Source organism: Spea bombifrons, chromosome 2 (genome assembly GCF_027358695.1).
Source record: "Spea bombifrons isolate aSpeBom1 chromosome 2, aSpeBom1.2.pri, whole genome shotgun sequence".
Taxonomy (NCBI): domain Eukaryota; kingdom Metazoa; phylum Chordata; class Amphibia; order Anura; family Pelobatidae; genus Spea; species Spea bombifrons.
Window position 1 is genome coordinate 11,637,486 of NC_071088.1, and position 288,358 is coordinate 11,925,843.

The 288,358-nt window shown below is 37.1% G+C and overlaps 1 protein-coding gene and 2 long non-coding RNA genes across 5 annotated transcripts in view; 1 reads left to right on the forward strand and 2 right to left on the reverse strand.

Moving 5' to 3' along the window:
- LOC128474484 (uncharacterized) overlaps positions 1–63,135 on the forward strand; it is a 175,870-nt gene extending 112,735 nt beyond the window's left edge. Inside the window, exon 3 of the long non-coding RNA XR_008346351.1 lies at positions 63,024–63,135. This is a non-coding gene — a long non-coding RNA (uncharacterized LOC128474484). The remainder of the gene's footprint in view (positions 1–63,023) is intronic.
- A 25,263-nt stretch (positions 63,136–88,398) lies between these two features.
- NCAM2 (neural cell adhesion molecule 2) lies at positions 88,399–209,156 on the reverse strand. 3 transcript variants are annotated; one of them, XM_053456844.1, is made up of 18 exons: positions 208,806–209,156; positions 148,778–148,852; positions 146,143–146,349; positions 144,355–144,498; positions 143,440–143,577; positions 142,391–142,508; positions 141,755–141,915; positions 131,396–131,541; positions 127,264–127,414; positions 123,977–124,164; positions 120,650–120,746; positions 118,233–118,406; positions 115,150–115,269; positions 109,685–109,806; positions 108,676–108,856; positions 103,067–103,271; positions 93,988–94,104; positions 88,399–89,361 (listed from the first exon to the last, which is right to left on the reverse strand). In XM_053456844.1, exons 1-18 carry the CDS (start codon positions 208,855–208,857, stop codon positions 89,250–89,252), a joined length of 2,508 nt encoding a protein of 835 aa, XP_053312819.1. In that variant the 5' UTR covers positions 208,858–209,156; the 3' UTR covers positions 88,399–89,249. The 3 variants fall into 3 exon arrangements, with proteins under 3 accessions (XP_053312819.1, XP_053312820.1, XP_053312821.1); XM_053456845.1 differs by lacking the exon at positions 93,988–94,104 and having other exon boundaries at positions 208,806–209,155; XM_053456846.1 differs by lacking the exons at positions 88,399–89,361; positions 93,988–94,104 and adding an exon at positions 101,079–101,177 and having other exon boundaries at positions 208,806–209,155.
- On the reverse strand, positions 109,925–110,722 carry LOC128474499 (uncharacterized). Its single transcript, XR_008346353.1, has 2 exons — positions 110,668–110,722; positions 109,925–110,582 (listed from the first exon to the last, which is right to left on the reverse strand). It is a non-coding gene; the product is annotated as an uncharacterized LOC128474499 (long non-coding RNA).
- Positions 209,157–288,358: the final 79,202 nt, after the last annotated feature.

Here is a 288,358-nt window from a genome sequence, read left to right on the forward strand (position 1 = left end):
ACATAGACATTTCAGTAGTAGCACATAATTATTTTAACACACAGTTAAAAAGTCTCAGGACACTTATAAATTATGATAAAATATGCATGCACAGTACGTGCATCATTATTCATCGTATGTATTGGTTCTCTGTATGGTAATAGCCATGCAAAAAAAATATAGAATTATATGTGTAACAAAAAGACAGGAGATTTTAGATATGCCACTTTTTAATATTCTGTCTCCGGTGTTTTCTAGGTTAAGCTAATTTGATACATACTGATGGATAGATGTTTAATAGTTGAACCGCCATATTAACTGCCCCATTGACCATGTTAGCACAGTTTCACACGTAAAGGTGGGATTATTTTGTGCCTCAGGAACCCTGCTGGCAATTAAACTCTAGAATTCTAGAAACATGGTAGTATCGTCTTTGTTTTAGGACATGCTAGTCCCATTTGTCCCATGTATGAGATTGACATTTACCTGACTCAGAAGTGTGTTTTATAGTATGTTTGCCTGTCCATGACAGGTACCGTTGACATAGTGGAGGGTCCCATGCTACAACACCAGGAGGCTATTTACCAGTGGAAGGGTGGTCCCTCATCATGAAACCACAAGTAAAATCACAGTACACCATTATGATATTGTTGCATCTTCCATCCATGGTTGTCAATTCACCAAACCTCCTATTGAGCAATCCGGCAGGGCCGGATTGACTTAGGGGCTGATGGAGCTGCAGCTCCAGGCCCCTACCTTAAAATAGGCCCAGTCAGGACCGGACTGACTGGGCCTATGCGGCCTCTACGCACCTGCCCCTTAAGCCCTCCGCAACTGCGACCGGGTCCGCCACTCTAAGGTTAATGTTTAAATTAAAAGATCTGTTTTTTGTTTTTTTTTTACTTTATTTAACATCCTCCATGTTAAATAAAGTTTTTGTTAACTTTATTTAACATGGAGGATGCTAAATAAAGTTAAAAAACAAAACCTGATGTTTTAATTTAAGCCCTGTGCCCTGGTGGGGGCTTCCCGGCCCCTTAGAGTGGCGGACCCGGTCGCAGTTGCAGCGGGCTTAAGGGGCCCTGCGTCAATGCGGCTGTAGAGGCCGCATAGGCCCAGTCAGTCTGGTCCTGACTGGGCCTATTTTAAGGTAGGGGCCTGGAGCTGCAGCTCCATCAGCCCCTAAATCAATCCGGCCCTGCCGCGGGCCCGGTCACAGTTGCTGCTTGCTCCGGCAACAAGGTAAGTAGGATGAGGGAGAGGGGTGCAGTGAGAAGGGGCAGAGGGGGGTTAGATAGTGAGAAATGGGGAGAGGGGATAGATAGTTAGAGGAGGTACATATTGAGAAGTGGGGAAGCGAGGTACATAGTGAAAAGGGGGAACATAGTGAGAAGGGGCAGATAAGATGGTGAGAGGGGGTAGTGTGAATGCGTATGACAATTAATGAATTCATGTGTGGATGAATTGCTTGAATGATTTGTGAGACTGCATTAATGAATGTGTTAATGATTTGTGTGAATGAGTGAGTAAATGCAAATATGGTACATGAAGGGTGGGCTTTAACAATAAATAAATAAAAATGGGCTGCTCAGGCTTAAATGCCCGGGCCTATTTTTTGTCCTAGTCCGGGCCTGCTATTGAAGACAGATTTTTAGAAAGCGAGCCCTGGAGACAGAATAGCAAAAAGGGCATTGTAGTATTCATGATGTAAGATTTTTCAGACTGGGCTTTAGACCTTTTTCTTCCAGTCCAGTGGAAGTGTCAACAAGAGGAACAGATTAGTGAACTGGAGATTCACAATTAGAAGGCTAGAAATAACTAGTGCTACCTGCCTACCGACCCCTTACCTTCCTGGTAGAGAAAGACCCACATGGATATACAATGTGGTGATAATCTGTAGGAAGGATAATCTTAAAAAGGATATAAAACAACCTGGCACAAAAGGATTGCATAATGAAAGCAGATTGACAAGTGTTTAGAAGATGCATTTCATCCTCTGTTGAATTCAACTCAACCGAGGTTGCAATTCAGTGGTGAGTATGATGGTGGCCAATGTATTACATGTATTTATTTATTTATTGGACGTATTTTTTAACATTGTGTCAGGCTTTTTTGAAATTCTTTTATTTTTTGGATAGCCTCTTTCTTTGGGCCTAAAATTAGGATTGATGGCTTTACTGATCATTTTTAGGATGGGCCTTTAAAATTTATTTTACCCCAAAAGTTTGCACCCACTGAATTCCAAGGGTTACTGTCAAACCTGGTGGACCCGTAGGGCGCTTAAATGAACCTCATCAGGAGAAAGAGCAAGGGAAGAGGTCTGTGCCCCCTAAAGGTGCTTTCAAAAATGTTTAACCAAGTACTCCACCTAATATGTTATTTTAACTCTACCTTCATTCCACCAGGAATGGGATCGGGTGTGAGGAGAAGGCACGGCTTGGGGTCTATGATTCCTATAGTTTGATTTTAACTTTTTAAACCCCTATCCATTCACAGTGCGGGGAAAGGGGCAGGGCCGGACTGGCCCACCGGGATACCGGGAAATTTCCCGGTGGGCCGGCAGGTCCGTGGGCTGGGACCAGGGGCGGGCTGGGACCTGAGCAGCCGCTGGGTACTGATGCGGCCGGCCGGCGCTACTATAATACTTTTTTCTTAATTTAATATGGCAAGCTGGTCCGGCTTGCCATATTAAATTTTAAAAATGTATTACAGTATCGCCGGCCGGCCGCATCGGCACCCAGCAGCCGTGTGCGATGGCCGCTTGGTGATGGGAGCAGCGTGAGGGGTGAAAGCTCCGCCCCCTCGCACTGACCTTTCACCCCTCACGCTGCTCCCATCACTATGCAGCCATCAGATTGCTGGGAATGTAATCTGAACGGCCGATGCGTGCTGATGCCGCCGGCCGCCTCTGCTTTAATACTTTTTTTTTTACTTTATATGGCGAGGCGAGCCGATCCTGCTTACCATATAAATAAAAAAAAGTGTTAAAGTAGCTCCGGCCGGCGGCATCAGCACGCACCGGCCGTTTAGATTACATTCCCAGCAGTCTGATGGCTGCATAATGATGGGAGCAGCGTGAGGGGTGGAAGCTCCGCCCCTCGCACTTAGACTGCTGCAGCACCGGATGTCAGGTCAGTGACATCCTGTCAGGAGAGAGAGAGAAGAGAACAGTGTGACGGAAGTCAAGAGAAGTAGAAGGTGAGTAAAGTAATGTATTTTTTTGTACAAAATGTATAATATTTTTTTGAATGAAATCGGCATGTGTGTGTATGTAAGTGTGTCCCCCTATATGCCACTCTGCCTCCAGAAATGCCTTTTACCCCCCTATATGCCACTCTGTCCCATGACATGCCTTTTAACCCCCTATATGCCAGAGTGGCATATATGGGTATAAGGCATTTCTGGATGCAGAGTGACATATAGGGGATTAAAAGGCATATAATGGGACAGAGTGGCATATAGGGGAACATAAGGCTTTTTTGGAGGCAGAGTGCCCCATGATATGCCTTTTAACCCCCTTTATGCCACTCTGCCTCCAGAAATGCCTTATACCCATATATGCCACTCTGTCCCATGATATGCCTTCTAACCCCCTATATGCCACTCTGCCATATAGGGGGTTAAAAGGCATATCATGGGACAGAGTGGCATATAGGGGTATAAGGCATTTCTGGATGCAGAGTGACATATAGGAGGTCAAAAGGCATATCTGGAGGTATAGTGGCAAAAAGGGGGTTAAAGGCATATCACGGGGCAGAGGGGCATATAGGAGGGTTGAGGCATATCAGGGAGGCAGAGTGGCATATGGGGGTTAAAAGGCATATCATGGGACAGAGTGGCATATAGGGGGGCATAAGGCTTTTCTGGAGGCAGAGTGCCCCATGATATGCCTTTTAACCCCCTTTATGCCACTCTGCCTCCAGAAATGCCTTTTACCCCCCTATATGCCACTCTGTCCCATGATATGCCTTTTAACCCCCTATATGGCAGAGTGGCATATAGGAGGTTAGAAGGCATATCATGAGACAGAGTGGCATATAGGGGTATAAGGCATTTCTGGATGCAGAGTGACATAGAGGAGGTCAAAAGGCATATCTGGAGGTATAGTGGCAAAAGGGGGTTAAAAGGCATATCACGGGGCAGAGTGGCATATAGGAGGGTATAAAGCATATCGGGGAGGCAGAGTGGCATATAGGAGGGCATAAGGCTTTTCTGGAGGCAGAGTGCCCCATGATATGCCTTTTAACCCCCTTTATGCCACTCTGCCTCCAGGAATGCCTTATACCCCCTATATGCCGCTCTGTCCCATGATATGCCTTTTGACCCCTATATGGCAGAGTGGCATACAGGGGGTTAAAAGGCATATCATGGGACAGAGTGGCATATAGGGGGTATAAGGTATTTCTGGAGGCAGAGTGGCATATAGGGGGTTAGAAGGCATATCAGGGGGGCAGAGTGGCAAGCCTGGGGGCAGAGGTGCATAACTCGGGGGTAGGTTGGCAAATAAAAGGAAAAAAAAAAACATGTCTCAATCATAGCTTATATTAAATATGAAAAAAATAGTCTACATGAATTAATAAAGAAACAAAAGTTTCTTACCAGAATATCGTGAAGAATAATGTGATCAGTGTTTTGTTCCACTGAACTTTTTCATCTAAAATGTTCGCAGTAGTAAATGTTTTGATCCCATTATGTGTAATGTATTTAATTTATTAGGGCCTTTTAACACTTTTGCTTTCTGGCATTTTAATACAAATAATGAGATAAAAAGAATGGCGAATAGTGTGACTCGAGGGTGTATAAGGGGTGCGTGTGGTTAAAGAGCGCGACCGTGAGATAAACTATATGGGGCTGGTCTCCAAATTTTTCCAGGGCTGCTTTTCAGTCCCAGTCTGGCCCTGGAAAGGGGTGAGCAATCAAATTTCATTTTTAAAGTATTTCGTAATATTCTTTTTTTGCAAATATCAGGCTGAGACATCCTTTCTGTTAGTTACAGGCACAGACTGGCCATCTGTCACACCAGGCAGATACCTAATGAGCAGGGTACCCCTGACCTGCTGACTTGCCACTCTGATCTCATTAGGAGGTGATTAAGTTAAGGGTAAACGCAACTTTATCCGACTCGACTTCAGTTGAACGCCCTTGCATGCTAACACTTGCACAACAACCTGTGTGTTCTGAAATATGCAAGTTACTCTATTGCGGTAATATGGTCAAGTTCTTTCCCAGTCTCCTATATGGGACAGAAAGGTGAGAGCTTAATGGTTCCAGCTGTAGGAACTTTGCCAGTTACGACTGTAGAGCCTTGCTGTTCTAATATTGTTATTGTGCTTTTTTTAAGAAAACAAATTATTTAGATTATATGTGAAATCTAGTGCGATTTAGGAGTTGTCAGGTATTAAAATAATAACACATTACATCCTTTTCAAAAGTGCACTGTCAATAGATTTTAAAAGCTGCGTACTTTTCTTGCCAAATCCTATTTCTTATGAAAATCATTTCTAAAAATACTAGATGCACACAACTTATATTTCAACAGGACTTTTTCAAAATATATATAGAATTTTCACAAAATATAATTAAACTCAGTAGATTCTTGTTATATTGATACATTTAATCAAATGTAATTACATTTATTTTAGTTTTCTTTCTTTTATTTGCGCAACAATGCCCCCAAATTATAAAAAAAATATATATATAAAGATATACTACATAAAAACTGCAAAGCATATTAGGAAATTGTAAATGTATGAAAAGATAGTAGGTATAATTAAAAATAAAATATAAATTTTTGCTACTTACAATAATTCATATTTAAATTATCCTATGAAAGACTTACAATGACCTCGGCAAGCAAATGTGACAACATTAACCCCTAGATGGCATCATATCAGACTGACAGACACTCTAGGGAAATTAACAGGAGATATTGATTCACTTCATATCATGGGCCTTATCATGCCTTCCTGCAATACCCCATATCATATAGAAGGTGGTTAGTGTCTGATGGTGTGAAGGGTCTCAGAGATGGTCAGCGATATAAAATTCGCCTTCATCTATTGCACAACAGGTAGAAATCCAAGCATGACTTTTAGCGACACAACCCACAAACGTATCATGACTGTCTACATAGGGGATGTCTCATAAAATGTGTTGAGAGTTTTTGGAGCTATACTAAATGAAAATCTGCAGATTTATTCTGTTTATTCTGGCTCAATTATCTTAAAAGAGAATAAGCACTTGCTTAGGGTCTCCGTTTCTCTAAGTTATCCTTCTGATGATGAAGGCAGAAGACCTATGCAAGCATCATACACCGCAGTGCATTTTCTTTAAAATAAATTTATAATAGAAAGATATTGCATTCCTAAACGTATTCATGGTTATCACTTATATTAGATAGATAGCCCCCCAATAATTATTTTAAGACCCATAGAAAGCTAGCATCAGAACGATTTATGTACGCTGGTTTATTCAAACCTAATTGCAAGAATAACAGACACACAAAGTGGTTATAGTGCTGACATATTTTAGTTTAATTTAAAATGTCAAATATGTGCAGTTTCTGTCTTTGCAAATTTAAGATTATCCTATCAAAGTCTGACAATTCGTAATGCTGCTTAAATTGCAGGTATAAGTATTGTTTTACTAAATAGTCAGGTAAAACATAGTATTGTGTTTCATTATTCGGATCCACCATGGCGGCAGAAAGCCAACAGAAGCTCCTTTTTTGAAATTTAAATGCATAAGCTCTTGGCTATTTAAATATATGATTATTAGGATACAAGCCTGTAACTATTGTTACACAAGATTTTACAGGTTATAACTAAGTTTATAGCTAAATTAACCTATGGGCTTACAGTGTCCAAATAGCAGGGGATGGAAAAGTCCAAAATGATAATAAAACTATTATAAAACTTATCAAAAAATCCTGTGTCTCTTCCCCTTCTTCATCCATGCAGTATGGAACAGTTTGGGGAAGACCCTTTTCTATTCCAGCATGACTGTGCCCCAGCGCACAAAGCAAGGTCAATAATGGTTGGATGAGTTTGGGAGAAGATAACTGGCCCTCACAGAGCCCTGACCTGAACCCCATTGAACACATTTGGGATAAACTGAAATGGAGATTAAGAGCCAAGCCATTTCGCCCAACATCAGCGCCTGATCTCACAAATGCTCTACTGGATGAATGGGCAAAATTCCCACAGAAACTCCCCAAAATCTTGTGGAAAGCCTTCCCAGAAGAGTGGAAGCTGTTATAACTGCAAAGGGGAGACCAACTACATATTAATGCCTATGTATTCAGAATGCAATGTCATAGAAGCCCCTGTTGGTGTAATGGTCAGGTGTCCCAATACTTTTGTCCATATAGTGTACAAATGTGAATAGACCCAATAATTTTTACCCCAATTCTCTATAAGTTTCTTTAAATTAAGAAAAAAAATCCTTGCATTTGTCCAGGAAAAAAATAGTTTCTTCTCACTTTTGCCCAACGCTTATCAAATGGATTCACTGTCACTTTTTTAATGTACCTGAACATGGGAAAAGATGTGATTTGAATGACAGTGCCACGGCACTAAATATAAAAGAGGTTCATTGAATCAATACCTTTTGAACTTTAAACCTTTTTTAAAACAGTCTCAGCACACGATATGTCAGGAAAACGTTATTCTTAAATGTATGAGTTATATTCAAAAGCCTAAAGTTAAAAAAAACAGACTGTGGATTCTACATATCTAGAATCCTAAAATCCCTAAGGGAATAAAATATTAAAACGCAGAGTCTGCATTTAAGCTAAACTAAAATTGATCGCATGCAACAATGCAGAATCTAGAAATGATGTAGGCAACGCAACATGGTTATATATATTTTGATGTAGTTAAAATAGGTTTGTGATGTATTCATTAAAGGGAGAGTCGACAGGAGAGCTTGCAGTTGTAGTTTCAGCTCTATGACATCACTTAACATTATGAAGCTCCAGAGAGCTGCACCTGCAAAAAAGGGGCTTCACTGGCTGTATGTTACGCACAAGTAAGATTTCTTCAAGGTCTTCTCAAACATTGAATTATACATTATACAGGGTCAGCTTAGCTCTTCATCTGAAAATTAGCAATGTTGGCTCTTCATAATAAATGGGAAGTTGAAACTAACACTCTCCTACAAAATCTCTTGACAAGTCTGTCTTTAGTGAATAAACCTCTTTACATGTCACATACATTTCTTTAAAGACCCTTTTTCGGCTGCAATCTGAGCTCTTAAAAGGGTATGTTAAAATATATTACACAATTCTTTGGGCAATTTCCTTTAAAACCATTGTGGCACTATGACGGAACCCTCCATCACTGGGGCCACTGGAGAGGCCTGAGAGCCAACCTCCTCCCTACCGACTATGGAGCCTGGCTTTGTAAAGACTTCTGTGTTTACCCCCAGAAATATATAATCTCATCACTTTCTGAGGGGATTATTAGCCAGGATATGCAACCAGGGAGTGACCACCATTGTTTCAATTTAATGTCAGACTCCCCTCCCCAAGTTGCACTAATATGTTGTATAAGTCAGTGCCCCCCCCCACCCAGTTCCACCATTACAGACATTTACCCCGGCCAATCCATCCCTGGAACTGATTTGCGCCAGTAATAGATAGTGGAGGTGGAGACCCCATTGTACTGTTAATCCCTTTACTGGCCCTATTGTCTCTGGGAGGCAGATTAAGGGGGTGGTTGGGTACCCATTGTATCCCAATATCTTGATCTATGTTAATGTGCGCTTTGCTGGCTATATCCAGCTATGTGTTTGAAAAATAAAGCAGTCTTCATCTTGTTTATACCCTACACTGAGTCTCGGGTAGTGACTGGGAAGCCGGGGAAAGCATGTGTTGTCCCAGGCTAAGTCAGCGGAGGTAGTCAGTCGGACTATCCAGCTCCATGACAGGCACCATCTATGTTTGTATCAAAAATTTGATAAAACAACTTTTTTCATTACAACTGAACTTTCTGGGTATTTATCTTATATTTAATCTTCATCCAACTGGACAAGAGATTGGGGCAGAGGGGAGACACAGGATAAACACTATGGCTACCACAAAGGTAAGTTAATGTCTTTTAATCCCTGTTGATAATAGAGCAGGCAAAGAGGTATACTTTTCAGCTGAAATAATACCTCCATCTCTATTGCACATTGTTAAAATAAGGTCAATAAGTGCTACAGAGGGAAGCTGGAGGAAACGGTTAAATCTGAGTGGGAAAAAATGGGGACTGGGAGAATCAATAGGGAGCTGGAGTGTCTGGGAGGAGGTGATGGGCAAAGGAGGGACAAGGAGGACAACAGAGGACACTTGTCTTTATGGGATTGAAATACTGAGCGAGGCAGTGACCAGTCAGAGTGCAGCATGTGCGCTGTGATGGACTTTAATCCCAGCAGAACTGACAATTCGCATGTCCTTATCAATAGCGTGCAAAATTTAAAGTTGCAGGCACTCACATGCACTTGCAAACAACTCATAAATTAGGGAGTGTGCATGTTTTTTGCAAATGTTAGCATGAGATGGTATGTTTTGAGCGTAGTTTTGTCTGGTCAGCAAAGTTATTCCTTAACTCACTAACCACTCAACTTTTACAATTTTCCTGCATGTAGTAAACTGCACTCTAATGGAATAAACTGCACTGATTAACAAAGTTAACACTAGGAAAATCTATTTTTACACTGTATAGTTATTTCTACTGTACGATTCTTAATTATAATGGAAAAATACACTTTGTTGGAGTCTTGCGTTGCAGAGTCTAATCGTCTATGTTGTAACAGAGCATCAAATAGCATTTAGAGAGTGACAATGAAATAGAATCTTAGCCAATGTGATTGGCAGAGCTGTCATTAAAAACAGATTGCTAATGGCTTTCTAATACAGGTGGAATGTTCCAGTCACACTGAAACAAACATGTGATTGATGGGAACAATTGCACCTTTCACAGATATTCCGTAGTTTTAAAGAGTGTAGAGAAAAAAAGGTTTTTCTATTCACTCAAAGATTTATGTTATTTTCAGTACATTTTACTTTATTGCATCTTACATGCTGAAAAATGTGTACTTTCTGTCATTTTGTAACTTTATTATCTGGTGTTTTCTGATGAAGGTCCTTAATTTTTTTCCTCAATCCTTGACCCTTTTAAAAAAAAAATGCCTTAATTTATATTACATTTAAAGGGCAATTATAAGTTTAATACTAGCGCTGTTACCATGTGAAATAAGTAACTTTTTGATTAGGGAAAAACATTAAAAAACAGCAAATATGCTTGCAAAATTATTAAGGTGCTTTAAAAAAAAGACTTCATACCATACTCACATAAACCCCTTCCTACACTTTTTTTTTTTAATTCTAATTCTAATATTTGCATCAGAATTTGTTTAGAAATAGTCAATGTTTTAATGTTCTTTTGCAAGTTATAGGGCAATACATACAAGAAAAGTATTTCTAATGTACAAGGGGCGTAAAATGTCCATTTACATTCTTCACTATTTTTTCTCATTTTTGTACAGGAAGGGTTTTCTAAATATATATTTCTATAGGGATGGGCACAAGGTTCTTGGAAACATATTTATTTTTAAAATATCTTTACTCGTTACTTTTTTGAGATTTTGTGTACATTTTCTTGGTTACCCTTAATATGTCATGGTGACATCACTAGAGACTTTATTATTTTAAATTTTTTAATTTTTAGATTTTATATTTACAGGGCTGCAATGCGTGTCATGATTCCACCCTGTTAGTCTGGACTATGCATAACCATTTCGCGGTCATGTCCGTTTTCAACCTCTAGTGGCCGCTCTTACCACTCTTGCCACTCTGAATCACTCAGAGTGATTATCATGTCCAGCTGCAGTGTATCACCTGATCAAGCCAAGCTTTATAAACATGCCCAGCCCTTCAGTCTGGGCCTTGAAGTTGAAGTTGGAGGACTACCTGTTTGGTACCTGCCTTGTTCCATTACCTGCCTTGTTCCATTACCTGCCTTGTTCCATTACCTGCCTTGTTCCATTACCTGCCTTGTTCCAGTACCTGCCTTGTTCCAGTACCTGCCGTGTTCTAGTACCTGCCGTGTTCCTGAGTTGCGGCCTGCGCCCCACTAAGTGGACTCCCAAGAGGAGTGCCCTGCATCGCGACTCCCAGGATGACTGCCCACTAGCGGACTACCCTGGTTGAGTGCCCTGCAAGTGGGCAACCTTCCGTGTGCCCTGCAAGTGGGCTTCCTGCCGTGTGCCCTACAAGTGGGCAACCTGCCGTGTTCCTGAGTTGCGGCCAGCGCCCCACTAGTGGACTCCCAAGAGGAGTGCCCTGCATCGCGACTCCCAGGATGTCTGCCACTAGCGGACTACCCTGGTTGAGTGCCCTGCAAGTGGGCAACCTGCCGTGTGCCCTGCAAGTGGGCAACCTGCCGTGTGCCCTGGAAGAGGGCTTCTAGTCGTATGCCCCGCAAGAGGGCTTCTAGCCGTGCCGTGTGCCCCGCAAGAGGGCTTCTAGTCGTGCCGTGTGCCCTGCAATTGGGCTTCCTGCCGTATGCCCTGCAATTGGGCTTCCTGCCGTGTGCCCTGCAATTGGGCTTCCTGCCGTGTGCCCTGCAATTGGGCTTCCTGCCGTGTGCCCTGCAATTGGGCTTCCTGCCGTGTGCCCTGCAATAGGGCTTCCAGCCAAGAGACATTCCTTGCTTAAGTTCTGCTTCCCTTATGAGGTTTGCCCCATCCGTGTGTTCTGTTTGTCTCAGTCTGTAGTCCAAAGGTATGTCTCTGTGTTATGTGTTATGATTACATGTCTGGTTTGTTCCGTATCTCTGTCATGCAGGGAGTAGCGTTAGGACCCACCGTCATTGGAGTACTTTGGCGTAGTGGTGGGCTAAGCATACTATGGCCATAAGATGTGACGGAATCTCCAATAATTATCAATAGTCCTAGGCTAGTTTCTGTATAGTGTGTCCTGTCTTGTTCATGTATGTTGTATCCCCTGCACCTGGGCTCCTTATCTATCTGTGTCCTCGGTTCGTGACAATGCGATTGATTGAGTTGTCGTTAAGAGGTTAATTAATGAATGAAAGATGCCAGGATAACACTGTCCACTGCTCGTTTAACTCTTTTACTGTTCACACTAATTATATTTGGTGGATAAACCTACACTGGTACCAGGGCCATCTTTTTTATGAAAGCCCTGCCTTATAGGAAACTCACCCTAACACGAACTAAGCAAACACTATGACGAAATGTTAAAATTTGATGCATGGAATTTGATGGCAGATATCTCTGGATCTCTGATTACCCTCTCCTGGCTATCTAGGGGGAGAGGACGTCACTGAAAGTAGTGCCATATTGCCCTGAATTCAAGTTAGGGTAAAATGGTGGTGCTTCCGGTAACTTTCTCTCCACCAATTGGAGGACTGAGAGAGAGGGGTCATCACCAAGAGTTATTTTGCCCTAACTTGTGCTTAGGGCAATATGGCAGCACTTTCGGTGACGTCCTCTCCTCCTATATAGCCAGGTGAGGGTCATCAGAGATCCCCCAGGTTCTAGACACATTTTCTGGAACCTCTTAGTGTTCACATTGAGACCACTTAATGAGAGTTACCAAAGTTTTTTTTTTTTTCTGTATTGAAGTATAACTGAGTCAGTGATGCTGGCTCTTGCTAATAGGGGGGCTAATAACACAAAGCTACCATAAGAAAATGTCCAAACTGGTAGAAAATTATTAAGACATACCAATATGTCCTAAGGTATATTTGGGTCACTTTTCTTAAGACAATAGCACATTATATCCTCCTTCCGTGTTACAATCACAATTCCATTTGTCGATACATGTCGATACCTGTAAAGATACTTGCACAGACAGAATTCTCATGCTCCTGACTTAATTTGCTGATCAAGTCAGCACAGGAGTAGTACTACACATTTAGACAGGGACAGTGAGATAATCTTAAAATGGTGTATAACTGTACCTTTCAACTAAAACAAACAAACCTTTACATTTTACACAAACACGTTGCCCACTGAACGAAACTTCAATATTTAGAAGAAAGGAACATGCCAATGAAAAAGGAAGAACTGTTCCTTTATGAAATAAGTTTCAAGAATGTTAATATGCCTCCATATTTCATGACAAAATACTTTAATTTCCTTTTAACATTTTGCCTGTAGGTTTAATTTAATTATCATCCAAAATACTTTGATCTAATATGTTTATGTGATATTACTTCTATAAGCTTTAAATATGTATGTTCTTGTGAATAATTCCTGCATTTATCTGATCTCACCTGTACATGGCCACAAACTTTTTTTCTTTCTTCAATACAATTTGGAGCGAAAATGTGAAAAGCGTGCTTATCTCAGACAATAAAGATCTGAAGAGAATAAGAACTGACAGATTCATTGAATTGCTGTTCTCTTGATCTAATCAACATTTTGAAAGTGATAATGTTCTTTTCTGCGGACAGAACAAGCTGGCCGTGTTTATTACAATGATTATATAAAATAACAAAGATTTGTGTTGCCAAGGAGCTACATTTTTTAAATGTCAGTGGGTAATTACTTTCTTGTCTAAGGTTATGATCCGTGCCCAGGAAGTAAAGTAACAATCAGGATCCCAGAAGAATTAATAACTATAAGCTTGTTTTATTTTATTTTTTACTTTCCGAGACATTTATCCATTACACTTTGTTGTGAATAATGTGCTAAAGAAATTCTTGCCTGTATTAAAATCACAATTCAACTCTACAGAAAAGACGTCTCTCCCTCTGGATACAAGAAAGCCTACCATATCGATTTGGCTTTACGTTACTTTGTATTCTTATGACATGTTCGGAGCTAAATTGCTTAAAACTTCATTGGGCCATATTTCTTGTAGCTGTGGAAGAAAAAAAAAACTGCTTAGTGCAAAGTACAGTTTTTAAAAAATATTAATGTATAGCACTGGAGGTGCATTGCAGAATAAAACAGTGAAGATTTATGCTATAAACTCAAAGGTAAAATTCAACAAGGTACCCAATAGCCAACTTAAATCATGTCAGATAATGTTTCTAACAAGCCATATTGAACTTAGAGCCAAGCGAAATACCCTCTCCCTTAACAGTGTTACCCTAAACATATTTAAAGCCTGAATTAAGCTTGAAAGAGGCAACTCATCTAAGTAGCATTTTGGTATATTGATGTGTCTTGTTAATGATTTATTGTTTTTTGCTTGGAATAGTTTATCCTATGTTCGTAAGAATGGATTTTATCAAACACGGTTGCTTCACAACAAAGTTGAAGAATAGTTCAAAAGTATATTGCGCTATGAATTATTGTTCAAAGCTGCGTATAGCGATTATTCAAGAAGTATGGTGACCGCAAAAAATGAATTTATGATATATTCCAAATATCTATATTAAAGTCTATTTGCAGTTAGTTGTTACTCATAATAATTTTACTGTGTGCTACTCAGCCATCATAGTTGCAAATATGTCTTTTATCAAATGTTTTTTTTTTTTATTTTAACAAATTCCATATACAATACATTAGGTTGAATGTCATAGGCAAACTGAGATGAAATAAACAAAAAACAGAGCATGCTAAGAAAAATAGACTTTATTTTTGGCCTGTTACACTGCTCCTGGCATCAAAGACATTAACACGAAGCGAATGCATGATAAGCACATTCTTTCACATAATGCTAATATTTTAACATGTCCAATGTAGGGCATATGGCACTTGGAAAGATTGCGCATACTGTGCATACGCACTGCAAACATTTGCTTACCCAGCATTTTACAGTTTATACCACGCAGCTACTCCAGATTCTAGGAAAACAAAAGGAAAAAAAAAACGACTTTGATTAAAAACAGCTTTGATTGAATCTTTATTGATCCTTCACATGCTTTGTTTCCCAAAGAGCTTATATTACAAAAAATATATCTTCAAATACTTATAGTTTTAAAGTGTTTAAAAATACAGTTAAACAAAATACATCAATAAGATTCCATCAAAACCAACTTTTATTTGGTATTAATTATTTTGCGCATAATTTTAGAGGACCTCCTGGTATTTTGCAAACCTCTTTAAATAATAAATTATGTCTTAACCTTTTTTCAATACACAACCACAGCATCATTTTTTGCAAATGTACCTAGTAACCTTAACATAGCTTGAAAATAATCATTTAATTACTTGGTTGGGTATATCTGGAGTGTTTTGGAGCATGTAATAATTGAATTGAAATGTTTGTTAACAAGTCAGGTCAGTTTTATATCTTTTTCCCCAGTTTATTATTCATAACTTTAAGTCTCTTTTAGATAAATAAGCACTGCAGTCGCATCTCAAATGACTTGCTAACACTCGAAAAACGACTTGCAGAGTCACTAATCTGCGAGTGTATGCAGGAGTGTTGCAGGGCATGTGAGTTTCAGCCCTCCAGTGTTAGAAAGCTGTATCGCATCCTTAAAGGTTATAATTAATGTATATATAATTGTACATATAAAATCAAAACATGTTAATATTTTAAAATATATACCGAAATTATACAGAGGGTTTTTAACTACATGTCTAATGAATGTTCTAAATACTATCTATACTTGGATTTCTGCTCTTGCTAATGTCATAAAATGGCATCAGTTATTGTGATTACCGTAATTCTGATGTCTGGTATGGCAGATTATATTGTAACTTGACTGTTTTTTTTTTTCTTTTTTAAATTTGCATAATTACATAATTCGGAATTCCTGAAATGTAGCAAATCGGCCCTGTCTAGCTGTGATTGCCAAATAACGTTTTGCTTGCAATTCTGTTCACTTTATCTAAACGATATTTTTGTTTGCTTGCTATATCTGCACAGATATAGCCTGATTTATTTTTTCGTAGTATCTCCTCCGGCTCTTAATCGACGCTAAAGTTTTAGAGTCTTTTCATGCTGTCTATAATCCTCTTTTGGTTCTACAGAAGCAAACAGAATCACTGTAGTGCTGAGGACATGACTGGAAAATTAAGTAAAGTCATGTAGCAAAAAACAGCAATAGCTCCAAAATATATTTAGTAATTTCAACTACAAAGCACAACTCCAAAAGTACTACTCGCTTTCCATCGCTTTAATAAATACTATGCCCAATGACAAGGTTACACGACTCAAATCTTCGAGGAATGCAAACAGGCCACCAATTCTATTTCATTGCCTGAAAGATAGCCTAGTCTAAAGATGCTTCTGCTCAAGCTAGGATATCCAGAAACTTGTTTGCAGGCCCTCGTGGATCTTCTGATGAGCTGGACCTTCCCTTCTGATGAGCAGGACTGAGCCAGGCTTTATCCCACAGTAGCATACTATGTTTTACAGTTATATTTCTAGATACTTAGAATTTTAAAGGCCAGTTCCGCAGTCCTCGATGGTCCTATGGCATTTTGTCAAACAATAGTTTCTAAAGATTTATACCTTTTATTGGGCCAACATAGGGACCTCAGAGTTATGTTCCTTCCATCTGAAAAGGTCTTCAAAAGGCCTAAAAAAAAGTAACCTTTTTCCTTACTCTCAACATTTCAAGAGTCCTAATTGTCGAAAGCCAATCTCCCCCTAGCAGAGTCTCAGAATTTCACTGTACAAGGTAGCCATGGAGGAGATTAGCAAGGGTCAGTATGACCCCAGTCAAAATAGGGCTACAAAGCTCTGCCAAAAAAGGGTTACATAAATTATGCATGTCCATTGGAAATTTTTGTGGCACTTTGTATATAGATAATATGCTAAAAGTGACCAATAAATACAGTGCTTAATGAGAAAATGATTTAGTTTGTTTTTGTCTCATTTGTTTTTGGACGACAAATCTGGACGACAAATTTGTTTCCAGCCCATTAGTTTCTGCCAAAAAATTGGGGGCATTTTTCTTTGGGAATTAAACGAGTTGCCCGGTGCCCGCATTCACTCTCATTCTCGTTCAGTTTCTCTCTCATGCTCTCTAAATGTTTCCCTAACTTCTCTCCCAGCCACTTCTGCTGACCACTTTCACTTCCGCATTTTCTTCATCATCTTCTCTCTTTCATTGTCTAGCTTCGTCCACATTTCCACAGACATCACCCAGCAGGAATGTAAGCAAAAATGGAGGTGCTCTCACTTGCCGTAACATCCTCTCCTTGATCTTTTAATGTGAGAGAGTGAGAATGTGAGAAAGTGTGAGGGAATGTGGACCCACCAATTTTAGATGAAAATTTTGGACAAAACTTATTGATTTCATTTTTTCCCCCATCATGTGATGATGGGTGGCCTCTAAATTAGCTTCCAAGCCAGTAAACCCCAATCAATTATCATTTAAAAATCCTTTTTTTTTTAGTGCAAACGAACTAAGAAATGCTCAGTCCAGTACATTGCATGATTAGTAAAACATCTGCAGTACAGTGTAAAGTAATGGGATGAAAGATACTTGATAGCTTTTTGAAATGTCCTTTTATCTCAGTCCACTATTTAATGGAAAATAAAAGCCTCAAGTTCTTTGATGTTGTTAGGATATTAGGACCTCTGAACATCTTGATTGTAGAAAAAAATCATCTTGATCAAATAAGAAAAGATATAAGAATGTTCTCTAACAATATGCATCTTTCTACTTTGTTTTGATATATAGATGCCAATAAACAGTGCTAGTCAAATGCACACAGAAATGCCATTAAATCGGTAGCAAGTTAGATAAAGAAGCTTCATTCATTGTTTACTTTTTTTAAAGGATAGCACAAACTCAGTGAAGTTTAGGCCAAGCTTGAGAGTGAGTTGATATTGTGTATCATAATGGATGTTGATTTACTAAACACCAACTGGTGTGACTGGACTTGAGTCAGATGTACTCCCGGGCATCAATCAGCATACCTGTTAATGTACAATTTACTTGCCATTTGATGCTACTGACCATGACAAAGATTGAAACTCTCATCACTCCAAGAAATTAGCCTGAGGCGGCATATTAATCCAAGTGCCCCAGACAAATACACTGTAACTAACACACACAATACAATGACATACAGACGCATTCACTCACCGTAACATAAATGCTTATTAATATACAACCACATATTCAATGAGAGGGTCAGCCAGAAATGCGTCTGGGTGGGTGCATTAAAATGTAAGAAAAATATCCCTTTCTGTATCCCAGAATGTCCCTGATGGCATTTAGAGCTTTAGTCCATTGTGTATATAAATAATATAATGAATTTATAAATATATAATTAATGTATATAAATACATAAAAAAATAATTCATTTTCTGAACAACTTGTATAATCACTAATATGAAAGTTATTTAGGAGTACAATTTTTTTTTATCTAAGTCCTTGTCCAAAACTTTAAAAATTAGTAAACTCCTTCATTAAACATTTTTGATGCAAGTATTAAAAACAAAAAATGGGTCCTCTAGTCTCCCCATAAACTTATAGGGACCAATGATCATCCATCCCAGTTCTCATCCTCCACCTGCCCTCAAATGTTGCATTTGATTTATATACATTTGGCATTAATGCATTGGTAAATTGTGAGGTTTTAGTTTTACTTTAGGACGGCAGATATGATACACGACTCATTTTATCGTTTTTAGACTGTTTTTTTTCTTAAAAAAAAGTATTGTTTTCAATTGTATTTTGGAATACAAATATATTAAAAAAAGAGGACAGAAGGACCATTTCTTAGTCACTTAAGCACTGGGACTATTATGACAAGTTTTATTAGTTTTGGAAACACTTACCATCGCTATTTATGAAAACCTGCTGTTATCTCATTTCTTTTATTTTCCTAAGTAGGAAGATGAGTGAAATGGTTTTATTTATGCTACTATCATCCCTAATGACCAGCTGGTGCATTCTTTAAAATTACAATCTCTAATCATCATGGTCAATAAATTATTATTTGCATTGTATCATAGTGCATAAAATTCTGAAAATTATCCTTGTCTTGTGAGTATCTATTTAAGTCAAGATGAAAAACACATTGTGGTTCTTCAGACAGAAACACTGTTAAAACACGCAGAGAGAGTATAGTATTGTAATACTTAAAAATGAAATGAAAAAGGCCATAATTATTAATAGTAAGAAAAATATTGATATCAAGTTCCTGAATGACTGTGTTTGCTGATATAATGTACTTTGTTTTCTAGCGAATTGTGGCTTATGCCAATAGCAACAGAGTAACAGAAATAAATGGAAGGGCTTAGAATATTACAAATGCTTTGCTGTTTATTAGAACAGTTATACATGGATTGCATCAGAGCCTCCATCAGGGGGTACAACCAATATCCGTGTATAAGGCCCAGGCAAGTAGGGAGAGGGGGCACAGCCTCTTTTATCTGTCTTAGGTCCCCTCATTGCCTATTGTGGTCTGCTATCTGGGACTGGGTGCCCCGTGCATCGGGAAAAAGAATTGAGCCAGCTAGCAAAACCAGCAGGGTGTCAGGGTGTGTGGATGGATCAAGAGAGGCCCAGTGTTCTGAAGAATTCAATCAGGTAAGTTGGCAAACTGGGGATATGGTTGGCAATGGAAAGCTTTTCTTTTGGGACATGGTTGGCAATGGGAAGTTGTTAGGGGACAAGATTGGCAATAAGAAACTGGGGACAAAGATGTGCTTTGTAAGCTGTTTAGTGACAAACATGGCACTGGAAAGCTGTGGATAAACATGGCACTGTTAAACTGCTCACAAATATGACACTGTTAGACTGTTGGCAAACATGGCATTGTTTAGCTGTTTGGGAACCAAGATAGTACTGTTATGCTATTTGGGGACCAAGATGGCACTGGAGGCCAAAATAGCACTGTTCAACTGTTTGGCAACCAAGATGGCACTGTTTGGGGACAATATGGTACTGTTTAGCTGTGTGGTGTAAAGACTGCTCTGTTTGGGTGTAAAGATGTCACTGATTAGCTGTTTGGGGACAAACATGCCACTGGGAAACTATTTGGGGACAAAGATTGCCTGCCTTTGGGATCAAATTGTAATTTTAGTAATCCTGCTAAATTACCTGTCTTTTTTTGTGGGACAGTCCCAGTGCACTCATAAGCCACCAGTTTCCAGCGCGTAATTTAGTGGATTTTAGTAATGACAGCATAATCGTGCCAATAAAATGAAATATTAAATGAAAAGGTATATTGTTTAATGCTAAAATATACATTTAATACTTATTCTCAAACATTTTGGAGAAGCCAACATTTCCTCTATTCCTTCTGTTTTGTTTGGTCCACCGAAGCTCCTGCTCATTGAGAAAACAATAAAAGAAAATAGAGATGTCTAACATGTATAGAAGTAAGACCTTTTTATGTAGCCAGTAACTGCATAAATACTGAAAAAGCAGATACGTTTTAGCCTGTACCAGGCATAACTTTGATGCAATGCACTTGTCAAAGTAAGTCTCCCTGAACAGCAGTTAGGAAATGTGGTCACCCTATTCGGGGCCCAAATGGCTTATTTCAGGGGACTAGGGCCCAGTGATCTCTCTTTGAGACCTAATAGCCCCTTTCAGGACTATGAGGTCTAGTGGATCCTTTGTAAGGTTTAAGGCCGTGTAACCCATTATAAGCATGGGGCTGGGATAGGGTATGAAGGCACTGTTAAGTTTTTACTGGGCCCCAGAATTTCTCATAGCACCCCTGTATATGCCATACCTTCCCTATAGAATTGCATTCATTTCAAGCAGGAACCTTGGTGTACAAATGAGGATCACACCATAAGAATTATGAGCTTAGGCTTCAGAAAATACCACATGTGGTTTGTTAATACTTTTAGTCCATTGTTATGCAAATTAGATTTCACGTGATATCAGGAATACACAATGATGAAAACAATTCCCTGGGTAGGCTACATGGAGTTCACCCTCTTCTGTGGGAGTGGCTTACAATGAGGCGGAAGTGGAAGGGAGATAAGGAAGAACCCAGGGTGCTGGAGAAGCAGGAGGCTCTTGTTGAAACCCAGAGATCTCTTTATTCTGAAATCCAGATATTTCTCCCATGTTTATTCTTAAGTCCCTCAAATGCTTAAATTCCTATTCCTATCCAAAAAAAACCCCACTTATTGTTTCTATAAATGTCTTCCTTAACTTTGACTTAAAAATCACCTTTTCTTTTAGTTCATCCGTAAACAAAAGTTTTTCCCCTTTGTGAATTGTTCGAAAATCTAAACCCCAGAGCTTGACAAAAATTTAAAAAATGCTCATCACTCTATTCCTTATTAGGAAATCATGAACTTTACATGCATTATTTAGTTGCGGGCCAATACACTCATGGAATTAGATGCATAGTTACATAGGTCTCCAAGAGGTCCCTTTAGATCCTCCAGCAACCACATATCCAGCAGTAGATACTATTGGCTGCTGCTGATCTGCCTGGGTCTCAGGGCAGCCGGCAGCAGTGCTCCTGCCGCAATTGCATACTATTACATCCTTAACTGCTGATTTTACGTGAATGTACTGTTATGTCCTACATCCTTAAACCTTTAAAACAGATGGACACTCTGACTAATGAAAGTATATGGAGGAATAGACTTAACTAGCATTTCCATAAAGAATCAGCACAGTGTGGCGTTTCATCAAGGAAAGTCAATTACACACCACTGACAACAATGGCAGCCTCCAGGTCTACAGATAAAGAATAAAGAAAGTTTATTGGAACAAAGTTAGATAAAACCAGGTTTTGTCACTGCTATTATGCATTGCTGTATATAGTACAAATACTTTATTTTATGCTCAGTTAGAATTTGTTTCAGTGGGACTCCTCCTTTCATTATCTGTTTACAAGAGGGCAACAATACGTAAGGTATTATAGGTCTTGTTAGAAGTGATAAAAAAATAACAAAAAGTCCCATATATATTGGATTATAGTAACAAAATTAATGGCACGTATATCGTTAAGGTGAGGAAAACAAATTACCTTTCCGAATGAATATATTCTCATCGTTATGTTATTTGGGTAATAAGGCCATTAAAATGATCAGAATGTTTAAAACAACTTTTCAAATGTACCTGTGCATTTTAAAATCACTGAATCTACCTCAAGTTGGCAAGTAAATCATAGCAAATACAATTGCTTTTAAATTCATTTTGCATTTGTTCAGTTTACTATATATGTGTTCGAACAGCACAAATATAGATCAGGTAGTGTATCTTAGGGTATACTTGAAAAAATGATCAAATAGCGATTAGGTATACAAAAAGAGTGGTCTTATCACTGTTGAAAGCAATGTTTACACTTTAATACACAATAATGCTGACATTACCAGAAACACTGAAAACGCTTTAAAAGGATCAATCCAGAATCTGCTGATTTCTGGTGACCCCTTGTTGGCTAATTATACTAATTTTTGTAAAAAAATTCAAATGTGCTAATTTGCAAACAAAAACCAAAATAAAGTTATCAGAAAAATCAGAAATACTAACATATATAGATAGGTCTATTCACTATTAAACTAAATTGTCAGTCAAGTTAAGGGTTAAGTCAACTGGCCAGTCGACTCACTAATCTGTGAGATGTTTGCAAGGGCATGTGAGTGCCTGTGACTTTAGATTTTGCAAGTTACAGATAAGGGCATGTGAGTGCCTGATTTTGCAAGTTACAGATAAGGGCATGTGAGTTCAATGTGAACTTACTTTTCGTTGTCTGTATCCCACAAAATAACCCCCTGCTAGGGTAAAAAAAATTGAAATGGGTGAACCATGACGCCTATTAACCAATGGGGGGTTATGGTTGCCCCTAGTCTTCTCTATCCCTGTAAGGATTCGAGTGATGGGTAAGTAAATAATTCTTGGGGGTCCGGTCAAAATCTAAAAAAACACTATGGAAGGCACATCTGTGCCTCCCATCACTGCCCATCCTGTTCCCAGTTGGATGAGAGGGTTAAAATGTAGGTAATCATGTAGCTCCTGGAAATAACATCATATCACGGCACCCTGCAATGAAATATACAGAAAAAGCAAACAAATTAAATCTAATAACCATAAAAGGTATACACATTCAGATTCCCAGGTTGCTGCTAGAATAATAATGACAAAACAAAGCAATAATTAAGTGCATACCCAGCACATACCATTACAAAAACACCTATCTATATTATAATAAAATATATATAAGTATTGGGGATTCCGTCACACTATATGGCCATATATTGCTTAGTGTGCCACTTATAATTAAGGGAATTAGGTTCAGGTGTAATTGACTATCTCAGTTAGTATATGGCTTACATAGTAAGCATTAGCTATTCCTCCTATTTTGTCCTACTTTGTTATAGAATGTTAATATTTTTTAAGGAATGCTTATATATTTTTCAGGAGAGTACACGGTAAATCAATTAAAAATCAGATTTATTACAAATTCAAGTCATTACAATTTTCTGTTAAAGAGGAAATTTTACCACAATATATTGTGTTTGACATTTCCTCTATACTAAATGAGTTCTGAGATGTGTGTTTGCTGCCTTGGAGCAATTCTGTAGTTTTCAAATGCTTAGTGCAGAGTAAAAGAGCTATATCAGGTATTTTATTTGTATAAGGACAGAAAGAAGATTGCATTACACCATACAGAAAAGCAAATTTTGGACAACTCTGAAATCGTGTTTTGAACATGTAATGAAAGACCAGCAAAAAAGAAAGGTAAAAAATATACCTATTTAACTAGTGCTTAGTGATTTTTTTTTTAATGAATGTATATTTTATTTTTGTGTAGTGACACTTTAGATATTAAAAGACTGATTGAAATGTAAATAGCCTGGCACATACTATGCAAAGTATACTATATTTATATATGTATATTTTATCACTATTTTTATTAGGCTTCAGTGCCTCATTTTTCCCTGGCAAACATGACATGACATGAAATTGTAAATATTTATTTAATATAATATCTAATAAGTGTTGTAAGGTCACCTCACATGATCGCCACAAACAGTTTTTGCCCTTACCTAGTTAGGACATTTATATAATAGTCAAATAGGCAAATATATTGTAAATTCTGTCACATTACATGGCCATATATTGCTTAGTCTGCCAACACATCAAAATGGCAGACACATTTTGGTGAGTCCTATGTAATTTTAGGTTGCTATATTGCATGCCAAGGAGCTGAATCTGAGCTGAGACTAACCAAACCTGCCACATACAGTATATGCCTCATTAATGGTGTTCAGAGAATGGTTAAACATGCTTGAGAGTCTTAGTGGGTTAAAATTCAGTGCAGTCCCATTGACTCAACTCTTTGATAAACACATAGCCATGTCAAATCATGCCATATTAGCCAGCCAATTAGATGGGCTAAGCAATATATGGCCATATAATGTGATGGAATCAAATAATATAAAGCTAAGATTAAGCTACTCTAATAATTCAAAGTTAAGACACATGTTATATAAGTAATTATAAAGGATAAATATAGAGATGTGTCATTGTATTCTTATCAGGAGTCTGCTGGGCTGCCTAAAAAGAAACTGTATCCAAGTATCAATTATCCCTAGTATAGCTGTCTACCTGTCTTTAATCATATGGTCGTGGGAATATACAGTACCAAGAAGTTTAAAATGTGCACAGTATCAAGCACATGGGAGTCAGCTGTGAGTGACATAATTGTAGCTTGTGCCTCAAGAGTGGGACTGCTACATTTCAGTATAACAACCTAGAAAAAGAGGTATGCCGTGGCTTGTTCTGGTTTTAGATGAAAGAAAGAAAGAAAGAGAAATGTAAAAGATTCAGACGAAAATAGACATACAGTGTGTTAATTCTGGATAATTAATTTTAAATAATGACACAAGATTCTTATTCTTATTCTTTCTGTTTTATACACGCCACCGAGCATAGCGCAGATAAGGCTGATGCTTATCGTGTGTGCTTTATTTCACTTTCTGTAGTGTGTACAGTGGAGGTTGATTTCTTCCCCATTCATCATAAGCTTACTATATGCCAAATATAATTTTATATAATATGTGTATAACTCATATTTTAGAAACAAAGACAGAGCAGTCCAAAACTTGAGATATTGATTTTCTTCAAGGGAAAAATTGTACATTCCCATACCTCCCAACTGTCCCATTTTCCATAGGATGGTCCAGATTTTCGGACACTGTCCGACAGTCACGTCGAGCTGCCCCACTGAGTCACTGTTATGGCCATTTGGGGTCTTGAGCCTGTTAAGGAGATCATCTGATCTCCTCTGACTGGATGAAGGAGCTAAACCAATAGAAATGTACGCCGTTGCAGCACAGACTTCCATCACAGCTCCCAAGTGGCCATCTATAAAGCTGAGTGCTGTAAGGTCGACCTTCAGGTAAGACAGGCAGGCAGTCCCAACCTCAGCCCTTCCTCCAGTGCCACTGCCCCTTTGTCCCCTTCCCTTCTTGTGATTAACCATACCTCCAAAAAATGTGATGATAAAAGAAAAGAGCGAGTTGGGGACAATATATAGCCGAGATTAAAACTAATGAATTGTCCAAAACTAAGTTTCAAAGTGAATAATACAGGAGCATAGCTGTGGTCTGTAAACTCAATAGCAGAACCAACAACAATGTCCAGGAGACTAGCCTAGAGTCAGAACCAGAAGATCAGGTGTAGATCAGGTAGAAGCAGATATAGCTTAGGTAGTAGCAGGGCCAGGGGTCAGGAGTGTATACACGCTACTACTGAGTATGAGATAGCTGACAAGCTCTTGAGCAGCATGGGGCAATTAAATAGTCTGCTAATCAGCTTGCTGATGACACAACTGGTTCCAGGTTTGGGTCTGAACTAGGCTAAATTTAAATATACAGACTAAAGCCTGGAAGGTGACTTTGAGGCATAGCACCTGGCATGGAGCTCCAATAACCTGGATTGCAAATACTGGGTATATTTTATGTCTGGGGCAATGCATTACTACGTACAATTTAGGTGCATTTTTATTCACAACAAAACACTGTCTATATGAGTTTTACAGATACTTTGTATATTAATGTAATACAAGGTTAATCATTGGTTATTTGTTATTTAAATGTATTTAAAAATGTTATTTAAATGTATTTAAAAATCCATGGCGAATTACTCTTAACAAATCCTACCAGTAAAAATAACATTGGTGATGTTAAATGTGATAAAAATTAATTACATCTTTATTTATGTATTTTCTCACATAGCAATTTGTTTCTGATTACACTTCCTTTATTACGGATGCATTTCTTTTTTATTTCATGAAATACAGCGCTGCTATACATCAAATATGTTTATAATGGGATTATTGGTATTCATCATCAAATCAACCCAGATTTCTAGGTTATCTACTAAAGAACAATTGCCGGAATTGGCTATATAGTCATAATACGATGCATAGGATATTTTTCTAAAAATTGAATATGTTAATTTAAAGAAATGATATGACCATCACTCAGTGCACCATAGGGAACATTCATGGTAATAGATATCATTATTAAAACTGTTGATTAAATGCTACCTAGGAGACTGTGTTGAAAAAAGAATGCATTTTCTTTTTTGAGAAGGTGCGCAGACTAATGGATGATGAAATTCTCTGCACAGCGCTAAGTGCTTTTTGGCATATAGTTGGCATTTTGTCCTAACAATTTCGTACAATGAAGCTGAAGATGAAAAAAAATAAAATGTACCATACGTATAAGTGAATACAATTTGTCAATCTTCTAACACAAACATTATTCACACTAGACAAACTGCACAAAGAGCCCTAACCGTTAAATGATTTCACTAATGCACAGGAAAAGGTTTACTGACAACAATATTCTTGTACATATATTTAAGGTCACAAATCTGCAGGTGAGTATGAAATATGTTGTTATCATCATTATTTTGTAAACTCAATGATATTTGGGGCTCAATGTATTCTAAACACAATTTAAATATGTGTGGGTCAATAACCAGTTGATCCATACATTTCTTGTCCTATACTAGTAATATAGAAATGTTTTTTCTATTAGGGATGAATAAACTGCCACTAGAATTGTGCGTTACTTTGAACTTTACAGCAAAGATAACAGTGCTTTTATGTAAAATGTACCATTAACATGATAGTTTAAAACATACTCATTACATGTGAGAAGGAAATGTTGTACGCTTCTCCAAAAGTCTAGTGGAACAGGAAAAGGAAATCCAGAGAAGGGGTACAGCAAGTATGAAATCCTGAATACAGAAGTGAGAATAGAGAATAGGTAAACATGCTGGTCATCAGAGGAACAAAGAGGGCGGTTAGGGTTGTACTTGGGTAAGAGGGTAGAGATATAGGGGGATGCAGAGTTGTTAAGGGCTGTGTAGTTCAGGGCCAGAAGTTTGAATTTGATTCTGGAGGGTATGGGTAGCCAATGGAGTGATTGGCACAGTTGTGTAGCCGATGAGGAAAGGTGAGAAAGGGAGATTAATCTAGTTGCAGTGTTAAGTATGGATTGGAGCGGTGAAAGGCAGGGGAACGAAGACCAGCTAGTAAGGAGATGCAATAATCCGGACAGGATATCTCCAGGGACTGGAATAATATTGTGGTTGTTTCTTGAGTGAGAAATGGCCAAATCTGGGAGATGTTTTTCGGAAAATAAAATATGTTCTCATTTAACTTATGTGTAGTCCCAGCCACGTGGTTTCCAAAGCAAACTATATATCTTCCACCCTAACAAAAGCTTTTCTCTGTTGGAGTTTATTCTACGTGGACACCATCACTCATAGAAACATAGAATTTGACAGCAGGTAAAGACCACTTACTCTGCCCATTCTTTCTGACATAGAGACTCGGACCTTAATCAGACCCTAGTATTATCTTGGATTCAAGCTAGTTTTATGCCTGTCCCATGCACTCATACCTTACTATCAGTGGGCAATTTCTTTGTAACAATAATCAATGTGTCCCTGCTTGACACTCGAGATGACCACCCAGGTAAGTATTTGTCTACCTTCACCTCTTTGTTCTTTATCTAGAGACATTTTCTTTCCACTCAACATACGTTTTATACTACACATCTTCCAGTCTCCTCTCAAGTTTGCTTTTTTACCCCAGTTTGAAATAAAACCTCTTAATGAGCAAAATATTTTATTGGACAGTTTATCCTGCTACAGACTTTTTATCATCTGCAATGCTGCTTCTTTGAAATAGAATTCCAGACGCTGGCACGCGTAACTGCCCATTTGATATGACATTACTTGCCAGCACTCATCCCAGATTTTCTGCACTTAAATATTTAATGAAGAAACTACAATATGCATTCACCTGAATATTACATTTTAGGTTTACACATATTCTGTAGATATTTCCTGTTCAATGTTATAATCCTTAACATTTGGAGTATATTGCCTGTACATTTGCTTTCATGTCTCTACGAAACAATATTTAGACAGCTTTGTAGCCGTAGCTTTGTAGCCGTCTTACTGCAAACACAGATAGAGCTTTGACATTTGCCATTGGCCATGTTGGAATGTTACCACTTTGTCTCACAATGTGATAGATGAGGCAAGCAGAATTACTTACTTTTACAGACCATCTGTGATATGTTTTAATAGGTTGCCATATAATGCAATAAAATCATGTCCCGTGGCGTGAGGCCATAGAATCACAACATTTATGACATTTGTACAAAGAATGTTTTCATACAAATAAAAGAAACCCATTGGGTAAGGAAAATAAAGACAATACAAAACTGAGAATCTGGATTCAAATGGTTTGCTGCTTAGTACTTTCTGTTTCATTTTTTTTTAAGAAAGGAAAATAAAATTAAACAACAGGTATATATTTTTTGAGGTTGGCTTATATATAAATATTGCGTAATTATACTTTTAATCATCTGGCAGAGACATTCCACCATACATCTTGTTGCATTGCTGATCTACACCTGATGGCAATGTGTTGCGGTTGAAAAATATTCCTCTCACCAAAAAATTATACATTAGGCCCTGTCCCTCACTGCCTCTTGTCACACCCCTCAACACAGGTGTCCTTTTTGGACACCTGAACTGTTAAGGGACATGATAATGCATAGTCAACAAAGGGAGCTGAAATGCTAAACTTTTTCTGTTACTTCCTTACTGTAGGGGTGATAATTTTTTTTTATGGGAAATTCATTCCTGTACCATGTGTCGGTCTGCCATTGCCTGCCTAGGCACAGTGCCTTACTGCTGTTGCTCTTCTATTTCTTTTGATAATCTGAGGTGATCAATCATGTTTTAGTAAATATTGGGGGAAATTCAGTCATTCACCTTGTGGCTGGTTGTGTCTGTCTGTCAGAGCTTGCCCAGGCCCAGTGCCCTACTGCTGTTGTTCATTTATCTCCTCCCTTAGTCTGGGGAATCAATTATTTTAATTTGTTCTGATATTGGGGAAAATTCAGTCCTGTACCAAGTGTCTGTATATGTCTGTCAGTGCCTGCCCACGCTCAGTGCCCAATTGCTGACACTGCTGCATCTGGTCCTCTATCTTTTTCCTTACTCTGCGGGAATGTGTCTGTCTGGCCGTGCCCTGCCTCTGCTGTTTCTGCAGATCAATCTCCTTCCTTACTCTGAGGAATCAATTCTTTATTTTTTTCCAATTTTGAAGGAAATTCAGTCCTGTAACCGTGTCTGTCTGGATGTGTCTGTCTGCCAATGCCTGACCAGTGCCCTATTTCTGCTGCTGTTGCTGCTTTGTCATCTCCCTTACTCTGAGGACCCCATCAAAATGGTCCAATATTTAGTGAAATCCAGCCCCGTAGTATGTTGTTGGATGTGTATATCTCGTGGTGTAGTGCTGCTGTTGCTGGTTTTCCTGCAATTAAAACTCGAGTCTAGATCTTTTCCTTAACCTTGAGATGCTGCTACTCTAAGTGAAAGGTGAGTCCAGAAATTGTCAGAGACCCTCCCAGGCAGTCTCACACACACAAGGACTCAGGCAGTCTCTCACACAGATAGACTCAGGCAATCTCACACACACAAAGAGACTGAGGCAGTCTCACACACACACAGAGACTCAGGCAGTCTCACACACACACAGGCTCAGGCAGTCTCACACACAGAGAGACTCAGGCAGTCTCACACACACACAGGCTCAGGCAGTCTCACACACAGAGAGACTCAGGCAGTCTCACACACACACAGAGACTCAGGCAGTCTCACACACACACAGAGACTCAGGCAGTCTCACACACACAGAGTGACTGAGGCAGTCTCTCACACACACAGAGACTCAGGCAGTCTCACACACACAGGCTCAGGCAGTCTCACACACAGACAGACTCAGGCAGTCTCACACACACACACACACAGAGACTCAGGCAGTCTCACACACACACAGAGACTCAGGCAGTCTCACACACACACAGACTTAGGCAGTCTATCACAGACAGAGAAACTCAGGTAGTCTAACACACAGAGACTCAGGCAGTCACACACTCACACAGATACTCAGTCACACAGATGCAGGCAGTCACACACACACACAGAGACTCAGGCAGTCTCACACACACAGAGACTCAAGCAGTCACACACACACAGAAATTATGTTATAAATAAGCAAAATTTATTGTAAAAAAGGCACTTTGTCTAGTGTATATATATATATATATATATATATATATATATATATATATATGTGAAAAGCAGTTAATCAAAGTGTTCAATATAAGTCTGGATAAAGTATGTACTGGTGCTTTTCAGATTATTGATTGAGATTTTTTTTTATTTGACAAATGCTATTAATAAAAAATAATAAAGAGCCAGCCACTAAACATTTTTTTTTAAAATCTACTTTGTGGAAACAAGGTGAAAACCGCATGTACATCAAAAAACAATTTGACTCAAATTGGTATATGCCGTTAACACCTTTTTCCACAAAGGTTTGAAATTACGCTAAACCCCGATTATAGGCCGCACCCCCACTTTAAAGACTTAAAGTGTGGGGGAAGTGTGGCCTATAATAGGGTAATTAAGAAACGGTTCAGCAAACTTTACATTTTTAAAGAAAGGTTCACGCAAACCGGCAAGAACCAGCTGAATCCCACCACTGCATTGCCCCTTAAGGAAGCATGCAAAACATTCTCACACCTTTTTACAATAGCTTTAAAAAATATATTCCAATCCACTTTTCATTGCCTTCTGCTGTCTTGAATTGTTCCAGATAAGATAAAAAGCCAGCTACGTCCATTCTTAAATATCTTTTCATTGATAACTCCCCTGTCAATAAAATTGTAAATTCAAGGAAGCAGCAGCCATTATATGTTTAAAAAAAAAACATACTTTACACATCATAGCTACTATCAAACAATATTTTGGTGAGTTTCTCTTGAATCGATGAATATTGGTACATTTATACAATTCTGTTTATCTGCACAGTCTCATTTTATAATGGAATTTGACATCTAGGTAAACCATGATATGATATGTAATAGAAATAAAAAAAAATACAAAAAATACAAAAAGCCATACTGGTCACAGAAAGAGTAAGCACTCCAACTACTGAATTATCCTCGTTACTGAGATATTCTATCTGTTTGTGTTTGTTTTAACAATAGGGGGTAAGTAAAACAACTCTAAGATGTTTAAAACACTTATTAAGAAAAAAAGCAGAGTGACTAATTAAAATAATTAACATGTTAAGTCTAAATGAAGATTTAAATTACACTCTTGTTTTTAGACTCATCAGTGATTATTATAGTTCTGCTAATGAGATTTTGCACATGAAGAAATTAGCCCAGAAAGCTAATACTAAGGCGTAATTAATTACTAGTTTTACATTTTTATAATAGGGGAGAGGGGTGTTGTTTGTTTTATTATTAAAGTTCCAGCTAGAGTTACCATTAGTGGATGTTTTAAACACCCTAAAATTAGTCAGTAGTGTGCTAAAAAGGATAAGTTAAGTATACTCTTGTTATGTCATTGGTTGTCTACATATATGAAATGGAACAACATGACTTTTTAAGTATAATATAAAGCACATTATTTAAAGCGCTACCGTTTTCTGATACCCTTTTCCAAACCATTTGGTGAGATAAAAAAAAAGTCAAACCTGAAGAATTCCCACTTATGCTAATCTTGCATGAATAACATAGAATGTGTAACTTGCATTTAGGAATTTGTGGATGTCACAAGTGTAGAAATATTTCTAATTTATTTCATTCAAGATAGAACACCTTAACATGCTGCTGGAATATTTGAGTTATATATGCAATATGGTACAAACATCTGAGTTCACCATCACCAACTCTTTCTTTTGAAGAGTTGAAATAACTTTTGTGATCATGTCATGTTAGTGAAGCAAGTTGTCTTCCTGAGAGCTGAAAAAGTGCTGTAAAACAATACAGAGATTTCACAGTGAAATACCAGAAAAATGTCCAGTTTACTGATGAATCAAAATTGAAATTCAGTTCATGTGAGGACATAAGAGGCAAGCCACACCACAGTGTGCAAAACTGTGTAGGATTGTGTAGGAATATGTAATATTGTGTCGGAAATTTTCTGATACTTTGCCAGTTCTAGAGTTTGTGACTTCCACAAGATCATCCTAACTTTGACCAACAAGAATAATCATTCTATTCTGTAGATGCATGTAGACGCACCGGTGCGGGGAACTCTAATCTCTGACAGCCGGGGAAGGTCTGCGCGATGGACGCAGACAACCCCCGCTGCTAGCCACACCTCCTTCCGGCTGCAGCGTAAGTTGTCTACGCGAATCGCGTAGACATCTACATGCTGCCCCGGCTACACACCGGGGACTCAGAAGCACCGGTAAGTGGGGCGGGGGGGGGGGAGAGACAGGAGGATCCAGGTCCCCTGCAGCTGAGGGGGATCTGGATCTTTGTCGTCTCGTAGTCAGACCTATTTGAGGTCTGAGTATAAGACGACCTCGATTATAAGACGAGGGGTATTTTTCAGAGCATTTGCTCTTAAAAAACCCTCGTCTTATAATCGAGCAAATACGATACATATACACACACCCCTGCTCTCTTTCTCTCCCTCTCATAGCTCTTCCTTTCTAATAGTTCTTCATATCTCCCTCGCATAGCTCTTCCTTTCCTCCCTTACAGCTCTCTTTCCCTCTTTCACAGTTCTCTATCTCTCTCTCTCTCCCACAGCTCTCACGTTTCTGTCTTCACAGCTCACTCTCTCCCCTACCCTGCATTGAGCCTCTCGGTGCAAGCTGCCACACTTCTAAAAAATATTAAGGGTACATTCTCGTGTGCACATAACCAAAATACCTAATTTTCATATTACTGCTTGAAGCAGCCAATATGTGGCAGTCAACCATTTCACTTTCGGCACATGTGCAGTGGCAAAAGCTGTGAAATATGTTTATTGTGTATTTACATTTTTTGTATATTTTTTTTTTTGTATAAGCTGACTTACAATTTAAACTGACAATATAAGCTGATATTTTACAATTTCACATATCCCATATTCATTGGCTTATCTCAGGAGAACAAAATGCTGATGAATCAATTGGGCAATATGCATATTTTTTCATAGTATAGTAATTTATGTCTATACTGAGTAATTTCACACGGGAGAGATAGAAAGTTATATGGAGAATAATATTAAGCTTCATATTAATTTTGTATTTCATTATCGGAAGCTATGGTAGAGAATTCCCTCTTCCTCTATGAATAATATGTAAGCATCCTTATGGAAGGGAAAAGCATGAATTCATTTTGAAATAATTTATATATTCATTTTCTCTGAAAATATTCTTTGCAATCACCATATCATTCCCTTTGTAGAAAGATGTTTTTTTATATTCTTTCGTATTTTATTAAAATGGGTGAAGTGGGTGTCAAAAGCCATGCCACTTAGAACTGGCAGATTAATGAATACAAACATAAGACCTAACACATGTGATTAGTAATGTTTTATTTAGAACAAATACATTGGCAAAAATATAATACAAATAAGTAATCTCGTGTTCCAAAAGGAATAAGGTTAGAAAAAAATTAAACAGGCTCATTCTTTAACGATAAAATCCTACCATTAGTTTGGTATCAGAGATCGTACTATCACATGGGCAGAGTAGGTGTCTTCTGAAGACAATGACCATGAGGTTCTCTCCTATGTTAGCCATCAACTGCATACAAGAAGTAAGTGCAGAAGACATGGCTCAGCTGGGACAATAAAACCTTATGGCCAACCTTACTTTTGTATTGGCATAAAAACCCACGACAGAAACACCCAAACATGCTCTACATACTTACTAGATGCTCTGTAGTGTGGTCTTTATTTGGAAGGGTAACAATAATAACAGTAAGAGAAAGGCTGACATTACGTGGTCATGTGGTAGTATTGTCACAGCTCACACAGATAGTGTGAGCCACATTGAAGACAGGGCTCCATGCGAGGTAAAAGGGAGATAGAAGGAAAGCTGTGAGACAGGGTGGGAAATGTGCAAGCTGCACCGAAGATGGAAGATGGAAGATGGAAAGGTGTATGTATATGTTAGTGTATGGTGTTAACGTTAGTGAATGTGTTACCGTATAGTATTAGCATCATTGTGTTACTGCATGATGTTAGCATGAGTGTGTGCTTGTGATACTGTATGTTGTTAGAGTGTGTGTTATATATGATGGTAGTGTGTGTGTTAATATATAGTGTTAGTGTGTGCTAGAATATGATTGTGTGTTTGTTAATGTATGGTTATAGCATGAATAAATGTGTTCTCTACAACATGGAAAATAGACAAACTAGACTGGCCAAATTCTATGTTTCTATAGTGCTAGTGTATGGGTGAGGGAGTGTTAGCGCGAGTGTGTGTGTCAGTGTGTGTTTACTGTCCCAGATGTGAGCCTATTGTTAGTAAAAGAGAGTGGGAGAGAAAGATAAAGAGAGAGTGTGTGTGTATGTATGTTAGTGTGTGGATGTTGGTATATGGTGTAAGAGTGAGTTTGTGCGTTAGAACGTGTTTAGGGGTAAGAAATGCTGTTCCTAGGCACCACTGACCTTAGGCCCCTGGTTAGGAAAGCGTGATACTGTTTTGTATAGGAAATAATACTTTTGTATTGGGAGCAACAATCTGATCTTAACATTCGCAAATAAAATGTAATGAACTTTGTGGGTAAATGAGTTAAATATTGTTCCTTAGAATAATTTAATATTCCTCACTGCCTAAAAGATTGATCTAAAGTCAACTTAATAAGAGCATGAAACAATTTTCAGTTTTAATTAGCGAATATGTCAATTTTTTGCATACTTCTAACTGATGTGTCACAACAAAATATGTAATGACAGGTGCATCATTAGTGCCACTTTTAATTACCATTAATACTCCAATATTATAAATAATTGGATGCGGATAACAAATTCACTAGTTAAGAATCTAAGATCCTACAAATCTGTTTACATGTACAGTATCTTGATTGTGTGAATTAAATCATTGCAAGGGTGGACACACTTGCAAGAGTATATTATAGATAAATAGGTGAATATGTTGAAAAAAATATGAGTTTTCACACATATTGCACATATTTATGTTATTTAAAATAACTGCACTATTTTGGCTAAAATAATAAAATCAATATTTTATATCACATATTGTGCTTGTTATATAAATAATCTACAAAGTAAAACTTTATTTTATTTGTCATAAAACAGTATGTATTTAAATATTAACCCCTTAAGGACAATGGGCGGTCCCTGAACCCATTGAAAACAATGCATTTTGAGCCCGTACATGTATGGGCTTTGTCATTAAGGGGTTAAAATGCCCACACAGATGGAATATGTTTCAACAGAAAAAAAAGGCTATAAGTTTTTCTGTTTTTCTCCCATGTCAAGCAGTCGCGAATACCGTAGTTACATAATGCAATTGAGTTAATGGTCAGTCTGAAGACTAATTGATAGAGCAACTTGCCTTGTTGAAAGTCAATCGAGCGGAACCGTACTTTCACCCTACTTAAAATGTTGTATTCTCATCAAAATCTGGCTTTTTAAAAAAATCCCACTTCCCATTAAAACAATAACCTCTGCACATATTGTTACAGAATATATATCAGCATAAAAGCAATCAGTCGGTGAGAGCATTCACCTCTTTAACCCCACATGTTTATTTACAGTGAAAGGGACCTGTTGTACACAATACAAAAAAGGTTTGAGATGAACCCACCAAGGGTGGAAAGCCCCTTAATAGCCTGTCTTATGGTACACCCTCACTCAGGAGCATCTTCATTTTATTCTGTGTGTTGTAGGTTCTGCTCAGTGCATTCATCTGTCAGAGGTGAATGATGACCTTACTGTTATTAGATTTCATGTACTGGGGAATGAGTATTGAATGAGTAATGAACATGAAATGGCACTCGTATAAGACAGTTTACAGTTGTGCTCCAAAGTTTGCATACCCGGGCAGAAATGATGAAATGTTGGCATTGATTTTTTTTTTAAATATGACAAAGAAAACTGTTATGCAAAGAAACTGTCTTTTATTTGAGGCTAGTGATCAAATGAAGCCATTTATTATCACATAGTTGTTTGGCTCCTTTTTAAATCATAATGATAACAGATATCACCTGATCAAAAGTTTACATGCCCTTGAATGTTTAGCCTTGTTACAGAGACATGAGGTGACACACAGGTTAAAGGTTAATTTCCCACACCTGTGGCTTTTTAAATTGCAATTAGTGTCTGGCTATAAATAGTCGATGAGTTTGTCAGCTCTCATGTGGATGCACTGAGCAGGCCAGATACTGAGCCATGGCGAGCAGAAAAGAACTGTCAAAAGACCTGCGTAACAAGGTAATTAAACTTTATAAAGATGGAAAAGGATATAAAAAGATATCCAAAGCCTTGAAAATGCCAGTCAGTACTGTTCAATCACTTAAGAAATGGGAAAATTCGGGTATCTCTTGATACCAAGCCAAGGGTCAGGTAGACCAAGAAAGATTTCAGCCACAACTGCCAGAAGAATTGTTCTGGACACAAAGAAAAACCCACAGGTAACCTCCATGTTTTATGATTGTGTTTCATGGTTGTGTCATTCAGTTATAAGCGAAAATGAATCCCATGAGAAATAAAAGCTGAGGAACGCAGGACGTTTACAGGGTTAGAGCCTCAGTCCGCCGTGAAGTGTTTTGCTCAATTTAACAATATTAAAATAACTTTACTGACTTACCATGTTGTGTATGCCATCATTTTGGTCATTTAAGTGCATTTTTCATTTTTTTATGATTTATATTGATACAGCAGATACTTTAAGTATCAAAAACGTACTGAGCTCATATATATATATATATATATATATATATATATATATATATATATATACCGTATTGGCTCGAATATAGGCCGCACTTTTTCCCCCCACTTTAAGTCTTTAAAGTGGGGGTGCGGCCTATATTCGGGGTCTAGTGCCCGACCCCCGGGACATGCAGTCCCGGGCGCCGGGCAGGCAGCGGGGTTAGGATACAGATCCCCCGCAGCGGTGCAGGTGACCTGTATCCTACTGTCTGATACGCTCAGACAGCCTCCCCTGCCAGCACTTCCCACAGGGGGGGTCCCGGCACGGGAGGTTGTCTAAGCCCCCACCCACCCCACGGACTTACCGGAGCAGACTCCCCGGGTGTCTTGCGGGGCCGGCGGGAGACATCTACGCAATACGCGTATACAACTTCCGGTGCCGGCACATCCAGTGTGTAGATGTCCCCTGCCGGCCCCGCAAGACACCCGGGAGTCTGCTCCGGTAAGTCGGGGGGGGGGCAGAGGAGGACAGTGGTAGCATATCTCGGGGAGGGAGGACAGTAGTAGCATATCTCGAGGAGGGAGGACAGTGGTAGCATATCTCGGGGAGGGAGGACCGTGGCAGCATATCTCGGGGGGGGGGACAGAGTGGCAGCATGTTTTTTTGGTGCTTTTTTAAAGAAAAAAAACTTTTTCTTTAAAAAAGCACCAAACTTTTAGGGTGCGGCCTATATACGGGGGCGGCCTATATCCGAGCCAATACGGTATATATATATGGCTTATGCGAGTATCATTTCATATTCATTACTTTGTTACTCCAAAATTGTTCCATGATCCACATTTTGACAATGAAATGAGTAATAACATATTGGGGATGTCCTGTCCTACAATCCCAAACATAACTAGCCTCAGATAAACCTGCAGTTTTAGTTAGATATTCTATTTTTTTTAATGCTATCTTGTTTCTTATCTTGATTTGCAAAACAAAATAATCTTTCCGTACACAGAAAATGTACAATGGACGGGCATTATTTATTCAGCGAGAACAGGTAACAATCCCACATCCTTGAAACAAAGCAAGTAAACGTATTTAGTTGTACATACCTGACGGATCTCCCATCGAAGCGCTGACCCCAATACAGAAATAAAAAATACAATGTTTTCTCTAAATGTGAACAAACTAATGAGCTACACTTCAGGTGCTCAGATTCTTCTATTTAATATAAAGCTTGGTCAAGATAACAAAACTATTCAAACTTTATATTATAAGTTTACGTTTTAGCAATTTAATCTTAATTATACTGAGGATTTTTTTCCACAGGGATAAAAAAATTACCGAAGAATCAGCTGACGTGTTGGATCACCTACTGATATAATAGAATGTAATGTATTCCATGTCAATATAAGATTACCAGATGACATTTTGTTAAAAAAAAATACACTGTAATTGGAAATAATTTACTTTCCCTTGTGGAGTTATGTGTCGTTATCCATTTTATTAAAGTATAATGTCTCATTGACTCGAAATAATGATAAATTACCTAATGTCCTACCTCCCTGTGATCATTGAATCTACCTGACTTGTTAGATTCAATCTTTATAGAAACTACATGTAATTTTATAAAATTTCTCTTTTATTGATTTTTCGAGAGCAATGCATGCTTTTATTGATTGTTCAACTGAAAAATGTGGCACGCTTTGATAAAACTTGTTATAGCTTTTATTCTATTATACAGCACATTGAAAATACATATGTTGAATGGTTGAAGGTGTTTAATAGGTCGCATGCTTTAAATGTTTGTTGAAACCGCAGTTTTAGGTTTTTTTATTGTTTTTTTTATTTTTATAGAAAAATGACAGTATAGTTGCACTAATGGCTTTTGAAAATATACATTAAAACAGTGAAAGACATTATTATGTTTTCTGGAAACAGAGAAGAAAAAATGATAGAAACAACATTCTGATAGTAAGTGGCGGTAGTGTTAGATGGTCATGTACCATGCACCCTATGCTAACCAGTAATTGTATAGCCTGCTGTCATCTGAGACATATTGTATATGGGTTGTAGAAGATTTTTTTCAGTAATTTTATATTTTTAATATTAAAGGTTTCATTCCATTCATTTGTGGTCATACATTTTTTTACAGACTGTACTCTTTAGGTGTGAAGCATGGTAGGTAGGATTAATTTTGATCTTATTCTTTTTTTCATTGTGCTAATTCCTACTCCAATTTCTAATCAATTGCCAATTTGACCACACTCAATCATCTTTTTCAAGAAACAGTGTTGGATTAGTTAAATTATATATATATATATATATATATATATATATATATATATATATATATATATATATATATATATATATATATATATGTATAGTTTTGGTTAACCATTGTAGTGCTTGCGATATCTATACTTATACTATCAATACTAGATCAGATCACTCTAAAACTACACTTTTAATAAGATCTTTAAAAATCTCAACCAAAACACCAACGTATAATAAAGAGGTGCAAAGATAAGGAAAATAAAAATGTCAAGGTTTCTGAGGACCTCAAGTTTCTTCTGCTGGGAGTCTGTTTCACAAATCCACCAGAGAGTGAGAGACGTTTTGTGAGTTGCAGTTAAGGGCATGTGAGTTTCAACTTGCATGAAATTTAATACAACTTCCAAAGACTTACTAGCAACGTTATAAATATCCAAGTTGCTTTGCGAGTTGGAACATCTGAATACATGCAAAGAAACTCTGATCATGTCAGTTGATTGGACCATTAACTTGACTTTTTGTGAATTAACATAATGAAAGTCATATTCTAAAAAAATGCCAGTGTTGATGAAGGTAATGTGTTGAAAAATTTCAGGAAAATAGGTTACTTGTTCTTTTTAAAGTATATTAAAAACTGTTGTACAGAAAAATGTTAACACAACATATGGACCATATGGTTTATATGCTCTACTGATTTTTTGTTTCCAGTAGAGCCAATTTAATAACACTTTGCGATCGCAGTCCTACCCAGTTCCTTAGTCAGTGAACCTAAAACATTACCCTAATGCTATTAAATGCTAATCACAGCAGTTTCATATATACTGACTTTGTGTTAGGAAAATTGCCATTAATTCTGATTATGTTTAAATATTTTTATACTTTTTAATAAAATAATCAAATCGTTTTTAAGTCATTGAATTTAATATATTCAAATAATGAAATTATTTTATATAACTAGCCTCCAGAAAATGCAAGTTTAATGGATAGTTGTAATTAATAAAATAAAAGTTACTTTATGTCTGTGTATTAAAACTTATGGGAATTATTTCTACTTTCTTGCAGATTTTACACTCATCTCTGCAAAGCTTTTGGTAATCCAGCTATCAATATAATGATAGATTGAAAATTTACCGTAGTTATAATTTCTGAAAGTCTTATTTAGATGATAATGAAATCATTATGTTTTTGGTGCAAACCTCCCAACTCTCTAGTTTTTGGCACTTTGGCAGACAGTGAGGACTGTGGCCGGTAATATGAGAGGATCTTAAAGCGGAACACTGACATAAGATGTAATGTCTAGAAATGATCGCAAGTCAGCTGCAAAAAAATGTAAGTGGCCCCAACTCCAGCTATACCTATGCCGTCTACCCAAAGTGTGCCACATTGGGCACATAAAACATTGGAGGGATTCATAGTTGTCTGGACTACATAGCAAATAAAGGTGTCACAGTCTACCATTTGCCACTTACAAATCGCCATACCTCCTTGTGCAGCTGGCTACATCTATGGCAACCCAACTGCAACAATTACAACATTGATCAGAAGACAGAGGAATCCAAGAGAAGTATGAAATTCCGAATGCATTCCCATGAACACATTTACAGAAGCCATCACCTATAAGGTCTTCTTCACAATCAAAACTGCAATTTGGCGCATATGCATTCACTGTATATCCCGCCATAAAAAAATAAACAAGTTGCCCTTATTTCAAATGTGAAGGCCATAGCACGTTATGATGCATCATAACAATGCACCGTGACAACCCGTTTGAAATTTCCCTTAATTTCTCAAAACCTTTATATAGCAAAATAAACATTTATATAGTAAAATAAACATTCCAGTCCATTTGCAATCTCTGTAAACAATAGAAACGTTATACATCTTGCCTTACTAATAGTAACCCTTTAATATTGACATAGGCAAAATATTTTTGAGAGAGGAGTCTTTTACCAACAGCGGTATTCCTTACCTTAAATGATTTAAAAAAGGATTTTGAAGGTACAAAATCTACGCTCTGCATAGGCCCCTTCTTTAATGCCCTGTTCTCATAAAGGGATTTGTGTCCATTCCTATTATGCCCTCCTTTAGGTTCTTTTGCTGTTCCTGCCCCAACCATTAGCAGAATATACCTCCACTAATCATCTCGGCCCATTCATGCAGCCCCCTTTTCTTATTAAGGTTATCACCAAAAGGTTCATAAAATGCATATAACATATTTGTTTTATTTTCTTGCCCTCTATAAACTCATATTTTTTTTAAGAAGTTTTGACTTAGACCATCTAATTTCTGTAAACTTTTCTTTTACAAGTATCAAAATGATTGTTCATGCATTATAATAATAAATAGTACTAAGCTCTCTAAATATACCTGTCAGTGTACTGACATTGATGAGTATTTTAAGAGTTTATCTACCCGTTATAAACAGTTCTTGAGTGACTGTAATAACTACAGCTTCAAGATCTGTTCAAATATACATTAGGAGAAATAATAAAACAGATTTAGCACTTTTGATGTGTGTTATTGATGAAAGAAAACTTGAGATAAACATTTCACCCGTTCTACTCATAAATATTCAAGTATCTAAAAATCTTTTTTAAAAAAGTTATAATTGTATAATAAAATATGCAGAAGTTACTATTGAAAGTTCTTCAGAAATTATTAATATCTAGTCCCAATGGGCTTCTCAAATATAAACTTTTGGGGCCCTATCTGATAATGCCACAATATACACTGAACATTTCAGGAGTCCAGATTAGGACTCCTGTGTTGGGTAGTGTGACAAAAGGTGTGGAGGGGTAGGACTAGTTCTGGAAATAGGTGAGTAGGGCCATGGCCATCTTACCCAGTTGGCTACCTAGTGACACTAGCATCACAAGGTGCAACAGCTTGGATCTCTATTGCTTTTTCATCTCAGGTCAGTTAGGGTAAACCAGAGGATTTCCCCAACAAGCCCATGCTGCATACCGCCCAAAAAGGTAAGAAAATGGGGCAGCTATCTGGGACAGCAGGCAGTGACTAAAACTCTTGTGGAAACTGGAACTGTTGGGATGTATGTCGCAGGCCGAAAAACATCCCCCATATTTCTCCACCTCTCATTATGGGATTCAGTAGAGGAAAGGTGAAGGGCTAACTTCTCTGGATGCTCGAGGGATACCTATACTGATCAATTCAAGTGAGTCAGAAACAGTAAGTGGCTTCATCCAGGTGGGATGTGCCATAGTTAAATGCCGGTTCCCCTGTCTGAAGGTGAAAACACTAAAGGCCCAGAAAAGTGTTGCCATATTAAGAACATTCTCCGGCAAAAGTGGAGAATTCCCACATATTTAGAAATATACAGATATACTGTCTTTCCTTCAGGATTCTCTTGGTACATTGTATCTCTCCTTTAGCATTAGCTATAATATACAAGACTTTTTTTTTCCTTTTAACATAAAACTTTTTTGAATGTGTGTCTTTGTAGGTTTGGTTGAATTTTCAGTGACAGTGAGACAGACGGCCTAGGTTCTCTTTGTTCTAGACTATGCCAACACAAAAAAGATGTTTCTGTATCAGTTCCAGAATAATGGTCCAAAAGAAGTTTGTGACGTGGATTCCGGTGGACAGTCCCGCTGATGTTGGTGGGCGGTCCCGCTGATGTCAGGAGCATTCCCACTGACATCACTGGACATACCCACATTTAAAGGGGAAATGAGTGGGAACGTGGTATGTCAAGACCCCGCTCCCACAACCTGGAGAGTTCCCAGGTATGCTCATAAGTCTCAGATGCAATCATTACATATAAGACTAGTGAGGTCCTAAATGCTCATGTGACTCTATAGTTCTAGGAATGTCGGTCCATCAAAAGGTATCATCAAAAATCCTAGCTAAATATCTAAGAAATATATATATATATATATATCTATATATATATATATATATATATATATATATATATATATATATATATATAGATATATATATATATCAGATATCTAAGTATCTCTATATGTATTTATTCAAAATGATGTCAATAAGTGTTACAAAATGAAAAAAGCCCTTATATTTTCTTTGGCAACATTCTAGCCTATGTAGCATTATGTGTATTTGATCCTATTTTGTACATGGTTTCTTGAGAACAAAATGATTTTATACAATGTAGGGAAAAAAATCTCTTTTATAAGCACATAATTTAATAAATTGATGCTAATACAATATCCCTTCATGTGTGTCAGATATTATGTGAAAACTATATCAAATTATGAGGTTTGTACTTTTTAACATTGGTTGATAAACGATATTATTACTGTAGACAAAAGTGTTCTCAATTCATCATAAACTTAATTACAAAAATGTACACTGCATTTACATACCCTTTATTCATAGTGAAGGTCATTTAGCTGCCAGTTATTTCTATAAAAGCACTCTCTGTTGTTTAACTGTCAATTAACGTGAAAATGTCAATTACTCGATCCAGAACATGCACCAGACTAATTTGGCGTAGACGGAGAAGTTACGTGCGATGTTGTAAGGACACTTTAGAAAACATTAATTTTTCATCAACATCTGCCCTCTACCTCTTTATTTGTTAATTTCTCAATTGGTTTCCAATTGAAATTGGTTTAGAAATGTAGTAACCGGTGTCTTGTTAGATTGACACTGAAAAACAACTTGTGTTGGGGGAAGTGTCTGTACCAGGGATCAAGGATATCAACTGATCAAGCTGTAGACTCATGACATAGGCACTAAGAATACGGCTACTGATAACATACCAATAAGCACACAAAGACATTATTCTTTTGGAATGTGAAAAGGCCACAGCACTTTATTAACCCCTTAAGGACAATGGGCGTTCCCAAAACCCATTGAAAACAATGCATTTTGAGCCCGTACCTGTACGGGCTTTATCATTAAGGGGTTAATGTAGACAGACTGTGACACACAAATAACAAAGATAAAACTGGGACTGGCACACACTATACTCTGGCAGGGTGCCATTTGAATGTTTATATACGAAAAGAACAGTACCCCTTAAACATAAACAACTTAATACACATGCCGACAATTACCCCCAAGCCGTAAAGTCTCCAATAGCGAGGGGATCGGCTAACTCCAATTCCCCAGGGGCCCAGCCCATTAGGGAATGTTTAAACAAAATCACACATCCAAAACTGCCGCCTTTTGTCCTGCGTCCCCCCTCCAGTTTTCTGTTACTTTCTTTGTTCTTCGTGCTGACTGCTTCCGCTTGGCTGGAAACCCTTACAGGAAGAACTGAACACCACCTGATAAAATACAAAACACAGAAAAACACCGAAAACACAGAACAGACACCAACATGGGGAGGGAGGGAGGGAGACTTTCCTTCTAAAATTCAATACATTGTGATGCTGTGACGCTGTGTGTACTGTTTATATAATATCCCCTAAACACCTCAGATGCCAACACACCAATCAGTGAGGATGGGCTGCCCAGCAACAATACTAGTGTCCTCTAGCTGACCCCTCTGCCCTCTCATTCGCCTTTCTCAGGCCATGTCATGCCCTTTTCTGCCTAGCTGTCTCCAGGGCTCCCTTGATTGCCTTTTATCTTTCAGTGTAAAACTCTGCTTGATCACTTACCTGTAGCGGGCATCACTATCTAAATAAATTGTGAACATGGTGGCGCCAACTACGCCACTGAGGTTTCTAATATGTCAAGGTCCAACAACATTCAACGAAAAAAAGTTAAGCGGCATAGTTAAAGTGTCTAAAACATTATATTAAAAAACACATGTGAGATATTTGTAGTGGCCAAATATTTCCATGAGAAAACGTAGGTGAGATATGAGTTATAGTTATGGTAAGCAAAAGCTTTCATGAAAAAAAGGTACGTGGTGTTTGTAGTATCCATGGAAAAACAATGTAGTTATTTACCTATACCTTTCTAAATTTAAAGGTTATTGCAATAAACCAATGCGGATCATTAAATAGGAAAATTATAATTTTTTTTGGAGGGGGGTGCTGGGAATAGTTTCAGGTAAGGGCTGATTTCTCTTTCATATTAAACATGAATCATTCCGTTTTCAAATACAGTATTCTGCTAGATTTCTTGTCATGTCTTATAAGCTAAAATTCCAAGTGCAGGTATCATTAGTACTCTCTTGGTGATCATGATGATGTTTCAAAATGTTAGGCAGTACCCAGGGGAACAGATTCAGTCAACGTTTCACACATACATTATGTACGGAAAGTGTACATTTGGTAAAAGTGACATTTAATGTTTTCCAGAGATAAAGTCGATTTGCTTTTTTATTTTCCCCTGCAACAGAAATGAGATAATTCTTTAGAGTAAACTCCTATTTTTGCTTAGCCTAGTGTCATTACCATGTAAATTGTAAATAGCATCTGTCTAAATTGCAGACTTTTATAAAATGTAAAATATTTTGGCACAGATGCTAACAAAAGAAAAAAAAAAAAAAAAAAAAGAAGAAGAAAAGGGGATAAATTAGTTTTTGGATAAATGTTCTTTTAAATGGAGGTTATATTACTTATTTAGTATGTGTGTGTTCATGTGTTAATACAATCCTGGTGTCAGGGCCACATAAGTCGTGCCACCCTTCAACAAGTATGGCTGGCGGCTTGGCACGTTGCCAGCAATCCGGCAGAGGAAGGGTGCACAGTCGCCATTCTTGCTTTTCTGTTCTGAGCAAGGTAATTAGGGCTTTATTGGGTCCTGCCCTTTCCTCCTTGCTCAGTGCCAGTGAGTGTCCCTCCGTGTCCTTTGCCTAAACTTATTGATTTTGACCTTTTTTGCCTGATCCACTGTTGTGAACCTAGCCGCCTGGAATTACCATTTTTGGAATTACCTTTTCTAGTGCCTTCCAGGCCCTCTCACCCATTGGGCTCCTTCACCTGACCACATAACTCCAGGACCTCCCAAGCCAAGTTGCTCAGAGCGGTTGTCTGTGATTTTGTTAAATTTGCGAATCATAGGAATGTGAATACACCAGTCTAGTTATCCTTGAGGAAACCCTCTGTGTAATTGCTTCATTCTATTTTTTTTGTAATAATTTAATATTCATCTCTACGATTTTTGATTATGCTATTGATATACAGTATCTGTGTATGATAGTTATTTTACCATACGGTAAATATAAATTATAAATCTGCAGTGCTTTTTGATTTCCTGAGAGCCATATTTAATGAACGTGACAATATAATTTACAAGTGTAGAAACCAACTAAAAGGATACATAGAAAATTCATACATTGCCAACATCGACTTGGAATAAGAGTTTAACAAAAAACTCATTTTACAACTTAAATCAATAAATGGACCTTAATACACCAAAAACTGTCCCAGTATCACGTCCTCTCTCCTCTCCTTCTCAGTTGGTGTACTCCAAAGCTCAGTTCTAGGACACGTTCTGTTCTCCCTTTGCACTCCCTCACCTGGCAAACTAATCTCCTCCTTTGTCTTTCACCTGTTTGCTGATGGCACTTACATTGGATCGGGGGAGATCCAGCAGGACAGAAATTTCTCTGACAGTGTCGTGGTTAAAGTCAATTAGCTTTTTCTAAATGACCCATTTTACTGCCAATGATTGTCTGTAGGAGAGGTGTCCTCATATTTTTGTACATATAGTGTATGCATATCCTGTGTAGCAACACTCATCAGTACAAATCAAAAAAAAAATTTATGTAGTACAGAGAGAATGCTTATTGGTTTCTCCAGCCTCCCAAATGCAATTCAGGATCTCTCTGGGGAAGAGAAAATGCTGCCAAAAATTGACAGCTTCTTTGCCAAAAGAAAAAGTAAAATAAAAAATAATTTGCTGGAAATATGAATACATAATAATAATATATTAATAATACTACACATTTCTGCATTTAGATAGGGATCCCTGCATAGAGCAGTAATACAGTTGCTTATTACTATGAAAAAAAAATAACCAGCATACTGTAATAAATGTTCTATTAAATACAGGAATCAGTAATTGTAAGATCTCAGGTGTGCTCCATGCATGTATTTTCCACCCTATTAACCAAACTGGCCAATGATCTTGAAGTAACTTTGCAGGAGGATATAGCCTTGAATTAAGTCCATAGAACTGAATATGGCCCATTGAGGATGCAATGCATATGTCACCCTTTTACTTACAGAACAATTTTTGCAAGTGCTTAGGTAAGATGACTTTAGTGAATTTGTGAGTTTGCTGCGGCAATCTTGCAAGTTTTGCCAACTCGTAAACACTCTCAATTTGTGAATAGACCTGTGAAGCAGAGGGAAGTGTAGGAAGTGTAGTGTGCCAGCCTTCCATGGGGAAAATGTGCCGCAACCTCCAGTTTAACGTCGCACAACCCTTTAGCTCACAGGCTAGATGAATCACATACAAGTGTTTGTGGACCTACACAGTCACATCTGAACATTTACTAATACATATGCAAATATTAACTATTGTATACATTTACTGAGACTCCATTAGGATCCAATTCCACAATCATAGCAACTTCTCAAATATTTTTATGATGCTTGTATTGTTTTCACTTCCACTAACAAGAAGAATATACCGTACTTGCATACATTTACTGCCTATTTTCCTTTAGATTTACTCTTTTCAAGCTACCTTTTCTTCTGAAAAATTTCTACTGAAATTGAACATTGCCGTAAAGAGAAAAAAAGAAAGACAAATCTTAAAAGCATGCAACAGCTTCTAAAATGTTTGGTTGACCGATTATTGAATCAGCACTTCCAAGCTGGAATTTCAATGTAATGTTAAAAACAAATGAACTGTAACACAACAGTCTGAGCAAGGGAAATGGAGTCAAAGTGCTAAAGTGAAATATCAATTTAAAGGTCAGTTGGGTCAATTCAATAAAATGGTTTCTGGACAGTTGAGTTAACGGTTAACTGATTGACCAAACTAGACTAATCTTGAAGGTCCTTGCACAGGGTAACTCTGTATGACCCAGCAGTAATATTGTGACAGCTTAAACAATGCGCACACAAGTATGAAGATAGGCTCCATGCAAGGTTAGTGTGTGTGTGTGTGTGAGATAGAGTAAGTATGTGGGTTACAGTACGTTTGTGTGAGTTAGCTACAGGGAAAGGAGAGGAGCCAGGGTCAGGATGCTTTTCTTGCCAGACAGAACAAAAGGTGCTGCTGCTGTTAACGTACCGCCTGGGTCCCATAGACCCACCATGACCCATGTATGGGCCAGCTCTGTTAAGACCTCTCTGGTATGACTGGACCTGCCTCTTTTGCCCCATGTTTAAACACAGCCCTGTTTATGTTGTATTTCATCACACATACCCCAAAGAACAAACCTTGTAAGAGGATCATAATTTCTTAAACTAAGGAACCTATCCATTGTTTCCAAGATTCCACCGAAAACTGGGAGAATTTATGGTTTTTACTAAGGACATAACTGTGTTCTAACTTAACTACTGTGTAAATATGTACTTTAGCCTTGCTTTTCGTTCCAAAGTAATAATAAAAAAAAATGGTCTATTTTTTGTTTCTTTGTACAAACGCCAACAGGGTCATTCCCTAGTTTGATTGTGACAGATGCCTACAGCAATTCTGCTATTTCAGTCTGGGAACTGCAATCAGATCCGTCCCATTTCAGCAAGGATAATCTTAGCCGTAATTTATTATTTGTGATTAAAAGGAGTACACGAGCCTGAGACTCAGCTAAAAGATACAAAGTTAGACAACTCGCAAGCATTTAAATATATTTAATGGTCTAATAGTTGCAGTATGAGTTTGAGTGATCAGAATTTAGTACATGTACGAGTCATATTTTGTGATTAATTTTAAGTTGAATGTATATCTACACCTCCTGGTTGGATTGTAAAAAACAATATGCAATAGAAAAGAACAAAAACAGATTTTTTTCTATTTAACATATAGTTAAATAAACCTCTTTTTTTAAGAAGATGGAATGTAATTTGTGACATTTAGAAATATGTGTTTCTATTTTTGCATCATAACCATGGGATTTATTCACTAAATGGAGAGCTGGTTGGACAGTTCGCTGGAGAGCTCCCTGACTTCACTATACATTATAAATATCCCATTCCCAATAAGCTTCTCATGCAGGAAGAGCTTGAATGGCCCTCTAGATTTTTTACTTTACTAAAGGAGTGGTAGATAAATGGAAAGGCCCAGCAGAAGTGGTAGAGGGTAATACAATGAGGGAATTAAAACATGCATGGAATGGGCGTATGACTATCCAGAATCTAAGACAAGGGCGGATAAACTCGCAGACTAGATGGGCTGTTTAAACATATAATATATATTATAATCAGTGAGACTCCATCAAACATCTTGTCACAAGACATAAACGCCATGATGCATGTATCCTGCAAAATTCTGGTTTTAAACATATTTTTTATTACGTTTCCGCAGATATGTGCAATTTTCCACCATTTCTAGAATATGGGTGAAGGTTGTCAATCACTTCTTTTACATACCTTAACCCGACACCTTCTGTGCCATGACGTTTTGTACTATTTTTATAGTAAGCAGATAATACAATAGATCACCCATTTGCAACTGGTTGAGTGCTATGTAAAAATAATTCAATGAATAATTCAATCGGATTCATTCAACGAATTGCATTGTACTTGACACTTTCATTAGAAACAAAAGAAATAGCTCCATATCTGCAAAAATTAGATATCAATTACCATCTGAATATATTAAACGACAAAATATACAAAGCTGTTAAAACAGGCATTAAGGCTACTTAATTGTTGCCTACATTTTATTGGATTGACATAAAATAACATCCAATAACCCATGGGTCTTTGAAGCAGCCCATATATAATACAATTTATAGTAGAATCAAAGGTTAATTCATCAGTAGAGCTAAGCTTTCAATCTTTAATGGCTATCACCGCATATTACTATTTAACATTTCTCCATTGATTTATTCTTGAACGTTCAAAGTTCGTTCTACAAGCAGATGTGTGATTGATGCGATAAAGCCAGCATTTTTCTCTTCTTACCTAATTTTCATTTTAATTTTATATTACAGTTGGTCTCATTATACTATTACAGCTTGCCCTTGCGACTTGTGATGCGGCTCGGGCTGGGAGCCCATTGAGGACCTTTCATTTAAAATAACAAATTATCTTAGTGGGTGTTCTTAACCGGACATTATGTGGCGGGGCTCCCTGCATTGTTACGATCCCCATCAGGTGAAGGAGGGTGTTTCCACTTTCATTGAAAGTCAATAGGCAGAGCACCAAAGCTGAAGGTCAACTCATTTCCATGATGGTGGCAATCTGAAAAGGAAATGATGTAGCCAGTACTACCCTCGGCTGGTAACAGGAAAGAAGCATTTCATTTGGTTTTGGTCAAGCAGGTCGTCTGTATATAAAACTAGAAGTAATGACAATGTTTACAGTAGTACTAGAGCACAGCAAATAGACCAGAAGATCTGATAGTTGGATTCATTTTTAATCAAGGTTGCTGTTCTCCATGTGGTGGCAGGAATCATCTCTGGACAGTATATAGAGCCTGAGCCTGGCTCCTCATCTGGTTGCAGCTTGCTGTCCAGGGGTTAAATGGGAGGAGGTTTAATTGCACCTCCCCCAACACATTAATAAGGTTTTGGTGGCAGTATAAACTGCTTTGTGTGTCCACTATGTAGGAGGTGAGAGTAGGTTCTCACCCTATTGAGAGTGCGCCTTGACGTGGCGGGTGAGCTTAATTACGCTTTGGCCAATTCATATAACCAAAACCTCTCATTTATATTATGTTTATATATTTGTTGCCAACTTTATTAGGGTAAGAAGCGCAGACAGTATTTTGTTTTTTGCATACATTGTACAGCCAACACACTGTATTTGCAGCATGCTTAGGCTAGGTTTCCACTTGGGTTTTTGTCCGGCCTATTTCTCGTAGGACACACAGATACTGGGTCCATCCTCTGCATTGTAACTGTGGAAAAAACGCCATAAAAAACGCCAAGGCAATAAACCCACATGGCTTTTTCATGGCGTTTTTTCTCTCCCATAGACTTCTATTGGAGAAAAAAAGCCAAGATTTCTTGCAAAAAACGCCAGAGTGTCAACATGCTGCAGTTTTGAAAAACTGCCACAGAGCCCAAAAAAGCAGAAAAACGCCAAAGAGGACTAAAAAAACGCCAAACAGAAAAACGCCAGGTGGAAATGGCATTTTGCGATTTCCTATTGAATTACAGCTAACATCTGGCTGCATGCGTTTTTCACAAAAAAACGCCAGGTGGCGCTATTGGCGTTTTTATAGGCGTTTTTAGCTAAAAAAACCCAAGTGGAAACCTAGCCTTACACCTGTTTGGTAGGCCTCATATTATACATTTGTATTATTTGAGCCTGAGACTAGCTTAGCGCACCGACATTTTTTCTTTTCCCTAGTATATAGAAGTGTCAGCCAGCATACAGGATAATACGTCTACCCCTCTTCAACCAATTCTGTTACTGTAAAAGATTCATTTCAATTTGAAAACTGTGAAAATGCTAATGTTTGTTTTCTTTTCACTCATCAGTTGGCAACATTTACTTACGTGTAACATCTCTGATAAAAGAATATTGTTTGTTAACAAAAGGAAGCAAAACACGTAACAAAAAAACCTTCTCTTGATGCTTAAATCCCTTGATACTCAGAGAGGGCAAACATGTGGGAAAATAGATCATCACTTGACTTTTTCCTGGATCCATCCAGCAGTGATCTGTGAACCCATCTGCCCTCATATTTGACCCAAGGAAAGGGGCCATCCAGAAATTACAAGCATTTTTAAAAACGACTGATAAAAAAAAAAAACTATAGCAATGGCAGCGGATTGCTAAAAATGGTTTTTAGTTGTGCTGAAGGTTGTATTCCCATGTGTATCAGTTGCTCCCAGTTGGGCCCTATGTTCCTGTTTTGTCTTTTGGGTATCTCATTTGGCTCTCTGATTACTTTATTATTATTATTATTATTATTATCTTTTATTTATATAGCGCCAACAGTTTACTCAGCGCTTAATACAATACATATATTCAAGGGGTCTGACAAGACAAGAATTGACAGACTAAGACAAACCGATACATTTGGTGGAGAGAGCCCTGCTCGCAAGCTTACAATCTAGAGGGAAAATGGGGTGATAAACATAAGGCATAGAGAAAGGATTACTTCATATTTTATTATGATCTGGCCATAGCCCAGCCTTAGGGCATTATAAGAATTATATGGTGCATTGGCACTGCCGACATCGTTGATCATCACGGTTGATTCTGTAGTAGCACAAAGGTCTCAGCATACCAAACTTCCTGATTACAGCCACATTCCTCTGCCTCCTTGCTTCTATCTATGAACTTGTTTATAGCTTTGATGGCAGATGGTGCTAAAGTGAAAGGTTAAGGCAGCATTTTCATGATGTTTGATTTCTGCATGTTCTTTGCTTGTTTCTTGCTTCATTTAAGAAATACGTACTTCCATAAATAATTACAAATAAATAGCAAACATTATTCATGATTTTAAATATTTCTTAAAATAATTTGACATGTTAAGAAAAAAATGTTTCCTAATAGGTGTTGGAATTATGTCAGCCACCTGGTTTATGCAATTACCTAGTATTACTGTTTCTCTTATTTAATGACAAAGTGTCAAAATATAGAGAATGCTGGCAATGGTTTAGATTTGTCTCAGCAAAGTTTTTAAACAGAAATGCTGATGACTTGCCGTAAAATGTAGCAATTAAATAGTAAGTAAAAATACAGAATTGCAAACAAAGCTACTGTTTACAAAATGGAATACAGCTTCCCACATCCTACTTAAAATATCACATCAGATGTCGAATATATTTAGACCTAAAGTTACAAAACTGAACTTTTCAAATGGCAAAAAGAAGCTGAGAACTTAGGGGTGCACATAAATATATATATATATATATATATATATATATATATATATATATATATATATATATATATATATATATATATGCTATATATTATATTTATACATTTATGCTATTCTTCATCTAATTCTGCAATTTCTAGATCCCCATCTCAAGTTAACTTGGGGGCACCATGAACCGCGTGTTATATGACCTCGGGGTAGTTAAGACAGGTCTCTATGTGAGGGAGAGAGTGATATAGTGTGTATATACAGTATTTAAGTGTATGGTGTTACCATGCATGTGTGGGTAGATGTCGGTGTATGATGTTAGCATGATTGTGTCAGAGTCTGGGATTAGATTATGTGTGTATGTTACTAAATGGTGTTAGCATGAGTTTGTGTTTGGTGTCAGTGTGTGTTAGTGTTACTGTGAGTATCTGTGTCAGCATATGATGTTGGAGTGACAGGGGTCAGCATACCATTAGTGGTACTAAGGAGAGGAGGGAGATTGTGTATGTATTAGTAAGAGTATGGTGTTAAAGTAAGTGAGTATTAGAGTGAGTTTGCATATAGTATGTGAGTGTGTTTTAGTAACTGGGAAATACTGCACCCAGGTACCACTTAATGCCTCCGACAACCAAATAGCAAGTCAATTTGGATTACCCCTTTTTCTGTCTGTAATTAATTGCACATGCAGGTGGTAATCAGTGGTATTTTGTCTGGAAGTCTGTAGGCCTGATCTAGGGCAGTGGCTGAACCACCCACATAACCTAGCTCCACAGCTGGTGTCGTTTATGCCAAGTGTCATCATATGATGTTATATCCAGGCTCTCAGCTTTCTAATTACTTGTGGTGTCAGGTAAGGTTACTACGAAGGCTGAGGAGGCTAGACACACAACTCTATAGTGTAACTGGGCCAGTTACAATTCCTGATCCCATTGATCGGCCAGTGGGGCAATCTGTCCTCCCTTTTGGGGCAGAGAAGCTGTTACACTCGTGGACCTGCCACCATAGGCCTAGTCGGCCTAGGCAGTAATATGCCACTGGTGGTAATATATCCTTAAAAACTGTACAAAAAGTGTGAAAGGCAACCAAAAGTAATATCCGTCCTTCACCAATATCAAACAGCTATAAAAGCTTATTGAAAAGGCAGTTTTGGAAGAAACTGAGGTGGTGTTGATGTCATCACACAAGAACAAAAAGTGCAGAACAATTTAATATAATTGTATGAAATTGTAGTAATTGTAGTACCAAATGCATCTTGAGGGAAGAGCCTTGTAGCCAAAGTGATCCGGAACACATATCCAGGTACATTTTTGTATTGCTTGATCATTGAACAAATCCCTGTGTGTTTTATCATGTATTCTTATAATAACAAAAAACCATTTTGGAAGCCAAAATTAAGGTTCATTTTGACTGGGATGAAATCTAGTCCTTGGTTCTATAACAAAATATACATTTAAAAATCATTGAAATTAACTTTCAATTTTGCTGTGTATGCTAAAGAAAACTTTGAAAACTGGCTTGTTATCTTCCTGGCTTTTTTTGAAAAAAAAAAAAAATGAAATTTTCTAAGTAAAGGTGACCCCCATAGTTGCACATTTGGAAAAAAACAATGTATCTATTATGTTGATAATATGTTTCTGCCCTGCGATTGTCATTAGAGCATCGCATATGAAAAGAAATGTCAACCAGAGGAATAATTTAATTCTGTACTAAATGTTAGTAGTAACTACGATGACATTCATAAAGTTCATAATATGGAAAGTACATTGTCTAGATATGATTAATACAGTGAAAGATCAATAGGGTACTAACAAATGCTACCATCTGAGAGCTCAGTTATTTGCATAATTATATTAATAATCAGCCCCTGTGGCTGAGCCTGCATGTGATCTACAATTATAATACCTTATACTTGAGAGTTCATTTAATTTTTCTTAAGGAAGTCTTGTTTCGGGAGAGTAATGTATTGCAAGAAATGTTGAGAAAAATGTGTATTGCTTCAGGCCACATATATAATAGAAAGAATAGAACAAGTTGCACGGATAGATAAAATACATATCCCGGTTCAGCATTGTCATATTGGCAAACTAGGCGACTGCCTAGTAAGTCGAGTTGTTAGAGGGTCCTACCATAAGCCTACAAGTGGCAAGTGGCTTACTCAAAGTGCTACCGTAAGTCTATAAGTCCCAAAACTGGCTGTCTATATATCACATAAAAGAGACAGCTTTTACAATTTATGTGTTTTCACTTAAATCAAACAATAGGGACAATTTCACAAGCAATTTAGCAATTTCACCGAAAAAATTCTTCTAGCTGAAAAAAATTATTTTGCTGAGCACTGCTACAACTTTGGAGGCTAAAGCAAGAAAATTAGGTACTTTTGTAGGTTAGGACAATTGTAAAAAAAAAAAAAAAAAAAAAAAAAAAAAGTGGTGTTTTTTTTTAAAGAATGGGGCTAAAATGAAGTAATGTTATTATATTATATTTTTTTACTTAAAAATAAGTAGGGTGTGAAATATGTGGTGGGGGGAAGGAGACAAACTTACTTTGCTTGCGGTTTTGCACCACTTCTAAAACATTTATAATAAATATAACATATTACACTGCAGTTGAATGTTTTTGTTTTTTTTGAACACGTAAATCTGTAAAATCATTTAGTTTGTTTTTTTGTGATAGAAATTCATCAAACGTCTGAATTAATTTGTAATAAATGCCCAAAGCTTAATCAGCCGTGCATGCATCTATAAAGAAAAAAGGTTTAACTAGTCAAACTGCAAATAAAAAAAAAAGAAAGGTTGCATTCATTATAAAAATTATTCTAAATTGAGGCACTAAAGATAACAATAAAGATAAAAACTGAAACATATCATTTTTGAACATTACCTGGTCGCAATACAAAATGGGGCAGAAGAGTATACTTTTCCAAAAAATTTAGCTGGAGGTACTCTGCCAACTACGAACCATGTTATTTTTGAAGAGAAAGGTACAATAATTCTATTTAATTGTTAATATATATGAATATATACCTTTCATTTTTTTTGAATAGCCAATTCACTGGTTTTATTTCTTTAATAAATTACTAAAATCCTTATTACCATTCTCATTTTGTTTTATATCAATTTGTAAAACAAATGTCCTAATGTGTAAATAGAATTGCTGTCAATACTAACAGTGTACACATCAACAACGGATGAAGCTATTACAGTCACAATGATAAATACATTTCTCAATTGCATTTGAGTTTTAATTACACTGGATCGCAATAAAGGAAAATATGACACGTTGAAGGGTACGTAAACATATCCTAATATTCATTTTGGTGACAGACTAAAAAATAAATAGTAAAGTCGACACAAAAATAATTTCTGCACTTACTGCATAATATATGTGGTGTGTATTATTTTCTGCATAAATAAAATTTGGCTTGTACTTTGTTTCTCTTTGTACAGCTAATTTCTACCATCTGTTCTGGAACAGCTGTCAACACTTCCGTCCAATTTTTAATCAACTGATTTCTACAGCAGTTTGCGTACTGTAAGTGCAGTTTAAAATTTGTTTGAATAACACTTTTTTCCTACTTTCACTAAAAAATTTTATCACAGTATACGAATATATATGCTAACGAATCCACATCCTTTTAAAAAAAAAAAAAGCGGAAAATACATTCCATTATCCCAATTATTAGATATTTCTGCAAAAATAAAATCAGGATGGGACATGCATCATGTAAGGAGAACAGTTGGACAAATTTAAACATACAGTATTAAAATTAGCCTTCTTTGAATCCTTTGTTGGCAAAATGTCTGTATATAATGCATTTCCTTGTAAATCTTTGATTAGGCCCTAAGTCACATCTATAGTCATAAACTATAGGACAAATACTGTGTATAACTGAAGGCCAGACCAATGATACAATATTTTCACAATTAAGGAGCTTTTGGCCCTCATGCAATTGTACAGTAAGGGCCCCTTCTCTGGATTTCCTCCCTTTAGCAAGCACTTTTCTCCCGTTTTCTATGTTTTCTGCCTAATGCTGTCTTTTTTCCTTCTGTTCGATTCTTACCTCCCACTTTGACAATTTCTTCTATTCATCGATTGGATAGTTGAGGGAGAGGACGTCACCAGAAGCTCCACCATTTTGGTGGAAGTTCGTCGGGAGGTTATGTCCACCAATTGTGGATGAAGAAAGAAGAGAGAAGAAAGAAGAGAGTAAAGAGAAGATAGTAGAAAGAACACGCAGATGCAGAACATTAAGATGCAGAACAAGAAGCTGCAAATCATAGAAGCAGAGCTCTGAGGCAAGGAAGAGGAGCTGCAAGACACAAAAGCCGAAGTGGTCAGCCGAGAAGATAGGGAGACATTTAGAGAGCATAAATGAAAGTGTGAGAAAATGAGTGAGAATGGTTGCCTGAATGTTTTTGGCCCGTGTGTGTGTGTGTGTGTGTATGTATATATATATATATATATATATATATATATATATTTTTTTACTATCCATTAGTCTCAGGTGACCTTGTTGTAAGAAAGTTTAGATATGAAGCACAATAACATCACAGAGAAACTGCAGTGGCAGCAATGCTTTTGACTCTAATAACCAAAGAGTTACAAATCCAGATGGCATCTACTTATCCTGTAACATTTTTTCAAATCCAATAAATCATTTGGGAAGGGAGGACTCTGGTAGTAAGCATTCATTCATTCATTGCCATCTGAGAGCAATAGATTATTGCAGGGACTTTGGAGGTGTGAATGATTGCAAGTTTGAATGATTTGTATGCTTAATTGTCATCAGAATCCTCTTAGGTCCTCTCAGTACACCACCTGCTGAAAAATGTGTATATTGTGTAATTATAACAGAATATATTCCCTTTTTACCAACTCTTCACTATGCTACACATCCGAATAGGGAACACAATAAACTGTTTAGCAATGCAGTATATGCTTAAGTAGCACTGTAAGAACATCCACAAAGGTTATCGCTACACTGACCCAACACTGTAAGGTATATTCATTAGAGGGACACCAGCCATCATGCGCAAATTACTAAGGGCTGCTTTTAAACTTAATTGGACCCTGGGCAAGTATTTGCATAAACTCCCACCCTCCTCACTCCCTATTATGCAATCACACCCTCCACTCCAACACCAAAAAATCCCCCCCAAAAAGTACTTGTCATATTGACTCAGCAGAATTGCAGGAGACTGTAAGAGAGGAGAAGCACTATACTATGCAGGGAAGGGAAGAAGCACAATAATATGCTGGCCGGATAGCAAATGAATGGTGCGGGTTCAGCGAGTAACCTGAAACGGATGTGTGAGTCATAATAAGGGCTGGATTTAGGTGTTCAGTTGCACTCTGCGGGCAACCTCCATGATGCCTTCTCCCCCTTTGTCCTCATGTAGTTCATGCATAGAAAGGCAGTCTTCCTGTGTATTTCATTGGGGAATTTATGTACTAGTTGTTATTGATAATCAATACATTCAAGGGTTTCATTCTCTAATAATCTAGGAATGATCATAAATATTTTGATCAGTGACGCTAACTATATGGGAGAGAGCCCTTGATTGTGGAAATTACTCTGACATTAATGAATCTAGTCTATACATGAATATGATTTAGGGAAATGTATCTCCGAATCTTGAAACACACGTTGTATGCTCTTGAATCCCATAAAGAAATAAATGTATTTGAAATGCAATTACTCATCTTTAAAAGTTAGAGTAGAAATTAATCATTCCATTCATTACTGTCTCCCGCTACACTTTATTCAGTTGATCAACATGGAAACGTGAATAAAGCATCTGGAAGCATGCTGTACAGGGTGTGATGGGAGGAATTAGGATTGCCTCAGACGATCCCTTAAGGTTTATCCAATATCATTGATCTAGGGACTTTTACATTTTGTGGCCAGAGTCGGAAATACTTTTAAAGCCAGTTAAATATGTCGGGTTTTTGTTGTAATCATTCAGAACTAGTGTTGCGCTTATAACTCGACTCTTACATCGGGTTAAAAACAGCTCTCAGTTATAATATGGGATAGGGCACTGTCAGACGCAGCCCACTCCATTACACTAACCTTCATGAGGAAGTAAAAAAGAGCAAAGCAAAATGTATCAATGTCCAATCAATTTCAGTTGTAATAAAAAGTTTGCATACCCTTGGAGAATTCGTAATATATGTACCATTTTTTTATTTCATAAGGAATTCATATTCAACTGTATGTTATAACAGAATGGTACAATAATAAAACATGGCAACAAAGAAAAGAATGAAATGACCCCTGTTCAAAAGTCTGCATAGCCTTAGTTCTTAATACTATATATTGCCCCCTTTAGCATCATTGACACTGTGCAGTAATTTGTAATACCGTATTTGCTCGAATATAGGCCGCACTCCCCCCCACTTTCCAAATGTTCAAATGGCCAAATATTCATAAGTATGTAAACTTTTGATCAGGGCCATTTGGGTGATATCTGTTATCGTTATGATTTAAAAAGGAGCCAAACAATAATCCATTAGCTGTGAATAAAATACTGTTTTTTTGCATGATCAGTCATTTTTTTCAAAATCAAGGTCAACATTTCACAATTTCTGCCAAACTTTTGAGCATAGCTGTAAATATGAATTGCAACAAATTCATAAATAAGTCTTTCAAATATACCATGTGTAAGGTAAAAAAAATAAATTGTAAGGTTTGATACTCATCGTCAACAAGGGTACCAGGAGTTAAACTACATTTTCAGGCTCACTATTCCCACTCTACCACAGTCTGTATGTAGATCCCAGCCAGCTGGGGGAAACAGCTACATCCTAGATCACTCATTCCAGTTTTGTGGGCTCATTTATTCCCCCTCTAGTTCACATTCTCTCACACGCTCATTCACTCTCTCACACTCTCTGAATGTCTCCCTTTTCCTTACCTAACCTTCCACTGACCACCTCCCCTTTGTGTCTTTCAGCTCTGCTTCTTCTCTCACATGTGCTTCATCTTCTTGCTTTTGTCTTTTTTTCTTTCTTCATCTGTATCTCCGTGGACATGATCTCCCTATGAGCTTCCACAAAAGTAACGAAGCTTCGGATGACATCCCCTACCCCGATGATCCACCATTTTGCCCGAAGATAACATTCCATGAACTTCTGCAAAAATGCCAGAGCTTCCGGTGACATCCTCTCCCTGATTCAAGTTCGCCGTGTCATGTCAGCAGAGATGCGGATAAAGAAAGAAGACTGAAGAATAGAAGAAACAGAAGAACAAAAGAACAAGAAGATGAAGAGGATGCTAGAGAAGAAGCAGAGCTGAGAGACACGGAAGTGGAAGGTAGGAAGGCATTCAGAGTTGAAAGAGAATAAAAGTTTGAGAGCGTGTGTGAATGTAGGTGCCGGGATTTTTTACCCAGAACAAATTCACAGCAAACGGAATTCATTAATGTGTTTGAATCATTTTTGGTCCATTTGAACATGTCTAGTTTCTATAAATGTAACTTTGTACAGACACTTACTTATCTGTTATTGCAGATGAAGCTTGGGCCACCATGGGAAACTAATTGGCTACAAGCTACATGAAAATATATGCCCATGTACTTGCTTACTAATACAGAAGAGAACCTCGGAATGGTGCTCTTCCATGAGATCACTGCCCTAATAAGATGGCATAGGAATTCTAAAATATAGTACATGGCCTTTTTGTGTCCATAGCTTGCAATAAACAATTCAATTTTGAAGGATAAGGAGATTAAGATGTAGAATGGAAAAAATACATAGGTGAAATTTCTAAGCATGAACTAAGAATGTAAACACAACTTATATTAAAATACATCAAAAGATAAAATAGAAACCATTTGATTGTGGGAGGTTTAAAAAATCTAAGGCTTATTTGTGGTGAATTTGATAATGATGTCTAAGGTTAAGTGTTTTGCACAATATGAATCATTACTATATGGCTCAATGAGAATAAAGATACAGGGGGCAAATTAGAGATTAGAAATTAAACAACATGAGTATGACTATGAATTAGACCCAATTTGTCAATAAATTATATCTCCCATATGCATGTATTAACATAACAAGCAAAATTATATAATCCCATAAGTATACTTCTGTGAAAAAGTATGACAAATGTGGTCTCTCTTCCATATAAACCGATTAACATAATAAGCAGAATGAAAAAGATATATCTATAATGATTATACATTTTGGATATACCGTATTTGCTCGATTATAAGACGACCCCCAAATCTGAATATTAATTTAGGAAAAAAAAGAAAAAGCCTGAATATAAGACGACCCTATAGGAAAAAAGTTTTACCAGTAAATGTTAATTCATCTAAACAATTTTTTTTAATAAAAGCTATGATTGAGAAAAATATTTTGGTTTTATTTCCTTCTATTTTCCTTCTATTTTCCAACCTGCCCCCCAGTTATGCACATCTGCCCCAGAAATGCCTTATAGCCCCTATATGCCACTGTGCCCCATGATATGCCTTTTTTAGAGGGTTAAAAAGGCATTTCTGGAGGCAGAGTGGCATTAAGGTGGTTAAAAGGCATTTCACACAGCACTCTGCCTCCAGAAATGCCTTATGCCCCCATTTAAGACTCCCCCGCCCCCCAAACTTACCGGTGCTTCTGACTTCCCTGTCATGTAGACGGGGCAGCGTGTAGATCCCACGCACTTACGCTGCAGCCGGAAGGAGGCGTGGCTAGCAGCGGGGGTTGTCTGCGTCCATGTGCGGGGAACTCTGATCTCTGACAGCCGGGGAACGTCTGCGCGATGGACGCAGACAACCCCCGCTGCTAGCCACACCTCCTTCCTGCTGCAGCGGAAGTTGTCTACGCGAATCGCGTAGACATCTACACGCTGCCCCAGCTACACACCGGGGACTCAGAAGTACCGGTAAGTGGGGCGGGCGGGGGGAGACAGGAGGATCCAGGTCCCCTGCAGCTGCGGGGGATCTGGATCTTAGTCCTCTCATAGTCAGACCTATTTGAGGTCTGATTATAAGACGACCCAGATTATAAAACGAGGGGTATTTTTCAGAGCATTTGCTCTGAAAAAAACCTCGTCTTATAATCGAGCAAATACGGTAATTAACCCTTTAGATACAATTTAAATACCTGCATGAAAATTGTTAATGTCTAACATAGAGGGGCATTGCTCCAAAAGATCTGGGGCTAGAGCCCACAGCAGATTTGATAGCAATTTTTGAGTGGGCGCTGCACATATATACACATATACACACACAAATATTTGCAAAACGTTTCTAAATTAACAAAATTCTGATTTCTTTATTGCCAGCAACCTCTGTGAAATATGCAACATAGTCTATCTGCTTTAGACATCCCTTTTCAATTCTATAATTGCCCAGATTGCATCCACTGGATTTACCCCACACCCAGATTGCACCCACATTGGTGTCCTCTCAGAGTCTCAGGTCTCATCTTGATCCTCCCCTTTCTCATTATTAGACTTGTGCGAACATGAAAACGAATACGAAGAGTGCGTTTTCGTGTTCGTTCCAAAGACACGCCGAAGAGAAGACAGCGGTGGTAAAACATAGGCGAAGACGAAGACACACACCACGAAGATCTTCGTGATCGTCTTCGTCTTCGCCTACTAATCTCCCTGGTCCCTTCCCCATCTAACTTACCTTATCTTCGCGACATCGCAGCAGCTCACGGAAGCGGAAATCCGCAGGTTCGCCGTCACAGGTTACAGGGCAGTGCGAATGAGCCTATTGGTCGCCTACACGGACCTCCTCTGGCATCAACCAATTGGTTGATGCCAGAGGAAGACCCTGCAGGTGACCAATAGGCTCACTCGCATGGCCTTTGTAACCCCTGAGAGTGAACCTATGGATCCATAGGTTAAAGGGCCGTGCAAGCGACCAATAGGCTCACTCGCACGGCCCCTTAACCCCTTAAGGTGCAACAAGTGCACCAGGAGCCTAAAAGTCTCTACGAGCGACCAACAGAGTCGCTCGTACAGACTTTAGAAAGTTAACCCCTAATGAAGCAACTTGTCCGGCAGATCCCACTGGTCTCCCTGTTCTATCAGTTAAATGTCCGTAAAAGCGACTTTATTGGTCGTTCGTATGGACATTTAACTGATAGAACAGGGAGACCAATGGCATCTGCCGGACAAGTTACAGCACCAGGAGCCTAAAAGTCTGTACGAGCGACCAACAGAGTCGCTCGTACAGACTTTTAAAACCCTAATGCAGCAACTTACCCGGCAGATCCCACTGGTCTCCCTGTTCTATCAGTTAAATGTCCGTACAAGCGACTTTATTGGTCGTTCGTACGGACATTTAACTGATAGAACAGGGAGACCAGTGGGATCTGCAGGACAAGTTACAGCACCAGGAGCCTAAAAGTCTGTACGAGCGACTTTAGCTCCCTTTTTCCCTTCATCTCTCCATTTTCCCTATTTCTCCCATTTCTCTTTATCTCTCCCTTTTTTTCTTTAGTCACCCTTCTCATTATATTTCCTTTTCTTTCTTTGTCTCTCCCTTCTATCTCTTCCCTTTATGGTTATTTTTTATTTTTTTATCTTTCTTTTTTATGTTTACCATCCCACCTTTGTCTTTTTCTCTCATCCTCTTTCTCTCTCTACCCTTTCTCTTTATCTCTCTTTTCTCCTCTTCCTCTTTATCACTCCTCCACTTTCTCCACTGCACCTTTTTTCCCCTATCTCTATCCTGTAAAGAGCCTGTCGGGAAGTCTTGTGATTTTAGCAATGGTGCTTTAGAGCAGTGTTTCCTGAACATAAATTATACGAGTTTTAGCTTTCTTGGCCTAGATATCATTATATAACTGCATCAGGAGATATTCTGAAGAAAATAAAAAAAATCTCCACATCAAGCCAAAATCCTAAATGAAGGAAACATTAGAATCTAAATGTAACATAGCTTTTCAACTACTCTCTTCTATGAATTCTTATGGCCCTGTGTAATATGGACTCTTATATTACATTGTATCAGAGCTAGCTCTCCTTCTAGTTGACTTCAGGCTCAGCTGCAATCTATTATGCCCTTCGGGTAGAAACTGATTTCATGTGGGGATCCAGTCAGGTCAACAAAGAGGATGTTAAAACAAAATATCTACAAATGTGGTGAAAATTAGATAAAAAAGGCAATTTATTCACCTATAAAAACTATATACAACCAGTGGAAATGGGAAAACCCCTCAAAAATGTATTTAGGTATTTGTCCTAATTTTGGAACAGCTCCTGTGGCCAGCACTGTGTGTGCACTACATGTCCTTCCCCTTTCACCTGTTTTTCTCTATGCAGCGGGGCACCTTTCCCCCCCTCCTCCTTGGTCCTTGTCAGCATGATCTAAGCATCTGCAGAGAGATCAGAGGAGATGAGAAAATGGCTGGAGAAGGTAAACGAGCAAGTGTTGGGGTTGGTTGTTTTTGGGCAACAAATTTTATTTCTGAATTAAAAAAAAATGCTTTCCAAATTTCGACCAAACCGTAAGGGCAGGAGGAATTCATTCTCTGAAAACAAATGAGCCAAAAAGGAAACAAAACGTTTGTCCGAAATGATTTTGTGCCTTATGGACAAGCCTAGAAATTATGTAACTTTGTCGACAAGCACATGATCTCTGCATCAACATTCTCTGGTGAGTCTGAGTCTATTGGCTGAAACACTGCTGTGCCATTTTTAAGAAAATGACCTAGGTTGAGCTGAGCTCCCAGACATGCTACCAGTCCTAGTGTCATCCAACCCCCCCCCACCCAGATTGTATTTATTTTAACTTTTAACTTTCCTCACCACAATGGACAGGGGTGATGGGGAGTGGGGCAAAAATTCCCCCAAGGGGCAATTTTTATATATTAACCCCCTATCCCACTGAAAACAGGATTGGGAAGGCATGTTTAGGGTCTATGCCTCTTTTAATGTTTTTAAATTATAACCCCTGCATTCCAATTAGCAGTAAATGGGTGAGAGTGGAGTATAAATGGCATATACCCCCCACCATGTTTTTTTAATTATCCCCCACAACACACAGAAGAGGGGAGGCAATTGTCACCCCCCCTTTACAGAGCACATTTTGGTAGTTAGTCTCCTCAGCTCTAATCCTTTGACTCATATACCTCTATATTCCCACAAAATTGATTTTCTCTATAAAGTTTACAGCAGTGTAGAAAATCAAGAACTGTTAACAACTTTCATACACCTTTAATATGTTTCATCTACACATTATGTAAGTACTAACGTATGTTGAATGGTGACTCTTTATATACCTTATTTTTTCTAATGAATAGCTTAACCAGGTACAATTTATGACAATGTGTACAGTTCAAAACAAACTGTGATCCCCTCTGCAGTTCACAACTAATGGTGCTTCAGTCCAACCAAATAAACATGAATACAGCTGACAAACTATATGTTTTTGGCATAATGGATGAATAAAACAGATTACTGTTGGGACTGTTATTTTTACATGATAAAGTCATTTTAATGGAAAAAATGATATACTGCAAATTAACACAGAGACATCTGTGCTGACACAAGCAGCTGCTGTGAGTTTCTTTAATCAAAAAACACTTGACAATGAAGCAGACTGTCAGCTAAATACCAATTCCAATAAGTAAACACTAGTCTTAAATTCCTTTAACTTAGATTGTGTTTAATAACATCTGCAACTGAATCTGCCACTAAATAAAATGAGTTATAATGGCAAATTGAAAAGGCGAATAATAGTGTAAATCCATGCTGTGTCTATAAACCACATCCTTGTTCAGGGCCAGACTGGGGACAGAAACCAGGCCTGAAAGTAACTAAACACCAGCCTCATATTTCATAGTGCCATTATTGTGCATACATCACATGTGTGAGGACTCTGTCCAAATTTTGTTCAGAATAGGGACTTTTTTTTTAAGTATATATATATGAAGAGAAACACAGTTCTTAATATCACTGAGGCCCATGAAATCATGTAATGGCGCCTGCCTATATACACACATACACCAATCAGCCATAACATTATGACCACTGACAGGTGAAGTGAATAACACTGCTAATCTTGTTATCATGGCACCTGTCAGTGGGTGGGATATATTAGGCAGCAAGTGAACATTTTCATCCTCAAAGTTGATGTTGTAAGGATCTGAGCGACTATGACAAGGGTCAAATTGTGATGGCGAGACGACTGGGTCAGAGCATCTCTAAAACTGCAGCTCTTGTGGGGCGTTCCCGGTCTGCAGTGGTCAGTACCTATCAAAAGTGGTCCAAGGAAGGAATAGCATTGAACCGGCGACAGGGTCAAGGGCGGCCATCCACAAAGGGTGTATCCAAAAAGTGCAATCTGCATAATTGCTAGTGCTAAATCCCAAAGAAGTGCAAACGTGCTAATATATCACCTTCCTGTTAGTACAATCTTGTTTTTTTTTATCATATTTGGGTGAGATACTAAGCAATCTTGTCCCTTTTCTCTATCACTACATCTAGATCCAAAGATATTGAGAAGAGTTTGAATATCACAGATCAATTGTGAGTGCAATACTTACCACTGACTAATAAATCACACTCGTTATTACTGGCGACACTATTGTTATTTTCTTTTTCTTCCCCGAATTAATTGAAGTGTTTTGTTGATATCAGCATCTGGAGAATGCTGTTCTAGGGTTGCAGCTGTGAAATAGGGGAAGTATTTTATTTTTATATATATTTGTTGGTAGAGGACAATTCAGTGCAAAATATATTGACTGTCTAATATTTCCACTATAACTGAAAACAAGAAAATGAATTCCTGCTCATCCACATAGTCGACAGTTGTAACCAACATAATTGAAGCTTTTATCACTGAAACACACTTAACATGGGGAGTGAAAGGACATTACCATTGTTCTAATTTTCTGATCCAGATGAACAATTTAGATGTCATTCAATAAGAAAAAGCCAACAGAGGTTAAACAATGTAGCAAATTCACAAGACCATTATGACTTACAGAACTTTATATGTATTATGATTACAGATTTACATCGATAATTTTGCTTTTATTCAAAATTTATTTTGAGTAAGATCAATGCCCACAATATGCAACCTGTTGTTATGTGAAGTGCTCTCTATGGTCTTTATGATCTCTGACAGCAAGGCGCCTCAATATGCATTATATTAATAAAACTTTGACATTCAAAGAAGTTGGATATACTTTTACTTATAAATATGTGTTAGCCAGAAAAGAAAATATCTGCTGAAAAAATGAGAGATACTGTTTCGATGAGAAAAAAATTCTCTGGACATAACATATAACCCCCCCCCCCCTAAAATTCTAAAAATGGTTCTTCTATCATCTAGCAACTACATTAATGATACTTATGGTTCTGGTAGGAGCTTAGAATTTCAAGTACGCTAATGATACAGCCATTACAATTATCTTTGAGGAAAATGCATTTGAACACTCACATTTTAAGGTGTTCCTTTATTGATACTTTTAATGAGCAAACCATGAAGTCTAGAAAGAGTCTTTGGTTGGTTTGGTGTATTGTAAAGTTGCCCACTGTAATTGTGCACAGATTGTCCCCTATCACCGTTAAAACAAATCTCCACTTCTCACTACTCATACTATTGGACCTTTCTGCAGTCTTTGACACACCATCCTCTCCTTCTGCAAACCATTCTAGCTCATGGCATCCATGACACAGCTCTTCTGTTGCTCAAATTCTACTTTCTGACTGTACATTTAGTGTCTCCTTTGCTAGAACTTGTTCCTCTCCCCTACCTCTATCTGTTGGTGTTCCCAAGGCCTCAGTTCTTGGGCCTCTACACTTCTCCATTTACACCTGGACAACTCCTATATTTCTATGGCTTCCAATATCTATTCATGAACGACATCCTAATCTACATCTCCCCTCCCTGCCTTTCATCCTCTCTTCTTACTCTCCTCACAGACTGTCTTTCTGGAATTGCATCATTGATGACATCGCACTACCTTAAGTTTAACATCTCAAAGACTGAGCTTATGGTTATCCCACCAACCCCTCTGTTCAGCATTTCAGATATCTCTATTGCTATTGACAACTCCATCATCCAAACAACTGACTAAGTTCACTGCCTTGGTGTCACACTTAATCTTGCTCTTTCCTTCATCCCTTACATCCAAATCCTGCCGCCATCGCCTGAAAAACATCTCCTGAATTTGTCCATTCCTTACACAAGAAACAACCAAAATATTAATTCACTCTCTTATGATATTTCTTCTGGAATATTGTTACTCCCTACTAACTGGTCTACCCCTTTTCCCCAGTTTTTACCATTCCAATCCATCCTCAACACTGCAGCTAGACTAATCTCTGTCAATGTTTCTCATTGGCTCCACATACCCTCAAATTCAAACTTCTTATCCTGATGTACTGAGCCATTAACAACTCTGCACCCCCCCCACATCTATACCCGCTTTTCAAAATACACTCCTAACAACACTCTTCATTCCTCTTAAGAACTGCGTCTCACTTCTACCATCATTACCTGTTCTCATTCTTGTATTCAGGAATTCACATGTGCTGTATTCTCTGGAATTCCCTACTCCATTCCATCAGATTTTCTCCCTTGTACGCAGATTTCAAAAGCTCTCTGAAAACCCACATTTTTTCGAAAAAAACCTTTCTTCCTAACACAGCATCGTAATCAAGCCATCTAAACGAGAATATTCCAAGTGCCTAGTATATGGTGTTGACATTCCTTGTGACCAACATCAGCAACTATATCATAAAGCAATCTTGAGAGGTTTAAAATCGTACAACTTATTTTTTATTTTATTAGGATACATATTTTTATTGCAGTCATAGATTGTTTGGAATTCATAAATCCTTTAATGTATAGCCTGTAACATTTTCAAAAGCCTGGGGTCCTTTTTCACTTTCATTACATTTCTCTTATCCAATATTGTTCCGGATTCTCAGGAGACAGCTGTATTACTGTATATTTGAGTCCTCTCTATGTTTCAGAGACTATGCAGAGGCATTCTTTAGAATTCCTTTGTTATTAGTAATCTTAAATATATGTTATGTCCAAATAATAGTAGATACATTTCCTGTGATATATAACAATTTTCATTTTATTTACTGTACTACTTTTTTTTTTGGAGATTTCTAAAAAAATGAAATGTGGCTATTATTACAAGCTGTGAAATTAAAACCTTTTTTCTTTTTTTCCAAATTGCTCAGAATAGTGCAGTGATAGGATTCTGGTAATTTTTTATAGGTCTATATTTTTTAGAATATAAATAGAACACCCCTTAATGACATATTTATAAAACAAAGTATTTAGACATGCATTTTTAAAAACTTTGTTATTGTATAATCCAATTACTGTACAATTCAAACTACAGTCATTTTTTCCCTGTTTTAATCTCAATGATATGGTATACACTACATGCAAATCCTTTAAAGTAAATGTATGTAGTATGGTGCAAAAAATTGTGTGACAAATTTCTGTAAAGTAAGAGAACTTTCAAAAATAGACTTGAAAATATATTAAATTTATCTTTTAACAAAATGCACAGTGAGTGAACAAAAGACACAAGGCATTTATACTGCATTTGCAGACAGGGGTTTGTCCAAGTTCTTTTGAAGAAGCACAAAGAAACAGGCAATGTTGAGAAGCGTAGATACACTAGTCGGCCATGTAAACAGTACAGAGAATGAAAGACACATCATGCTTACCTCCCTTCGCAATGGGAAGATGTCCACCAATGCCACTCTGGTACACCCATTTACTGGTTAGAAGTGGTCATCATGTGAGTAAAATGAGATGATTTTAACTACCATTAGTCATGAATGATGTTTTGCTGCTTTTTGGGGGCACAGTTGGCTTTAATTAAAAAGGTTAGTTGTCTTCATTTGTATAATTTAATCTGTCACTTTTTTTTAACATAGGTTGCTGTGGTACCAAACAGCTGGGGCCAGTCTTAATTTTCCAAACAGGGACAGCCTCTGGCCCATTTTGGGAAGGCCCACTCATGGTGGCAGAACTTAGTGGGGTATTAGAGTGGCAGCTCATAAAGTGTGGAGTCTGCTTTTATGGTAGGATCAAGGTTTCTGCCAGATGAGTTAGTCTGTGTGTTAGAGTGAGTTTTAGTGTCTGAGTTTTAGAATGAGGGTGTGTTAGTGTTAGCTACATTGGAGGGGCCAAGGGGCCACTTGGCTTTAGATGGCTCACAAACTAGAAGGTATCAGCTTTTCGTGGAGTGCAGCCGTGTTACCCTAGGAAAGCTGGTGTTGGCTGGACTTTGCGGCTCTGTGCTCAGAAGCGTAATATCCTGAATTAACACAGACTGGGAACATGAGCACACAAATATACATTGTAGCATCAGAATTTCATGTAAAGTATGCCAACATCATTATCATATGTCTCATCAAGACAGGATGACAGCTAACCTACTACAACTCAACCTAGGTAAAACTGAACTGATGGTACTAGAATCATACCTCACCCATCAAATATTACTTCCCAACAAGCAGAACTCCAACCCACCATAGGTAACCCCTCATGTCCCCATCTCAATAGGTCAAAAACCTAGGAGCTATGTTGGACAACAAGTTTTCACTAAAACCTCAAATCAAGCTAACTACAAAAACTGCTCCGAAATCACAACATATGGTACTCAGAATAGAAGATCTATTATAGTGGCTTGAAAACTTGTCATGTTTTTAATTACACCAGGCACTACGTAAAAGTGTACCATTATATTTACAGATGTTCACCCTGTGCCCTTGACCCAGAGACCTCTACACTTCCTCAACTGCTCCTGCAACAATCAAGATATACTGGAAGGAAAAACGAGAAGGCGATTCCCCTTTTGTACTAGGTGCAAAAGGAACACCCTCAGTTTACAAAACTGTAGTTGTAGACTATGAGCCCTTGTCCTAAAATTCCTGCTATTTTAAAATATACTTTACTTTTGTACTTTGTATCTATCTCTCAAATGCACTATATAAAGAGCTAGGCCACTTATTTTAAGGGTTCCAAAGAGCTGATTTATTTATTGTCATTTGTAAAGATAACTAAACAGTTAACAACGACGTCGGGAGCTTGAATGTTCACTTTCAGAGTTGTACAAAGCAGTATTCCCTCTGTAGCAGGGGTTTATGCTTTACCATCCTTCTTCCGTGTCTAGATCAGTACACTGTGTACAAGAAATGGGAAATAACCTACAGATACTAGATAAAACCATTAACTGTTATGACTCATCTAATCCACATCTATGTTTTGGCAAGAATTGTATCTGTCAAGAATAGACACTTCTCATAGATAAATGTTTTACATTCCTTTAGTACAAAATGCCGCTAAAGAAGACCATACTATTCCCTTGTGATACTCAAGACAAGTAAAAGTCTCATCATTCAAAAATCAAACTCTACAGTGTTCCTCTTCCTTTTCTCTGTCTACCTTTATATGTGTTAAAATGATACATATCTTCCTACAAAGTCATTTTACCTGCAGTCATAGTGAAAATATGACAATGGCTAAGATATTTTAACACTTCCATAATGACTCGGTTTTTCAAGAAAATGCATTTCTGTCTGGAAATGTACTATTATTTTCATCATGTAAATTAAACATTTTCAGTAATTATTATAAATTATATCATTGTACTCTGGATATGATCCTGATGATATTCAACAGGAACTCGATACAGTCCCTAGCCCCAGCTATGAAAAGTGTTTTACAAAACAAATGAATTCAGATTATTTTTATCTGTTTTTCTCCTCGTCTTTTCAGACCTTCAATCTGCCATTTACATTATATCTCACTTTGACAAGCTGTGACAAGAATGTGTTGAATGAACTGACAAGAATTGAGTATAAAATAGAAATACATTTCTCATTCTAATACATGTTCTGTAGAGGAAAAGATTTTTCACTTTAGCTAGCGAAGTTCATAAACCAACAACAAAACATTGTATCACTTCTTTTGTAATTCTCATAAAATAACACACAAAAAAAATAGATACGAATTTTAATCCCAAAAGGTAAGATAGTCTCAATTCTAAAAAGATAGAAAGCTTTACATATAATGATAGAACAATGGCTCGAAATGGCTTTGAAGGACAATATTGTTTCAATATTATTACAGAATTAATCTAGCACCCACAGGGAGTATTTTATCTCTGAGTATAAAAATGAGGCATTGCAGAGACATTACTATTAGCATAAAATCAATTGCAGGACCATGATTTAGTGTTCCAGTACAAATCCTAAAGTTGGAAATTGAAAATATTGTTTAATATGTTGGATGCTTTGATAGATAAAGACAATAAAGCCGTTTAAACTAACAATATATAAAACTAAACCAATAAAAAAGGTAATATTGTATTTAGAGGGCACTGTAAACCAATGGTTTCATATAAATATATATATATATATATATATATATATATAAACAAAATGTCTTGCTTGTTGCCCACATTCACTCTTATTCACTCTGTCATACTCTCACTCTCATTCATGCTTTCTCTCACGCACTCTAAATGTTTCGCATTTGCTTCTCTGCCGACCACTTCCGCTTCTGCCGACCATTTCTGCATCTTCATTTTATTCATCTTCTATCTTTCATCTTCTCTTTTCGTCCGCATATCTAAGGAAAATTTACCATATTTTATACATATATATATATATATACCCCAAGCCTCAACTATTAAGCCAGTATCATAACCTCATGCTGACGAGTCCCATGAAGGACGAAACAGCTGTCCATGGGCGGTGATCTGGCTATTGTACCTCTTCCCGAGTTTTGTCTAAAGGCTGTCCTGTACAACGGGCGATTACTTTCAAGGGATCCATGTATAAAGTGGATATAGAGGCAAAGGTGATAATTGTTAACCTTATTTGCATGCGCCTACCCAGAATCCCTTGTGGTTGTGGAAGCACCATGAGATTTCTGAGGGAAAAACAAGCCTTCTGGCTTGTCTGGTGTCTGTAGATGAGTGCTTAATAATACTTCTACTACCATATATATATATATATATATATATATATATATATATATATATATATATATATATATATATATATATATATATATATTTTAAAATAATAATTATTGATAGTTTTAATGCCCTCCTTATATACTTCCTTGCAGGGTTCTTGGTCAAGTGAACAGTATTACAGTTTTGAAAAATTAATAAATCAATGGCAAGATTTAAAAAAAAATGCTTAATTGGGGTCTCAAAAATGCTACATAAAATGTTATGTTTCCGAAAAGTTACTTTGACACATTTTGTGCATCCATTTCCCCACCAATCTCCTCCTAATTGGGTGGTATACACAGATTGTTTTACAGGGCCCTTTTTCTGGAACCTTGAGCAGCACTAGGTTAAAATTACCCCTATAAAAGCCATTATTTCACCAATCTCTGCTAAAGTTTGTAACTTTATTTTTGTGTGTTTTTTACACATGTATTGCTATATCCCTTTGGATTTGTTGCGCAGCATATGTGTAACTGCACAAACCCCCCTCAATTTCTTTTCAGCAATATTCCACGAGTGCAGCGATACCCCACATCCATATGTTTGGTATGTTTTTTTAAAAACTTTAAAACCCATGGTAATGGTCTGTTTTTGGCCTCAAGTCCTCAGCAAACCTGCATCAAAAACTTAAGTCTTAAATCTTAAGACACTCCCTTGCAAGAATCCAAAAGCTTTCCTGAAACATCCCAATCCCGAGTGCATTCCTTTGTCTTGATCTCCTTGCCCCTTTTCCTAACCTAAAAACTATCTTTTCTTGTTCATCAATCTCTCCCTTCTTGTAGCTTTCCTGAAACATCCCAAGGCCTCTGCAAGCCACCATCTGAAACCGAGAACTGTTGTCCTGAAATGTAATTGTCAAAACCTCTTCATGGTGCAAAGCTGAGAATCACCTTCTTTTTTAGACGTGTGTCTACCAGCTGCTTTGAGACAACTTTAATGGTTTTAATGTATGATCCCATAAGGCAAATTTAAATAAAGGGACACTAGTATAGTAATTATATGACACCCCTTGTTCAGCAAAGGATTTATAACGTCCCTTAGAATTTTTCTGGTCTTTCCTATAAGCTCTGTGCAACCAGGTGGGTCAAGGTTACTGTCCTTGCCCTCATATACCCAGAAGGCTTGGATATACCCTTAGGCATATTTACACAGCTTGTAAACCTAACTCCAAATCCGGGGCATTTAGATGGAATATACTGTTTGAATCTCAAGCTCTCTATATATTTCATTAGGGATTTCTCTATACAAATATTTTGTTGGGGGTATAAACCACTGCAGACTTGGCACTTGGTATTATCATTGAAGGTAATTGGGGTAATACACAGCTCCGTTGTTCAGCATACTCAGAAGATTAATTTTCGCTCAGCTCACCCACATCAATCTCTGAGGCCATGTCGGTGACACCTGAATCACATGCCAAAACTACAAAACCCTTCCACTTCTACCTAAATTAATTACTATGTACATTACTAGCTAACCTTTTCAAATATTTTTTGTAATTTTGATATATTAGATACCCAACAAAATTTCCACTATATAAACCAACCCAATTTAAGAATTGTCCCTAAGAATTTTATTGGTTGTTGCTGGTCTGTCTGAGCCTTCATGCCTTGGGGACATATGAATGCATCCATTGGTGGGACATAATAAATAGAGAGATATAAGAAGTGTTATATTTGGCTGCCACCTCTTCAGCCGCCATGTTCACTGTGGTGCTCCAAGATATGACGTAATGGAGGTTGTGCCAGCTTGGTAGTGTTATTGTGTCTAACGGTGTACTTTTGTCTCAACTGTTATTCATTATCTGTGATCATCTCTCAATTCCTTTCTCCTTGCTCCTCATGATAGATTACAAAGATCTATAAACATCAATGTACATACCAAGAAAGCATCCTATATCCTTAAGGGATATCATAAAACATAAAACAAATTAAATTGCAAATAAAATGTAAAACTGTGCAAATGTAACTGTATTACTTACTCTGAGTTCTTATTCATTCCGTTAAAATACAATGTTCTTTCTTTTCAGGGCAAATGCCTTAGCGTATTTAATATTTTGCTATGCCAAACATGCATGGAAGGTAGTTATGGGATCAGGTTGCCATGGTAATAAAGTGCCAGTAAAAAAGAGTGTCAAACAATGTGTCAACAGAATGACTATTCTTATTTGGAGACGTGTCATTTGAAATCATTACCATTGTAAAGCATTATAAGTTTGCAGAATGACATAGACATTAGTTTGAATAGCTAGCTTATCCAAGCCAAATAAGAATGTACTACACCGCAAAGGTCAAATTATAAAGCTCTGATTCACAAAGTACAGTTATCACAGCTATTCTTCTTAAAACATATTGTTATATTATTAGTTGTGTTTTTATTGGGAAAACCCGCCAACATTTTATTTAAAATCATATAAAAACTTTCCCCTTGCTTTGGAGAGGACCAAACGGAAAAAAGAATCATGTTTGATATTTATCTATTTAAAGATAATGTGTTTTTCTTATTTAAATCATTAAAATGACAGCAGGCTGGGGTGTCGTAGGGAGAACTTAAGACTTTATTTAAAATCATGTATATAAAAACCTAGCATTTATTGATAGACATTAAATGTCTGTTATAATACCCAGTAATGTATAAGATAAGCTACATATTGTATATGCAATCCATCTCCTCATGTGGTTCCAAACACCAGGAAAAGAATCAAACCTTAAATCGGTCCTCCCTCCTCTGTAATCTATTAATTGGCGAACCTTATTCTCTAACCTAGTGTCCTAACATTTATCCACAGAGAATAGAGAGGACCCGAGGCAGCATACCCTGTCTAACCTGCTACTATTGCTGGACTGCCTCTTTATAATAAGAAAAAAATAAATAATGAACCCCGTTTACCACTTCTATATAGTGTTGGCTATCATATCATGATGGGATGATCAAAAAAGTGGGAAATTATTGTATTTATGGGTTGTTGCTGGGTATAAAATAAGAAAAAGTTGGGTTTTTTTCTTATTTGTTGCTGTTTTTCAAGATATTATTCACACTATATGAACAACTATTAAGAATAAAAAGTAATATAGAGAGAAAGCCATAACTGCCCAATATATAATTTGTGTGGGTACACTAAACATGGAAAAAAAGAACCATGGTTGAACAGTAATATGTTAAAAATGACAAAAATATATGCAACAAAAGAGATTATAATTTATATATATATATGTTTATATTATTATATACCCCTACTCGACCGTTGAGAATGGACTGCATAGTTGGTTAGCGAAAAGTAGATAACCAGCTTTTTTGTGGGTACTGTGTTTTATTTAGCTGTCCTTATGGATCTGAAATCCATTTGTGAATTGTTACTGACTGGAACAATGACACTTTGTTCTGTTACGAAGAGTGTTGATTGAATTAAAGCTCTGAGGCCAGTCAGTTGATTATATGGTTGTGTGAAGGTTACGTTGCATGTTAATTTAATTATCCACTGTTCTTTTGTTTATTGCCGCGTGTAAACAAGTTGAATGTAGGAAGTGTCAGTTGGTAGAAATATGAATAAAAGCAAAACAGTCCTGTAAAAAAATTATCCCTTCCAGATTTCTTCTATTTTTGCATATTTGTAGGGTTATTTGGAAAGGGTTACAAAGCCATTTCTAAGGCTCTGGGACTCAAGTGAACCACAGTTATATAAAAATGAAGAAAAATTGGAACAATAGAAAATCTTCCGCTGAGCGCCTACCAAAATTCCTCCAAGAGCCTATAGTCGACTTATCCCAGATGTCCCAAAAGAACTCAGACTAACATGTAGGAACTGCAGGTCCTACTGGCCATAGTTAAGGTTAGTGTTCATGATTGCGCAATAAGAAAGAGGCAAAAATGGCATCCATGGGAGAGTTGAAGAAGGGTCCCAAAAGGGCCTGGATGACCTTCTGGGAACTATTTGACTTTGACCATTGTTTCTGGCATGTCAGCACTGACATTGCTTGCAGCAATGTCCAAATGGAAGTTCGAGCACTGTGAAACTTAATTTATTAGCCTGGAGCAAACAATGGTGGCTCCTATTAATAAGGGAAACCTCAGGCTGTCAAGTGATGGCCTGGTCTCCCATGTACCAGTGCAAAAACCATAGAACCTTTACATCCTTGATAATGTAGACCATGTTTTATAGACCGTAATAATAAGTTCTATGGTTGCAAAGGGGTTAAAATATTTTCACAAACATTAATAACATAAGTAAATAGATAATGACAGTAGAAAAGAACCAAATTGCTCATTTAGCCTGTCTTTTTGAATAAGTTTTTTTATTCATTCTTTAGGATAGTTTTATGCATTTCACAAGCATTATTAAATCTCTTTTATTGTGTACACATAGATAAACATATTCACAAACGATTATTATTATGCACTATGTTTAATTATTGGACATGTGCAAATGGACCAAAATTTGAATGAATATTTCGATTAGTTTTTGGCCCATTTGTTTTCGTATTCCGTTTCTCGCTTGTTCATTTCGGGGGAATTTTAGATTTGGAAGTGAAATTAATTGTCCTGCGCTTAGAGTTACTCTCATGCTCTCACTCATCTCTCACACTCTCATTTTCGTTCACTCTCTCAGGCTCCCTGGATGTCTCCCTACCTTCCCTGCCGACCACTTCCGTATCTCGCAGCTCCCCTTCCATGTCTCACATCTTCTTGTTCTCCTTTCTCCTCTCTTCTATCCTATCTTTTTCTCTCTTCTTTTTTTCTCTGCATCTCCACGGACATAAACTCCCGACAAACTTCCACCAAAATGTTGGAGTTTCCAGTGATGTCCGATCCTCTATTAGGGGGAGAGGACATCACCAGAAGCTCCACCATTTTAGCATAAATTCCGACATTGTTATTTTAGGGCAAAATGGTGTTTTGGGTTTAAGAGAGTGGGATTGAAAGAGCACTGGATCCTGGATTAAACTTCTAAACATTTTCTTTTCGTCCATTTCATGGGGGGTCTGGCCTCATTTCTGTGATTCATACAATTTGATGAAATGAAATTGATTTCATTACATTAGCAATTCACATAAATCAGAATGCAGAAGTCTAATAATTGTATCATGTTTTGGTGATACAGTGGAATTTACAAATTGTCCTTTGCTTTTTGAAAAAGAGATAAAGATATCTGGGCTAACGACACAGTAAAATCATTTTTTTTAAAATCAAATGTATTATTTTATTAAAATTTTGACCTATAGGAAAAATGTTCTATATTTTTCTATATATTTATGTTTGTGTTACAATTTTTGAGGCAGGTAGAAAATAATGTGACATACTATATGGGTTCCCTTTCTACTGTTGAAGAGGTTTGTAGCCACGAACTGAAAAGATACTGGCTTCACACATATGCTCCCCACAAACACAAAAGTCGCCCCCCCCCATAATATCTGATGTATTTCTTCTTAATACCTTATTTTCCATTTGTGTGAAGATGACAAAATATATATATATATATTTCCATAGTTTAAATTCAGAGTAGTTAGGATTCCTTTAAGACATCTATGTTGACATAGCTTTATTTCATCTTTCCGGATAAGAACATGACCAAATATTCAAACGTTTTAGGTGATGCATAATCCAGTGCCAATTAACCTGATGTACTCTACATGTTTTACTAATTGTAGCACACATATTAATATTGTCTCCACTTTCCCACTTTTTCGCTGCCTTTATGCAGTGATTTCAATACATCCACAATAGATGTCAGCTGACATACTGTATTAGTATCTAATTTATAAACTACCCAAAGCTGTCAAAATCCTCAACACTGCCTCCTATTATATATTGGGCCGACCTCCAACAACAAATACATTAATTACCAAATGTCTTCATTTAATATTTTATATGTTTCCATTTCCTCCTCATTCCCCATTACAAGAAATCCTCAAAAAAAAAAGAATCCCATACCTAATATAAAAAAAGGGCCTGGAGACATTCCCCACCCAAAGGAAAGAGAAATACAAGAAAGAACAAACAATCATTACAACATTTTATGTGTTGGCATTTGAACTGAAGCGTCATATAACAAAGGCACTTTTTTAATAACGTGCAATAGCCACTTCTGCTCATGTTTCTAACCTGCTGTCTAATATATTAGTTTCTAACCAATGAGACAGGGGCAGCATTCGATTTTGACTTAGAATGATGGCAAGGATGGGTGGCCTATGTTTGTACAGTATGTATGAATGCATGGTTAAAATCTTTAGTTATTTTATGTTCCAAGGAGGAAACATGGCACTCCTAGGCAAGGGTGTCCCCACTGATTGTTGTACTTGCATTAGAACAACTTGGCTACTTATATGGTTCTCTAAAAAAGAAATGCAACATGCTATAGACTAATTACGTTTCTTTTTTCCCTTTTCACTATCTAGAGTATGAATATCAACAAGCCTTTCTTAGATATGTTTTTATTAATACAAAACAATATTAGCAGCCAACTCCTGTTTACAGCTGCAAAATAAGGATTTAGGCACGCCAAACCTTTCTATCAATAAGCAGCCATGTTGGTACAAAACTGTGTCAGTTCATACTCAACCAAACCAAACTGGTAGAAAATTGTTCTCTTGAGCATGTCACAGTTTAGCTACTTATATGGTTCTCTAAAAAGGAAATGCAACATGCTGTGGACTCAGTAGCGTACCTAGCGGGGGGCGGGGGGGGCGGTCCGCACCGGGTGCCGCTCATCATGGGGGTGCCAACTTGCCGGCACCCGGCACCCCTCCAGAGACGGACAGTAATGTCCGCCGCTGGAGGAGCAGGCTCGCAAGGGAGCGGTATCGGAGGTCTCCCTTGAGTGATTTTAAGCCGGTTCAAGGATCTCCCTTGAACCCGGCTTAACATCACTCAAGGGAGCCAGAGGTCTGTTAAAGACCTCCGATATCGCTCCCTTGTGATCCGCGCGGCAACAGCTGTTGTGCGCCGGGGTTTGTTGTCAGATCCCGGCGCACAACACTGAAGCCGCGCCCACCGCTGTCCGTGCCCTCTGACCCGGAAGAAGACAGAAGAACTGAAGAAGAAGAGGAGCGAAGAGCAGGAAAAGGAGCTGTAAGGAGAAAAGGGGAAAGGTAGGAAAGCATACAGTGAGAATGGATTGGTATTTGTGTGGATTGGTGTATGTGTGTGGATTGGTGTATGTGTGTGGATTGGTATGTGTGTGGATTGGTGTATGTGTGTGGATTGGTATGTGTGTGGATTGGTGTATGTGTGTGGATTGGTGTATGTGTGTGGATTGGTATATGTGTGGATTGGTGTATGTGTGTGGATTGGTATGTGTGTGCATTGGTGTATGTGTGTGGATTGGTATGTGTGTGGATTGGTATGTGTGTGTGGATTGGTGTATGTGTGTGGATTGGTGTATGTGTGTGGATTGGTGTATGTGTGTGGATTGGTGTGTGTGTGGATTGGTGTATGTGTGTGGATTGGTATGTATGTGTGGATTGGTATGTGTGTGTGGATGTGTATGTGTGTGGATTGGTATGTGTGTGGATTGGTGTATGTGTGTGGATTGGTGTATGTGTGTGGATTGGTGTATGTGTGTGGATTGGTATGTGTGTGGATTGGTATGTGTGTGTGGATTGGTGTGTGTGTGTGGATTGGTGTGTGTGTGTGGATTGGTGTATGTGTGTGGATTGGTGTATGTGTGTGGATTGGTATGTGTGTGGATTGGTATGTGTGTGGATTGGTATGTGTGTGGATTGGTATGTATGTGGATTGGTGTATGTGTGTGGATTGGTGTATGTGTGTGGATTGGTGTATGTGTGTGGATTGGTATGTGTGTGGATTAGTATATGTGTGTGGATTAGTATATGTGTGGATTGGTATGTGTGTGTGGATTGGTATGCGTGTGGATTGGTATGTGTGGATTGGTAAGTGTGTGAGAGTGATGGGTGTTATGCTGTACCATTTCCAATGTATTTTTCATTATATAATTATGCTCTAAAGTACATCATAACTCCCATCACTCTATACTGTTCCATACAGTGGCAGAGCTGGGAGACAGAGGCCTTGCACCCCCACCGCAGGACTCCTGAAAGGTAAGTGAACTTCAAAGAGGGAGAGGGTAGATAGTTAGGAGGGGTAGATAGGGAGTGACAAGGGGTAGATAGGGCAGAAGGGAGCGAGAAGGGGTAGATAGGGCAATCATACTCCTATAATGCCAAGTCTGCGAGTGCCTCCTGGAATCTGGGTATGCCTGGGCATGATAGGAATGTGATTGCTGTTAACAATTATATATATATATATATATATATATATTGTTATTTAATTGTTTTGTCCTATTTTGGTGTGTTACTTACTTTAAATAAAAGTGTTTTTATGGTGTGTGTGGGGGGGTCATATTCAGTTTCGGCCAGGTAGTTTTAAAGTGTGTGTGTGGGGGGGGTGCCACATACAGGATCCGCCCCGGGTGCCAAATACTCTAGGTACGCCCCTGTGTGGACTAATCAAGTTTCTTTGACTATCTGGAGCAAGAGAAGGCTACCTTTAATCCTTCATGCTTGTGTGGATTAATGGCATTTTCTGCACCATTTATTAAATGGAATCACATGATTAGGAGATGTCATCCAGCAGAGTTCTATAATTTCATTTCCAGATACTGGGAAACTTGGGACACCAGTAATGTCACTCACTGAAAATGATTCATGTGAATATGTTGCTAAGATGGCGGACAATTGCACAACTAACCATATAAAGATTTGAAAATTGTGGCACTTGTGTGTCAAACCAATGATCCAAATGAGAAGCAGGGCAAAAGCATCTACTGTGAGGCCAGCAGTGTTTGTCCCTGCCTTATTTTGTCCTTGCTCCTTTTTTATTATTTTATTTATCTCATGTGCCTCATGTGTTACCCTGTTTGTACGGTGACTGGTGGAGCTAATAGGAGTAACTTGGAGAAAAGAGAATATGTCTACAGTCACAAAAATGAGGTAATCTGTTATTAAAGTATGACAATCAATACTATTTACGGCATTGAGATGTAATATTGCCTACCCAAGAAAAGACATATCCTTAAATTGATATGCTTAATCCAATATAACATTGTATGTATCCTTTAGTATATAAATCATACTTTGTATTGTTTGAGTCTTAAAGATCTGTCCTTACAGATTATTCGTTGGTAAAAACAATCCACATAGAAACACAGTAGGCTGTTGCCTCACTGAAGAGTAAGCTGTTCATCACATTGTTATGACCCTTTAATGCTGGATACTATATTTATAGTGTGAAAAACTGTTATATTGTTCAAAATTTACATGGACAATATCATTCAGGTTTTATTTAACTGCATAATTATAGACTTGGATATTTCAGGTACTTTACATACTGAAACTCCCATAATTCCCTTGTGTTGAGATTGTGATTTAACCTCATCATTCATTTTATTGGAATGCGTAATCCCTACACTTGATAACATTTCTGGCAAAATAAAGACTTAGCTGCAAAAGTATAAAAGACAAGTGTTCCATTTTTATGGAACGGTGATGAAAACCAAAAGCACTTTTGGTAGGATATTTACACCCTATGGGTATAACACACCCCAACTCTCTCTGTATTGTAAGCCCATTTGAGTAGAGCCCTACCCAACTGTTGTCTAAGTGTATCATCTTATTATGTTGGATACTACTCGTTATGACTTGTCTACCCATTGATAAAGACCTCATCGTGAGGTCAAAACGTTGTTGTCCTTCTCCTTCAATAAATCTGCCTGATGGAACCCTTGAGTGCCTGGAGCCTTTTTCTATTTTGATTTACTGGGGAGCTGGCCCTTCTTGGCACAGCTAAGCACCTGAGTTCCTGTGGGGAGTGTGTGCAGATTCCTGATTCTGGTGACTTGTCTACCCATTGGACATTGCTTCGGAATATATTATGGAGCAATACAGAACAATGATTAATCATAGGAATAATAATAATAATAATAATAACAAACATGTTTCTTAGTCATTGTGTGCGATACAGAAATTCTTTACAGGAACGGAATGAGATTAGAGTAAATTTGACAAACCCTGTCATTTAATGGAACCAGGCCTACTTATACTATTAACTTGCCCATATTTTCCTGAGGTTTTTAAAAATCCTTTCAATAAAAAAATGAAAAATCAGGGTCCAAGGTGCTACAACACAATCTCAGTTCCTTGTTGATTGTGAAAAAAATCTACAGTAATGGAATATATTTTATTATTTATAGATTCTACTCTAGAAAATTAATCAATACCACAGTTTGGGACATTCTTTCACTATATTCCTAATACGTAAAACAGGAAAAAGGCGATAGTATATTTACAATGTATCAGGCATTCAACTATGGCAAAAGGTGTGGAATGCTTACCGTATGAGAACATGTGTTGATTGCAGTGTTTCTCATTATGTACAGTTTCATATTTGTATAATTACACACTTCTCAAGAAAAATGTGTCATAATCACCTCGGGTAAATACTTGTGATAGTGGAATACGTGTTAAAGTACCACAGGTTATCTTAGCGGTTTCCCGGTATTCTTAAAACGTTAAACAAAGCAGAGGATCAGTGAGCATTAACGTTTGCAACAATTCACAAAATAAATAGTACTTCACAACGAGATGACAACAGGGTTATATTTTGTTCCATATATATATATATAATTTACAAAATAAAGCATGATAATGAAATTATCTACATAACAACAGATGTTTGAAAGAAAAATTTTCCTGTGAGGAAACATTATATATATTTGCTTTTTTTTTTTTTTTTTTTGCATCTAGAAGTGAACAAATTAAGATTGTCATTGCTTTGCGATGTCAGGTTTAAGAAGCTACGAATAGGCATTTTGTGACAATATTTTGAATTCGAAAACTCGCACGTGTAATGAATAAAGTAATCCACTTCAACACACTTTAAAATAACATTTGGAATCACATTTTGACAAGATAAGTGATAGTAATACATTTCTGTGTAAATATCATATAAAAATGTAAGAATATTTTTTCTTCGGTTTTGACATATCTTACAAGTTTATTATAAACCGTTTCCTTTCTGGAAACATCAAAAATATACATGAACCATTTTTAACATTTTTTTTTTTTTCCCTTTCCATAAAATACTTTCTCGGCATGCCACTAATGCATATCGCACAATGTTAAACTGTATAGGCCAGATTTAAAATATACTAATTACCGTTGCTACATATTCATCTTATCACAAAAAATGGCAACATATTCATTTGTGAAACAGCACTTGAACTTTTTTTTTTGGCTGATCTAGTCTATATTTCAATGTACAAAGCGTGTTTTAACATATAATGCATACTTCCATGTACTATGAATCCACAAAACTGGCTGGTTACATTGCATCCCATATAAGTGTCCTTGACTTTATCATTACTGTAATTTTGGAATAAAAGAAAGATTTAATTTACTGGAGAGAAGGGAGTACTCAAAAATCGAAGGCAACGACCATTGCAAATACAGTAAAGGAATGAAAGACCATTCATATCATATCAATATCATATACATCATTGTGTTCCATTTTACCTATTTTTATTGTTAAATATGGTTGGGTAATGATACATAACAAAAAAAGACATTGTTCTGGAAAACACACCATAGAAAAGCATATACCTGGAAAACAAAAGTGATAATTATTGTAATTATACGTTTTTTTGCAATACTTTTCTTTGCATGTAATACATACCTGTATATCACTATATGCATGTCCATAAGCCTTTACAGGTAGAGATGATCATGCTTTGAGTGAAAGGGTCTTATTACATGCACAAAGTCTCCAAAACGGATTATAACGTGGGTTACAATCAGCGGTTATGTTCTCTTTCCAAGCATTTGGAATATTTTATCATGGGCGAGTTTAAATACTATAATCTAGTATCTAGCCTCATACAAATAGTAAGTGTTTTGTTTTTACTCACCAAATGTAAAGGAACGTACCGTATTTGCTCGATTATAAGACGACCCTGATTATAAGACGACCCCCCAAAATCTGAATATTAATTTATGAAAAAAAGAAAAAGCCTGAATATAAGACGACCCTATAGGAAAAAAGTTTTACCAGTAAATGTTAATTCATGTAAACTATGGAATTTTTTTTAATAAAAGCTATGATTGAGAAAAATATTTTGTTTTTATTTCCTTTTTTTCCAACCCGCCCCCCCCCCAGTTATGCACATCTGCCCCAGGCTTACCACTCTGCCCCAGAAATATCTTATACCTTCTATATGCCACTGTGCCCCATGATATGCCTTTTAACCCTCTAAATGCCACTGTGCCCCATGATATGCCTTTTCACCTTCTATATGCCACTGTGCCCCATGATATGCCTTTTGACCCCCTATGTGCCGCTCTCTCAGAGTTCCCCGCACCGGGACGGCAGCCGCAGACCTTCCCCCGGCTGTCAGAGATCAGAGTTCCCCGCAGCTGGGGAAGGTCTGCGCAACAACCCCCGCTGCTAACCGCACCTCCTTCCAGCTGCAGTGGAAGTTGTCTACGCGAATTGCGTAGACGTCCACCCTCTGCCCGGACAACACACCGGGGAGTCAGAAGCACCGGTGGTGGTGGGGCATAAGACAGGAGGATCCAGGTCCCCCGCAGCGCTGCGGAGGATCTGGATCTTAGTCTCATAGTCAGACCTATTTGAGGTCTGATTATAAGACAACCCCGATTAGAAGACGAGGGGTATTTTTCAGAGCATTTGCTCTGGAAAAAACCTCGTCTTATAATCGGGCAAATACGGTATATACAAGCTACCATTTAGCATTCAAGCAAGGAATGCACTCTAAAACAGCTCCTTTTGAAAAGTGGTTGAATGTTGAAAATGGACTCTTTTCCATAATTTACAAAATATTAAATAGAATTCCCTTTTCCTAAATTTCCATGTAATGTAAAGGCATCAAAATGTTTTTATAGCCATTATTAATAGTAACAATGGATTTGTAAAAAGGGCAAGTATGCATAAACATACTGGATCCAAGTCAATCATTTGTCTAGTTGGTAGACTACTACAAGAAAAAAGAACAAGCACTTGATTGTTACAAGGTAGTCAATGAGTCAACTCCAAGAGCACATATCAAATAATGTTTTGAACACATAACTTTGTAACTCCTCAAAACATTGGGTCCGTGAATTAAAAATTCACAGCTTGTCAAATCAAATCAAATGCTGCATATTAATTTCATTCCAAAATGGCAACACATTGAGTTGTGAAACAGCACTAGAGGGATTTTATCATTTTGCAGATCTAAGGTTATAATTTAAATATGTTGAAAGATGAAAGTAATTGAACAAGTGAAATTATTAAATATATATACGTTATAGCTATCCACATATGTATGCAAAACACTAATATACAAAGATATGTAATTATTAATAACAATAGTAAGGATAATAACTATTTACGCATTACTAGCTACAGAAAAAGACCTCTGAATAAGTAACACGGAGGGAATTAAGGCAACATAAAATAGATTGCTTAATTAAATATCCACATTTGAAGATGGTGCCAACATCAGAAGAATTATTATTAAAACTATGTATTACTTTGTTTTTTACTTTCCCTATAATTGATTACTGGGAAACTTGTCAGCAGCTTGCTACAATGTATCCATGCAAAATGAGGGCTTTCACCAATTATTTCACTTGTCAGGGCTCCATTCCTAAATTCCATCAACCTTCATTTATGAAACCATACTGCGTAAAAAATATAATAGAAAAGTATCAGGAACAAAAAAAGAATGCAATTCAATTAAGCAATTTAATGTATACTGCTTATATTTCCCATTTTGTTAATTATTCAAAGGACCTTTCTTTATGTTATCGATGTATTAATAGTTAATATATTTAGCTTTAATAGTCATTGTTGTCATAGTTATTATTATTGTTATTATTAGTAAAACAAACTACTCTATTCTGTGTTGCATAGCAATCCTTTCTCATATTAAATTTCATCTGGCATTGAAAAGGCTCATGCCGCTGTGTTAAATGTCCTCTCCACATATGTTGAGTGTTAGATTTGCCTTTTTACAGAGTGATAATTGCATTTAGATCTGTCTACATATTAGTAGACATGGAATGTGATCAAATATAATGTCTATTTACCATGAGCTCATTTTCTACGGACCCCATAGCTTAAGTGCATGTGTTTCCATTAGCTATCATTATAGCATTTTTAGAGGTCACTCTCTAGCATCCGCCCTTGATGATTTGATTTTAGGCAGATCATTGAATTATTGAGTCATTAAGTTAAACCATGCATTTTCACCAATTTATAAAAAAAAAAAAACTTAGACGAGACATAAAACTAAGCCCATTATATGACCATAACAACACATTTACGGTTGTTTAAATGGTTAATTTATTTAATTTAGAAATCCCTATGATATTTGATCTTTGGATAAGTGTTTCATTTTTTGGTATTGCAAGGACATAATTTAAAAAAAACAAAAACAATTTCGTCAGTTGTTGTTAAGAACTTTAAATATCTGTATACCCTGTGTTGGTCAATAATTCATTTGGAGCATTACCAGTGGAAATCCTGATTAATAATTTTTATTACGACTTCATAAGATGTCTTCCAAGTTATAGTTTGGTGGTTATTTTTGCACAGATGTTTAAGCAACACCACTGACAAATAAAACAAATATTTTATAAAATCATAACTACTATAATAAATCTATAATGAATTTACATCTTGGGTATACCTATTAACATTATTTTTGAAAAGGAACAAAAAAATAACATTGATAGAAGACAAAATTGATAAATACTTGTTGGAAAGTAACTTTTCTATTTTTTGCTAAACATGGGGGACATAGACGCCTTTAAAAGTAATAAAAAATGAATAATCCCAATTAATGTATTTTTGACTGTACATGTGTTTAAGCAAGGATATCCTTAAATAAACAACCTAAAGATGATACAAAAGATACCACTAAAAAATACACAAAATTCCACTATTGGAAGAAAAAAACGAGAAAAACGTTCTCAATGTTCTAGCACTGAGCTTAGAACGTCTTAGAATTGTTTCTTAACAATTTGCTGAGTTCAGATGACCCACTCTGTGCCTTTAGTTAAAGTCACCTATGCTACTGAAGAGCTACCTGTACTTATACATTAAAAGTTAATTGTTGGGAGTACTAATAATAATTAATAATAATTTTGTATAAACGTCACAACAATTATTATTTTCCTGTTAATCCTTTATCTGTTCACAATTATTATTTTTCTTTATACAAATGCTAAGAAGTTGCATAACGAATAATCTACATAAATTGGTTTATTTCCTAAACAAATTACAATTAATTAACATGGAATGCATTTGCCTAAACATTTTTAGAAATATATACCATAGAAAAAAAATAGTGTATTAGTAGACAGAGATCTTGGCTTGTCTTGGAAGTCTATATAATGTTAAAATCAATCGTGAACAAATATCCATAATTTTAGCTGGAAAGTCCGGTAAATTCACATATTTATAGTGGAGATCCTGTACTGTATGGTAAATTCATCTAAAATCAAATTCCGAGGAAAGGATATGAAAATAATTTTGATAAGTAAAATAATTTCAGTTTTCTATGATGTCTAATAAAACAAATCCATACATTGTATAGCCCATCATGGTCAGTTTCAATTTTTATAGGTATAGATTATATTTCTGTTTTTTTTTTTTTTTTTTTTTTATTTACAACACATGAAATATTTTTTCATGAAATTATCGGTAAAAAGAAAAACCACGAATAATAATTAAGAGTGACCGAACAAGCAATACATGTGAAATAGTATGCATTATATATTACAGCATCATTGCCAAACACTGGACGCATTTTTTTTGTAACGAGGAAAAAGAAGATCTTTTATAAATAGAACACTTTATTTTATAATAAATTAAAGAATTTTTGCAGTCATTTCCCAACTTTATACATTTATATTGTTATCAGTCAGACAAACTAAATTTATCAACAAAACCAAAGAGTACAGTAGATGTGAGTAGTTCAGATATGGACACTTGTACCGACAATTGAAGCTAATATTAGCTAATAATTGTCTGCAGCAGAGCATTTATATAGGGGGTCACGTCGTAGGTTTCCCTTAAAGGTTGAGACTTTTTCCATGCTATGCTTTGCTGTCGCTTTCTTTCGTCTGAATGATGTCATTTGATATTTTGATTTCAATTGTTTCCGCGCTCAGAGCTTCTTTGCCGTTTTCTTCTTTCAAAAGCAGCTTCCTAAAAATGAACAGAAAAGAGAAAATCCATCATCATTTTATCAATGTACAATGAATAGCACACATGAATTGTTGAACTAGATTGCTACTATCTAGTAAGAGAAGAATTAGCTTGTCCCGGTTCATACCCTCCCATTCTTGATGAGCTAAGCAAAGCCCAACATTGGGTTCACCAGTCCGTTTCAGTTCACCCAGCTAAAGCACACTAATCCATTACAGAGATTTCATATGTTTTCAGAAATTGTGAATGAAACTTGTATGCTACAAGAGAAATTAATTTAATTTCAACATAACATTCAATGGGTAAGCAGTCCAGACAAATGAATGCTATCTCGTGTAGATATAGAAACCTGGCATTGGATTTGCATGCTGTCCTCATTCTCTTCAAACGATATGTATGCCTCGTCATGCAAGACGATGAATTATTTGTCTATCTCAGTCTATACAAGCATTACAGAGACACTGGTTTATATACAAGCGCACAGAAACATGTTGTAGGATCTGTTTCAAGTTGTAAAACCATAATTACTACTTCAACTGGTCCATTACGGTAGCAGACACTTCAGTTCTAGTACACTCTACTACAAAATGATTTGGATTCTACTGTCATTAGCAGATGCATAAATTCTATTGCATTGTAACGTCAGCAAATCCTACGGAAATACAGAAATAAGTTTATTCCGGCATCTCCATGGCTACTTGCTGCTATCTTATAAAATGTGTTTCAGTTACTTATAACTACATTGTCAGTAATTCAGATATACTTATTGTGGCACAAACAACAGTCATTCAAGATTCATCATAAAGGGAACCAAATGAAATAATAATAAAGGAGAAAATATGTGAATGTTATCAGATATAGTGTGATGTTTATATTACATTATCTGTGATGATGCCATCACAATGCCCTATGGGGTACAACAGAATTAATTGCCGTTACCATTACAATTTCCTTTGTGCTCTTTAATTGAAATTGAATCTAATTCTGCATTTGAAATCTTTTTATTACATTTTGGGGGGGTTTCTTTCTCCAAGATGAATTTTGCCATTAGGAACCTGTCTCGTTTTCCTACTACAAATAAGCATAGTTATTGTGCAAAATGCAAATTGTAGTATAAAATGGTTTTAATCTTGTTGACCGCAAAACATTCCTTAAACATTTTAATATTCTTCTTCGCATATGACGTTTGATTGCTATACCATTCCTGCTGTAAAAGAATTAATCTGGAAGGTCAAGTTTTTCCTAAAATTGTATCTTTTATTTCTCAAATTTAATCAGATTCAATAGATCAAGTTAGATACACTAAAATCTATTCTTTGCCAGACTAATTCTCTTAGTTTGCTCTTCATCTGCTGCCCTACTGTGTCCCTCCACTGGCTCCCCATAACCTCAAAAACCAAATTCTAACTGTTCACCCTTACTTAGATTTATTAACTACATTAAGTCCCCCCGTATCTCTGCTCCTATCTCACAATACTCTACCATCCACCTTCTAATATAGGATATATTAATGATGAGGCAAATAGGAAAGGGACATTTACAGAATTATTTTATTTATGTCATCAGAATATCAACAAAGGGGTCATCTACTGAAAGAATCACATCCGATGCTCCACAACCCACATCTAGGCAGTGAATTATTCAACACATAGTTCATAAGGTTAAAAAGACCTAAGTCCATCAAGTTCAACCCTTCTACCTAACCTTTCTATTCTTGATCCATATTCATCATTATCTACCTATAAGTGACTCTAAAGATATAGACACTTTCATCAAAAGGATATCGCAGAAAAATAAAAATAGAAAAATAATACTGTCAATACTATTTACTATAAGATGGTGGAATATTGTAAGGGGTGCAGTTTAAAATATAATTGTTTGGAATTTAAATGAAAGTAATAAAACTGCTTGCAGGAAAATATCCTCTATTTACAATATGCATTCAAGTATTTAATACCCTAAAGTTGTAAAACAGCTGACACAGCTTTGTAAATTAAAGATATTATGCAATTTAAATTACAAAATATTTTATAGTGCACATCATTTCATATGATATGAGGTCTTTTTATTCATTTGATTAAGGGAATCATTAAAAGCTAAAAATGAACATTAGGGGAATAAATCTGAATGAATATTTTTTTGCCTTTATAAATTGTAAATATAAATATATGCTACTTGTAAGTGTGTTTTATTTCAGGATACTTTCAATTCTGGAGCTTTTAAAAATAGAAATTATTTAACAGAAATTGTTTTTCTCTGTATATTATTAATGTGTTTAAAAATCAGACAAAGAATTTTTTTTATACTTATTTAAACAGAATTTTTTTTTATATATAATGGTTTACATTTATAATAATTTATTTTTAATAAATCACTTAAAATAATATAAATAGTCTGTCTAGGCACTATATTTTTCTCTATCCATGTTACTGCTATGTCATGTATGTTATTTGTAAACATTTATAACGGCAGACAGATGGACCTAAAACACATACATTTTCCCTGGTGGCGAAATTAAACAAAGTTTTTCTGCAGGTTGCATAAAGCATCTTTAGTATAAAAAAAACAGGCTGCATGTAAATAATATTAGTATGAAAAATTAGTAAAGATGATACCTTCAGTGTTTTATTTTATTTTGAAGACCGACCACCAGTATATATCAGCCATAACATTATGATCACCTGCCTAATATTGTGTAGGTCCCCCTTTTGCCACCAAAACAGCCCTGACCCGTCGACACATTGACTCCAGTAGACCTCTGAAGGTGCGCTGTGGTATCTGCACCAAGATGTTAGCAGCAGATCCTTTAAGTCCTGTAAGTTGTGAGGTGCGGCCCCCATGGATGCATCCTGCTGCCATGTGTTCTCCAGGTAAACGACGCACCCGGCCATTCACATGATGTAAAAGAAAACAGGATTCATCAGACCAGCCAACTTCTTTCATTGCTCTGTGGTCCAGTTCTTATGCTCACTTGCCCATTGTAGGATCTTTCGCAGTGGACAGGGGTCAGCATGGGCTCCCTGACTGGTCTGCGGCTACGCAGCCCCATACACAACAAATTGCAATGCACTAAATGTTCTGACACCTTTCTATCAGAATCAGCATTGTCATTTGAACAATTTGAGTTACAGTAGCTCATCTGATGCATTTGACTACACAGTCCAGCATTCACCCGCACATCAATGAGCCTTGACCACCCTGTCGCCGGTTCACAACTTTTCCTTCCTTGGATTTTTTATTTTTGAGCTGTAGATTTGGAGATGCTCTGACCCAGTCATCTAGACATCACAATTTGGCCCTTGTCAAAGTCGCTCAGATCCTTACACTTTCCCATTTTTCCTGCTTCAACTTTGAGGACAAAATGTTCACTTGCTGCCTAATATACCCCACCCAATGTATCTTGTTTCCCATTTTACAGCACAAGGCCAGATTAAGGAGCTTTGGGCCCAGGAGCAATTACACAGAACCCCTTCTCTGGGTTTCCTGGCTTTAGCAGGCTCTTTTATCCCCTTTTTCCACCTCTTGCGTTTTTTCTCTCTGTTCTTTTCTTTCCTCTCTCTTTGGTAATTTCTTATGCCCTATCTATTTTTTGTACTTCACCTGCGGATGTTTTCTTCCTCACCTTTTCTATCTTCTTTCCGCTTTTTGTATGTATATTATATATATACATAAACATACAGTATGTACATATACACATACAGTACATACTTACATACACACACATACACATACATACACAGGTACAGTACTTAACACATCCTCCACTTCCCTCCTGTATGTTTATTGTAGCCTGTAGCTAACTGAGTTGCAATCCGAGTCCTGTGACATCATGGATTGCCGCATTACATGACAGATGAGTACCTCTCACTTTGAGCAGAGTGCCGGGGGCCCTTAAATAATTGACTATATTAATTGAGGCTTGGAAATATTTCATAATGTGGCAAACCATACCCTTTAATATTTCAGGTATCCTAATTGTTAGATAGAGTGGCTAGAGGTGGGAAGGGGATGGGTCATAAATTGGAGGGGGCATCGGATACGCCTCAAGTGATTTTACAGGTCCCTGGGCCGGTCAGCCATGATTCCCCTGCCTGAAAAAACAGGATTATGGGGCAAATACGTGAGACAGTGCCTGAAAATTGAGACCTTACTGGGAAAAAACATACAAAAATGTATGAAAAACTAGCATATCTAACCAATTTCAACTCAGCCAGTTCGTACGACTGACTGAACAGAAACTTTAGAACAGGAGAATGATATCTTCATGGGAAGAATTATTTGTGCAGAATCAGGAAGTTAAGATGGCTGCTTCCATGTCTCATACAAAATGTGGGTTTATAATGGACAGCTCCTGTGTGTTAGTAACGCATTAAAACAAATGGCCAATCATAGATAGTATATGCAGAATATTATTTTTTTTATTACTTGTGTTACAAAAGGGCCCTTAATAAAACTTTTTAAACCCCCTAAAATTGACCCACTTCATCTTCACCATGAAGAATTTCAAAAGCTGGCCTAAAGTTTGACTCTAATAAAACACTATAAGGTTCATCTACAAGTCAACTATCCCCTCTTTTGTGTGACATAGAACTTTTAAAGAAAGCCACAAAACAAAAGTATACATACTCTGGTTCTGTAAGTGGAGTTGTTTCATTGGGCTCATTTACAGGACTTCCATCATGATTAGTAATTCTTTCATCCTCTGTTCTCATTTCTACTATTGGTTCTTTTGATCCATCTTTCCTACAAGATATTAAACATGCCTGAAATTATGTTATTATTTTTATTTTTTTATTTTTTTTTCTCTGTATATACACTTTGGGCATAAAATGCCATATTCTTAATTCTATAGCTACCATAGAGTCCAGAGGAACATTATCCTCAAAGTAATGACATTATAACAATTCAACTAATCCTCATAGATACATATAGTAAGTCTTCCTTTAAGCCCTTTAGCGTTGAAGACATAACCTTCAATTCACATAGGAACTACGCCATCTATAAATTATAAGATGGCTTCTCAACTGCTCGGTGGTCTCTATAAGAGACAAGCACCATAGAATATATACATTCATTATCAATATAGGGAAAAGCACCGACGTAGCATCCTGGTTTTCTATGTTTATGAAATATGCCTTAGAAGCAAGCAGCACTTGATACCCTGATTACATAGAAACATAGAATTTGTGGGCAGATAAGAACAATTTGGACCATCTAGTCTGCCCCCTTTTTCCTGATATAGAGATTCGGACATTAATCAGTCTTTGGTTTTGTCTTAGATTTATGCTCATCCCATGCACTGTATTATCCGCTATCATTTCTACTGGGAGGCTGTTACATTTATTTACCATTCTCTCTGTAAAGTAAAACTTCTTTACATCACATCTAAACCTCTGACCCTAATAACTTGTACTGTGCTTTATTAACGGCTATGTGAACAATGTTGGGCTTTTTCTATTAAATGCATCAATGCATATTTATTCTCAGCCTGTCTTATTATTGAAAAAAATATAGAAAGTGGAGGAGGGGATCCCTGGTCCTGTACATATTAATAAGAGGTCAAGGCTATTGGGAACCTTCTGTCCTATGAATTTTCTATTATCCCACTACTATTATCATTCCATTCCAAACCCTATGAGATGGCAAAGGAGAATGTTTTATGATGGCAAATAATGCATAAACAATTCAAGTAAAGGGATCATAATAATTTCTTATTGGAAAATCCATGTTATTGCCACAATTCATCATTATTCTTTGAGCGGCTATACAATTAATTTGTTTTCTACTGTGGTAAAGCTCCATGAGTCCCATTCTGAAATCATACCTCACTATGCTAGAATACAGTATTGTTTAAAGTTTAATATTACACTAACACGTTAAAAAAATATTGGGAAAATAAGTTAAAAAGGCTCAAGGCTTACCTACATTTCATCAAATTATGCAGTTTATTAAATCATGAGTATAAGAGGTGGAAGACATGGAGAAACAACGTGGGCATGAGATGTTGAGAAGTACCTGAAGATAATGTTCTTAGTAAAGACTTTGCCTATTTCCGCATAAGAGGCACTTTATAAGAATAAGTAGTTGCAGTCTAAAAGAAAATAATGACTCAGGGACCATCACTGTCGTAGAAGCAATGAGTTCCCCCGTATGAACCTTGCATACCAATATCCTAAGGAGGTGTCCCACAACAATATTATAAGTGTGCTTATTCAGGATCTCCAGTTCTCTAAGCTATAATTTTTTTACATTGCTTACATTTGCTTACTTTTTACTGTGGATCATATTAGCTTCAAAACATTCCAAGCTTTATCACAATATGGCCTCATAAATGTAACTTCTTTGAGGGAACAACAGTCGCTTTAAGGCATTCATGATTCATGAGATGCCAAAATAAGCTCAAATATTTTTAATAGCATTTTCTTTCGGATAACTCCAACAACGTGTTAAATGTTTTTCTTTTCTGAATTTCTGTAGAGAATAAATGTGCTGTATCTATGAATATTCAATTGATGTGATACTTAATGTAATGTATTAACTGTACCCTGCTGGTTATTTTTTTTTTGATATGTGCATAACGTTCAAATGAACAAGAATCTGCACAAAAATTTACATTGTACTTTGAAATAAAATATATAAAAAATTAACTTAAATGGTTCTGTGTCACTTTTTTCCAAACCTTACATATTACTATTCCATAAACAAAATAAAAATGTGAAGATGTGTACGGGTTAAAATAAAACCCAGGAGATGATTGCTCTATTGGCCCATCAGGCTCTGCGTTGCCCCACTTACTTAATGGGCAGGATGTGGAGATCCCATGTAACCAGATCGAGGGTAGCCGCCCAGCCTAAATATACCTCTGGATGTCATGATTATCTGTTAAAGCTAAAACATTATTTGTTTTATAATATGACATCATTATACATATGGGACAAAACCAGCCAGCCCATATGACCTATATATTAGTAGGTCTGCACAAAGAACTGGAGGTCATGCTTTCATACTTGAAGAAACAGGAGAAAAGTATAGTTAAAATGATACTTGAAGAAAGGAATTTTCACTTAAAGCAGCAAAAAGGGTTCTTCACAGTAAGGAATAAAGGTGCGGAATTCACATCGTGCTGTCAAACTCAATAGATGCCTTTAAATATGATGTTTTTGGTATATGATGTGAATATACTGGAATATATACAGTGATATAATTGGTTATAAGGAGGGTAATTTACAGCTTTTTGACCTAGATAGAAATCCGATTGCTATTTTAGAGCCAAGAAGGAATTTGGAAGTGGAAATCGCTTCAATGTGTTTGTTGTTGTTTTGTGCCTTCTTCTTTATCAACAGCAAAGTTGAACTTGATGAGCTTTTTTGTTTCAACCAAAAGTTGCTATGTTACTATGTCGCTCAGCAGTGAGCAACTGATTTAATACCATTTCCCACTACATGGATTTGTTAGAAAAAATATACTTCTTGTTTTTTTTAAAAAAAAGCAACAGGCATAGCTTTTTCTATGAAAAGACGTATTCTCTCTAGTCAACATTTGCATTTTTCCGAAACCAGTTATCCTTTTGCGTGTATTCTATGTCATTCAAACATGTTTACTTTCTGCTTGATAAATGTGCCTGTGGCCGCCAGATGGTTTTAGGCATGAATTAAATGATATCAAATTGTTCTTGTAAATAACAATTGTACATTGTTTTATTTTTGCTTAATCTCCCCCCAAAAAATCTTTCTGAGAATTACAAAAATTTGCAATTGTGTACACTGAACATAGCAAAGCAATGTCTACATTTCCAAGAATAGATTGATATCGTGTTCATAAGAATAAAAAAAATGCCCAATGTAATAAGGATCTATAGACACCAAGATTAGGAAGACCAGACATATGTGCTCATACTTATGGGGTCTCACGGAGGAAGGAAGAAGATACTTAAATACTAACTCCACTCCTATTATTTCTCTTATGTGTATAGTCATATGTATGTATGTATGTATGTATGTATGTATGTTTAGTACAGAGCTAAATAACGCCTGTATCTTTTTAGTGCTTTTACTATAAGCGGAGAATACCAACTAAGTGTAAAGATATCATAACAGTCCCTGCGCTGCATTACTAATTACATTTCTCCATACGGTTCATTATAAAAAGTAAATTGATTTTGTCTTATACAAACATCCTCTACCATTTGTAAAACTTCTGTTTTCTGTTTGATTTTCTAAATCTTACGTAAATCTTATGTAAATTTCCGAGTTCCATTAGTTTAACATTACTCACATTGTTTTTATGGTTTCATTTGCAAAATGTTTATACTCATATTTACGCTATCCTCCTCTAATATTTTACTTACTTAAGAAACTTTCTATTTTATATAAGATATGATTGCATTTTGATCGGGTCTGGATCTCAAGTGCTATTCATCAAGAGAAGTTTTCACAAGAAACCACCCAAAATATCACACTATTCTGGGTTATATTCACGAAACTATCACATAACTGTAACCTACAACTTATAATTATTTACTGTAAGATTAGTTGCATACCTTGGAGCTCTGGGTTTGACCTAGAGTCAACAGATAAAGAGCTGTTACCCTGGGTCTCCCAGTCTCCACGTCATCTCTCCTCTTTCTCCAGGCGCAGGAGCAACATTTGGCCATATCCTCTCTCAGCCGACTTTACATTTCCTGCTAATGTACGCTATCTGAAGCTAGTCCCACCCCACACATTGCTAGGAAGAGGTATTGGCATCCTATCCTGAGAGGTTCTACAGATCTCTATTTCAGTATGCTGATATTTGATGCTAAGTGCCAGGATATGATGTCATATGTCGCCACTCAACGCTGAAGCTGTGTGTACCATAAAAGAGCACTGAACCAGGTCTGTAGGAACAGACCTTGCACACTAACACAGATAAAGGTGAGAGATAATGAGAAAGTAAAAAGATAATGAGGAAGGGGGAGAGAAAGAGAAAGTGGAAAGATTGATGGAAAGGGGAGAAACAGTGGGAAATTGGGGATCTAAAGAGAAAAAGGAGAGATAATAAGGATGAGAGATAAAGAAAAAAGAAGAGAGATAAAGGTGAGAGAGATTAAACATAAAGGAAGAGATAAGGAGAAAGAGGAGAGAGAGAGAGAAAGGGGTGAGATAAATAGAAAGATTGGAGCTAATAATAAAAGGAAGTGATGGGGAGAAAGGAGAGATATCATTAGAAAGGGGAGAAAGAAAGTGTGTTTATGTTTTGAAAGTGTGTGTTAGGGAAAATGTGTTCAAGGGCAGGTACATTTGTGGCTGCAAGGGCTAAGGGACTCTAAAGTATATAAAACAATTCACTCTAAAACATTTTAACCCAGGGGTACTATTTACTATAATTTTAAATTAAAAAATGATAGTGTCCTTCGCTGTCCAGCATCTGTGAAAATGTCCACCATGAATTATGTCCATGTCTATCCTTGATTAGAACCTACACATTAAACACAATCTACAATATGTATCAATATTTAACACATTTATTGGACTGATTTCACATTTTAAAGTTAAAGTCTCGTTAGTTTTAACAGTCACATAAATTCCACAGATAATAAAAGCAAAATACATATATGCACGCATACAGTAAAGAATATACATTCATATTCCATGTAATATAGTTTTCTTTATATACAATAAAAAAGTAATAAAACAAATGATATACCATAGTTTTAAATATAACGTGTACCTGACACAACTATTTTAAAAGAAAAAAAAACAAGAAAAGAATACCCATATTTTAGAGATGTATAAAAAGATGTTGTTAGGGGGCATTTTTCTCCCATCAATAGCATTTGATACTCCAGAAAATGCATACAGGTTCGCAGTTGGCTATTTTAGCAGTTTTATGCTATGTTCTTACTGTTAGTGAAGTTCTGTTGAAGGCAGTTCTTTTATTACCCACAAAGAGAATACCATGATTAACAATCAATTTGAGAGGAGTATTAAAATAATTTGTAGCTCCCGATATAAGGATAAAATAATAAATGTTTTTCATCAAAGATCTAGAAACATTACTCTATACAGCTAAGCGAAATACCAAATGTGATACATCATCATACGAGAACAAGTAACACTCAATTATTAAGGTGAGTCCAAATATTATTAAGATCAGACTTGAGTGGAGTATCATAGTGTATGTGTGTGTTCTGGGTGGCTCCTCCAATGAAATAAGCCGGCGTAAAATACATGTGGCTCAAAGTCCAACATGATAACCAAAACATGATAACCAACATTAAAAACAACAGAGATCAATTTACCAGCAAAAGGATGGATATATTTGCATGGAATATAACATAATCAATAAACATGTGGCTCCCATATCCAATCCATTAAAGGTTGGGAATGTGACAATAATTTTGTAAAGCAAGGACAGTCTACGAAATCTATCATACTGCTGTTCTGTGTAAAATAATGATTGGTTCAAAAGTAAAAGAACTAATAGAAGTCACCAGAAGCTGATTAGCATCGTGCAGGTGGAGTTGAGAACACAGAGGTCTGGTGATAAATACAAAGTAGTAACGTAGAAGGGAGGCTCTTCCTGGGGGGCTGTGCATTTACAGAGCTTTGCAAAGCCTAAATTGGTTATCAAGAAATGATAGAGCTTCTGATCATAATTATACAGTGAAATATTGTTGCCCTCCACTGTTTTCCAAGATCGGTAATGTAATGATGTGGTGTTCTAGATCCCTCACCTATACAAAAGTTCCTTTAAAAGTACGGAAAGATAAGAAGCTACTCTTTAATCAGGCCCTCGCCACAGCAGAACTCCACATACATTAGTGATTCTGTAATTATGGTCTTCAGCTGGAAAAGTAAAAAGGGTTGCCTTGTGGGCCAATATTATTGTAGGTTATTCATGTCAAGTGAACTATATGTTTACGGATGATGGACTCAACAAGATATACCAGGACTGGTGGTAATTGTAGTTTATAATCCAGATATTGTGGTTTTTATACAGTCTCGGCATGTATGCGGTCAAAATCCATCAACTGAATATTGAAGGAGAAAGAAGTGTAGCCATCTTGATCTCTTCCAAATCAGATGCACTCTTGAATAGTACCCTTAAGTATAATTGTACAGATGGTGTTCAAACTATATGATATAGAAGACTCCTCTTTCATTAGGTGAGGGATATTGGGACTAACAGCAGAACTAGTAGTGCACACATGATATGCCTTTCTGTATTGTGTTTCCAGCATCCAAAATGAAAAACTGAATAAAAAGCTATTTTTAACAACATTCCAAATGTACTCCTTTACTATGGGAATGATGACGTTGATGCTATCACAGAGCATGTTTCTTCAGTTAGTAGGCTTCATCCGGTTCTCTTCAGGGGTTCTTAGTCAACTTCAGTTTTACCGGTGGCTGCCATGTGACTGTTTCAAATACAAGAGTTGGGTGGAATTGTGGACCCTGAGATATATTGTAATCATTGAGGATTAACTTGTATTAATATTAATCACTTGTTCCAATAGCTCATTGAGGATAGAATATGTAGAAACATTCCATAGTCATTTCTCACTTTTCTGTGACATATTTTTGAATTAAACTGAAGGATACATATTTAAAATATTGTTATAATGAAATAGGGCAATATCCCACTTCTTGCATATGTGAATAGCAATTTATGGCTCATTGTAAAGAGACCAGAGAAATGCAGTCACTTGTGCATCTGGGTACTTGAAAACGAAAATGTTGGCTCAATGGTTTCTTGTAAACTTTCAAAAAAGACCGTACACTTTTTTTCATTTCGGCACAAGAGATTTCATCCGTCCCTACTTGCTCCAGTATACTCTGCAAAAAAATGCATCATCTACATTGTGCTTCTTTTCTTTACACAAATATTCAAGCCTTTAATATTGAGAGCATTATTTGTCGTCTAGCAAAACAGAAATACCTAAACGTCCATTGCTTTGTATGTACGATATAATAAGAATACCTGTCAATCATTCTATTAAAATATAATTTAACACTCTGGTGTTCCTGTAGACAACTAAATTCATATCTGACACAACCTTCTCTTCCGCCGATATATCTATACAGCAAATGTTCTTCTCATATTATTATTTTATGTATATGGTTTGAAACATAGCATACAATAGTGGGGTTACCACCTAAAATCCCCATCTTGGGCAAGATTCAATGCTAAAGGTAAATCATATATTGGTTATTAGTTATTAGTAAATGAATAGCAATCCTTTCATAGGTTGTAATGGGAAAAATAAGATAACAGTGATACATTTTATTACAGATCGTGAATGTGGCCCAATATATGTCTATTTTTTCAGCGCAATTTGAGGATTGCTATTTACTAAGAGGTTAGTAGACATTTATACATGCATGGGATAGGCATATAGCTATTCTAAATCTAAGAAAAGACCACGGACCCATTAAGGTTTGTATCCTCGCAGCAGGAAAAATGGGCCGAATGGTTCTTCTTTCTCAAATTTTATGTTTCTATGTTCCAATTACCTATCCCCGTCATTGACTCTATATTATATGCAACTACACATGTCTAATTGTACATTTTATTTCCTGCAGTAAACATGAAGGTGAAATTATTTGAGTATTTTAATCATGTCAATAAGTTAGAAAGTATATGTTTCTAGAGTAACAGCAGACAGTAGTGTTAACACTAGTCAAGAAAGGAACCCATGTATTTAAATAGCAGTATTTATTAATAATATCTCAGTGTTCTACTTTACTTATCCCTGCATTTGCTAATGAATACTCATATATTGACTACCTTCTTATCTTGAATGTGGTTAAAAAATATGAAATTTCCTAGTAACCCGCAGAATATATATATTCAAAGTATATATTTTCCTATTTGTATGAAAAGGCATCAGGGTAAGGTAGAACTATAAAACCAAAGACATGTACATCAGCTGGCTACACAAACATGTGAATACTTAAAACTGCAAAATAAATATGTTTTTTAAACTAAGTTACCGAGATTTTTTTCGTACACATTAGAGAATACTTCTTAGATATCAATGATGATGACAGCTTTCTGGACAATAACAGTAATGTCTATGTTTGTGACACACTTTCATCGATTAACCAAGCTACTAATCCTGAAGACATTCTTAATGCTGATTAGTACCATGAAATAGTTAAAATAAAAGTACTAACTAATAATGAAATCAGGGCACAGTATGAAATATTCGGTTCTAGACTATGTGACTAATAATCTGATTCGCGGCACCGGGATTATAAAGATATGAACAAATATAGAACACATATTCACTAATGTTCAAAAGTTTGGGGTCTTGTATGCGCTAACATAATTGCAAAAGGGTTTTCTAATGATCAATTAGACTTTTAAACTTAAACTTGGATTAGCAAATACAGCGTGCCGTTGAAGCACAGGAGTGATGGGAGTGATAAAGGGCCTCTGTACATCTTTTATATTCCATTATAAATCAGCTGTTTCCAGCTACAACAGTCATTTAAAACATTAACGTCGCTGCATTTCTGATCCATTTTATGTTATTTTAATGGACAAAATTTGCTGTATTTTCAAAAACATAGAAATTTCTAAGTGACCCCAAGCTTTTGAACGGTAGTATATATATATATATATATATATATATATATATATACTCACACATACATTTCAGAAATCTGTAAATATATATGTTTTTCTTATCAGCTACTGAGCAGCAGTATGATTTACTCACAAGTAAGCAGCTTTCCCTTCTTCTAGTTCTTTGCTTTTTGCGCTGGAACCCGTCTTTTTGCCACAAATCCTCCTGGTGATACACATGAGTAAGCCACATTGTCTCATGAAGAAGCAACTGACATCAGTCACCACAAGTATAAGGAGAATGGCTGCTACTGCTAAGCCAATGACCGCTCCAACTCCAAGCCCGCTGAACAGAGTATCTGCAACGAGAAAAACATTTTAAATCACATTTAAAAACCAAAAACCAAAAACAAAACAAACGTTACCCATATAAGATAGAAGCAACATTCTGGTTTTCTAAGAGGCTTCATAACATGAGGCATTTGAAAAAAAAAATGGAATGGAGGCCATCTTTAAAGAAGAAGTCATGCCTGTTTTTTTCCATGCAAATTGGTTCATTCACTATTAAGAGAGAGTTCTCAGTTTGCCGGTGGCTTGTGTTTTTTTGCTTCTCTACTTCGGTATTATAGGTTGGTTTCTCTGGGAAAAATGTTAAGCTGGTCCATCTCAGTGCCACCGACCTCAGTTTCCACTGATATGTTCAGACAAACGGTACAATGTTTACGATGTTTTATAAAATGAACAGTCCTGCTAAAACGTGTGACAGATCCCCTTTAAGAAAGACAGAAACATCTTATGATTTCTGACTGTAATGAGAAGTAGCAACACAGGGGGGTCTGTGTGGAATTCATATAATGAATTCACTAATTTGATGTACTATAAATATGCATGCTGGCAAGATGCCAAGTGAGTAAATTGTAAGAAAAGTAACTAATGAAAACTGATGGCAATCCTATCAAAAATATGCCAAAATAATATAATTCAAAGCTTTATTATATATACAGCCATAAAGTGTTTTATATATGTTTATGTTTAAAAAAAAAAAAAAAAAACAGGAATATGCATGTGGGAAAAGTACATTGGGATCCATTTTACAGATGAGATGTAAAAATATTGTATGATTGGCTAGCTATTACTTTTAAAATTGGATTAAACTCTGACTAATGTTTTTGTGCAAAGCACAATACTGAAAGAAAGTTAATGCATTTCTGTGATTTAAATGATACATTTACTGATAAGCTCTACTGTCTATATGGCCACTGCATTTATTATATAACTACACTTATTGAACCTCTTTATTGAGTGCACCTGGGCTTAAGTGAAATGGTGAGTTGGCTTCTTGTCCAACGTGTGTGAGTTTGCTGCTGAAAGCTCATTTTTGCCAACTTGTAAACTCTTGCAATTTAATGAACAGACCTGGCTCTCCACATGATTAAGCACATCTTGAGTCGCAGGACAGGCCCTAATTAAGGAAGTCAATCCAATGTCCCATAATGAAGTGAAATGGAAAACAATGTGACCAGTCAGATGGCAGTAGTGGCAGGTGGTCACTCCAACCGGAGGAAAGGGCTGAGGCAATGTAACACAACATGAGAGAGAGGTGGAGGGAGTGTTACAGGTAAGGGCATGTGAATACTAAGGACTGAGAGCTTCATGGATTACCGATGGATGGGTCATTAAAAAGGCAAATTAAGCTTTTTGCTTTACAAGTGGGACTATTTGGTTGACAACCTAATGCACCTAGAGGGTGACTGGATGGAGTCATTCCCCCTCCAGGGAGGTTTAGGAGTAGGGTGAGTAAGTAGGGTTGTTTAATGTATGTATTATTAATTATTTTAACCTCCTTCATTACACCGTTTTTTTTCTTCTATATTTGCAAGTTCTAATGCAATTTGGCCTTAGGGAATTTGCGAGTTGGACTCCCATACAACTTGTGTACGTTTGCTGCTACAGACTTATTAAAAGAACTGTGCAAAGAACACATAGGTCATACATTCAAACTTGAAGAAAGGAATTGTTAGCTAAAGCAGCAAATGGGTTATTTACAGTAAGAACAATAAAGCTGTGGAACTAACTACCTACATATGTGGTGCTATTACATTCAACAGGTGCCCGAAAATATGGGCTAGGTTATTCTTTCTGCTAAAAAAGAACATAAAAAGATATATCTATCTTTAAGCTATAATAAAGGATTATAGCTTGCTGACCCAGAGAGAAATCAGCTGTATGTCAGGAAGGAATTTGTTCCAATTGGACGTTGCTTCAAGGTGTGTTCTTTCCTTTGTCTGGATAAACAGCAGGGTTAACCTTCAAAGACTTGTGTCTTTATTCATCCTTAATAACTGTGTAACTGTTACTATGTATCTAACACATATAATATTTACAACACAAATCAAGCATCATAAATATCACATACAAAACAATTAATGATTAGTTACTGAATGTTAGGTTCCCATCAGAAACCTTTGTTTCAATAAAAAGTAACAGTATGGAATAGAAACTCCAAATATACAATTAATGATGTTTTGTAAAAAAAAAAAATAATTAGATCTAACAAGAAAAGATTTAGCATTTACAATTTTTTTTAATTTAGATAAATATACCTTTCAATATGTTATAGACCTGTGCACGAGGCCCAAAATAATAATTATTATTATTATTTTGGCTTATTTGTTTTCATACAATGGATTTTGTTTCCTGCCCTTTCGGTTTAAAATGCACAAGTCTTATGTGTTCCTTTTTTTTTAAGATTATGTCCTAAAACGATTTAGCTATTTCTTAAGCTAGAATGATGTTCAAGTGTGTCCTCATTATTTCCTATCCTCTAACCTTCAGGTTTATATACAGAAAGTTTGATGTTTCCAGGAAACCCCAGTATGCTTGTGCATGATGTAAACCAGGCTATGAATATCTATACCAAATAGACAAATGACCCACAGATATGTTATCAAGTCACGTCATTTCCAAGTGTCTTAATAAGGCTTGCGGAGAAACAGAAAATGCTACATCGCAGGAAACATTTGCAAATTAACATCTTACAGGGGCAAAAAGAGTGACCTTATTAAGGTGTAAACAGTAATTTAACCCCTTTTTGGGTACATCTTTTTTTCTATGTATAATATGTATTAGTAATGTAATAGCGCACCATAAGTTCAGGTGTGTGTGGGCACTAGGACTTAACTCATTACTATCCTTGTTTCACTTTATGAAAAGTCATGGTGCTTTTGGTCACAATAAATCATAATAAGGTGTTTTTGTTTAAGAAAGTATATGTCTATAAGTCAGTTTTGAATAAAAATATTTATAATACATCAACTAATCTAAAATCTTACTGTAACTTTTGTCCAAGGACAAATCACAAAAATGATGTGGGGATAAATTGCCTAAGCCTACCCAGAACCATGTATTCAATATACTTTCCAACTGTATGTTATGTTATAGCTAGTCTATGGTTTATAATGAATTCTTAACTAATTCCTTAAGGATGATCTGAAAGCACTTCTGATGTACCTAATATGTATATCAGCCAGCTATTTTCTTGTTTCAAGGTAAAATCAAAAGAGGGATGGATGAGCCAAAGATCTAAAACTCTTAATAAAAGACTGATACCCGGAACATTTGTCTCATTGGCAAGATATGTGCTTTACTATCCTGGTCAAAGATTTGTCTTCTATTTGTGAAATTGTTCCAGAGACTATGGACGGCGACATGTGAAGAATTAATAAAGTCTTATCACAGTTAATCCCCATAAATACTGAACTTGAACGTATTGATTTAATACTTACACCTACATCTCCTAAAGGAAAAAAGATCTTGAAAAGCAACAAGATAAATGCCATTCACTTTATACTACCTCAGATATTCTTTTTTTTTTTAATTTAAATTGGACTAAAATAGTAAACATTATAAATTTCAAATGAACACTCTCAATAGAAACAAAGAAAAAACCTACAACCATGTTAGTTTAAAAAAACTATTCTATACCCAATTTAGCCAAAGTGCAAAGGCTTCTGTCGAGGTTTTCCTTTTATAAATATGGATTAATTTCTTTGCAGAGGCCATTAGGATTTATTATTATAGTTTATTGATTTATTATATTCCTCAGTGCTGTCCACTATAAGGCTCTGTACAATTAACTTGAAGAGACTGGATCCTGGTCAGGGAATAGAATATATAGAGCTATTAGTAAAAAGACCAATGACCTGATCTTGGACCATTCTCTCCCAGGTTCATCATTCAGGTCAATGCTATATCCAAGAAGTAAGAGTCATTTGGTCCATCTAGTCTGCTATTTTTTCCTAATGTAAACACGCAAACCTTAATCGATCCTTGGTCTTGTCTTAGATTCAGGATAGCCTCATGTCTATGCCTGGCATGCTTTTTGTGATATTGTATAATGTAGAAGAGCTATACTGGTAGTGTTTAGGGTTTGACACTCCACTATAGGGACTGAGCTAGCAAGAGGTGTTTGCAAGGCCTAAGAATATATTATGGAGCATGGGAGAACAAATAGGACAATACAGCATTTACAGAAATATTTTCTCACTGTTACATCAAATGTATTAAGTACCTTGAATACTGAAATATTGTTCAGTTGATACATCTGTTTAAAAGGTTATTGAGTAAAAAAAATATTATTTATTGTTTTATATAGCGCCATCAAATTCCGTAGCGCTGTACAATGGGTAGACAGGACGTAACAAGTATTATATAACATAACAGTTTGACTTACAGAAACAACAGGTGAGGAGGTCCCTGCTCAAACGAGCTATATTCTAGAGGGGTATTAACAGAAAATGTATATTACTGAACTTTTGGGGTGTGATTTAAAAAAAATGTCACTGGACAATATTGTAGTATAATTTAACATAGGATTTTTTTATTTAAGTCATTGTTTTTTTTTTTCTTTAATAATTCAAAATGTAAAAATAATTAAGTAAAACCATGAAATAGCTCAGACCCTTAATATCACACACTTGCCCCGTACATAATTTGAGCACAATAAAGTGTATTTTGGACAGCGTTTGCATAGCCTTCATGATGAGTTCATTTTTAAATTATTTTATGTAGCTTTATAGTCTATTATTTGTGCTTTAAAGTAATCGAATTAAGAGATGGTTTTATTTTTCATTAGTACTGCAAACTTGATCGATACCACTTCCCTCTGTAGACATTGAAATCCAGTATAACGTTTTAACACATGCAAAACCGAAGAATAAAACGGTTTCTCAGGTCATCGTGACTGTTTTGGCTGAAAACGAGCAACTGGCTATTAACTAAAGTGGTCTATTCGCTGCAAAATGAACGAGAATTAAATTCAAGTTGCATTGACTGCCAACTTCTAGTGAGTTGCTATGAAAAGCATCGACTTGTCAAATTACCCGAATTGCTGTGCAAGGTGACCGAGTTGTTTTGAGTTAAGCCAGCCATTTTACCTTCATAAAACAATTGGAACCCCAAACCTTTGTAGCTCCTCCAAAACTAATAATATTTTTGCTCTCATTTATTTTATTGTTACATACCATTTTTATTAATGTTTAGCTTATTTGTTGAAGTGTATTAATGCTAGTAATGTGTGTCTGGAAGCAAAGGGCAGATTTCTGCCTAGCACTTCTTTCTATAGAAACCATAACCTTCCTTAAGGTTTCTTTTAATGGATTGGGTACAGTTTGAGCCTTTATTCTTCGTAATGTAGCACTGAAGTATTCATTTACATTGTTCTGGGAAGGCTAAAAATATATGAAATACAATGCATGAGCTTACCTGCAATAATATTAGGTTTTGGTGGCATTGTAAATTCATAGGTTGCTGGTTCAGAATGACCAAGCCTATTTGTCGCAGTTATTTGAACTTCATATCCCATATTCCACTGTAGATGTTCTAAAATAATGTAGTCTTTATTTCCTAGAACTTTTTTTTCAAGCCATTGATCTTCTTTATCTTTCTGTGAATGATAAAGAACCAACTTTATTAATCTGTTTTAAATAATAACAGAATGGTCAACAAAACATAGCATTAGTTTGAAAAAATAATTTGTGTTCCAATCAGTTTAACATAGAATGTGCCAATAAAATATATTTCTAGAAGACATGTGTATAGCTCTGCTTTTTGTTCTGGAACCCCATGCCAGCAAAACCTTCTACAAATAATTCTTTTAAAATATATAAATCACAAAATAGTAAAGATGAAGATTGCTCCTTTAGTATGTAAGGGCTGCCATTGTTTGCCAGTATGGAAAAATATCATGATGCTGTAAAATGTGCAAATTAAAAGAATGTAGCAGGTCTATAGCCATGGATTGGTCAATTAAATAAACTATTGGACGCAACACACCAGTCCATTTGGTCACTGCAATGGAAAATCTGCTAGTGGATACTTATTGGTCTTTGTATTGGTATTGGTGAGTAATATTATAGTTAGTGTCCTTATTTTGGAATTTTAGTTCTCTGTGGGTGGGTACTGTCCTAGTTTGGCAACCACCAGGGGGCTGATCATTTTTGTTTGGCAACCACTAGGGGGCTGATCATTTTTGCAGATGTTCTATTTTGGTTCATATTTTTGTGTTAATGAAACCCTGGATGCAAACTGAGAGGTAACTTCTATAATTGTTCTTTAAATGTTGAAACCTTGGCAACCTCAAGAATCAAGAGACTATTGGTTTATATTAAGGAAACCTATTAAAAACCCAAAAATATGACAAATTATTACTCAAAATCCATACCCTTTATCTCTGTCAACACAAAGATCTGAACATTTTTTTTAAAATACTCACACTTCGATATTTTATGACGTAATTCAGAATTGGGGCACCTCCATCATCCTGTTTTGTGATGCTTAGTTTAAAACTTTTCCCACCACCTGGTTGTCCATGAACATATGGTGGGCTTGGTTCACCTACAAAAAATTAAATAATTACTTATAGGACTTAGTGAAAAAGAAGGATTAGGAAAAAGGGAAAGTAGTGAGAAATTTGGTGGGGTGTTAGTAGGGTTACAAAAAAACAAAAGATTGCTTCTTTTTCCTGTCCCAGTAGTGGCCATAATGAGAGCACGTCAAGTCTAAAGAATATATAGCACTTTGGCTTCAGGAAACCTATCTTTTTTATTTTTACATGAACTTGTTAGGTACTGGATTTTGCTGGATTTCAGTAGATTGCAGTTTGTGTTGCTGCTTTCATAATTGCACATAAGCCTTCTAGCTTTTTTGTTTGACTCATCTTTTGTTCTTTGGAATAAACTAGACTTGTCGTTTAGTATTCTATGCTATGAAGCTTGCGTGTGGTCTTTTTCTGTCTCATAGGTGATGCTGGGAATCTACAACACTCAATGTACACTTCATTAGGTACCCATCTAGTACAGTGGTCTTCTGATGCGGTAGTTCATCTACTTCAAGGTTCAATGTACTGTGAATTTAGAGAAGTCGTTCTTCACATTATTGAAGCAAAGGAGTGGTTATTTGATCGTTTGTGGTTGTTCTAGTTATTCTCCTCTGGCCTCTGTCTTTAGAAGAAAATCTCTAGAGGTCAGCTGCATTTGAGATGCTGAAACCACCGATTCCTTAAAATGCCTAGGCTGCTTGGCTATGCACACATGGTTTATATATTGAGCTGTTGCCATGTGAATTGCTTTTTGGCTATTTGTGTTAATGACCAGGTATAACTAATGTGCCAACTTAGTGAACCAATTATATACCAGTTTGCAAACAACTGAAACAAATATTAATACATTATAATAGAAACATAATAGTAAGAAACACGTACTATCATCTGATTATTTCATGCTAAAGAAATGCCCTGAACCTTGCGGCTTCTAGTACATATATACAGTATGGCCTGGCGCAGATAAATAATCCCTGTGTTTTCATGGCATATATACATTTCAGACTATTTCTGTTACTGAATATTGTTATAAACAATGACACAAATTATAGTGCTCAACCTCAGCTATTTTTAAACCCTAATCGATCTTAACAGTATTAAAAAAATGGGTGGTTTGTGATCCCACTATAGTCCTTTGGTCTATCCTGATCTTTTATATAATAATAATAATAATAATAATAAATAATACGATAGACAAAATGGAGGTGTTTCCTTAAAACAATTATAAAATAACCACTAGATCCTTTCATTAAGAATTTAATAACCATATTATCTAAAAACTGAGTCTCAATTTCCCAATTAAAAAAAGATGTCTTTCTACAAATAAATAAAAAGGTTACAATAACATTAAAAGGTCAATCCGTAGCAAATTGACTTTGTTTCACAATATAATTATGCCTTTGAGGACAGCGAATGTTATCATAAACAGACACTAGTAAATACTAGATTGTGATCCAATTACCTGAGAGAAGCATGTTGACTTTTAAGAGACCCACAACTTTAAAGAGCTTCTGGCGCTCAGCTGAATGTCAAGCAAACACTTTAAATCAGATAAATATAATAAACTTTTGTTTGTTTTCCATTATCTTATCTTTAAGTCACCAAAAAATGTGGAAAAAGTATATATACAACTTTGTGTCTACAGCAAAACTTTGAAATCAATAAACAGGTAGCATTTTGTGATCCTTTTATTTCCCAAGAGGTTTCTTACCAAAAAAAAACCCATATAGTGTTTAAAATTGATTTGATGTTTCCACCAATAACATAATTCTTGAATATAGAATAGAATACATCTGCATGTTTATAACGTATTCAAATTTGGCTTAATGCTTTTAACAAGGTCTCCATTAGACTTGTTCATTTAGATTTGTACGAAATCTTGCTTTTGAATGAAAACTGCCTGTTTCTTGTGCTTGTAAGCATCTCTGATAACGAGGGCGATCCCTGATGAAACTGCCAAAAACGAATTAAAAACGTGTCAAAACGTTGTTAGGTTTTGTCCATTTGTTGCCACATGTAGCTGGTGCAAATGAACAAGTATTAGATAAATAAGTGTGCAGACGCCATTTTAATTTGTCATTAGGACCAGTTACAGACTGATGAGAGTTGGGGCGCAAGGCAGTTAGTGAAAGTTAGCTTAGCAGAGGCTGAGATTGATACTCATTGCTCAAAAATTTACTGATATGTGTGAATGAATGATTATGTATTTATATATGTATGTATATAAGTGTGTGATAGCAAGGATCTGGATGTGTAAGTGGAGGGAAAATATGGCACAGGCAGGTTGTTTGCAGGCAAATATTGCACAGGCAGACTGTGTAGGGGCAAAGATGGCATAGGCATGGAGGCTGTTGGGGCACTGACTTGTGTAAGAGGAGGGCAAATATGGCACAGGCAGGTTTTTGGGGGACAAAGATGGCACAAACATACTGTTTAGGGACAAAGATTGCACAGACATGATGTTTGGGGAAAAAGAAGGCAAGTCCTATGTGTCCACTCTGGGCGCTAAGCAGGTCCTGTGGATGCAATCTGGATCCTGGGGCAAGTCCTGTGTGGGGCAATCTAGGTGCCGGGGCAAGTTCTATGTGTAAAATCTGGGTACCAGGGCTGAACTTTGGTGTGTGTGACCTTTGTCTGCAATGATGCATTATTTATTGATCTATCCTTCAATGCTGAGTTCACATGTGATTTTCAGTTGATCTATACCTGCAAGGCTGGGTTTGTATGTTACTCATTTGTTCTATACCTGCAATGCAGGTAATTTCATGCAATTCCATGTGTTATTTATTTAATCTGTGTCTTATTCAGTTGAACTATACCTGCAATGCTGTGTTTCCATGTGCTGTTTATTTGATTAATATCGGAACTACATAAGGGAGGAAAAGAGAGGCGTGACACAGTGAAAGGTTGGGGCAAAGAGACTCTGAGGGTGATGGCAAGGGAGGGGATATCATGACGGTGGCCCGCACCAGACCCACACCATTCATTTACTAAGAGAGTGGCATAATATTATGCTCATCCCCACCCTACGCGTGTGGCGTGAGGACATATCACAAGGAGTCACACTAGGGTCAGAAGGAAGGAAGACCGCACTGGCTGCTACAGTCTCCTTCTATTCTTCAGTGTCAGTGTGGCAAGTAATTTGTTAAATGTGATAAATCAAACAAAGACACCGGTGATCCAGGCTGACAACCTAGGTTCTTATAGACACAGCCTGACAATGGTAGCACTTGATGCACTTTAGCACTGAAGAACAATATGTTTCCTTGCATTCTCAGCATGCACCTGATCTTAGTTGAGACTTCATATCTAATGTAGAGATTGCTAACTATACACAATACTGAACGAGAGCTCTAAATAGGGTGAGCTGGTACTTGTTTTTGTTTTGGTCACCACTGGAGAGATGAGAAAAAAAGAAGGATGACATGTATTCAGGTTTTTCAATACAAAAAATGTAGATCATATTTGAAATATTATACTATAAATCTAGAGGCTTTCTTCAGACATTCTTTGAAATATACTAAACTCTCTTTGAAAACGAGAGTCTGACCTCCAGATTTCAAATTGGACAGCTAGAATGTATACTAGAAAAACAAAAAATTTTCAACCACAGGACATTCTTCTAAACAACGACTGTTTGCAACAGCCTAGTTTACACAACTGTGACTGTTGATAATATAAGGAGGATACTTTATGGCACAGCAACAATTATGAAATAAACATGATCTTGCATAAATAGAGTAGCTAAAACTTGGTTTTAAAAATATTGTTATTTAGATTTGACAAGACTCAAGAGAAGCGAATAATAGTAGTAATGATAGAGTTTGTTAAATATTATGGTTATTTACATTAGCAGCAAGCTATTTTTAATGCCATGGTTTATATTTCGTAGTATGTATGCTGGTAACTCCCTCTAGCACAGAATTCCTGGGCTATAATTGAGAGGCTGTCCCCTTGACCCTGCTCTTTTGTGGAAGTTCTCCGATTAGGCCAGAAGAATGCAGACACAATCGTTTTTTGCACCTCTCTCTCTCCGTGAATCTGTCTGCATTATTCTAGCCTATTGGAGTACTTCTGTAAAAAAGCGGTGCCACGAGGAAAGCCTCTCCTCTGTTCCTCCAATCAGGGTAGAGGACGTTCGTGGAGGCTCCGCCCTTTTGTGGAAATGTCCCCGGAAGTTTAGTTCACAAAGACACAGACAAAGAAAGAAGACTGGGGAGAAGCTGTGAAGACTCAGATCCTCTGTGTGCCAGTGTGGCACCCCTTAATGAGTGGCACCCAGGGCGGACCAGTCCCCCACCCTCAAGTAAGCCACTGGTCTGAACACCTATATAACTTTTGAGCAATATTTGGCATTCACTATAATTACAATGTAAGACACATTATGAGGATCAATTAGCTCATAGAAAGGTTTTCAAAAACAACAGTAAAAGATATATCATCTTGTAATTAAAAGAATATTTAGTATTGCCCACCCTATATACTAACATTTTTTTCAATTATGTAACATTTTGACAATATATTCCCCTTGAACCAAATTGTATACACTGACTGCCATCCTATTAAGCACATCTGACTACACCAGATACTCAGCTACAATTTCCATAGAACGTCCGGCTCTGGAAACAAGCTGAAATTCCACACACCATATTCTACAGCTCATTAACAGTTACCGTGGAGATAAGGTTAAGGAAACATAAGTTATTTATTTATTTTTAAGTACTTTAAATAATTCATCCTTATTCTATGTATTTTTTCTCCACTACAGGCAGGCCCGGACTGGGACAAAAAAATAGGCCCGGGCATTTAAGCCAGAGCATTTTTATTTAAAACATCGGGGTTTTTTTTTTAACTTTACTTAACATCCTCCATGTTAAATAAAGTTAAGCCCTGTGCGGCCGCACAACCGTAAGGCCGGCCCTGGTGGGGGCTTCCCGGCCCCTTAGAGTGGCGAACCCGGTCGCAGTTGCGGTGGGCTTAAGGGGCAGGTGCCCCTTATGCCCTGCGTTAATGAGGCCGCATAGGCCCAGTCAGTCCGGTCCTGACTGGGCCTATTTTAAGGTAGGAGCCTGGAGCTGCAGCTCCATCAGCCCCTAAGTCAATCCGGCCCTGCCGCGGCCCAGCCCACCGGGGAAATGCCCGGTGTGCCCGATGGCCAGTCCGGGCCTGACTACAAGTAACATTTATGAGGCAGACTCTCTATCCTCATATATTAATTCTCGTTATAATGTCTGAAGACCTACTGCACTTGCATTACTTCCACCATTCTGAAGCATAAAGAAAGCTATTCTAGATCCTTCCTCTGTATAACTGGAAACATCTACATACAGAGAGAGAAGAAACGTATCGTATTTACTTACGAACAGGAAGTGTCTGAAAAACTTCAGTTTTGCTGTATTCTCCTTGTCCTTTTCCATTTACAGCAGCGACTTTGACTTCATATGTTGTGTTTGCTTCCAAATTTCCAAGAACCACGATTGCTATGTGAAAAAAAAACATTAGCCATAACAGCGGCATTTAAACCCTAAATATAATACAGTGCATAGCTTATAATTATGACATTAAATGTTTTGTTCAATTGTATTGTTCAATTTTTTCCATGCATTGGAACAATTGTGTTTTGTCAGAAAAGAGGATTTCTTTTTATTCATTTCATACAGTTGTGTGGGCTTGAATTAGAAAATTACAATGTGCATATTATTCTATCAATATAGAACATTAATAGCATTATACAATGAATAGACAAAGTATTATGGATATTACTTGATTTTATTTTGTCTTGTACTTAAATCCCCTGAACATAATTTACATCAAAGCTAAGCAATGCTAGTGCTTGAGTGCCACCAACAGGCAAGCTTTGAAGCTTAACTCATCCTTAACAAAAGCAGATCAATTAGGTTGTCACATGAGCTACTAATAGACATGCTTCAGATTTGAAAAGCAAAAGAGACGACTGCTGAGAATCTCTCCAAAAGTACTACCTGCATTATTTTGCTTTGGATATAATTATACATGTGTAAACTCTCATTGGAAACACTCATGGCTATATACATGACATTTAAGAAATGAAATACAGAAAAATTTAAAGGTAGAGAAGAAAAAAGTAGTCTCAAATAGAAATTTTAGGTTAGTTTGTGACAAAAGAAAAATGCTGATCACACTCAGTGTTATTGAGGTTGGTGTCATTATCTATAGTTAATAAATTGCAAGAGGCTGCATTGCCAGCATTTGGATTCTCATTAGACTTGTGCATTTAGATTCTTACGAATTGCAAATTTACCACATTTTGGCAATTTCAGTGATAACAAAGTCACAAAAACAAGACCAGACCCTCCAATTGGGAGATGACATCACCAAAAGCACCCTTTTTTCCTAAATTCAAGTTAGAGCAAAATGACAGCACTTTTGGTGACGTCCTCTGCCTTGATTGGGGGATCGAGGAGAAGACATCACCGCAAGCGCCACAATTTTGGCGGAAGTTCCTGCTAGATTATGTCTGCAGAGATGCGGATTAAGATGAGATTGAAGTCAATAGATTGAACATAGAAGAGGGAAGAGAAAAGATAAAAGAAAGAAGATGAAGAAAAAGATGCGGACGTGGTCGCCAGAAGCGGAAGTGGCCGGTAGAGAAGGTAGGGAAACATTTTGAAGCATGAGAGAGAGTGAACAAGAATGAGGGTGTGAGTGAATGTGGGCACCGGGTCATAAATTTAATTTCAGAATTTAAAATTCCCCGAAATTTTTTGCCAATTCAAATGGGTAGGGAATGAAATTCATTGCCTACAAAAAACGAATGGGCCAAAAACGAACCAAAAAATGTTAGAACCTTTTTTGGCCCATTTTCACTTGTCTAATTCTCATGATAATCCATATGCTGACACAATGAAAGGGTCTGTATTCTACAGCATTTTATATTTATATAGGTAAGTTTGATGAGTCATGGGAGATATTGTTCAGTAACAACTTCTGGAAAGAAGAAGGTGTGCTATGACTTAGAAAGTCACTAAAATACAGATTTTGTAATCTAACATAATATCCTAATCAAAATCCTAAACAATATGAAGTGGTGGTAGCCAAAACTACCATATGGATTTTTTTTTTACAAAAATAGAAATTAAACATTTTATTTATATATAGTTAAATGGTTAATTGCCAATGTATCAAGCAAAAAAATTGCAGCTTTTAAACTTGCTCTATGTCCTTCATTTTGCGTGAATATTTTAAATTAAACAAATTAAAAATTATAAAGTGGTATCACCAGATGTCTTTGATCTATGGTATAACACTGACCCAATGCTTCAGTGTTAATTATTTCACATCATTTTCCTGATTAACCCTTATGACCTTGTATATTAAATGAATATGCACATTTAATAATACATTTCTGCTACAGTTTGTTCACATGCCAAGTTTCACACTTTACAGACCCATTTGCTGAAGAGTGAGATCACACTTCCTCTTTTAAAATAATAATCTACTGTTTGATTGACACTAATTGTGACATTATGTCAGCTAAAAAATGTACTTTTTAAGTTTGAAATAACAATTAAAAAAAGTTGTATTGTGATCTGATGTCTGAAGATTCCCTCAAATAATATAGGGCTCTAGGAAAACGCCACCGATAATTGATGCCTTAATGTCATTATATATCAACCAATACTATGCAGAAGGAAAAAATGGCTCTTCCTTTATTTGCAGATTTGTACGATATGACATTGATTTAATTTGGTGAAAATAATGGTACCTTGCATTCGTTGTTTTTCCAAGTTGGAATAAAACGCTACAAAATCGTTTTGATTTTTTGCCAATACAGTACAACAATGCAACAAACAATGAAGGCTGTCTTTTTGTTAGAAGAGCAAAATGAAGGTAAACATATGTTCTCTTTTATAAGTTAAGCAAAATGCTCTCACGTAGTAGAACCCATTAGCACTATTATTTGTCCACAGAAAGCATCTAACTGGTTAAATTACAACGCTACTATTTCTAGAGTTAAAATATATCAGGTCTTGTATTTAGTATGCCATTATTCCAATTATAATTCAGGGTTTTATTTGCTATTTAATTAGATAAGACCTAGTTTTTATTCTTTTGTCCATTTCATTTCCCTTAGTATTCAGCAAACCGAATTATAATTTTGCTTTTTATGCTTCCTCAACAAAGTAGAAGCTCTTAAAATATTAGGATAGTACCTCTTGCTTAAGAACATTTTATTAAAATTAAGCTCTCTGCACCATTGCATTTACTTGTTGCTGTGAATTATTATTATTTACCCGTGTAATTGAAATACTAAAGTCTCTCTATGTATATTTTGAAATATTTGCTCGAGAATTTGAGGCATTCCCTACAAAAGTTGTTTATCCCCAAACCCTACTTATCAGTGATGGCTATATAGCAGAAACAACGTTCCACATTCAATTCTGGGTTAAATATTTGGACTTACTTTGAGTTCCATGGGAGCGGACAACTTTCCAAACTTCCGAAGACACTTCCTTGTAATCCATTTGGTAATGATGGATAGGTACTCCTCCATGAGAGTCCGGCTTATTGAAAAAAATCTTGGCATATGCTTGTGACAACTCTATAACACGCAAGCCAGAGGGACTGGAAGGCACATCTTCAAAAAATAAAAATAAAAAGCTTAAGAAAACAAAAATTTGTTTCAAACAAAAGACAAGACAAACGTTTTATTAAGCTTTTGTAATTTGTCTTACTGGCCTTATAAACACTTACAGTAGGAGATGCTTTTGTTGTATGCTAGTCAAACTCCATTCACAGCTGTAATTGTTTCGATATGCATCACGTAAGGTATTCAATCTTTTAAGTGTTTCTTGTACAGACAATTCTATTATAACATCACCCTTGTAAAAGCTTTATCTTCGACACTGAATCCAGTTCATGATCCACTAACTTTGCCCTGCCCAGAAACTTATTATATCACATAATAATAATAATGATAATAATAATATGAATACTAATATGAATAATATATCACTTGGCTTTTTATCCTTCACTATAAGCACCATAAGGTCGCATCCAGTGCCACGAAAGAAGAAAACACGGGGGGAACTATGTAAGCATCTTAGAACCGGTGTGATATCAAGAAACTATTGTGATATCAAGAATATGCATTGCCAGCCATTTTATATTTTGGTAATTTCAGAAGTGGTAAAATGGTTTAGCAGAAACACAACCCTCTTAGCAGTGTAACAATATTAAGAAAACAACAATTGTGGTGTTAACAAGCAGTGACTTTTTACTTGTTTTTTGTTTTAAGACCTGGAGTTCTTACAAAGGTGTTAATCTCTAAATGTTGTCACCTTTAGCAACTGGATTCACATAAGCTAATTAGGTTTCACTTGCTTGGTACAATTAAACAGTTTGGCACTCATTTTACAACATATGATGAAAGCTTAACATTTTTTACTTTAATAATGTAATATTAACGAGATGTAATAATGAGGACCATCTTTAATTATTTTTCCTATTATTTTAAAATAGGTCTTTCCATTCTCACATTCAATTAGATCACACTTTCACTGTTGGTTTTTCAGATCATGTTAAACCTCTTTAGTTTAATAGATATATTTTTCATGTAAGAAGGCAAGCATGTATTTCTTGCAGAATGTTAAATTTTCTATTTACTTACTGTTATTAATTAAAGTCTATGGTTGATGGGTGGATACAAAAACTTTCTATTTTGTAGGCATTTAGTGGAATTTTTTCTACATAAAATATAACAGTTTTATTTAGCTGTAGTTTCATACTTAATATTTTAAGCAGGATATTGGTTACAAGCTTGATAAATGCATACAATACATGTCTATAATAGTTAAATTTATATGTGAGTTTCACAAAAAGAAAATCGACAGATAAATACTCTAGTCAGATATGGGCTAAATGAGGTCTACCTTACTTAGAAACATAGAATTTGACAACAAATAAGAATCATTTGACTCCTCTAATTTGTTCATTTTTCCAGATGTAAGACTCAAATCTTAACCAGTCCTTGGCACAAATTTATTAAAAAAAAACAAAAAAACAAGAATAACTTTATAAAGTTATTCCCGCCTCCCTGTGACTCTCACTCATTCACACAATTCATCCACACATTAATTCATTCATTTTCTTCCTCATTCACATATTTCATGAATTTCTAAAAACGTTTTCATGTGTGACCACTCGGCGCCTCTTTCTCTCCTCCTCTCCCTGCCGCCGAGAAAAGCCCAGAGGGGGCCCCAAACCGGCAGTATGACTGCCAGTGGGCCCACGAAGGTTAGTGGGCCCTGGGCAAATGCCCACTGCATTTATCTACCATCCTCTCAGTAAAGTAAAACATCCGTACATTACATCTAAGCCTCTGACCCTTTCCTTTTAGATTATGACCTCTTCTGCACATTTTCTCCTGCTGTACGAACCTCAAAACCAATTTGGTCCCTGGTCCTGTAAATGAAAAAGTCTACTCTATATAACATCTCCAATTATTAAGTACATTTTATAGGCAGGCTTGCCCTATCTAATTGTACTGAAACTGGTGACAAGGTTCTCACAGTACAGGGAGATGCCACTCTATAACATTTTCATTTATGAAGAACATTTTGTCAGGAACCAGATGTTCACATTTTTATATTAAAGTAGATGAAATATAGCAATGTTAAAAAATAAATGACAATTCAACAGACTTAATTATTTAATTCTGTAATATTAAATCTAATGTGGAATATAAAATATTTATAAAAGGCATCAATAATTATCAATGAGGTTTCATTGCTCTATTTTTCAGTATTTTTCAAATTATAACCAAGCACAATTCTACTGCTTCCTGTTCAAAAGGATAATGTCACATAAAGTTGTACTTACCAGCCAATGAAAGTATATATTCCTGAATTCTAGACCCTATTGAATTGATCGCTGTACAGTTATAACGTCCAAAGTCATTATCTGATAATGGTGTTATCTTAAAGGAAAAGAGAGAAAAAAATACATTTTTTTTTCTTCAATAGTAAATCTCTAAATATAATAAAACAGAAAAAATATATTTAAAAAGTCAATTACATTTTTTTCCTTAACCCTTTAAGGACAATGGGCGGTCCCTAAACCCATTTAAAAATGCATTTTGAGCCCATACATGTACGGGCTTTGTCATTAAGGGGTTAAATAAGAAAAAGAAAAATAATAATAATAATGCATAGTCATTACCATTAATATTGTTGATAATAGATTGCCCAATTTAAGTGCTATGTACATTCCTACTTCTTTGACTTATCAAACCAAATCTACAGTGTTTGAAGCCCTCTGTAGATATATGCAATTATCTTCAATTGTTATAACATTCAGTGTTGTGTCCCAAAATATCTTCGGTTTTTGCCTTTGTAATTATAGCCCTTTGAGTACTGAAGCAGTTCTCAAAACTGCAGAAGAATCTTTGTTGTGTGATTTTCTTCATTTTCTTGCCAACGGGTTAATATGGGCATACCCAACAGGAAACATGCGCACATCTACATATAGCATGACCTCAAAACACATAATGATGTCATTATTTTAAAAAATATATATGTTGGACCGCTACAAAAATGTTAATGTTCCTTACGTCATGGATTGGATGCTACAAAAAAAGATATTATATTTTTCAACTAGACATTCAAACCTGAAACATTTTTCATCTAATAACCTTTTCTGTAGAAGGGCTGGAAGACATTTTGAAGATCAAAATGCAAAAAGCTTTATTTTAAATTTTTTAACACCCATTGAAAATTGGATAGGCAGAAACTCTGTGTTCAATGTGCACAAAGGCCCTAAACAGCTTAGACGTTGAGCCCTCTTCAAAGATGCTGCTGGGACATAATTGCTTTTGAATTTTAATATTTTTTTGGGGGGGATATTTCAGTAGTAATGAACATAGTTGTGTGGATACATGAGAACTCTTAAACGTAAAAAGATCCTTGATATCCTGTATAACTGTTTGTAAATTACAATAAAATATCAAAAATGCCCTATGAAGTAACGACCCAGATTTCACATTTTTATATTAAAGTAGACGAAAGATAGCAATGTTGAAAAATAAATGACAATTCATCAAAAACGTAATTATTTAATTCTGCAATATTAAATCTTATGTGGAATATAAAATATTTTTAAAAGGCAACGGTCCCCAACCCAGCTGCCAACACATGCACAGAACATTATCGCAGAATAAATACACTTAGTACATCAGTAATGTTAATATATATATAGTACTGTGCAAAACTATGATGAAAAAAATGATGTCAAGTAAGAATGCTTTCACAAATAGACATGTTATTTTAATCATTTAAAAAAAGGAAAAGTGAGTGAACAGAAGAAACATCTAAAAAATCATAAAATCAGCATTTTTGCTTTAAAACAGCATCAATTCTTTTAGGTGCACTTGCGCATAATATTTTAAGGAATTCCCTATCTCTTCAGACTTTCTCCCTCACACAGACGCATTTCAAAAGCTCTCTCAAAACCTACCATTTTCTAGAAGTGTACAAACTGTTTTCCTAGCACTCAGCCAGCATCCTAATCGAGGCACTTAAACAACCAACAGCCTCTACAGATCATCGTGACTCGATCAACTCATCCCTATCCAGGCAGTCCTCTCCTACTGTTTCACTTCCCCCTCAACCACCGACTAGACTCTAACTTCACAAGAAAGGACCCTTCTTCTCCTTTGTATCAGTTTGTTATTGTGTGTGGATTTTAAACCACACACAATTTTATTAACCCTGTAGTAACAGCACTATGAAATCTGCCGGCACTATATAAATAAATGTAATGAACTCTGCAGGTATGTTGTTCCAAGAATCTTGGAGAACCAAAGTTCTATGGATTTAGGCAGCTTTTGTCTCTTCTTTTCCATGTAATTCCAGACACGCTCGATGATGTTGAGATCAGGGTTCTATGGGGGCATGTCATCACTTCAAGGACTTCTTATTCTTTACCTTGAAGATAGTTCTTAATGCCTGTGGCTGTATCTTTGGGGTCTCTAAGAATTGAGGAGACCATTAATTCTGACCAAATCCCAAACTTCATTTGCAGAAATGCAGCCACAAACTTGCAAGGAAGCTCTACTATGCTTCACTGTTGCCTGCAAACACTCATTGTTGTACTGCTCTCTAGCCCTTCGGCAAACTGCCTTCTGCTACAGCCAAATATTTCAAATTCTCACTGATCTGTCCAGAGCACCTGCTGCAATTGTACTACGCGCCAGTTCTTTTGTTTTTGTTAATAGTTGAGTTACTTAGCCTTGTATCATGTCAGGTATGGCTTTTTGGCCACAAGTCTATCATGAATACTTCTGACCAGACTTCTCCAGACAGTAGAAGGGTGTACAAGAGTCCCACTGTTTTCTGTCAATGATGATGTGTCTTGCATTGGCCGACCAATACGTCTACGGTCCCCAACACTGTTTGTTTCTTTGTGTTTCTTCCATCGAGCTTGGACAGAACATCTGGAAACCACTGTCTTTTTTTAAATTTATGCCTGGGAGAGACCTTGCTAATGCAGTATAACTATCATGTGTATTGGCACTGTGCTCAGTCTTACCATGGTGTTGACATTAAACTGTCAGCAACTTTGTTAGTGAGTTTGGCCGTTCCTCTCTCAGTTTTATTCATTCTACACAGTTGTTTCTGTTTAAGTTAATGATTTGTGTTTCAACCTACATATTAAATTGCTCATTATTAGCACCTCTTGGGTATAATTGTTTAACCATAATTATATGCTTAAAAATTCCATGACTTTGTGCAAGTTTACCTTGAAGAATTGATTTGAAGGCAAAGGGTGGTGACACCAAATCTTGATTTAATTTAGAACCAATGAGGGCCGTTGCCATGTCTATTTTTGAAAGCATTCTTACTTTACAGCCTTTTTTCACACCTGCCAATTTTTGTTTTAATGTTTAGCATACTAGCATCATTAGGTTTCTAAAGTTCTAAACCCAATGATTTATGTAATGTCAGTTAAATATATTCCATCACTACTTATACTGCCACATGCAAAAAACAGATATATCCATTATCATAATTGAAAATGTTTGGGGAAAAAATCATAATTACAGAAGGAAAATGTTTTCCAAAAAGAAAACATTTTATTTAATATATATTCTTTAAATATTTAATATATTACCCAGTGAGATATTACTCACAATGATTAACTTGCACATACCTCCAGCAGTATCCTCTTTCCATCTCTATAAGTTTTTATATTTGTTATGTTTCTTGCAGGTAACAAAATTTTATCTCTGCTCCAGTAAAGAGATGACGGTGGATTTGAATTCACATCACAACTGATATTAATTGGGTTATGTTCCCAAGAATAGTAAATTGTTTGATTGGAAACAAACTTTGGTGCATCTATAAAGTTGGAAAAAGAAAACATAAATTCAGAGTATAAAAGTGAAAGAGGAGACACACAATGCAGGCACTGTAAACATTTCATGAATATTTTTGGTTTAGGAAATAAAGCATGTGGTGACATTAAGCTCCTTTCTTTACGATTGCCAAACATATCAGTATGCTGCCTAACACCTACAACACTCTGGTTATATGATTACATTATATACCATATAAATGGTGTAGTTCCAGTGTCTTCAACACAAGATATTTTTGTATAGCTGTGTTAATCTCTCCACTATTTCCCCAAACCCTCCAGAATTTAATAATCCCCGGATCCTTACCTATTAACCCCTTAGTGATATTTCTGCTCATATCTCCAAATACTTCCCTAACCATGCTCTTGGCCCATGACTTTGTCCTTCCTCAACCATTATCACTTCTTCCTACCTAAGTTCCTAGGATTTCATCCACAAAGTGTATTCTGTTTCAGCACCTTCTAGGTATGCAAGCAACTGACTTCTCTAAGTCACCCTCACTACGATCAAATCATCCTTCCCCAAGCATTCTCCTTCACCTTCCTAATATATTATAAGCTTGCAAGAGCTTATAATATATTATATGTGGTCATTGTATCCTTTATTTTATTCATTTTGTAAATGTGTACTTTTATGGTTACTTTTGTATATTTTTCTATCCTCATTGTAGTAGCATTATTGAATTTGTTGGAGATGTATAAATAAAATTATGATATTAAACATTGTTTATTTGCTCCTTATACAACACTTTAGGAAATATTGAAAACAATGGTATTTTTTAAAAAATGTGAGTCTGGATAGGCAAAAATTCTGGTTTTATACACATGAAATAAAAATGAATGCTCTTAAAGATCCATATTTTTAATACTTTCACTGATAAAGCCATACTTTGAAGCTAGGGACATTTATAGCTAACATTAGCATGTTAGGTCACTATAGTTGCATTATAACTCATCACAGATACAACAGTAGTGACCCTGCTAGTATCCATGCCATTAATAACACTAGGGCTGAAACAACTAATCGATAAAATCGATAATAATCGATTATGAAAATCGTTGTCAACGAATTTCATCATCGATTAATCGGATCGATTTTTATCGATTATAAAAAGAGGTTTTTTTCAGAGCAAATGCTCTGAAAAACTCCTCTCTTTATATAATCCGACCTCAAACAGAGATCGGATTATAACACCGGAATCCAGATCCCCCGCAACGCTGCAGGGGACCTGGATTCTCCTCACTGTCGGCCGGTCTCTCACTTCCGTCTCTCTCCCCCCTCCCATAGACCCCTCTGACTCCTCCCCCCTCCCATACGTCACTCTGCCTCTCTACCCGGCACCGTTACTGAAGGCACTTTCCCTGCAGCTTCATAGAAGCCTCAGTGTAAGTGAAGGTGAGTAACGGAGTCTGTCTGTGCGATGCAGACCCCCACCGGCTAACAGAGAATCATCCTCTCTGATGGCCGGTGAGGGTCTGCATCGCACAGACAGACTCCGTTACTGCCCTTCACTTACACTGTGGCTTCTATGAAGCTGCAATGAAAGTGCCTTCAGTAACGGAGCCGGGTAGAGAGGCAGAGCGGTGTATGGGAGGGGGGAGGAGTCAGAGGGGTGTATGGGAGCCACCCTCCAATACACCACTCTGGCTCCTCCCCCTCTCATACGCCACTCTGCCTCTCTACCCGGCTCCCTGGTGTCTTGTCAGAAACGGAGGTTCACAGGAGGCAGAGTGGAGTATGGGAGGGGGGAGGAGGCAAAGTGATGTATGGGAGGGGGAGGAGCCAACGTGATGTATGGGAGGAGGCAGAGTGGAGTATGGGAGGAGCCAGAGTGATGTATGGTGGGGAGGAGGCAGAGTGGTATATGGGAGGGGGAGGAGGCAAAGTGATGTATGGGAGGGGAGGAGCCAGAGTGGTGTTTGGGAGGGGGAGGAGCCAGAGTGGCGTATGGGAGGGGGAGGAGCCAGAATGGTGTATGGGAGGGGAGGAGCCAGAGTGGTGTATGGGAGGGGGAGGAGCCAGAGTGGTGTATGGGTGAGTTATAGTGGTGTATGGGGGGTATTATGAATTTTTAGGGCATATAGGGGGTATAAGGCATATGGATATTAGGCATATCAGGGGGCATAAACATATCTGGGGGTAAAAGGTATATCAGGGGGCTCAGTGGCATATAGGGGGTATAAGACATCGATATTAGGCATATCAGGGGGGCATAAAACAAATCTGGGGGTAAAAGATATATCAGGGGGCTCAGTTGCATATCACTGGCATATAAGGAGTATAAGGCATATCAGGGGCACAGTGGCATATCAGGGGGCACAGTGGAATCTGGCATATAAGAGGTATAAGGCATATATGGGGGCAGAGTGGCAAGCTGAGGGTCAGATGTGCATAACTGGGGGCAGTTTGGTAAATAAAAAAATTTAAACAAGGCTTTTTTCTCAGTTTTTATTAAATATGAAAAATAGTTAACATATGAATTAATATTTATTAATAACTTTGTATTAAAACCTAGTTTGAGAAGCACTGTGTTTGGGTTCTTGTAGCTTTTATTATTATGTCAGTAAAATAAGAAGGTGAATAGAGAGAGAGAGGCCATTGCAATAAAGAGATGAAAGTGTAAATTGTACGTTTTTTATTGCAATTTTTCTTCAATTTAAAATAATGTATTTTTTTATCCGATTAATCGATTAATCGAAAAAATAATCGGCCAACTAATCGATTATTAAAATAATCGTTAGTTGCAGCCCTAAATAACACCCAGCTCCTAGTCTCTCAACTCCTATGCCGCAGTCCATGCCAGATACTAATTTATATTTTATGCTTCCCTTGCCTTGTTCTAATCCGACCAAATGTTTACAAAGCGTATGTCAGCTTGCTATCTGCAACAACTTCACAGAGCCTTTGTGTCATTCCAGAGAACATTTGCGTATAATATCACTTTGTTCTCAATCCGCAGAGTGCAGATCATAGAAGGGAAGAAGTTATTGAGCTGCAGGGAAGGACACAAAAAAACGGAGAGTAAACCAGGCATCTATCTCATGAATGCAGTAATACACATTTACATTAAATAAAAACTTACATTCAACATTGAGATACATGCTCTTTTGATGGCCACCAATTCTACTAGCGGCTTCACAGTCATATCTTCCTGCATCAGATAACATCACAGATTTGATGTGCAGAAGTGATTTTCCATGATGTCCTGCGCTTTCGATTCTTCCATCTGGGCTCTGTTAATTGTATATGTAAAAATATGTGAAAAAAGTTATCTTATGCATTGTCAATATTGTTGGATAATCTTACAAAATGGGTATGTCTATATTTTGCTGACAGTAAAAAATTATTCTATTTAAAACCCTTATTTTGGATCCTTTCCTTTCATTTGCAGGGTTTTACATACCATGCAAGTGACACATTCTAACACAAAAAAAGACAATGTTAAAAAAATAGAGACATGAATTTATACCACCTTCCAGCCGCAAAAACATTAAGCAAAAATAGATTTTCATAAATATAATGTATTATGTAATCTGTCCCTAGCTTTTTTAACAAAACAGTAAAGGGTGGGTTATTAAATAAGAAACCATACGTTCCTATCAATATAATTAAATCTAATGAGAACCCACCTATCAATGTGCCTTTCGTTCGGGCACCAGCGAACATACTGTAAATTATTATAACTTTATTTTAAAAACTATTTGGAGCACTCCGTTCCTGCAACTCCAGACAAAGATAGATGTGATAAAAGCCAGATTTTACTACATTTATTTAGCTGATTGTGTAATCCAGGACAGAAATGTAAAAAAAAAATGGGAAAGCAAAACTATCAAACTCATTTTTACATTCACCGGACAGTAATCAATGTTCAATGTTTTTGTGAATGATTATACCTTTATCTCTTCTGATGAGAGAGCAATTATTCATAGAAATGTCAAAATACATTTTCACTGGGTATAAATCAGGATGTGCTGTGGTTTTCTTAGGTCTGTCATAAAACCTTTTTTTAAATTGGTTTTATAAAAAGCCAAATGTGCTAAAAAGTTAATGGCGTAAAGGAATGTCAGAGACTACACAAATATAGAGCAACAGGGTGAAAATGTGCTTGTCATGGGGAATTAGTTTTTCTTTTAGTATTGGTTTCCTTAAAATAAAGTTGTCATTTGAAAGGAAAAAGACATTAAACTAATACCGCATAAAGAAATAGTGTGGTCTTATCAATGAGTGCTTGCGAGTTAGCTAAAAATACGAATTTGCAGCAGCAAACTCATCCAGCTTACAAATTCACTAAAGCCAATTCACATAAGCACCACAAAATAATAACTTTTTTAAACTCACATGCACTACATCCAAATGTATGCTTGTTTAAGAAAACATGAAGCTTGCAAACTCAGAAACCCACAAATTGCCTGTGTGTTGGAACTTGGGCCACCTAACTGTACTCGTATACCCTCACCTGAAACACATGAATCTGTCATGAAGTTGTTTTGCGAGTGTTAACATACAAATGCATGCAACCTTTGTTGAGTCTGGTCTGTCCAGTTAACTCAACCTCTACTTACCACTCGACTTCCTCAAATTCCACCAAAGAGTTTTTTGTTTATGTTTTTTTATATATTAATAAGAAATTTCAATCTCTTAGGAAACTCAACCATCAGAAATATAATAATACAGTAATAATTATCAAGGATGTCCGGCAAAGTAATGAGAATTTCCAAAAGCAGCAAACTCATATACTTTGACTAACATTGTTAAACGCTGCTGTTCAATATTGCCTATTCACTTGTGCACGGACTATCACGGACTCAACGGCAGGAGAAGCCCTCTTTTGTTAAAATGATAAACAGCCTTACAGCAGATCTGTCAAAAAAATCTACATTAAATACACAAATACATTTTTGTAATGGAGTACACTATGTCAAATTGTTGATCGTTGATGATTGGTTCAGCCTTTGTAATGGATGGTTCAGAAGAATGGCGAGAACTTCACAACATAAAGATAATTAAATATTTAGATGCTGTTTGTTCGGCAACCACATTTCTCCCCTTTATGAGATACATTTGAAAATAAATATTTCTAAAACAATTGCAATTACTGTAAAACAAAACGTACTAGATGTAGGTCGTTTTGATAAATGATTGCTGCGTCGTAATAACATGGCAACACTGTAAATTGCTAAGCATTGTTTAATTTAAATTAATGTAATGAATTTTAACGTGAAAAACACAAACATAAAACATGTCAATGTTGAAACTCTTTTATTCTCCAAGGGCGCGATAAGCACATATTTTAGTAAAATGTACACCTTTTACTAGCTGTTGTGAATGGAAGTGACAGTGAGAAATCAACATTATAAATAAGATTAAGCGTATATGGTTAAACATGTTTTATTTAAGGGGTCATTAATTACGAAAGTGATTAAATTATGTCAGATTTGTCACATCAACCCTTCCGGCAAAGGTGGGGTAAGAGACATACTGCTTGTTGCTCGCCAGTATTTAAAATCAGTGTGTAATTACCAGTTTGCTCGTGCACAGATGGTTAAACCTCATTTACCTCTAACATCAGAAGGACACAAAAATCATGTTTCAGATAACGTATAAAAATTAGTGCTTGGCTCCCATCTTAGCCATGACAAGAAGTTAATTTGACTGATTACCATGTTGCTTGCCCAGAGCTGACATTTCCACTACATAAATGAACAAATTGAGGTAATGCACTGTATAGAAACTATCGGCAAGGACATGTTCAACCTCACAAATTTAGCCACAGAAATATACCACAGAAATACTGATATGAAAATGTGGTCAAGATTCTTCATATTTTATGAATTATCTTTAATATTTTGAAAATTTTATTTGTCAGGGACTTTTAGAATATGATACATGCCCAATAATACAATTCACAAAACATTTTAGAAAAAAAAAATAAATAAATGCATGTATTTCTAGGTGTGGGAATATACATTGCAGGGATTTTTAGTCAATTTGCATAAGTATCATATAGTGTACCTGAAAAAAAAAATTATAGAGATCTGTTACAGCTTTAAGCAAAATGAATGTATTAAAACACACTATTACTTCTCCTCATGGCTTCCTCAATTTCTCTCCTCTGATGCCCTCTTTGTAATCATTGGAGGCTTCAACATCCCAGAAGACAACCCTTTGAGTCCTGCAGCTTCAGAATTCCTCCCGTCTATCAGTCTCTTTACTGGCTGCCTGTTCACTTCAAGATTTTGACTCTTACTTTAAAAGCTCTTCATAGAGGTTCCCCTACTTACATCTCCTCACTCACCTCCAAATACACTGCCACCTAGTCTCTCTGCTCATCTGATGATCTCCACCTGTTGTCATACACACTTGCAAGATTTCTTAAGGGCTGCCCTATTCTCTGGAATGCTCTCTCCCGGCCTGTCCATCTTTCCACCTGCATTTAGTCAGGAAATACCGTATTGGCCCGATTATAGGCGATTATTTCCCCATAATTTAAATATTTAAAGTGGGGGTGCGGCCTATAATCGGGGTTTAACAATTTTACCTTCTCCAGGGTGTCTGGAAGACCGGATTTGAAGACTGCAGAGCGTTTTCTGTAGTGCGGTCCGGCGAAAATGTGTTCTCCCAGCAACACGAGCAGAAACTTTAGTTCTGCCCTGATTTTTGATTCCCAACATTGATGTAGATGAGGCAGACTGGTGCAGGAAGGTCACGTCTGCTGCATCTACATCAAAATTGCAAAACTAAAGTTTAGGTAAGGAGGGTGGGAGCCTCCTACCATACATTAAATGTAAAAAAATAAAAAAATAAAAATAATAATAATAATAAAATAATAATAATAAAAAATATTTTTTTCTTTAAAATAGCACCAAACTATAAGGGTGCGGCCTATAATCGGGAGCGGCCTATATTCGAGCCAATACGGTATTATTAATAATAATAATAATAATAATAATAATAATAACAACTTGTGTTTTTGTTTTTCTATCTGAGTAACTTTTTTTTTTTAGACTTTTTTATACATCACAGACACGAATTCCTACTGCAGACAGTAAGTTATTTCAATCACTGAAACACAGGTTTGTTTATGGAACAAAGAAACAGGATTTAGGAAATATAGATGTTTTTTGAAATATATAATTTAGGGGATATTATATTTTTTTTACAAACAAAACTGCATTTGTTGATATATAAAATCATAACAAAACAAAAAGACAAACCTTGTCACCGTCATAAAATGTCATTCCATCACTGGATCTTTTCCATGTGATTTCTGGAACCGGCTCGCCCTCTGCTTCACACGTCAGGGTTACGTGGCCATTTTCAACCGTTGTTTCATTTTGTAGTTGTACAATATGAGGCTGCACTGTTAATAAAATTAATTAAATTACTGCTAAATATGATAACATCCAAACAGAGTAAACGGGTTGGGAGACCACATTGCCTTCTGCATCTAGATTATTATCTACTCTACATCAACATTTTCATTTCTGTCAGTCCCTCCCCTATTAATTCTAACTGTAAAAACTGTGGAGAATAAAAGTGTAGTTATATATTTTAAACCCTTGCACCGCCGCTGTGAATATAAAGCATACGGTGAGCTTTATTGCAGATTTTGTAGTGAGTACGTATAGCAGGCGAAACCCACAGGTTCCAGGAAGCTAATTTCCATAATTCTACAGATTATGGAAGTTGCTTCCAGGAATATAGTTTGCAAAGTATCAAAATAAGAGCTGTCGGATGGCATTTAAATATATAAAAAAAGATTTTTTGGTTCGAAAGAAGAATAGAGCTACATGTCATAACATTTGTAAGTAATCCAAGCACAAAAAACTGTAATAACATCAAAGCATTCTGCTTATTGGTACCTTTAGAAACTTTATTACATAAAATCATGTAATTTATGTTCACTTTGCCAACTTGGTCTAGTTATATAATTATTTTATATTCACATAAAGTATTATTTTTAGTATTAGGATGACTCCAGAATGAGCCATCTTGTACCGTGCCTTGCAAACCTATACACTCTCCTTGACGTTTTTTTGCTATTTTGTTGCATTACTGCATTAAGCTGGAATAAAATTGATTTTTTTTGGATTTCATGTAATGGACATACACAAAAAAAGTCCAAATTGGTTAACTGAAATGAAGAAAATAACTTTTTTAAAAAAATCTTAAGAAAAAGATGGAAAAGTGATGTTTAAATATGTATTCACCCCTTTGCTATGAAGCCCGTAAAAAAGATTTGGTGAAACCAATTACCTTCAGAAGTCACATAATTAGTTAAATAAAGTCTACCTGTGTTGAATCTAAGTGTCACATGATCTGTCACATGATCTCAGTCTATATGTATAAATGTATATCTGTTCTGAAAAGCACCAGAGTCTGCAATACCACCAAGCAAGTGGCACCATGAAGACCAAGAAGCTCTCCAAACAGGCTAGGAACAAAGTTTGTATAGATCAAAAATAATCGAAACCTTTAACATAACACGGAGCACCATTAAATCCATTATTAAGCAATGGAAAGAATATGGCACCAACAAACCTACCAAGGTGATGGCCACCCACCAAAACTCACCGACCATGCAAGGAGGGCATTAATCAGAGAGGCAACAAAAAGACCAAAATTAACTCTGAAGGAGCTGCAAACCTCCACATTAGAGATTGGAGTATCTGTCCATAGGACTACTTTAAGCCGTACACGCCGCAGAGCTGGACTTTATGGAAAAGTGGCCAGAAAAAAGCCATTGCTTAAAGAAAAAAATAAGCAAACACATTTGCTGTTCGACCAAAGGCATGTGGGAGACTACGCAAGAAGGTTTTCTGTCAGATGAGACTAAAACTGAGCTTTTTGCCGATTAAGGAAAACGCTATGTCTGACGCAAGACGAACACCTCTCATCACCCCGAGAACACCATCCCACAGTGAAGCATGGTGGTGGCAGCATCATGCTGTGGGCATGTTTTTCATCTGCAGGGACTGGGAAACTGGTCAGGATTAAAGGAATGATGGATGGCCCTAAATACAGGGAAATTCTAGAGGGAAACCAGAGATTTGAGATTGGGACGGAGGTTCACCTTCCAGTAGGACAATGACATTCTGCTAAAGCAACACTCGAGTGGTTTAAGAGGAAACATTTAAATGTTTTGGAATTACCTAGTCAAAGTCCAGACCTCAATCCAATTGAGAATCTGTGGTATGACTTAAAGAGTAACTGGCAACTATTCATTTTGCTGTTTATAAGGGGCCGGATCACTAAAGGTTTGGGACATCAGAAACATTAACAAGTTGGTTTTCTGGGCATAACCTGATATGGTTACATCCCACAGCTCGAAGAGTAAAACGTTTATTCACTAAAATCTGAGTTGCTGAGAGTGCATGTACGGTGAATTTAGCATTCAAGTTGATGGCCATGAACTTGAAAGCCAGAAGCAGCTTATAGCTTCCAGCCTCTTCACCGAATACAATTCAAACAATATACATATCTATTTTAAGATGTTTTCGGCTGTTTTTAAAGTAATTCATGTTTATAGCCCTAGTCCTAGATTGTGATGTTCTTCTGATAGATAATTTTCCACTATAGAATGATGTTTAATACGTCGACTTTTTTTCTAATAGGACATCCCATAGGAAACGTGGAAACGTTTTTCTTGCAACCATCTTCTTTCACAGTACATAGCCAGGATTATTATCTACCCTCAGTAATGGTGATGGATAAAGGAGGGTGACCCTTTTATTCAGACAACATATTTAATAATAATACACTTTCAGCTTACATATTCTGCAACCTTGAAATCTGTAGCATCATAATTCAAAAGCGGAAAACACAAAAGCCTTTTTTTATGCTTGAGAATTTTCAAAAGAAAGAAACGAGACAAAAGAGAAACTGCAAACTCTCATTTATATAGTTTATTTTGCTAACACGGGAAAGTGGTCAAATAATCCATTGTTGCACTCAACATTGTGTGCCTTTGTTTAGCCTTTGTATTTAACAGAATACCAAGTCATATTTTGTATTTATTTATATAATTAATTTTCAAAATGTACCTTTCCTGTACCTTACAGAGTCTAAGTCTGCTTCTAAGTCTGGCTGATAAGGTCAAGGGCAGACGCCTTAGTCTCATTTGCCTAGATATGTGTATAGTAATATAATATGTGTCATATATAAATATATATATATATATATATATGTGTGTCATATATATATATATATATATATATATATATATATATATATATATATATATATATATATATATATATATACTGTGCATATTGGTGGAATATATTATGGCTTTAAGGAAATGCAGTGGGGTTGAGGGAAACTAATTTTAAGGTGGGGGCACAAAGCCCTTAGCATGTGGATGATGTAAGGTATAATGGAAAAAATTAACAATGGGTAGACATGGAGCCCTTCCAAACCTCTCCGTTGACCCCCCCATCCTGTGCCCAGTGGGAAGGGGATTTAACTAGGTAACCCTTTGGGAAGGCAAGGTTGGGTACCATTAATTGTCAGGCACAGGAGTTTGTGTAAAGAAATTAAGAAACAATAAATAAATATAAATCAGAAAAACAATACCTACCTGTCTTCGGCTATATGTAATTGGTGGTTCTCTAAAGCACCATTTGGGTGCCTTAGTAATTTCCACTACCTCCCCTTTCTGCACCCAAAGAATACAGCAGGTAAAAAAAATTATATTTTTTCTTGCCTTAAAGGGGTCAATCAATGATACCCGATGTGCTCACATCCACACCTTAAGCTTGTGCAAAGCCACCCATCTATATAAACAACGGTTAAAAGAAAAGGCCAGATCTTTAAAAAAATAAAAGCAATCTTATCCGTGCTTAATGGGAGCAGCTTTAAAAAAATATGTGCCGGTTCCAATTGAGTTTTTTTTAAACATCAGTAGATGTACAGCACGCTGTGAACATTAGAGGTGTAACCAAGATGTATTATGAATGTCTACCCACGAGCACACATATTTCTCAAATCGCAAGCCCAAGAGTTACCAATTCTCAATTATTTGAAAAATACATTTTTCAAAATACCCTTTCATTTCTCAAAGGATTTAATTCAGGATTCTCACACCTCTTTTATTTGTTTTGCTTATAAGCGAGTCCTCAGTCCTTCTGGAACTTTTATTCATAGATCCTATTCGAATGTGTTTTCATCAAACTATTTCCTAATTTTTTTTAGATGTATGCAATTATTTCTGAGAACTGTGGAGAACAGTGGAGCACCTAATCAAGCTATTTTTGGTAGATGGACGCTTCTGATAATGGCACTATGTATAATTACAAATGGCAAAATAGTACTTATTGTAATTGATTCTGTTCCCTTTCAATATGAAGTGCTTCATTGAGTACATCCTACAAAAAGTTGTCTGCCCATCTTGTTCAATGCAAACTAAGGACTAAACCTGCAGAGAACCTATACTTTAAGAACACCTTTAATGCAAACCATTCTGAGAAGAAGAAGAGGAAGAAGAAGAAGAGGAAGAAGAAGAAGAAGGAGGAAGGAGAGGAAGAAGAGGAAGAAGAAGAAGAAGGAGGAAGGAGAGGAAGAAGAGGAAGAAGAAGAAGGAGGAAGAAGAGGAAGAAGAAGAAGAAGAGGAGGAGGAAGAAGAGGAAGAAGAAGAAGAGGGGGAAGAGGAAGAAGAGGAAGAAGAAGAAGAAGAAGAAGAAGAAGAAGAAGGAAGAAGAGGAGGAGGAAGAAGAAGAATTTGTATCGTATTCCATCATTTTTTTTCCAACTAATATTTATTTCTCTAATCTTTTCCCCATTTCCCAAACACGCAGAAAATAGGGGTCTAAAACAATATACACCGTTTTTTATATGTCAAATTTACCTGTTCTAAGTGTAACCTTATCTTCAATGACATACGTTTAAGAGTTTCAAATATATTACCCTATTACTTATTATTATATTACGCATTACTAACTAGTATCCTAAAAGCATGTTGCCAGGGTTTAAAACTGCATCGTTTTGCATATACTGCTCGGGAGAGTTTTGGGGCGAAAGTTATGCATTTTTTATATTTTTTTTGTTTCAAGTATTTGGAAAATTCACACAATTCCCGTTTTTAATGTCTAGATCTGAGCAATAATTTTAAAATCTGACTCCTGGAAGTGTGATTTATTCCAGTGCTTTTTTTATTCGGGAAGTATGTTACATTTTTAACCTTGTATTATATTATAACAGTCAATATTTTTCCAGTTTAATTTGAGCCAATGTCTTCTGAATTTTAATAGTCAGTTTATTACGAAGGCAATCAAAATTATCCATTTACTTAATCTAATTATTTTATACTTTTATAGCTTGCTGCATGTAATTCCTTTTGCTGCTTTACTGTTTCTCCCAAAATTAGGCTTATAAATTTAATTGAGTATGTAGATAATTTTGCCATCCTCTTGTTAATAAACTTCTCTTTATATTAATCGTACTGGTTGAAGAGTAAGTCTTAATTGCTCGGGGAGTATATTATACTCAAATAATTTTTAAGGCAAAAGTGTGAGCCACTTAAGTCTTTATACGTACAATATCCTAAAAAATATTTTCATAAGTAGCCTGTTTCGAATGTAAAATTCCAAACTGTTTTGTATATACCAAATACATGTTAAAAGCTAAAAGTTATCAGCAAGAAAACAAAAGGATCTTATAGTATACATAGTGTGGAGCAAATAGAAAAATTTCAAAAGCCACACGGCAGAGGATGTTTTGTGCATCTATTGTGTTATTTCATAGAAATATAGGTATGAAAATATATTGTTGTAAGTTTTCGTGTAAAATATGTTACAAAAGTATACTTATTTTCAATCAGAGCTAAATGATTAAACACAAACCAGCATTTGTAAGTTATCTCTCAAGGAATAGACAGAGATCCCTATGCTGTCTCAATCCATAGCTTTGACCCCCCCCTATGGGAAATTAGTATAGTCAATTAGTGCTCCCTTAATGGTCATTGCAACCCAATCTACACAAAATCATCTGATTTAATATACCATCAGACAGACTTATTATGGTGGCCAAGAGACCATCAATTACAAAGAGTACCTGTCAGGAACCTCTTTTTTGCTGCCTGAACCATGGCTTTTTCATACCTGTGCCATTTACATCTGCTACCACTAGTGGCCACCCTCCGCCCTCTGGAGCACTCAGAACTCATTACTAGGATCAGGTGTGCCTTGTTACCTGGGTTGAGCCCTAGCAATACATCCAGCTGGGCCTTGTTACCTGGATTACCCTGCCTTTATGAACCTGCCCTGCCCTTCAGTCAGGGCCTTTGTATTGAAGTCTATGGACCTTCCTGCTGTGGCTCTGCATCTGTACTGTTCCTGGTTCCCTGCTATTGTGTCCTTCCATGTGGACTCCCTGCTATTGTGTCCTTCCAAGTGGACTCCCTGCTATTGTGTCCTTCCAAGTGGACTCCCTGCTATTGTGTCCTTCCAAGTGGACTCCCTGCTATTGTGTCCTTCCAAGTGGACTCCCTGCTATTGTGTCCTTCCAAGTGGACTCCCTGCTATTGTGTCCTTCCAAGTGGACTCCCTGCTATTGTGTCCTTCCAAGTGGACTCCCTGCTATTGTGTCTTTCCAAGTGGACTCCCTGTTATTGTGTCTTTCCAAGTGGACTCCCTGCTATTGTGTCCTTCCAAGTGGACTCCCTGCTATTGTGTCCTTCCAAGTGGACTCCCTGCTATTGTGTCCTTCCAAGTGGACTCCCTGCTATTGTGTCCTTCCAAGCGGGCTGTGTGCCTTTCGTGCCCTTCCAAGCGGGCTGTGTGCCTTTCGTGCCCTTCCAAGCGGGCTGTGTGCCTTTCGTGCCCTTCCAAGCGGGCTGTGTGCCTTTCGTGCCCTTCCAAGCGGGCTGTGTGCCTTTCGTGCCCTTCCAAGCGGGCTGTGTGCCTTTCGTGCCCTTCCAAGCGGGCTGTGTGCCTTTCGTGCCCTTCCAAGCGGGCTGTGTGCCTTTTGTGCCCTTCCAAGCGGGCTCTCTGTCTGTCGTGCCCTTCCAAGCGGGCTCCCTGCCAAAAGACTTATTACCTGTATTTTATTTTGCCATACGTCCGGTTACTTGCTTAGACTATATTACCCTTATTTGCTGGTTCTGTTATATACATAAAATACACTGCATTACCTGGATTTCTGCTTGTGGTGTCTTTGTTTGCATAATCATGCACTGTGGGTTACATACTGAACCCCAAGTATCCCCTGCGCATGGGCTCCTACCTGACCTGATCACCCGAGTCCTGACAGTACCTATGTAAATTAATTCTTAAATGCTTCACTGGGGTTTCCACAGAAATGTTATTTTTTTCTTTATTTTTCTCCTCCACCAAGCCTGAGAGTGAGTTTTTTGAAAAATGCGGAGATGCTTGTATATTTTTCTGAAGCCTTGATCTATGATGGGTAACCTCAATGCCTTTCTTGTGGCCTACAAATCCAAGTAAAGGAGGCTCTTTGAAGAGTAAAAATGTGAAAACTAAAATGTGATTCTATCTTACTGCAAGTTCTATAAATACAAAAAAAGACACGGAATATAGAATAAGTCTCAATATGTTCTTACTCGAGACTATAATGGCGCCAGCTCACAATTGGGATCCCGAGATTATTATTATATCGTAATTAACCCAGCTTTAATAGAGTTTTGAAATAATCAAAGAGCTGGTCATATTAAATCCGACTAGTAACTCTAAAAGTGAAATCTGAAAAGTGCTATTTTCAATTTTTTATTTGATTCCCACATTTTTCTTACTAATCGTCATCCTCCATGGGTGGCTTTAATGAGTTAAGGGAAGGAAGATTTCTTCATCTTCAAAATCAGTGGACAATAACACTTCTTAGTTTCTATAGACATATACAGCATGTCACAGGAGTTGTAATAAGGTAGAATGTTCTCCATATTTATTTTCATATACTTTTCCATGGAGCATACCTACCTTTGTGTACTTAAACAGTTAAATATCATAGTCAAATTGCTTTGTATAGACACATAACATAGACTGAAATGGTAAATAAGAACCATTGACCCATTTGTTTCCTGCTGTAAAACCTCAAACCTTATTCATGCATGATGGCATCTTGTACCATAAAGGGAGTGCAAGTTTGTAAAGCAAGTTTATGACTTCACTCTTGCATAAAAAAACGAGAAAAACCATGAAAGAGGGAGAGATAGAAGGGCACCAGAGATGAGATTCAGAGAATGCATTTATTGGAGAGAGTAGTATAATTACTCAGTGAACCGTGAATTGTCTAAGTTTAAATTGTTCGCTTGTGCGAAACAAACATGCTAACTACATAATATAGTACGAACAGAGGCGTATATAGGGTATGGCAGCCATGGCACGTGCCATGGGCGCCATCTCTAGGGAGGCGCCGGTGAGCGGCTTTTGAATGCCGCTCACCGGCATTTTTTTTATGCGGAGGAGAGAGAGGGGGGCCTAGCAACCGCTCGGCGCCCCTCTTTCTCCTCTACGAGCCCTCTACCCCCGTCCCGGTGCCGGCATTTCATGCAGAGCGCCGCAATATGCCGGCATATTGCGGCGCTCTGCATGAAATGCCGGCACCAGCGAGCGGCTTTTAAACACTGATGCGGAGGAGAGAGAGGGGCGCCTAGCAACCGCTCGGCGCCCCTCGTTCTTCCCCGCATCAAAAAAAAGAAGACAGCGTTTAAAAGCCGCTCGCTGGTGCCCGCTGCTTCACTGGTGGGCACCGAAATATGACGTCATATTACGGCGCTCAGCAGTGAAGCAGCGGGCACCAGCGAGCGGTGCAGGAAGACAGCAGCATCGTGCTCCCGTCGCTGGACTTCAAGGTGAGAGATGGGGGGATATATAGTGGGTAGGGGGAGGGAGAGGGGTTTGAAAGTGATAAGGGAGGGAGGGAGTTAAAAAGTGATGAGGGAGTTAAAAAGTGATGAGGGAGGGAGGGAGTTAAAAAGTGATGAGGGAGTTAAAAAGTGATGAGGGAGGGAGGGAGTTAAAAAGTGATGAGGGAGGGGGTTAAAAAGTGATGAGGGAGGGGGGGTTGATATAAGTAAAGAGTGTGCATTAATGTGTGGATGCATTGAGTGAATGAGAGAGAGCATGAGTTAATGTGTGGATGAATTGTCTGAATGAGGGAGAGCATGAGTTAATTTGTCCACACATTAACTCATGCTCTCCCTCATTCAGACAACTCATTGAGTTGTCTGAATGAGGGAGAGCATGAGTTAATGTGTGGATGAATTGTCTGAATGAGGGAGAGCATGAGTTAATGTGTGGATGCATTGAGTGAATGAGGGAGTGCATGAGTTAATGTGTGGATGAGTTATCTGAATTAAAGTGTGAATTAGTGAGTGACTGTAAAAGTGTTTGTGTATCATAGATGTATAATTGTGGAAGGGCAAAGATGGCACTACTAGGAGGTTTGAGCCTTGGGGACCAAGATGGCACAGGCAGGGTGTATATGGGACAAAGATGGCACTGGCCGGACTGTTTGGGGACAAAGTTGACTTGTGCTGGGCTATTTGGGGACAAAGATTGCAAATCTTATGTGTGTAATCTGGGTGCTGGCCAGGTTCTATGTGGGCAGTGTGGACGCCAGGGCTGGCTTTGGGGTGTGCAACCTGTGATCTATGCCTGTAATTTAGGGGGCTTTAAATATACCTTTAATGCCGTGTTTTTATGTGAATTCCAATTGATCTTTACCTGCAAAGCTGGGTTTTTGTGTTATTCTGTAGATCCATATCTGTTATGCTATGTTTCCATACATTATTTATGTGTACCTGCAAATACAGGGTTAATATGTCTTATTCAGTTGATCTATACCTGCGATGCTACGTTTCATATATTATTATTGTATACCTGCAAATACAGGATTTGTATGTCTGATTCTGTTTATTTGATATATACCTTCAGTGCTGAGATCACAAGTGAATTTAAATTGATCTGGGTTTGTGTGTTGATCTATACCCGCTATCGGCAGCAGGGACTAATATTTATATATATATATATATATATATATGGGCAGCAGGGGCTAGTAAATGGGTTTTAGATATTTGGACAGGGGCGCAATTTCAGTGCTTGCCATAGGCGCTATTTTCAGTAGATACGCCTCTGAGTACGAAACAATACCAAAAAATGGAAGTCAGCGTGATGAAGTTCCCTGCACAAAGTGTTTTGTTGTTTCTACTACTCGTTCATTTGCAATTTTAAAATATACAAGACAAAACTAAAGCACAGCTTCCCATCTGCTAACAGAAGTAAATTGACACAAAATGCATAATTATTACATTGTGAATTTCTATCGCTGCCTTACAGTTCTGTATAAATGCATTAATAAGTAGAGTCTATATGCTTCCCATCAGTATCTATTAATCTTACTGCTTTTGATTTTTTTCTTCTTCTTGGCAACAAAGAACATAAATCACAAAAACATTTTGATTGCAAAGTTATGTTTTAAGGTCTGTTCATCACAGTCTCTGATAATAACTTTTAATCTCAAATTTGTTTTAACCCCTTAAGGACAATGGGCGGTCCCTAAACCCATTGAAAACAATACATTTTGAGGGGTTTAAGATAACACAGAACACATAGACTTACCAAACACTTGGAGAAAAGATTGCTTCTCGGTGACGCCTGCCTTGTTGGTAGCTCTGCAGACATAAGAACCTGCATCGCTGTTTATAATATCTCTGATGGTCAGTTCTGTGTTGTCTTTTCTTAACGTATACTTCTCACTTTCTTCAATCATTTTCCCGCCCCTACACAGTAAGGACAACATTTTAAAATTGGCTCTTTTTTACGTTAATATGAATCTATTTCGCTAAAATTTTCTCATGTTCAATGTATGATCTATATTAGACAATACAATTCAATACAAATTTTATTAGTAATATCTTATTGGTAAAATAAAGAAAAAGGAGAAACACAGAATCAGATCCTTAGCGCCTTTACCTTTTTATAACAAAAAAACCCCAAAACCTGTGTTTAATTTAATCTGATGTATTTGTAGGTTTACAAATTGTAGAATCGATTAAAACAGGGGTGTCGAGGTCCAAGCAACGATGGCCGCATTCAGACCAGGAGTTTGATAATTCCTTGCTTCGAACACAAGTGATTTAATCAGCTATTTTGATTGAACTGCCATGGCTCAAGCTGGATATCCTTTGGCTAAGCGTTTCTGGATGCTTCCATCACCAAATGAACGGCTTGTAAAGGAAGTATTTCAAAGCTTACCTGTGCCAGCTGATATAAGGCTTAGGAAAGCCGGTTGCGCGGCAAAACATTGTAATATCCTCGTGTCGATCCGCTGTTGCGTTAAAGGATCTTTGTTGGATAAGAATACCGGGAGGAACTAGTTTAAAACAAAAAAAAATGTGAAATATAATAACATTTATATATTTGGAAAATAAGTTGGATGCAAGATAAAATGTAACAAATATTATAAAGCCATTCTAATTTACTAATTACTCCATTACTTATTGTCTAAAAGACGCACACAAGCAGTCTGGCTTTTGGGGCCATAATACACATTCATTTAATAAGATGCACTATTTTTTTTTATCATTGTATATTTTATTGGTTAATTGTACAAGTAATATACAGTATTTTGAAATAACGTCAGGACTGTGAGCCCACGTAAAAATTAATCCATAATATCTGATTTTAATGCTTTTGTTGCTCCAGAATAAAAGAGCTGATTGCCAAGTTTCCTGGAAATACCTGTTATTGACAGTGTCAAGGAAATAGCATTTAGTTATGACAATTCCCTGGAACTACTCCATTAAATTAAATAGAATTCCTCACTATGACATATCTTATTACGCTACATGTTCAATCCTTTTTAACCCCTTTTTATCATTTTACATCATATGGTACAGTTATACCCAGGGGCAGAACAATAGGGGGCACAGGAGGTCTACAGGAGGGTGCGCCAAGGCTCTTAGCTCACTAATTCAACCACTGATTATAATATTTATATAAGGAAGGGAAAAAAAACTTGTTATTGATCAACCAATATTTCCTCATATAACCAGGGTTACAAAAATGTTTACTAAATGCTTACAAATTTCCAGGATATTTATATAAAAAATATAAAAGAATAACATATAACAAAAAAATATATATAACAAAATCGTGCACACGGTGTTTACTTATAAATAAGAATAAGAATAAACAAATAAGGATTGATGAACAATTTCGATTTGAGCAGCACAGCATTACATTGGCATAAAGCGATAATTTAACACATTAATTATCAAAAAAAAAAAGTATGGATTTCTTACCATTTACAATAATGTTGATATCTCTAAAGTCGATTTCTCCGCGGACTTCCACTCTCCCCTCGCATCTGTAAATGCCTTCATCTTTTTTACTTATGTTACTAATTTGGAGATTATTGTTTGCTAACATTGCCAATCGACCTAGGAAATATATGTATAAAAATCAATGAACGATGGTCAAAGACAAACCAAGCTAGGAAAGATTCTGCTCTTCTGTTTCTGATTCTGATTCCTGAAGCACTTTTCACTTGCCTAAATTTTTCAGACAATTCATGAAAAATGCATTAACCAATTTGAAAGTAAAATGTAATTTTCAAAGTTTAATATTTTTTTGAGCTGAGAGTGACTACTCCTGTATCCTGCAAGGGAAGCGTATACTTTAGCGATATCATTAACTTGAAAAGGTTTTAACTTGTTTACAAAGAGTGCGATTTTTGATGCAACTATAGTTTGATTCAGGCAGTGGCATATTTTATCTAAATTTGTAACAAAATCACCACATTTAATATGATTGCCACAATGAATATGCAACCAGGTTGTTCCTGTTTGAATTAAACCATGTAATTATCTCTGCATAACTTAAAAGCACAAGATATATATATAATATATATATATATATATATATATATATATAATGCATAGTAAATATAAAATAAAAAAAATAAAATATATATATATATAAATAGAAAATGTAAATAGAAATAAAGGCCCGTTTTCATGAGCTAATGACAATTCAAAATATGATAATATATCAGGAGGAATAATTCTTATGTTCTTTCACATCTAATCAAGGATACTATTTCCTTTGGAGACGCACTTATAAGTAACCATAACCCAGTCTCTTCAATATTTAATTGATTTAGAATGAACTTTCAAACCCTTGAAAAACATAACTTAAAACGTTACCAAAATACTAACTGTCATCAATGTCCGTTACATCGTAACCATTATTCAGCCATCTGACCATCGGTGCCGGAGAACTGGTGACGCGACAAATGACTTCTGCATCATCTCCTGTTTTGAACTCTTGGGGCGACTTAACTTCTTCAAACGTCAGCTTTTCTAAAAGCAAATTGCATAAAGAAAGTGACGATTAGAATATATTTTGAACTATTTGGAGATAAAATCCTAAAGGCACGGTATTGAACCATGAATCGTTTTGACATGGTTCATGGGATTATTCCTTATAAATTGCTGTACATAGTGTTAAAAACTACGAAAAGAGTTTTTATTTCAATAATGCCGAATAAAAAGTTAGAATTTTGTGGAATAAGTACAGTATTTCCCAGCAAAAGGATATTTCTCATTTCTATTTCTCATCTCTGATAAGTATACTAATCCCAACATCCAATGCATAGCCTAATATTAAGCTCCTTCTCTGTATACACTGATGATTCATTTGCTACTTAAAACAGTAAGACTTTTATTTTGAGCGCTACAATGCTTTTTACTCAATATATTTTTGCTGCTGCTGATGTACAGTTAATTTCTCTAGAGAGCAGGACAATATTTATTTTTACAACAGGTATACATCAAATCAGGCTCGTGATGGTTGCTAGGAGATACATGTATCTTGTATGATATATACAGTATATATATATATATTTCTCCTCTTCTCTCGCTTTCTCTCTTTTGTGCGCTCTTTTTTCTATTCTCCACACTGTCACTCTTCTTCCTAATCTCTCCTGTATTCTTCCTATTCTCTTCACCATATTTTTCCTGTTTTCTTCATACCCAGACAGCACACATGGCATCCCTGACCCCCTCCTACACTATTGAGAAACTCTGACCCCCCAAGAGAATACTATCTGGCAACCCCCCTCCCCACCTCCTTGGGCACAAACACTATATGACAACCCCTCCCTTGCATTGAACACTATCCAACAGCTTCCTCCCACCACATTATCTAGTAGTCCCTCACCTCTCCTACACACAACCCAATCAGATTGTCCTTCTCAGCACACAGCACTTAAGATTGGCCCCTCTCTGCACACAAAAAAACTACAAACAACACCCCCTCCTGATTGGCAGATTGCAGTGGCTATTGAGGGACATACTAGGCCAAAGGACCAATAGAATTTCAGACTCCTAGACTTTGACTGGATATTCACCTTTAGCCCTGCCCAGCATGACTGACAATTCCCCCGAGCAGGAAAGTAATTTCCTTTGATGCTGCCCTAGGCCTGAACCCCCCAGCCACCTCCTTCGCATTGCCATCCTTACAGCTCAGCAACTAGATATATTGTGCTATTGATGTCATGCTAGCCACCACAGTCCTCCACGGTGTAAATGGGCCAGTTGAGGAGATCAGAGAGTTATTTTGTAACCAGTTCCTATAGCAACAGAGCACCAAAATAACCAATAAGCCAGAATACGCCCCTGGTGGCTAGCCTTTTATGCAGATACAGACCGAAGTGTGCGTCTAATGTATGGCCTTATTTAGTATGCAGATTTTGATAGTCATTTATATATATGTGTTTAGATATCTGCATTTGATTACAAACAAATATACAAGCTTATTAAGGGATTTTTTTCTTTTAACGTTTAGCCTTATAAAGTTAGAAATCTGAAAAAGTTTGGGTGTAACAAGCATCCTCAAAATTGGTGAACCAGTTAACATCTTCCCTGAGTAGCTTTTAGATATATAACAAAATATATAGACAATGGAGGAATGGATATAACTAATGGGAAAAATATTAAACTTACGATAAATTTCCAGAACAACAGTGGCCTCCTGTGTGTGTCCCATGGAGTCTGTAGCTTGACATCGATATATCCCTGCGTCATCCACATTCGCATTATATATGGTTAGCCATGATCGAATGCCTTCTCGCTGAACCACTACCCTCTGACTTGACATGATTTTCTCTCCTTGTGGGTTAAACCAATCTATGGACTCTGGATCTCCAATAACTGCAAAAAAAGGAATTTTCATGCATTAACAAAATATTGGAATTTACATAGTTACATAGTTATATAGGCTGAAAAAAGACATGCGTCCATCAAGTTCAGCCTTTCCTATATCTGTTAATTTGTTGCTGTTGATCCAATTTGCCAATTTGTACCAAAAAAGTCCAATTGGAAAAGCAGATGTATGTAATCCAATTTGAGAAGATTGATAGTGATGCAATAATTAAACCATATGTCATCTTGAGTAGAACTTGAGTGATACTAAATAGATTCCCTTTCTCCCTAACATAAGAATAATGGAGACGACCCCTTTTCACATAACTTTAGTATCATTAAGTGCTAACTACTAATAGCTTGTGATTTGTATTTTTAACCAGTTTTATTATTTAGGGACATTAAGTTTGAAAGAAAAAGATTGTTTTTGCTAAGGCATGCTGTGGTAAATGGTACCAGAACTAGCATAACATTTAGTTCCCTGCTAGCCGGCTATAATAAGATATAGGGTAATAAGGTATAGAAAAATCATTTTAATCTCTAAATACCATTAATTTATGTAATAATTTACTGAACTGCAAATTGCACGCAAGAGCAGATTATAGATATATTTCCTTGTGATAAAGGGGTCTTTCTAGTAAAACATTTTCCATGAACCAATATCAATTAAAACCAGTTCTGAAGTCACATCTCAACACATAAATACAATTAAAACAATGCACTTCCATGTAATTATTAAATCAGATTTAATTTTGTTTGCAATTAGCAACCGTGCAATGTAAAGTTAATTTAACATTTTACCAATTGATTTTTTAAGTAGTAAAATTATTGTATATATATATATATATATATATATATATATATATATATATATACCGTAATACCGTATATATATATATATATATATATATATATTATAATTATAATATATATAATATATATAATATGCATTATATATATTATAATTATATATATAATTATAATATATATAATGCATATTATATATAATATATATTATACTTATTATAATAATAAGGTCTTATTATTAATAACTCAGATTAAAGTTTTTAATGAGACTGACATCTAACACACCTACCTGTGTCAGTGCATAACAGAAATTTTGATCTAGCTTGCCCTGAAAGTTTTCTCACCTTTGTATAAATTTAGATTTTCATTTTAAAAGTGAAAATTGAATAATTGAAAAAATGGTACATTACGTTTTGGAATGATGTATTTGACAATATGTTTCAAATGGTGTCAAAGATTATTAAAAATGTACTAAAAATAATTTAGATCTGCAGTGTATTTTTCACACTTGATTTAAAACTTTACATTTATGAACATTCTAATATAAGTTTTACTTTATTTTATGGAAAATAGGATAATGCATAGGGATTTGTTAAACGATTGCTTAAGATTTCTGGATTGGTTTAATAACACTAAAATAAGAATAACTTAACTTGAGTATAATTAAAAATAGTTCGCCAGAAGTAGTTCTAAAAAACACTTCCAGGTCTCTGGTTCAGTTTCTTCTTTCTCTGAGCGGAGAGTGGTGTGTGGCCATACTCAATGCTCACATTCTGCCAACTCCCTTCGGGGTCACCATTAGAGGGTACAACCATTACAGTTGTAAGGGGGCCCTGCTGTCCCGGGGGGCCACTCGGGGAGACAAAGACACTAATTAAAAGGGGCTGGATGAAGAGCCCTGGGTAAAAGGTGAAGGAGGTCCCAGCCAATCAGAAGAGTCTTCTCTAGTCTCCTGAGAGTTCAGAAGCCTTCACTGATTGGCTGAATCGCTCCACATGGAGCTCAGCATAAGCTGCAGCCAACACCAGGTAAAAACTCACTATGTGTGTGTTTCTATGACTGTGTCTGTCTGTCTGAGACTGCTCATGAGTCAGTCAATTGCCCGTGACTGCTCATGTCTGGTAATGAAGGGGGTTAATTGACTGAAAAATATTTTACACTGATATCATTTTTTCTCAATTTCCTAGAATATAATTGTTATGATTTAGCGGAATATTTGCTAAAGACACTAAGTACAGAAGGAAAATCATGTAAATCCCGAGGTTAGAGCTGAATTTGAGAGGAACATGCATCTTCAGAGGTTGGCAATCATGTTCTACCATGTTCTACTCAGTCAAGCAAGCCGGGGGTTTTGCTAAGGCAACTATTGATCCTGAAAAGTTTTATTAAAATAAAAATGCTTTGCAACATTTGTACATTTACCAGAACAAACATAAATGACATATGAGGACAAGTTATTTTAGAAGCCGTTACAGTAGCAAATCTAAACACTGTAATTATTTATTAATTTATTTAACTTGCGACTTGGACTAAAAAAAGGTACTCCTAGCACAAACCTCAGACATGTATACAAATTCTTTTAAAAAAATGTGCATTTACATATAAACAAAATAAAAGGAATAATACCCACCTGTGCATGTGAAATATTTTGATTGGCCGACACTTATTTCTACTTTGCTCAGGGATATAGTCACTTGCAACAGAGCTGGAAAAACAAATATATATATACAAAAAACATTAATACAGTATGAGACCAAAGAGTAATTTTTATTTATTATGAAAATGTACTCTTGAAGTGAGAAAATGTAGCCTTATATGTCAGTTAAATTATTTTATTTGTTGCAAAAATAACTTTTTTAGCTTTATTTTTTTCATTACAACATGGCAATAAATTAAACTGTAAAGTCTATTTACAATAGAAATTAAAATAATAAAGCAGATTCTATGAGTATATTGTCCCTACTACTACTATCACAGACTACTGGACACACTACTAAATGACCCAAACACAAAATGCGCGCCCATTCCAAGCTGGGGGTCACATTATGCCTCTTAAAATGCTTGTGTGAAACAATACTGGAGCAGGCTAGAGGTGAGTATTTCGCGCATGCATGCCGCAAGTAGGAGATGCACTAAAAATTCAGAGGATTCTGCTGAATATCTTTACGCTACAAATGGCATGTGGCGGCTGGAAGATACCTTTAATACGGTCTGATAAAGTAAAACAACCAGTTTATTTAAAATACTTTTTTCATCGGAGAGTGAGAGGTTTAAAAGCAACTTGTGTTGTATTGTGACATCAATTACAGATGTCTGAAATCGATCAGCAAAAAGTACTTAGAAAGATAACAGTGTCTGGGAAACTGTTCACGAAATGATTCTGTATTTTCCAAATTGATTTTCATGTCACTTGCTTAATATTCTTGCTTTGGTGAGTAGTCCCTTTACATTGTTTTTGTTCCTTGCTCTTGGTTTTTCTGTGCGCTCCAAGGAACACATCTCATCACCCGCTACTATTTGTAACTAGTAAACCTAAAAAAAAATATTGATGAAGGAGTTGATAAAATAGGGTTATTTTTTTATAAACATATCTATTGATATTGTGCTTACAACATCAAGCATGTGTTCTAGACTTCGAAACCTTTTTAGGGTTACTCCAGTTGACCAGGGCCGGCGCTACCTATAGTTAAGGTAGACGCCGGCTTAGGGCGCCGATCTATGCGGGGCACCCCCCACGTGGAGATCCACTGGAGGTGCAGGGTCGGGTGGGGAGATCATGAATCATGATGATCATGAACATTGCCTTGCGTGGCCTTGCAGGGCGAGCTGCATCGAAGATAGGCTGAGGTCTGTAAGTGTCTGACTGCCTGGGCATGTATGTACGTTAGTGTCTGCCTGCCTGGGTATGCTAATGTCTGCCTGGGTATTTAGTAGACTTGTGCATTCGTATTCGGGCAAATCTGAAAACGAACACGAAGGGTACGTTTTCGTTGTTCAGACTGAATTCCCGAACATAAGAACATGGCCGCGGCAAAACTTAGGCGAAGACACACAACACGAAGAATCTTCGTGTTCGTTTTCGTTTAGTAATCTCCCTGGTCCTTTCCTAATCTAGGCTACTTTATCTACGCAGCATCGCAGGGGTTAACGGGGGCGGAAATCTGTAGGTTCGCCATCAGGAGTTAAAGGGCCGTGCGAGCGACTCTATTGGTCGCCTGCAGGGGCCTCCTCTGGCATCAACCAATTGGAGGCCCCTGCAGGCGACCAATATGTTAGTGTATGTCTGCATGGCTATGCAATAGATAAAGAGACAGAGGAGAGATACAACATTGAGATAATAAGAAGGGGAGAAAAAGCAGAGAGGGAGAGAGAAAATGGAGAGATAAAGAGAAATGGCAGGAGATCTGGGTGCTGGGGCCAGTCCTATGTGCGCAATCTGGGTGCACGTTGAATCAATTAATTAATCAATTGCTTGAAAACTGTTTCACTGTCGGGACTGTGAATCATATTTAATTTTTTGTAACTTAATTATTTATAAACCTGCTGATGAAATTATCTTTTTGATTATCTTTTTTGTGCAATATATTTGACGTAAAGTACATATTTATTCACCAAAAAAGTACGCATCAGTTTTTTTATCTATGCAATCAGGTTTGGTAATCTCATTTGGTTGAGTGTCTGGAGTTTTTTGTGAACTAATAAATGTAATTATTCTGATGGGACATCCGCTCAGGTCCCGCAATGCAATCTGCTGTCAGTTTTCTGGCAGTGCTGAGCTATACGCTGACTAAAGTGCATAAGACCATTGCTGTTCATTTAAATGTGTTTTGGGGTCTACCCCCTGTGTGTTTTATCTGGGCAGATGACTGGGAATTAAATGAAACATTATAATATTCCTAATTTTACTGGCTATGCAACCTCTAGGGCACATATGAGGCCATGGATTAATTATTCTGGACAATTGCAGGTTTAAATAGCTCCAATTTAAGACCATTTAATATAGTTCAACTTGTATATATATGTAGCTTAACCTGTATGTGAATTAATGGGCTCGATGCAGTAACACAGGTGCATTATTCTATGGGAAGTCACTTGTTTCATTAATGAGTTGGTATATTAAATTCAGTTTAAATATAATTTTTTCACAGTGTGCACTATGCCGGGGTAAAGCAACCTTCTTTGCTCACATCTTTGAAACTTGGAAGCAACTAATAAAGTGGGGATTTATATTACACAGAAAAAAACAGTTAAATTGATTTATAGCGAATAGGCTATTGATGTATAGATATATAAAACACTCTGTGTAAGGGGAAGAGGCAATAACGAGAGGCCACCTATTGCAGCAAGAGGACTAGCAGTTCCAGTTAAAGTACATGTGAAGCTTTGGAAAGCACTACATGCAGAGTTGATGAGCTTCGAGCATGTTGATGCCATAAGCATAAACTGTATTCCATTTTGTGAAAGAAGAGTATTTTGGATATGCATTTTACTGGTTAATCTTTATGGTCATCACTTAGAGACAGAGGACATAATATTAGATCACCTATAGCATCACAATATTCCCAGCTAATACACAGGAGATACAACTGTTGAATAACAGCCTAATCTTACTGCTTTCATTGCAGAGTTTTGCTGTCTGAGAGCTGATTGAAACAATGTAACAAGTGTTCAGATGAGCCCTAGTTTTATTGTAAGAGACTGCATGCCTGAATGGCAATGTCAGTGCTAGTGCTGGTAGATACAGGAATGATCTCTCAGCAGGAGAGAGACTCTGCTGGGTATGAAAAGACCCAGTTGGGTTCTTTGATAACCCACCTATTGCTTTTCACATCAGGAAAGCAAAGCTGCACAGTTCTGTCTCCTGATCGCTATGAGATTGGCAAGCAAGGAGATTACAGAACAAACATGGGAAAAGAAAGTTCCCCTTTTCAACAAAATAAGGGGAAATGAAAAAAAGTAAAATAGTTATAAAAAGAATATAAAAAAAACAATCCATTTACACCCTGCAGATGTCCTAATATGTCCACAAAAGTTGTTATGGGTCACCCTTAGGATATTTTGTATGTATTTTTGCAAAACGAGGAAGATTTCCTGTCTGAAGACTGGTTGCCAGGCTGTGCTGTGAGGAGAAGAGGGTCTGTGCAAACTCTGCTGGAATCTCTGATCAATTTTTCCTGCTGGGTGTGATCAGTAATCCGATGTAACCCTGCTTCCTGATCACAGTGCGATCAGTACAGAGAAAATCAGAGGGAGGATCACATTCTATCCAGTAGACCATCTAGGATGCTACTGAAACCAAATAGCATTGCTTTACTACCTTGAGTATTAATTTAGCTAAAAATTATGAATTACAAAATGGGTACATTTGTTACGTTAAACTTAACAGCCTGATGCTGTATAGAATTCAAACCAAAGAAATAGTTTGTGGCAGATAAAACCCATACAAAAATCAAATTTTAACTAGTAAGGCCTTAAATAATCGTTAACCCTTGCAATTATGTTAAAAAAAAAATGTATGTCTCCCATGCACAATTAAATCCCCTCAATGTCTAAACGTCTTTGGCATCCACCACTAGCTCCATTAATTAATATTTTAAATCTCTGATATTCTAATTTCAGACTATGATCTCTTTTTGTGTTTATTTGTTTAATTCCTTTAAAAATTATGTTTCCATCTCTCTATCTATATTCTACCCAGGGTCGGAACGGGATGACTAAGTGGCCCTTTGAAGCCAGCGGCTGCACAATGACATACGCATGTGCTTTAATATACTCACAGCGTGTGGCTGGCTGTGTCCCGCTGTACACTGCAGGACCCCATCTGCCCGTAAAGCGGGGCCTGCATCTACCCATAGGTTCTATATGTTGTCTATATTTAAATTATATATATATATATATATATATTATAAAATATATTATATATTTGTCGTTACATGCTATTTTTATTGGTAAAATAACTTTAACCCCTTAAGGACAATGGGCGGTCCCTAAACCCATTGAAAACAATGTATTTTGAGCCCGTACATGTACGGGCTTTGTCATTAAGGGGTTAAAACTTATGATGGTTTGTTATAAGATCTATTTCACAGATTCATTCAACAAACTGCAGAACCTGCCCTTTTCTTTGTTATAAATCAGCCTGTCAGAATGCATTCACTATACGTGTCCAAAAACAATTCATATTTGTAGATCTTTGCAAATGAAAGTCATATCATTTTATACTTTGGAATATTATTTTTTTGTTTCTTTCATCCTGAATAATAAAATAAGATTACGCACTGCATTTTGCAGCAAATAAATCAATAGGCTACACCAATGGAACTTGTAATGGTTGTACTTAAATATTTCCTATACCCGTTATGATGAGCCTGTCAATCAAGATTCGCACCATCTGCAAATAAACCTCTCTGCACAAAAAAATGAGGAAGCATGATTGAAATCTATCTTTCCAAAGACTCTGTGCTGCTTGGAAATATGTCCCTTGTTGAATACTTCACAGAATAGAATCCCTTTTTATCGTCGCACAGATGTCTTTTCTTCTGACATGGCTATCCAGCTTACCATTAAATTTGCAATTTGTCTAGCACTGTGTGCAAGTAACCAGCTTAATCCTTAGATTGTACCACCAGAGGTGCTTATCCATAAACTAAAGCCCTAAAAACAAACACAGATCTATCATTTTATCGGCAGTTTAAAATACTAAAACAAAATGAGCAAATTATGCAAATAAAATGTTATTAAGGGTTTTCAAGAGAAGCAAGTCATAATACATATACAAATTAACAGTTTCACCAGCACAGAGTATAAACATATAACAGTTATGACAAACCCTGTTAGCTGAGGGCCATAAGTGTTACTTGTAGGCATCTTATGCACTAGGGCAATAGGGCCCAGGAACACCAATCTGAAACAAACTGTGCAAGGGCACAAATCAAACACCCCAAAAGAAAATCATAAAAAGCTCCCAATTGGAGCCCTCCCTGGCTAATAATTATCTGGCCCAGGCTGGACAACCCAGCTAATCACTTCACTTCCCCACCATACCCAGCTAAGCCAGGCTCTGGCAGCACAGAAAAACATCCTCTCCCCACAACAGTCTCTGATTGTCAGGCTCCACGGGGTTTTCATTCCCAGCACCTGTGCCTGATAAAGGTTTCATCAATGTCCTGGATTGGATACTAAAAACTTGACTTGGTCATCCAGTCTGTTGGAGCATTGACCTACCATGCTCTCCAAATGCTCCACTCCAGGGACAAATATACAAGATTCGTACATCATCTGTGCGCAAAACAACATCTCCCTGGATCAATCCCCATTCCTACCACCTCAAGCATTTATGTAATTATGGAAATCTTTTCCCATTGCTGATCTAATAATGGCTTGCCCAACATTTCCTCCAATCTGCCCATGACAGCAAAAGGGGTGGTATAAGAGTTGGCCAAAAGGAGCCAATATATTAAGGAAATATCTCTCCTTGGCAACAATTCATATTGGCAAAGGTGTTTCAACTCTGTGACCCATGTCGGATTAGTTTATGCTTACCGGGTAACGCTGATATATAATGTACTAGTTGCAGATATGTGTATAGATGCAGCCCAATGGGTGCAGATGAGGGCAAAAGTTGCCTTAAGAGGAGGACCCTGAAGCTCCCTGTCAAGCAAGGATATAAAAAGGATATAACTTCACTCCAACAATAAATGAAATGCTTTTAAGGGAATAGACCTTTAAGTGGCTCAAAATATTTAAAACTAAGCAGCCTTATTGCTCCCTGGCTTGCCTGAAATGTATAATAGATGCAAGATAATAAAAAAGCAATGTCCTTAATTAATAAATGAGAGTCTTACTATTTTTGCCATATCCACTAAAATGGCAGTCCTCTAATGTAATATATTTGCATTTTTTTGAGAATAACTGCAGTGCTTACTTAGTCAACACATGCACTAAAATAACAATCCCAGATTAAAAGAAACGCATTACCTACTGGTCAATGTTGACATTCATAGCATGTCCGCAGACTTAATAGGTGCAAAATGTCCTGTAAAATGTTTGAAAATCCAATATTTTTATATCTGTACACACCTACATACTAAAAAAATGTTTTTTTTAAGTATAATTGAGCATTCTCATTGACAAGTACGCAAACTTTGGAAATGATTATAGTAGTTGTCATAATAAAAACTCTTTTTTCAGGCACTTCAATCTTTGAAACAAACCCAAATTTGCCTTTTTTGTTCTTCTAGCCTACTATTGGAGTTATTGTAGAAACGGTGACAGTGAATTTAGCATAAGAGTTTCATAGAATATAAAGTATTATTTAAAAGTTACATCGAAATATTTAAGGTAAATGTTATTTAAATATTAAAGTTTAATAGTAAACCACATTTAACATAACATAGATTAATTACACATTCACATGGTGGCAAATTTAATATGTTTTATCTCTACACGTAAACCATGTCAGTAAACTCATATTACATACACAATCATAAACACAAAAGGGATACCAACACTGAAAACATAAATGTTTATTGCTTGGATAATCAAAAAATCACAATTACTTAATCTGCTGCAATGCTAAAGCGAGTGAAAAAATGTTCAAATTAGGGAAAACATTTAACATAAAATTTAACATTGATAAATGCAAAGTCATGCATGTATATTTATAATGAATAATATAAATGTTGTAACAAGTGAAGATCAGTCTTTTTTTTATCCTTGTGTTCTGAGGAGATTGTATTTCCCTTAAATATTATGGGAATTATCAATCCAATTTATACTGTACAGAAATGTCTAGGGCAATGCTGTATGCAGTATACAGCGGCGTTCTATTTACCCATCTGATTTCCAATAAAGAACTAACTTCTTTTGAAAGAGTTCACAGTCTCAAACAGAAGTGCTTCATTTTGGTTTTATGTAAGCTAACCTTAGAAAAGGTTATTGACTCTTCCTCTTTGCCTGGCAAAATATGGATGATTTACACCCTCCATCACCACTAATAATAGGGGTTAGACATTAATATATGCCCCTGTGATGGCGTTTGGTACCTAGATCTTATTTGAACTATATTACTTATCACGTACTTAGACTGACTTGGTATTCATACAGGAAGAATGTATTAAAGAGTATAATGGGTGTAATTTGTGATATCTAAAAAGAAGCAAATTGTCTTGAAAAGCTACAAAATTACTTAACATATCTGGTTGAAGATGGAGTAGTATCTGATAAAGTATGGGGTTTTTTTGAATTTGGAAAGAAAATGCAACTCGAGAATGTAATCTAAAGAGCGTTTATACCACTGACAGGCATGTTTCTTCAATTTCCTTCGGCACAGCTTGTAACGCATCATGATTGTTTTGTTGAGTGACATTATACATTACAATGCCATCACTGAAATGGATAACATTAGGAAAGTGTTACATTATCTGCCGCATAAAATCTTTGCAGTCTCAAACTTTGCATTGTACAGAAACTGTGATGGCACAAAGGTAGTATTACTGTCTCATCCATAAAATTCTCACAGTATACTTTGTGGAGCCATAGCTTTCAGTCTCATCCAAAGCATTAAGACGGGATGCAGTGATTCAATACCCACACAACAGGGGTTACTTTTGGGGTATAGAGATGCAGTTTCATTTAAACTGCAAATCCAAACGGCTTTCTCCGTTTCTGTGTAATATAACGGATTATATGTGCTATGTGTACACACACTGACGTATGTTTTAAGGATAGTCCTACAGGAAAATAGTTTGGAAGCTTCAATTTGAGAACAATTGGATGTCCGGAAATGGCTTTAAATTACATGACATTCTCAGTGAGTTAAGATGCAATGCAGGCGCACTCATTCAGCTCCTTGGTAAGCAATATGGCCATGAAAAATAAGATCACCAAAGGAATCACCAAACTTGGGGTGCTTTAACGCAATGGCGGGATAAGTAATATATAGTCAGGGCCGGCCCTAAAATTGCCCCAGGCGGCACTTTTGAAGGGGCGGCACTTTGCCCCAAGCGCTTTTTTTTTTTTTAAGTGGAGGAGAGAGAGGGGCGCCGAGTGGTTTTCGCTTACGCGCTCGGCGCTCCTCTCTCTCCTCTGCAAGCCCTCTAGCTCGGTCTTGGTGCCGGCTTGTAATGCTGAGCGCCGGAAGTGACGTCAATTTCCGGTGCTTAGCATTACAAGCCGGCACCGTGGCAGAGCAGGGAGACTCGCCGCAGGACTGTTTCAAGGTAAGTACAAAGGGGGGGGGATAGGGTAGATAATAGGGAGGGAGGGTAGATAATGGCGTCGGCGAAGTTTAAAATGCCGCCCCCCCCCCGGTGTCGGCAGAGGGGGGCGGCATTTTAAACTTCGCCCAGGCAGCATTATGTCTTGGACCGGCCCAGTCATATATTGTGAGAAGGAATTTTCAATATTTATGCCTAAAATAGGCGCTTCTAAATAGTATTTGCCAGGTGTGCGCTCATCTCTTTGTTGTGTGTGCTTGTTGGGCATTTCAGCAGCACCCTGGCATCTGAATGTGTATGCTTTTTAGGGTCTGCTTGCTTTCCTGTATTTTTTTAGCACAAATTTGAGATTAACTGGTTTAATAAACAAGAAAAAAAATAACTATTACGTTGAAAGAATGCAAAATCATTTTAGTAAAGCCCAGTGATGAAATATGAGACTATACAAGGGTCTGCAGTATAAGGGTCCATTGCAAGGATGGGGGCACCATAATATTTTTGCATGATTAGTCAAGTTACTTTGCATGAATTAAGTGATAATGCTTAAAGATATATATAGTTCTAGCGCAATTGTAGGTGTAAATACAAGAGGAAAATATTATGGTACGAGGCTTATCCACTTCCAGATTAATTGTAGACATTGTTATTAAGAAAAAAATATATGATGTATCTTAATCAATTCCTTCTTAAATTTAGAACAATACAAAAATAGAATTTCAACATACTAAAGCAAAAGAGCAATATTAAAACTTGAGACACAACATGGTTCAAAACACAGAGCCACTCTGAACTACTGTTGATTTCTTCTTAAGTCAGATAAGGGCTGGGTAAATCAGAAATAGTTTAGTGATTAAAAAGACCCGATCATACATCCATGCACCATACCTACTACAGAGCCTCAGATGTCACTCCCGGTATAGTTATCAACACCTCCAACAGCGAAATCGCAACTGAACAGCAGAAACAGGAAATTACAAAAAAAGCCTTGAGACTTCTATTTTATCGGATCGAGTACAGATAAAATCTATAAAGTCAATTAAAGCGGAGAGGAAGTATAAATCCTAGCACATTTCACACTTTTTACTAGGAAAGGCTTAAGAATTGTGATAGATTGTAGATCGGATTAAGTAGAAATCATTCATTCTTGTTTCCTGAGCTCACATTCAATCGAAAGCTATTGGAATAAAACAGAAGGGTTTATTTGGCACAGTTTGCCTAACATATTGCATGGAGTGATGAATATGGTAATTCTTAATATTTTATAGAAATACATACTATTTTGTTTTTTTTACGTTAAATGCCTAGCATGCATGGAATAGTAATTTACAGTCGTGAGAAAAAGAAAATCCACCCTCTTTGAATTCTATGGTTTTACATTTCAGGAGATAATAACAATCATCTGTTCCTTAGCAGGTCTAAAAATTAGGTAAATACAACAAGACATGACATATTACATCGTGTCATGATGTATTCAACAAAAATGAAGCCAAAATTCAGAGGGCATATGTGAAAAACTAAGTACACCCTTACTGCTTCCGTAGGAATTAAGTTTGGAACGTAAAGATGTTACATATTTCTTGTTAATTGAATGCTTTTCATTTTATAGCAAATATCTCTATTGGACCTTACCCTGTATTAATTAACTATATGTGTTTTTTTTAACTATAGTTGTTGTCTATACCGATGACTATTTTTACATTTTATCCTCAGAAGAAAGAGCCAATTTAGTAAAAACCGATACCTTTAATGGGTAACTGAAGTATAGTAATAGATTATAAGCTTTTGAGGCTAAGTCTCGTCTTCATGCATATCATAATATTACATACTGTATGTATTTATGTGTGTGTACATATGGAGGTATAATATGCCTTAATATGAACCTCAAAAGCTTGCAATCTATCATATTTCAGTTAGCCTATAAAGGAATTATCTCTACCAATTTTATTTTTACCTCTAATGTCAAACTGGTGTCTGGAATGTACACATTGTGTTCCCCTTCTTCTAACCTGGACTACTAACTCGGTTAAAAGGATTCTTTAAAATTGCCAATTAAACTGCTTAAAAATAGATTCCTGATCAAAAGCTGTAACAATGAATGTTAACAGATCTGGGTATGTTTTATTAACAGGGATTTAGAGCAACAAGAACATTCCTTTAGACTTAAATAAGGAAGTCTTATCTAAAGCAAGAGTAAGGTCTTTATGGAACAGTGAAGATAGTATTTACGACAGACCTGTTTTTAATTATGTGAGAAGCCTTCAAGGAGTGAGATATCTTTTCTCCATCTTACAAAAAAAGAAAGAATCTTTCCAGCTTACTTTTTAGTTCTTACCTATGTATAAAACCAACAGGGCTTCATAATTGCCGGTGCAGATCGGAAGAATTATGAGGTTTACGTTATTGTCCAAAGCACCCAGAGGCTGGGGAATCTTAGAAATGCCCAACTAAATGCATGCTGACATTAAGAAAATAGAACACATAATTCTGTCTACATGTTAGGAAAACATTTCAAATTACATGGCCAGTGTAGCAGTAAAAACATTGTGCATAGTTGTTTAAACATGATTCACTGGCAACATTTCCAACCTCATTTAATATTATACAGTTTAACAATCCCCAACAGATACAAGCGATGCCATCTATACAGTGTCTTTGGCAGAACCTGCACATGCAATTATCTGTATGGTCCGCTGAGATCTTTCACCTAGAACCCTAGAGTCACTGATGAAAGAGCAGTTCTGCTTTACTCTGCAGAAGCGCCAAATATCTAGCAAGATGTACTTTGGTAAGTTACTTTGCTCTGCAATAATTGAGTTAACTCTCCTGTCTGATGATTTCCAAAGCACAGGCTATCTTATCTTCTTCTACAGAACCACCCATATAAAATACACCCAGGCGTTTCAATCTAGACTGAGCCATTACTTAAGTTATGGTGGGTAAAGGTGATGGAACATCCTTCCACCAAAATTACAGGGGTAGTAGAGGCATTATTATTAAACACTCATCTACAGACATAAGACAAGCCAGGCGGCTTGTTTTTCCTTCAGAAATATGGTGCCCCCACAACCACAAGGGATGCTGGGTAGACGCATGCAAATAAGGTCAACAATTATCTCTTGAGAGTAATTGTCCGCTGTACAAGACAACCTTTAGACAAAACTCGGGTAAATGATGAAATAGCCAGATGGCCACTAATGGACAGCTGTTTTTTTTGTTTTTCTGTGGGGGACCACCCAGATCCCGCCAGGGCCCAGCAGTTCCCCCTTGAACTTCTGTGGGGGACTGCCCGGATCCTGCCAGAAAGCCAGGGCCCAGCAGTTCCCCCTTGAACTTCTGTGGGGGACCACCCAAATCCTATCAGAAAGCCAGGGCCCAGCAGTTCCCCCTTGAGCTTCTGTGGGAGACCACCCAGATCCCACCAGTGCCCCCTTGAACTTCTGTGGAGGACCATCCAGATCCCGCCAGAAGGCCAGGGCCCAGAGACCCCCCTTGAAGCGTGCAGACTTTGTCAAATAACGATAAAGCCTGGCAGCGGCTGCTCCTTTTTTTTTTTTTTTTTTTTTTTTTTTTTATTATTAATGGGATTTGTGGGCATGAAGTTGCAATACTGGCTTAATACTTGAGGCTTGGGGTAGCCAAGAAATACCATTACATAAGTTATGCTGGGTAAAGGCGATTGAAAACCCTTCCCCTTAAAATTAAGGGGATAATAGAAGTATTATTAAACACTCATCTACAGACACCAGACAAGCCAGAAGGCTTGTTTTTTCCTCAGAAATCTCATGGTGCTGACACAAGGGATTCTGGGTAGGCGCATGCAAATAAGGTCAACAATTATTACCGTCTGCCTCTATATCCACTTTATACATGGATCCGTTGAGAGTAATTGCCTGCTGTACAGGACAGTATTAAGCCAGTATCGCAACCTCATGCTGACGAGTCCCATTAAGGATGAAACAGCTGTCCATGAGTGGTGATCTGGCTATTGCACCTCTTACCCGAGTTTTGTCTAAAGGCTGTCTTGTACAGCGGGCAATTACTCGGATCCATGTATAAAGTCGATATAGAGGCCAAAGGTGATATTTGTTGACCTTATTTGCATGCGTCTACCCAGGACCCCTGGTGGTTGTGGCAACACCATGAGATTTCGGGGGGGGGGGAGCCGTCTGGTGTCTGTAGATGAGTGCTTAATAATGCTTCTACTACCCCCTTAATCTAGACTGAGTGAAGACGTAATTTGTACAAGACTCTTCCCAGTTTTAAAGTAAATAATAACCAGTTATCTTATCCAAGTTGCCAGTACAACATCAACTCTCCCTCTAGAGTTTGTTTTGTAGCTAAGGAAGTATTAAAATGTCCTTGTGTTTGTTCAGAAGTCAAATTATAAATAAACATGAAAAACTTTCTCTATGAAAGTTCTTTGAACCTGCATTCACCATCCCTGTTTAAACCTAGTTTAGAGGCATCATAAAGCTTGGGTTAAAATGATTTTGAATAGTATGAAAGCAAAAAAAATCAGCACACATTTGAACCTTTTGGATTCCACTTGTGTTCTCTTGGGGAAGCCCAAGTCCATCTTCTGCCTTTGGAAAGTAGAACAGGTTTTGGCCATGCCCACTCCCCACCCTGTACGTCCTTGCCTACTCTATATGTACCTTCCATACTTTCCATCGTTTTAAAGGTGAACTAGGGCTTATTTGCCCCTATGCACGGTTAGACTTGCCCCAGGAGATAGGAGCTCCAGGTAGCCAAACCTGGGACGTTCCAAGGTATGTAGATCATTAAGGTTATAAACACATGGTTGCATAGCACACAACACATAGGAAGAAGCATTCTCTAATGAAGTGACATGGTGTATTTCTTCAATAGGCGTTGGATGAAACAAAAAAAAAATAGTTGCCTCGTAATTGGAAGTAAAAACTATGTTTATCATACCCAATTTTTTTATGTTATAAGAAAAACAAGCTCTATGAAGAATCACAAGCGAATCTTAACAAAGATGTACGTTAATGCATTTGGAGGCATGGAGCCAATACTTTTTCATATTAGATGAATGAAACCACATTTAATAGTTTGCAATACACACAGTATATTAATGTTAGCAATTAGTTTTAACAAGAATGCATCCAACGTTTGTGATACATTATAACGCTTAATAATCAATTTGCTCTATCTTCGGTAACATTACTAAACTTCATACTTCATAATTTGAAAATTACTACGTAAGGATCTATATATGCTGAGTTTTAATAGTGGTTTACACTTCCTATATTAGGGGAAAACTTAATAAATGATACACATTAATACACATTATATTAGGATGTATAACTACAATTCAGAGATTGGGGAAAGGGCACGAGATGTGCAGAATGTAGAGACCATGCATTTACGTGGTAAAATGGTCATAATAGATTTAAAGGTTAAAGAGAAAGAAGATTATATGTCAGTTATATATTAATTGATATGGCCATAGGAAAGGGTGTTAATTAACCTGGACAACTATTATTATGGAATAAAGAGAAGAACTCATTAAACTTAGATTTGCAATATCTCTTGTAATATCAGGTATAAAATTGTCCATGCAAAGACAATAGGGGTTATGTATAAAAAAATAAAAATAAATAACACTACGCAATTCACGTAGACAACTTCCGCTGCAGCCAGAAAGAGATGCAGTTAGCAGCGGGGGTTGTCTGCGTCCATCGCACAGACCGTCCCCGGCTGTCAGTGAGGAGAGTTCCGGTGCGGGTAATTTGCCTACGCGAATCATGTAGAGGTCTACCTGCTGCCCTGACTAGTATACACCGGGGAATCAGAAACACCGGTAAGGGTGGGGTGGGGGTGGGGGTGAGGGGGAGTGTTAAATGGGGGACATAAGGCATTTCTGTGGGCAGAGTGCTCTATGAAATGCCTTTTAACCCCCTTAATGCCACTCTGCCTCCAGAAATGCCCTTTAACCCTCTATAAGCCACTATTTACATGCATTTACATGCACCTACCCAGAATCCCTTGTGGTTGTGGCCATGAGATTCCTGAGGGCTTGTCTGGTGTCTGTAGATGAGTGTTTAATAATGCTTCTACTCCCCCCTTAATTTTAAGTGGAAGGGTTTTCATCACCTTTACCCACCATAACTTATGTAATGGTATTTCTTAGCTACCCCAAGCCTCAAATATAAGGCTAATATCACAGCATCATGTTGATGAGTCCTATTAAGGATGAAACAGCTGTCTATTGCATTGTGGAGGAGCAGACTTCCCTTCACTTGTTCTGGCAGTGTCTGTTTACACAGGCCTTGTTCAGAGCCCTGGAGCTGAAGCTGGATCTCAAGGACTCTATCGAGAGAAAGTACCTGTCCTACCATTCGGTACTTTATGGACTTTTCCCAGGAACACACACGGAGAGCGCCATCGAGGATGCTTGGCGCCTCATGTGCTGCGTAAAGGATGCTCTATGGTTTGCCAGGAACTGCCTGGTGCTTATCCACAGCCTGCTGAGAGACTACTCTCTCAAGGACAGTCTAGAGGCTGAAGACTAGCCCCGTTCTCCTCGGCCCCCTTTCCCCCCTGTTCCCCAGGTTATGTTCCACTAAAGTGCTAACCATATGTGCCACGTCAGGGAATGTAATTGTACACTGCTTCTACTGAGCTTTCCGTAAACTGAAGTCGTACTGTAACGTGTATTGCCCTGCGCTGCGTCGCAGTACTGCTTGTCGTCTATCTGTACCAATATTACTGAGCTATGTATTCCTGCTAAAACAGGTTGATGTCTGTTTTATCATAATCAGTTTTGTATAATAAACTTAAATACAAAAAGCTGTCTATTGCTTTTTGGTTAAGATCAAGTGAGTACCTGGCTTGGTCCTCCTGCCTTAGGGCTGGGAATGTATGAAGCCCCAAGACTGTTTTTACGGTCCCTGGTCTTTGGTCTTTGGTCTGGGACCGGGTGCTGTGCAATGAGTGTTAGTGTGAGGTTAAGCATACTGCACCCTTTCATGCGTCACATACTGGTAAGCTCCTTGGACCCCTACATGTGCTTTTAATTTTTGTATGCACTAGCCCCAGCCTTCTGGCTCACTGTGTGGAGCATACTGACAGTTTTTTGTCACACCAGCTGGTAAGGTTGGGGCTTCCACTGGGAGCATTTTGTATATAGTTTTGCTACATGATTGCACTGTTTTTTTCCCACACGTGTGTTTTTACTTTTTGATATATTTTTTGTATTTGAGATTTATTTATACAAAACTGATTGTGATGGATGAACGCTGAAAGGCCATGGTGCAGCCGGGTCCCCTAAAGGTCCGGCTTTTCTGGTGAGGAGGGGAGTTAGGTTGCTCTTAGCAGCCCCCCTCCTCAAAACAACGATTTCAGTGGCCTCAACCCTTGGGCGAAGGGGCCAAGAAGATCCGGCCCTCCTGCAGACCTTATGGACGGGGAGGGAAGGGGTCGTTTTTATCCAAGGAGCCTGGAATGATCTATTTGTTGACTGCAGGACCCCTGAGGTCTTTTCAGCTTAGTTCAGCAGGGCTCCTATGGTTAAGTTGTACCCCTAATTATGGCTAAAAAGCTTGTTCAGGCTGCATTTTCCTGGATGGGCTGGTCTGTTATTAGTGGGTCCTTAGGGTTGGAATGGGCCGCTGCACACAGCTCTCCAGTCTAACTAGATTGAGCTGGGCCTCTCTTCCTGCTTGGTGTAAAATCAGATGTGTAAAAATAGATTAAAAAAAAAAAAGAAAGCAGAGGGAAAGGCTCTGCTGGAAATTCCATGTGTTGGTTCCCTGCTGCCACAGCCAGGGCTGTTTGGGCTAATGTGGCATCGAGCAGGCTAACCAACAGGCATAAAGACATTGCATGGATGGCCATTCAGGGAGGCCTCCCCCATAAGATATTTATGCATGCCAGGGGGCTGTGCAGATATAGACACTGCCCACAGTGCATTGTGGGGAGGAGACTTCCCTTCACTTGTTCCGGCAGTGCCCATTTGCACAGGCTTTGTTCAGTTCTTGGATCTCAAGGACTCTATTGAGAAAAGGTACCTGTCTTACCATTCTGTACTTTACAGACTTTTTCCAGGAACACACATTGACGATGCTTGCCGCCTCATGTGCTGTGTAAAGAACGCTCTATGGTTTGCCAGGAACCGCCTGGTCTTGAGGACTGCCGCACGCTTATCCACAGCCTGCTGAGAGACTACTCTCTCAAGGACCATCAGCCTCTTTGACTCATCCTTAACAATGCCTATTTCTTTGTGCTCCTTCAAAAGAGCTTGGGCAGAGCATCTTGGAAACACTGTCTGCTTTGAAATGTATATCTTGCTGATGCAGTATAAACACCTTGTGTCTTGGTGCTGTGCTCTGTCTTGTCACGGTCTATGACTTTTGACAATAAACTGGCTTTAGCAACTTTGTTAGTGGGTTTGGCTGTTCCTCCCTCAGTTTTATTTCTTCTACACAACTGCTTCTGTTTCAGTTAATGATTGTGTTTCAGCCTACATATTAAATTGATGATCATTAGCACCTGCTTGGTATAATTGCATTCTTACTTTACAGCATTTTGTTTCACAACATTTGCACAGTGCTGTGTATATGTACATGTATAACATATATACATTATAGTCACACAATAAGCTCTACATACACCATATTTCAACAAAGTTTAGTGTTTGCCCTTTTTTGGTTAAGAGCAAATGTCCATATTGTTCGAGACAGGTCATTGTATTGACCTTGAATATACATAAATGAAGTAATTAGAGAAAAAAAATCTGGTTGGAACAGCAGAAATGTTCCATTATCTGTATTAATAATTCTACCCTTTTATGACCACTTTCCTTTTCTATAATATTTTTATGAACAGAACTGTGTATTATGGATGAGGATGGTTCATTATTTTAAAAATGTAAAAATTGAAATCTCTCAAATTCTCAGTTGTAATCCTCATTGGCAAGTACATAAGAGCTACAAAATTATACTGAAAAGTTAACTATTAATGCATAATTCATATGTACGTGTTAAATAATAGAAGTTCATTTTGTACAATGTACATTATTTACATGCAAATTTCAAAATATATAAAGGAAGTTTTTTTTTTCTTAAATGAATTAAAATTCTTTTATTTGACCTTAGATATTCTAGTGCTGTGTTTTAGCACACAATGCATATTTTGTTCTTCTTTTTCCTCTTTAAATAAAGGTGGATCACTTACACGTGCAATGGTTTACTAAAGGTTCTTTTGGGTGTACTTCGCATTTCTTTACAATACGGTAACATAGAGACAACAAATTTGCCTGTTTTTTCTGATGTAGACTTGGATGTCCAAGGATAGATTTAAAATAGTTTTTTTCATCATTGGAGCTGAAAACAAGACCTGAATTCACAATTTAACTGAAATCGTATTCATATATATGGCCGTTTAAAACCTAGATTGTCTGCAAAATGGTATAATGGAAGAAAGCCATTTATACTATGGTAGGACCTTGAGAGTCACAGACATCCAGTTATCTCGGGTAGCAATAAACAAGAAGTTCAAGTTAGTATTTTCTAGTTTAAAGAAATCCAAGATGTCTCATAAGTCAGTATAACGTGAGACCAGTGGTTTTGTTACAGTTTTTTTAGATTCTTGCCCTATGAAAAACATACAGTATAAAAAACAACCTTTTTATTGGAAGTATATTTATTTTTTTAATAATTAAAAGTTATGCTTTGATTCTGACCAAATATATTACCCCCCACTTTTTTGTGGTTTCTTATTGGGGTACTCCCATTTTCAATCGCAGATTATGTGGCAATTTCTCAGATTTAAATAAATGCATTAAACTATACTTTTAGCACTCTATTTAGAAGTCTATTTTCTGCAAATTGCATCAAATATCTCAAGACAATAAATACATTAACTAAATAGGTTGCACTTTTATTTCTAGTCAACATATTCACAGTGTTATGCATAACCTTGTTTGGCAAGCCAAGGTCATGGAAGCGTTGGAACAATAAATCGAATGCTATGTATCCAAAACACACACAAAATATTAAATAATATTAAATAAAATATCAGCCTGTATTTGTGGGAAGGGTTTGCTCTTGTTTTACCTCTATCACAAATATAATATATATAAATCTATCTATCTATCTATCTATCTATCTATCTATCTATCTATCTATCTATCTATCTATCTATCTATCTATCTTGAGAGTTTGTTTGTGGGAGTTTGTGCCCATTCAGCCAGAAGAGAACTAGGCACTGATACTAGACAATAAGGCTTGGCTTGCAATTGGAATTGCAATTCATCCCAAGTCATTGCTCCGTGCAGGCCAGTCATGTTCCTTCAAACCAAGCTCATCGAACCATGTCTTTATGGACCTTGCTTTGCGCACAGGAGCGCATTCATCCGAGTACAAGCCAGAACAATGATGTCATAACTTGAATTTGCCAGAAAGAATGTATGACCATGATTAAACACTGTGCTTTTATGGGACCTTTATGCATTCTAAGTTAGCATTTTCTGCTTTATAAGACCATTAATAAAACATGTCAAATATGATCATAGGGAATAACATAAGCTAATACCCAAATATATTGTAAAGTTAAACAAATAGAAGTAACAACCAGTCTATATCAATGTAACGATTTTGTTATTGCAACAGTGACCATTATTACATAAACAGATATAGCTCTGAGTCAATTGTTCCAGATCAAGTTACTCTTCAGATATAAACAGAAAAAAAGAGTATGGAAAGGCAACAGACTACGAAAAAATGCATTCCCTTGGGTTCACTGATTGGGTCAGGAACACACAAATACAATGGTTTATTCGGAACTACTCACTAAATTATGCATTCACATACAGCTCAATAAAGTGCAAGCTAGCATTTTATAAAGGCAATAACAGCAGGACATTGCTACAATCATGTGAAAGAGAGAATCAGTTCTGGTAATCAACTTCTACGTTTGTACTGAATACTAAAAATGTTATAAACACAAATATGCACGCATTCAACTGTTTCACCTCTATCTCGAAAGTTTGTCTTATGCAAGCAAAACATAGCTATTAAGATATGTTTTCTATGCCTTTTAGAACATTACACCCTGGGACGGAATCTTAAAGCCACCAAGGTGTTAAATGAAAGCACCGGCTTCAGGTGCAGAGAGGCACAAAGACAATCATTTGGGAAAGGAGGTATTTTTCCATTGGGTAGCAAAACAGACATTGTAAAATGTATGAAACTGAAGACTGCACCTGTGAAACAGACTACACCTCTCTTTTTCAATCTATGTTTCAGGAAAATAAACTTTTCTTATTGTCAGTGATAATGCCAATGACTAAAGTGAGAGGTGGCGGAAGGGGTGCACATTTTAGCTCCCTAAGAGTATTAGGCATTGTAAAAGGCTAACCCCAATGAGATTCTCCAGCAAGAACTGAAACTCTCCAACAAACTCTCTTTTTAGTAAATAAACCCCCATTAAGATATTAACCAGAGATAGAAGAACTGCAACTCTTACATACAGCTTCTTCCATACTATGAGATCTCCACAGAACACACTTCCCCGCATCACCATAGCATTCAAATCACCCTCATCGAAGAAGTCCATCCACGTCCTTGCATTGCCCCCCATCTTCTTAATGAGATTAAAAACACACATCGGCAGGACTCTCTTTTCTTTCGGTCCCAGTATATCTTAACATGTTATTGTCAAATTGTGTATTTTCAATTTTAATTAAAATGTTACTTTTTTTCTAGGAAAATTTTACTGTCTACTTACCGTAATAGCGCAATGAATGTGATATAATGGACCACAGAGACAATAATAAAATCCTAAATTCCTAAATTGTTTCTCATGCTAGACAGCCCACTGTATAACTGTGGAATTATTCGAGAGCAGATAATCAAATAAAATAAAACAAAATGCTTCTGGTAGTGGGCAATTCTCGAAATTAGAGGAGCTTGGAGATTAAATTAACCGCCCCTTGTGTCATTCTCTTGATTGGATTTCACTTGTTTAAATAGATTTAATGTGATTATTAGTTTTTCAGCGTTGTGTCTGGTGCTCTAAAATTTTCCTACTACAATTAACCAATATGAATGCTATTAAATTGGCCCAAAATAAGAATATTAATAAGATGAACCCACCTAACATTGTAAATAAGAACATAGCGTCAGTGCAGCAAGACAAGCGTTCATATCAGTAGAAAGAAAGTATCCATGTTAGAATGCAAGAAAGAAGCAAAACAAGCCATTTTAATATATATGCTAATAAAATATACATTTTATTTCATTTCACTTTCCTGTATGTGTGAGCAGAGCAAATGCATCTCTTTTCCACAATAAATTTTGTTCATAAGTTAATAACCACTAAATAGCCTTTTGCTTCGTGCCATAAGCTATAATAAGCATTTTCCATAATCATAAGCAGCCTTTCATTTTTTATTTGACCTAAATATATCAGAGCGCACTTCACAGTTTACATTAACTATTCATATTGGATTTTCAGTCCCTTGATTGGTATTAAATAAGAAAGTAAACATAGCAAACTGGAATGGTCTGACACTAATTACAAGATAATGGATGCTAGGACACCCTACCTTTGTATTTTTATATTGCGCTTTCGGCACGGGTACCCCCTAGCCATTATTTGGTATTTGGCGTCAAGCTAATATTATTCATTTTATGATGAAAAAGCAACAACCTTTGCAGCAGGTTGAGGTTATTATTTTATGTGCGTTTTCCTAGTAATTTTTTCATATTATTTTATGTGCGTTTTCATATTAAGATACTCCAGCCATCATATGGCCGTGACATTTACATTGCAAATGTCTGGACGGACTCTGCAGAAGCCCCCAAACTGCATTTCCCCCATTCCCCTTCTCCCAGCTATTTGCCATGCAGATGTGTTCGGCCAAACGCTTCTGAGATCCATTTACTGTCGGTAAAGAGTTTAGGGAATGCTCCAGGGGGGAGATCTAATGAGACCCCTGTAAGCATGCCTAGAAGGCGCTCTAATTGATTTCAATGGGACTGCTCTCGTCAAGCATCCAATCAGTATCTGGAGTACTGCGTTAATCAGGGACCATTCCCTTACGAAAAAATTACTGCAGTTTTTCTGAAGTAATACTGCAGTTTTTTGGACATGAAAAAACTGCAATACTGCACTTTTACTGCACATTTACTGCACTTTTACTGCACTTTTTTTTTTATTGCAAACCTACAGTTGTACTTCAATGTACTGCAGCTTTATTGCATTTGTACTTCCGTACAAAAATAACTTTATTGCATTTGTACTTCCGTACAAAAATAACTGCAGTAAAACTGCAGTACAGTGAAGTACAAATGCAGTAAAACTGCAGTAAATGTGCAGTAATACTGCAGTAAAAGTGCAGTATTGCAGTTTTTTCATGTCCAAAAAACTGCAGTATTACTTCAGAAAAACTGCAGTAATTTTTTCGTAAGGGTTTGGTTGCCCCTTTAATAAGAATTCCATTGGTACAAAGACATCAGCATTTATCTTTATCTTATCATGCAAGGTTATATTATTACATGGAATATATTATTATTATTATTATTGTTATTATAATTGTTATTACAGGAAGCTTTAGAAATATTGGAGGGCTGGCAATTTTTGGAACATTTTTCAAAAAATATTTACCTACTTATTAAATATTGTATGTATATATCCTCCGATTCACTGTATCTATACGCATAAAGCAACAATACCACCTTGCTAGTTGCTGCTTGAATATAAGACTGGCTGATTGTCTGTTTTTTATTTTAAGAGACTGATGGTTTCAAGAGCTGTTTTTCAAAGAAAGAAAGAAGATTGATTTGTTTCAAGAACAAATCCAAAAGCATAGAGACAATGTTATTTTAACCCCATAAGGACAATGGGCGGTCCCAAAACCCATTGAAAACAATGCATTTTGAGCCCGTACATGTACGGGCTTTGTCATTAAGGGGTTAAGTAGCGAAATACTCTAATAAACCTTATTGAACCTGAAAACAGCTCATGGCCTCTTCACGTTAAAGTGACATATTCACTGGGGATATACGCTATAGCTGCTATCCATAGCAATGCGTCTACGGGCAGAAATATTGGTATGCAAGTAGCCGAAACGGCTTTTATTAATACAAAAAAAAATGTTAATCAAAGACAGCATCTTTCTTCTGAAATATCACATCTTCTGATGAATGAATTCGCGGTTTGAAGCCAAATTGCCTCCATAAAAAAAAAAAATCAAAAAAGTAATTGAAAGTATTTTAAACCAATCCCCAGAAACCAAAAAAAAAAAAATCCCCACATATTGCGTAATATTATTATTAATAAATTGTAGTTTCAGTATTAGAGGAATTAAACAAATCGCTAGCATTAAAGGTTTTGCAGAATGATACGCAGTTTGAACGCCATTATACATAAACAGAGATTGCAAGCCGGTAAAACATTATGAAGACATAAACCTGGCAGACACTGCTATATATTTAATCCGTAATGATATTGCCAACGTCCTATTACTTAGCTTCAAATTAACAAGGATCATTTTCATTTCTCAACATAAAAGCTGGGATTTTATTGAACTGTGTGGAAAAGCGGTAAGTTAGTCAATTTTATGTTGCCTGCAAAATATTATTTTAAAATACCTCTGCACCACAACATAAAATCATTTTTTCTTTAGACATATTGGTGCAACTTACAGATATCTATCCAAGCTATGTGTTACTTTCTATATTTCTAACACGCTAAAAGGACAAAGTTGCCTCCGCCATTAACCATCTAGACTGTAAGCTCGTTTGAGCAAGGTCCTCCTCACCTGCTGTCTCTGTTAGTCAATTTGTTATGTTACATACTACTTGTTAGGTCCTGTCTACCCATTGTACAGCGCTACGGAATTTGATGGCGCTATATAAAACAATAAATAATAATAAATAATAACCAACAGACTATATTTCACATGAAAGATGGTCTTGATTGCAATGAAATGGGTTTTCAAGAGACATTAAAGATAGATTGATTGGCCTTCCTAGGCTTCTTCCTTTATATGGGGTGGTACGGCAGAGGTCTGATTAGTAGCAATGTTTGTTGACTCATTGTTAACTTTGAACATTATGTAAATAAGTTTGGCATGCAAAATGCCTATGTTAAAGGGTTATCTTCCATGAAAATTTTAGTTTTTCTTAGACCGCATCCTGCAATAAATGTTATCTGGACGCCTGTCCAGACCCTATCATAAAATCAGTGGGGCAAGAACCTGGATAAAAGATGTCCTGTCATGGCTAGCATCTTCTGAGATATTATTTGAGAAATATGGTTAAGTATCCATAGTAGAATCATGACATGAAGATGTTCTGTGTGCTGGCAGGAAGGTAGGGGATGGTTGGTACATGTACGCTTCTAATAGCATGGGGCACATGATCACTCCAGAGTTAAATATGACACATTAAAATATCAGGCATGTTTTACGACCCAGCTCATTAGGAGTGTCGTAAAGTGTCTGAATTATACACTCCTCTCCCCATGTGACACTAAATGGGCGTCTCCCAGAGGCAGAGGAAGGTAAAGGCCTCTAATAATGAGAATCTGAGAATAAGATTGTAAGCTCTTTTGAGCAGGGCCCTCCTTACCTGTTGTTATCTCCTGTCTACTCATTTTACAGAGCTACAGAATTTGATGGTGCTATATAAAGCAATAAATAATAGTGAATCTATACATTTCAAGAAATTCCCACATATTATTTTACTTTTTTGTGTTTTATGTTTTATACTAATTTATACTGTATATTGTTTTGTATGTCTCTTTTATCATTATTTTTGCAAAGGCCTGCTACCATTTTTATCATATTAAATATACATTAATCAGTTGTGTTTTTGCTCTCTAATTTTTAACTCATAGCTTTCGGGGGTAACACATTACTGTTTTTTTCTAATTTGCAAGGTTTACTTTTTTTTTTTTTACTAAATTGGGGTTTTCTATAGTTTGAGCAATTAAGAGGGATACCAAAGCATCCTTAGGTATTTTTAAAGTCCTTATACAGAACTCGGTGGTGGCAGGGAATACATTTTGGAGGTCGTGGGTTTAGGTTTAAGATGCAGTTGCTTTGGTACAGGGAGAGCACAGAGTGAGTTTTTACCATTAACCCTTTTACGCCCACGCCCCCCTTAAGTAAGAGCCGTCGAGGCAGCTGGTAGCGGTTGCTGCCCCTGTTGCTGTGTGTGTTTAAGGGGCTTCCGTGACAGAGTTAAATTAAGAACTTTGGTTATGTACTTAAGTACAATAATAGTAGATGGTTAAGAATAAAGTTTGTGTATTTTAATTAGCTGCATTACTTTTTGTCAGTACGCTAAGAGCAGCACCAAAACAAACCACTACGCTTGGGTGAGCAATGGCTCGATGCGGCCTTGAGCCAGCACAAACTCCTTCTCCACTGCACTTTTTTCGGTCCTCAAGCATGTCAATACTAACACTTCCTATAAGGTGAGTGAGTCCAGCTTGGCTCACAGCTCTATGAACCAAATCAGAGACCTTGTTGACCTATGTCCATGTGTTGCCATTGGCTGGTTAGCACGCAAGCACCATATTTACCCAACATTTTCTTGTGCATAACCATACACTGGGTACAGTCTCCACAAACCAAAGAAGTGCCGTTTATAAATTAATAGTAGCCTCCCGATAATGTATTTCTGCAAGTATGTGTTTATTCCCAGTACTCTACCTCCAACACTAATTAAATACAACGCAACAAAAAACAGTACATTAATAATTCTCCAAACCTTGTTAAGATTTTTTTGTTTTAATAAATATTATAAACCTCTAGATGAAACATATGGATGAGCTGCTGCAGGCGGTAAAGTAGACAAAACCAGGCAAATCAATTTATATACTGGTAATTAACTGGCAAATGGATTGCAGTAATTGAGTATGATTGTTTTCTCCATCTTTGAATTATGATGTATGATTGCTGGAACGGTGAAAATCTATTACATAGATAACAAAACAAAAAAGCTGACACAAAGGAATACATATACAGCCAGATGTCATTTATAACTGAGGAAACCAAGCACCGCTTGTACCGAAGTAATGTTACAATATTTTCACTATTAAGTAAATTTAATTTTTTTTGAGTCAGAAAAAAAGGGTTATACTACCAGATCTGTACCCAAAATGTAAAAACTGGTGCTGAAGTATTCTAGATGACAAAATTAAAGGTGTATCCTGTACCTGGTAGAGAAAATATCTTCAGTATAAGGGTGAATTTAGCAAACACTGCTGTGGAAGTAAAACATGTTAATTTTTTAACATTGTATTTGTTGGTTGTGAATGCATAGGCCCATGGCCGTCTTTAAAATGGGACAATATTGATGGTTGGTCTAGGTCCAGGCTTACTCTATGGGCTTGTTGCAACTTTTCCTTGTGCCACGCCAATGCAATGGCTGTACAGCGGCATTGTTAAGGTTCGATGGAGGGCTCCAGCCTTGGCACCACATGATGTTGCTGAGTGCCAAGATATGACATCTTTACCTGGAGCCCTGCATCAAGTGAAGCACAGAACATGGAGAGTCACTAGTGGAGCCGCTGCACAGCCATCAAACCAGGGGTTTCTATGGAAAGCACTGAGGGAAAAGGTTACATAGTGCCCCATTTGTTATTAAAAAAAAATTTATCCTGGAAATGTTTTCAATAGTCTAATTTCTGACCCTTGAATATGAGGCCATGTTAAATTTTGTTATGAGGTACCAATAATTCCCCAGAATTATTAAATTCGTTTTCTGTATGCCCCACTTGAAAAAAACACTCATGTCTACCTGACAAAATCCTGCAGTAGTGGGATGAATGATGCCACTTATTTGAGGGTCTTGCTGGAATGACATTGAAAGTTGAGTGTGGAGGAACAAATGGACACAATGCATAAAGACAGGGGATATTACCTCTAACTTCAGTGGTGACACCGCTACAAACCTCAAGATCTAAAATAGAGACCCAGGAATCCCTGCAATGGCAACTATGGCCATACGTATCATTAGATAGAAGGCCTCATGCGGGTTCCTGGGAAATCTCCTGCATATCAGTCTGGCCCTGGCTAAGAGATGTGGTTTTTGAGGCATTTTAGTAAACTCGACACTCTGGAGCCCCAAGTGTTTTCATAGAGTAGGAAGTTGTACATATTAAATAGAGGGATTAAATAGTAAGGACCAACATTGGTTAATATAAGTTATTTTACTATAAACAAGAAAAAAAGCATAAATAACCATATACAGTCTCTAAATGTCCTTTAAAGGACAACTATATACTCATTCATTTTTAGGATATGTTAAAGATCATTTTTTGAATTAATACTTAACATTAGCAGGTGCTTTATAAGTGAAAATTTTCACCTTTAGCTCAATTTGCTTGTAAAAATATAGATTGTGACAGCGGATAAGAATCAAATGACCCGTCTACTCTGCTCAAGTCTTTCACGGTATTTTTCACAAGGATGAACCGCCAACTTTTAGCCTGAGGGTCAAGCCTATCCGAATAGCTGAGTAACAGAGCAGCGCTAAGCACATCTGACGCACAAGCACCATCCTGACCAGTGGCTTCACACCTTCCATTCGGCTACGTTATTATCACCAGCCCAGCCCTGTTCCTTACTGAGCCTTTTTAATCCTAATTTTATATATATATATATATATATATATATATATATATATATATATATATATATTTTTTTTTTTTTTTAACAACAAATAACATATATATATATATATATCTAAATACATCATATGTCTGGCAAAACAAAAATATAACATAATGAATAATAACATAATTGCAGGTGGAGTTATTAATTTAGTTGTATTTAAATCTAGATACATGCTGAATTAATAGGACACATATAAATCATTTTTCATTGAAAGTGTAATTTGAGGCATGGTGTTACATATATGGCTAAAATAATGTATCTTATGCATATTTAAAGATGAATTAACACTAGCTGTATCCTGTTTCATGTTATTACTGTATACACAATTCATCACTGTAAGAAATAATACAAAAATAATAATGCTCCCTTATCAGTATGCTCCGGAATACCAATCATTAGCAGTTTTACACAAAAATGTACCATGAATATTCATCGGTGAGCTTGATGCTGAGGTTTATTGGAAAGTAGAGGTTTCAATGCGGGGCCCAGGATATAAAGGGTTAAAATGAAGACAGGACCAGATGTGATGCAATACGTTTAACAATACTAGTAGGTCCTTAATAGATAAACTTGATAAATAGATGTTATGTTCTGAATGTCAATGAAGAAATTAAGAATTTAAAAGACTAAGAGGAGATAAAACATAAAGAAGTCCATAAAATGATATAAAGAATGATACAAGGCGACACTGAGGTAAATGATATCTATTTTCGCATAGTTATTCTGTAATATCATTCACATAGACTCTTTTAGTCTGAAGGTCGAGGAAGCTAAGCCCTGAAGGGTGAGGGCAAGGAGCTTTGGACCCTGGAGGAATTAAACAGAAAGGGCCACTTCTCTAGATTTTCTGCCTTTTTCCACTTTTTTCCCCTGGTTTCTGCCTCCTGCTGTCTTTTTTCCCATCTGTTTCTTTTCTTTTTTTGTCTTTTTTTCACGTGTTGCTGTTTTTCTTTACTTTTTTCTATCCTCTTTCCCTTTTTTTCTTTTATCTCGCTTATCCGCCTTTTACATTTTTCATCCTCTTCCATCCGTCTATTCCGCAACCCTACACATACACACACATGCGCATAAACATACAAACACAGCCGTGAGCTCAACGTCATCAAGTCTGTCTGGCATTACATGAAGAGATAGAAGCAACTGAATCCACAGAACATTATCTGTTTAATAAAATTAAAACCGCATGGGGAATCAGTGCTGTTTGACGACAGGCATTGAGGAGTAATATAGGTGAGAGAGAAGTCATGGTGGTATGAAGGGATAGATAATGATATACATTAAGGCCATGATGGGGTTGGCAAATATAGACACATAGAAACATAGAGCGTCTTAAATTGGTGAAGAAAGAAAGACATATGGTTATGGTATGAAAATATGAAAAATATACTGAAACCCCTGCTTTTTTGTTTATATAACACATGCTGGGAACAGTATGCTCAAAAACACAATTGCAGTAGGAAAATGTCAACACAATCTTATCCACAACAGGGCGTTATAAGTAAGAGGCATATATATCTGAGAAAATTGGGAGATATATGACAACTGACCGGCCATCTGACTCAGCGGAATGGTGGCCGATAGGGTCTTTTACCTTCCGATACTGTTGTTCCTGTGTAGAAAAATGTTACGTTTCAGGGCCACTCATTTGCCCCAAATGTTTTTTTTCTATTCCCGTAATACCAAAAAAAGAATAGAGGACATCTGGGATAAGAGGTATTGGAGTTGACCAAATGGGTTGTATTCAGTGAATCGGGAGTTTACAAGAGAATTGAACATTTCGAACTCTAAATGAGATTCTCATGCAAGAAGGGCTGTGCTGGCCCCATATAATGCATAATTAAATTAGCAAAATGAGTCAACAAATGTCCCCGTTTTTTTTTTATTTATAGCCTTTTTTTGCAGGTAAGCCCTTTCATAATGCATAATCAGGTCAAGGGGTTGATAGTTTAACCTCTCCTGCACATGCCACGTCTACTGTATATACCCCAATGTTAACATCAAAATGATAAATTGTTACCTCTATTTTGTTTACCCTTTGTAGAAGTGGAGAGGAGTATTTAAATGAATTATTAAAATAAACTCAAATTAAAAACCTCAGCTAGAAACATTAACACAAAATCAGTGTAATGTCAGACAGAGTGCTGATTCCAATTTTTAAAGTTAAATGCATGACACTTTCCATACGAATAAAGGGCAATTGTGCTCGCTCTGTGAAGAGCTCTTTAATGGTATTTTGAATAATTGCCAGAGAAGCTTTCTAAATCCTGCTTGTTATTCCTGGTGCATAGCAATGTGGCAAGCATTAAAGTATGATTGACTTACTCAACGTTAGAACAAAAGTTCTATATGCGATTTTAATTGGAAATCCTTCTAACGTGGCATTTCAGAATCTACCACTTCAGAAACCGGATAGTACAAAGTACCAAAAAGTCAATGACGAGTTCTTGAAAAAAAAAGCACAAAAGCTCCTCTGAAGCAGTGTAACCATTTCCTTGATCATTTTAAAAGGTTTTATATCTAACACGGATAAAGGATCTCTACGTGTCACGACACTTGTTAAGCTGTGGTAGTTGAATTCTCACTATACTTCCATATTTGATTCCATTGGGGATGTACAAAAAAGAAGTGTGTATGTGTATCTGAATCTTACTGTGTATGCATGTGTGTTAGTATGTTTGTAAGTGTGTTAGTATGTGCTCACTGTGTGTGAGTACTGCACAGTAGGTACATATTACAAATAACTATTTGTAAGAATGTATTTAAACAATAAGGTGTCTTTAAACAATAACAAACATAAAACAAAGTATTGATCAGTTGATGAAAATGTTGAGACCAGAGGCTCGCAGGAACCTAACCCTGGATTTCCCCTAGGAGAAATGGTTCAGTATTTGATACAACAGAACTACAGCGAATAATGAGATTTTACTGCATTTTGAATTCGATAAATTCTACCAATTCCGAGAAGCCCATCAGAATTCGGCATTGACTGTAATTGTTTTAACAGCATTTTATGTTTTTTGTTTCTCTCTAATAATCGGCTTTATTTGGGCTTCCTGCATCAGTAAAAGTCAAAACTGACAAATGTTGTCGCACTACTTTAAACTTTTAGCTGTCTTGCTTACTATATAAAATGATGTATCAATTAATGTATTATATGAAGAGTTGCCAACAGGTAGCTTTTTTGCCCTTCTTTAACTACTACTCACATGTTCCTGAGCTAGCATTTGGCAGGACGAAAGACCTAAATTGTAGGTTGTAGCTCACACTTTATCCATGGGTTTCTTTTTTAGAGCAAATGTCCGCTGTACTACAGCCTTTGTACAAAGCCCAGGAAAGACGTACGATAGCCAGATCACCACTTATGGACAGTTTCATCCTTTATGGGTCTCATCAGCATGTGGTTGTGATGCTGGCTTTTTAAGGAATGGGTCTGGACCCCAGGGTTCATATAAATCGTAATGGGTATCGTCTGGGAAAAAGTGGTGGAAAACCCACCCACCCACTAAGAATTATTGTTGGAATTCTATATGTGTATGTATGTATGTATGTATATATATATATATATATATATATATAATATGCCTTCGTAATCTCATTGTTATAATAATAATAACAAATTCAATATATAAACCTTAGTATATTTTCATTTAAAGCTAACATTTACTAGTTACTATGAAAAGAAAAACTATTAGAGGAGATACATTTTAGCATATGGGAGATCCTTTTGGGACCTTGGTGCCTTCAGTATGCAAAGTGTGTAATTCTGAAAGCCAGCCATTTTTGTAAGCAAGACTAAATCATTGTAAAAGTGGATTAAAAGAAAATTAACTAAGAATTTTCAATGGGAACAAAAATGTTTAATTATATGTAATTTTACTTTTTAAGTATGTTTCCTTTCATTTTATTTCCCAAATGATATTCCATGTAAACTAGTTTCAGACTGCATAATTATAAAATCAAATGACCAGAGCTTATTTTTCTATCAATAAATGTCTCATAGCTTCGCTTATTTTGAATATTATAAAAGCATATGATTTCAAAGCAGCATCTTAATGAAATAACATTCCTTTAGGACTGGATATTATAATTATCTCAGTAAACCAAAAAAAAAACATGTGCTTATTCTCATAAATTTTCACACAAATCAACTTAGGGAGAAAAATGCATAAATATTGGTGCAATAAGATTAAAAATATGGAAGGCCCTATTTGTCTTGGACATCTGGGAAATATCTGGGAAATGTTTCCATCCACATAGGCTAATTTAACTATTTCACATGACGCGTGATGGGTATTGGGTCTGATTACCTGAAGACCAGTAGATGGCAAAAGCCAATTCTCACCCAATTATGACAGCTTGTAATAACGTTCTCAAAGACCCAGGTGATCTTTGCTGTGAATATGATCCAAAAAGCCCAATCCCTGCTTCCCTTCTTAATATCAAGCCTTTTCTTGCCCCCCCCCCCAGGTCTTCAAGGGACAGTACCAACCACCCACATGCGGAGGGATACACCAGCCCCTCTTCATGTCAGGTAGTAGCTCCACCAAAGCGGCTCTAGGTCTTCTCTTACAAATTTGTTCTTTTTTGTTTGGCCATCAAAGGAGCAGCGAAAAATGTAAACATTTTTCCTTCATCCTGTATCTCAGGAAATATCCATCTTTAATTACTCATTTTATTTAAAAAAAATATATTTTTTGCATTCTGTAAGTCATTGGGAAGAGAGAATGAATATGTTGGTATGGTGTCTTCCATGGACTTTATAAACCAAATCCCTGCCCTAACCAGTGTAAAAGGGAAGTACCATTGGTGCCCACATCATTTACATGTAAGGAAGAATCAATTAATAATGGGATCATGAAGAAGGAATTAGCATTCTCATGGATAAGTAGAGTATACTAGGAAAACAATGCTCAAGGACTGTATCTATAACAAGGGGACATCCTCTACGGCTGGAGGAAAGAAGGTTTCTACACCAGCACAGACGGGGGTTCTTTACAGTAAGAGCGGTGAGACTATGGAACTCTCTGCCAGAGGAAGTGGTAATGGTAAACTCAATAAAAGAGTTCAAAAGGAGCCTGGACGTGTTTCTTGAAAGCAATAATATTACAAGTTATGGATAGTAGATTAATAGGGACAGAACGTTGATCCAGGGATTTATTCTGATTGCCATATTTGGAGTCGGGAAGGAATTTTCCCCCTGGTATGGGGCAATTGGCATCTGCTTCATAAGGGTTTTTTTGCCTTCCTCTGGATCAACACGGTAGGGACACAATATGTATATAGGTTGAACTTGATGGACTTTGGTCTTTTTTCAACCTTATGAACTATGTTACTATGTTACTATGTAAGGTACAAGTCTGTCTTCTGGAACTCACATAAAACCCCTTCTTTGTCACAAACATGACTTTTATTATTATTATTTTTTAAGTAATGTTGGAGGAACGTTTTTAAAAACTGTAATAGGAATAGGTAGAAATAAATAGCGCCTCACTCTGTGACAATAAAAAATTCCTAGCCTTCTGCACATTTCTTTTTTAAATTATAAGATTATATCGTTTTGTGTCATCAGATCAAATCACCCTTCAGATATTAGCTATGGTGTAATCAAATGGTTAAAATGGTTGGTTTAAAACAAGTAACACATTGGATGTATGCTGTCTAATCTTTGACAACTATCAGTTCTTGAGTTTTCTGCCACCCTGTGAATTCACTTTGGTTCTTTGTCATCTTGCAGGTACAAAGTCAATAAACAGGTCATATGCCATGTTCACCAAAAGTCAATAAAAGCTCTCTCTCAAAAAATAGCATTAAACGCACTTCTTAACTAATCTTCTTTGACTCCGAATGTTAATACTGTTTCTTTATGTGTGATATGGAGGATTTGAGTGGAAAGCATAAAATATTCAAAACATAAAAATAGGTTCTGTTTTAAACAAAAAAAGAATAATATGGTGAAGCATGCTCATTCATACACATATACTCTCCAAATCCATTCTGTGACTACCTTCATTAATGATGATTGATTTCTCAGATCTCTGATCACTACAAATTTATTTTTATCTTGTTTTGTTTTTGGAGAATTTGGCTTCTTGATGGTTTAGATGGAATTTGGAGGGTTCTTTTGTTTCAAAGTGAAATTCTATGCAATATTTTCTATATGCCACCTTCTGGACTCGCATTTCAACAGCAGGTTTACTGCAAACAGCCGCATCTTAGGGCAGCATCTTGTTTAAGATGTTCCGAGGCAAAAACATCTACACATCTAAACATCTCACAAGACATGAAGCAGAAGCAGAGGACACAGATGCCTCAGAACATCTTAAACAATGGATGCAGGAATACCGTGCCCTTTTTGTCTCATTATTTTTGTCCCATTTAACAGAAACACACGCACTAACACAATCACACAAATAACCACACTAACACACCTGGACACTTACATACATGTACACCAGCATTCACTCACACTATAACATATCAAGACACTCACACTAACACACACTCCCACACTTACACTAACATACACAAACAGAAACTCGCACTAACTCACCCACACTCACCCACCAACACTCACCCACCAGTCACACACGCTAACATACCCACACATACGACATACTAACATACTCAGACACATAGACACTCATGCTAACACATACCCACTAAGACACCCACACAAACACAACCAGACTCATTAACACACACTGACACTAACACAACTGGACACGCACAGTTACATACACTAAGACACTATCACACACTAACATACTCAGATACACATTCAGACACCCACACAAACAAACTCACACACTTACCCACAGGCACCCACAATAACATTCCCAGACACATACACTAGCATACTCTGACACACACACACCAACACACCAAAACACACACATAAGAAGACACACACATACCCACACACAAATACACAAAAGAAAACACAAATTAACATACCCAAACACAGACACATACAGTAACACATAAACTTACATACCCAGACACACAAACATATCCAGATACAAGTTCACCACACTAACATACCCAGACAAACGCATACAAACATAACCCCCACACATACAGATACCCACACTAACAAAGGCACAAACATACCCACACACACACTTACTTACCCAGACACACTCACACACACACACTAGCATACTTAGAGACATATATATATACATATATATATATACCCAGACGCAAACCCACACATAAGCATACACACTAACATATCTAATCACACACACTAACACACAAAGTGACATACCTAGACACACATCAACATATCCAGACTCCCACACAGTCATCACACTAACATACCCAGACACACACGTAAGTAGACACACGCTAACATACTCAGACGCCACCTTCTAGAAATTAGCGGAATAAAGAGGCAATTTGGGATTTACTTCTTTATGCCTGCAAAAGAAGCATGGCGACGTCTTTTCGAAGGGTTGGGGTTCAATTGCCTCATTGCCCCTCCTGGATCTGTCCATAATTCCTACTCACCTTGTGTGTCCACAGGCATAGATGAAAATGAACACAATGTGCAACATTTACATTTAGAATACATCTGCCTAATGTACAGAATGAGTAATAAGCCTAATTAAGTAATTAATTCTGTCATTGAGCGGCTTCAAAAAAGATGTTCTATAATTTACAATGCTTTTTAATAAGTGTTCTGCGAGACAAAATCTGCGTGTTTATTAATCACCACACATCAAAGTGGATTATTCTAGTTTCACACATTTCAAATTAAATGGGAATGTCTCTTAGTGCGAAAATAACTCATTGCCACAATATATTTATATAAAAATACTTTTTATTTAATACATAAATCAAGATAAAAAAACAAAATAAAGGTATATAATAGAAATAATTACAATATATTGATGCTATTAATATATATATATATATATATATATATGCACATATATATAGATATATATATATATATATATATATCTATATATATGTGCATTGACATAATTGATTGATGTTTTAAATAACATTGATTTTTTTGTAAACATATTGTGGCATTGAGTCATTTTAGCATTGCCTTTTTCTTTTAGTATGATTTAATTATAGTTAAATTATTCTCTAAGAAAAGGATAAAAGGGGTTGTGCAGCCTGTACTATATACATTTTTTAAAAAAATACTGAATCATGCTGTTTACCTCCCAAGTGGAACTTGGAACCAACCTTGGAACCAAATTCCTCTAATCACTTGGACCTTTATTATCTTTTTATGTTCCATCTGAAATTATTTTCTAGTACTGACATAATTTGTCTCCACCCTAGGCATAGGCAAGGCATTTCCTTTAATCCCCCAGTGGGGTTTGACAGACAAGAAGCTCAATGGGTACTAATGAGCCCTGTCCTACATACATTCACCGAAAGGGACTACATAAAAAGAACATGAAAACGGATCCAGTCATGGCACAAAAACTTCCTGTCAGACTTGTAACTCTAGACACACTTTTGGCTATATGTGAAGCTGCAATTAATTATCTTTACTGCAGGAGCAGTCATTGGGCATTGCTCAATGAGGGTGGAGCTTCACTTGATTGGCTGAGATTATCTGCTGGCATCACCGAAATGTCTGCAACCCATCAGAGTAGAATTAGGTGAGGCTAACCGTGTGTGGAGTGAGCAAGCCCCAGAAGTCTTGAGTAGCGGGAAAATGGGCAAGAAGTGGCCTGGAGACTCCAGGAAGCATCAAATCAACCAGAGACTCCAAGTCAAACCCAGAGAGTTCCCAGATGCAAGCTTGTAATAAGCATTAGTTTGTATTTACTCTTGTTTTGAGGTTATTATCCATGTACTGTAAATGTAAGAATTAATGATGATATGGTGAATCAATAGATTCTATCTGTCTAATTACCTATCTACCCATCCATTCTGGGCTGATTTGGGACTGAAGGGACTGTTCCCAAGCAAGATATATACTCTGCATAAAGGCTCTGCCTCTATTTTGTTGACTTTCGCATTCTTGCAAAAAATAAACTAATCAAATCTGTTTTTAAGAACCATTTAGAGTGCCAGAATCCCCGTGTCTGATAAAAATACATTTTACAACGATACATTATTGTATGCACAATTTTCCCTCATATCCTTTCTTTCCAAAAATACTTAATTGATATTGCAAATTGTTCTTCACCATAATGTGGTTTGGCATACTAGTCTTGGTGCAATACACTTGTGCCATGAGATCTGAGATTTTTTAATCAAAAATGAAATGTAACACACTAGGACCAAACCAGAACAGGCAGCTGCACATTCAGATTCCCATCACTGAATGGACTTCATCCCGGCATAAATATTACAAGCAGTATGATAGGGAAGGCACATCGTTTGCATTCTAAAGATTCCAAAATTCTATTTCACATTCTATACAAGTCTACACTACTTATCCCACAAGCTTTTTAAGCGCTCACAAAAGTGTTTGAGATGAAAAAGGGGAAAGCATTCTACATTTTCTGAATACATTTATTAAAAAAGCATTTTTTTCTGTTCAGTTTAAAGGCATACTACTGGCAATCCACCAATTAAACAATTAGCTAATTCAGAGCACTCTGGCTCCGTTTGGGCATTGAGGAGCGGAGCCTGATCACAGAAGACACAGTTGGCAGTGTGACCATTTACAGCTGGGTGGGTAGTGAGGTCATCATTACATTCATTTATAAAAAGACAGCATACACTGTGGCACTATTATGATAGGAGACAGTAAAAATGAACATTACATTGACAAGGTACAATTTGACAACACTTCTAGACATTCAGATACAGAGGGAGAAGGGGACCTTGCTGTTGCGAGGGAGAATGAGACAGAAGGAAAGGGAATGCTAGGGTAAGGGTAATTTGATTGTTGGAAGGGAGACATGGAGAAGTCAGTGGCATAGAGATACTGAAGAAGTAGAGGACGGAAGGAATGGTGGGACTGCAGAAAGAGGTCAGCGGTCCCATCGACCTACCAAAATACCTGAGAATTATCTGGATTTGACCCAAAGTCTTAGGGACACATGACTACCCTGTGTCTCCATGTCAGTTTCTCCTATACAGGCTAGGTATTCTAGGTATGCCCACCTAAAAAAATGCCCTTGAAAAAATTGTAAAGGACCTTCCATGACAAATAAACTTCCGAATTTGGAAGTGGGATCAAATAGAGCATTGCAGATTAAATTCAGTAATCAAATACAGTAAAAAAAAACATTCCACATCAACAGCCAAACAGAAAAAATATGAAAAATATATATATATATATAGTATACATGTGTATGCTCATTTTCATCTGAGATGAACTTTGCAGGATTATTGATAAGTGGCCCTACTGTTTTTTGTTGTTATATTCTTGCAATTCCAGTAATGGCCACAGGGAGCCCCACAACTGAAATGCAACCTGTCTATATTCCCATCTTTCATCTGTGTCTTCAGATTAATTGGCGAATAGTCCTTTTAAGCGAGTGCTAATTTTAGTGGAGGTATGATCCTTCCACTAAACGCTCTACAAATTTACCACTTGTCTATGCCTGATCTCAGGCTGAAACATGACAACCAGACTGGTTTACAGTGATAATCTAGAGTTCATTTTATACCACAAAGAAGAAACTACACAAAAAATGATTTAAAAAAGTACAATTATCACACAACAAGACTTTGTATAGGTTAAAAATGCCTTGAGTATTATTTATGGAGTGGATTGTTTTTAGTGATTTTCTGTTAATGTGTCTGTAACAGGACATGGTGCTGTTAATATGTGACAATTGTAGTTATATTTCTTTGAGTATACTCTCCCTGTTTCATTTCAGTTTTTAATATGTTTTATGTATAATTTAATGTATAGTCATATAGTTGCAATATTTGTAGCCATACCTAGTGACCACTCCCTTGTTTCTATGGCACAATCGTCAGGTCCCCTCTGTGCTCCTTACCCTGACTTGTTCCCATGAGCACCTGGGACGAGCACCCTACGTGAAAAGCTGCCTTTCCCCTCTGTAGGACAATGGACACTTTCTAGCTCAGTTTCCCATGTCACCCCTATCCCAGCTCAAATCAATCGATCAATCTGAAGGGACATACGCCCATCACCTTCAAAGCTCTATTGGCCATAGACAGTGATAACCAAACCAATGTGTCCTGTATTTATTTAGCCACAGTGACTTTTGTTTTCGTGTATCTGAACCCCAAATAAAACATAGTCACTTTTGTACCCGAGCTTATGCCATTACTCTGGTGGTTTATTTGGAGCTTACTTACCCGGAGTATTACTTTATCCCTAGAACCTACTATAGCTGTCATTGTCCCAATTCACAATACACAGAAAAACTGGAATAATTCAAAGGTCAAGTAGTAGTTAACTGAAATAGCTTTTTTGATACAAAAACGTTTTTTTTCAATTGTTGCTGGCTTTCAAACTGCATTTTTTTGCATGCAATCACTAACTGTACATAGACAATGTGTTGGAAACCATTAAATAAATGGAGTATAAAAATGTACTTCTAAAAGAGGACAAATTAATGGATATAATAACATTGCTTCAGGTCATATTAATGCATCAAATAGATTATACAGCTGTGTTGCAGGAGACATAAAATTAATTTTAGGATATTTTACATCAAAACGGTGTTTCTGTAGAGCGTCCACCCTATTGCATTTAATACAAAACAACTTTGAGCAGTTGCTGATATGAGGCTAGCAATCATGGAGCATTGCCCGTCCCTAAGTAAAATCTGGAAGGGGTAAATAAATCCCAAAAGCTGTTACAGTATATCATATAACTCTACCAACAACCAAGCAGGAACTGTCTGTGGGGAAATGATGTGACTGATTACGGTAATAGACTATCTCAGTGCAAGAAATGTAACTTAATGTTTTAGTAAAGCCTTGAGCAGTTTCTTCTTCAAAACCTCATAATTTGTGGAGTTTTGGCTTTTGTTTCTAAAACCATGTACTGTGATAGCTTAAGCACAGACATCAAAGTGTAGAAGCATAAAAAAAGATTCAAACATCTAATTGTTCTGTAAAACCAACGTACAAATGGTTTAAACAAAATTCTTTAACTTTGTGTATAATGTCTAAAGATATGAGACTACATTCAGAGGGGTGAAATATCTAGAAATGCAGGTTTATTAAGTAGGAGAGTATATCGTATCGCTATAGAAAAAAGATTTAAGCAACATCGAAATCTAGGTCATACGTAACATGATTGATGATTTGGGGAGAAACCGTCCAGAGAAAAGTTAAATTAACTTCACGTAAAACATGCAGATAAAACAGATAAAAGAGACATTAAAATATGGATCAAATGAGGAGGTGTATGTTGAATGTCTAATAATCCAAGCAATGCCCTTATAGAAATCCACACCCCAAAATTCCATTTTATTTAATATCACTTGTATATGAAGAATTAAAAAAAAGTGTATACAAAGCCAACCGCTGGGCAGACTAGATTACGTATAGAGTGCGACACAAAAATACTACAAAACTGCATATCCACATTATGTCTGGAAGGTACATGGAAGATAATCTAGCTAGCACACCACCATCACGGAAATACCACATACTGTGCAGGCTAATGCGTGTAAATATATGTTGTGAGTGAGTTATTGTATGTCTGGGGTTTGTGTGTGTGTTGGTGAGTGGTGTTAGTTGCTATGACCGATGCTAGAATGTATGTGTGAGCTTACAGTGTTAGTGTATGAGTATATACATTTAGAGTGTTTGTTATCTTATGGTGATAGCATGATTTTCTGTTGGCACGTGAGAGCATAGAGTGTGTGTGTGTAAAGTGTAAGTTTGAGTGCATTTCAGCAGGGGTGAGCCTAGTGTTAGTGACTCCTGGGAGATGGAAAAGGTGGGTCACAGACAGAGGAAGAAAGGCAGTGTGTCTATGTATGTGTAGCTGTATGGGGTTAGAGTGAGTATGCGTCTTAGTATGTGTGTGTTGGTAATGGAAAAGAAATACTGTACATAGGTACCCCTAATCCTAGGCTCACCCCTGTGCGTGTCTAAGAACCAGAACACTCTGTCACTGACCAATAAAAAAGCTTTAAAAAACAGGACATTTTAAGAGACAGTGGATCAGTTCAGAAGGTAGAATAGTTCCTAACTGTAAGAAACACTGTTTATTAATTCACTGTTTGAATAATATATAATATGGATAGTTTATTGTGTTATAAAAAATATCCTGTTTATGCTTCTGATTTACATGTCACCTATTTGTTAAAAAACCTTGGGTAAAATGAAACCCAGGTTCAAAGAGAAGTGATGCTATCGCAAGTTTTTGCATTCCAAAATGAATGTCACATTTGTATTCCTCTTTATTGATTATTTGTAGTTGAACTGTTAATGTTCGTGTAATTACCCCGTGGTCAATAGATCAATGTTTAAATGCTTTGTGGTTATGCCCTTTATAGTCCAAACCGCAAAGAATTACCCTTACACCTATTGTACAATAATTCACATAAACAGCCACTTTATATATCTCGAAATCTGAACAAATTCAATTATGGCTCTGGAATTAACCCAAACACCTTTTTTATGGGCTTTACAACTAACGTTACTGAATTAATGTTTAGATGTATTTATTTATTTAATGCACTTATGTATTTATTGATTTAATAATTAAGCTTTGTCCCAGGGCCTGAAATAACCATTTGCCAGGGGTCTATAGCCTTGATAATAAACAATGCGGCACATTCCATGATATACTCTGAATTATATTAGTCAAGTACATATATTTTTTTTTTGTAAATACTTAAAAACGGGTCGTTGTTTGCAACATGTTAATGAAACAGAACCCCCCCCCCAAATCCAGCTCACCTACCATGATATTATATTCATATCTGTTATTGAAAAATAATCCTTTAAAAAAAGGTGTGACTGAGTCACACGGTCCCCATGCTGCTCTGGAAAACAATAAATGTGTGGGCTTTTCTGGTTCTAGAACCATCTTTAAATCTAGAACCCTGAATACCAAAAGATCAACCCTGTTTTTTTCTTTGATTTGTCTGGATTATGGAAAAAAAAGTTGAAAAGCATTAGATGTTTGAGGGTAAGGATTCTTTATTTCACAAAAGGTTTTTTAGCATTTACTGGACTTTTAGTAGATCTGGTTCTAGCTTGGGGGCTTACTGACAACCCTTGTTCATCTCGTACATATGATTGATCCAAATAACTTCTTTATACACGGAAAGAACGTTCGGCTAGCTGTTAAGTGCCACTAAACACTTGAGGCCCGCTGAATTACATTGATGCCATGTGTCATCTCGTTGTTCTTGCAATACATTATGCCCCGTCCGCAAGATAATTCAGTTTATGGCAACGCATTGACGGGAACATAGATTGTGACAGATAGGAACCAATTAACCACATAAATCAATCAATTTTTATAACAATGTTGATTAACGGAAACAAAGTCACCATCAAACATTTCAATAACATTTTTGATCCGTTCCATAACCTTTTCAGGCCAGTAAATAATGTGATGGCCTCTCTAGCGACTTTTTATTCTCAAAGTTACCCTTGAAAACAACTTTTCAGACTTCAGACCGAATTTTTTTTATCCTGTGAGTTCCACAGGTGCCAGAATTATGAATCCAATAAAAATATCTATAGCAGTAAGTCAACGTAAAGTGCTATTTTACCAAAGCAAGAGGCCGGTGTTAGAGGAAATTGGTGGCACAACCGGCATAATTAATGACTTCCCTTCTCTCCCTCCAGAGCCAATCCCATTCAACAAAAGGGCAGGCGGAACAGAACGGGAGGAAACGTTAAGATGGCTGCCCCTATTGGGACTTACAAGGGTCATCTCTACGTTTCTAACGTAAGTTATGATGGGATCTGATAAAGTGACGTATACAATTCAATGATGCTATGGAGTGAACTACATTGTGTAAGTATATAAATATGATGGTGCTGTGACATATTTTTTATAAAGCTTCAGTTATTTTTGATGAATAATGTCTTATTAATCACACGCAATCAATATGTGAGTGGCTTGATAGTGTCTTCAAATACATTATGTTTCATTATTTTTGTATTAGCGTTATTATTCTTTGAGATTTAGTTTAAAACGTGCCTCATGGAAGCTGGACGCAGCACGTGGCACACCGAGCATTCTTTAATCAATTTCTCTTGTTTTACCCAAAACCTTACATCTCAATCAACAATCTGCAACTAAAAAAAAAGGGAGAAAAAAATGATTGGGGAACAACAACCATGTAAGTACTACGAATACTAGTTGATAAATGTAACTGCCTCCCAGCTGAAGTGGTGGAAGATATCTTACGAAAAAATTACTGCAGATTTTCTGAAGTAATACTGCAGTTTTTTGGACATGAAAAAACTGCAATACTGCACTTTTACTGCAGTTTTACTGCATTTGTACTTCACTGTACTGCAGTTTTACTGCAGTTAGTTTTGTACGGAAGAACAAATGCAATAAAGCTGCAGTACATTGAAGTACAACTGTAGGTTTGCAATATAAAAAAAAACTGCAGTAAATGTGCAGTAATATTGCAGTAAAAGTGCACTATTGCAGTTTTTTCATGTCCAATAAACTGCAGTAATTTTTTTGTAAGGGCGCGAGGCTAATACAGTAAGGGAATTCAAACATGCCTGGGATGGACATAAAGCTATCCTGAATGTACGATGAGAACAAGGTCTGAGTCCTTACATCAGGAAAAATGGGCAGACTAGATGGGCCAAATGCCAAATTTAACATTTTTAATAGGAAGTTGGGGTGTCTGATGCTTGTTACACACAAAAGTTTGTTTTTAATGCCCATATTGCTTATTTAATGCGGCAAAAATCATCACATGTGCTTATTAACTATAAAGAACTAAACTATTTAAATCCAATGTAGCGATGTCAGCATCCTATTCCAAAAGCCTCATGTAATCTTGCAATAACCAACAGCATTCGGGATGCTGGTGCCTCTTCAACATCGTTAGATAGCAATTAAGTAGCTAAGGACCTTGAGGTACTCCGCTTGCAGCTCAAGTAAAGTTATTTTCCATTAAATAACATAAACTGCATCTTTAAACGTAGCCCATATAAAATTGCTGTGTAATTGGTTTTTGCGATCGTCAGGCATATATATCTAGAAATGCACATTTTTAATCCAATGGAAAGTATAGAAGAGGTATGAAATATGATTTACTAAAGCAGACGTGAAGGGTTTTAAAACTTTTCACACTTTCGTGCTCCCCTTTTATCTGCGGTTATTGCAAACTTGAATTACTGCCCTGATTTATGCAACCTACAAATCATTTAATGGACTCGATTTTTAAAGGAGCAGTCAAGCTATTTTTATTAGACTATTTGTAAAACATTTAAAAGCTGAGGGCCACAGCGGGACCGTAGCCTGTCTAGTAAGAGTTGAGGGTACGGACGTGGTACTGCTGGGTTCGAGAGGGCAGTAGGACTGGGAGCTCCAAACTAGAGCCCTGCGCGGGACTGCTTTTTGAATCCCACTCCCGCCCGCTCCCGCTGTTTTGAATCCCGCTCCCGCCGGCTCCCGCAATGTGGGTGTTCCGCTCCCGCCACATTTGTGGCCAATCCCGCCCGCTCCCGCCACATTTGTGGTCAATCACGCACGCCTCCTTACCTGATTTCCCGCGCAGTCCCGCAAGGCTGCCCTCGAGTTGTTCCCTCACAGCGTCTCTTCTCTTGCTCCGCCCAGGAACAAGGCAGAGTCACAGGAAGTGGCGTCATGTCACGTGACTCCGCCTTGTTCATGGGCGGAGCAAGATAGGAGACTGTAATGGAGCAGCGAGAAGGCATCCTTGCGGGACTGCGCGGGATTACCGGGACCCGCAGGTACAGTGCCTGACCGCCTGCTCCCGCCCGCAGCCCCAGAAAGACTGCCCGCGGCCGCAAGTTTTTTGGCGGGTCCCGCGGGACCTGCCTCCCAATGCAGTCCTCTACTCCAAACCCATGATGTCAAGAGGCAGCCCGTTTGCTTCAATGGTAACAAAAAAACATATGACTGACCCTTTATAAACCTATAAATGCATACATACAGGATTTAAACAAAGTACAGGAGAATAAGAACAGAAGCTTTTGGGAGAAATGATGTGATGTGGATTTTATTTCCCACTTCACATTTTTCATTTAACAATTTGAATGTTTTTACGCAGCCGGTGAAACCGAAGAAGGCCGCGGCTGCCCCGTTATATTAACGAGACGTGCATGTGGTGAAGTCAAATCATATTTACATTTGTTATATATTTAGAGTTGAAATTTTGACTGCAGTTGAACAACAGATGATAATTCATCAAATTCCCATCGCTTGTCATTGTGGGCGGCAAGCATCAAATATGAGACAAACCAATACTGACAACACTCTAACGGGTGAAAATACGCATCGTTCTAACCATACTAGGTTCTTCAGACCGGGATATTTTGGCTAACATAACTTATAGGCAAAACTTAATCTTTTTTACATGCGACCGTATTACTTTTTATGGATAGGTACACTTCAGTTATTCCAAAACAAACATCTCTGGTTACATTTTATGAAAAAATTGGGATTTGCAGATGAAAGCCAAGATCTGACTTTTTCTTCAACTTAAAAGGTAATTGTTAAGTTGGCTGAATCATCTTGCGGTACTGTATGTTCTGCTGCTTAAGTGCAGTTAATCAATACCATGAACACAGAGCTCATAATAAATACTAATATCTTTGTCACATCTGCAACATCAGAGCAGAAAAGAAAATGACGGTAGCATCGGTTACATTATTCTGAGCCATCTTCACTAATTATAATTTATATTTCATCTTCTACTGGATTGTAAATCTATATGATTGTACTTTACTCCCTTTAATCTTCAAGATCTGTAAATTTGTCTGTGTACGATCTCTATTTGAATATGCTTTGTTATTAATGTTCTTTATATGATATAGATAGATATTAAAATGGATGTGTTAATTCAACTGTCTGGGAATTAGAATGTTGGACATGGTTACAACATGTAGTACAAGGTAGGTGGGGGGGATAAAGTGTGAATAAACATGATATGGGGGGACTTTTCAAATGGACACAACGAACAGTCGATCTCATTTTCACTTTCACTTATTTAAGTTATTGGGTTATATATAAAATGAGATTCAGGTGCCAAATGTGATGAATGGTCTTCATGGTCTTTTTACCATACCAACCAATGGAATAATCAGAAAAGCAGATGACTCAATTGGTTGCTATGGTGATCAGAGCATTTTTCCCTAAACTTCACTTTTTGATACATCTCCTCCATATATATATATATATATATATATATATATATATATATATACATACTTTGGCTTAGCTACTAAGTTCTCTATATCATATACATACATGGGAACTCTCCGGGTTTGACCCGTAGATTGTCCGCGTCAAGACCTGAATCCTCCGGTTCGCAGGAGCAGGGTCTTCACACGCCCTCCTCCCCGCCCATTTTCCCTTGAAATAGGGGTGTTTCCAGCAGACGTCAGCAGCAATGCCCCTGAGGTCAGCAGGGCCGCCCCCTGATGTCAGCGGGACCTCCCCTAGATGTCAGGGGACCGTCCACCGACGTCAGTGGGACCGCCCACCGACATCAGTGGGCAGTCTTGGCCGAGTCCTGCAAGAGAAGGCTCCGGGGTAGCCAGAAGCCAAAAGTTCCCAGGTATGAACATATATTATTGTTTGGTAATGATGATACCTTTATTGGCATATAATATATTGTAAGCTTTCAATTGATATTCATATAATATGCCTGAAGAGACCTGGATAGCCTTGAAAGCTTGCATTATATTATACTTCAGTTAGCCAATAAAAGGTATCATCTGCTAGTCTCCGTTCTATGGCTAACATGGTACAACTCTATTATTTTATATTATTGTTGTTACAGAAAAGGATGGCTACATGCCTGCCCAAGGTGCCCACAGAAGACAACAGACCCCACAATTACTAGGTTGAAACATGTAGTTAAAATGTTTTCAGACAGACGGATAGACATTGGTATCTGTAAAAGTGTTTTACAAATTGATGGGTAGGTTTTCAAGAGCAAATCCCCAAAAAATCAGGGCTGAACCTCTGTACGGGGTCTTTATTCCGCTCGGCTCTGTGCAGCCGTCAGCTAAATGCTGCCTCTGCTTACTCTCGGCAACGAAGAAAAGACGCTGACGTGCACTGGATACAGCGAAATCTTCACAATTTATTGCCTATAACGGGCAGAAATACGCACAGATCCTTTAATCAATGTACTAGGGTATGGCAAAACTAGAATTGACAGACTAAGATGAACCGATACATTAAGTTAAGAAGCTTACAATCTAGTGGGTGCAAGGCAGAAATAAATGTTAACTCTATGTGCTATGAACACGTATACCCAAAATCTACAACAAACAAATGAAAAAAATAAAAGCTCCTGATCCTCTAAAATATAAGCAATGCAACGAGATGTGTTTTTCAAAAAGAAAAGGAAATTTGAGTACATTTGTAAAATCATCAAACATTTGTTTTTTTAATGGTTCACAGATGGTTAAGATACATAGCGTATTACATGTAACCGGCGGAACAAAAAAACTGTATTTTTTATTTTTTTTCCGGAAGATAACTGTGATTTTGCAATATAGCAAATTCCAATAACTAGCTTAAATGTACAGTACTAAAGTTCTGTTGAATAGATTTCTTTGTTTCCTCTAATTGCTGATGATCAACTTAAACTGCATCTGCCATTTTCAAAAGTTAAGGGATGACACAGAACTGGCACGTAGCCCGGCAGCGGAGGAAAAAAAAAAAAAAAAGAAACATGGATTTGGGCTACTTTGTATTCTGATCAGGAACACACAGTAACAACATTATAACAGAGAGCTTCAAGCAGAGACGCATTTGAGACTATGTTTAATACAAAACTTGCTGTGTGGAAGTAAATTATTTCCCTATTAAATCTCCTCCTAATGCATTAAAATGATTCTGTCTTGTCAGATTTGAGTCTGATACAGTTCGTCATGGGTAGAAGACCTAAATTGCAATTATATGTGTTTTGAGTTTAATACACCCATTTTAACCATGTCAACTTCTCCGTACTCTATGTTCATTAACCCCTGCAATGTGTGTGGCCTTCATCAAGATCTATACTGGCAATGGCAACAATGCAAATGTCTTTTCTGCCTTTTATTGAGCCTCCTCCTTGTCTCCAGAGTCCTCATACTTATAGATGTTCTTCCTCCTTTCTTTCGTTTCTCCTGAATTGGAAAATCTTTGCACCCAGTGTAACTAGTCTTTTTTTTTTTTCCCAACAACAATAACGTCTTCTGTTGTTTCTCTTCACTAAAACCTAGCTCTGGGAAATTCATGAACTTGATGTCCTGGAGGAGAAAGCTTCCCACTGGGCTTTCTCAAAGTCACTCTGTCACTGCTATGGTAAATGAGGCCTTAGATATGTTTTCTCGCTGTTGTCATATCCAACCTGGTTTATTACAAAAATATAAAAGATTTCAGTAAGGACAAAAGGATCTCAACGTGTATAGATTAGAAATAGATAAGGCAAGCTCCAAACATTGCAATACACAAAGAGGATCAATACAATTAAAGAGAACTACCAGGACAAAAGATCATAGGCTAGGACCAGAGAGTCGGGGACTTAGATGTAACATAATGTAATGTTATTTGAATGAGAGGGCGGTAGATACATGAAGCAGTCTTGTATTAGAAGTATCCTTCTTAATGTAAGACATGGGACAAATAATTGTGGATTTACAACAGATAGAAAAAAAGTAGACTAGATGGGTTGAACCATTCTTGCTCATATTTTGAGTGTATATATTGTGAAATCCATACATCTTTTCTCTCCCCTTGCACCAGTAAGTGGTAAAGCTAGCTTGGAAATTATAAATTTATCTTTAAAGATATAAGAGAACACTAACTGATTATGACCCCATAGTGAGTCTGTCCATTGTATGTACCACTGGTTTTCAGCTAATAATAATAATAATATAATATAGGAGCATATAATAACAATAATAATTATTATAAATTAGCATTTATCTGTATTTTTAATAAGTTTTTGTAACCCACGCCTCAAGTTAACCACCTACAGTATATGTACCAATAGATCATGTATATGGCTAAAACGCTGAAACACCTGGACCAGTGAGAAACCTAAATAAATGATTATAAATATATCGTTTATAACTATTTATAAATTTAGGAAATTAACAACATTAGCCTAAATTATGGTATTTAAGTTTGAAGGGTGGATGACCTGCTTATCCTGTTACCCTTCAGATGCTGCTCTAATGTGTCTGTCCTCCCAGTGGCTCCAAGAATACCTTCCAAGAATAAATATAAATTGCCGAGCCTTACCCGCAGAGTTACGACATCCATTTTCATTTCTTCACAGGTCGCTAGGATTTTACCCATGTTATCCTTACTTTTCAGCATCCCCTTCCTCGTCCTCTCAGACTCTCTTCTACTCATTCTAATAAGTAAAACCCACCTCTTCAGAGAACCATACAATCTATCGTTCTAATACCCAGAGCCTGAATTCTGAAATAATCTGTTCTCCCCACCATCAAGATAACCTGACCACTAACTTCTCCACATGGTCCTCGCCACAATCAAATGTAGCGACTGCCCTGCAAAATATAGTACCGTTGGTTCCAAGTGTCTGACCGACCACATTCAACTAACACTCGTTGTCTAACAATTTTGTTTTTTGAGATCCTATTAAAATAAATGTGAACTTTTTTTTAACCTAACAAATAAAAATGTAAAATTGTAGACAAGATCCTTTAGAAGAGGTGTTGTTTTTGTGGTTATGACTCAATGCGTTCTTCTTCCTCTTCTTGATCTAGTTAAGTGTCTGCAATTTGTACACAGCGCTTTATATAATAATCCTTCCCATCCTGCATATTTTCCTGCACACATCGCCTTTGGAATAAGAACGTTCCTATTATTACCGCATCATTCTGAGTATCCTTCTTCAGACACGGAATAAGAATGTGCATACCTATCAGGCAGCACCATACTAATAGAACATTGATTTATGTTTAAAGCAATAGCTGGGGCTTATGGAGGATTAGCAAATGGATAAGGCACTAGAAGGCATTTATTTTTCTCTCTAACTCCAATTGTTTTCATAAGTGATAAATATTGTATATTGCTTTTTGTACAGATTAGGGCTTGCTTTGAAGTATTTATCATTACCAGTGATTGCACTGTCCCTTATTTGCTTGATTATGCATTTTGATTTATTTGCTGGGAGGACGGTGGCTTACTGAGAATTTCAAGCTGCTGTCGCATAAATATACATGCATTGTAGCAGGAGATTTTGGGAACCAACATACTATGCAGACATGCAGCATGTAGACAAAAGTAAGCTTTATATGAAATCAAAATTGATATATTTATAAAATACTAAATAATTATAATAATAATCTGCAGAACACGAACAGGGTTTATCATAGTGACCACCGATAAATTGGTTTGTTCCTTCCTGTAGGTTAGGCAAAGAAAGAATAGTATGTATAGTTTGGTTTATTGTTGAGCAATCACTTGAAAAAATGAATTTAATGAACATCTTTGCAATCAGTCGAGAATAAAATGTATTTGATACTGTTGAACAGTTTTTAACTCCTTGACAACACTAGAGTACATCATCACTATTTTAAATTGCGTATTCAGATTTTTACATTTTTATTATTATTTTTTTTATTATATATTGTTTTATATCGCGCCATCAAATTCCGTAGCGCTGTACAATGGGTAGACAGGACATAACAAGTAGTATGTAACATAACAATATGACGTACAGAAACAACAGGTGAGGAGGGCCCTGCTTAAAGGAGATTTTAACTTTAACAAAATTCGGTTCATTTGTATAAAAAAGCAAAAACGAGGAAGGATCCTTGATGAAACATATGGAAACAAAGCAGAGAGCATCACATTTTCTGCTGCATTTTTCACTCTACGTCATGCTCTCTCATTCTATCTCTAAGGTGCTCTCATGCCCTCTCTCAATGTCTCCCTACCTTCTCTGCCAATCGTGCCCCTGTCTCCTTTTTCTGCAGCTTTGCTCCTTGTCTCGCCCCTTCTTGTTTTTTTTTGTATTCTTTCTTGGTTCGCCTCATTCTGCTATCCGCTCTTTTAACCTGGCCTCCCAGAGCACTTCTGCAAAAGGGTGGGGCCTCTGCACACACCCTCTCCCCCCATTGGAGGAATGCGGGAGTTACTCTACCCTTGGGGCGTGCCATGGCTCTACCCTTTAATGGAAGTGTTTCAAGAGAGCAGAATAATGCAGACAAATCCGTGTAGACGTGTGAAAATGCTTCTCTTTCTCCATGGATCTGTCTGCACTTTCACAAAATGGCAGAGCCATGGCCCATTAGTCCATTAGTCAAGATGTGTTCCCTGACTGGTTTCTTCTGGTTTCTGCGCTCCATCTTTCAGCTTTCTATGCACCAAGTATGTTGAACAAGAGGCTCATAGAAAATCTGGCTCCTGCCAAATTTGTCCGGGTCGCTAAATTAACGAGTTATTTGATTAGACAAGTTGTTCAGAAGACATCAATCACTGAGGGTGATGGAACACTCTTCCAGTAGATGTGATGGAGGCTAATGCTTTAAGGGCATAAACTGTAAACCTGCATGGCATATTCATTCGGCTATTTTGAGCATGAGACAAAGCCAAGGACATATTAAGATTTGAGGTCTTATAGCAGGTAGAAAATGGGCAGACTACATCTGATTCATCTGATACATCTGATCAAATTCTATGTTTCTATGGAAAGGAAACAAGATAAATTAGCTATATAAATCCTTAAATTATCGATGTGTCTACATTTTAATCTAACACTTTTATGTTCAAAATATAAGGGTTTTTAAAACACCTTAGAAGTATTTATATTCTTTTAGTAAATTCGGAAAATATCCTCTTTTCACGTTATCCGGTTCTTTCAATGACCCTGAAACCAATTATTGAATTGTATATGGCGCACATCTGTTCATCTAAAAAGTAATTGTTTTTATATTTTTTTCATACATAATGTCAGATTAAAATCGTCCGTAACAAAAGTGATGCACAATAACATCTAATGGCTATTAGACAGATATACATAGGCATAATACACTTTTTAATATCCTTCCTCCAATTTAGGATCAACAATCCAGTTACAATGCTTGCTACACAGAGCCCATTTTTAATTAGTTTTCAAAGCTCAGAGGATATAGAAAACCAGGTTTCATTATGTTTCTGCACAGAAGAGAATTTCATAAATCTGTGTTTTAGTTTTTGCAATATGGCAATATAGTCAACGCATATCAATGTACTTAGTGACATGTTCCTCTATAAATACGCGCAGTATGGTCGACGGATAAACATAGCAATTAGTATTTTTTAAAATGTATTTCAAGCGTTCTTCTTTCTCCTTGGAAAATAATAGTCATAGCTCTTATTCTTCGCTGAGATTCTTATTTCAATACACCGGAAAAAAAAGTCTATCGGTAAATGTAATATAACTATAATATCAATTTGTTATAAAGTAATGTTTCATTTTTGCAATCATAATGAACACTGTAGATGAATCAAGCAAATGCATTGGAATGAGTATTTGTGAAAGCTATGTTGGAATTCACAGTAACGATTTGGTAAAACCAAATAATATTTGTAAGGACATTAATAAATAGTATTAACGAGGACATAAGTCCAAATATTTCAAAAGGTTAACATTTGAGCATGGTGTCCAAAGATTTACAACTGGCCAATAACATCATTTTATTTTTTAAGGTGTCTCGGTACAGGATATTCGCCTTTATTTCTAGATAACTCCATAAAATAGTTTTTGTTATTTAGGAAAATGTGTATGCCTGTGATGGGAACAAATATTTAAGGAATCTAATAAAGACATTTACAGCATTTTAGACACACAACAATATATTTTTTGTCATGTGGAACCATTGGCTAAAATCATATGTACCAAATGTATGGAGCACCTAAAACAGACATAATAAGTACTGTTTAATGTGTGAAGTTCTATATTTTTACAGAACTACACACTAAAATATGGTTATTATTAAAAATATTGTGGCAAAGTCGCTGTGAGACATGGGCACAGCATCATCTGGGCCACCGGTTCATACCCAAGTCTAGATTTATTTCCAAGTGGGAATTTAGCTTTTGACACCAAAGATTTTTGTTGCAAGCATGAAACTTCTTGATTTGGACTATTTTGAAATATTTGTATTTCTTGAATCTTGAGAAATCATGTGAAGTGTTTGGAAAACCTGAAGTGCAACCAACGTTAATTTACTGTTGTTAAGACTGCTACTGACGGTAACATAATGACATGTAAACGCTTATGCTGCATATGTCTATGCCATGTAGAGCAATAATTACATATTACAATTTGTGTAACAGCCATGCATCAAAATGATAGATTTTATTATCAAATGGTGAAAGAGAATCAGCTGTGTGTCTAGTTTTAGTATCACACAAAACATAAGACTAGTCCTATAAAAAGTGTTTTCCACCCCCATTATGTCACTGATGATCATTAAATATTTTAAACCATTGCTCATGACCCACTTGTCCATTGGTCCTCGACCGAGTTTAGGGACAGCCCTAAGTGAATGATGTTTCTGAAGCCCTCTCCTGCATGCTGTTGCTTACTTACATAGAAAATAAACTAGTACCGGCAGCCCTCCATCTAGACCCCTAGGCAGGCACCTGTATGGTGGACATAGCCCTGGTCAGGATGTGCAAGTTTCTTTATGTCACAATCCATAGGCCCTAGATTCTTGATGTTTTGTGAGCTTTTAGTTAGTGCCACCTTTTTATTAGATTTGCCTACTTACAGGTGATAAAACATCTGACGAGGTTTCCTCTTTGATGCCATAATACAACTATGCACATCATACAACTGAATAAATATAGAATAAAAACAAACAAGGTTACAAACGGAGTAGCTACTGTCCTTGTAAAGGGGTGCTGCTGTGACTGGGTGCCTGGTGGGCTACTCTGCTGACAATGGGCCACTAGAAGCACAACGTTCTCTGCTCCAACCCAAACATCTGGATCCCACAAAAGAGTAAATGAAACCATAATCAGCATGGAGTGAAAAAGTAATTTCTTTTGATGGGGGCTCTTAGGCCCTTACTAAATTGCACTTGGAAAACCTTTGGACCTACAGAATAATCTTAATGCAACCAAGAAGCTTCTGAGTAAAGTAGATAAGCAATAAGAATATATATTCACATACAAACCGCATATATTGACCTACGTCTCAACGTATGTATTATTTTATTTTTTAAATAAGAGCATTGAAAGTTGTTCACACAGAGAGGCTGGGAAAGCTAAAAGGTTTCCATTCTTGCGTGGTTTTCAGAGTAGAACTGACTTTTGATCTGCTGATGCATTTTTCCCACAAATGAAATGAAGCCTTTTCATACACGTCTTTCTATAACATATGAATGCACAACTAGAATTTTCTTCCAAGAATTATTATACAACAACACAATATAGGAAATATAGTGTTCTACTGGTAAAAAGAACCTACTTGAAAAGGCCAGCGTTGTTTTTGAGTAGTATAATCAAAAATGGCCAGTTTTAGTATATGTAGTTCCATGACCCATGATGTTTTGTAACTTTACATCTTTTTCTATGCCCATTTGTGTAATCCCAGATGTTTCGTGACGATAACTTCATTAGAATATAAGTAGAATATGTAACCTCATGTAGCAAACAGTGACACCCCAATGAGTCTGGACCAATAATTCTCCAAGACATGCATGGTAATGAGAGGCATAACTTCGATATTCTATAAGGAGATTAGTATATATATATATATATATATTAATATCAACTTAATTTTTGCTTAAAGAGTTCCATAAAGTATTTTAGGCTTGGTCATCATTTTAATTTTCATTTGAATTTTTGAATCATAAATAAACTATGATGGAGATATTGCCTAGTTTCCTTTTTCAAAACGACTGTGCTAAGTCAATGGGTCGTTTCTTTTAATGTTGTTATTGAACACAAGCTAAACGATCGAATTTGTTCATTTGTTCGTTCTTTTGAGTAATTGCAATTAAAATGGATGTGATTTGGGAGCATGGGGATAGTATCCGGTTACCCCAAATCATCATACTTTAACCTACAATCGGGACCTAGAGGATATACGTTTATTTCAGAGGAGAAGTATTAGAATAATATGCTTAAACTGGAAGGTGATTTTAGGAAATTTTACTTTCCCGATAGGGTGGTAGATAAATGGAACAGCCTCCTATCAGACGCGGTAGAGGCTAATAAAGGTAAGTCATTTAAGCATGGATGAGATAAGCTTAAAGCTATCCTTAATCTAAGACAAGACCAGTAACAAAGTAATGTCTCAGTCTATAAATCAGGAAAAATGGGCAGACTATATTTCTATGTTATGGTATGTAGGGTATAGAACAAACTATTCTTTAAAGCACCAATACTCTGCTTTATTCTTGTATGATTTAATGCTCAACCCTCCCCCCCCGGGACTTTAGCTCTATAATAAACCAAAGCGTTATGCTGTATAATTATGCTTACGTTCCGACATAGCCCTAAAGTGTAATTTACATTTCAGATTCATAAATGTACCTTTATTTTCCTTCTAGACTGTTGAAATTCTGTCCTTTAAATTAACAGCTCCATGGGGCCAAGTTTATAAAGCTTATCTTCCCAGTCCACGGGAATATCTCTGTTTTCAACCTTGCTTTACTCTGTTGTAAAACAATGGGACGCTCAATAAATGGTAGTTAATTGATACCGTTGAGAATACGTTATTATATTTATCTCTGCACGCCCCCATGTGAATCAGAAATGTCACAAGACATCATTTAAATGATATTTTTTTTCCAAGAGGGGAGAGGGTTGGTGTTTACAGACCCACAATGGATCATTTTATAAGATTCCGAATGAATAGAACAACATTTGGACATTCATTTCGGGAAATAATAACACAATTCAAAAGCTTTTATGTGCAATAGAGTTTTTGAAATCTATTTTATTCTTTTCCACATCAATTATGTCATAGATACACTCAATATTTTGCATTCCTGCTGGATTGGCCTGTCACTTTTCTGATGTCATCTGACGCATCATGAACAGAGCATTTGAAAGTTCAATCAAACACCCTGGTGAGCCAAGACTAATAAGCGATGGCTATTACGATACCTATATGGAGGTACAAGATAGAGTTCAAAAACCCATACTCTTTTGGCCTGCGAAGGTGGTCTTTAATAAAAGAAAAATCATTTACTAAGACCGCATTACAGACCACTTAACCCAAACTGAATGGGGTCCCATAACGTATAAGTCATATAAGTCACTCTATTATTTAAACATTTACAACTATACAGAGGCTGCTCAGCCTTGAAGAATGTTATAACATGGATCAGTGGTTGCTGTTGTGACCTACCAGGTGAAGAAAAACCCATTAAGTTCAAACTATAAGGCATTCCCGTCACTATTTTTGATACTAGGGTTGGCACTTTATGATATGTTGCCCACTGGGTCACCCCCACCGGCCACCTAAACCTGAAGGGGCAGGTTTATGCAGCCACTGGCACAGACATCTCAAATACTACTTTCACCTTTGTGGCATGCACATCATCTGGTGATGCAGAGAGCTGAGATATGACATCATATCCAAGCGCCCAGCAGCAGGTGGCACTCGGACTACAGAGGAAGCGTTAGTGGAGGGGGCCCTAGCCAGCAGCTGCACAGACCTCCACTCAGGTCACAACTGGGCTAGCGGGAGGGGGCATGAGGAACGGGCCCATAATTCGAAGCTTGTCCCAAGATCTTTATGTATCAAGACGACACTTATTATAAAACAAGTAGGCTTCTGTTATGCTAGGAAATAAGCTGTGGTCTACTGGATATATCTGCAATTTAAAAAAGGTAACCCATGACTAAAAATCATGCAATTTACAGTAAAAACCATGTCATAACTGTAATGATGGTGTAGAGTTATCTTTCATCTCCACATATGTGCATCTACTAATTGCTTAAATGTGTATTCCAGTAATTGGGCATCAACGCTCAATACGCTAAGACTGATCTTAGTGCTCTGAGCACAGTCTGTCAATATACTTATTCCATGTAGTCCAACGGCTTAATTCATTAAAAGAGAGAGTTTTGGTTTCGGCTCTCTGAACTCGCTTTGCATTATAAAGGGCCATCTCTAGCTCATTTCCCTGTACAAAGGGTGTGCTTGCCCTCCATAATGGATAGGTCAATCAGTGAGGTGATTTTCAAGAACTCTTAAAAGATTTATATATATGCTTTATGCGAGGCCATCCAACAATGCTCACTGGGCTTGGATCCTCATAATTCAAAGTGAAGTCAATCAGATGAAATCACAACTATCCTACAAAGATGGCTGTCAACACCCTCTTTACTTAATGAACCCCTTTGTGTCACGCTTAGCCGTAATTCTCTCATTCAGACACAGATTGAGTGGCATGACCTATGCTTGGCATTGACCTTGGCAGCCACTAAGAAGTCAGCCATTTTCCTAGTTGCGCGGAACAGAAGCTTTTTATAGCCTTATGTCAGCTTTATTCCAATAAACACATAAAACGTTCAATACATTATACAAGACTAGATTACAGAAAACGATCATATAATATATTAAACCTATAAGATCCGTTGAATTGCCAGAAACATGAGCTGAATATGGGAACTGCTCTTTTTTTCCCCAGTTTTTGCAGTAAACCTTTATTTGTCTTACGATTGGCACGGCATTAGCAATAACAATAAAACCATTCACTTCACATTTATTTTTCAGTCTCCACACTCGGCAAGAGAGTTATTAAGTTGATTACTGTAGCCGCAGTCTGTAAATTGACCTTTAATGTCTTTGGTCTAGAAGGTGCATTACCAAGGACATTGTATGAATAGAATGTATGAAGTTAACACCAGCCGGAATTATTTCACCTGAGTGTTTCACAGACCAAGAGGCGTAATAATTTGATGCCGTGTTTGAAAGTCACGGCATAATAAATTATGTTTTAAAGTGATGTCACTGAAGTTATTTCACGTGTTCTGATTGATCCAAGGTGGTTGTACATCTTCTAACGACATGTGACATCATTCAGAGTAATAATTCCATTACTTCTATACACATACTTTCATCATTTGAAATAAAATAAATAAATAACATTTTAATCCATTTGCCTGTCAACCAAGGGGTCAAAGCAAGTGTTGTATGTTATATACATTTTTCTTTTTTTTTTCTTTCAAATATTTTATACTTTTTATATGTACTCAGAAAATCCTTTAATTTAAAAAAGGGGGAACCAAATGTCAGAGTTTTACTGTACCAAGCCATCCTCCACAAACTCCTGGACTAGACAAGATCTTTCATCTATATCAAATGCCCAAGCAACATAGAAGCAAAAAAAAAACAGACCCCCCCCCAAAAAAAACATTTAAAGAAATCATAAAATGCAGTATATTACACAAAAGTAATTGTGCCGATGTTAGAACAATTTTCCCAATATTTCCTTATGATAGATTAGTCAGAGTACAATACATTAAATTACAATCAGGGACATGTCTCCTGTTAAGAAAGCAGAAGAAAGGAGTACAATCTACACGTCAACATCAATTACATTTATATCTTAATAAAGTTGGTTACCGTCATTTAATTCATTTGTTTCAAAACTAAAATGCTTATTTTGAAATTAGTTGCAATTGCAACAAAGATATAAACAGAACCGAGTTTTTTTCTGAATCTTCTTCCCTTTTTTATATTTTTTTGAATCCTATATGTTTAGAATTCAAATATTACTGATATTCTGCATCTAATCAGCATCTAACATGCAAGAGGCACAGTTACCACGCATACTCATAGTATTTCACATTAACACATTTATACAGCAATATCTACCATATCTGAGAATTGTATAAAAATTCCAAACAGAAATGTCATGATTTTCTTTAAAAATCATAATTTTCATTTATTTGCTCCTGGGCTCCAAAAAGTACTTTTTAGCCAATATTCCAAATATAATTGAAAGGAAAAAATATTTAATCATACATAAAAGTTCATATGATGCAGGGGCATATTAAGTTCTTCTTTTGGGCCGTAAGTTTAAAAAATATGTAGATAGAGACTACTGACTAATTTCCTAATATTCTGGAATAATGTACCTTTTAATGAATCTAAATAAGCATTTGGGGGTTTTTTTTGCGTAACGAAAAGAGCTTCATTTTAAATGTTTAATCCTATTTTTTTAAATTAGGAGATATTAAGCCAATTGTTGCTTTGTTCTCATTATACAATGGGCATTGCTGATCACTTATTTTCCTACTCTCCTCTATGTGTCTATTGATATCAGATGAAACCGAGAAAAAGAGAATGTGCATCTAGCTATCTAAATCCCTAAACATTAAGCAAACATAAGAATGTTTTCTTTGTCTTTTCAAGGCACAATGCACAATGGTTGATTTTTAAATTTCTCATGACTCCCCACTGCCATATTAATGGACCAGAGATAGCATAAGCAAGCACCTGGCTGAGCAAACACGAATACTTGGCGGGTTTTCTTACACGTTACATTCTGCTGAAATCACCACTATGTTAATAGAGAAGCAAACAGTGTACTGGCATGCATTTCTAAAGAGTAGAGAGACTGCAACAGTTCCGCAAACTGACCATTAAACAACCACATCATTTATTTCCCCTATGATTTTGAGCTGAAATATTTATGCATCTGGTCCTATAGCCTCGTTATATAGCAAGTAACGATTCCACAGAGCACTAATTGGTTTCTTAGCCAACATCTCACTATGCTGGTACTGTCCGGTCAGATTTCCAGTTCTACAGAAATCTAGTCCATCACCCAACTGGGCCAATTTATGCCATTTTCACCATATTTTTTTTCTCTTTACTGGCTATTTTTTATTTTTAATCTGCGCACGATCATGACACAGGCATGAATGCTCGCCCTCTCTTGTGTGAAGAAATGAAGGCTTCATGTCCAAAATGTCAAGTCGTGCTTCAGGAGTGATAGAAGACAGACTTGGTGTATGTCAAAGCATTTTCTAACACAGCAGAAGCAAACAAACTCAAAGGCATTGGGATGAGATTCCAAAGTGGAGTACTAGCTCCCCCTGCTGGTTAAAAAGTAAACAGCTTAAATATTTTTTTTTTTCTAATTTCTCAATTGGCATGCAGAACTTGATCTTTTTTTTTTGGTGACTTGTTAATTAAAACCTTTGCTCAAATAGCAATAAAATGATAAAACAGAATGAAAATGCACATTCTCATTTGTTTAATTTTAAAGCCGGATAAGCATCCATAAAATGCAATATAGATGCAATTTGATGTTAAAAGACTTATTGCAAAACTCATCTAATTCATACATAGAAATCAATAACAAAAAATCTCATTATCTTTGCATAAATCCTTATATGTTACAAGAATACCTGGAACACACTCAATTTCTCTGCAGTACACAAGTTAAAGATCTATTTGGCTTTAACTATGATAAATGATGTCACACAGCATTAGTTGTCATTCCTAATAAAGAACCCACAAGCCAAAATATAGATATTCCATTTACTATAGTGATACAATCTAAGCAGCTTCATTCTTCAGCCAAATGAAGACACAGCCACAATCCCACAATATGATTATTATGAAATCAGTACCAAAACAAAATACAATATTGTTACCTTTCTCATGCCTGCCTCTTGTGATTGTAAACATGCAATCAGTAAACTGTGATGAAAATGATTAAAGCCCACTTAGAATGACTTGAATGCATATGACTCCTACCTTGACCACTGGTGACAAGTAATCCAAGCAGGTACATATAAAGGAGTTTCATGATCAGAAGCTTATGCTGCTGGACAGTTCCTACAGTAGTTCCCAGATAGTTTGAATCTGATAACACTCTCTAATCTGAGGCTCTTTTTTTCCTCTTCTCCTTAGCCTCAGTTGCATACAAATAAATAGTGTGAAGGTTGGACACAGATAGCTCTTGATATGCACAGCCTGCAGCACCAGTACTAGCAAAGTGATGAGAACCCAATGTGACTGCAGCTCTATATCAGCCACAAGGCGGCTAAGGTGTTCATCCGCAAAAAAAAGGCACGTCACCCTTTCCTGGCTCAGGGATTCGTCCGCGCTGCTTAGTTCAAGATGCAGCAGCAGCAGCAGCCTGGTGTCTTAAACTGCATCCCTCTGTCAGTGTGACACCTGCTAAATACCCTGCAGAGCTGGGGAGGGGGGCTACATCATATATTAACAGTATCCAAATACATAATGAATTGTGCTGCCACTTATTAGGGGCTTGGGGTCTTTTTTTCCTGGAATTGCTATGCAAGATGCACTTCTTGATAGTTAATTGGGAGCTGAGGGTCTTATTCTTGATAGCATTTGCAACTAATAGCTATGTAAGATGTATCTGATGGATATTCTTTTAATCATTTTTGCTTTGTGCTTCTAGATAATTTCTTTGGGGCTAGGGGGGTGTCTTTTTTTTCTAGCTATCACTATGTAACCTATATCTGCTGCATACCCTTTAAATGACATGATGCCATGGGCTTCCAGATTATTTTTGGGAGTGGGTTGGTGTTTTATTCTTTTCTAGATTTGCTATGCAAGATGCACTTCTAGAGAGTTATTTTGGAGCTGAGGATCTTATTGTTCTAGAAATTGCAATTAATAGCTATATAAGAGGTATTGGTTGCATATTCCCTTAATCACACAATGCATTCTGCTTTTTGGGGGGCTAGGGGGTCTCCCTTATCTAGAATTGGCAATCAATGACTATGTAAGCTACATCTGTTGCAGACCCTCCTAATTACATGATGCCTTGTGCTTACAGGTAGTTATTTTCGGGGGCTGGAGGTTTAGAATTCCAATGCAAGATGCACTTGTAGTTATTTAGAAGCTGAGGGTTTCATTTTTCTAGAAATTGCAATTAATTACTATATAATTTGTATGTTTTGCATTTTCCCTTTATTACTCAATGTATTCTGCTTCTAGATAGTGTCTTGGGGGCTAGGGGTGTCTTGTCTCCAGAACTAGCAATCAGTGACTATGTAGGATATACCTGCTGCATACCCTTTAAATTACATGACGCCTTCTGCTTCCAGATAGGTATTTTGGGGGCTGGAGGTCTTTTCCCCTCTAGAATGCATCGCTATGTAAGAATGTATCTGTTGCATAGTCCTTAAAGCAGTGCTGGGGAACATGAAGGAGTTGGGAGGAGGGGAGCTTCTACCCAAAACAGAGGTGGCTTTATTAAATAAGAACATAACATCGGAAGTGAAGGCATAACTCAATAAATGCGGCCCTTATATCGAAATCTTATGACTTGGGAATCTCTGCAGTCTTGAAATACATTTCTGCTTGGGAAACAAAAGGCTATGTACCCACAGCTAGGATTCATGTCAGTGCTAATCATTACCATAGAGATAGAAATAGATTAGAATACCACACTTTACATTTGTTTTTCTCCCGTCTAGTATGTTTGCGGTGACTGGAGAGATACAGTATGATCTGTATCTTTTTTTTGCTTAACAGCCCGCAGGCAGGAGATCTCAAAAGTCTTGTGATTACTCAGGAGTATGAGCTCAATGTTATCTTGATGCAAAGAACAGTGCTCCAGATATCGATAGCTTGAATTCCCTGCTTCTGTTTGTGTGGTTGAGGTTATTATTATTATTATTATTATTATTATTATTTATGGTTTATATAGCACCATCATATCCCGCAGCGCTGTACAATGGGTAGACAGGACAGTAGTATGCAACATAAAAATATGACTTAAAGAACCAACAGGTAATGAGGCTTCTGCTCAAACGAGTTTACAATGTAGAGGGCGATAGGGTTTATTACTCAAGCGGTATAAGTGGTGTTGTTAGCGATGGAGCAGTCACGCTAGTGTAAGTATTGCAGGAGAGGGACTAGGAAAGGTGAGCTAAAGGAATATGGGGGGCGTTAGGGTGTCAGGTTGTAAGCGTCCTTAAAGAAGTGGGTCTTGAGGGTTTTTTGAAGGACTGAAAGCAGGAGGAAAGACAGACAGGCCGGGGGAGGGGATTCCAGAGGATAGGGGCAGCCCTTGAGAAATCTTGTAAGCGTGTATGAGAGCGAGAAATCAGAGGAGAGGACAGGAGGAGATCATTGGATTAGCGGAGAGTGAGTGAGGAGATGCAAATAGTGGAACCGCTATGAAGGGCTTCGAAAGTAAGAGTCAGGATGACACAGTCAAACAATTTAAACATGCAACTTGCATCTAATATGAGACCAATGACAATTTAAAGGGACACTCCATCCATCATAGCCACTTTAATGCGTTTTGTAGCTGCATGTCACTTTGTATTTTTTAAGGTGTCCTTTTTGCAGATGCATGGGGGAATCTGCATATCCATTTGTCCCTTTCCCCAACCCCCAGCCGGTATGTGTTCCATCAAACTTATTTCTCTGTATGTGACGTAACAGTGAGCTCCAGTGCTATCTCTGCGAACACTGGGTAAGGGTCTGCTAAGTCTGCTGTGCGCATGAGCAACAAGTTCTCCCATTGATTTAAATAAAAGCACTTTCCTGACAGTGATTGGTGGCTTCAAGTATTGTCAGACCACGGAGGATGACAGCAGCTGCAGGGCTGCAGTTTCTACCCCAGGTAAGTGTGTTTTCATTATTCTTGTAGTACTTACAGTAATTACTTATTAAACTGTCTCCGTGAGGTTTGCGTTTTTAAAGCAGGGGGAAAAAAACAAGCAGACTAGATGGGCCGAATGCTTCTTATCTGCAGTCAAATTCTCTGTTTCTGTTTATATTAGAAGAATGTCTTGCTGTCCAGACAAAGTGTTATCAATGCAGTCAGTGTTTGCATTATTTTGAAACAGAGAAAGCCCATTGCCGCCTGTGCAGTGATCTGATCTCCTTTGCTCTCATTATCCCTCTTATTGACACTCGTGTCATTCAGTCTGCAGAATGGGAAATGTTATAGGGGAATGTAAACAAACCATATTGGTCTAGAAGAGATGAGCCGATTAATAGGGGGAAAGATACATTGTGACACTTACACTGGATACAGTTGCAGACCAATGAGTAAACAAGTGAACACCGGGGTGCTTTCTATTCTCCTTCCAATGTAATGCATAATTCAGGCATAGTTTGCCTATTAAGAGTACTAATTGCAGCATTGTCTGAAAATGTAACACATAATCATTGTTACACAAATAGATTTAGTTATGGAACCTTTTTTTCATTACCTGCACACAAAAAATGCTCCACAAATGCAATGCTGCACACATGCACTCAGACACACAAACCACATACAAGAAACACATGATTGCTACTTCATTGTATTAACATGCAAACACACACATAACATGTACATGCACTACCTATCAGTTCATGCATCAGTATTTCAATCGACCACCTTTAGGGGGTGTGGTTAGAGGTGTGGCTAAGGGTGGGGCCTTACCAAGACTTTTTATGTGACTTTGGGCCCTCTCTAGATAGTTGCTTATGTATGTAGATGAGTCAGACATTTAGAAGAGTGATAATGTATTCTACTTACACCATTTCATTTATGAACACATTATCTTCTGTAATCAGGCAGGGACTGGTCACATCTGGTGAATGCTCGGGGGGTCACTGTCTCCATACCCACCTGATCTGGGGCTGCCAGGTGCTGTAGTGTGCGGCCGGCATGAAACCGCCAGGGCTGCCTCATTATTCCTATTCTGTCCCTGACTCAAACATGTTGAGATAATAGAAAAGATCGACATCTGGGATGGAAAGAATGACCAGGGGAGGGGGTTTGGGGGCAAAAGAAGGACTGTCCAATCTGAAGAGGGACACTCTGGACGTATGCACATACACGTACATGCATTGCCACAGAATTATGTGTCATGGGGAGGCATTTCTTCATGGTGATTTTGAGAGATCTAGAAATAATTTTAGCTCTCTCTACAGCAACGAAAGAAAGCCTCAAGTCATTTCCATAAAGGATTCCTGGATAATCATTCACCCATATTTAAACATATGAATATGGAAATATTGAATACCATTTACACATAATGAACCCAATCCCTCTGAGGCTCTGCTACGAGCGAAAAGGTGAGTTGACCTTGACCAGGATTACACGTTTGAATAGCTGATGCGTTTGAATGCATTTAAAAAGTTTATGAAAATCTATCATTATTAATAATAAATGCAATCCAATTGTAGATGAATGTTATCTTTAGGTATAATAACGTATAAACACGATCTGATCCAGCTTGTGTACGGAAAGCCAGCCACCCTTTCTCAAGATCCTCTGCACAATTACAGATAGAAATATTATTTTGGCACAATTAGTGCTTGACTGTTCCGCATTACCGAGCCGCCTTATAAGATTGATATTGAATGAGTGTAATATTTTGACTTGGATGGAGAGTTTTGATGAATGTGCTTCTGGCAACCTATCACTTCAGTCACACTAGACCTGCTTCTAATTCTGCTCACAGTATTTTTGTGTTATATCCAGAAAGAATTTAAAGGAGGCAGGTTTTCCCAGGCAATTCTTTCTTGAATTTAACTCCATATCTCGCAGATGGCACCGCAATACAGTATAAAAAAAAAGCAAGAGGAGATAAAATATTATTTCAGGGGTCCGGTGATGCAGAATGATGACATTTCAGTTCCTTATACTGGCGACATTCAACATTTGTAACTCATCCCTGATGCCGATGTGTTTTTTTTTAACAAGGTAAATATCAAAAACGTGTCATGCCAACGTCGGAGCGAGGGGGGGGGGAATGTTCTCTGGTTTTACAGCGGCTAATACTTTTTAAAGCAGCTGGGAGTGCTAGTTTATACATGGCAGCCTGCAGTGGCAGTCTGAACCAGCATGAAAGTGACTAATAGGTTTGCCGTTAGCAGTGCACGAAATGTTTTACACCACCTGGTCTTGCTAACAATGCTGTTGTGTCCCAAAAGCCATATAACACTTAGTACGTCAAACCGTAGCGACAAAAGTGTCATTATTAACACAGTTACACAGAATGTAGCTGCAGTCCCATCTAGTCTATCTCAACCCTGTGTAAAGGGCGTAGATTCCATTTTTAGCTAATCTTATATACAGTTTGGTGTAATGAATAACCTTGATATGATTGCCCCCAACAACTTCTGTTTAGAGGTCATTCCATTTATCTTAGTTAAACCAGTATAATAATGGCATTGCTCAATTCCTTTCTCCTACGTCATAATGGCTTCTCGTTTTCCTCTTTTTTTAAGAACAATGTGTTCAATTTATAAAGAGTAATTATGTAAAGTTCTAAATGTGGAACAATAGGCAGGAACATCCCATTAGTTTTCATTGCTACTGCATTAGAACTTTGCCCCAGGGTACTTAATAACTATAGCCTAATGATAAATTGGTCGATCCACACTATATGGACAAAAGTATTGGGACACACCTAATTATTGAATTCAGTTGTTTCAGTATGTATAAAATGAACCACCTAGCCAGGCAGTCTGCATTTACAAACATTTGTAAAAAAAAAAAAAAAAAAAAAGTCGTTCTGAAGAGCTCAATGAATTCAAGTTTGGTACTGAGATGCCATCTTTGCAATAAGTCAGTTCGTGGAGATTTCATCCCTGATATGAATTCCACGGTCAACTTTAAGTGAAAGCGTTTAGGAACAGCAGCAACGCTCTGATTCAATAGCTGAAAAATTCCAAACTTTCACCGGCATTAATATCAGAACAAAAACTGTGCGGCGGGAGCTTCAGGGAAGGGGTTTCCATGGCCGAGCAGCTGCATGCAAGCCTCATATCACCAAGTACAATGCCAAGCATCAAAATGAGTGGTGTAAAGCATGCCGCCACTGGACTCTGGTGCAGTGGAAATGTGACAAATCACACTTCTCTGTTTAAAGGTCTGATAAGTATGTGTTAGCATGGATGTATAAGTGGTGGCAAAGATAGCACAGGCAGGCTATTTGGGGCAAAATTGTACAGGCAGGCTGTTTGGGGCAAATATGGGACAGACAAGCTGTTTGGGGAAAAAGATGGAACAGAAAATCTGTTTGGGGGCACTGCCAAGCTGTTTGGGAGCCAATACAGCACAGACAAGATGTCTTGGGGGCAAAGGTGGCACTAAACTGTTTGGGGGCAAAGGTGGCGCTGTTGGACATGTTGCTTGTAAAGTTAAGGGGTGGGGGTCTGTTACTGGTATTTTTTTAGGAATTTTAACAACTTTGGTTTCTGCGTTTTATTTATAATGTGGCATTTTGTTATCATTAAGGAATAATTTAAAATAATATAAAAAAATAGCTATTTGGATGGCGAATGGTGTGACTCGGATAGGTATGTATAAAGAGTGTGGTGTGTGGGCACAAGAGCTCAACCACACGATAATATATATGGGACCGATGCGCCAATGATGTATTAAGGAGAATCAGACTGGAAACTTAAACACTGCAAACAACCACACTACATTCTGTTAAATTTGTAGCAAATTATCCATACAGCTATATTTAAAATATATGTAATTATTGAGTGGTATAGAATCCCCTAGGCCAAGGAATTTTAACTTTCTAGGAGGAGGGCCCAGCCAAGCCACTGCTTACAGCCATCTTCCTCGTATTCCTGCTCTCTTTATTGCTCACTGAAGTGGAGCACTGAGATAGATTGCCATATGTGCAGACACCAGGAGGAAGAGAAGGGGTCCTCATGTACCTGTTCTCTGCATCGCTCAGTTAAGTGGAGCACTGAGATATGATGTCATATTACAGCTTCCACCTTCCTTAGCAGAGCAGAGACCAGGAGGAAGAGTGGGAGACCTGCTTGTCCTTTCCAACAGCCCCAGGCAAGTAAACTCATAGATGCCTCCACAACCTAAAATGTAAATCATTGAAGGGGGCAGTCCGTGCAGTGTATTTTTGCATAGGGAATGCCACCCAAATATCACTACTAATGCTGACTCTTTTCTTTATTACTGTATAACAATAAGTAAATTAGCAATCCTGCTCTAAATTCAGAATTCACAAGATCCCAATACACAAGAATCCTAGGCTGAAACAATAAGAAACCAAATCCACTTCTTCTAAAACTAGACTGCTTTACTGTATGCGCCACTGTATATAATGTTCAAAGAAGAATATTTACTTTCAAAGGGGAGTTCACCTTGAATGTATAGATCTCATAGATTGGTAATCACCCAATTTAATGATGGCAATTAGGCATATTTCTCTTTTTAGACGTCTGTAATGGGTAACAGATTGGTAAAGCAGAAAATTAAAAAAAAAACCTCCTCCTATCAATGTTATGCATCTGTGATCCTAACCACGGCAGGGCTCAAAGCTATGACACCAACCATGCTACATAAGAGAGCTGCATAAGAAAGGGACATATTTCCATATATTTGCATTGCTATACATTTGCCTGCATAAGTAATATCCTAATTATTACTGATATTATTCTACAAAGTTATCCAGCTTGTGTATCTGTGAACCATAGAGATTGCAGGAATGGAAGGATTCTGTGTTGGAAACTGGATACATATTATATACGGTATATATATATATATATATTATATATTATATTTATATATATATATATATATATATATATACAGAAAACATTTTGTAAGTTCAACTTATAAAGCAAAATAAATGCAGCATTTGGGTATTGTAAGGGTAATTGTAAGGTATTGTATTTATTGTATGTAAGGTATTGTATGTATTGTATGTATGTATTGTAAGGTAATGTATGTATAGATTGGAGGACAGACGAGAGAGGGGGGGTGTGATAGAAACATTTAAATATATAAATGGATTTAACAAAGTACAGGAGGGAAGTTTATTTCAAAAAAGTAAAAATGCTAGGAAAAGAGTTCATAATTTCAAACTAAAAGGTAAGAGAGAGATGTAATGTAAGGAAGTTTTACTTTACAGAGAACGTGGTAAGTAAATGGAATTGCCTCCAATCAGAAGTGGTAGGGGTTAATACAGTAAGGGAATTTAAACATGCATGTGATAGGAATATGGCTATCCTGAATCTAAGACAAGAGCAAGGACTGATTAAGGTCTGAGTGTCTACATCATGTTTCTATGAATCATTAATGGGAAACTATACTGAAGCGACATTTGTCCACCAAAATGTTGTTGTGACCATAGATGCTTGGTATGACATCATTCTTAGAATTAGTTTTGTCGTGTAAATGGCTCTACTGAAGCATAACAGTTAATGCATTGACCAGATAAACCTAGGGAAGACTAGTAAAGCTGGATAACAACAGTCATTTTGCATTATCCATCATTAAAGGTTTGTAAGTCTGTTGGGTTTATCAATAATTTATGAAGAGGTTGTACACAATATAGCACAAAAGTGCAGAATGTTATTGCATTTCGAAAAATAATATTTTCCATAGTCGGCGAGAAAGCTCGTTCTTATTTGATTCCCAAGAAAAACTGTAAAACCACTACACACCTCCTAAGGCATCGTGTTTTCATATTTCTTGAATAATCGTTTTTAAGGCTGATTTGATTCTATTTTTCCCAGCTACATAATTATGCAAAATATTTTCATTGATACCATTAATGTGATTGCAGACTAAAAGTATAATTTTGAAACATGATTTATATTTTAATTCTCAGGAGTAGTCCATGACTCGCTTTGTCTGAAATGATTCAAAGTTTATGTCCTGGGCTGCTCTGTGTGAATTAAAGGGAACTGTAGGAATAAAGTATAATAAACCCCTTAAAGCTGTTCTAATTGCTTTTCTGGACTCTACTTTTATATTTAACAGACTACATTTGAGTCGATCCACACTTACCCATCTCCTCCAAAGGTGTTTACATACCGCTGAACGCCTGTGGGGGAAGTCTTGCTCATCGGAAAACTTTACACATTACAAACTATTGCTCCGTTCCTATACATCAGCCCTCCATCTCGCCAAACAAATCTCTTTTATCGCCTCCCTTTCCCATAAACCTAAGCATCTGTTTTCCACTTTTAAAACCATTCTCTGTGCCCAAGCACCTTCCTCACCTTCAAAACCTCTCTGCCAAAGAACTTTTTAAAACCAAAATTGACACAGTCATGGATAATGTGCTCCCTCATTGTGTTATTTATGTGGGATCTCCAGCTCCTTTCTTTGCCTGAATCCACCATCAACTGCTTCAGACCTGTCACCCCTACTAAAGTTTCTGAGGATCTCTCGACTCGACCCTCTCCTCTCGGTACATCTCCGATCATCCCTTCTTGTGTCCTTAGCATCCTACATGTCCATTAAACTACTGTCCAGTTTCCCTTAAAAAAACAACCTCTTCTTATAACCTCATTGTAGTCTTTGATGCAGTAGACCATCCCACCTTCAACAAACCCTTCATAGGCATGACATTGGTTACACAGTTTTGCTGGCTCAAATCCTACCTCTCTGCCTTTAGTGTCTCCTTCACCGGAACTTGTTCCTCTCCCCTACCCCTATCTGTTAGTGTTCCTCAGGGCTCAGTTCTTGGGACTCTACTCTTCTTCATCTACACCTCTTCCCTTGGACAACTGATATCTTCCTTTGGCTTTCAATACCACCTATATGAAGACGACATTTTCTCTCCTGACCTTTCGCCCTCTCTTCTAACTCAACGACTGCCCTTCTAGATTTGCATCATGGGTGGCATCCCATTTCCTGAAGCCCAACATCTCAAAGCTTATGGTTATACCACCATCCCCTTTGTCCACAATTCCTGACATCTATGTTACTGTTGACAACTCCACCATGTAACCAACAGACCAAGTTTGCTGCTTTGGTGTCACACTTGACTCTCCTGGAGAAATGGGGTTAAGTTAACTTAAAAGTCCTTAGAGAGCATGGTTGCCCCCACACCCTGCCCACAGAATTTAAAAAAAAAAGACCCTATCCAATGCCTATCACGTTCCCCCCACCCCCTACTAGGATTGGGATAGTGGGTAAGGGTAGATGTGGCTTAGAGTCTGTGACTCCCATAGGATAATTTTAGATACGTTAACCTTTTTTATACTCATATACACCTATCTCTCCTGTAGGTAAATACCGTATTGGCTCGGATATAGGCCGCCCCCGTATATAGGCCGCACCCTAAAAGTTTGGTGCTTTTTTAAAGAAAAAGTTTTTTTTCTTTAAAAAAGCACCAAAAAAAACATGCTGCCACTGTCCTCCCCCCCGAGATATGCTGCCACTGTCCTCCCTCCCCGAGATATGCTACCACTGTCCTCCCCCCCGAGATATGCTGCCACTGTCCTCCCTCCCCGCGATACGCTGCCGCTGCGCTCCCTCCCCGCGATCCGCTGCGCTCCCTCCCCGCGATCCGCTGCCCTCCCTCCCCGAGATCCGCTGCCCTCCCTCCCCGAGATCCGCTGCCCTCCCTCCCCGCGATACGCTGCCCTCCCTCCCCGCGATACGCTGCCCTCCCTCCCCGCGATACGCTGCCGCTGTCCTCCCTCCCCGCGATACGCTGCCGCTGTCCTCCTCTGCCCCCCCTCCTCGACTTACCGGAGCAGACTCCCGGGTGTCTTCAGGGCCGGCGAGGGACATCTACGCAATACGCGTATGCAACTTCCGGTACCGTTACCGGAAGTTGCATTTGCGTATTGCGTAAATGTCTCCCGCCGGCCCCGCAAGACACCCGGGAGTCTGCTCCGGTAAGTCGGGGGTGGGCAGAGGTAAAACGCTTAGATAACCTCCCGTGCCGGCACCCCCCCCCCCGTGGGAAGTGCTGGCAGGGGAGGCTGTCTGAGCGTATCGGGGAGAAGGATGCAGGTCCCCTGCACCGCTGCGGGGGATCTGTATCCTAACCCCGCTGCCTGCCTGGCACCCGGGACTGCATGTCCCGGGCGTCGGGCGCTAGACCCCGAATATAGGCCGCACCCCCACTTTAAAAACTTAAAGTGGGGGAAAAAAGTGCGGCCTATATTCGAGCCAATACGGTACATGTGAGTTAAGAGTTATTTATAATGAAGGAGTTGTCTTTGGTGAATTTGCCAGTTCGACCAGTTTTGTCCAAATAAGTTTTCTGCAAGCCCTCACAGTTTAGTGAATGGAGAAAGATACTCCCCAACATTATGCTGGACTGCACAATGACGATGGAGATTCTGCATCAGAGTTGCTACATATTTTTATGTGCAGTAAAAAAGTGTACTCAAAATATCGTACAACCAAATTACTTTTTTTGCACTATATATATAACCTATATGTATATATCTTAAATATTAATCACATCTTTCTATGTCGCAGCTGATATTCCGTGTGTCGTTTAACAGGAAATGTTGGACTTTTCAATACATTTATACAAATATAGCACGAATGCTACGGTGACATAAAGGTTGCAATCTGTATAAACAAATCAACTCCAGACACCCATTACTCCTGATGCAAAATGTATTTATTGTAAATCTCCAGCAAGAAAACCTTATCTCTTTCTCATTGTGGTCGCGTCGAAATCATTGCTACCATTATGACAAAAGTTATGTAGGTTTAGGATACTGCATACATTTTAGTGAGGCATGTTACATTATTTTCAGTAAAAAATAAAAGCAGATGAGAGAAGCGGGTTTGTAAATGTGATTTTCAAGGGTACATGAAGGTACAATCTACCCATCAGATGCACTATAATGCATATGATAGCTGAATATTCCCTTATATTTTACCAATTTTATGCATTCAACTGCATAGAATGATTAATCAGAATCCTCTCTATACATTTGCTCACTTTATCCAGTCTTTCAGCTGTTTCCCTAGCAGAAGATGTTTTCCATCAAATGCATTTTCTGCTCAGCAGTGCACATGAGCGAATACTCAACGCCAGCAAGCTCAAGCCATGGTATGCATGGGATTTCCAATGGATCCTATGGCTGATTTCAATGATGCCATGAATTGGGGAGAGCAGAGGGGGTGATACACTTTTTGTCAGATACATAATGTATATTAAAGTACTTATTGGGTACATTAACATGTATTCATATGCTTCAGTAGACTCTCCCTTTAACCTTGAGGAGCCTTGCTAAACAGCATGGGTATTGTGATTTTTGTGTCAATTAATGCTGAGGTGAATGTGTATATGTGTATGTAACCTTTTGAGAAAGGGTTATCTACTATATTTTGCATGCCTTTTTATGAAATGGCATTACTAGCTACAGTTTACCTCTTTTAACAGGCTAGACAAATTTAAGCATGAAAGCATTTTACAAAGTATAGGAGGAAATTTATTTCAAAGGAGGAGAAATGTTAGAACCAGAGGTCATATTCTAAAAATGGAGGGTTCGAGGATTAGATGTAATGTAAGGAAATCTTACTTTACCGAGAGGGTTGTAGAGTGTGTAGAGTGTTAAGTGGAATGTAGTAGAGGCTAATACAGTGAGGGAATGTAAGTATGAATGGGACAGGCATAAATCTGTCCTGAAACTTAGACAAGAACAAGGACTAATTTGGATTAAACATATGATCAGTTAGGAAAAAAAGAAATAAACAATAATTAAAATAAATGATCATCTAAATGTAGATTTGCTTTAAGGTCATTGTGTCCCCTGGAATACTCCACCAAAAACTTCTATTCTTGACTTTTAAACCCCTTCCTGAGGATGGACATAATATTACCTTGCAAAATTCCAGCAGCTGATGGTGGGTGGCGCACTATTACGCCTTGACCCTTTAAGCGTCAGCAGGGTTAAATCCCTGCTGGTCACCCTACCCTGCTAGCTGGGGAAAATGTTTAGGACTCCAAGCTGAGTGATCGAATGTGACAATGCTGAAATTGATTGTCACGTTTGAGCACTTTCTTGCGGTGACTTTATCGCTGACATAGCCCTGCCTCCTGATCACAGTGTGACAGGGAAAAGCTGCTGCTGCTATCACAGCATCTTGCAGAAGTAGGAGAAGAGGGAGACATGGAAGCCCCCCTCTAAAAACATAACAATATGTAAAAAAAAGTGTACAATGCCCTATGAGAAAAACCTCTCTAGTGATGTCATCATGACATAACAAGGGTTTCTCCAGTTTCAAAAGGGATCCCTGAAAGAGCCCAAATGGGTTTATGGAGCATCTTCTAGAGAGCAGTGTCAATGTACGAAAACCCTCTAAAAATACTGCCTATCACTAGAAAATGTATGTTTGTTTCAGTTGGACCCTGGGCAAGAAATCCAAAGCAGCATTACAAAATGAGTTTGAAAAGCAGAGGTTTTTGGGACAAGATTGTTGGGGAAATGGGTGCACAAAATATGTCAAAATGACCCTAATGCAATACTTGTCTACTTTTCAGAAACATATAGTTTTATCTAGCAGTTCTGAGATTTTTGCATACTATTAAGCCTAGGGAGCTAGAATACCAAATTTGCACCTTTTAATATTTAATATTTTGGATTTTTATTTCTCATTTGCACTAGATCTGTACAATTTATGAGAGTAAAACTGTAAAACAATGTGCTTTATTTAAATTGGTTCTATATTTATTTTCCTATTAAATGATGGATAATATTGATGAATATAATTTTTAAAAACCACTACTTGCCTTGAAAAATATATAATTTGCGTGCATACGCTAAATCAGAAAGAGAGAAATTACAGTTGAAAAGGACAACGTAGAAATGTTGAAAATGATGTCATCCATAAGAGTAAAAATGCCTTCATCATGAAGGAGTTAAGCTTCCGGCAATTTGTGTTTACTCAATATAGTAAAATATAAGTTTTATCATGCAAAAGAATAATCAGTTTTACATGTTCACATATATACTCAGCACAGAAAATGAAAAACAAGGCCCCAAATGAAGCCTGTCTTGATTTTAATAATTGTTCAGTGCTGCATCATAAATCTATGCAACTCGGTCATCATCTAAACAACTGTATTAGCATAAAATAATTAAATATGCTTAATGTGTGGATGTTTTAATGACTACCATGGCAGAAAAATGACAACTACATGCAGAATATAATTTAGTTTACGATTGTTTAATTCCAGTGCATATGACTAATATTTTTTTTAACACATGTAATATAAAATAGGAAACAAACAGATATTAGGAGTTACATAGAAAAAGGGATTATAAAGTTAAGTTTAAAAGGGGGTCTTGTCCCAAGGCATCCAATTGAATACTGAACTATTCTATTACTTGCTGTTGTCATACTTAAATTTTTTTTACATTTTGCTCCAGAATCGCCTTTTATACATAACTGCAATTGTATTAGAAGACTTAGAATAAGAGGAAAGTGTTTCCCAAGAGTTTACACATAAATGTGAAATAAAGCAACACATGCATTATATATGATAGTCTTGTGCATTCGGATTAGTCTGAATTTTTTAATTTTAATTTTTTTAATTTTAACAAATTTTGTTAAATTTGTCACAAATTTGTACAAATGTCCAAAAATGAAGAGGTGTCCCAACGAAACAAACAAAAAAGCAGAGAGCTCTGAATTTCATCTGCATTTTCGTAGGTTTTTGCACTCTCACACACTCTCTGTTGATGACTCCCTACTTTTTTCTTCGCTTCTTGTTGTCTGATTCCTCTTTCTTCTGTCTTCTCAAGTAGTCCACTTGTCCTGGCTCTCCGCGGCACTATACTGGCCTGGTTTAGTATTTCCACGTAAGGGCGATGCCTTAGCACATACCCGCTCCTCTCTTTAGAGGAATGGGGGAAATACAACAGGCCAGAATAATACAGATGGATTTGGGTATAGTAGTAGCTAATATTAAATAAAATGTGATATCTAAACTTGGCGACATGATTTATTTGGTTGGTGATAATCAGTAAATGCCATACCAGTCCTACAGAGAGCAGATTTTAACCTTTAACAAGTAAGTACTGTAGCTAAATATAGAACTTAATCTACTGGGATCCAGAGCGGGTGTTTGCAGATGTTAGGAGACAATCAAGGGCATCGGTATGGGAAGAAGTTCACAAGAGTAAAACTAACTTTGAAAAAACGAAGCCATAGAAGCAGGTGAATGGTGAAAACATTTCACTTTTCCTTTTCTTTCTTGGTTGTGCCCCAAAAATCTGAGGACAACCAGTAATACTAATGAGCCTTGTTTATATGTAAAACCACTATATTTCAAAAGCAGATCATAATTTAAATATTAAATGAAGGGACAAACGTGTCATTCTATTGCAAATCACTTGCTGGGATATAAAAAGATAAATAGATTGGAAAGTTAATCATAGAAATGGCCATAGAAATGGCTGTTTTATTTAATGGGTTCAACATAGACTTGGAGTACAAGCACATTATTTTTTCTCCCCTGTCTTAGTTTGTTGTAGGTTAAAGCATGTGAGAATGTGTAATTCCAATAGAAGTCAGTAATTTCTGGATGTCGTTTGGATAAAATGGGGTGGATTGTTCAAGGCTGATAAGGATCGGTGATTTTTCCACTTTCTCTTACTGTATGTAGGTACAATACACTTTTATATATAGAGAGAGCTTTATCTAAATATATTGTATAATAGAAAAGAGATTCTGAATGTTCACCAAATATTTAAAAAATACTAGAAAACCATTATGATAAGAAGACAATGTTAAGTAATATAGTAAAATTATTATTATAATATATACATCTTATGGAATAAAACCACATGTGGAGTTACACACAGTAGAATTCTATCAGGAGACTTTAGAGTTGGCACCAATTTGAAGGGCGAGGCACATGACAAAAACTGAAACGAACAGAAACAAAATACTAGAAGGTAATAGCTAATAATATTGAAAATATCAACACTCCACAACCAGTGTGGAGTACAGAGTCCTGATTTAACCAGAAGGGTGATACGCATGAACTACAATTTCCCCATCGTAGTCAAGGGATTGCAAATGATTCCATTTGGAAGCCCTACATTTAAGTGCCGTGTTGTATAGTACAAAACTTTGCTGAGAGCTTTGCTGCATCAGTTATTTAAAGAAATGTATTCCCAGGTTATATTGCACATGGTTCTTCATCAACCTTAAAATATCCCCATTTTGTGTATTAGTACATGTTTTATGAATGTACTCGTGTTCTTTGGCTCGGAGTTTGCCCTAGTTTTGCAGCAAAGATTTGAGCACACAGTTAATTAATTCACTTAAAGTCAATTTAAAGAGTTAAATTACTTAAAAATTTTCCAGGATTTGTGGTTCTGCATATTTGAATGTACTCCACTATAAATACACCTGTCCAGATACTTTGCATCATCAGGTGCAGTAGACCTAATTATCGGAGCTTTCTTAAACAACACTAATCAATGCGGAGAGATAAACCGGAGACAGAACATTTACAAATATGAAAATAGCATTGTCGAAAAACTGGATTCATTTTAAGTCAGGATATGATTTGCAGTAACCGCTGGATCAGCTTGTTTTAGAAATAATTAGCATATATCGGTTGACAAGTGAGTGTCCTTTGACAATGGACTAAACTGCATGTCTTACAATATAGCCACGTCTCCCTATATACAGTATAACAATAATCATTTTTAGTAGTTATACTTGGAACGGTTGATTATGGATATTCTGTATTTTTCATTAACTAACATTCCATACATAGCGTACCCTTTTTCATTTAAAATATGAGTATTTGAAATCTACTTAAATCAACGTTTGTTCTGCGCGCCTGTTCTCTTAATCACGCTAACCCAAATGCTTTTGCTTGACAAAGAGCCCAGGTAAAAGTGAATACTTGATCTTTAAGTATTACTTATCTTTCAAATGCCAGAAAGCATATGAAGAAAATGTCCTCTGTAAGTAAATAAAGATGGACCTCTTCACACATAGTAAAAATTCCATATTGTTAAAAATGAGCATGGTAATTAGCTCATTAAAATTTTACGCAAGCTGTATTTAATGAACAGTGTTATTATATCTTCGTAAGAACTATTAAACGTTTAACTGCAGTTAAGCCTACAAAGGAACCTTTAAAAGCAAGAATAAATCTTAAAACGTATTGTTGCCAAAATGAGGTGATATGGGATTTGCAAACCTTGCCAAAGGATCAGAAATATGGGCAGAATGGCATTCAGCTTAAGTACAAGCCTAGTGTCGAACAAGTGAGATAAAGAAAGCAGAAATAAAAGTGAAATTTATTTTTTGTTCATTTAAATTGTAGCAAGTTCTGTAATTTGCATCTCTTATGGGATTCTACAGTGATATAATTGATGAAACATTGTCTCTGCATTGAGTGCAAGGCAAACCTCCAGACTAAAATAGTTTACTCGTTACATTATCCAGCTTCACAGTACCTCGAGTATAATTTACATTTTTCTTACTTTTTCTATTCATGTTCTGAATTCACAAGAAAGGAAAGGATTACAGATTTTTTTTCTTCTTTGTATCTGGTGATGCGACGAGAGAAGAACACGCAGACCCAGACCGGTCGTATACCACACCAGACAAATGGCCGGTGAGCCACTGCCTGACATCCAGCGTCAGATATTTTGGTGTAGTGTGCAGTCACCAGCTGGATATGCCTGGCCACACACTTTTCTCTGAGAGCATGTACTATTTTTACTATTAAATTAAGGGAACTATTCAAATTTAAATTGGAAAAAAAGATAAAGTCCAGCCATTGTGAAAATGGCCGCCATGAACCATGTCTGTGACTATCCCTGGTTAAAAAACTGTTTTGGCGGGTCCCGTAGGACCGGTGGTACCCGGATTCCAATGCAGTCCTCTACATCTTCTCTCTGAGGTTCTTATAGAAGTTGGGCCACATTCCAACGTTGTGTAACGTTACTGTGGATGTACCTCTGATTTGATCCTGTAGGCAGTAAATGTTGTTGGGTTCCAGCCCAATGGTCTTCATTAGCACCTCCTCTAGAACATATTTCATTGATGTTTTCTCCTTCTCTCTTTCAGACACAAACCTCACTGAGTTCTATTCTGTACAAGCAAACAAATTACTCAGGCTAAAAGAACGCAGTCTTCTGACTTAAATGATTCTTTTCAATGCAGCAGTAGCTGTAGCACAAAAACAATCAGGGGCCAGAAACACAATGCTCTAGCGAGGAGCATGCTCAGGTATTTAGAGGCCCTTGATATAAGCAACAGGTGAGGCAGAAGTAGGCAGACATTGTATGTCCATGAGGAGGCAGAGAGACAAGCAACCCCAAAACTACCTGGTGGTGTAAATGTTAGGTGTTCTACCTACCATAGGCAGGGTCTCTTCATCAATCTTCCATAGCTCCTAACACAAATTGTGAATGACATTTTTTTACCATGTAGTAGTTACAAAAAAAGGTTAATAAGTCACTGAAAAAATAGAACATTTTATTTTTGATGTCTGAAATCTACCAATTGTCAGATATGTCTCACTGACTTTATTTCCCAATTCTTATAATAAAACAAGGACAAGTAATCAAATCTGTTCCTTGGGCTGACTCGATAACTTCTTAAATCTGATGAAGCATTTACATTTACATGTTTTGATATGTTATTGTTCTTAAAATATGTATATAAAATAATGAGGATGTTGCAGGAGTATTGATTTTAATAAGATGTTATTGGAACTGACTCAGATCCAAGGTGAGACCTAATTATTTCCATGTTTATTTTTAAGCATTGACACACTTTGTATTGCATTGGGATTAGATCCTACAACATTAATTGCCAAAGAGATACATGCAATGAAGCTTCAAAAGGCTTATCAACTAATTGTGTCATGAAAAAAAAAAATATTTAGGAGTCACAATCTCTACTTAAGTACATTTTCCATAACTTGGTATTAAATGCAGTTTCGATGTTATACAATAAACACATTAATTATCTCTATAACTAGAATAAAAGTGATTTCATTTTTAGTAAAATGATTTCCCCTACAGATGTTTATCAGAGATATTTATTATAAAAAAAAGATAATAAAAAAGTGCATAGATAGGTAAATAGCTCAAAGTCAAGTGCTTGTGATTTCCCCTACAGATGTTTATCAGAGAAATGTATTATAAAAGAGATAAAAAAGATAATAAAAAAGTGCATAGATAGGTAAATACCTGAAAGTCAAGTGCTTGTATATTAATTACATTTATTGTGTACACTATCAATTGTGTTATAAATGTGCAAAAGGTATTATTATTATTATTATTATTTTGTTTTATATAGCACCATCATATTCCATAATGCTGTACAATGGAATACTTAAATACTGTCACTCACACATTATAGGTTAGTGGTGGAACTCTATATTGGTAGATCCATCATGGATCCCATCTTGTATGTGCACACATCAGACATTTTCAGGGTGGAATAATGACATATTCTGTCTTTTTTGTCCTTCCCTCTGTGCCTCCATGGCCTCAAGATGCTGGAATCTGAAATTGATGGAGCTGTCAGTCACAGTGAATGTGGATAGGCAAATAGCAGACAAGAGCCTTCAAAATCTGGGTTCATTTAAGCCATCAAGGGTTACTAATGGCATTCAGGGCTACCTGACTTGTAGTTTCAGACATAAGCAGGATCAAGACATTACCTAGCATCTATTAAAGCTTACTTGTGTAAACTATCTCATTCATTTAGGTTTGTTAAGTGCAAATCCAAGGTGGGAGAATCAGAAGGAAACAAAGACCATACATTTGTCTCTATCCACTACAATTTTGCAGTAAATAACGTTTCTTCATTTGTATAAGATTTTAACAAAGGGACTATGACCTAAAGTCACTGACTGAGGCTGAACGAAAATGTCATAATTTTACATTGAAAATTCTTCTTTATATGCCCATCTGTTTTATTGTTCTGCATGTTTTATTTTAATCTAAAAAAAACAAGTATGGACAAAATGTCTATTATTGATATATGTAACTAACTTTATAACAATAGCTTAGATAAATAATGCTGTTAAATTTTACTTTTAATAGAGGGACAGGTTAACAGATCTCAAAACACTGAGATTTCTCATATAACTTTATTAACTTTCCATTATCAATTGGCAATTTGGTATTCCAACTAAAACATAACACCCCATTTAGTAATAAACGGGCAGACTAGAGGGGCTGAATGGTTGCTATCTGCTGTCAAATTCTAGGTATCAAATAAACCGCACATAGAACAGATTTCAGTACAACTGTTATCATGTTGCCCTTCCTGAAAAAATAATAATTTTCCTTAAAATATAAAATATTCATTTTCCCACCAGAAATGTGCTATGGTACTTTTCTGTAGTTTTTAAACCTGTGATATTGTTGTTTTCATTGCTGTCATAAGCACCATGCTCGGCTTTATTCTTCATTCTCCCGGTGACATTCATCTTTCCATAATAAGATGGTAACAAATGAGTGTATTCCCTAGAGTCCTTGTTGGCCCTAGTACAGATCACAAGGTAATAGGTAGAAAACAATAAGTTCCCACGGGAGGCAATATGTGTAACTTTTCTTACAACTTATTTTTTAAACGTCTCCTTAGTCATCTTCACGCTTAAGATACCTAGAACGTAGAATATCTGAACTTGAATGTTCGTCAGGAGCTCTAGCTTCCTTGCGTTAATCCATATGCCCGCTACCTTTGTGTTCATTTTGTTAATTAATGGTTGCTAAGATTGAACTTTCTGATTACCTTCATCATTTGGAAAGCGTAGATTTGCAGCTTTGTGTTTAGTTTATGAACGCCTGCCAAGAAAAACTTGATCTTCATCCCCTCCTTGAGAATAGGAGTCTTATTACATTATCTCTCCTGGGACCCTTACTCTTATCTATGCCAAATACAAAGTAACCTTTGTGTTTTATTCACCTAAAGCATAAAAAAAAGACAAAAAAATGTAATACCCCCTTAAATTCCCTTTCACATTCTTTAAATTAGATAACTCTCTTCTAATTATTCCATGCATTTATTCAAACATTACTATTGATAATATACAGATCTAAAAGATCATGGAATAAATCGCAGATGTTTACCTTTTGTGTAGGAAAATTACTTAATGAGTTTTAAAATAATCTAACATATTTTTCCAGTAAATAGCTGGAATCAGAGGAATTATTCAAATAGGTTGGCCTAGCCTCAGGATATCAGCATACTAATTACATTTGGACAGTATTGATTTAATGCTAATATTCAACCATTTTCTTCTGTCTACAACTTAATAATAAGAAAACAGTTCAGATATTTGGATTCCTTATGTTATACTTAAGATCAGATCTTCATTCAACGTTCCTCCCAAACATTTATTGACGATCACCCATGCTCTAAAAGCCAAAAAAAAAATCACCTTCATAAATATTCAAAAACACAGATATTCACATATATTCCTTGGAACGCTCTGTATTTTTTCCAATGGGTGCAGAAATCAAAATGGATTAAAGGGATAGCCCAGCCATCATGTACTTTAATGCATATGGTAGCTGTGTGGTTCCTTTAAATTGTCATGTTGTCCATTCTGCAGAATCCATTTTCTCCACCCTGTTCAGACCCCTGTGCGCATGTGTGGAAAGCACTGCCATTGATTTAATTGAGATCATTTTCCTGCCACTGCTTCAAGCAGTGGCAAGAATAGTCAGACCATTGAGGAGGAGGGCTGCTGCTGCTGTAGGACAACATCTTCTACTTACAGAGTACATTAATGATCATTCTTCATTAGAAGGATTGACAGGGACATTAGAGAGTCACGTTAAGGAGCACTTGGACCCTTTATGACCTTTCCTGTTCCTATGTATAACTAGTCCACTCCTTGTCTCATATAAGGAGCAAGATAGGGTTAGGATAGCTCCTGGGGGCCTGCATTGGCTGTAAGAAACTGACTTTACCAGCACTTGAACCCTGATTTCCAGGTTGGTGACCCTCATCCTTTTCCATAGCTTAGCTTCTGCTGTGGTAACCAAGCCTGGATATGATTGCCAATCCTCCTCAGCTGTGTCTGGCCAGGTATCTGCTGCCTGCCTAAAAAAAATATTTCCTGTGACTGTGTCTTTGTCACATTGTCACATTATTGGGGTTCCTGTTTGCCCTTTAAACAAGCCTGCTACTACTGTTCATACTTACCTGTTGCCGATTCTGGACCGTCTGAATTTGCTGCCTTCTCCTACCCACTGACCTCAGCTTACCTGATTATGATTGCTATCCTTCCGTTCCTAGCCACCCTCCTTAACATCATCAGTATCATTATTACAGTGACTATGTACTGTGATCACTCGTTTCCACCATTTTCCATAGGAACGGCACAGGAGGAAGGGCTTAAATGTTGCCTTGCCCGTTCTGACTTCTGGGATTGTCCATGCTGTTAGTATGCGGGGCTGAGATCAGTGGGCAGGGATGATGATGTTGTACGCAGGGGTAGCCTTAACCCCTTTTCATTGGTACGGGGATTGGAAATGGCCATGAGAGTGGAGTCCATATGTCTAAATGCTGCCCTGGCCCCCCAGAGATTTCATTGTGCCCATTCCCAATTGATTACACTTACGCACAGAGTTTGTCTACGCCATTTTTACAGAGCCCATGGGTACCTGAAATGAGAATCGGGCTCAGGATTTAGTTGGGCTTTTCATTAGGTAAATTTATCTCTTCACATGTTATTTACCAGGCCTTTGATTCTAGATGTATTAATGTTAAAATTAAGAATATTATATTCCATGTTATATATTTAAGAACTTTTTCATTAAATTTAATAATGTTTAATTTAAATATTTAGTATAGTTAAGTGATTTTGCTCAACTAAAAAGGCCCCCAGCTCTTTTTTATATGTTCCCATTTACATTTATGAACAAAGGCAGCTGTGTGTATAAACCCACAGGGAAGTGGAACAGATTCACGCTACATTTTTTCAAGTATAGACATTTCCTTCAGAACACACTGGGCTTCATTAATTAGAGTTTCAGGGTTCACCAGAGGTAATTTTGAAGTCACATAATCCCATTTCCTATACAGCTTTAAAAAGCTGACTAGCCAACGCAGTCAATTATAAATGTTAATAACAACTTTTGAATTAGACAGTGCTCATGAATTCACTATTCCTCAATAGGCTTTTGTGAGTTGGGCAAAGTTCAGTTCCACTTTTTTTTATTGGGACTGAACTCTAAAACACAGTTAGTGGGAGAGCTGCGATTACAACTCACTGACTTCACTATACATTATGAAGCTAAGTTTCTTCGTCCTCATTGAGCCAGTCTGGTGACCACATGGTGGCCCTGGCACTTTAAGGCCAGTATCTGCCTGTTGACCTAGACGCGGCCATTGGTTGGAAATGCACGGCCACATGCTACTCTTTTATGTTTCTCAGTCGGGGAAATCTGGCCACACATTGTAGCATCTGATGGCCAGCAGCCTACCAGGCGTTTACCCAGTGTGCCAGATGGTCAGTCCTGGCCTGGCATATACATAGCATCTCACGTGCATGTTGATTACATTTATTTGTGATATCGGCAAGCATAGGTATTTGAAATATACTTCTATGATTCCGTTTAAGTCCTATACATTGTACAAATTATATAACTTAATCAGTGTGTGTATCATGTAGGTTATATATTTGATATTCCATTCTCATATTATTTCAGGTATTGAATTCAACTTTGTCTTTAATAGATGCCACTAATGACAAAATATATTTGTAATTTATTAATGCCAGTTTTTTAAAGCAGCATTGTGAGAGTCTCCTTATATATGCCACATAATAATGTGGAATCGCCTGCCAACAGTTTATGCATATTGTTACGCTGGCTTTTTGATTGCCTGTATTACATTTACTACAATATAAGAAATATGGTAATTTTCTCAATTTATCTTCCTGTTCCAATATAAGAACAACTTTAGGTTGGAACAGCAATGTAGTTCAATCATCCAAAAGTGAATTCGTCACAAGTGAACAGATGGAGTTATATCGGGCTATCTAGACATCCATCCCTGGCTATCATGTTTTCGTTCAGTTTTGCTTTACACACATCACCTGGCACATCGGCTCTCCTGCATTAACCCCATCATGTCTTCCTCTCTTAGAGGTTTGTCACTCTTGCTTCAGAGCCCGATATTTCATGCCCTCACCTTTTATGAATGCTTGCTATGTCTTCGCTCTTGCCTGCCTCTATAGCTTGCTGATTTTTTAGAGAGTTAACATTTGGTGCTCTCTCATCTAGCTAGTTTAAGTCATTAAAAAGATAGTTGTGGAACATCAACTGACTAACTAGGCTTATCGCTTGTGATGTAGTCTCATAAAATACCGGGCTTTTGGTTGGAACAGCTCATCCAGAATGAACTTATCGCAAGTGAACAGATGGAGTTAAAATGGAGTTCAACTGCAAGGAAGCTGCAGTGAGCGACAACATAATCTTCGTTTGGTATCACCGGGTACAATTTAATTATATTCTTTTTTTTCTTGTCCTTTCCTTCTCACAGCTCTTTCGTCACTTCACAACAGCCCCCTTTACCACCAGCTTTGAATTCCGTAAGTGACTTTGGCTACATTCAAATCGTCCTTTCCAAAGAAGTCACTCATCTTTTCTCTCATTCCCCTCGACCTACAAATAAACTATAATCAGCTGGTGCTTTCTAAATAAAATAGAATGTAATAAAAGTTCATAGTTTATTATACCAATTATGGGGGAATTAAGCTGGTTCATATATGTTTTCGTTATTTATATTGATGCATCTTTAGCCCTTTCAGTGCTAACCACGTATGTTACATATTCATGATAAAAGGGCCAGAGTGCAAACCAGGTACCACATATGAGGTGGCACTTTGGGATGTCCTATTAAGGTTCACTTGTAGAGCCTGTCGTTCAGCTCCTGAGCCAAGCTGCAAAGACTTTCCCCATCTTCCATCAGAAAATGCACATGTTTAACTGTACACAGGATACTTTCTACAACGAGGAAGGCCTCATGTCAACAGCCAAACATGGGGGCTTCCTCTTGGAAGAAGAGCATACATCTGCAACTTGATCGGCAGCTTCACTAAGAATAAGAAGAACATAAAAGTCAGATTTCACATCGTATCCACGTACACCACTTCACTAAGTGATGCATCGCTCACGAGCATGAGGGAGAAAAAGTGGTGAACAGTGGCACTGCAGAGGTCTCCTAAGTGCAGAGCCCAGGGAAAGAGTCCCAACTTGGCCCTTCCATTAGTAAACATACCTCGTAACCTTTATGCGATTTTAGAAAAAGAAAACAATTATATGATATTTCAGTATTTTCTTATCATCGCTTTGCATGCTGCTCACAATAAAAAAAGTACATTTATGAAATATCCTCCCTCTCTCGAATGACCTAATCAAGAACAATGTAACAAAACATGTTTTTTTCAGCACAAAGAGAAATGTCTAAGTTCAGAAAGGATCATGGTATAAGAAGAATGAATGTTATCACTCAGGTGCATGTATAATGCTAGCTTTATTGCATTCCCTACCGTGCGTTATTGTTTCATTCTGAAGTAGCTTAGGGTTTTTGAAATTGTTTGATTCAGTTGACTTGGCTCTTTTATTTTCTCCATTAATTTTACTTTGAATGCCTCAATAATGGATTTTGGATTATATAGTACTAAAACTCTCTACAAACCGTATTACTTAAGATGCTATTTATGACAATTTTTTTTTTACTCTTCAGATTGGTGGCTAGAAAAAAAAATTAATATGACATTTATGTTATTGTCATACTGATTGCTATAAGTGCAGCCTTCAGTCAAGGGAATCAATACGGTTATAGTGTTATTGTAACTTTATATGAAATCAAACAACAATAACAAAATCCATGCTTTATGGAAGTGTTTTTACCGCTGCCTTTAAATATTAATGTTTTTATTTTATTGCCTTGGAAACGAATATAGACATTGTTTTATGCAATAGGCACAAACAATGAAAATAAGTCAGTGCTTCGCAAAACACAACATAAAAACGGCTTGAAAATAAGTATTTTTGGGATACCACAACAGCAAGTTAAATATTTATTGTCTGTTGATGTTTTGTCGTCGTATATGTTTTCTCTGTATATTACGGTCAAATAATTGTAGGACAATGTTCCTATTATTTGGCCACCTGCCCCCTGAAGTGTCAGCCCTCTCCTACTTAACTTGCAGCACAGTCGAGGTGATATGAGCTGAAAAACAACAGCAACTCTGGGATTTTTTTTATCTTTTTAATTTTTTTAACCCCTTCAATCCCAGGGGTTTTTGGTACCTCAAAGCCCAGAGCAATGTTGCCATTTTTGGGGTATGTCGGTTTAGCGATGATTCTCTTTTCCTGTGAATAGTGTACCCATATAAACTATATATTGTTTTTTCAAGGAGAGATAGAGCTTTCGTTTGATACCATAGTTTCAACTGTAACAGCTTACCGGCTTTCATGCCGGAAGCTGTTACGGGAGATCGGGCAGCAGAAAGCTGGCGATGCCGGCTTCTGCTGCCAGGGGGGGTCCAGGCTGTCATTTTTTAAATGAATTAACTTTTTTTTTTCCTGCTTTTCTCACTCCCCTCCCCGCGATCCCCCTGCACCGATCACACTGTGATCTCTATGCAGGTCCTCACAGACCTGCAAAGAGATCGCAGCGTCTCTGTGCTTCATCGGAGGGCAGGATATCCCCGCAGGGGATATCCTGTCCTCCGATGACCTTCCGGGTTACGTCAGCAGTGACGCAACCCGGAAGGGAATGCCCGATCGCGCATTTGCAACTGCGCGATCGGGCACTTTCAACTGTAACAGCTTACCGGCTTTCATGCCGGAAGCTGTTACGGGAGATCGGGCAGCAGAAAGCTGGCGATGCCGGCTTCTGGCGATGTCCAGCCTGGTCTCCTGTGCAGCGGCAGGGATGTGTCCCTGACGCTGCACGAAGGGCTGGACGTACCGGGACGTCCATAGGGGTTTCTTTGTGTGCGTTTTTTGGACGTCCCGGTACGTCTATAGGGGAATGAAGGGGTTAATATGGCCCATGGGGTAAGTGAGAGCTCAAGAGAATTGTCTTATATTTTCTAGATGGCATCGGTGAGTTTAAACTCTTATATCTTCATACAGGTTACAGTGATTTTTACTGTCTACCCAATATGTGGTAGGACATTTTTTTCCACTTCTCAGGAAAATGCAAATTTTACTTTTAATTGCCATGAGATGGAAGGGTGAAATGGACTTAGATGGGCTGTATATTCCCCGAGGGTCTGAGGGTGGACACAGGTGGCCTCCCCTCACTCCATATCACACGGGGTGACCAAATGCAGGATGATTACCAGCCCCCATGGTTAATCTGGGTCATGAGCACCACCAAATTGCTTTTGAGAAAAGGAGATTTATCATGTTTATGTACACTAACTGTAGCACACTAAATCATGTGGATGGGTCTAATGGTTCTTATCTGCTGTCACTTTCTATGTTTCTATGTTTCTATATGTCTATATGTCTATATGTCTATTTGTCTATATGTCTCTAACACCTGCAAAGACCTGCAAAGACTTGCAACCTAATCAACTGCAAGTTACTTTGCAAGTTGTAGCATGATGGGAGTGCAAGTTAAGTCACACCTAAGTCTTCAGATGGACTTTTTAGTGAATAGACAACTATATTATCATCTGCAACCTTCTTGAAATAAATGAAATGATGTACTCTATATGAAATAAATAAAATATATGAAATAAATGAAATAATGTACTCTACAAGTATTTTTATTATATGAGAAGTAATATAATATAAAATATAGATGAGACAGACATGCAAGCATTCATACATTTACCAATTTCAATATTTGTGTTATGCTGATGAGGCATATGTACCAATAAAGCTCAGGTAAACCAGTGTAGGTTTATTACAGGTTGAAAATAGCAGTATAAATAGGCATAAAAAAAAGTATAAATAGGCATTGCTCACAAAGAGACTACCAAATTCCAGCGGCCTCAACTGAAACTAGATATTGTATATATCATCATACAATTTGAATACTGCTATGGGATTGGTTGGAACATTAATATGCAAATATTACACAAATCAATTACCGAATCATTTTTATTATGTATATTTGTAATCATTCAGTCACAGAAGAAGCATTTACTTGTTGTAAACATTTACCTGATAAAAGGCGCTACATTGTAGAACAACCATATTTAACCTTTGGAATCTGCAACATTTCCAAGAAGATTGTTATTAGAGAATGTGCTAGCATATGAGCGTCTTTTTGTCTTTATGAGACTAACAAGGAAAGATTAAGAAATATACTGGGTGTTGCCCTAACTTCATCAAGAGCCAATCAGGGCTGGAATTCGACATTAGAGGTTCACTTTATTGTGGCAATTATTTATAATATATCAACCTATTTATGTTTTATTGTAATATTTTAAAAGAAAAAACGTCTACAGACTATTTATTTCAGGAAAAATGTACATAATAGAAAACTGAAGATATTCAGGATTATTCAGTAAGAAGTCTAACGGTCAGTACAGGGAATACACCAAGACATTTGGAGAATGGTATGCTTCCAACTTTTTGGGAAGACCCCTTTCTATCCAAGCATGACTGAGCCCCAGTCTGCAAAGCAAGGCCCATAAACATATGGTTGGATGAGTTTCTGGTGGAAGAACTTGACCGGCCACACAGAACCCCATGGAACACCTTTGGGATGAACTGAAACGGAGATTGAGAACCAGGCCTTCTCATCCAACATCAGTACCTGACCTCACAAATGCTCTACTGGATGAATGGGCCAGAAATTCCCACATAAACTCTCCAACATCTTGTGGAAAGCCTTCCCTGAAGAGTGGAAGCTGTTATAGATGCAAAGGGGGGACCAACTACATATTAATGTCTATATATTTAGAATGTCATAAAGTTCCTGTTGGTGTAATGGTCAGGCGTCCCGATACTTTTGTTCATATAGTGTATAAAGAAAGACGCGTATGTGACACGTATATATTATTTTGTCATAAAGCTCGATAAATTATTATTATTTGATAAATTATGAATTAAAAAAGAAATATGTAACAAAATTTAGGATTTTCATTTGTTCCTCAGTTATTTTCTAGCTGCCATAAGGGAATTATCAATAAGACTATTTCTTTGGACATGTTATATGTCCTCTTTTAGTTAGGACTTATAAAAGGCGGTAAAATCCATCAGAAAGCTGGGTGTTCACACCATATAGTTATATAGGAATTTCCGATTGAATGCCATCACTGCAAGTTGCTTTATGTATTGTGATTTTGTCAAATCAAATATGTGTGGTTTTGCTAAAAAATGTCAAATGTCAAAAGTAGGCTTTTTTTCTTGCACATTTTCCACAGGGTATCTTTTGTGATAGTATATGTAAAAGCGCAGTGAAAGTATACTTTTTTTTTTTTACTGCATAAGACTTACCTTAACTGTATTTATAATTACATCTTAATCCAATAATCTTTCAACATCATAATTTGTATTTATTTCCTGGTTTTTGTCTATGCTTTTATTTTATTAAGGTTTTATTTTAATTGTTATTATATATATATATATATATATATATATATATATATGACCTTTGTTAAAATATGTATAAAATCAGGTGTGATGTAATCATGAAATGGCTAGCATATCTGAAATCTTATTTGGTTAAACATGCTGTATATAGAGAACAAGAATTGTAAAAAAAAAATATTAAAGGAGAAGGGAAGAGGAACACAGGAGGAAGGATTATGGCAGGGCTAGTATTATCTTTTATTTTTACTATCTTTTACTTATATAGTGCCAACAATTTACGCAGCGCTTCACACAATACATATATTCAGTTGGGTGTCAGTTTTCTGTTCTAAAGCTCTATTTCTCTTTTTCCTTACCCCATCCTAAACCAATGAACAACAATCAGCAACCTGGATGAGATACCCTAATTGAGAGCAAAAATCATGCAGATCCTAAGAACAGGTAGACAGCTGTAGTGGTATAGACATCAAGTGCTTTTTCTAAATACATATATATATATATATCTATCTATGTGTATATATATATATATATATATATATACACACATACATACATATAATACATACATATAATACATACAATACATACATACATACTATATATTTGGGCCCATTTCATTATGTATTTAAATAGATAATAAAGTCTCATGCAGATACTTCTATATTTGTCATCTCATTCTGCACAGTGCCGGTACTTATCATATCAACATTTCTATTTCAATGACATTTTATTTTTAAAATCTTTTTTTTCCAGTATATCACATATCATATAATACATCATTTCTAATATCAACATGGAGCATTGAAAGAAAATGACTAGGCTCCCTGTACAACCAGATGTTTTGAATGCAGATGTTTGTGTCATTTGACATTTGCATACCATATCTTGTGCCTCTTCAAAAATATTCCTGTTTTACATATCCTCATATGATGAAAATCATCCATGTCATGAAACAGGTCTGCTGATCGCGCTCAAACAGCATCCTATTTGTTCTGTTCCACATAAATGGTTATATTTTGGCTACAGTTGCATATAAAGAAAAAATATTGCCTTTTCTCTTCTGTATTATGTTCTACATTACATTTCAACATCAGCATGATTTGATATAAACATAAAAAAGACAATATTTCAAATACTACAGCAAATAGTGCATTATTTCTCAACCACCTGAAAACATTATTAGATATTAAATTGTGTTAATGGAATATTTGAGATCTGGGATTAGGTTATTACAACCAAAAACAACGCAATGTTTGACTTGAAGAGCTATTTTTCCAAAATAGGAGGTATCAGCACACATTTACTTTCACAATATTCAGTTTTATTAAAGGGACAGTTTAATGTGCTTTACAGCCGCACAAAAGAAGAATGCATATTAAAGCACCCTGAGCAGTTTAATATGCAATATTAAAATTAAAATAAATAAGTAGAAGTATTTAAATGAAAACTTTTAATATTCAATTCATGTTGTTTACAATACTCCTACCAATTAGTAGATATTGGCGATGAGAAATCAAAAACCCACTGGTGTGCAAATTTCAGCATAAATAACTGATTTCCAGGTATTGTAACTAGTGACAAGTTAATAGATATAAGAGAGATTGGGTTTTCTACACTCTCCTTCCACACTGCAGCTGCCCTTCTCCATGGTCCAACGATTCTTGCCACTGATTGCATGAATGGACCCTTGACCAAAGTATTCTCCAAGACAGCTCACATGCACGGTGGGTTTGCACCTCCAATGCAGGGCATTTAGCTGGGTGGTGGAAAGGGGCAAATGCATATGGGGAATTTTGCAGAAGGGAGACACCACCAAAAAGTAAAGGGACCCTGTAGCTGTCATATGCATTAAACTTGTTTGTATCTATCCACTGCATGTATTTTATGCTTATGTTTGTAGAACTGCCAAGGAGGGCAATTTCTTTTTAGACCTTTTAATGAATAATCAGTATTAGCTGACCTGATTTGTTTAAGTCAAGCCCTGAGGTACCCCACTGGTAACAAGACCTTGCACCGAATATACTCCATTGACTACAACCCTTTGTTGTCTGTCACTCAGCCTTTTTAACTTAGCATCAATGTTCCATCTAATTTTTCTTAGTTGGTGTGCGCAGAAAATTTCTCTTGTGCAAAAATTTTCACAGAGCAAAAATTTTGTGCGCACAATATCCACGCCGCATAAAGTTTCAAAAAAATTATTCTTTTTTTATTTTTTGGGGAAAAACTGTTGTGCGCACACTTTTTGGACGTGTGCGCTCTCTAAAAAAGCTATGTGCGCACGCACGCACGCACAAGCGCACAGTTTAGAGGGAACACTGCTTAGCATAATAACTTATTATAACTTCGGACACAATGCTGCCCTCTGTTGGTTAGATACATTGAGTAGCTTAATAAGTTATGCTACTCAATGTAAAACCAACAGAGGGCAGCATTCTGTCCGATGATATTTTAGCCATATGTGGCAGTGTGTCATGCAGATCCTAAGAACAGGTAGACAGCTGTAGTGGTATAGACATCAGGTGTTTTTTATAAATATATATACCTGTTCTTAGGATCTGCATGATTTTTGCTCTCAATTAGGGTAGCTCATCCAGGTTGCTGATTGTTGTTCATTGGTTTAGGATGGGGTAAGGAAAAAGAGAAATAGAGCTTTAGAACAGAAAACTGACACCCAACTAAATAAGTTATTATGCTAGTCAATGTAAAACCAACAGAGGGCAGCATTCTGTCCGATGATATATTAGCCATATGTGGTAGTGTGCTCATTTTCATTTATTAATTATTTAAATAAAATATATTCCCATGATCCGTTGGTCTCCCCGCTGCAACAGTTAAATGTCCGCACTCGCAGACATTAATTCTGTCGAACTTGCAAACTCTTTTTTTCTATTTATTTTGGGGGGTTTTTTGTATTAAACCATTACACGAAAGGATCATGGGACTATATTTTATTTGAATAAATGCAAATGAGCACACTGTCACATATGGCTAATATATGTTCGGACAGAATGCTGCCCTCTGGTTAGATACATTAAGTAGCATAACACCTTTGGATTTCAATCATATGGAACAATGCTACTTGATGTATAACCAACAGAGGGCAGCATTCTGTCCGAAGATCTGTTAGCCATATGTAGCAGTGTGATCATTTGCATTTATTCAAATAAAATATATTCCCATGATCCTTTCATCTAACAAAAAAAAACCCAAAATAAATAGAAAAAAAAGAGTTTGCAAGTTCGACAAAATTAATGTCTGCGAGTGCGGACATTTAACTGTTGCAGCGGGGAGACCAGCGGATCATGGGAATATATTTTATTTAAATAATTAATAAATTAAAATGAACACACTACCACATATGGCTAATATATCATCGGACAGAATGCTGCCCTCTGTTGGTTTTACATTGACTAGCATATTATTCTGCCCGAGAATATATTAGCTATATATATGCTAGTGAGCTCATTGGTCGCCAGCAGGAGGCCCCCTTCTGGCGACAAATATAGTTGCTCATACGCACATTTAAACTACTGGTGCCAGAGCTGCTGCAGTACGCGTTAACCCCGTATTAACCCCTTAGCCGGGAAAAACGAAGAATGTCCAGGAATATTCGCCCGAAGAGAAGACAGGAACGGGCAAATATTTGCGGAATACGAAGATTTTTTTTTGACGAAGACGAGCACGAAGACGAAGAGCCCCCTGGTGCCCAAGTCTAATATACAGTATGTTTCTTCAATATGGAATATTAGTACCACCTACAGGGGTTGGTTCATACTACACAATACAAACATTCTTCTACGTTGGGTGAACAAACATTGTTTGGATGGGCTTGTTTCAGCTGATTCATCAAATGTAATATGCTGTACTAATTTAAAAAAAGCTTCTTTTTAGATACTAATACGTTTCTCCATTTTCTGCGGGGGGGGGGGGGGGGGTGGATTGTGCAGTGGATCTGGATGACATCAAGGTGAACTAAATTTTCCAAACCTGTCAAAACAAGTATGAGACACTTTTAAATTAACGTTGGTAATACCACTTTAAAAATATATATACATTTCCCAAGTTCCTTTTGTTTTAGTTTATATAAGCTTGCCGACTTAGTTAAAAATAGAATAAATTAATTTTCATCTGCTGGGAATGATCCAAAATATGACGTGTTTGTCAGAGCTAATTAGAACGTTGAAAGATCAAATGTATTTAAAGAAAAATAACTTCTGTTTTCAAATTTTCTGTTCATTGATATAATTTTGGGAACATCTAACGTCGACTGCTAAAACATTTTCTTTTAATACATTGCTTTGCTTATGTGCCTTTTTCTGATGTGCAAATACCAATGGCAATGTTGGTCCTCTTGGTATCAATAAAGAGATCTGTGGCATGTTCTGGCTATACTGACTATTTCCAGGGTGACGGGTATGAGAGGGGCAGCAGGTCAAACATGTCGCCTGAAACTGGCTCACTTATGCTGTGAAAGTCTGTACAACCCATCATAGTAGCTTTTCAGTGCCACCTCCCAGCCTTAGGTCAGACCTAGGACAGCGACCCTTATTTACCAACAGCATGATTTCCATCTATGGCACACCACAGACCAGTATGGCCGTTGGTAGATAAGTGTTAGTTTATATGAGTGTTAGTTTATAGGAGCAGATTACAAGTTGACATGATCAATACAACCATCATAACTTCAATGTTTTACCATCATAATCACCTAAGGCTTGGAAGAAAACTGGACTTTCCATTGACTATTTTCATTATACATTATAAAGGGTTAACCTTTATTCTGGATTGAATTGACCCCTGCATAATGCATAGTTTAATACCAGGGGGATGTTCAAGAAATTACCCATAATATTTTGCATTATGCAAGGTGACTTAGCTCTTCCATCAGAAGAGGCTTACTGGGGTAGTTCTTTCATAATGCTGTGAGATTAAATAATCTGTTCTTTACTAAAGTCCCATTTTAGTGAATAAACCCATAAGATCTTTCTGAAGAACCGATCAAAGATAGAGTTGTATTTAAGTGCTATAAAAAGGCTTTATGTACCATAGGACTCTGCTATCCCTATACAATGAAAAAGGAGATCACTATTTTTCTCCTAGGGTTTTATCTATATCCATCCCTGAAAATATGCAAAGCATGTCATGACCACGCCAACACAATAGCCTTATAATGGCTTCTGTTGCAGCCTCATTACATTTGGTTTAATATTTTTGCATAATAGAAAATATGCAATTTACAAAATGAACCCAAGATTTAAATTATGCACATTTTAATACAGTTACAAAATACAATACCTATAACTGCAGAGTACAATCAAAATGTAATTTTAGATGAAAAGAAAATTGATAACCTTTAAGAAAATTGACAACTTCTTTTCTTCTTTCCCCTACAACCTATTAACTTATCATAGCCTGATTGTTTTTTGTAAATGAAAGTTTCATGTCGAACCTTTTGCATACAATAAATGAAACGTTGGAATAAGTCATCCATTACACAGTGAATTAGAGATCTCAAAAGGTTAAACTATGGCAGTATATCTCTAATATTACCAAAGACAAAATGTTACAAATCTTGACAGCGCATAAAATATTTTCATCACCATATTAAATACTATAATTTCTAAAAAAGCTCCTTTGTCCCGGATTCAGTATATGATCTGTATAATTGCACATTCAGGATAAGGTCTCCAACAAAAGGATTTCATACAATCGTAGTCATAAAATGCTGGTTAAATGAATCATTTTAAAGAACCGATATCATTTAAAATATTCCCCTTATACAATAAAGTGGAAGTCAAGTTTTTTTTTTTTCTTTCTAACATTTGTTGAGGTCAAATAAAGGAATAAATCCAAACTTTTCGGCTCCTGAAGTGAATATATAACATATCTGATTCAATACCTAAGGTGTCCTGTTTGTCATCTACAAAGATTTTAATTTCCTTGGCAAATGACCTTCCAAACTATTTACATTTAAAAAGGAACTGTCACATTCCAGATTCCTCCTGACCTAATCCATACACGTATATTCATAATATTGACCTTATTATCGTCACCCTTCCACCGAATTTATAATATAAAACATTACCTCTGTAGTGCTGTATGCAGGAGCTGCCAATTTGTTAGCATATCATCTTCAAAATTGGGTTCTCAGGCTGATGGGCCCCATTAAAGATGAAACAGCTGTCCATGAGTGGTGGGTTGGCTTCTTCACCTCCGTGCCAGGCTTTGCTGAAAGACATGAGCTCTAAGAGATCCATGTATAAAGTGGATTTAGTGGCAAAAGAGGTATTTGTTTGCATATACCTACTCATAATTCCTTGCATTATAGGATTTCCATGGTAAAAACAAGTCTTGCTTGGTGGATGTAAGTTAGGGTCCGGAAAGGCTCACTTATGGCCTAGGCAGACTGGTCTGCTCTGCTGCTTTTCAGGGGCCAGATCACTTTATTCTGTGATCAGGTTCTCCATTGTTCAACAGGTAACTTGGGATGGTTAGATGTTTCTCTTGTTGCTGACCCAGTTACTAGAGAGGTTTATGCATACATGCTCCATAGTATCTTTCAACCGAGGCCATGCGTCTTTGGGAGTCAAGGTTTTCTGGGTTGCGGAGTCCGTCGTTGAGAACATCCAACACAAAGAAGAGGAGACACTGCAGGTAGGTGCTTAGGGGCAGCTTTAGTGCACTCCCATGGGACACACTAGAACAGCACCCCACCTGAATACATCACTGAACTTAAGTCAATTCAACTTTGAGTGAAGGCCTTGAACTGGGTGTCCTGATGAACAACGACTACCTGCTACACTAAATTTTATGATTATACATTAAACACAGAAGAAAATTCTACTTCCGTTGTCTGTTTCCAGATCTCCCAGGTAAATGATAGCCGTACCCAAAGAGGACAATGGTATAAAGGCACAGAATTGTGGCACATAGTGGATTTTTAATCAGTCCAATATTTGTAAATTGTTATGGTGAGGATACTATTTTTTGTTTCTTCTCATCCTGACCTAGAGTGTCTTGTCCTCTCTAATCCATATTCTTTTGTAAAGAAAGGCACCAGGTGCTTTTGTCCTCATTGACAGTGATGTGATGTCACAAATGCACTCAAAGTAATCATTAAATGATTGTACTGGGTCACAGGAAAATAACAATGTATTTGCTCAAAAACTGAGTTATTAACAAGGAACATTTTTTTCTCTAAAATTTTACAGTTTATATGGTTTATTAATATGATGAGATGATTTAAGCGGATCCCTATCTCAATTCATCAACATTATGCCTAGGATCATGCAGAAAATATTATAAAGCATTCAGACAGTTGGGCATATCTTAGTTACAAATTAGAATGTCTGGTTTTATGACAAATAGTTACTGTAAAATGAAATACTTTTGAGGTACTCTGAATAATTAAATCTACAACACCTTGATCTGAACTCTGGGCTTACCTGAAAAGTCTTTTCATACAGATGTAATACTAAAATATTAGATGAGTGAAGAAATTTGTGTTGGCTCTACTCAGACCCGCACTCCTCTTCTCTTCTCAAGCTGAGCTAAACTGGGCTATGAGCTGAGCTTAAGCCAATGGTCAAAACATACCATTATCATATCCGGGAGATTGCCGGGTGAGCGCTGCTCCTCTGGTTCTCCGGGTCAAGAGCCAAATCCTCCGGGTCCTGGGAGTGGGGTCTTGACACGCCTCGCTCCCCACCCATTTTTTTTCTTTAAATGGGGGTGTTTCCCACTACCATCAGCGGGAACTCCCCCAACATCAGCGGGACCGCCCTCCAACATCAGTGGGACCACCTGCCAACGTCAGTGTGCAGTCCTGGCCGCGTCCCGCAAGGGTATGACCAGGTATGACCATTATGTCAATAAAAAACACTGTTGTTTTCAATCCAAAGCTTGCCACAGATTCTAGATGACATCACACAGATAAGGATACAAAGGATTTTGTAATTCTTACCTATTATAACATGATATAACATGATACATACATCATGATACACGAACATTATAAAATACTGTTTTTGGTCTAATATACTTATTTGTACATTCCTATAAGCCTTGAATTTGTTTAGGACATGAAAAACACAAATTACTCTTATTACGATGCAGCTACAGTACCATTTCAGAAATAAAATATATAATTGACCTATAGTGTCCTCAAATGGCAAACTTTGTAATATGCTGTTTGTCACTGTAATTAATGACACAATCTCCCTCTTGGTCCTTATTATATTTATCATGCATCTTTTGAAGAATTCAAGTGTACAACTGCTTTGAATGCTTGCTTAATTAAAGTAACGAGCAAGGGCTCAATTAAAATCAATTGTTCTTATCTTTTTAATGCGGTTCATCAAACAGAATTACCAATTATTTATTTTTTGTTTGTCGGGTGCTGGTTGACATGAAAAAATGAAAGAAAAAAAAATATTTTTTAATGTGAAAATATTTTAGTACATTTAACTTTAAATACAGCTTAAACTAGTGATATTGTTTTTTCCAATGATGTCATCAAATTGTTTATTGTTTAATTAATTGTACTGTTTCTACATGATGCATAGAAAAAATTAAATATTAAGAACATTATTGGCTATAAAATTACTTCATAATAGTGTAAAAGTAGTTCTTGGGGATACTCGGAACTGAGCAAAGACATAATGGTGAAATTTACTTTTAACCTCAAAAACACCTTAAAAAAAATCCTTTGTCCTTAAGGGGTTAAGCAGCACTGTGCTAGGATTATGGAAAGATTGTTATTTTCTGTTTTGGAACTGAACGAAAATGTGAAGCAATAATTGTTAAGTGTCCTGCTGTCCCCAGAGAGTGACGGAAAAAGTGAAAGGTCCTTAGGTAAAGTTAGCCTCTACAAATGTCAGAGTGCATGATTCTGATATGAAATGGCAGTATCATACTTTGTAAATGTCAATGTGAATGTTACTATGCCTACAGTGTCAATCCCTGATTTTGTTTTCAGAAGTGGGAAAATATTTAAAACAGCGTCACAAATTTAGAAGTTGATCCAAAACATCAGATGTACAAAAGCAGAGTCAGAAATAAAGTAAATTATTTTTTTCCTCTTTTATAGTAAAGATATGTAATACAGATTAGGCTTTGTGTATTTGGATTTTGATGATTTTGTCAAATTGTATGAATCAGCGAAAATGGTGCTAGACCCTCATGGAACATACAAAAACAAAGCAAAAAGCTCAGAATTTTTGTCTGAAAATCCCTCCCATGCTCTCTTACTGTCGTCTCCATACCTTCTGCTTCCGTGTCTCGCAGTGCCGCGCCTGTGCCTTGCATCTTTTTGTTCTTCTTTTTTTTTCTCTGTTCTCCTTTCTTTCTTCGTCCACATCTTTGTGGACATGTCCTCCCGGGGAACTTCTGCCAAAATGGCAGAGCTTCTGGTGACATCCTCTCCCACGGATTGGAGGCCCGTGGAAGAGGATGTCACCAGAAGCTCTGCCATTTTGCCCTAGGATAATCTTGCGTAAACCTTCTTGAAAATGACGGAATGTCTGGTGACTTTCTCTCCCCCGATTGAAGGAATTGAGAAATGTATCGAGTTTTTTGCCAATTTGCAAATTATTGCATGAAAAGATATAATAAAATATTTACAAAAATGTGAGGGGTGTACTGACTTTTGTGAGATACTGTATATATATATAGAGAGAGAGAAAGAGAGAGAAAGAGAGAGAGAGAAAGAGAGAGAGAGCGAAAGAGAGAGAGATTGTGACAAATCCTGTTAACTGAGGGTCATAAATGTCACTTTTAGAGATCCTAAGCATGGTCCTTAGGGCAATAAGGCTCGGCAACACTGATTTGTAGCAAACTGAGTACACAAATCAAGCCCCCCTAAAACAAAGTAAAAAAAAAAAAGAAAAGCCTAGCTCCCATTTTAACCTGAGAGGGAATTTAGTTTTACCCTGTGAGTAAAGTAGAACTTTCTTACATTACATCTAAGCCTCTATTGCTCTAGTTGTACGTCCAGTCCTCACATTTATCCTCCTTTGAAATAAACTTCCCTGCTGTATTTTGTTAAATCTCTTTATGTATTTAAATGTTTCTATCATACACTTTTTCTCTTTATTCTCCTATACATAGATCACTTTTTCTGATGATTTTTGTCCTGCAAATTATTTAAAATGGCTATTGAACGCAATCGTGTTAATGTGTACGAACAGCACTGAGCGGTCAGAGGTCACTTGCATCAACTAGACTCTGCCGCAGTAGAACATGTTATAATGTGAGTTGGCAGCAGTAAATATGCGAGGTTGACATTTAGTGAACAGAACTGTTTGTGTTGACCTATGTGGAGGATCTGCAGTAGAAAAGCTATATAATTCAGACAAGCATAATATAACGGAGACACAAAATTACATGCTTCTTTTGTCACTCAACTGCTACATTGTTCCACATATTATGTTAATCTGGTCTAGCTGTCCTCTGAGCCACTGGCTAAATATTTAATGGGAGATTTGGGATGTTGCACCAATGCATGATGCTATATGACAGCACGTTTCACTGAAAATACATGTGGCTGCTCTGAATAATGGTAAAATGAAAAATTCTAGAGCCTTTTTTAAATAAGGTAAAGTGCCTTATAAAGTGAATTATGATGATTCTATGTAAGTGATAAAGCCTTAAGTAGAAGTATACAATCCAGTCCTAGGGGACCACAATCCCAAAATTCTTTCTGGACACGGGAAATACACATAACAAAAGTTATGGTGAGGTAGAGATCATAGAAAACCCTTCCACCAAGCCATAAATCTTGTGGTGTTGCCACAACTACAAGGGGTTCTGTGTAGGGGTATGAAATGAGGATTACCAAAAATCACCTTTCGTCTCTATATCCACTTTATGCATGGATCCTATACACAGCTCATAGCTCCATTATACAGAATATTTACCATGAGCTATGATTGTGTATAAAGTCGATCATCACTCTAAAAGTGTCAAGAATTCCTAAAAGTAATCAAAATAAGTAGAAAATATTATGTGTCATTTCCCTTAGTTCAGCATGATGTCATTTTATTGAAATTGATACCTTTTACTGGGCTAACATAGAGTAAGATAAAAAGTTACATAGGATTTCTGGACCTCAGAGGTCCCTTTTCAGGTGAATTTCAGAAAAAGTGTATTCGTATTGTTTGTAAGCACCTATTCTGTAATAACCTTGCTTCCCCCCTTTCTCCATTTAATGCAGAACAAGTGACCAAAATTTGGAGACAATAAATAAATCAATGTTGGAGACACAGGGTATCATACCAACACTCAGTTTTTAAAGTGTAACATACTTATTAGTATTAATAAAAAATAATCCCTTCCCGTAATGGCGTGTCATTTTTTAACATATGGGACGGGTGCTATAGCCCAAAAAATATTATTCATTGTTGCATTACATGACAAGTAACTTCCGAGCCCGGTAGGATATACTTCTTTTACTTCCAAGACCCTAATAGGCCATATGTACATCTCCTTTTCATGGATCATTAAATGTTTTTAGGGGGCTTAAGTTAAACTTGGTTGATTTTACGTATCAAATGAACAATTTCTTTTTACATTCTTTCTTTTCCATCTGATCTTTAAAATGTCGGTTCCCATAACAGCAAGAATAAAATATCATCTTCATTAGCAAAATGATATAATATTGATAATGCTCTTTCAAACGAATATATAATTGAACCTAGTGTAAAGAACTGATCAAAATTAAATTGAATGACTGAAAAAAATGGAATCTTCAAAATGTATGGTTGTCTTTGAAGGTGTCCAAGTGGTGCTTTTATTCATGCAACTGTACCAAGAAATAACATTCCTGTAGAAAAAGATGAAATAACTCAAGTATGTTAGAGTAGTTTGCTTTTATTGAAAGTTCAAAGTTTTACAAAATAGTTTTAGGTGTTTCAATTAGTGAATTTCCTGAGAAGCCAACCTCTGCTTTGAGGCAAGCTAAATCAGTTTGACTACCTCTTACAAAAATGTGGACCATGTAAAGTCGACTTGTTCATTTAGATTCATACAAATTTTAATTCCTACTTTCTCCGCCAAACTCTTCCATGTCCCTGTCTGCTTTCCAGCAGCTGGGCCTCTTGACTTGTCTCTTTTTGTTCCTCTGTCTTCTGTCTTGGTCCTCTTCTCCCTCTCTTGGTCTCCTCTCTTATCTGCTGCGTTAACCTGGAGCGCTTCTGCAAAGGGTGGTGTGTCAGGGACATTATACTTTAAGGATTATAGATAAAGAGACACTCTGGTGCACAGTTGTAAAAACCATAGAAACCAATGGAATATTTCTGCTGGATGCATCACTTTTACCACATTATATGAAAATAGCAATTTATCCTAGATTACTACAAGTGAAGGAGAGAGTCGATGGACTCCATGGTACATGGATATTTCAGGTCCCTATACTTTGCATTTCTGTTTCCTTCTAGGCTCCTATATCTTATTTTCCCTTTTGTCCTTAACCTTAATCCCTTCTCTTTCCTTTGCTTTATTTTTCAACTTGAAGTTTACTCCCATCCAAGTTTTTGTCCCTTCACCAATCACCCCATACTTTTTTTCCCCCGACCTGAATGCTCTATGTGCATGGATATATGCAGGAGTATAAACTCTTTATTTGTACCCTCCTAGCAGAGACACATTCCCACCCTAAACTACTCCGATCTTGCACATCTATAAGTAACATAATTTAACACATCCCTTTTTTCCTTTCTTTTCTTTTCTTTAATACTACTATGTCAAACAACCACTGTGGATTGTGTTACAATCTATTTATCATGTCATAATGTAAATACATAGTATTCATATCTCTTGTTTATGTCAATGTGTCTATGCTTTGATTAACCATTATGTCAAATATGATATGTTGGTAATTATGATTTGCTCTATGCTCCAATTGTAAATAACAATTCCATCGTAACTTAATCTTCCCTGCTTTTGGTTCTTCTTGTCTTCTTTCCTTATCTCACTTCCTCTTCATATCTTTTGGGCAAGTTATATTGTTTTACCACATACCTCTGGAGAAGCCTGCTGCGACAAAATGTGTCAGGCTATTTCACAAACCTATAAATCGCACAAACGTACACCAAAATTCTTAAAACTTTCCACAAAACACATCACATTTTCTTAGACTAATATAGCTATATCCATTTTCTTTACTAGGCAACTGAATAGCAATTCTCATGTAAAGCAGAATGAGAAAATGTGAGATATATTGGGTCAGATTCTGTAATGTAAATGAAGAATAGGAATCTTGGTGCAGAGACAAGGCTAGTTGAAGGCCAGGGAACTTCTAGGGACTGGAACCAAAATCTAAATCTGTAGACAATTTGCTTGGTCAGAGCAGAACTGGTTTTCAGATATAACTAGAGGGCAGGAGATTGTGGCTGTCACCAAAAAGCTTATGTAGGCTTAAGGACAGAGGAGGCCCATGTGCATGACTCTCTGGGTGAACTGGCCTTAAGGCTGAATCAAGAATACACACAAAACTATTGTATACTATATGTATATAAAAGCAGGAGTGCCCAGCAATGTAAGTCTCTTGACTTGAGATTGAACTGGCCTGACAGACATGGAATACTTACAAAGACGGAACCAGAGCACAGTGCTCAAGTATTAGGCAAGATAAGTCCAGTCCAGTCCAGTAAGATAAGTCCAGTCCAGAGTCAATACTAATTCCAAACCAAGATCCAACAAGGTACAGTGGAATTCAAAACAGAAACAAAGCCAGGTTTGGTCAAAATAAATGGCCATGACAGAAAACCCCAAAGCAAAGGGCAGGAACCAGACAATAGTCACTAAAGCAAACGTGTCCAGGATCAATGCTCCAGCAAAGGAAGGTGGGAGTAAGTTTGGTATCTGAAGGCCACAGATCAACACATTGGCTAGAGATGTGTCCAGAATCATGGTCAGGATGACAGAGCCATGGATGTTTTAGCAACCACAGAGCCTCATGGTGGTGATACTGGCAGGTGCACACCCTCCCATTCTTAGGGTCACTGGTCCAAGTTCCACGTTCTCTGACACCCAGTATCTTTTTAGTAATAGCCTGCCGAGTATAGGACCATGACAGAGTTAGGTATTTCTCATGAAAATGCTCTTTAGCATTAAAAATCAGTTTTTAACTACATAGATTAAATTAATTACTTTTCACGCTAATAGAAGCAATTTCTAGATGTGAAGGTCACACATGAAAGAGGGGCATTTACAACTAATCTCTATCCGAAACCAGTAATCAAAAATTCTTTATTTAAATTAATAAGTTTTATAATCGTGATACTGAAATGGACATACTAATAACAGATTTGACATATAACTTGTCTTGAAAATAATGACAAACGTGATATCTTGGAAAGCTTTTTACGCAGAAAGGCTATAAGTAGAAAACAGTTAGACAAGATGGGCAAAATGTTTATCAGCATTCAAATTCAGTTTCTATTTTTCTATGTTAATTTAATTTACGTGTATTTTTAAAAATGATAACATGTGTTCTTCTGTTTGTCATTTATGTTGGGCATTCTATTAAAAGAAAGGTTATTTAGTTTTACGTGAAAGCACAGTATTAGAATTCTAAGCATTTTTCTTATCAGAATCCAAAAGGGGGCATGGCCAACCCACCAAAGAAGACAGATTTGGAGCTATAAACCCTTACGGAAATTTAGCTCCAAAGTTATTTTACCTCCTCCACCCACAGAATTGCCCTGTAATGGCAGAAAAGCGACCAAGACAGAGCCAGACAACTGTAGGTACCAGGATAAACTGTACAAACAATAGTACAGTACAAACAAAGAAGCGCCTATGCTGGTCTTGGAGTAGGGGCTTTTTCCTAGCATGACTGCCTTTCACACCGTTGTAGGACTCTCTTAATGGCGGATGAACATACTTTGGTACTTGATGCCTCCAACCCCTTTGTCAACTCATTTGTTGTAGTCTTCAATTCAGTTGAACCTCTGCCAAGTATCTGTCTGTAGCTGGGGCTGTTACATTAGGGGTGTAGAGGTACTTGCAGAACTTCTTCGGCTAAAAGGCCTAGGGCACCAACAAAGGTGAATACACCACTGTTTGATATGTATGCATTATATTTTATTTATAAAACTCAAGTACATTCTCTAGCATTGTTCGTGCATTGTTAGTGCAGAGTGAAAATCATCAAAACTGAGAATTAAAAACAACATTAGCACACATACTGGTAGAGATAGAGAAGAGGGCTCTGCTCTTGCAAGTTTACAATCTATTAAATATTAATTGTCAATCCTACAAACGATGTTCAGGATGCTTGTCATGTACTTGTTCATCCATGAATACTGTGTGATCCACTGTTATCTTGTTGACAAGAATATGATTAATTTCACACATCATTGTTCATTAAAATAATATGTACCTATGCTCTGGTTGTGTTTCACTCCGAAGCTCAGCTGCTAACACGTTCACGGTCAATTAAATATGCTAAGAGAAAAAAGGTTGAAACTGTTATTTTTTATTCTCTGGCACTTGATATGTTGTTAAATTTAGCATTTAATAAATCAATTATTAAATTAAAATGAAAAAGAAGAGCTACGTGGAAAAATTCACAATAATTTTGTCATTAAATATGAAATTCAAAGTCTAGTCTTGGTGTTTGTAGCAAGGTTATTAGAGGTATTGGGTATTTATTTTTATCAAATAATTTAACCTTTTCTTCTATGTACAGGCATAGTTAGGATATGTGGAAAAGTTGTATGCCCTGAACTTTCTCATTAGAACTCAAACAAATAAACTCCCAAAGCACCAACTTTCCTTCTTATAGCATAAATATTGTTGGTGGTTTACTAGATAAATTTGGTTAGAAAGGGCAAAAGATTGATATTTATGGATATTGAGTACAGAACGTACTATTCATTGTGCCCAAGTTTGTGCAATTTCAAGCATGTGTGTTTGGCTGCTTCCAAATGGGTCAAGACCAAACCCTTAAAAAAGGTCCATTCCATTATCTCTCATCCTCTAATCTTTTCAGGATGTCCAATGCCTTCTTCTGGTATCTGCCAAACCCAGGTTCATCCATCGGACTTCCAGAAAGCAAAACAAAAAAAGCAACGTTTCGGCCAAACAGGGCCTTTGTCAAGCTTTCTATCAATAAAGTAACCTAAGGATTGGAAGCTGTTTGGAGTGCTGGGGTTCTCTTCTGTTTTCAGATACTTCAAGAGGGTTGATGCTGTCCCTTTTTTCGTGCTGGCACCCAGTGCCATTTTTTTTCTTTCTTTCACCTTTTATATTATTGACAAGTAATGCAAACTAAAGAAAGAGCATATGTACCGAAGTCCCAAAGGTATTCATCAGTTACACATCCTAGTAGCCTTTGAAAAACTTTTAAAAAGGTTAAAAAAAAAAGTTACAAGAGAAGTAAAAAGCTGAGCTGTACAGAAAGTAGAGGGCCAAAAAACATGTGCTTACGCATAGGTTAGTACAAGATATTCACAAAAAACATCAGCTGTCAATAGTTTGATTGATACTTAGGGGTTACATGTAATAGCATAAAGTAGTGCACTTTCTCTAGAATACTAAAAATGAATTTGAATTATTAAGTCACTTAGGAAATGACTTAATGAATGTGTATGAGCCCTATTCGCCATCAAATTATCGGGTTCAACACATTTAGTCCGTTTTGCTGCCCTTTTATCGAACTATTAAATTGCTATATCTGAAAGGTTCAAGTTTTCCATTCAGATTGTTTTAACATCTCTGTTATAGATATAATCTTTGATAAATGATGGAGAAGTAGAATAAAGCCAAGTACCTACACATACGGCCAAATGTTTTTGAAAGCAGTCATTGAACAAGAAATTGGTATTTGATTAAAGTTATATTTGCCAAATGCCGTTCACTGCAAAGTAAGATAGGATGATCGTTACCGTTTTTATACAGTCCGAATAGAAGTTTTGCTGTCTTAAGTAACCGGGATGCACTTATTCAGCCAAAGTCTGCAAAAAAGATTTTGTACTTTGTGGAATTTAGAAAGTCAATGCAGAAACTCATTGTGAATCAATACATGTGTTTATTTTAAAGTAGTTAGTGGACCTTCTGTTGGATTTTTCTTTCTACTCTGCTTGCTCCTACTGAACCAGATTGTGCCTATTAATTGGTACTTCTTCTTTTCTCCACTAGGTGGAACGGGTTATCGTTTACTTGTCCTGGTTATATACCTTGAGAAGCCTACGCTATTCTCTCCTTTGCAAGTGCAACCTTTATTGGGGGGGGTAGTTCCAAATGGATGGTATTGCACTATTTTTTTTCTTTATTTTTAAGATATCTTCACAAGAATTGGTAGACCTGGAATCAGTGGCGTAACTTGAAACCTCAGGGCCCCGGTGCGAGAATCTGTTAAGGCCCCCCCACCCCATCTATCCCTTTCTCACTATCTACCCTCTCCCTCCCTACCCCCCCTTTCTCACGATCTCTCTCTCCCTCCCTAACCCCCCTTCTCACGATCTACCCTCTCCCTCCCTACCGCCCTTCTCACAATCTCCCCTCTCCCTCCCTACCCCCTTCTCACAATCTACCCTCTCCCTCCCTACCCCCTTCTCACAATCTACCCTCTCCCTCCCTACCCCCCTTCTCACAATCTACCCTCTCCCTCCCTACCCCCTTCTCACAATCTACCCTCTCCCTCCCCCCCTTCTCACGATCTATCCTCTCCCTCCCCCCCCTTTGTAGGTCACTTACCGTCAACTCCTGTGTTGGGAGCGTGAGGCGTTTGTCTCGACAAACGCCTCACGCTCCCAACACTGCACTCTGGGCAGCGCTGAGGCAGGCGGCGGCGTTGACGGTGGCGACGGCGGCAGCAGCGGGGAGCAGAGGCATCCTGGATTTCTGTCAGTCAGGGGGGCCCAAGAGTTGCCGAGCGGTCGTTTTCAGCAACCGCTCGGCACCCCTTGGGCCCCCCTGACTGGTAGAACTCCAGGGCCCGGTCGTAGTCGCGACCCCTGCGACCCCGGTAGTTCCGCCACTGCCTGGAATACATTGTTATATCAGGTTCTGTGGGTTTTTTTTTTTTAAATTAGATTGCACTCTTCGGATTTTGTTTGTATTATTTGGTATATGTGGAAAGGGAAACCACATTGACGAGGTGCAGCTGGTGTTGTGGATAGGCGCTGGGAGAGTCACTTCTGGTGATTTTGTGTACTGTGTACTTAGGTATGCTGCCCATCCATGAGCTGTAACACACGTCATCTGGTGTTGCAGCAATGCAAGTTGTTTTGTTGTTCACCATGTAATGCCTGGAGGCAATACAGCCAAGAGAAAAGGATCACATTGCATAATATAACATTTTTCACAGTGAGTGGATGTTTCCTGTGGCTGCAGTTTGAGAATAATGCTGAATCTGTAACAGGGTTTTCCTCACAATAGTGTGGTTTCTTCCAAAATTTGTGGCCCAGCATTAAAGCAACAGAAAAGAGAGCTCTGGCTTCAGGTTACTCCCTATAGTAAAAAAAAAAATGAAATTAATGTTAGAGTTTGCTTGCTTTGTCCTGTGAAACCATATTGACTTTATCGACTATGTAAAGCTGCCCCGTGTTTATCATAATTTCATACAGTATTAATTTAATAACATGTACATTGATATAGACAGTCTGCTGGCTAGACAGGACACTCTATTTCTCAATACATTTTAGAATATTTGTAAACTCACGAAATAGCAATTTCTGTATTGACTCTAGATACAATTAAGATTGAATTTCTTTTTACATACTGTACATTTCTGTAATAATAGATAAAATGGAAAAATATAATTTTACCAGCTTAGTTTTTTTTGGGGGGGGGGTTGTAGAAAATAATCTTTTTTTTTTTACCTAACTGCAACCCTTGATTAGCAATATACCAATTAAAATAACTGAACACAAAAAAGTTTTCAAATTTATATAAGCTTATAGAAAATTAATATTTTAAATTAATATACCCCATGATTCTTGTCATTCATCTTGTTGTTATATTTACTATAAGGCAAGCCAGTGAAGACTCAAGTCAGGGTAAGCCACTTATCATTTGAGCTAATGACAAGCTCAAGATGAGGCAAACAAAGCCTGCCATATTGTAATTATGGATCAAACCTGGCTTGCTGTCCATCACAAAGAATTTCTGAAATGGAGTGGGGGTAAAATTAGATTTTTTTTTGTAGCATTGTTACTTTCACTTTAGACAGAAGACCTAGTCGTCTATGTATGACCACAAAAACTCAAATATGCTATGGTGTGTTGCACAATATCTCGCTGCACCCCCATTTTCATCCCTTATTGACATGCAAAACAAACATAAACAAAATGAGGAAATGTGAGATCATTGAACTGATCAATTCTATAAATCAAACAACTGAAACATGTATGTTGTCATGCATCTATTTTTCCAGCATAATAAAACATGGATTTTTCCCCATGAAATAAGTACATTTGACACTGGTTTTAAAATAAGCCCAATAAGTCCAATAAGTATCCACAACTTATTAAATTCTGTATTATTCCATCAACTCTTTCCAGTGTGTGAAAATGCGATGATCAGGGATATGTAAACCAGCTAAAATAATGGCACTTTTGAAATCCTACTTTGTTTTGTATATAAACAAAATAAAACATATGTATGTTGAAAATAAATGTGTACATATAAAAAACCACTTGTGTATCAAATGGGTAAAAGTACCTATTGTATTGACCTGCATCATTATTACGTTTTATTAAATTGATTGTTGATTGGGTCGAGCAGCCTTTGTAAGAGTGGAGTGAGAAGAAGAGTGAGAACCTAAAAACAAGACATTTATCAGAAAATGCTGGCCTGCCAAAGTCTACTGCCGATGACAGTTTTCAAATGTTTAAGTTTTCAAATAAATATCTCCAAAACTATTACACCAATTGACAACCAAGCAAGAATTAGCTGTAACTAATGAATTTAGTTATGCTAAAGGTTGTGATGTAGAAATTCTATGTTTAAGTGATTTGGGGAAATGCAAAGATGGTACATGAAGGGTGGGCTTTAACAATAGATAAATAAATAAAAATGGGCTGCTCAGTCTTAAATGCCCGGGCCTATTTTTTGTCCCAGTCCGGGCCTGACCACTACCAACAAGCACTTATTTACAAGATCTATTCTTCTCAGCCACTTCTCAGACTGCTAACAAAAAGGAACATGACAAGGGAAAAATGACAAAAGGCATTGAAAGATAGAAGTGAGCACAATGACAGTTCCTAAAGGGCACGTTCCAAAGTGCTTATGGGGCTTTGAGGTCTATTTAATAAAAGCACAGTTGACAAGAGAGTTTGCAGAAAAGTTGTTTTGCAGATCATTGATTTCACTATACATGATCAAGAGCGAACCTCTGGGAGCTTCTGCTGCAAGAAGAGCTTGGCCAGCCTTGTGTAATGTATAGTTAAATCAGTGAGATTTCGTAAATGAATGAATTAAATTAGTTATGCAGGGCGAGCCTTTGTACTGGAAAGCCAAGTCGTGTTGGCTCTTCATAACTACGAAGTGAGACAGTTAAAACCACAACTCTCCTGCAAACTTTCCTACCAACTCTTCCTTAGGCTGATCCTTTGATCTTGATTTAAGAATCTCTACGTAAACTGATAGCAATTGAAATATTTTACATTTGTTTGGCACAATAAAAAGCAGAAAATTTATAATGTATTACGTCTTGCTATAAAGCAGTCAGATGTTATGGGAAAAGGGCATGCCGTTGGCTACTTTATGATACGTAGACACCTTTGACACTTTCTGGGAAGTATTATGATATAATAATGAGGATTAAACTAGTAAACCTAATAAGATAGCCAGGTTTGTGCCTCTGGCACTGTGAATTTAGAAGATCTAATGCCATATTCTGATAAATTACTATTTTTTGACTGTCTCTTAAAAGACATTTTAATTAAAGATATTGAGGCATAGATAATGTTCTATAAACCTAAAAGTCTGATAGAATTCTCTACATTTTAAAAAAAAATGAGGTCGATATGAAAATGAATTTTCTTTTTACTTTAGTGCATTTATATATAAAAAAATGCTGACAGTGTGATTAATGTAAATGTAATATAAATGTGTTACAGAGCACTACAGAAAATAATGCAAAATGGGAATTATTATTTAAGTTTATCTTACCTTCCTCATAAATGTGAAAGGCTTTTAATGTAAATAGATCATTAACAACGTGTATCATAGCATATTGACCTAAACACATGCAGACTGTTTAACCTTCCATTTTTTCAATAAAAAATATTATTGACATGATCATATTCTTCTTGGAGCACCCAATGTCAAATGTAAAGCACTAGCTGAGCCCCATTGAGTTTCTATACTCAGTATAAAAGCTTCTTTAAATATTGATGTTGCAGGACACTCATGGCAACTCCACAAGTTTCATATAAGTTTAGGCAGCAATTTTTGTTTCTACATAAAATAGCCATTTTAATATGGTGTTTATTATAGTTATAATATTAAAATGACCTTACTGTTGCAGAGGGATTTTAATTCTTTAATGGGAACATCAACCTAGAATGCAGAAAAGTTTGATATCACTTTCTTTAACCCCTTAAGGACAATGGGTGGTCCCTAAACCCATTGAAAACAATGCATTTTGAGCCGGTACATGTACGGGCTTTGTCATTAAGGGGTTAATGTTGTAATGTAGAGATCTTTTTATATTTTGATCTCTTTATCACTCTAACCCTCGGAATATCAAACCAATAGTATAGATTTCCTAGCTCTAGTCATCATTTTAATTACAAATTCTGTACTTGTGCAAAACCTCTACAGAGGAAAATCCATACAATTATAAATAATCTGTAGTTTTAGCAAAAAGAGGAATCTGGCACAGTTCACGTGCTTAGTGAAGAAAAATGCACTAATTCCAGCAATTAAATGTCTTACCTCTTTGATAAAAACCAAAAAGCCTACGTCTCCTAATTTTTACATAATTACCATATTTTGCTATTTCATATAATTCAAATTATAACCTGGAACTCGATGAACACTCAGACCAGATCTACAGATTTAAACAGGTACTTTTCCTCAAATAGTAAGCCATAAAAAATATTATCTTATACACATTTTGTATGATCTCCTTTAAATACTGTAGGCAGAGAGTTCTTCTTAGGCTCATATACAATTACCAAATTTCGTAGTTATTATGTATACATTCAGTAATAATGTTCACGGTTTAATAAGCATGGATATTTCTAAAAGAATATCTACAAAATGTCATAAATGTTAATGAAAATTTAGTCCAATATAATTAGCCATTAGAATAAACTCTTAATTCAATTAGCAGTGATAGGATTTTTGCCAAAACTATAATTTACATAAGTACTTTTTTATTAATGAGATCTGTGCATTTGTACATTAATTACGTATGACTTCTTATACACCATGTTTATATTACACTATATGCAAAGTGTAGTGTGTTAAACTCAAGTACGATTTATTTTATGACTGCATGCATACATTAACCTCTAGATTTTAAGTTATTTTAAGCAGGGCCCTCCTCACCTGTTGTCTCTGTAAGTCAAATTGTTATGTTACATACTACATGTTATGTCCTGTCTACCCATTGTACAGAGCTACGAAATTTGATGGTGCTATAAAAAATAATAATAATAATAATAATAATAACCAAATATTAGATATGTTTAAAGCTGCACCTACTGCCCCATCCAATGGTAGCAATGGGGCCACCTGGATCCAATCTTTTGAAGGTGGCAACTAGGCCCCCAAAGCCTTTAAAAAAAGAAAAGGAAAAAAAAAAAAGGAATAATGAACAAGGATATGAGCAAACCCTTTGCCTTTTGTCTACTGTTCCCCGTCAACCTTATGGAAAATCCAGCCATGAACACTAAAAACAATTTGTTTTATACTAGAGTCAGAATATTAAAAATAATAAAGAACTACCCAATTGTGGCATAATAAACAATAGTCTGAAGGCCAAAGATACAGCACTGGAAATACAATTCATCATGGTTCTGAGAGCATTCTGTAGTGAAGTCATAAAATTGGTTCCCATGTAATTAATTTACTTTCCTTATCTAAAATAAAAATCTGTATTTATATTATGTTATATTATGACATTCTGTGTGTCTATAGCACCCCAAATATTTCAGGGAATATACCCTGATTAGCCCCAAGGAGATGCAGAGTAGTATATAGTGGGTGCCAGCCAAGTCTTCGTGTTCGTCTTCGGACTCAGACTACCGCTCTGAGCAGCTGGACCTGGGAGGAATAGGGATATGAGTCCCCCTGGCAAAGAGCAGGGCAAGGTTCACCTCGGAGCAACTTTGCCTGGGAAGACCAATGGCTTCAGCGCCAGGATTTAAAATGTAAAAGTCTGTAAGAGTGACTCTATTGGTCACAGGCTGGGGACTCCTCTGCTCTTCATTGGTTGATGCCAGAGAAGGCCCCTGCCAGCGACCAATAGAGTCACTCTTACAGACCTTTAACTCCTGGCGCGATCCAAAGGAGTATGCTACGAAGACTTAAGGTAGGCTAGAGGCAGTGACTTGTATGAGGGGAACGGACAAGGGAGATTAGCCTTGTGGCCCTGGAGTGGGGCATTTGGAGAATAGAGCGAGCCACAGTTTCAACACTCTAACACTGCATCTCATAGTTAGAAGGGAGGTAGAGAGAGACATTTTGTTTCCTGACAAAAAGGAGCAAACATCTGTGGTTGGTGGATATCCTGATGATTTGTATCTCGGCAAACGGCAAGCCGCACAAGTATAGTGAGGAGAAAAGGATTGTTTAACGTGTGCTCAGCAGAGCAAGGATTTTGTTTTGTTTATTTTGATGCTGATTTTTTCTGCCACATGGAAATCAATAAAACCGGCTAAGCCTTTTCATGTGAAAAACTCCTCTGTCTGAAGTAAGTCTGCACCCTAGAGGACTGTGTGCACCAGTGGTCTAAATGTTACAATATATATCTTTAATAAAACTTTAATCAAAGTTTTTAAACTGTAATAATATATCTATTGAAATGATTGTATTTTCACATTCTTGTAAAAATCATTCTTTTCTAACGAGTACTTCTTTTTTTTACCTCTTGCATCATTTAGCAGTCTACCACATTTGAAGGTTCATTTGATCAAAAATATCCTTTGTGCCACATATGATTTCTGAATTCATTACATTTCTTTATATCTATTTTAGCTATGTTAAAAAAAAAAGAAAAAAGGTGAAACAAAGTTTCATTTTCATCTTGCAAAATTAACCTGGCTCAAAGACTAATAATGCAAAATGAGGATTTATTCTGAATCAAAAAGTGAATATTACCTAAAACGTGTGTATGTAAGTGGGATATAACAGATTTTGAACTGAAACATTATTTGGCTATGGAGCACCTAAAAAAGGGTAGTTATTTAATATTTCATAATAACTAGTTGACGTGCATATGGGCCAAAAACAATGTGGAAATATTTTTTGGTTCGATTTTTAGAAAAATTTGGGGGCATTTTTAATTTGGGAATGAAATTCATTGCACGGTGCCCGGTGAAAGTCACTCATACTCTCACTCTCTCACACTCTCCTTCACTCTCACTCTCTAACACCCTCTGAATGTTTCCATACCCTCTCTGCCAACCATTTCCACTACTGCTGAATAATTCCACTTCCATATCTTCATCTTCTCTCTTATGTTCATGGAGAATTGGCTATTATTGCAGGTTTCTAACCTCCATCAAGATTTTGCACTTTTACCCTATCTCGAACTGCAAGTGGGCTTAGTGTTTGCTACTTCTGTCTGCTATTGAGGTTTCATTTTCTGGTGTAGATAAATTGGATTCTGCAATTCGGCAGCAAGTTGTACAGATGTTTGGGGACGCCAATCCATCTATTGGAGTGTTGTGGTAGTTTAGCAGGCAAAGAAGCAGATCTTTTTGCAATTTGAACATCATTTTTTGCGAGACCATTTGCTTGTGGATAATGAGGACTACACAATGTTTGTTTGGAACAAAACTCCTGTGGAAAGTTTCAAATTCTATTGAAGAATACCGTGAGCCATTGTCTGAAATTAGCTCACCACAGATTTCATGCCTTGCTAGGAACGATTTGATGGCATTTATTACTGAATTGGCATTTGTGTTTCTTAGCTGAACAATTCCAAAATATCCGCTGTAGAAATCAACAATCAAGAGATAGTTGTTTTGGTCCCAGGTGAACAGCTTTGAAGCAATTATTTGCCATGCCCTTTCTGGTGGCCCATGCAGAAGATCACAAGCATGCCTCTTACATTAGTCTGCACTTACAGTGCTCTTTGTGTGTTGCCTTCCTTGCTTGATGATTTTGGTAAGATTGAGCATGGCAATGTCCCTTTATCTTACTTGTCTTATTTTGTGAAGTTTGTCATCAGTGACAGGTAATTGTCTCTGAACAGAATGTACATGTTCTTCCAAGCCCCTTTCGTCCTGTTTATCTTGACCTGGCTTGAATATACTAGAAAGGATATTAGTCACTGGCATTTCTTTTCCAGGCACACAAACAATCTTCAAATCATATTTTTGCCATCTAAGTATCATTCTTTGTAGCCTTGGTGGCGCCACAGCTAGTATTTTTTCCATTATGCTTACAAGTGGTTTGTGATCAGTCCAAAGCCCTGCTTTCATTAGTACAGTACCTAAACCGGGCTATTAAGCATAAACTTGTATGATGATTTCCTTAAAAGAATCAAAATACTGCAATCCTGGGTCTGAAGCATTAACAATAAGGTATTTAGCATCTTCAAAACTTTGCTTAATGATTCATTCCAGCTCCAAAGGGAATCATTGTGCAACAGTTCCCTTAATGCAGCAGTGGCATCTGGAAGGCCAGGTAGAACTTTTGCTACTTAAATATGGCCCCAAGTAGTTTCCAAATCTTTTTTAAAGGTAGGAGGTGTAAGATGCTGTATTGCTGATATTTCCTCTGTGTCAGCTTTTAACACTTGTGATGCCAATTTCCATTTTGTCTGGGCTTCATGTTTCTTTCATGAAAACGCTCCAAAAGTGAACATTGAGTTTGGTCATGATCTGCATGGAGGAGGCCATCTATCATCACATTAACACCATTTATTGGGTCTATGACTTTGTGAGCCTCATTTTTTTATTCCCTGTGCTGAGACAATGCCAAATGACAAGCTTCTGAATTACCAATTTCCAAATGGTGAATTAAAAGTTGTTAGTCTGCTGCTATTTTTCATCCAATTTAAGTTGTCAATAGCCTGTGCATCTAGTGCACTAACATATTTTGCATCTATTATATTATAATTGTATATATTATAATTATATATATATTAGAATTATATTATATATAACAATAATTTATGTTGTCAAGTTATATCATCTAGAGTTGATAAACTGTTCACATACTTGTTGTCTCTTGCATCTTTACATATCCACATATGTACAGAATTCTTTTTCTCTACTGAATCTACTGCCCATCTACCTTTTCAAGCCCTCCCATATATTTCGTACATTCTAGGTCCTGCTTGATTGTGTCTTTGATAGCAATTGGTACTTTCCTTGGTGCATGGATAACTGGATGAGCATCTGGTTTCAGCTTAATTCTGGATTCTGTTTGTAAACATCCCAGGTCTTTAAAAAAAAATCTGAAAATTGTATTTCAAAATCTTTTTTTGTGAGCCTTATATCAGTATGGATCACTGTCATTACTATTTTAATAAGGCTTAACAGTTGGCACGCATTGAGCCCCAGCACAGGCTTTACAGGCGTGGAAAACTCCCCAGTGTTGCTGTGCAGCACTTCCATCTGCTCTTTAGACATCTCATGTGCACATGTTATTTTAATTGCACTGTTTAGTGTGAGACTATTTTCTAACAGTAATTTCTTCTGCACTTCTTTGGGAGTAGATTCCATTAAAAACCTATCCTTTACCATCTCGTCACAGTCCTGAAATGCAGGAAGACACACATGACATGTCTTTTGCTATTAGGTGTAACTGCGTGACACATTCATTTATTGACTCTGTTGGGCCTTGATGTCTTTCATAAAATAGTTTTTTCTGCACACATGTTTATATCTTAGGACTGCAGTATGTGGTTGTGTTCGTGTGAGTGTCTGGGTGTGTGTTAGTGTGTGTGTGCATGAGTGTTAGTGTTGAGTGTCTGGGTGTGTTAGTGTGAACGTCTAGGTGTGTGCTAGTGTGTGTGTCTGGATGTATGTCAGTGTCTGGGTGTGTTAGTGTGAATGTCTGGGTGTGTGCTAGTGTGTGTGTCTGGATGTATGTCAGTGTCTGGGTGTGTTAGTGTGAATGTCTGGGTGTGTGCTAGTGTGTGTGTCTGGATGTATGTTAGTGTCTGGGTGTGTTAGTGTGAATGTCTGGGTGTGTTAGTGTGAATGTCTGGGTGTGTGCTAGTGTGTGTGTGTGTCTGGATGTATGTTAGTGTCTGGGTGTGTTAGTGTGAATGTCTGGGTGTGTGCTAGTGTGTGTGTCTGGATATGTATGTGGGTGTGTGTTAGACCTACTATTTATGTAGACTTACTATTTATACTCCTTATACTCCTTATATGACACATAATATGATGATGCTATATAAATCAATAAGTAATGATAAATATTTATAATTTGCTATATTCCTGTATTTTCTCTTTCCTCAAACTGTTCTGTGACTTTTGTTTACAGGAGGCATGTTCTTATTTTCATTGTTTTCTGTTGACTCCTTTAACTACCACCCCAGACCATTTAAAATCATTGCATAAGATCTGAAAAGTGCCTTGGGCTCTTGTATTTATATAAAAACAATGTCTGTTATGTAATACTTCTGCTTTGTTTTACTGTTGTGTGAAGTGGTAATCCGACCTGACACTTTTCTGCCTACACAAATATTTTTTTTCTAATTAAATTTTATATATAAATAAAGACATACAATGCTAGTGAGCAACACATTATTTAAATTAGCTAAGTTTATCATATATATAATAAAGTTTGGGTTATAAATTAATGTTTATACAAAATACGCAGTTGTACTGCTACTGTCGAAAATACTGGCAGACAGACTGGGGTTGATACGTCCTCAAACTTTGCACCCAGTCCAAAGGGGGTTTCTTAAGGGGCAACATCTAGTATAAAAACAAACTATTAATATGTCTATTTTTTTAAAGCATTCTTACTTTACAGCTTTTTTTTTCACACTGGCCAAAACCTTTTGCACAATACTGTTTATCTTAGAGAGAGGAGAATAATTTCTTCATGAAGTTTAGAATATGAAGAGTATTTGCCGGCTAATACAGTTGTTCTATTGCTAAGGTAAAGGTCCTTTACGAGAGTAAGTTTTTGCCAACTGCACAAAGGAATTCTTGTAATGAATATTTAAAGCTCTTTACTTATATTATGTGAAGAAAATTATCATAAATGTCCACTATTTTTGTTTCAGTCATGGCTGTTCAGCAATTTTGAATGCCTTTGAAAGGAAAACTTTAACTAAACTTTACTTGAAAGAAGCATTTATACAGTAATCAAAACTTAAATCGTCAGAGAGTATTAGTCATTCCCCTTTTCCTCTGCCCCCAGCTCATAATATCTTCATTACAGCTGACAATTCTGCAATCTATTTCATAGTCCAAGTTTGCCTCTTTGATGATTTACTTGGTTGTCCTCTATCCTTCACCTTTAAGATTGAGCCACTCACCAAATGTACTGCTACCTTCACTTGCGCAACATCTCTTGAATTTGTCTTTCCTCCACACAAGACATAACTTAAATATATTGTTCCCTTTTCATGTCCCATCTGCAGTACTACAGCCCTCTGCTAGACTAGTCTTCCTACCGCTTTTTGTTCGCCTGCTGCCACACTCTGCCCCAAAGGTACTTTGTGCATGAATGAGATTTTTTGTATGAGCCGGTGAACTTCTGCAAAAGAGTGGACCCTCTGCACACTCTCCCCAGTTCCTCTAGTCAAGGTAAGCTGGTGTGCACAGAAGCTCCCCCAGTTTTAAGGAAACATTTCTGCACATTTTTTTCTCTCAGAAAATTTCTCTCAGAAATATCAGCATTATTCTTCATATTATTCATATATTATTCATATTCCATATGTGGCAGTGTGTTCATTTTTATTTATTAATTATTTAAATAAAATATATTCCCATGATCCACTCGTCTCCCTGCTGCAACAGTGAAATGTCCGCACTCGCGGACATTAATTCTTTCGAACTTGCAAACTCTTTTTTTCTATTTATTTTGGGTTTTCTTGTATTAAACCATTACACGAAAGGATCATGGGAATATATTTTATTTGAATAAATGCAAATGAGCACACTGCCACATATGGCTAATATATCTTCAGACAGAACGCTGCCCTCTGTTGGGTTTACATTGAGTAGCATAATAACTTATTAAGCTACTCAATGTATCGTACCAATAGAGGGCAGTATTCTGTCCGAAGTTATAATAAGTTATTATGCTAAGTTAAATGTCCGTACCAGCGACTGACACAGCGGGGAGACCACTGGTGTGGAGTTATAGCGTTGTTAGAGCATGACATGTTAGAGATAGGAGAGGGAGTAAATTGGTTGGAACTTCTGAAGGTTAATAGAGCTGAGGTCTCTGGTTAGGTGAGGATAGGGTGCAGGGGAGTGAGTAGGAGGCAAGGTCAGAGAGCAGGAAAGTAAGTGGTGGTCAGAGAGGGGAAAGGAGAATTAGAGAAGTTATTGAGAAAGCACATGCTAGTAAAAATAAGGTCCAAGGTGTGACCATCATCATGAGTAGGGGAGTTAATATGTTGTGTGAGATCAAAAGAGGAGGTAATAGAAAGACATTTTGAAGCCATGGGGTGTCAACTGGGATGTTGAAGTCCCCAAGGATAACAGAGGGGATATCAGAAGAGAGAAAGAGGGGCAGCCATGTGGAGAAGTGGTCAAGAAAGATGTTAGCGGGGCCAGGGGGACGGTATACAACAGCTATGTGTAAGGATATGGGATTAAATAGTCGGATAGCATGGACTTCAAAAGAGGAGAAAGTGAGCGATGGAGGAAAGGGAATAGGTTGAAAAGTACAAGTTGGGGAGAGTAGAAAGCCTACCCCACCACCCTTCCTGTCATCGAGGAGTGTGATTGAGGTGGAGGCCACCATAGGAAAGAGCAGCACATGTATAATCTTATGTATTTTCAACCTATATCCTATATAATACATTTTCTTGACATAGAACAAGACATTAAGAAGGCAGATGACACTTTTGCTGACATTATGACCCCTTTGGACAATACATTTATATCACAGCTTCATGTGATCAGAGTGAAAGCCAAATATCATAATTGTGGGTTAAGGATATAAAATGTGCATGCCCTTCATTAAGGTTACTTTCGGAATGTTTTACTGGAGACTGTGGACAAAGACAAATGATCCTGGCTTAAACGTTCAGCACAAGGTTATAACTTTCTATATAATTAATTGCATTCTGTTAACATAAATAACATACAATTAAATGCTACAGTTTCACAAATATAATTTTAAACAGCAGCATAAACCATGCAATTTTCAGTAATACGATGTGATTCTTGTTGGGGTCGTGCCAAGTAGCTTGGCTAACACGATTATAGAAAACCTGCTCTACAATCAAATATCAATCTTAAAAAATTGCTTAGTTATCATTGCTTTAAGCTTATACTTTCTTTTTAAATAGTGCACTTATTTCCATGGTTACATACATCTTGCATTATGTTAAACTTAATTTGTGGAAAGGAAGTAAGAGTAAAGGAGAAGAGGGGGATGGGAGAGAAGAGATACGGTGAGGCACACATTTATACACACACTGTAACACACAGACATTCATACTAACACGCACACACCCAGGCACTCACACCAATACACACTTGCCCAAACACACACTGACACCCAGGCACTCACATAAACATATACAGCTAACTTATCCTTTCTGAAGCCTCAGCCCATTTTTAATGCGGTTTATGTGATCCCTCCCCAGCCCAGTTACATGGCCCTGTTGTATCTCCACCTATTTTTAATTGAGGATTTTCAAACTGGTATGACTGGCAACCATAGATGCATCTCCTTCATGTTTTAATCATTATATTACCGTATTGCTTGATTATGACATTAAATGTTTCTTTATTTAAAATAGCTTTTCCCGGAAAAAAAACAAAAAAACTTCAATCACAAACGATGCAGGGCAGCATATGATGCTCTATAAAGTCCCCCCATGACTGAGCATTTGGTCAACATTTACCAGTCCTAAATATATATCTTTCCAATGAGGCACCATATTTATTAAAAGAATGATTACACCTCGGGATTAGCCTATAATTTATGCTTTAAATATCGATCATTGTCCAATGATTTAGGACTACACTTTTTCAAGGGCTTATATGTTTTTAAACTAAGCCAATACCCATAACATCAAAACAAAGTTAAACAACTTTCAAAAGGGAAGAAATAGCTTTTTAAGGATTCACAAGGGTACTTTCACTCTCTTTGATCTAAGGAGCCTATCATCGGGAGATTGATGTGCCCTAGCAGAGAAACATTCCGAGAGGCAGCTGTCTGCCCAATGGTACCAGGAGAGAACTATCTGTCTTCATTGTACTCCATTACCATGCACCTCGAATCCATCAGACAAATGGCTACAACTTCACATTGTTCCTTAATATTATTGTCACTTTAATATCCCTTAATATTTCAATCATTACAGCTTTTAATTTGAAACCTTCATTTATGCTTCCAACCTTATTGTGGAACACATTTTGATGCTGACAGCCAGACTTTTAAGTACAACTGAAATGCAGTTTGAGACAATGAGAAGTAGATTATGCACTTTTGCAGCTGTCAAAATAGAATTTATAAAGAAAAATTACTGAACTTTTATGTTTGTTTTGTATGCCGCGGGATCCAAAGGAACAGTGAAAAGAAAATGTTGTGTTTAATTTATAACATCTGCTCCAGTTAGTTATTAAAATGATTTGTCTTTCTCCCTATTATTAAACATATTTTGTCAGACGTACTTAGGTGCAGTGTTGCTTAAATATGCAACGCATCCTTCTGTATTTAAATACAAATGTAAAAATAACTCACAAAAGAAGCCGTACTTAAAAAGTAAGCAGATATCTTAAATAATTCCATATAGGATAGTGACCCAGGGAAGGCAATAGGAAGGCTAAATATGGACAATAGGGGATTGTGGTTATGCATGGGTGTGTATAAGAGCCAATGAATATCCAGCAACCATTTTTATACCCACTGTCTTCTAGTACACATCGTATATTTCCCTTAAAACATGTTTATTTGATAGCAGTGAACAGTCTTTTGTATCAACAGTAAATACAAACAGAAACAAAAATGTAAAACAATAAAAAATATATATACAATTCAATAAGTGATACATCATTTTTGGGGGGGTTATATCTTGTGGTCAAGATGTACAGAAAAAAAAAAAAGATTTAGATTTTAGGACACAATTCAACTCCACCACCCCATACTCTGGGTATTTGGGAGGAAGTGGAGAGGCATGGGATGGCGTCAATACCTCACCAAAGGAAAGGGTTAATTCTACTTTAGCCTCTTATCATGTGGATGTTATACAGGGCATAGATGGCATCAATGCCATCAAGAGTGTTTTCTTTAGTGTCCAACCCCCATGCAACCATGCATGGGATTGGGGGTAAGGCGCTGGATAAGCTCTGTGCCTTCCATGGAGTAGTTTTATAAATTTTACTCCCTGTTCTATTGAACTATCCATTAAAAAAGGTGCATATTACACAGAGAAATGCATATTGTGAAGCGTGCATAATATCCTGAGTAGATCACATTTTGATGGATCTTGTTAACCCCTTCACGACAAAGCCCGTACATGTACGGCTCACAATGCAATGCATTCCCGACAAAGCCCATACATGTACGGGCTGCTGTTAAATACCTGCATCGCCTACTCTAGAGAGAGAGAGAATTCTGAGATTTTTGCTTTGTTTTTGTCCCATTTTTGTGGTTTTGTACAAATCGCCCAATTTACCAAAACTCAATAAATTTGCCATTCGTATAAATCCAAGTGCCCAAGTCCGATAAGTTATCAATTAAATAATGTGGTTTAACTAGAGCAATATGATTAATTCTATGAGATAAGAATAATGAGCAATGTCTCTTTGTTCCACTATGAACAATAATAATGCATGCGTACTGTCACATTGTGTGTTTGGAAATAGAAAGAATAGGAGGCTGAATGAATTATCAGTATGGCAGTTGACCTACTACTGAGTTTATATATCAGGTATACATTTCAAAAACAAAATGTTGAGTCCTCAGATTCATTGAGTGATAGTAATCTTAAATTTCACGCTATGGAGTTAGGAAGAAAGCAGGTTAAAAGACAACACAAGAGATGACATAAAAAAACTGCTATGAAAGCAAAAGAACAGTGTGATATCCAATGAAGAACAAGATAAAGGTCGTAGATTATAATCTTCACATGACAATTTTTGAGGTTTAACCAATGCCGCATAAAGAAATAATGAGAGTAAAGGAATCACAATTAGGGTTACCAAATAAAGAGCAGTGCTTGATAGATGTGAGTCGCATGAAACGATAGTTGACGGTTTTGCAAGTAGTTTTAAAAGAAAAAGGTAACGCTCTGTAACAAAGTAATGTCACCTGTGAAAAAAGAGACGAAGGTTAAATGAGAAGGAAGCACCGGATCAGAGTAGAAGAGGCAGGGACTGGATATTTCATATAAAGATATAAATCCTTGTTTCAAAGTATGAACATAGCAAAATACCTTGGAAAGCAAACTTGCCGAACAATTGAAGTATAAATAAGCCTTAATATAATACACAATTTTTAGATACATTGTGTCTTTTTTCCCCTTAAGTGCTGATCTATAGAACAAAATGTAATTGCTTGATGAAAAAATGACCACTATTGTTAACATTTAATTTAACAATAGTGGTCATATGTCTCCAATTAAAAAAGAATGGGGTGTAAATGCCTTAAGATTTGATTTAAAGGAGCGAGGATATTGGGTCCTGCTGTTGTGCCAAGTCTATAGATTGCAGATGTGAACAACATTAATAATTGTATCATATGAGACAGAAACATTTTGTCACATTTTAGATATTAAACACATTAAATAATAGATTCAAGCAAATTGCAATTAATGATAATTAATATTCGATGCTATGCATGTGACTAAAATTGAACATGTGACTTCTAAGTTTCTACTTAATAGAAAATAGTTGACTATTATTTTTTTTTGAAACTGAATTTTTATTGAGATCAGACATAAAAATAACACAAGTATCCTCCATGTAATGCATAGGAGTAAATACATAAAGAAAAACAACAGAAAAAAAAAATGCGCATTACAATTGGACATTACTACAAGTATACCGCCATAAAATGCGGAAAAACAATGTAGAAATATCATATGGGTATAATATGTATACAATATGTCACACAGATCTCGGATTTTACATTTTTAGGAACAGGGAAGGGGAAGGGACGGGGGAGGGATGGGGAGGGGATGGGGGAGGAAGGAGAGAGAAAGAGAGAGAGAGAAAAAAAAAAAAAAAAAAAGGAATGAGGAAAGAGCGAGAAGAAGAAAGCAGTAGAAGAAAGAGAAGAAGCCCAAAGGTAATCAAGATGCCAGAGTCGCCTTCCGATACCAAACGGTCCGCAAATCTTTCAGGATATAACCACTAGGCATAGGGCAGAATGTAGCAGTATAATACTCATCCCAGGCCGCCCAAGTGTCATGGAAAATGTGTGGAGTGTTAGAGGCGGAATGCGCCATCTGTTCATAAGTACGGGTTGTAGTAAGCGCATACAAGACGTCCTGAATTGTGGGAGGGAGTGGGTCCTTCCACTTGCGCGCAATGCAAACCTTGGCTGCGATCAAGACATGACCCAGTAGTTTTCGCAATGGGGAGGCTAATGACGGGGGGAACATATCTAACAACGCAATCTCCACCTCGGCCGCTATTGGAATATGCAACAATTCCACTATGAGATGAAAAACAGCCGTCCAGTAGGGTTTAAGCACAGGACAGCCCCACCATACATGGAGCATGGAGCCCACTTCCCCGCACTGTCTCCAGCACAATGGGGAGGAGGAGGGGAACATTTTAGCTAGCCTGGAAGGAACATAATACCACCGAAAGAGAACCTTCCTATTGGTTTCGAAGTGAGTAGCATTCTTTGAGACCCCCTGAAACGAGGAGAGGGCATGATACCAAGTTTGAACATCATATTCCCTGCCAAGTTCCCTCTCCCATTGTAGCATAAATGGAAGTTTGTCATCAGACCCGTGACCCAATAGAGCAGTATAACAAACCGAGATGGCCCCCGGAACACAAGGGGCTTTCAGGCAAAGCCGAACGATCGGGGAGTCAGGACAGGAGGCAGGGAGGTCCCTCAGATGCTGCGAAAGGACGTGCCGAACCTGCAGATACTTAAAGAAATCACGACTGGGCAGGGAAAAAGTACTCTACAGGTCCTGGAAAGAACGTAGACGACCCCCGGAGAACAAGTGGGATACCGAAGTGACACCACAACGTATCCAATTATCTAAGTGGACATGAGGGATAACGGGTTTCAACGAAAACAATGGGGCGTGCCCGAGAAGGTGATCAGGAAACCGCAACATGGATTTATGTTTGTCCCACACTGCCAACGAGAGCGAGGTCGTGGGTAAGGCATCCGGCAGTGGAGGTCTAGAATTCTTAGGAAGCCACAGAAGATCTCGTAACAAAAATGGGGAAGTAAACAAGGATTCATGGTCCACCCAGGCCACCCTAGATGGATCTGAAAAGAGAAGAAGGGTTTGAGCCAGGTTGGAGGCAAGATAATAGAGCCTGAGATTAGGAATACCCAAACCACCAAGTAATTTAGAGCGCTGTAAAATATGATACGGAAGCCGGGGCCGTTTGTGGAGCCAAAAAAATTTAGACAGTCTGGTTTGCATCGTGCGAAAAAATCCAGAAGGCAAAGCTATGGGCAAAGTCCGATAGAGATAAAGCAATTTGGGGAGGGAATTCATTTTGAAAGAGACAATACGGCCAAGCCAGGAAATCTCCAGTTTTGACCATCTGTTTAAATCGTCACAGATTTTATTCCAAAGCGGTAGAAAGTTGGATTTAAATAAGGAACCAGCCGACTTAGTAATGCGGACCCCCAAATATGTAATAAAGTCCGTACGCCAAGAATAATGAAAAGTCCCGGACACGGCGCCAATCACCGAAGTCTCGTATCCTATATTAAGAGCCTGCGTTTTATGCCAATTAATTTTGTAGTACGAGAGATTACCAAAAGTAGACAATAACGCATGTAAATTTGGAAGAGAAATCGTTGGATTAGTGAGTGTCAGGAGGACATCATCAGCGTACAGACAAATTTTAGAGTCAACGGAACGTATGGGAAAGCCCGCAATATCGGGGTGATCTCTGATGGCAATCGCCAGCGGTTCCATGGCAAGAGCAAACAAAAGCGGCGAGAGCGGGCATCCCTGGCGGGTACCATTGCTAATAGCGAAGGGCTCCGAAAGAAAGCCAGAGGTATAGACTCGCGCACGGGGCTGGTCGTAGAGGACAGAAACTGCGGTAACGAATTTCTCTGGTAAGCCAAAAGCCCTCAACGTAGAGAGCAGATACCCCCAATGAATGCGGTCGAAAGCTTTCTCCGCATCCAAAGAAAGCATCACACAAGGTGTATTAGTAGATTTCGCGAGATGGGTAATATTAATAATGCGCCTTGTATTATCAGACGGTTGACGACCTAAGATAAAACCGACCTGATCATTGTGGATCAAGGTAGGAAGCAAGGTATTCAAACGGTTAGCAAGCAATTTGGAATAAAGCTTAAGATCCGTGTTTAACAGGGATATAGGTCTATAATTTTCACAAGCCGAAGGGGACTTCCCGGGTTTAGGGATGGTGACTACATAGGCTTCAGACATTTCACCAGGGAGGGGTGTAGACTCCAAGAAACAGGAAAAGAGATCACTTAAGCGAGGAGCCAAAATAGATTTAAATTTTTGATAATAAAGATTGGAGAAGCCGTCTGGACCTGGGGCTTTATGAGACTTCAAGCCGGCAATGGTACGCTCTACTTCATCAGGTAAGGGCGGCGCCACCAAAGCCTCCCACTGATCTGCAGGAAGCCGAGGGATTGAAAGAGAGGAGAGGAAATCAGCAATCTCCACCGAACGAGGTTGCGGTAAGTCCGTCTGTAGACGGAGGTTATATAAGGAGTCATAATATTTCGCAAACAGATCAGCGATGTCTTTTGGATTATACACCCTCCCACCCTGAGAAGTCTGCAAATAATGGGTAGTACAGGCAGACGTCTGGAGTCGGAGCCTGCGAGCCAACAAGGAATCAGCTCGATTCCCCTTTGCATAATACTGCAGGTGAAGCCGACGTAACGCGAATTCCGTGTAATGTAGTTGAAGTTTATGTAATTCAGCTTTGATCTCCCGTATCTGATCCTGAGTGTCTTTGGACCAAGATGCTTTATTGGTAAGCTCCAAGGACACCAGACGGTCAGTAAGTTCTGAGATCATGCGTAATCTCTGCTTCTTTTGAGCAGACGCAATTTTAATAAGATGACCCCGTATGACTGCCTTATGGGCAAGCCAGAGGGTGGAGGGTGAAATCTCCGGAGTGGCATTGGTCCGAAAATACTCGGCGAGCGCGTCCGCAACATCCACGCATACCTCCGTCTGTTGCAAGAGACTTTCATTAAGGCGCCATCGGGCTGATGGTGACAAGGAGGGACCATTGACCAGGGAAATCCACACAGGAGCGTGGTCAGACCACGATATATGTCCTATCTCTGCGCTTTGAATCAACTGCAAGACCTCACCATCTACCAAGAGCATATCAATTCTGGAATAACTTGAATGAACATTCGAGTAAAAAGAAAAGTCCCTACCTAAAGGGTGTACCACCCGCCAAGCGTCAAAAAGGGAGTGTTGATGAAGCAAATCTTGGAATTTTTTACCTTGGTCCGTCAGTGTCCTCAAATATCTAGTAGACAATTTGGCGGAAGAGTCCAAGGAGGGAGTAGAAACGAGATTAAAATCTCCTCCAGCAATCACTCTACCCTGCCTCAGCCTGTGTAGTTTAGTAAATACATGATCACAGAAAGCGGTCTGACCGGAATTAGGGGCATAAAGATTAAGGATAGTATAAGTGGTACCGTCAATGCAACCCCGGACAATAAGGTAGCGACCCTTCGGGTCACGGGTCTGAGACAACAACTGAAAGTGAACTTGTCTACTAATAAGTATAGCTACACCCATAGTCTTGTTGGCAGCGCGCGCATGATATTCTAGGGGATAATATTTGGACGCCAGTAATCGTGCTTGGGATTTAGCGAGGTGGGTCTCCTGAATCAACACCACCGTAGCCTTACGCGTTTTGAGCTCCTGAAACAGCATCCGACGCTTATGTGGGGTATTTAATCCCCGAGCATTAATAGAAAGGAAGGTAATTTGCATCTTGGTACAATAGCAGTGGCAACTGGATAACGACCGACTGACCTAAGTGGCAAAGAGAAGAAAAAATAGAAAGAGAGAGAGAAAGAGAGAAGAGAAGGAGAAAAGAGAAAAAAAAAATAAAAAAAATAAAAAAAAAATAAATGAATAAATAAATAAAAAAGGGGGTGGGGGAGGAAGAGGGGGAGGCAAGAAGGGAAGGAAACAAAGGAATTGATAAGAAAAGCAAAAGCACTTCAAGAAACACACAATTTGCGCACAACCTCAATGGTTATACAGAACGATGTGCTCAAGAAATACAGTGAACCGCATGTGGGGGCAAAAAACCAGCAGTGGCTAGGACTAGCTGGCACACAGGCGAGACAATGTTAAGAAAACTAAACATTTCTCCGGACATCCGGAAGACAGTATAAGGGAAATAGTCAGAAGAAAGAAACCCCGAACAATAAAAGGCATGAGAACCAAAACAATGCATTTATACAGAATCGTAAGATTCCCACGGAAATGAACAGGCAGCAAGTACAACCAGGTGTAAAAGCATGCATAGAAACACAAAACCTTAAAGTATATCGTGTGAGACCCCCCCTGCCAGAGGGAAAAAAAAAAAAAAAAAAAAAAAACCCCAGCAGGGAATAAACATGTGTATATGTATGTGTGGTGCAGAAGTGCCGCTAAGAGAAATCACGTGCGACAGAACTCAGAAAGCCTGCTCGAGGCATGTAGCACATTAAATAGGGAAACAATGGTATTCAAAGTGAGCGGAACGAAAAATAAGAAGAAAAAAAAAAATCCAAAATAAATCCCGTGCGGCATAACTCAAAAAGCCTACTCGAGGCATGTAGAACATTATGGATACGAATAGGAAATAAACGTGTGTGTGGGTGTGATGCATATGCGACGCTAACAAAAATCTCGCGCGGCATAACGTAGAAAGCCTACTCGAGACATGGAGAACATTAAATAGGGATACGGTGGTAGCCGAAAACGACATTCAAAATGAGCGCAAAAAAAAAAATAAACAGGTGTGTGTGTGTGTGATGTAAATGTGCCGTTAAAATAAAGCACATGCGAGATGAGAATAGAAGCACGTGTGAATGTAGTGTACAAGCGCCCCAGATGCATAACAATGCGTGCGTGAGGAAAAAATAAATGCAGTGGAGCAACATCCTAGGGTCCCCTAGAGAGTAGTGCAGACACAAATATATATATAAAAAAAAAAACCAAAACATGAGAGTCAACATCATGTATGTGGTGCACCAATGCCACAGATATCTGAGTAGCATGGGAAAATTACGTTGTAAGACCACGCGGCACACGCGGCGTGTGTACATGTATGTAAAAACAAAACAAAAGTGCCGAACATCGAAAAAACAACAAAAAAAAAAACATCAGGAATGCACGAAGCACAGGTAAGAACCGCAACTATCCTTAGGAAACAGTCCAAAGAGACCCAATTTCAGCAAGAATAGAAGGCTTATCTGAAAGTCACGTAGACGCAGGTGAAAGCCTCGACGGCGAAACAGATGGCACCAGAGCAGCCTTCGCATGAGAGCGGGAATGATGTTGCTTCGTTGTCCGCTTTCTGCTGGGCCTCGCCACGTCCTCGTCAGTAGGTGAACGTCGAGGAACAGGTGTAGAATCCATTTGGTCTATCGCCGTGACGTCTTCGTGGACTAAGTGCCACTGTTGCAGCAAATAAAGCCCCTCCATAGGTGTGCAGGCAATATGAAGAGACCCATTCCTGGTAATGAGGAGCTTCGTGGGAAAGCCCCATCTATAAGAGATGTGGTTTTTTCGCAAGGCCAAGGTAATTGGAATGAAGGTGCGGCGTTTAGCGAGAGTGGCAGCAGAAAGGTCCGCAAAAATGTGTAGGTGCGCGTACGGTGCTGGAAAAGAGGAACGCTGACGGGCCTGTTGCATAACAGCCTCCTTAGTTGAAAAATAATGGAGTCGTAAAACCACATCCCTGGGAACCGTGGACGGCAGGTTCTTCGGTTTCGGCACCCGATGAGCTCTATCAAGCCGAAGGTCCGAGTCCGAGGCGTCAGGTAAGAGCGTGACAAAAAAAGAGTGTAGGTATGTATGCAGGGATTCGGCTGTTACCTCCTCAGAGACGCCTCTGATCCTTAAATTGTTGCGCCGAGAGCGGTCCTCAATATCGGCCATCTTAGCAAGCAGCGCAGCATAATTATCTTCCAACGCATTGTGCCTGTCGACCAACTCGTTAAAGGTAGAGGAAAAGTCCGAAAATTTCTGCTCCATGTGGTCAGTACGCGCTCCCAAATGTGCCAAATCCTGCTTCAAGTCCGAAAGCATATCCTTAATGGCTCCTGTCATAGCGGATTGCATGGAATCCAACATGTGTCTCAGGATCCCTGGGGTCACGGGAGCATCAGGATCGAGGTCAGTATCCACATCAGCGTGTTCAGGCTGTGACGGCGGGAAGGAAGATTCGTCGCCATCTTGGTCTTCAACCCCCGGCCTGGTGCGCTTGGGAAAATAGTGTTGCAGCTTGCTCGGGGTCTTCTTCACATGTTTGTGAGACATCTTCCCCGCTTCAGGAATCCAGAAGCTACTTGGAGAAGACTTTGCCCGGTAAAAATCTTGTGTTTAGCCGCGGTATCGCTCGTGTGCTGGCGGAGCTCGTCTCTCACACGTCCATGCAGCTCCGTTGCCAGGCCACGCCCCCAATAGTTGACTATTATAAAGAGTTCATGGCTTTATTTTCTTGATTGAAGCTGACCTGATCTTCTATACTGCTGTACCGTCTAGAAAAATAATGAATAAGGAGTAAAACGTGTTTTTTCCAGAACAACGAAATAAGCATACCACTGATGTAAAATAATCGATTACGTTTAAAAAATCCCCAAATTGTTGGACCATTGAAGCACAGTTATAGACACTTTTCATAATTGATGTACGGGGGGGGGGCATTTGTCCAACAACATATTCAGTAACATTAAAGAGTTGTTTATAGAGGAAATCAAAAATGAAGTAAGCAAACTAGAATCAATATAGAAGAAAGAATTGTGTGTTTTGGGAAAAATACCGGTAATTATAGATATAGAAAATATGTGCATTCCTCAATAATAAATTTATATAAAAATAGGCACAATCAAAAATACCAGGAAAAAATACTGGGAAATAAAACCAAATATTAATAGAAAGATGAGATATTTATTAATAGTGACTATAAATTATTTTAGAATAACAACAAACAAGCAACAATAAAAGGTATAGTTATCATGGGAGTATTCACTAAGATGAATGCGTAACCCTGTACTTTTCTGTGTTGTAACAAGCATACAAAATGTACCTCATTGCTATTTATTATTTATAATAATTACATTCATTCTCAGACTCATGCCATGCCATATCTTTCAACCTTTAGTAAAAAAAAAGTACTATGGTATGTATGTTATTAGTGGGGAAAAGGTTGTTTTCCATAGCACAAACCACTAATAAATGAATACAGTATGAGAAATGTATTTCCTATTTGTTCTTTCATCCTGGTTCTATTTGTTGGCCATGAATGAAAGTTCAAGCTAGCTGTCCTTCCTTTGTAGCCTAGAAAAATAAGAAAACATAATCAAGTTAATGCTTTCATGGCCAGGTTTTTTTTTATGCCTTAAACGTTGGCGCTTCTTGCTATTTTTATCATATGTTTGTTCAACATGATTCCCTTTTTCCCAAATTTCCTGTAACTAGGGCAGGATTGGGGAATAAAATTGGTCTTGGCACTTTAAGGCCAGAGGCTGCTGAATGACGGGCACTGTCTGGATAAGTGAAGCCGTCTTCTACCCTCTTATTCTCACATTCGGCAAGTAGCCATGCAGCCACACACTACACCACTGGACCGGCCAACGCTTGCAAGATGGCTATTCCAGGCCGGACTGTATCCACACAAGTAATATACTGTTTTTTTTAAGGGTTAATAATTATTTTTTTTTTAAAACCATATTTTTATATGTGATGCAATGGTTATTAACATTACTATTTTAGAATTTGAAGAGTATTTGAAGGAAATCTTCACAGCACAATTGTTGAGCTGTAATCAATTCTGCGTGAAGGAAGAGCGAGAGTAAAGGAAGCACAATTAGGGTTACAGAATAAAGAGCAGTGCTCGATAGATCTGAGTCACTTGAAACAGACGTTGACGGTTTTGCAAGAAGTTTTAAAATAAAAAAGGATAATACACTGTAACAAAGAAAATGTCAGCTGGGAGGGAAAAAAGAGAAGAAGGTGAAGCGAGATGGAAGTGTCCAGATCAGAGGAGAAAATACAGGAACTGGATTTCTTTTTTATAAATGAAAATGGAAAACAAGAAAAAATACAGCTTTCCTGATCATAGTATTTATGATCAGTCTGAGGAGGAGTCATCGATATTATTACAATTATTATTCTACTACATGGAAGTTTACCAGCACTTGCATGTATTGTATGTTGGCTGATCAACATCCAAGGGATCTAATACTGCCATACTGCTCTTTGCCATACAGGCTTACTTGCTTATTAATACTTTGTATTTTTGCCATTATAAGTATTATCATTTTAATAGTATTATTTTATTAGAGTAAAAACATAATAATAGGTGCATAATCATCCATATCTAATCCCTCCTCTTTCTTTTCATATTACTAACACTAGGTTTATATTTTCAGGTTCATATTTTTATATATCCATACAATTTATGTGCTATTGTTGTTTATTTTGAGTTTTGAGTAGGGCATTAATGACTTTGAGATTGAATTTGGAATGGGGATCTTTTCATAACTACATCTGTTGAATGCTCAGTTTTCTACCTTTGTTTTTTAATTTCTTAGCCCAGTTAATTGTGCTTAGTAAAAGTCCCCTTGTTTGAGTACAACTTTTGAGTTGGGCATTTCCCCTTAGTAGATATATTTCCTTGTCAGCAAGTCAGTTGTTATGCATATGTTTTTGCTAGGTGTAACCTGATCCATAAGATCTCTCAAGGTTTTTTTACATATTCTTGCCAGCACCAGGGACAAGTACTTGTTGCTGCAGAACTATGAGGGTTTCTCCACACCTGGCAGATGGAATTTAAGTTCTTTACTCTTTATTTTTTAACTATGCTATAGAGCTATTATTCAGTGATTGTTTTAACATTGCCATTTACCTTCTTAAACAAAAATATCCACTTAGCATTTGAACTTGCTCCTATTAAACTGCTAGGACATCTCAACCAACATCACAGTCATGCTGGAATAGAAAAGAGCCTTCACTCAAACTGTTCCCACAAAGTTGGAAGCATAGCATTGCCCAAAATGTCTGGGTATCTTTGTGGGAACAGTTTGGCGAAGGTCCTTTTATATTCCAATATCTATAAAGACGTTATTGGATGAGTTTGGTGTGGAAGAACTTGACCGGCCGCACAGAGCCCTGACCTTAGCCCCATTGAACTCCATTGGAATGAACTGGAACGGAGATTGTGAGCCAGGTCTTCTCATCCAACATCAGCGCCTGACCTCACAAATGCTCTACTGGATGAATGGGTAGAAATTCCCACAGAAACTCTCCAACATCTTGTGGAAAGCCTCCCCAGAAGAGTGGAAAATGTTATAGCTGCCAAAAGGGGACCAACTACATATTAATGTCCATGAATTTAGAATTTCCCTGTTGCTGTAATGGTCAGGTGTCTCAATACTTTTATTTATATAGTGTACCAGCGGGAAGAGAACAGTGATATAAATCTAGGTCAAGAAAACTGAGATGTGAAAGTCCATTTTATTGTTTTTCACTAACAGTCCTAAACTGCAGTGGGGGTATAAACCTAAGCATCTGATTTTGAGTACTAGTAGATTATTTTTATATAGAGCAGTTCTAGTTCAAGGTTTTAAAAGTGGTCTTATAACCATGGCAACCAATATACTGTTCCTTCTGATTGAAAACTTCTATTGATTGTTTTGGTCAGAAGTTGCACCAGATTTGCTTTTCATAAATAGCTATATCGTAAAATAACATAAATGGAACTTTTCAGAATGCATTTGACTGAGACCCAGATAATATTTTTTTTTTGTGGTGATCATTGTATTATATTTTAAGTCTCTTATGTGATTCGGTAAAAAGAATCATTTTAATATGCATATCAATTACTAATATATTCTGAGTAGCACATCATTTGTATTACCCTGAAAACGCAAACTCATAAGTTCCAGCAGCTACAGAATACAACTTCCCTATTGCCAATGTATCAAGCATTTTTCAAATTCTAATTTTATATTTATGGAATAATTTTAATTCTGTTTGCAGTGACACTGTCGGCAATCTCTGGTATGTAATAGAAATATAACATTCGGCAAGATTATTGTGATGTTTCATTAATAATTCATACCTTACCTTTTGTATCTCTCTAGACTATCTGTTGGCTTATATTTGAATTTAATAAATTGGCTGACATGCTATATAATGAAACTTAATGCTTGGTATAGATCAAACAACATATATTTAATATTGCTGGTTACAGGCATTCCAGTTATTTGCATTGGTAAAAATGTATTATGCAAACGGTGTAGAATAGAGATGTCATTATTCACTAGACAGTTGGTGATGTCATTATTAATGTATTACATATATTATTATTATTAATTATTATTATTTATTGTTTTATATAGCGCCATCAAATTCCATAGTGCTGTACAATGGGTACCTATCTGATCATATACCTATCTGATCATTTACTTCTCCTCTTCATTGACCTGTGGATCTGGTTAACGTTGCTGCTGCTTTTCAGCACTGTAAAGCCAGGGCTGCTTCTTGGCAGCGACAGGATCAAAAGAGTAAAAGGCATTGGGACGGCTGTCCAAAGCATGAAATTTGGAAGTTGCAGCTTGCAAATAACTCCAACACACACATTACCCATGTTAACATTAAAATCGATAAAAAAAAAACCATTGTGGTCTTGTACGAACTATGGAGCCTTCTCTGTTAATAAGAAAAATACAAATTAAATGCCTTTGCTATGTAGAAAAACTGTGACATTCTTGGATTTAATATGAAAAAAAAAAGAATTCACAGTAATCGATTATGAATAATAGGTTAACAACATTATATAAAAATGTATGTAAATATGAAATATTTCTGCTAAGGACTGAAAAGAATGAATGTGAATTATTTTGTCTGTTTTTAAAAAAAAAAAACATCAGTTTTACAAACTTTCGATTATTTCTTTTGGCAAATATATTAGAAAATCATATTGTAACTTTCAATTACATGGGATAATTATTTTGCTTCCCTTAAATGTGCATATGATTCTATCACACCGTAGAATGTATTTACTTTAATCAAAAATGTTAATGTAAAACCCAGGATCCATTAATCTATGGTTTATGTAAATAGAATCGAATGTAACTGAAAAGGCTACCCTTTCCTCTAGAGGGATGAAATGGAAACTTGACTTACTAAAAGCAACCAAAACTAATTATTTACTGATTAATTCTCAAGAGTGGCATGTAATCAGGATGACACAAATGACAATGACAATTATGTTAAATGATTTTCCTTGCATGAGGGTTTGTTCTAGTGGCTATTTTATATTTAACATTCAAAATAAAAATAAAAAACATTGTGATCAAGTGATTCATCCCTTGCATCCTACGGTAGATGGAAGCTGAGCCGTGACAATGTGATCATCCGTTCAGTGGACAGGTTCCTTCTGATTTTAGCCGGTACAGAGTGATGATGGTCTGTATATGTGTTTCTAGCACAATTGAAGGAGATTGCTAAATTCTGATTACAATATACATATTTATTCAATTGATTGGACATCCGGAGAAGCCTGGAATCACAGGGTTAATTTGAAGAATCAAATTGTAGAATTACCTACAGAATATTGTGAGTTTCAAGGAATCAATATAAATAAGTGTTGTATATAGTGCATGTGCAGGGTCAATGTATATTAAATTTATACCTGATTATTGAGGGTGAAAGATTTGTCACAAGAATGTCAAAAGTATCCACCAACATCTGTAGTATTATTGAATCAGCGATCACACGCACTGCTGGCATATTTAAGCCAAATATGCGTTTATACTGTAAAATAGAGGGAATCATTTCCAAAGAATAAGTATGCCATTTTATAGAAAAATGGAAGCATTCTCTATGGACTGGAAAATATATTTAAGAAACTCCTAGTTTCACATATGTTTCCTGATACATTGTATTTATTAGTAAGATTTGACTATAATACCGTATTTGCTCGATTATAAGACGAGGTTTTTTCCAGAGCAAATGCTCGTCTTATAATCGGGGTCGTCTTATAATCAGACCTCAAATAGGTCTGACTATGAGACTAAGATCCAGCTCAAGCGGAAGTTGTATACGCGAATCGCGTAGAGCTCTACACCCTGCCCGGACTAAGCACCGGGGACTCAGAAGCACCGGTAAGTTTGGAGGAGGGAGGGGGAGGGAGTGTTAAACTGGGGGCATAAGGCATTTCTGGAGGCAGAGTGCTCTGTGAAATGCCTTTTAACCCCTTAATGCCACTCTGCCTCCAGAAATGCCTTTTAACCCTCTATACGCCACTCTGCCTCCTGAAATGCCTTATACCTCCCTATATGCCACTCTGCCCCATAATATGCCTTTTAACCCCCTAAATGCCAGAGTGGCATATAGGGGTATAAGGCAATTCTGGAGGCAGAGTGGCACATATGGGGTTAAAAGGCACATCATGGGGCACAGTGGCATTAAGAGGGTTAAAAGGCATATCATGGGGCAGAGTGGCAAGCCTGGGGGCAGATGTGCATAACTGGGGGGGGCAGGTTGTAAAAAAAGGAAATAAAAACAAAATATTTTTCTCAATCTTAGCTGTTATTAACAAACAATTGTTCACATAGTTTACATGAATTAACATTTACTGGTAAAACTTTTTTCCTATAGGGTCGTCTTGTATTCAGGCTTTTTCTTTTTTTCCTAAATTTTGGGGGGTCGTCTTATAATCAGGGTCGTCTTATAATCGAGCAAATACGATAAGTCATAAGCAACCTTTTGGTTCTTTCGTGGCACTAAGAACAGGAGAACGACGTGTAATTAAAGAGTACAACTTGTGTTTTGTATGTGTATAACCAACACTGATCGAGCATTAACGTTTTGGCAATGTGGCATTATTTTCCTAACAAAAATGAATTGATTAACTGTGCGTTTGCATTCAATTAGATGACTTCAATTCATCAAGCTATATAATTTAATATCTTTTGAGTGAACTTTTAGTAAAGAACCTGAAACATCTATTTTTTGAAACAACATGTACAGTAAGTCTGTTTACAAAGATTCATCATTGGACAACTGCGGAACATGATGGTGCTATATAAAACACTAAATAATATTAATAATAATATCTTATAAATAAAAAACATAAAATGAATAGTTCAATTTGCTATAGAAACAGACGGCATTGCATTACTGTGTACTTAACAAGAACGAAAGCAAATAATATCCATTCATATCGTAGAATGCATTCTTTATGAGTACCTATAGGTACCAAACTGTTTTCAGTGTGCTTACGTAATGCTTATTCATAATAATTCATTTTTTAAATAGCAAACTGTGTATAGAGAGTCTTTTTGTTGAAGTTTAAAATGAAATATGCAAGCTGTGTGGGAGATAATTGAATGTAGTTAGATATAAAGGAATTTTTTGTGTTTTGAAACAAACAATCAGGTTTTCAGTGAGAAACAGTTTTTAAAGAAGTATTTTAATATATGCTGCATACTATTATAAATTTGTATTACATTACCAATTAAAAAACAGGCTTTACTTCCAATATTATTTTATTTGGGTTCATTGATTATAAATGTGCAAATGGGCCAAAAACAATTCGGACAAATTTTTCAGTTGGTTTTTGGCACAATCATTTCTGAGCAGTGAATTATGTTCCTTGACCATTTTATTCAGATCAAAATTGGGGGCAATTTTAAATTGGTAACAGCATTTTTTGACTGGTGCCCATATTCACTCTCACTCTCTCTCATTCTTGTTCACTTTATCTCTCATTCTCTCTAAATGCTTCTCTATCTTCTCTGCCATCTACTTCTGCTTCTGCCGACCACTTACACATATTCTTGTTCTTCATCTTCTATCTTTTATCTTTTATTTTCTATCTTCGTCCGCATCTCCGCGGATATAACCTGGCGAGAACTTTTCTTGCAGGAAAGGGTCATGGATGCAGTTGGGGAGCTGATACTTCAATTTACACTATTGCTTGGTTAACTCCCTTGGTTAACTCTCCTGGTTATGCAGAATAAGGAAACCAAGCAGATGGAGAAAATGTGGACATCCTTGGACTTGGTGCTCCAAGGTGTTGGCCAGAATGGTCGCAGATGTGGTCCTTCTGGCATGCATGAAATTTTCTTCTGGCATATATGCCCTGCTTATTGACCACATTACTCCTGATCCATTCCTTGACTTCCTGATTTGACTGTTAGAAAAGTTCCTTGTTTTCAAATATTATTGATTACCTGGTTTGACCTTAGATCATTCCTGTTATGTCTTTTAGGTCTTGGATCAGTATGCGACTTGGCATTACAGTCATTTGATCTACTGGCTTGACCTCTGCCTTACTACCCTCACGCTGTTCTCCTGAGAACTAGTTGCTTGGGTGTTCCTTTGGCTACATACTTGGTTCCATGTTTCCATAACACTTTGCTTACAATATATGTGGGTTTATATTTACTGCTGGGCTAATGCTTACGGTAGCCAAAAATACCAATTAAAATACAACCTATATTGTTTTCTCCAGAAAATGAAAGGTGTAAGTCATCCATAGGTTTATATAGATCTTCATTCATTATATTTTATATACGATTTGCACACTTGCCTCAGTTTGATTATCCTCAAAAATAACAATGCAATAAAAAGCCCCGGTAAAATCAGTATAAGTTATATGTTAGTAGACATAACTTTAAATCTTACAAGCATTGCCAATGACTGAATTACCATTTGCCTAATTACTTCCTTCTAAACAAGTCTGATTACAAGGTATTTAAAATGGTAACGGAAAGAGGAAGCAGGCGACATAATGCCTTTTGGTACACACTTCACTGACCAGGATTAATCAAAGCTAAATATAGGCTTACACTTTTGTGTATAGATATATATACTACATATTTTTTATTTTTCTTAAAATACAATTTACATTGTATAAATTAAAAAAAAATCATTGTATTTAAATTGCTGAATTCAGAAAAATATATAATGACACGGCACATATTTTACATTTTAATCACTTATCATTGGTTACCTTGTATAATTATTTTAAAGTTCACACACATGCAGGATGACTTTATAATATTGAGATTTCTTGTTATAGCTTTGTTTAATCTGTATCTAAAAAGAGAAAAAAATACAAGCCTTGTCAGCTTTATTTCTACAAAAGGTGTGTTTCATTTTATCTTTAATTTATACTTGCTACAAAGGTTTCAGACGAAGGACAAGAAAAACGCATAAAGTAATTCAATGCAGTTTATTTTTAACTGAACTTTTTGAGTCACACAGCAAGTAAAGACGATGAGACTAGCTCTGTCAGCTTTATTCCAGAAATTACGTTTAATTTTCTTTCATTTTCTATACATATTTAACTATTTAGTATAGCAGACTTTGCAAGAATCAACAGCTAAAATAA

What these genes read in the sequence shown, in the direction of transcription:
- NCAM2 (XM_053456844.1), bottom strand. Translation starts at nt 208,857, where the DNA reads ATGAAACTCCTTTATATGTACCTGCTTGGATTACTTGTCACCAGTGGT. An exon ending in TGTAACGGACATTGATGACA is followed by an intron (nt 143,578 to 144,354) that starts GTTAGTATTTTG and finishes TATATTTCCTAG; the next exon opens with GTCGATTGGCAATGTTAGCA. An exon ending in ACTCCACTTACAGAACCAGA is followed by an intron (nt 89,362 to 93,987) that starts GTATGTATACTT and finishes GTTCATTTTTAG; the next exon opens with GAAGCTGCTTTTGAAAGAAG.